This window comes from Equus przewalskii, chromosome X (genome assembly GCF_037783145.1).
Source record: "Equus przewalskii isolate Varuska chromosome X, EquPr2, whole genome shotgun sequence".
Classification (NCBI taxonomy): domain Eukaryota; kingdom Metazoa; phylum Chordata; class Mammalia; order Perissodactyla; family Equidae; genus Equus; species Equus przewalskii.
Window position 1 is genome coordinate 39,153,086 of NC_091863.1, and position 253,399 is coordinate 39,406,484.

General features: G+C 41.5%; 5 protein-coding genes across 12 annotated transcripts; 2 read left to right on the top strand and 3 right to left on the bottom strand.

The window, feature by feature from the left end:
• Positions 1 to 3,548: 3,548 nt before the first annotated feature.
• Positions 3,549 to 11,832, bottom strand: CFP (complement factor properdin). The gene is made up of 9 exons (XM_070606511.1): positions 9,104 to 11,832; positions 8,867 to 9,017; positions 7,272 to 7,447; positions 6,635 to 6,805; positions 6,307 to 6,498; positions 5,942 to 6,115; positions 5,501 to 5,692; positions 5,225 to 5,336; positions 3,549 to 3,781 (listed from the first exon to the last, which is right to left on the bottom strand). The coding sequence occupies exons 1-9, from the start codon at positions 9,174 to 9,176 to the stop codon at positions 3,625 to 3,627; spliced, it is 1,398 nt and encodes a 465-aa protein (XP_070462612.1). The 5' UTR covers positions 9,177 to 11,832; the 3' UTR covers positions 3,549 to 3,624.
• Positions 11,833 to 13,813: 1,981 nt separating this feature from the next.
• Positions 13,814 to 27,794, bottom strand: ELK1 (ETS transcription factor ELK1). 4 transcript variants are annotated; one of them, XM_070606514.1, is made up of 8 exons: positions 27,458 to 27,742; positions 26,990 to 27,079; positions 23,725 to 23,851; positions 19,997 to 20,269; positions 17,248 to 17,688; positions 16,116 to 16,562; positions 15,307 to 15,408; positions 13,814 to 15,221 (listed from the first exon to the last, which is right to left on the bottom strand). In XM_070606514.1, exons 4-8 carry the CDS (start codon positions 20,204 to 20,206, stop codon positions 15,123 to 15,125), a joined length of 1,299 nt encoding a protein of 432 aa, XP_070462615.1. In that variant the 5' UTR covers positions 20,207 to 20,269; positions 23,725 to 23,851; positions 26,990 to 27,079; positions 27,458 to 27,742; the 3' UTR covers positions 13,814 to 15,122. The 4 variants fall into 4 exon arrangements, with proteins under 4 accessions (XP_070462615.1, XP_070462617.1, XP_070462616.1 ...); XM_070606516.1 differs by lacking the exon at positions 23,725 to 23,851 and having other exon boundaries at positions 27,458 to 27,776; XM_070606515.1 differs by lacking the exon at positions 26,990 to 27,079 and having other exon boundaries at positions 27,458 to 27,752.
• Positions 27,795 to 28,807: 1,013 nt separating this feature from the next.
• On the bottom strand, positions 28,808 to 146,489 carry UXT (ubiquitously expressed prefoldin like chaperone). Of its 4 annotated transcripts, none has more exons than XM_070606531.1 (10): positions 146,284 to 146,482; positions 128,577 to 128,782; positions 35,850 to 36,020; positions 34,071 to 34,488; positions 33,787 to 33,893; positions 32,732 to 32,813; positions 32,524 to 32,591; positions 32,143 to 32,250; positions 29,120 to 29,183; positions 28,808 to 28,906 (listed from the first exon to the last, which is right to left on the bottom strand). In XM_070606531.1, the coding sequence occupies exons 5-10, from the start codon at positions 33,882 to 33,884 to the stop codon at positions 28,853 to 28,855; spliced, it is 474 nt and encodes a 157-aa protein (XP_070462632.1). In that variant the 5' UTR covers positions 33,885 to 33,893; positions 34,071 to 34,488; positions 35,850 to 36,020; positions 128,577 to 128,782; positions 146,284 to 146,482; the 3' UTR covers positions 28,808 to 28,852. The 4 variants fall into 4 exon arrangements, with proteins under 4 accessions (XP_070462632.1, XP_070462631.1, XP_070462629.1 ...); XM_070606530.1 differs by having other exon boundaries at positions 128,572 to 128,782; XM_070606528.1 differs by lacking the exon at positions 35,850 to 36,020 and having other exon boundaries at positions 128,572 to 128,782; positions 146,284 to 146,489.
• On the top strand, positions 78,220 to 85,376 carry LOC103541900 (CXXC-type zinc finger protein 1-like). Its single transcript, XM_070606518.1, has 10 exons — positions 78,220 to 78,289; positions 78,481 to 78,502; positions 80,158 to 80,265; positions 80,401 to 80,564; positions 80,929 to 81,136; positions 81,239 to 81,349; positions 81,672 to 81,721; positions 81,930 to 82,026; positions 82,989 to 83,141; positions 83,217 to 85,376. Exons 3-10 carry the CDS (start codon positions 80,164 to 80,166, stop codon positions 83,361 to 83,363), a joined length of 1,032 nt encoding a protein of 343 aa, XP_070462619.1. The 5' UTR covers positions 78,220 to 78,289; positions 78,481 to 78,502; positions 80,158 to 80,163; the 3' UTR covers positions 83,364 to 85,376.
• A 67-nt stretch (positions 146,490 to 146,556) lies between the features above and the next one.
• Positions 146,557 to 214,356, top strand: ZNF81 (zinc finger protein 81). 2 transcript variants are annotated; one of them, XM_070606459.1, is made up of 5 exons: positions 146,557 to 146,686; positions 152,080 to 152,322; positions 195,113 to 195,239; positions 201,981 to 202,076; positions 211,481 to 214,356. In XM_070606459.1, exons 2-5 carry the CDS (start codon positions 152,251 to 152,253, stop codon positions 213,187 to 213,189), a joined length of 2,004 nt encoding a protein of 667 aa, XP_070462560.1. In that variant the 5' UTR covers positions 146,557 to 146,686; positions 152,080 to 152,250; the 3' UTR covers positions 213,190 to 214,356. The 2 variants fall into 2 exon arrangements, with proteins under 2 accessions (XP_070462560.1, XP_070462559.1); XM_070606458.1 differs by lacking the exon at positions 146,557 to 146,686 and adding an exon at positions 151,180 to 151,356.
• The last annotated feature ends 39,043 nt before the right edge of the window (positions 214,357 to 253,399 follow it).

Below are 253,399 nucleotides of genomic sequence, written 5' to 3' on the forward strand. Positions count from 1 at the left end.
AGGGAAACTCACATGAGCATGCACACCCAGACAAAACACATAACCACGGGCAATCATGGACAAACCTAAATCTGCCACATAGACACATTTCCTGGAGCTCTAGCCCTAATGTGTGTGCATCTCTCCCAGTCTCACACACACACACACACACACACACACACACACACACACACACACACACTGTCTATATGCTCCCATCCTTTTGCCCTGGACACAGCCCCAAATCACGATAACCAGCTGGTATCATCAGTGCCCATGGCTATCTCCCCCCGCAGTAGAGAACTTTCCACAGATGGAGGCAGACCCATCCTAGGGTATGCACACAGTAGGTGCCAAATAATGTTTGCCATATGAAAGCAAATGGCCTTTATAGTCTGGGCAGAGGTGAGCTATGAAAGCCATCCTGTCAGCTCCTATCCTGACTACAATGAAAACACAAATCTACTTAAAAATAACCATTTGTTGACTGCTTGTACCCAATGCTCAACTAGGCTGTTTACATGTGTTGTCTCATCCAAACCTCACAACAATACTGCAGGGGGGGAGGATATCATTTCCAATTTATAGATGAAGGAATCCAAGAACTCCAATTCATTCCCAAAAGGTCATGTTCACTTTGTGATCCATACTTTTTTTCTTTTAAGAGTGCATCAGAGATACCAGTGTGGCTGGAACAAAGTAAGTGAGGGGGATTGTGGCAGGAGAAGGGGTCGGAGAGGTTAGCCGGGATCAGATTGAGCAGGGCCTTGCAGGCCACAGGGAGAGATGATGGTGGGCCAAGCGAGGTGGAAGCAGATATGGTAAGAAGTAGGCAGATTTAGAGTCTCTTCTGTCTGCAGGATTTTCAGATGAATTATCCACTTATTCATTCGTTCATTCTTCATTCATTAAATCATTGGCCTGTTTAAACAAGGTATTAATGGCATGGGGTCTGGAGTCAGAGTGCCTGGGTTCAAACTGGGCCTCCACCATACCTTTGGGAAAGTGACTTAACTCCTCTGAGACTTGGTTTCCCCATCTGTAAAAATGACCACCTGACCCACCTCAAATTGAGGGGAGACAACCTCTATATCTTTGCGTGTGCTGTGACTTCTGCCAGGAATGTCCTTTCCCTCTCTCTCTTAAGGATCATCTTTGGCCGAGGTCTCCAGGAAATCCCCTCCCCCAGGACTCAGATTCCATCACCTCTTCCCCTAGGCTCCCACAGTCCCCAAGTCAGATACTTCCAAATCACCCTCTACTCCCTCCTCCATCCCAGCCAGCTTCAGTCCCACCTCCAGGCCTTTGTTTTGGCCATTCCTTCCGCCTCTCTCCTGGACGCCCTCTCTGGCATTCCATATCAGATCACTCCCCAGATGGGGAACTCCCCATGAATCGGGTATTTTTCAACATTTCAAAGTATATGCTCCCCAGTTTTTTGCTCAGTAACTGAAGCAAACAAGCTGTGCTGGACCATGGTGCCCCCTCTGGGGGACAGGAGTAGCTGCAGGGCTACAGACTTTCCTGGCTCCTAGTCAGGCTCCTCAGGAATCTGTCTCCAGACTGCCTATTCGCACGGGCCCCATTCCCAGGTTCCTAGTACTCATGGCCCCCAAAATCATTCCCTTTCTCCAGGTGGCTTAATTTCCAGAAATGAATTGTTTGTAGATTATTTAGCAGAAGAAGGAAGATTCCCCCCAGTAGCATCTCAACTCCCTGAGGCAGAGGTAAGGTTCCTCTGCACTGGCTCCATCTTCTCCAGCAGGAATGAGCACACAGAAGGGGCTTCAAGAAAGATTTTTTTGATGTGCATTGGTGAGCAATGATGCCAAAATACACACCCCACATACGTTCGTAATCAGTATCATACTCATTTTTATAACTCACACACATACATATCATGCCACCTTAATGCGCATGCACGCACACATGGTTGTAACTTCACACGCACTCCACATACACTCAGTACGTCCTGAATTCTTGCACAGACCCATAGGTCTGCATATCACACGTATACAAAGATATGTGCCTCCTAATGCACGCGTACTAGCAAACTTCCACTTTCCTGTAAACACATACCTCTCTAGTGCTCTGTAGTAGCAAACAGAACCCCTCGCTTTGGCTCATTCCTCCCAAGATGACCAAATATTCGTCGACTTCGTCTTCACCTCAACCCATCAACTAACTCATTTTACACAAGGGGAAATGGACCCACAGAAGTAAGCACCCTGACTCCAGGTGTCACAAATCTCCCATCACAACCTTCCCACACAGAGGTGCCCCTCCACTCACATCCCAGAGTCCTAAACTCTGCTCTTGACATGGTGCCTCAGGAAGGTGTAGCCCACTACCTTTCTGCGCCTCTGCTTCCTCCTTGGTACAGTGAGGAGAACACTGACCCTCATAGGTCCGTTGTGAATTAAATGAATTCATGCTATGGAAAGTCTTAAAACACTACCAGGCACCCAGCAAGTACTCTCTAAATATTAGATATTACCATAATTATGATGATTTTTGTGATTTGTCTCATCACAAGGGACCCAGCATTCAGCAAATGCTAATTAGTGCTTAATGAATGAGCAAACGCTAAGAGCGTTAGTATCTGGGTTTGTTCCCTCCACTGTGGAGACACGGACCGCTGACCCCTCTTCTTCCCTATCTCGCAAGATGTCCAGCGCTATTATTAGCATACAATAGGCGTTGATGACTGTTGAATAAATGTTCAAACTAAAGGATCACTTATTCTGAGCCCTCTTCTTCTCTATCTCGCACGATGTCCAGCGCTATTGTTAGTATACAGTAGGCGTTGATAACTGTTGAATAAATGTTTAAACTAAAGGATCACTTATTCTAAGCCTGTACCCTCTCAGATGTCCTCTCCTCCTACCAGCCTTCCTCCACCCCAGATGCCCAGACTTCGCTCTAGTATACAGTAGACGCTAATAAGTGTTGAATGAATGAACAAATACTAAAGGAATCTGTGTCTGGGTTTGTCTGGGGGCTCCTCCTGGCGAATGCTAACTCTAGCTTCTCTTTGCCTCCGCCCCGGCTCAGAGCACCTCGCAGGCACTTCCTCTGTCCGCCCCCCGCCTCGCAGAGCTATTTGTCGCCGCTAATTGCGGCGTTGGAGCTGGGCTGTTGGGAGTGGGTGGGTGCAGGTGTTCGCGCGGTGGGGCCCCAACCCCAGCCACCCCCCTGCCCCGGTTCAATGCCGACTGACGTGGAAGCCGCCAGCCCAGAGGCTCGGGCGGGTGGGAAACTGGCGAACTTCAGGAGGTGGGGAGACGGGCAACAAGCGCGCCAGCCAATCAGAAAGTGCCTGCCGGAGTGAGTGGCCAATCAGGAAACCCGTAACGCGGAGCTCTGCAGAGGGACGTGCTGGGCGCCCAGGGCACTGCGGGGGTGGGTAGCAGACACAGACGAAGGCGCTAGGGCAGTGGCGAAGGGACGGGTACTCGCCGTCACTCCTGTCAAACTGTGACCACAGTGGAAAATACTGTTTTCCGCAACAGGCCACCGCGACTTTGCCTGTTCTGTGCCCTTTGGCCTGGAAGATGCTAACGGCCCACTCCTGGGGAAGAGGCTGGTTTATTGAGGTCTGAGAAGTCAGGGAGTCAGAGTGGGAGAGAGAGGTGTTAGAGCTTCTCATTCCTCAGGGTCTTTGCAGGCAGGCACGTGTAGACATGGCCGTTTCTCTTCCACCACCACCTTCTGCCCCTGCAGCATCTCACACTGCGTCCACGGTTTCCCCCAGAAGGTGACGTTCTTCTCACCCTGCCCTTCGACCATGGTGACGGTGCGCCTGGGGCGTTAGGGAGGGAATGGAGGGGAGAAGCTCAGGGAAGGCAAGCATGCATTCAACAAACTCTTAATGAGTAGCTACTGTGTGCCTACACACAGTACCTTCCTATTTTTTAGCTGTGAGATATTGGGCAGTTTCTTTATCTTCCCTGTGCCTAAGTTTCCCTCATCTGATAAATGGGAGTAATAATAATACCCACCTCACTGGGCTGAGTGAAGATAAATGAGTTAATTCAGGTAAAGTGCTCAGAGTGGTGTCTGGTACATAGTAAGTGCTCAATAAATGTTGATAATTGTTACTTGTTGACATGAGCTACCTTCTCTTACCTCCAAAACCCTTTACATCTCTCCCCAGTGCCTTGCCTTGACATTCAAGTCCTTCTTGTTGGGCCCAAATTCCTGCCCCAAGCCAATCTCTAGCTCTCTCCTCCACTTTATCCAGACTTAGTCCCATGTCCAGAATGGTCTTTGCCTGGGTTATTTCTCCCATTAGGCAAGCCCTCTATTCACTCCCATCCCAATGTCAGTCAGTCCTTTTTCCACTTATTCTCTCACTCTGTCATGTCCTTCATGTCGACACTCAACATCACTAACTCATCTTCAGGACCTGCTCTAAACCTCACAGCTGGAGACCGCTTCCTGGATGGCAGGCCTTCCACAAGTTGGGAACAGCCCCTCAATCTAGTAGTTTGATGTATGTGGAAATAAGGGAGGGATGAGTAAGTGTTTTAACCATCTCCAACACCTGGGCCACTCTGGCCACTGGGAAACACTTTGGGTGGGGGGGTGGATCACCTCTGTCCAGGACTCGCTTCACACAGTCTTGACACCAGGAATGCCTTTCTCAACCCCTTCCTGCCAGGGGAGCCCCGATCAGCCTCCTGGACCTAGGTCGAGGTGGCAGTCCCTTTGGCACGCACTAGCCATTCCTCATATTGCCTTCTGTCAGGGCCCTGCTGACCTGCATCCCTTGGGGGACCCATGGGATCTGGGTTCTGTGTGTCTGCAACTATTGCCAAAAAGGCCTTAGAGTGCCTCGGGGCAGTGAGACATCGAGTCACCCATAGAGGCAGAGGCGACTGAAGGAATGACTAAGTGAATGGAGGCATAGTGACTGAGTGACTGAATGAGCACATCAAAGCATGGGTAACTGAGAGCAGAGCAAATGGACACATGAAGGACTGAGCGTATGGGAGAATGGCTGAGTGACTGAATGAGTGACTGAGGGGCACAGAGGCTACTAATTCTCCCTTCAGTATCTTCTTTCTCAGCGTCGTCTTTAGTTTCTCCCCTCTTCTTGCAGCTGGGAGATGGCACTCGGCAAGGCAGGCACCTTAGACCCAGTGGTGGAAGCCCGGGTTGGGGGGAGCCAACTCTCCCGCCCTGACTGCTGATGTATCTCTATCATGCCCCCCTCCCAGGTACGCTTGACCCCCTCACTCACGAGAACTTGGGGAGCGGGGCTGTGCAGAGGCGTTGGCGGGTGCGCATGGGGTTGGGTCCACACGGGGGCGTGCACAGCCCCCAGGTACTCCACTCCGACCATGAGCCTTTCCCTGCAATGAGGGGAGGGGGATCCCGAGTCAGAATGAGAATTCTCAGTGGGGTGGTGAGAGAGAGGCTGCAGGGACATGGGATCCATGCCAGAGAGTCAGAAACCCCCAGTCCCTGTGTGGGCTGCCCCACCCCCCCCAACAGTGCAGTCTGTGGGAGCACTCACATTGGCAGCGCTGGATGTTGTAGCAATGTCGGATATCCTGTTGTTCCCCGACACATCGCTGGCCGTCAAACTTGCGGCCCCTGCAGCTCCTCGAGCGTGTCTGCTGGCCTGGGATTTCCTCACAGCTGATAGATTTCATGTTCCGGCGGGCGCAGGTGCTCCACTCCCCCCAGGGACCCCACTCTCCGTTCACTGCAGAGATAGGGGCAGCAGAGGCTCGCACCAGAGAAGGAGCCAGCGAGGGGGTTCAGAGGAAGGATTGAGGGCTGGGGGAGGGAGTGGTGGTGATCAGATGTGGAAATGGGGGATCAGGGGGGCACCGAAGCATCAAGGCCAGGAATGGAGGAATTGGAGAAAGAAATAAGGCAGCAGCACCAGGGACAGGGCAGCAGAGGGGGGTGGGGGCTTAGGCATGGAAATGGTGCATCCTAGGGTGCTGACCAGGGCAGGGCACAGCCGACTTGCAGATGTGGTTCCGGGAGGCATCACCGGCACAGGAGGGGCCCCCGTGCTGGGGCACAGGGTGATCACATGTCCGTCGTTCCAGGGCCTGACCCAGGCCACAGGTCACAGAACAGGGGGCCACAGAGCTCCATGGCCCCCAGCCACCAGCCACTGTTTGGAGGGGACAGGAGTGAGAGGAAAGGCCACCCCAATCTCCCCCCTCAGTCCCTAGACCCTCGAGGCAGACTGCGCCCAAGTGAAGAGCCCCATGGTCACATGGTCTGAGATCTCTATCCCCTGAAGTGGCAGAGCATCTGTGCCTGAATCAAGAGCAGAGTGTCAGAGGCCTCCCCCCGGTGTACCTGGGCAGGGTGGCAGGCCGGTGCAGGCCCGTTGCTCATAGGCTGACCCTGGGCAAGGCTTCCCGGGAGGTTGCTTGGAGGGCTCAGGTGCAGAACATGTGCGGCTTCGTCTCTGCGTAGTTGCGCTGGCTCCACCGTGGCAGGAGCCCGAGCAGGAACCCCAGGGGCCCCAAGCAGCCCAGGCCCCATGTGCTGTGGTGGGATGGGCATGGGAGGATGCCAAGTGTGATCATGCATGCTGAAGCCCTCCCACCCTGGCAGTTCCCTGCTGTAACCCCCAGACCCACCCTGGGTGCCTGCATCAGTGCCTGTGGTGGCCCTCACTCACTGGGGCAGACTTGCTTAGTGTCACAGGCCTCTGACTCCTGTGCCTGTCCTGGGCAGTGGCCCCCACACTTGGGGGCAGGGCGATCACATGCTCGACGACGGGTCCGGGTCCCTTTGGAGCAGGTAACAGAGCAAGATGCCCAGGGCCCCCAGTCGGACCAGCCGCCCATCCCTGTGGAAGAGAAGAGAGGGGGACAGAATGGAGGTGGGGGGTCCTCGCTTCCTCATGTACCCCACATAAGCTAATCCTGTCTCCACATCCTCTGCCATACCTGGTCCACCATCATTGTTCATCTGGACTATTGCAGTAGCCTTCACACTAGTCTCTCTGCTTCAGCTCTCACCACAGACAGTCTGTCCTCCTCCCGACAGTGAGAGATAGGTCACAACCTGAGTCAGATCCCATTTCTCCTCTGCCCACAACCCACATCACTCAGAATGAAAGCTAACATCCTCACTGTGGCCCACAGGATCAGGCCCCCTCTGACCTCACCTCCCACCACTCTCCTCCAGCCACACCAGCCTCCTCCTTAGCGCCTCACAAAACATCAGGCACACTCCCACCCTCAGGGCCTCCGCCCCACTCATTCCCAGTGCTGGGTAAGGGCAGTGCTCGCCGCTTTGCTGATCCTCCTCACCAGGACAGCATGACCGTTCCTCACAGGCTTGCAGCTGCCACTCGAGGGTCCGAGGCTCCACCTTTTCAGAGCACTGCCCGCCCTGGCCTATGCAGCGCCGGTGCCGCAGCTGGGAGCCCTCAGTGCAGGTAACCGAGCAGGGGGCCCACGCCGACCACGGTGACCATCGTGGGAACCTGCAGAGAGGGAGCATGTGTCCCATCCTGGCACGAGCTGCCAAGCATGGTGTACGGCACTGCAGAGTGTGGGCAGGCACAGGCGTGAGTGTGGGATAAATGCATGTGGAATAGATTAATGAGAGTACCTACCTCTTAGGGATGTTGGGGGATTGAATGGGAAGAGGTAGGTACACAGTAAGTGCTTAATAAATATCATTTACCTTCATTATCAGGGATCTGGAGTTATCCTTTGAAGACCCCCAAGGACAGTGCCAAACATGCAGTAAGCAAATGTAAGGACTAGGGACTCAGAAACCCACCAGGCCACCATCATGCATGGTAGCAGGCAAACAGGAAGTGCTTAATAAATAGAAGCCATCATCCCAATGAGCTCAGAGACCCTGTCAGAAATATCCCAGATCTATTCCCAAGTTCCTACACAGCACAGTGCTAACTAGATGTGAACTGTTGACATGACCAGGGGCACAGAGCTGCCTTCACAAATCCCCGAGCTCCCCATCCCCATGGTGTATCTAGGATATACAGCAAGCAGTTACAAACGTCTGGGGGGGGGCGTGGGGCCAGCCCTGTGGCGTAGCAGTTAAGTTCATGCACTCCGTTTTGGCAGCCTGGAGTTTGCAGGTTTGGATCCTGGGTGCGGACATAGCACCACTGGTCAAGCCACGCTGTGGGGGTGTCCCACATACAAAATAGAGGAAGACTGGCACAGATGTTAGCTCAGCAACAATCTTTCTCAAGCAGAAAGAGGACGATTGGCAACAGGTGTTAGCTCAAGGCCAATCTTCCTCACACACACACACACAAAAATATGTCTGTCATACAGTAAGGGCTCAATACATGTAAGCTGGCATCATGATTAGGAGACTAGAGTTACCCTCAGAAATCCTCCAGCCACCCTTGACCTCTGCAATACATCTGATGTGCCGGAAGTCCTCAATGAATGTGAAGTGTCGTCATAATTAGGGATCTGGAGCTGCCCTCAGAATTCCCCAAGCTCTCCCACCCCCACAATGCATCTGTATATAGGAAGCACTTAATATGAGCTGTCATCACAATTAGGAGACTTGAGCTACCTTCAGAAATACCCGAGCTGCACTCCACCCACAATGCTTCTGGTATGCAGGAAGTGCTCAATAAGTGTAAACTATGGCCCTGGTTCTTAACCAGGGGTGATTTTGCCCCCAGGGGACATTCGGCAGGAAGAGTTGCTACTGGCATCTAGTGGCAGGTCAGGGATGCTACGAAACACCCTGCAACGCACAGGTCAGCCCCCCACAACAAAGAATGTTCTGGCCCCAGATGTCAATAAAGCTGAGGCTGAGAAACCCCGAGCTATGGTGACGAGCAGGGCCTTGGAAATCCCAGAGAAGGGAAGAGCCCAGTTGTGTCTCCCCGCAATCCCAGGCTCCCCCTGACCTGCATGCCTGGCAGAGCTTCTTGCCGGGCTCCTGGAAGGCGTAGGCAGGGTTGAGACAGCAGTCTTCCACACTGACACCTCCCCCCAGGAGGTCCTTGCACTTGCCCGTGGATTCCTCATACTGGGTGAAGCAGAGGACGGGGTCCGAGCCTGTACCAGAGCAGAGGGGCGGGCATGGTCAAGGGTGTGGTGGGCCCGGGAACCCCTGGGGGCCAGCTTGGCCCTCGCCCGCTCACCTGTGGCTGGCAGAGTGAGCAGTAGCAGCAGCAGAGGCGGCAGCAGCCGAGGGGCCTGTGCTGGGGCGGGCATGGTGAGCACTGCACCCCGTGGCTCCGCCAGGGAGGAGGCCTGGCTTTATGTGGGCTGACTGCTCCTGGAGTCAGCGGGAATGAGGAACCAGGGGCAGGAGGAACTGGGAGGGCGAAGGGCGGCACGGGGGAGGGGAGGGCACCGTGCAGGTCTCTTCAGCTCCAACCTCTCCCCTGTCACCTCTGCCTCTCAGCCTCCTCCTCTACTCTCCCCTTGCTATTTCCCGTCTCCCTCTTGGTCCTGTTTTGTTTGTCACTGTATCCCCAGCACCCCACGCCCTGCCCAGCAACCCTTTAGCACTCAAGCAACACTCCCTGGACATGACGAGATTCCCAGCTGTGTGACCTTGGGCAAGTCACTTGAACCTCTCTGAGCCTCGGTTTCCCGACCTCTAAAATGCATACTCTCTACCACAAAGACAGGGTCAACCTCACCGGGGTGCTGAACAAGGGTGAAATGAGTGTGGTGTGCTCACTGTGTCTCCTCATGGGGCGGAGCAGGCATCGAGGTAATTGCTTCATCTCCGTCCTGACTTAACCACTGCCTTGCCCTCCTCTTTCCTGAAAGTGAGGTTCCCTGTGGTCAGCATGGGGAAGGGAGGTCAGCACAAGGGAAGTGAGAAGGGGAAGTGACAAGAGTGTGGGGAGGATTCAGAAGGAGTGAGATGGGGGTATCCACTGTCCCAGGGGCCCAGCTGGGGACACTCAGGGCCTGGGGGGGTAGTGGTTGGGAGGGAACTGGCTTTGCTGTGTTCCATCAGAGTAACTTGGGTAGGTAACGCCTCCCTCCCTGAACTTACATCATAGGGTTTGTTGCAAAGATTGGGAGTAAAGATTTAAAAAAGTCCTTAGAGCAGTGCCTGGCATACAGTACGTGCTCTCTGCCTGTTAAATACATTTATTCAATGTTTACTGGGCACCTATTGGGTACCAGATGCTGTTCTCAGCATTGGACGGAGCAGAGAACAAGACAGCCCCAAATCCTGGCCCTCAAGGGGCTCGTGCCCTAAAAGGGGAGACAGACAATAAATGGCACCTCCTTCACAGAGGCCTTCCCCAGCTACCCTTTATGTATGGCACCGCTGTCACTCTCTAGCCCAGTGGCTCTCAAACCTTAGCGTGCATCAGCATCATTGGAAGCTTTCTTCAGTCACAGATTGCTGGGCTCCACGCCCGTTTCTGATTCTCTAAGTCTGGGGTTGGGCTCAAGAATGTGCATTTCTAACAGGCTCCCAGGTGACACTGATGCTGCTGGTCTGGGGACCACACTTTAAGAACCATCATTCTAGTCCCTGACCCCTCTTTTTCTTTGTAGGTCTCATGTAGAAAAACTATTCTATGCTCCTTATTTTTACTGTTAATAATTAATTCCTCTTCAGCTCATTTTCCAGGCAGGTAAAACTGAGCCCTGCAGACCTGCTCTTTTGTTTTAAATAAGCCCTAATGAGTGAAACTCTAGGGCCCACTTTAAAACCAGAAATCTTTTTAATGAAAAGGGGTCTAAGAAAGTGAGGAAGGCAGTGTCTCATTTCCTCTGCATTCACGGACGGAGAAATACCATTCTGCAAATTAAAACCAAATGAAATAGTTTGATTTGGTCAGGTGTTAGAACTTTCTCAAGAATATCGGTCTTGTTTTATGGGTGATAAGGCGTCGTGACCTTCGTATCCATTACAGATGTGCTCTGTTTCCTGATAATATAAGCCTGCCTGAGAGTGTGCTTTGAACAAAGGGGTCTTGTTAAGATTCCAAGACTTCAGACGTCGGTGCTGTGTTAGCCTGTGAAACTCCCTAGAAACCTGTAACTCCGGCTGGTTGCTTTATCTGATCACCTGTTGCCCCGGTAATAATGTCATAATCGGTATTTCCTTTGGCCCTCAACTGTATAACCACTCAGAGGATTCCTGTGGACGAGGATTGTCGGCGCTTTCATCTGCTCCCACGTTTGGGCACTAAAATGACTCTGCAGATTTCTTACTTAAACAAAGAGTGAGAGAGTCTTGTCTCATGTAATTACTGCACCGCCACCTGACGTGATGTGTTGGTTTCTTGTCGAACATCTTCGCTAAAATACCAGCTCTAGAGGGGCAGGGGTTTCTGTCTGGTTGGTTAACTGCTGTGTCTGCAGGGCTCAACAAACATCTGCCGAATGAATAAATAAATGAAGCAAACAAAACTTCAGAGATTCTGGGTAAGCGCTGAGAGGAACAGTCTGGGTTGGAGGTAAAACGTGGGCATCACCAGGGAATAAGGCGCATCTCATGTGGGGACCGGAGCGAAGTGCCTGAAGTGGGCCTGTGAGAAGAGGGAAGGGAAGCCCAGGCAAAGCCCCGGGGAACTCCAGCATTTCAAGTTTTGGAGAACTGGGAGAAGCACGCCCAGGGGACTGAGGAGGAAGGACCTGTGGAGGAAGGGAACAAACAGAAAGGGCTTTCCCCTAGGCCTGGCACGTTCCATTGTGGTCTCGCATAGTCTCACTCGGCCTCATTTTCTTTCACTTTTTAAAAAACAGTTAGACACATAGTTCTGGATTCCCAGCCTCAACTACAGTCTCTTACAAACAGGCTCATATACATACTCGATCACACAGCCTCTCATTCTCAGTCACTCACTCAGGGAATCATTGATTCCCAGTCTTACTATGGTCTCCTACCAATAGTTTCACACACACAATCACGTCTTATAGGCTGTCTCATCCGGCCGATATCACCATGATTTACTCTCACCGGTCAGTTTTTCACATGCATACAAATACAGTCACACCTTTTGGTAAGATGTTTCAACCACTCACACAGGCCATCATTTTGTCACATCCACAGTCACCGATTCATAACTAGTCTCTCATGAAGTTTCTTGTACACACACAAAATCACCATCTCTCATACCTCTTCACACTCAAGCCCCCATTTCACACACACAGTCCCTGATTATAGCTGTTTCACACGCATACACGATCACACAATACCTCATTGTCCTAGTCACCTAGTCTCACACTTCTCAAGCAGCTGCCAACATAGCCAGTCCTTGATTTACAGCTTTTTTTTTAAAAGATTGGCACCTAAGCTAACATCTGTTGCCAATTTTCTTTCTTTTTCTTCTCTCCACCCCCCCGCCCAGTACATAGTTATATATTTCTAGTTGTGGGTCCTTCTGGTTGTGCTATGTGGGACGCCGCCTCAACGTGGCCTGATGAGTGGTGCCATGTCGGTGCCCAGGATCTGACCCAGGGAAACCCTGGGCCGCTGAAGCAGAGCGCATGAACTTAACCACTCGACCACAGGGCCGGCCCCGATTTATAGCTTTAAGAAAGTCTCTTGCAAATAGTTTTACATATACCCACACAATCAGTTTTGCAGATACTGTCTCAGTCACCCATTCGGTGTCACAGTCACTTTTCTTCAGTCAGCTTCTGACATCTGTAGCCACAAATTCACAATCACTACTACGCTCTCATTAAGTCTCACACACACAGTCTCTCTGGACCTATCTCAGTCGTCCACATCGTCATCTTCTTCATGCAGTCAGCTTATCACGTACACTCGAACACAATTACAGCCTCGCCTGGTTCTGCCACACCCCAATCACATGGTCTCTCAGCGTCTCATTTTCTGTTTTTCACAAACGTGTAGTCTCCAATTTACAGTCTCTTATGAAGTGTTTCACAGGCCTACACACTCAAACTCTGCTCAGTCGTCAATTTTCCCTCACACAGCTCTGATGCTGTTATTGCTACTTATCGTCTCTTGCTCACAAAAAGTTATGTGGTCTCTCGCACCCTCTCACTCAGCCTCCCCATCATTTTCTCTCACTTTCACAGTCCCTGAACCTGTGGGCTAGACTGGAGTAGTTACTGTAAATCAATTTGCCACTAGTCTCTGGGACACACACGATTACAGCCTCTCATGCTCTCCCAGTCATAGCTGTTTTGTTCTCAGCTTCTCGGTCTTTGCTAGTCTCACATGAACAGTTTTCATATACACAATCCCGCATTCTCCTACCTTGTGTCTCAGGCACCCATTTTCTCTCAATCAACTTCTCACACATTCGCCCCATTACTTTAGTTGATAGAACAGCCAAGCATGAGCAGATTCGAATACAATCCATCTCCCAAACACTGAGTCCCGTGCTTCCAGACAGCGAAGTTTTTCACTGCCACACAGTCCCTGACAATATCTACTGCACTTTCATGCCCATACAGGCCCACACACATTGTTTTGGTCACTCAGTCTGTCAAACAGTGACAGATGTGCGGTCCCCAATGCCTTCTCATAAACATTATTTCACACACATCACCAGTTTCTTGTACACTGCCTTAATCATTCATTCAGTCTGACAGTGATTTTCTGACACACAGCCACAACTTCTCACGTAGACACAATGTCAAGTTAGTGGCCACAACTTCCACTCTCTCACACACAGTTCCACACATATACACGTGTGATCACAGCTTTCCACAGTTTCTCTCTTTCTCACACACTTGGTTACCAGTCTACAGTCTCTACTACTGTTTCTGCCACACGCCATCATGCTCTTTCACAATCAACCTCACACCTTCACCGCCTTTCACACAAAGACACGCCTGTCACACTCAGTTAGTCCCAACAGCTTCAGGGAAAAAAATGCTAGCAGCCTCCAGCATCACCTTTAAAAATATATATTTACAGGAACGATTCCCCATTCTCTGGGACTCTTAGAAAAAAAGATCCATTTTTGGGGAAGTAAAACAAACAGTGGAGACAGGTGTAGCACCGTCCCCTAAATCGCCAACCCCTAGGTCCCCAGGCCTGGGCTGGACCAGTGCTGACAGGATCAGTGAGCCCAGGAGTCCTTTGAACCCACCCTCTCCAGTCTGGAATTCAGATAGGTCAGGCTTTATGTCCCCCATTCCTCCCTCCCAACTCCAGGGACACTTAAAGGGCCCTTTGTACCCGCCCGCAGGAAATTGGGGGGCTGGGAGGGAGGGAGCTGAAAATACACGTTTGGTATCAAAAATAAACACTTGGGGGCGGCAGGAAGATTCCCCCCAAAATCCCTTCCTTCCCACCCACCCCATCTCAGATATAGGAAGAGATGCCCCCCTCTCCCCTAGTGAAAAGCCCTGTTTAAAAATAGATTATACTATCAAAATGGCACGGGGTGGGGGACAGGAAGACCTGGAGTACTGGCTGGAGGGGCCCCCCAGACGGGGACCACTCCCCAAAAAAACCCTCCATTGGGAGGTAACACGCAGGACCCCAGGAATTTGGCAGACACAGGCATGGCTTCTCAGGGGGAGAAGAACAAAGGAGCATTCCTCCCTGGCCAAAAAGGTGGTTGAAGAAGGACAAGCTGTCTGAGAGAAAGGCTGGGGAGGTGGAAATTCTTATTCCAAGGGCATGAGTCTTCCTTGGCCAAGACCTCCAAACCGTTAAACGGTATAAGTTCTTCCTGGACCCCTGGGTACGGCCAGGAATAATAAACTACAATGAGCCAGCTCTTCCACCCACATCCCAAAATGGAGACAGGGCTCCTTCAGCTCCCTGAGGGTAGGCTGAGAAATAAATAAAGAAAGGTCCTTCTCAAGCCAGACCCCGACTGTCTCATCTTGGGGAAAAAATGTGGAGATGGGGGAGATGTCCTCACCACCTCCCCAAAAAGGGTTGGGCCAGGCTCCTCCCAGTGGCCTTCAAAAAATAAATAAATAAACCGTCCCCACCACTGCAGTAGGAGACGTGTAAGGGCGGCCACTGGGGGACTGACCAAGAAGAGAGAAGTTGTATGTTTTCTGTGGAAGGGATATTAGTAAATCTTTCTTTCTAAGAATCCCCACCCCACCACGACTGGAGCACGAGTCTGTCACGTGAACTATGTTTCTCCTTGAGATGGCTGGCTGGAGAGAAGTTCAGGGTATGGATGGAGTGACCCCAGAAGAGGGGGGTGGTGGTGGTGGTGGTGGTGGTGGTGGTAGTCATGGCTTCTGGGGCCCTGGGGAGAGCACCACGGGGGTTGAAAGGCCATCCACGCTGATGGAAGGGATGTGCACCTGGGCGCTGCCACTGGAAGGAAACTGGGGACAGAATAGTGACAGGTCAAGGATGGAGGCCATGCCAAGGTCTCTCACCCTCTCCGAGATGGGCAGGAAAAGATAATACCTGGAAGGAGAGCTTGGCCGGGCTCCGGGGTGCAATGGGACTCAGGGTGCTCCAGAAGTGAATGCTGGGGGGCAGCGAACTGGGCGTCAGCAGCACCGGGGTCTGTGGAGAACGGGAGGGCGGAGCTCAGATGAGCAGAGGGCAGGTGTGGGAAAAGAGAAGGAACTCGCTTCCAGCCCCAGCAGATTTCCCACGCAGACTGCCGATGTCACTCCCCCAAAGTGCACAGGCCCAGATCATAACGCCAAGGCCGTGCCTGTGACAGCTCTCCAACTTTACACAGACAACCCCGCCCAACTCCTGAGAGCCCACCTCCCAGCCTCATTGGGCAAGACAACCTACAAGACCCCATCCACATGCCGCTTTCAAACCTCACAAGTCACCATCCCAACAGCTCAGCGTCAACCTCCAACTCTTACTGTCCCACGTGTATACCTCACAGGAAACCCGCTAGGCAAACCACAGCCCAAAAAGCCCCGCTCAAGTTCCTCAAGCCCCGTCCCAACCCAGAAACAGTTCTCACAGAAAGCCTCTCGGCGCCTCAGTCCCCGCCCACAAAACTCCTCAGACCCGCCCTCCCTCCGGGCAGCCGATCCCTCGGCACTGGAGACTGCTCTAGCCTTCTTTAACCAAGCCCCGCCCCTCCAAGCCAGGGACGCAGCGCAGCCAATCCCAACCGGTGGCCCCGCCCTCCAGGGACTCAGCGATAACCACATTGGCCCTCGCAGTCAGCCTAAGTCCTCGCTCACCCGCCCCGCGCCAATCCCATTGGCCCCGGTGGCCAGCCCCGCCCCTCCACAGGCACTCACCAATGTGTGCGTAGGTAGCAGGGACGGCGTCAGCGCGGGCCCTGGCGCCTGCAGACCTGAGCCGGTTCCCGATCCTGGAGTCCGTTCGGGGCCCGGCCCACCCAGCAGGCTCGGGCTGAGTGGAAGCTCAAGGTCCCGGGGCTTCCGGCCCTTCTGAGGCTGGGTGATCTCCGTGCCGGAAGCTGTGGAAGCCGCGAGGCCGACCACCGGGGCGGCAGTCTCCATAACGACCGCGGGCAGCCGGGCCGGCACACCCTCCGTGGGAGGGACTTCCGGCCCGGCCTTAGCGGCTTCTGGCACAAACCCCACCCCCCCACTGACCGCGGCTTCCAACTCTTCTTTGGGCCCATCCACTTTCACTTCTGGGGGGAGTGGCCGGCCCAACCCGGGCTCCACATTCAGCTCTTCTGGTTTGGGGTTCGGGGCCTCAGGCGGGGTCAAGATGACCTGGGAGAAGAGCGGGCGCAGAGAGGGCGCTTAAGGATTGCAGGGGTAGCGAAGCCATTGATTTCCCTTGGAAAGAGGGACTTTGTAGTGGGGGCATGGCTGCACAGCGGGGCAGGACCTCCAACAGAACGTGGGACACTGCCAAGGAAGTGGGGCTTCTTCTGGGGCAGGTGGTCCTATCTGCGGGAACGGGACCTGGGTGAGACACCTGATGGGGGCAGGACTCCAGGGCATACCAGACCCATTCATCAAAGCAGTAGTTCTCAAAAATTTGCTTTATAGACCAGCAGTACGGGCCTCATCTGGAAACTAGTTTAAAATGCAAATTCTTGGGCCCAGGCCCGCATAATCAGAAACTCGGGGAGTGGGCCCCACAATCTGTGGGTTAAAAAGCCCCATCAGGTGATTCTGATGAGCGTTAAAGTGAGAATGTGTGCATTAACCACATAGGGTCAGAACACCTACTACACGTTGGGTGTATTACTAATTGTAGCGCCCTTAATCTCCTTCTTCCTTTTCAGTACTTGCATGGCTCTCTTCCCCTTCCCTTTCTCCAAGGGGACTTATGCGGCCCTCCTTCCACCATATCTCCTTTAACAGGACGTTTACATCCCTTCTACCAGCTCCCCTCCTCCTTTGGGAACTGTACATCCCTCTGATGGAATTGCCGTATTCTAGTCCTTACCTGCAGAGGCAGGCCAGCCTCCTCAGCCTCCAGGCAGGCCTCCAAGGGGCTTGGACTGGTGCTCCTGCTCCCTGCAGGGGGCACTGCTGCCCCTGCAGGGGCAGTGTTGGGAAGCACTGAGGCAGGCCGAGGATGAGGGGGTGGCTGTGGCTGCAGGGACTGGATGGTGAAGGTGGAATAGAGGCCTGAGCGCATGTACTCGTTCCGGCTGCTGCGTGCCAAGCCACCTGGGCCTGCCATTCCAGCACCCTTGGGTGTGCCTGGTTTCCCGGTAGTGTCCCCTGGGATGGCATGTATAGCAGCGGGGGCCACATTTGCCACAGTGGAGGTGATAGACACCTCAGGCTGGGGCGGGCAGTCCTCAGTGGAGCACCCCGCGACCTCGGGGTAAGACACGAACTTGTAGACAAACTTCTGGCCGCTCACTTTGCGGATGATGTTCTGGGAAGGGAGGAGACAGGATAGAGGGCCTTAGGAGAAAGGGCCAGGGTGGAGGGGGGGATATGGATGGGGGTGGTGGTGAAGGGGTGTGTCTTCTAGTGTCTTTCTTCCCTTGGGCCCCTCTCCTGTCTTTTTACATATACACCATCCAGCCTCCAGGGCTGCCTCCCTGTATGTTTCCCCTCCCAGTCCATTTCACATCTCATCCACCACTTTCTCAATCTGGAGCCTCCTCTCTTTTTCTCCAGTGTTACCTCTCTTTCTTCCTCATCCCGATTCCTTTCTCTGTATTCCCCGGTCTCTTGCCCTGCTCTATTCTCCCGTCTACAATTCTTCCTTTAGTCTACTGCCCTTCTCCCCTTTCTCTGGCTCCCCTCCCTGTCTCCTTCCCATCCATCCCCCTCCAAGTCTCCCTCTGTCACTCTTCATCCACATCTGTCCCATTCTCCCACCCCCACTGGCTCCTCTCCACGGTGGGGCCCACCTACGGGAGTGGGTGCAGGAGCAGGTTTTCCTCCTGCTCCAGGAACCAGTGGGCTAAGAGGGTCTGTGGGTCTTGGGGGTGGATGCTAGGACACAGTTTTGGAGTCTAGATAATGCAATAAGATAGGAAAATGAAGTAATTGATATAAATGTTGGAAGAGATTAAATTAATGTAGAAGAATGTGGTGTATTATTAATATAGAGGACTACTTAAAGCCACTGACAAAGATGTGTAACAGGGCAAGGTTACTAGGGATGTCGGGGTGAGGAGCCTCATTAGTAATACTGTATGGAAGCTTAAGCTAAGGCAATGAGAAAACGAAGTAACCGAGAGCAAGCAGACAAGAACATGAAAATACTGGTGTCGGTGCCGGGGGAGTCTCAAGGCTGGTTTGGGTGGGTCACAGAGCATGTTTGGGGTTTTTCATGATAGGTCTGGAAGGTCTCAGGGATGTTCTGGTGGTTCAGAGCACAGAGTGAGGCAGCCTCACTATTAATATTGTTTTGGAGGTTTGAGCTAAAGAAATAAAATATGAAAATGGAATAAATGCTATAAATGATGAAGGGTGTACAGCCTTACTAGGTCCAGGGCTGTTCTGGGGGACAAGAGGTATCTGGGGGGCACTAGGGCACCCTGGGGACATCCTAATGCTGGTCAGATATGTCACAAGGTAGGTCTGTGTTTCTCAGAAAAGGAATGAAAAGGGATATTCATTAATAGTGTTTTGGAAGTTTCAGGTAAAGAAATAAGAAAATAAAATAGTTGGTATAAATATTGAGGGGGAGGGGAAGTCCAGTGCTGCTCTGGGGAGTCTGAGAGGATGAGATCAGGAAGATTGGAAATTTCAGCTTTAGGAATAAGAGGATTAAATCAAATACTTGATATAAATATTGGGGTAGACCAGTGTTGCTCTGGGAACCCAAGAGGATGGGGTATGCAGCTGGCACTATACATGTTGCTTTGGAGGTCTTAGCTAAAGGACTAAGAGAAGAAAAGAAGTGATAAAAATGTTGAGGGTCTCAGAGGATGAGGTAAGGAAAGGTTAGTACAATATTGCCATGGAAGTTTTGCTTCTAGGAATAAGAATATTCTGGAATAAGAGCAGATTATGAAATAACTGGGGGAGCCCAGGACTGGTCCAGGGGTTCCTGAGGACAGAATGAGGAAGAGTCATTATTAATAGTGTTTTCAAAAGCTTGGCTGTAGGAATAAGGCAAGAAAATGAAATGTTGTGCAGGGTCTGGCAGGACAGTATGACTCTGGGGATCTCAGAGAGTGGGGTGAGTAGGGGTCAGTATTAATATTACTATGAAGGTTTTAGGCAAAGCAGTATGACAAGAAAATAAAGTAACTGAGATAAATGTTTGGGGAGCCCAACATTAGTCTGAGAGAACTAGAGGATGGGATAAGAAATCGCAAATTTTGGGGGGCCAGCCCAGTGGCGTAGTGGTTAAGTTCATGCGCTCTGCTTCAGTGGCCTGGGGCTCACAGGTTCAGATTCCAGGTGCAGATCTACGCACTGCTCACGGTACGTATGGCTCATTTCATGACATGCATGGCTCATCAAGCCACGCTGTGGTGGCATCCCACGTACAAAAGAGAGGAAGACTGGCAGAGATGTTACCTCAGCGACAGTCTTCCTCAAGCAAAAAGAGGAAGATGGGCAACAGATGTTAGCTCAGGGCCAATCATCCTTCCCCCCCCAACAAAAAAGGGTAAATTTTAATATTGTTTTCAAAGTTATAGCTATCGTAATTAAGACAAGAAAATGAAATAACTGATATAAATGTTTTGTGTTCCCAGCCCTGGTCTCAGCTCCCTTACCTTGTCATAGTAGTACCGCAAGGCCCGGCTGAGCTTGTCATAGTTCATGTTGGTCTTGTTCTTGCGCAGCCCCCACAGCCGGGCCACCTCCTCGGCATCCACCAGCTTGAACTCACCACCATCCCGTGAGGTCCAGGAGATAATGTGGCCATTGCCTTGCTCTCTCAGCAGCTGCAGCAGAAACTGCCACAGCGTCACAGAGGGGTCCATCGCTGGGGAAGCACTCACGCCATCCCAGGGTTACCTGGAGGCAGACGGCTCAGAGCCAAGAGGCTGTGGACACAGGACGGGGCAGAGGTCAGCATTCATTTCTTGCCATCTTGCTTCCACCCCTGTCCCAAACCCCACCGTGATTCCCTAAACATCCTCGGACTAAAGTCTAAGCTCCTCAGCCCAGTTTTGGATGACTGCTATCATGAGATTAGACTTTTGGGGATGTTAGGATAGTGTGAACGTATGTTGCATGTGGGACAAATGTGAATCTTTGGGGGCCAGAAGGCAGACTGCGGTAGACAGAGTAACATCCCCTCCCCCAGATGTCTACATCGCAATCTCTGGAACCTGTGAGTATATTATGTTACATGGCAAAAGGAACTTTGCAGATGAATTTAAGGTTGTGGACCTTAAGACAGGGAGATTATTTTGGACTGTCCTGGTGAGCTCAATCTAATCACATGAACTCTTAATAAAAGCAGAGAACTGTTTCTACAATAAAGAAAAAGGTGCAGTTTCTGTTCAGATTTCCAAATAAGCAAATAAAAAATAATTCAATTCCATCAAAAACCAAAAAAAGAAAGAGGCAGAAAGGTAGCTCAGAGAGGTGCGATGACGGAAGATGAAGGAGAGATTCAAAGCATGAGAGGACTCGACCTGCCGCGAGTGGCTTTGAAGACGGAAGAAGGGGTCTCCGAGCCCAGGAATGTGGTGGCCTCTGAAAGCTGGAAATGGCCCTCAGTGGACAGCCAGTAAGGAAACAGGGACCTCAACCCTATAACCTCAAGGAACTGACTTCTGCCAACAACCAGAATGAGCAGGAAATGGATCCTCCCCGGAGCCTCCAGAAAGGAATGCAGCCCTGCCGACAGCTGGATTTTATCCTGGGGAGACCTGTGCTGGACTTCTGACCCACGGGACTGTAAGATATTCAGTTGTGTTGTTTTAAGCAGCTATGGTTGCAATAATTTGCTACAGCAGGGATAGAGAACTAGTATAATGCCCCTCACCTGAACGTTTTCACTTGCCTTTTCTACCACATCAAACATCAAATTTTCCAGGAGGTTCCTTCCGCCAGCCCCTCGCAAAGGGTGTTCACTCCACATGGGGCTCCCTTCCTCTGCCTAGAAGTCTTCCCCCGGGTCAAGTCGCAGCCCCAGGGGCCTTGCCTTTACAAAGCCTTCCTGCAACTGAATGCCTGCTCTTACGTCACTCGGCCCGCACTCCTCGGACTTGTTAATGTCCCTGTATGTTCTCCCTCTTGAGAACAGCAATAACTAGCATTGACTGGGTGCTCAATACATGCCAGGCATTGTTCTGTTCAGAGAGGCAATGTGGCCTCCTGGACAGTCGCCCGGGCTCCCGAGCCACACTGCCAGGGTTGGAATCCTGGTTCTGCTACTTATTAGCGGTGTGCCCCTGGGCATATTCTTTAACCTCTTTATGCCTCAATTTTCCAAGCTGTCAACCAGAGATAATAACATACTCATCTGTAAAACAGAGATAATAATAACAATACCAAGTTCATAGGGTTATTGTACAGATTAAATATAATGTGTCTAGGGTATGAATAAGCTCTTAATATTAGTTTCTAATTTGTTCATAATTCCTTATCTGCTATCCCAAAATCCCAAAAGATCTAAAAACAGAAAGCTTCTTTGTAACTCTTTTGGCAGCAAAACCTGATTCGAAATGAAACAAGGCCCTTTCTGGTCTTTACTGATCCTCACTGGGTGTGACTGTTGAGACATTTCCCCACAGAAATCTAAACGGGGCCGATTATGGAGCCCACTAAGGAGGTTATGTAACATCCTGTATGTGCTCCTTGTTACCCTGCTAAAATCTGAAAAATCTGAAATTCTGAACCACATCTGATCCCAAGGGTTTTGGATAACGGCAAGTAGACCTGTCCTGCTGTTTTTATAGGTATTAACTCATTTATCCCTCATCACAACTCTGGGAAGTAGGTACTCTTATTATCACTAATTTATAGAGGAAATGTCTAAATGACGTCTACAGGCCATACAGCACTAAGTGGCAGAGCCAGGATTTGGACCCAGGCAGTCAGGTTCCGGTTGTCTGAGCTTTTAAACCGTTAGGCTCAACTGGCCCCCACACCGACTGCTCCCTCAGCATGTCCCACAGAGAACAGGACCTTCCCTGGGCCCCCGTGACTGCTCTCTTCGCTGAGAGTGAACTGGAAATAAACACGAGCTTTCTACTCCCTAAGGAATGAGCTTTCCTCAATCGACTGTTCACTGGCTGGGACTGTTGGGTTAAGAATAAGGTCTTCCCAAGCAGGAGGTTTCAGAGAACCTCCCTCTATTATTTATAGCTTGATTCTTTAAGCTGTAATGACATATCCAGTATGATCCTCTTATGTCTGAGCTGTTTCAAAGTTCATTCAGCAGACACACTTTTACGCAATTATAGAAGCCACAGGGCCATGAAGTGACCAGATGAGAGTCCTGTTATCGGAGACCTCACTAAGTTTATTTCGAAGGCCTGCTTGTTTCAGAGGCACCAAGAGTTCAGTGTGACTCCTGGTGGTGAAGACAGGCAATTTCACCACTTCCTCTTCCAGCAGCAACAGAACCGATCAGTTAAGGTGAAATCCAACGGCTTGCTTCGAGCCCACAGGGCTTCACATTTTGTGTATTATCACATTGCCTACTTGGCCCCTAAATAAGAGTTCCAGGAATTTGCCTTACCCAGATGTGCTCTTTTCCCTTCATCTCACTCATTTAGCAAGCATTTATTGAGTACCTACTGTGAGCCAGGCGTTCGGGATACAGCAGCGAACCAAACAGACAAAGATCTCTGCTCTGGTGCAATTCACATTTTAGAGGGGAAGACAGATAAGAAACAAGATGAACAAGTAAAGAGTATGTTGGATAGTGATGAGAGCTACAGAAAAAAATGAAGGAGGGAAGGAGGTGTTATTTCTGAAAGGGTGGTCAGGGGAGGGTAGTCACCAGGGAGGTGACATTTGAGCAAGGACCTAAACGTGGTAAAGGAGTCAGGTTTGCGACGACCTGGGGAGCAGCGAGCCAGGCCAAGGAAAAGGCCTGGGTGAAAGGCCCTGAGGCTGCAGCGCGCTAGGCAGGTCAGAGGACAGGAAAGAAGTCGGGCATGGCTGGCGGCAGGGGAGTGAGGGCAAAGCAGCAGGAGATAACAGAGGGGCGACAGGGGCCAGGCTGGGTGAGGCTTTTTCGGGACCTGTAAGGACTTCAGTTGACTCTGAGAGAGATAGGAGCCATGAGAGGGCCGTGCATAGAGGGGTGACAGGCCGTGACTGGATTCTAACAGGATCCCTCTGGCTGTGTGAGAACTGGGTGTAGGGGCTGAAGAGGCCACTGCAATAGTCTAAGGGAGGGTGGTGCGGCAGCAGAAGAACTGGTGAGAAGCGGCTGGCTTCTGGATAAAATCTTAAGACACAGCGAACAGACTCCCTGACAGACAGGATGGGGGTGAGAGAGGCGTGGTGGGTGACTCTAGGTCTGCGGCCTGCTCACCTGGTGGGATGGAGCCGGGATGGACTGCAGTGGGAGCACTGTGCGAGGGCAGGTTTTCGAGGGGAGAGCAGGAGGTCAGTTTTGGAGATGGTCAGTCTCAGAGGCCTGTTAGACACCTGTGTGTAGGCTATTAACAATAACAGTAACTTAAAAAATAGGAACCAGGCACACAGCTCTTACCGTGTGCTGTACACCATTTTAATCATTTAATCCTCGAACCAGCACTACGGGGTGGGTATTAGTATTACCCTTCTATTTCCCAGATGAGGAAATGGAGGTGCAGAGAAGTTAAGTAACTTGCCCCAAGGTTACACAGCTGAAAGGTGGCGGAGCCAGGGTTCAAACCCGGGCAGCTTGGCTCCAGGTAGCGATCCTAGCCACCTTCTACCCCCAGCTCTCTATGAAGAGAAACAGAGGCTAAGAGCCTAGAGTGGCAAGGATGCTGTTTTATGCAGGGTGAGCAGGGAGGGCTTCCCTGATGAAGTGACATTTGAGCAGAGACCTGAAGGAGAGGAGGCAGCAAGCTACGCTGACATCTGTGGGAAGGGTGCTTCAGGCAGAGGGAACAGCATGTACAAAGGCTCTGCGGTGGGCATGAACTTGGCATGCTACACCATGGGCACCCTGAGTGCATCCGGTTCCCGTCTAGAGGATGTGTACGTGCTGTTCTCCCTGCCAGCAGCGCTCTTGCCCGTTCCCACATGCGATGACTTCTCTCATGGAGTCCTCACGTTCCACTGTCTCCCAGGCAGAGCGGATTCTTCCTCTGTGTGATCCGCTGCAGCGAATAACCTGTCTGCCCCTGCAAATCTCTTCTCTCTGCGTCTTCAGCCTCATACTCCTCTGCCCTGTTCTAGCTGTGTGACTTGAGCAAGTTACTCAATCTCTCTGGGTCTGTTTCTGTAGCTGTAAAATGGGGATATTTCACTCTCAAAGTAAAATAGCCTCAAAATCCACCTACTCTCAAAGGCTTCTGTGAGGATTAAATGTCAATATATGTAAAGAATTAGAAAAGTACCTCCGGCACATGGGAGACACTCAACAAATGTTAGCTATTAGCTAGTGTGTCATCCTTCTCCCTTCCCAAACCCCTCCCCGTGACCTCATGTATCACCATGGTCTACACCATCTGGCTCCCATTACCTCTCTGACCTTGCCTCCTAGCCCTCCCGCCACTCTGCTCCAGCCACACTGCCTCCTTCATGTTCCCTGAACACGCCAGGCACAATCCCATCTCAGGGCCTTTGCATGGGCTGTGCCTTCTGCCTGGTACACTCCTCCCCTGGACATATGGCTCCCTCCCTGACCTCCTTCAGGCCTTAATTCAAGAGTCACCTTCCAAGTGAGGCCTGCTCTGAGCGTAAGATTTCAACCACTCCCATACTCTATTCCTACCTCCCAGACTTCATTTTTCCTCCTTAGCACCTGTTTAACACACCATCTAATTTTACTTATGTGTTTTATTTATACAGTCCGTCTCCCCCGCTTTTAGCAAATGTCTGTTCGGCAAGGGCAGGAATTTCTGTGTTGTCCCCTCCCATGTTCCCAGCACCTAGAAGAACGCCTGGTATTCAGTAGGCGCTCAGTAAGCTGGTTGAATGAACGGTCCCAACGAGCCTCTTCACTCACTCTCGTATGCCCCCTTCATCTCCATCTGCCCCCCAACCCTGATTTGTCTGAAATTATATTTTTTCCCATTCATCCGTGCAAAAAATTCTTATTGAGCACGTACTACACACTAAGTATAATTTCAGGCGCCGGAGGCACAGCAGTGAAGAGGCAGACAAAATTGTAAGCTCCTATGGGCCTCCCACTCTAATGGGGAGAGATGAGAAACCGGTGAACCCCACAGTGTGTCCGACTGTGAGAAAGCGCAAAGGGACAAACCAAGCAGAGAAGGGACAGGCTGACATTTGAACAGAGCCCTGAAAGGAACCATGCAGAGCTCGGGGGTAGTGTTCCAGGCAGAAAAAACAGCCTGTGAAGGCCCTGAGGCTGGACGGCGCCCGGGGTGTTCGAGGATGAGTGAAGAGGTCAGTGTGGCCAGAACAGAGCTGGGGAGGAGGTGGAGCAGGGGAGGCCAGGGAGGGTAGCTGACTTCTTATTAACTCCCGGGTATTCTTTATTCACACTGGAGGGGCTTCTGGTTCTGATTCCCTCATTTTACAAATGAGGAAAGAGGCGCAGAGAGAAAGCAGTGACCTCACTAAGGTCACATAGCTGCTGGGATGGGAGGTGGATGGGTGCTGAGACAAGGTGTGGAATGGAGACAGCTCTGCAGGCAGAGGGAACAGCAAAAACAAAACTTGGACATGGGAACTAATTTGGTTTTTAAGGAGAGGGGCCTCACGTGGGATGGGATGAGGTGAGAGAGGAGAGCCCCCCAAATTATCCTGTGTTCTGAGGGGCAAGCTAGCTAGCCTGGTACTTACTGGGTCCCCTTAGAGTAAGGCTTTCAACTTCCCTATGCCGAAGTTTCCTCAGTACATATCTCATCGGGTTGTGGTGAGGATTAAATGGGCTCATTAACATAAAGCACTTTGCCTGGTACACAGTAGGTGCTCAATAAATGTTAGCTTCTATTGGCATTGTCACTAATCTATTTATTGTAGCAAGGCACAATGTCTCAGCTGTTAACAGTGCATATGAGGAGGTGCGTTCTAGAGTAAAAAAGACCTGGGTTCAACAAGAATACAGGCTGATCCACTATTAAGAAGGAGGAAGAGGGGCAGGGAAGGCCACAGACTGATCTGCCACAGGGAAAGGCGATGGAAAATCAAAGCACACAGGCTGACCCTTCTGGAGAAGGGATTACAAAGCACTGGACTCATGGGAGGGTACCTGGGGAGGTGGGAATGCAAGCACACGGGCAGCAGGAAGGCCAATGAGCAGATCCACTGCAAAGCAAGGTGGGGGTGTAAAGGCTTATCTTCTGTACTGGCAGCAAGGGGAGCAGAGAAGAACGTTAACTCCTGCACAATAGTGGAGGAGGAGAAAAGCCATCACACGGACTGATTAAAAGGAGATCGGGCCAAGGCCAAGGACTGGGCTACTGAAAATGAGGGGATAAAAAGCACTAAAGTGACCCATTATCAACAGGAAGGGAAGAGCCCAAGGACTGAAGTGACAGTGTGCAAAAATGGGAGGATAGGGCTTGACCATGCAGACTGATTTGCTGTAAAATGGGGGTGTGTGTGATAAAGCCATGGACTGATACACTGGAGAACTGGAGGAGACAGGAATACAAATTCACACATTAACTCACTGTTAAAGAGGGGTGGGGGGTCCAACGCCACGGACTGCTCCACTACAAGAAACAGGAGGTGTGGAACAAACAAGGCCACAGACCGGGCCCCTGAAAGTTGAGGATAGGAGAAATACAAACACTCAGACGCACCTACTGTCAAGGAGTTAGACAAGGCCAGAGACGGGTCCCCTATAAGTGGGGGTGGGGGCAAGACCATGGACGAGTCCACTGTAACGTGGGGTGGGGAGAAATATAAGCACACAGACCGATCCATTATACAACAGGAAGGGGGGTTAGACCACGGTCAGATCAACTACAAGGGGCGAAGGGAGGGGACAATACCACAGGCAGGTCCACCAGCCGCGGTGGCGGCGGTGGGAAGTCGAACACCGCAGGCCACGGGCCAAGCCACATCCCTCGCGCGGGGGCGGGAAGGATACGTGGGGTCACGGACCGGGCCCTCTACCCTCCAGGCCCCGGGCTCACCTGTGCGTAGCGCAGCGGCGATGTTGGCAGCTCCGGGGGGCGGGGGCTCCATGCGCGGCCCCACCGCCCCCCAGGCCCGGGCTCCGAGGCGGCGGCGGCGGTGGCGGTGGCGGTGGTGGCAGCGGCGGCGGCGACGGCGGCAGCACCTAGAAGCCGCCCCTGCGTTTCCCCACCACTCACGTGGGCCCCTGGAGGAGGAGCCTAGCGATCCGCCACTCGACGATTGGCCAAAGTGCCATGGATCGCCCGCGCGGCTTCTAGGGTTGGGGAGGCGGGCCCTGCCCCACAGAGCTATGCCGTGATTGGCCCAAGGGGAACTGATGGAACGCAGACGGCTGTCTGGGTTCCAAGGGGGTGTGCTCGGCCCGGCCGGTGCTCCGCGCTGATTGGCTCAAGGAAGACTGATAGACAATAGGCAATTGACTCGGTTCAGGGGCGCCTGCTTCGCACTGATTGGCCTATATGGGATAGATGGAAGACAGCCAGCCTCCGAGGGTAGGGGTGGGTGGCCGTGCTTTCTGCTGATTGGCGGATGAGGGACTCCTAGACAGCTGCCAAAACACCAACGGGGCGGTGCTGCCCTCCACGCTGCTCAGCGGAAGCTGGACTTGTATAGAAGTAGGTGTAGCAGCCCACAGGGAGGGGGTCGGGCCAGGGCTCTTCGTAGGCGGGCAGGGTAACTCTATAGTGATTGGCTAGAAAAGACCAATTTAGAACGGAGCAGAGGTAGGAGGGCAGGGCAGCTGCCAGACACGAGAAGTAGCGTTGAGGGCGGAAACTAAATGCCTACGAGGAGGGCAGGGTCGAGCTGCAGCCAGTTATAAAGGGGTGGAACTTGGCTCTGCATTGATTGGCGGAAGCTGGACTCGACCTAGAAAAGGGGCCGGACCAGGGAGGGTGGGATCCGGCTCTGCGGCCATTGGTGGAAGCTGGAAGTATTTAGAAGTCGAGAGGGCCATGGGTGTAATTTAAGAATGTAAGGTACCTGAGGAACGATTGGGGTGTGGGACAGGGGTAAACCTTAGGGCCAGGAGTGGAAGGCTGATTGCCTTGGGAACAAACGTACACCCTGAATCGGCCCATTCTCTATGGTAATTCAGAGTGGTGTCCAGCAGAAGAAATAGAAGGGTCAGGTGGAGGCCCAGGTTGCCAAGGCAACAGAAGAGAGGACAGAGCAGAAAGTCAGGTGTCAAGTGCTGCCAGGCAACAGGCTGGAGGTGGGACTTCAGGGGCGCTTGAAATGTTCCACACGGAGGCTGGATCTCTGAGCCTCCGAGTAACTTTGTGCTTTAGAAACAGGATACCTTAGCAAACAGCAGGGGTTAAGGGGGAAAAGAAGGGCCATGTGACTCAAAGGCATTCAGGCTTTTTAATGTCAGGGGAAGGGGGAAGAAGTCAATGGTGAGGCTTCTCGGGGAAATTCTGCAGGCCTTGTAGTTCTCTAAGCCCCTGAAAAAGAGGAGAGAATAGATGGAACAGAGACTGCGTCCAGGCCCCACCCCAGGCTTGCTCTGACCTCCCCTCCCTCAGGGCCAGCCTGGCTCCAGCTGGGTTCCAGTTTAAAGGGAAAGATGGTCATCCCCATCCCTGGCTCCCACCCTTCCTCAAGTCACCACTTTAAACATTTGGAGACAGAGTCTGGGAGTGGTGAGCTGCTCTCACCTCTAGCAACATGTGGATATGGGCCTTGATATTCATGGAGTCCTTGGTGAGGCTGTTGCTGAGCCTGGAGAAAAGAAACAAGAAAGCGCGGAGTGGGCTGCACTTATGATCATGAGGGTGATGCTCCCTCAGCACTTCAAGAACTGCCTACGCCCTGGGTCACTTCCACAGGGCAGGCGGTAGGACATCCTCCTGCCTGACCCGCTCCTGTGCAGAGACGCCTGGCCGCCACCTGGACTGCACTGATTCAAAGACATTTCTGGAATCCCTACTCTATGCCAGGCAGTTTTAGGTGATGGGGAGAGAGCAGCAAACACAAATCTTGGCTTCATGGAGCTCCAATTATTGTTAAGAGGGACAAGAGATGGAGCAAAATATAGAGTATGTCAGATGGTTATAAGTACAATGAAGAACTTAAATGATGAGAGAGGATAAGGAGTACAAGAGTCGGGGCTGCCATTCTAATTAGTGATCAGGGATGGCTTCACTGAGAAGTGTTTGAGCGAAGACAAAATGAAGAAGCAAACCATGTGGCTCCATGGAGGATGAGGGTGCCAGACACAGGGCAGCAGCAAAGGTGCCGAGGTAGGAGTTGGCAATCTGGGAAACAAACCTGGCATGTTTGAGGCATAGCAAAGAGGCCAGTGTGGCTGGAGAATCAAAACACTGCATGGCACACAGTAGGCACCCAATGTATGTTGAATGAATAAGTGAATGACTACTCCACTGAAAGGAACCTGAAGTCCTGAAAAGGTGGTTGAGTCTATGTTTAAGGACAGGAAATTAACGCAGCATGGTGTTGTTGCCAGAGAGCAAGAATGCTTTCAAGAATATCTGAGATAGCGCCCCAAGAACAGAGGAATGATCTCGATCAGCTTCTAAGGGACAATTTGAAATCAAAGAGAACAAAATTAGTTAATGGTGCAAGCTTAGTCTATGAAAGGCAATGAGTTCAACACTTAAAAAAAGGAGAAAAATAGAAAGTTCACCAAATGCTAGTTGTAACACAAAAGGGATATGTTTAATTTATTGCTACTGATTTAATATGTAAGGCAGTGTTAGTAGTCAGAGTTATTCTGTTTTGTCTATAATTACATATCTGTTTATGGGGGTGGATGTGTACTCCTTTCTGTGTAATCAGGAAAGAATATACACAGAGACCTGATCCTCCCATTCTCCATACAAATATACTAAGAACAGGAAGGACTGACAGATTGTTTGGTTATAAAGTAATCTGAAACAAAGTTAGTTCAAAGTGTGTCCCAAGACACCGAGTATTTTAAAGAGGAGAGTGAGCTACACAGACTCAAATCCTCATTTCCTAGAAAGATTAAGTTTCCAGGGAGTCCTACTAATTATAATAAAGTAATAAGAGATTCAATCACATTTCTCATCACACTAACAGACCAGGTCAATATATTAAAAAGACTAGACAAGGGGGCAGGCACTGACAACTTAAATACCTCATTTTGGGGAAAGTCATCAAGTCTCAAAAAATTAAAATCTATCTGAGAGGCTCAGGAATCCTGTGACACAACAAGGAAAGCTTTGTTATAATAAACGGACTTGGTGTAAATGACCACCAGTTTATTTGGCCCCTCGACCAAACGGTTCACCAACTGGTCTGCTCACTAAGGCTTAGAAATCTCAGCAGGTCTGGGGCTCTTTTGGGTCTCCTAACACTGAAACTCTGGAAAGGTTAGAAAAGAAAAGAATTACTGAAACCCTAAGGGAGGCAACTCTGGAAGAAACGAATGTAGGAAGAAAGATAAATATAATCCAGGAGGAATTTTAGATCAGTGGTATTCACACTTGGAGATGTTAATTGAGGTGTATTGCAGTGTCCCCTCTGTCACTCCAGCTGAGCCACACGCGCCTCTCCTGGCAGTTCCTCTAACACGACAGACACACTGGTCCTCTTGCCAGGAATGCTCTTCCCCAGGCGGCCCCATGGCTTGTTCACTCAACCAAGTGACTCAAGTGTCATTTCCTCTAGGAGGCCTTCCCTAGCTACATTTCAAACCTCTCATCCACACTCCCAATTCCCCTTCCCTGCACAAAACCTTGAACTCAACTGGAGCCCATCCTTTCCCCCCACACACCTCCCCATCACCACCGACAGAGATCTGCTTCAATCTGTTCCAGCATACCTTTTCACATTCATTCAACAAACATGGAGTGCCCCCTATATGCTCTGCACTATTCTAGTCACTTCGGGTATAGACAAAATATCTCCCTCTGTAAAGCTTATATCCTAATGGGAGGAGGCAATGCACATTAGAAAGAAGTAAATTACACAGTAAACATTAGGAGCTCATGAATGCCAGGGAAAAAAAGAAAAAGTGGAACAAGGGAGGGGATCAGGAGTGCCAGGGGGTTGTAATTTGAAAGTTAGGTTACAGAAGGCCTCCTTGAGGAAGTGACATTTAAGCAAGACTTCAAGTGAGTGAGGAGAAAGGAAGCCACGCAGGCACCAGGGGAGCGCGCTGCAGGCAGAACAGCCAGTGTGACCGCCCTGAGGTGGGATCACTCTGGGAGTGTTGAAAGCAGCTGGCGAAGGTCAGTGTGGGGAGGGCACAGTGCAGGAGCGAAGGAGTGGGAAGCTTAGCAGGAGGTGAAGTCAGACGTAGCTTGTTTTATTATTACTGATTTAAAGGGTGAGAGCTCCCGGAGCTGGTCAAAGCTGTGCGTGTGTCTAACAGTCTAGTCCTCCGATAATGGAAGCCTTCAAAGGAGCCCTTCTGTCTCTTCACTGCTGCCTCCCTGCCGCCCAGCACAGAGCCTGGCATACAGCAGATGCCCAATAAATGTTGGCGTGAATGACCCATACAAAGACCATTTATTGAGTGCTCATGATGTGCTGTACCTGGGGCTGAGCCTTGCACCCCCGCTTTCCTCAGCCCTAGGCCTGAGGAGGCGGGGAGGTGGGTCCCTAAGTACCGTCCCAGGCAGCCATGGGGAGGGGGAGAAGGGTGTTGTGAATGCTGGAGTTTCTAGACACTATCCTCATGGAATAGACTTACTCTGTGAGAAGATTGCTCTTACGGTCGATGAACCTGAGAGCTTCTGCCAGTGTCAACTCCAGGAAAAAACCATAGCCGAGGGCCACGTAGATCCGTGAAGTGTCTGGGCTGAGGAAACAGCGGTTAGAGGACGTGCGGGCAGTCCTTATCACTGTTTAGCAAACCACACAGTTCCTCTGAGAGCCGTTTCTACTCCCCTCCCCCCACCTTCCCCAAACGGCAGCCCAGGGAGGGCAGGGACTTGGTCCTGTTGTATTCACTGTCACAGCTCCAGCACTGGGCACAGTGTCTGGTGCATAGCAAATACTCAAAACACATTTGCTGAGGGCAGGAAGGGGGAAGCCGAACCCTGTGGGCTCAGAGGGATGGGGAGACACTCACACCACTGTGTCGACGAAGAAGTTACAGCCCAAGTCCACCTGCATGTATAACTCTGAGTGCTTAGCTTCCTGTGGGGCCAGGAAAAAGAGGGAGGGCTCAGTGGTCAACTTTTGGGTCAGGCAACAGGTTTTGGTCTGGGGTATCTCCCCCTGACACCCCTTCTTTGTCCCCCACGCCCCACAATGGTACCTAACTCTGGTGTCTTTACCTGGAGTCGCTCAATGACGTTTCTCAGTTGAAGGTATTTGGCCAGCTGCTCATATACCTTGTCACGATGCTCCAGCACTTTTCTGATGGGACAAGAGTAAAACAGTGACCAATAGGAAGCCCTGTCCCTCTCGGAATACCTCATATCATGATCCTCTGAGACCCTCATGTCACCATGCCCCGAAGAGGCGTTTTAGTGCAGAAGTTAAGATTCGGACTCTGGGTCAGCCTGCTGAGGTCTGAATCCAGGCTCTCCTTTTTACTAGCTGTGTGACTTTGGCAAGTAAGTAACCTCTCTGGGACTCAATTTCCCCATCTGTAAAATAGGGATGACAAGTATTACCTCATCGAGTCATTAGGAGGATTAAAGAGTATTTACTATAAAGCACTTAGGATAGTCCCTGCCAAACAGTAAGTTCTATATATGTGTTAGCTGTTATTTATTAGTAGTATTATTACACTCTACTCCCAAAGCCTCCCTCCAATCAGAATGTCTTATTCTCACCCTAGAAAAACCCTCCATCCCTTTTAGGATGCTCATAATCCTAATTCTTAATACTCTACTTCCTGCTCAGATTAATAATGATAGAGATAACAATTGTGCACACTCTGAGCCTCTAGTATCCATATGAAACCCTTCACAAGGACTGAACACATTAAAAACTGAAAACTACTGCATGAGGAAGGTTCCATCAACTTTCCCATTTCACAGATGAGGAAAACTGAGGCTCAGAAAGGCGAGGCGAGGGTCAACGTGTTCACACGAATGGCGAAATCGCCAAGCCAGGATTCGAACCTGAGAACTCTGGATTCGGAAAAGTAGCTCTTAACCACTAAGTGGCATCAGAGGCCCCGCATGCGCAGACACACCTTCCTCGAAGCCCGCCACATCCCAGCCAAGTCGCACCCCGGATGTCGCCCCTCCTTCCCCTCGACAGGCGTGCTGGGCCGGGCTCCGAACACCTCGCCCACCAATCAGAAAGCTAGGCCCTGAGGCCGAGTGCCCCGCCCACCACGTGCAACGTTCCAAAGCCCCGCCCCCGCGCTGTCACTCACCGTAGGTCCCGTTGCAGCACGTCACAGATGAAGGCCTCATAGCGCAGCACTTTCTCCCCCGTGGCCTCCACCGCCCGCCGTTTAGGGGGCGTCGCCATGATGGGCTCCTGAGGGATGGGGAGAGGGAACACCACGTTGACCACTCAGTTTGGCCTCAAGTGCATTACATCTGCACCCTCCCAGCGTTGGGACTGGGCTCGTCCGGCTCATGCTGGGGGTTCCGCCTTCGGCCCCTCCCAACTCTGGGCTCCCGCCACCCAGGGACACCCAAACACGGCCGTTACCTTAGAGCCGCCGGCAATAAGAACGGTTGGTAGGAACCGCGGCTTCCGGGTGGCGCGGGGGAATGACGTACGACGAGGGCGCTGGCCAACCAAATAGCCAGGTGTGGCGGGGCCGTCCCGAGCGGAGGCGAGCAGGGCGGGGCTCTCCGGAGCCCGCGGAGATTCCGGAAGCCCGCGAGCGTGGGCACGGGGCCGCGCCGAGCCTGTGCGGGCCTGTGTGCCGCTGCGGCTGCTGCGCGGGTGGGGCGCCCAGGTGGAGGTGGCACAGAGCAAAGCGTTTAGTAGTGTTTGAAAGTCAGAGCTTCGGAAGCAGATGGGCAGGAATTGGTTACGGTTCTGGTCTGTCAGAAGGGGAGTGCCTCCCTGGGATCGAGCGCCCTGGATTTGATTTTTCACGCGGGAGGTTTGAGTTTGACTCCTGTTAATGGGAATGAATGAGCATTAAAAAAATTTTAAACGGAGACAAATTTTCTAAGATTCGTCTTTGATGACTCCAGCTCTGTAGCCCTTGCTTCATAGCTAGAGTTCCAGCAGAGATTGATAATACACTGTCTAATCACCTCATTTTATAGGGGTGTCAAATGGAGGGTCGCTGAAGTCCGCTGCCCAGGATTGGCTGTCTTGTAGTTAGAAATAGTTCCTATGTTTTTATTTAAATGTGTGGGCTCTTTATTAATTTATTTTCATGCTCTCAAGTTACTGAGTGAATTTATTTCCCATGTTAGGTTTTAAAATAATAGCGTCTAACCCAGCAAGTCCAAGCCTGAGCCTGAAAGGAGAACCCAGATGCCAGATCCCCCAAAATGTGTGTAAAAGCAAGTTTTTAAAAAAATGCTTAAAACCTAAGCAAGTCAAACCTTTCTTTGCCCTTAGAACAGGAGATTATACAGAGGGCAAATAAGCACACAAAAATTTGTTCAACATCGTTAGCCACTGGGGAAATGCAAACTAAGACCACAACAAGATATCACTCCATACCTATTAGAATAGCTAAAATAGAAAAGAGTGACAACACCAAATGCTAGTGAGGATGAGGCGATATTGGAGCTCTCATACCCTGCTGATGGGAATGTAAAATGGTACAGCCACTCTAGGAAACAGTGTGGCAGTTTCTTAAAGAAATGAAACATCCACTACCATGCAACCCAACAATTGCACTCCTGGATATTTATCCTAGCGACATGAAAACTTAAGTCCACACAACAACCTGTACACAATTGTTCATAGCAGCCTTATTTGTAATAGTCAATAGGTGACTGGTTAAACACGTGATACAGCCACACCATGGGATACTACTCAGCACTAAAAGGAAGGGACTAGCGATACCTGCAATAGCAGGGAGGGATCTCCAGGGCGTTATCCTGAATGAGAAAAAGGTGCATCTCAAAAGCTCACATACTGTATAATTCCATTTATAAGACATTCTCTGAATGACACAATTATACAAGTGGAAAACAGATTCGTGGTTGCCAGGAGTTAGGGATAATGGGGAGAAGGGTGGGTTTGACTATAAAAGGGTAGCATGGGGCAGATCATTACAGTGAGAGAATTTTTCTCTATCCTGATTGTGGTAGAGGTCACTGAATCTGCTTATGAACTGATATAGTTTTTCCTCGTGGACAATACAAATCACATAACTGACCCCATTTTCCTTTTTTCTATAACTGTAGGAAGGTCAGAGACAAATTCACAGCTAAGCACAGAAGTGAATTTCATGCCTACATCCCAATTTTCCCTGATGTTAATCTTCTACTTGCTTTATATTTTCTGTGATCCTACCTTTATTTTTCAATTTTATGGGATGTTTTGCCATCAGGTTCCAAATATCCAGGGGGAAATAGAGTAGGCAGTGAATGAACAAATAAGCCATAACTCGTCTGGGCCTCAGTCATTTCTTGCTCTTCTGGGTAAAGGCAAGACAGAGATGTCTCAGTCAGAGCTAGGGGAGACCTGTGGGGAGGAGGTTGGATGGGAGAGAAGGAAAATACAAATGTTCTTTTAAGGGGATCTTTTGCAGAGCAATGGTTTTAATTTTGAAGTCCGATTTATTGGTGTTTCACTTTTTTGGATCATGCTTTTGGTGCCACGTCTTCACAAGCCCTAGCTCCCAAAGATTTTCTCCTGTGTTTTATTCTGAAAGTTTTGTGGGTTTATGTTTTACATTTAAATTTATGATGTTTTTAAAAACAGCTTTATTGAGATCTAATTCGCATACCATAAAATTCACAATTTGAAGTGTACAATTCAATGGTGTTTAGTATATTCACAGAGGCGTGCAAACATCAACTCAATCTGATTTTAGAACATCTTCATCACCTCAAATTGAACTCTTGTGCCGACTCCTCAGTCCACTCCAGCCCTAAGAAACCACAGATTTATTTTCTGTCTCTATAGATATGTGTATTCTGGACATTTCATATAAACGGTATAATACAATATGTGGTCTTTTGGTCTGGCTTCTTTCACTTAGCATAATGTTTTCAAGGCATTTTCATCCATGTTGCAACATTTATCAGTACTTTATTCCTTTTCATGACTGAATAATATTCCACTGTATGTATATACCACATTTTGCTTATCCATTTTGCCAGTAGAGTGACATGTAAAGTCCTTACCTCCCTTTAAGTTCCTTGACTCTCTCCCTTTTATACTATTAAATATTTCCTCTACATACATTGAAACCACATCAGCAATATTATGATTTTTGCTTCATTCATCAAACACAATTTAGAAAACTCAAGAGGAGGTGTAAAATCTATATTATTTACCCCCCTTTTTTTTTCACTCCTTCAGGTGTTCTGTCTTCTTTTCTGATGTTCCTTTGTGCTGTTAGTTGGGAGAAAGAAGATATATCTTGTATTAGTTAATAAATTACCACAAACTTAATGGCTTAAAACAGCAGAAATTTATTTTCTTACAGTTCTTGAGGCCAGAAGTCCAAAATCAAGCTGGCAGCAGGGCTGGTTCTTTCTGGAGACTCTGAAGGAGACTCTGTTTTCTGCCTCTCTCCGAGCTTCTGGTGACCGTTGGCAATCCTTGGCGTTCCTTGGCTTGTAGGCACGCCACTCCACTCTCTGCCTCAGACTTCACATGGCATTCTCCCCGTGTCTCTGTATGTCTTCTCCTTTTCTATCTCTTTAAGTATACCCGTCATTGGATTTAGGACCCACTCTAACCCAGGATTATCTCATCTTGAGATCCTTACCTTAATTACATCTTCAAAGACCCTTTTTCCAAATAACGTCACATTCTGATGTTCCAGGTGGACATATATTTTAGGGGCCACTATTCAACCCACTGCACTGATATAATATTGGTATGTAAAACTCTGTTGACCTAAATTTGAGTCAGAAGTATCAATATAACTCATGATGTATTTTATGATTAAAAGTTACTTATTTCCTAGCTCTGCCCACTGAAAAGACTTAGAAGCAATGGTCAATGCAGTGGCAATGAGCATTCCTAGTGTCTGCATCGGAGTCCATACCGTTGCCCACTAAAAGCAGACAGGGCCCCTTTGCAAAATGACTGGTTTCAGGACTAGAGGGAAGTGTGTAAAATGATATTGGAACATCTCGTCATTTCAGCTAGCAAGGAAGCTTTCAAAGGCTGCTATATTCACGTCAAGTGAACTCAGAAACCAATAGAAGAAGTTTCCAATGATGAAAGATGGGACAGTTTGAGCATCAGTAGGGACAACTGCAGTGGATTGAAGCACATTCGCTATGTTCAAATCCAAGAGTTCATATCAATATGAAACAACTCATCGGTCATATGTGGAGGTGCTAGCAAAGCACGTCGTTAATTGGAAATATGTTTACATAAAAGAAAAGAATCAAACATTTATCCTGCATTTCATAAGAATGACCTTTGCAGGGCTGGCCCTGTGGCTGAGTGGTTAAGTTCTTGAGCTGCGCTTTGGTGGCCCAGGGTTTTGATGGTTCGGATCCTGGGCTCGAACCTAGGACGGCTCATCAGGCCACACTGAGGCAGCATCCCACATAACATAACTAGAAGGACCTACAACTAGAATATACAACTATGTACTGGCGGGCTTTGGGGAGAAGGAGAAAAAAAAAGAGTGACCTTTGACTTAAGATAAGCAAATAGTTGATGAGAGAAAGTTTTTCTTTATAAAAATGCTATTCTAATAAATGGAGTGATAGAAATAGAGTATCATTATTTTGCAAAACTTTTTGAGTTAGTGTAACTAGTGCGACCACCAAATTACTGCTAAAATCACACAAAAAAGGGCAGACAATCTGACATCCCAATCTGATGGAAGCACATTGGTTACAGCAGCTATGAAGTATTTTTGAAAAAAAATTGCATCAGAATCTTATCAATAGATGTAACCACCAATTTACCAGAAAATATAGGGAACAGAGGAACATGTAAAATAATGCCAAGGGGTGAATTTGGAACTTCATTCCAAATACATTCATTTGGAACTTTTTCAAGACTCTCTCTTTTCATCAACACGTACATGCAAGGAGTGATTAAAAAAAGGTGGATGAGGAGCACGTAGATTGAGAAATTTAAGAAATGTATCAACCAATTATAATGTGTGAGCCTTACTTGCATCCTGATTCAAACGAACAATTGATTCAAAAAGGTATGAGACAATTGCGGAAAGGTGAACCCCGGATACTTGCTGATAGTCTGGAATTGTAACATTTTTAGGTGTGCTAATGATGTTACAGAAATTATTTTCAAAGGCATTCTTATTTGGGGGAATAACATTGAAAATACTCAAGAAGAAATGATAAGATGTCTTGGATTTGCTTCAAAATAATTCAGGGGAAAGAAGATGGGGATATAGAAGAAGTTTCAGAGGCTGGCCCCGTGGCTGAGTGGTTAAGTTCATATGCTCCACTTCGCTGGCCTGGGTTTTGCTGTTTCGGATCCTGGGCATGGACCTACACACCGTTCATCAGGCCATGCTGTGGTGGCATCCCACATAGAAGAACTAGAACAACTTAAAAGAAAAAAGACTTAGAAAGACTTAAAAGAGAGAGAGAAAAAAAAGAGGAAGAATTGGCAACAGATGTTAGCTCAGGGCCAATCTTCCTCACCAAAAAAAAGCATACCTTTTAAAACAAAAAAGAAGTTTTACACCTTGTATTTGGCAGTTATGTCTCAAGTCATAACAGTCCCTTTCTTTTTTAAATGAAATTGATTTGGTGGAGAATTCTGGTCGTTTTGCCTTGTAGAATGTTCCACAATCCGGATTCAGTGATTTTGAAAAATCATGATGTCTTTTAATTTCTTTTTCCATTCTTGGTATTTCTTGTAAACATGAGTTAGATCCAGATGCTGGATTACATTTAGGTTCAATTTTTGCTTTGTTCGTGCTTCATCGGGGGTGCTGTGTGCTTCCTATTGCCTTGTATTCCTGTTGATAGACATCATGTCTGTCATCCTGCCTTTAGTGACGTTAAAGGTGGTATCAACTGGGTTTTGAATTACTGCGTAATTGTTTACAATATTCTGTAAGTCTTTTAAAGTAACTATTGTCTTTGTAGTTATTTCTCCCTTTTCATTCTGTTTTCAGGGTGCTGTTTCTCTCCTTTTTTCTTAATTAGTTTTGCTGCATGTTTACCCTACTAAGTATTTCAAAGAATTAGAATGAGCACTTTTTTCTTTAAAATATTTTAATTATGGGTATTTTCAAACATACATTAAAGTGGAGAAAATATTATAATGACTCCACCTTGTACTTACTACTCAGCTTCAACAAGTATCAACCTTTTGCCAGTCTTTGAACGGAGGTTGTTTTTTTTTTAAACTTTTAATTCAGAATAATTTTAGGTTTACAGAAAAGTTCCAAAGATAGTATGAAGAGTTTCTGTATACCCCTTGCCCAATTTTCCCCATTATTAAGATCTTAGAGTTCCATGGTATATTTGTCAAAAATGAAGAAACCAACAGTGATACATTGCTATTAATGAAAACTCCAAACTTCATTTGGATTTCACCAGTTTTTTCCATTAGTCTTTTTTCTGTTTTAGAATCCAATCCGGGTACCATATTACATTTAGTTGTCATGTCTCCCCAATCTCCTCTGGTCTGTGACAGTTTCTCACCCCCTCCTTGTTTTTCATGATCTTGACAGTCTTGAGGAGTATTGGCCAGGTATCCTGTGGAATGTCCCCCAATCTGGATTTGTCTGACGTTTTTCTCTTGATTAGACTGAAGTATGGGTATAGGTGGGAAGATGACAGTAGAGGGTGTTTTTTGCATGAGACTCTTTAGACACTTGTTGTCCTGCCTCTCTCCATCTTGGGAGGCGACCCAAGTTCTGCCCTCTGCAGATAGAGAGGGCCAAGAACTATTTGACTCCAGACCCTCCTGCTGAGGGTAAGTTGAAGTAAACCAACGTCAGAAATCTCTCCTGAGATTCTGCAAAACCATGACATTCTAGTCCTTTCTAATGCTTTGGGGTTCAATAATAATTTTTGAGCAAGCCAGGTCTCAATTTATAGTGCTCTGTGAAATGGTTATTTATCTTTCTGCTCAGAAAGATGATTATTTACTTATCTTTTCTGGCTCAGAATCAATCCTGCCAGAATCAGTCTTGCTCTCAGTATGAACACTCTTGAATGTGTGCATGTCTTTGGCGCCTCATCTCCCTCAGCCTGCTTTGTTTTTCCAAAAGAACTTAACACCACCCGATGTAGAATTTATTATTAAATTTCTGCCTTCCCATCACAATCCCTGACTTCAAAGCATACTACAAAGCTACAGTAATCAAAACAGCATGGTACTGGTACAAAAGCAGATGCACAGATCAATGGAACAGAATTGAAAGCCCAGAAATAAAACCACCCATCTATGGACAGCTAATCTTCGACAAGGGAGCTGAGGGCCTACAGTGGAGAAAAGAAAGTCTCTTCAACAAATGGTGCTGGGAAAACTGGACAGCCACATGTAAAAGATTGAAAATTGACCATTCTTTTTCACCATTCACAAAAATAAACTCAAAATGGATCAAAGACCTAAAGATTAGGCCTGAAACAATAAGTCTTCTAGAAGAGAATATAGGCAGTACGCTCTTTGACATCAGTTTCAAAAGAATCTTTTCAGACACCATAACTCCTCAGAGTTATGGGAAACAATAGAAAGAATAAACAAATGGGACTTCATCAGACTAAAGAGCTTCTTCAAGGCAAGAGAAAACAGGATTGAAACAAAAAAACAACCCACTAATTGGGAAAAAATATTTACAAGTTATTTATCCAACAAAGGGTTAATCTCCATAATATATAAAGAACTCACACAGCTCAACAACAAAAAATCAAACAACCCGACCAAAAAATGGGCAGGGGACATGAACAGACATTTCTCCAAAGAAGATATAAGGATGGCCAATAGACACATGAAAAGATGCTCATCATCACTAATCATCAGGGAAATGCAAATCAAAACTACACTAAGATATCACCTTACCCCAGTTAGAATGGCAAAAAAAATCCAAAACCAAAAGTGACAAATGTTGGAGAGGTTGTGGAGAAAAAGGAACCCTCATACACTGTTGGTGGGGATGCAAACTGGTGCAGCCACTATGGAAAACAGTATGGGGATTTCTCAAAAACTTAAAAATAGAAATACCTTATGACCCAGCCATCCCACTACTGGGTATCTATCCTAAGAACCTGAAATCAGCAATTCCAAAAGTCCCATGCACCCCTATGTTCATTGCAGCATAATTTACAACAGCCAAGAAGTGGAACCAACCTAAGTGTCCAGCAACTGACGATTGGATAAAGAAGATATGGTATATATACACAATGGAGTACTACTCGGCCATAAAAAAGGATAAAATCATCCCATTCACAACAACATGGATGGATCTTGAGGGTATGATGTTAAGTGAAATAAGGCAGATAGAGAAAGATGAACTCTGTATGACTCCACTCATAGGTGGAAGTTAACATTTAGACAAAGAGAACTGATCGGTGGTTCCCAGGGGAAACGGGGGGGGGTGGGGGGAGGGCACAAAGGGTGAAGTGGTGTACCTACAACATGACTAACAATAATGTACAACTGAAATTTCACAAGGTTGTAAACTATCATAATCTTAATAAAAAGAAAAAGAAAACTTCTGCCTTCCACCAGTGGAATGTAAGTTCTCCGTGTGTGCTGTGGTTTGTGATTGTTCACTGCTGAATCCTCAGTGCCTTTGTGTAGCAAGTTCTGAATAAATAGCTGAATGGATTTAACAACGAGCGAGCCAGAGGTGAGGGCCTGAATGCAGGCACAGGGGCCTGCAACACAGGTGTTTTGCCAGCAGGAGGAGCTCCAAGATATCTGAATGGAATGGAACCTTTCATTTGCTAGTGCTTTATGGTGCCCCGCAGAGTTCTAGCCTAGCGCTTCTCCAATTTAACCACGCGCCGGAAACCCCTGAGGATCTTATTTGGGACAATGCTCATTTTTATTCAGGAGGTCTGGGTTGGAGCTCAAGATTCTTCATTTCTAACACGTTCCCAGGTCATGTTGCTGGTCCACACATCACAGATGAATTCGCAAGATTGTATGGCCATCTCCTAGGTATGTTAAGGAATAACAACATCCCCAATAATTCCAAAGCTTGAAGTTTCTTTCTATAGAAATGTAGTGGTTAGGAGAGTTTAGGATTTGGAGACAGACAGACTTACACTCAAATCCTGACTCAGCCACTTTCCCACCGGGCATGTCAATAACCCTGTCTGTCTTAGGCTGATAATCATCTCTGTGCCTAAGTTTCCTCAGCTATTAAATGGGAGGAATGATATGTACTTAGTGGAGGTATTATAAGAGTTAAATGGGCAAATGCAGGTAAAGTTCTCAGGACAATCTTCAGCACATAGTGGGTCCTCAGTATATGGCACTTAAAAAATTAATATGAATATAGTAGAGCACTTTACATTTTAAAAGGCTTTCCCATATGTAGACTGGTCTCCTGCCATGAGATAGCTAATGATTGAGGTTGCATTGCTGTTGATTGATGGTTGGTGATGGAACAGGACTCCAGATTCCACTGGTTCAATGGGGAATGGGGTTGACCTGGCCAGCTATATTCTGAAGCTGGAACTATTAGTCTCTTCCTCATGGGCAGCAAGGCCCAGAGTCCTCTTTTCTGACGCTGAGCGAGACACAACTATCCTGAATTCTTATGACAGCAGTGTGTGAATGTGTAGGGAAAGAGGAGGAGCTCAAAATTAGTGTATGTGGCAGCATCTGGGCTTGTGACTGTGAAATGTGGGAAGCCTGGATTCTCTTGGCTCCACTGTTTCAGGAGCCTGCCTGTCTCCTGAAAGAGACACAGGGGAGGAAATAACAGCTCTGGGTTGATGACAAATTTGTCACAAGTGTGTAGGAATTTGATCCTTCTCCAACAGGTAGACATCAGGTAGACATTTCTCTTTTGCCCGGCTAGGAGTTTCCTAAAACAGACTATAGAAATTGCTCATCATGTTTTGTCAGGTCTCTGGGCTGTCTGTGGGTAGGGAGGGACTACACAGAAACACTCTCATTCAGCTCCACACCCAGGCTGACTGCCCTCCCCTGGGCATCAGATTCTGCTGAGTGCTGTGGGTGGACACGATAGAAGGAGATAAAAATATCTTTGTCTCAAGAAATCCATGTTCTTACTGGGAAAATAATTTTTTCAGTCATTTAGTGTTTTGCTCATGCCTACGTCGAGGACTGTGCTCAATATTTGAGAAAGAGGAATAAGTCTGGAAGAACTCAGAGTCCAGTATTGGGAATATAAGCTAAGGCATATGTTAGAAGTGTGGTTAGAGTTATGAGACTGGATATGGTAGGTTGCCTTGGGAATGAGTGTGGACACTGAGCCTTAGGGTAGAAGACCCATCTAAATATCTTCTGAATCGGATCTCCATACCACGGGGCTATCACCTCACTCATCCTCCTGTGAACATTACAGGAGAGGATATCTCAGTGAGACAGAACCTTTGTGATTTTGCTGGAATCAGCAGCGTTCAGGTATGTGGTTGTGGACTTCCCCCAGAGAGGAGTGGGATCTACTGGACCTCACTCAGGGGGCCCCCCTACAGAAAGGTGACGTTGAAGAACTACAACAGTCTGGTGACAGTATGCACAAATGGCATCATTCCTTCACTTAGTCGTTTATGGGGCAAGTATTTCTTAAGCACCTATGGTATTCCAGGATCTGGGCTGGGGACTGGGACAACACCAATACGTGAGATAGAAATGGTCCTTGCCATCAGGGGACTTGTTGTCTAATGACTTCCCTGTGAGAATGAAGACCTCTCCTTTTCACTGATTTTTCGTTTCCTCCGTGGTTAAAAGGCTTAGGGTTCCTTACACGTGTATCTAAGCTTGGGCATGTGTTTCGGATTTCAGAGATTCTCAATGTAATGGGAGTGCAGAATGGGTATTTGAGTTTGGGATCCCTTTGAAAGACCTACTGGACTGATGAGAACTTTGGTATGCTCATTTGCCGTTCTTACAGTCATACTTGTCTGTCTTCAGAACCCCTGAGGGTGAAAATGTTGGCAGCTGTTTCCTCTGCACTTCATGTACTCTTCCCCAAGAGCAGGACATCAACCATGCAAACCAGGCCTAATCTCAGAGAAAGATCTGTTTATCTTCTTTAAATTTAACATTTTTGTATGGGCTCTTAATTTCTCCCCACCGGGGATTTTTGATGATGACTTCTTTTTGTCAACATCAATCTCAATTGTCATAGAATCATTGTTAGTATGTTGCCTAAAATGTCTAAACCTTATCCCTATAATTACCAATATGCCCATACAGCCAAGGTTCTCAAAGTCTGTCTTTGCTCATGACTGCATTCTTTTCCAATTTATGGTCTGTGTTTTGTGGGAAAGCCTTTGGTGATTCCTTTCCCTTAGGAAGCGTGCGAGAACTCATGCTGGAGGGGAACTGTGGATGCTTTCCCTTACTGTGTACAAGGGTAATTAAAATGGGAGTGAGACCTATAAATGTTATGAATATATAATTGCCTTTGTCAGTGTCTCATCTTCACAATGGACCACTAGGTCATTAATTTTTGTCCTTTTGCAATGTAAACATTTAAGACTATAAATGTCCCTTTTAAATAACTCTTTAGCTATATCACACAAGGCTTACTATGTAGCATATGCATTAGGATTTTATTCTAAATATTGTCAAATTTCCATAATGACGATTTAAGTGATCCATGGGTTATTTAGGAGTATTTTATGTAATTTTCAATATATGGATATTTCAATTACATTTTTGTTTTATAATATCAAATTGTGTAACAAAGAACTTTTGTCCTCATTAAATTAATTCTTTGATATTTGTTGGGACTTGTTTTCTGCCCTAGTATAGTACATACTTCTAGCTACTTATTTATTATCCATTCTCCCCTTCTGTGCTTAGAAAATCCTGATTTTCCTCAGCTTAGTAATGTGCACTGTTAAATATAAACTATCTCCCAGGCATTTCTTTGCAGCATAAGACCCATAGTCCTGGTCAACGGGACTTAAATCATTGGGTGGTGCTTCAGAGAAACTCCTGAAAAGGGAAGTGTATCATCAGGCTTATTCTCTTCACATTTTTCTCTTTACCCTTTCCCATTCTTCCCATCAGGAGAGTGAGCACGATGCCTAGGGTTGGAGGAGCCATCATATAGCCACAAGGATTATTGTAGTCTGCTTGGGTGTTATTACAAACTACCATAAACTGGGTGGCTTATAAACAACAGAAACTTCTTTCTCACAGTCCTGGAGGCTGGAAGTCTGAGATCAGGGTGCCAGCATAGTTGAGTTCCGGTGAGAGTCCTCTTCTGGGTTGCAGATTGTCAACTTCTTGTTGTATCCCCATATGGCTGAGAGCAGAGCAGAGGAAGCAAGCTCTCTTGTGATTCTTATAAGGGCACTAATTCCATTCATGAGCGCTCCACCCTGATGACCTCATCTAATCCTAATTACCTCCTAAAGGCCCCACCCCCCCAAAACCATCACATTGGATGGTAGAGTTTCAACATATGAATCCTAGGAGGACACAAACATTCAGTCCATAACAAGGATGAAAACCACAGGCTAAGGATGGTGTTACAAAAAGACAACATTGTGGCTCCACGATGCCAGCTTTGAGTGGCTGCATCAACCCAAGACTGCTTATTTCTGGACTTCTGGTGACATGATAAAAGTAAACTTACTTTTGGTTTAAGTCACAATTTTGTGTGTGGGATGGTTTCTATTACAGCTGAATGAAACCCCTGAGTAGGTTTTTTTAAAAAAATAAATTATCCATGTGTGGTTGAAAAAAATGTATATGCTATAATTGTTAGTACAAATTTTCATATATATGTCTATTAGATTGTGCTTGTTAAATGTGTTTTCAAGTCCAATATGTACTATTGAATTTTATTTTTATTTCAACCTGTTGAAATCTTCTCTTAAGGTTATGCATTGTTAAATTCTCCCTATAATCTTGACATATTTTTCTTTATTTTTTGAGGCAATGTTACTAAGTACAAAAACATTTAGACATTTTATTCCTTTCTGGTAAATCGTTCCTTTTACTCTTATGTAGCAATCATTTTTTTGCACTAACAATGAGTTTTCATTCATTTGTAATAACAAAGCACTTGCCAGGCACTGTTCCAAGGGCTTTCCATATATTATTTCATTGAATCCTCTCAAAAACCCTGTGGAGGAAGTATTGTTACCCCCATTTTACAGATGAGGAAAATGAGGCAGAGAAACTTTAAGGAACTGGACTGAGGCCATTCTGATAAGTGGTAGAGCCCAGATTTGGGCTGGATTTCTAGCCCCATAGTCCATACTCTTAACCAACATGCTATTTGTTGAACAATCCTGTTGTGCCAGGCCCTAAGCAATGGGTCTACAGTAGTGAATCAAACAAAGTCTTACCCTCATGGCACTTAATTCTAGTGGCAGGGATGAGGTGGGGGTGGGAGAAGATTGATGATAAACTAATAAGTGCAATGAAATGGCATGCAGAGAAAAGAGAGAGAGAGAGAGAGAGAGTGAGTGTGGAGGTTGAGGTTTCTATTCTGTAGAGGATGGGCAAGGAAAACCTCCCAGTCAAGGAATATTTGAAAAGAGACCTAAGTGAATTGAGAGAGCAAAGTTCCTGAAGCTGAGTGTGGGGCGTTCCAGCAACTGCAAGGAGACCAGTGAGCCTGCAGTCGAGCAAATAAAGGCCAGAATGGAAGATGGTGCAATCAGAGATGTAGCAGGTCCTGATCACATAGGCCTTATCTCATTGCAAGGACTTTGCCTTTTATTCTCAACGAGGTGAGGATCCATTAGAGGATTCTGAGCAGAGATATCAATGACATCACTTATGTTTTTAAAGGACCATTGTGGCTATCATATTTAGAATTGACTGTAGAGGGGTGAGGGCAGAAGCAGGAAGACCGGTTAGGAGGGCGCTACGAAATAGAAGTGAGAAATAATGGTGGTTTGGACCAGGGTGGCAGCACGGAGCGGGCAATGAGTCATTCGATTCTGGATATATTTTCAAAATAGAACTGACATTATTTTCTGATGGGTTGGATATGGGCATGTGAGAGGAAAAAAGAAATCAAGAATGACACAAAAGAGGGGGGCAAGCATTTCTGACATGAGCAAATCAGAATATCCGAGTTTCCAGCTCCTTAGGGGGAAAGGCTGTGGGAACAGCAGGCTTGGGTGGTGGTGGTGGGGAGAAAGGGGTTAGATCGTTGACCTGTCAAGTTAGATATGCTTATATGGCATCTAAGTGGAGAATGTCTGTGTGCAGTTTTCTATGAGTCCGAAGGTAGAGGAAAAGCTGCAGATATTAATTTGAGGGACTTGGGTTTATAGATGGTACTTAAAGCCGTGAGACTAGATGCTATCACCTAACGAGTGAGTGTAGACGGGAAAGAGAAGAGCCTGGGGCACTCCAACTTCTCCAGGTTGGGGAGATGAGGAGCAACCAGCAAAGGAGATTAAGAGAGTGGACCATGAGGTAAGAGAAAAAAGAAAATCGCATCTAGGAAGGCAAGTGCTTAGTGTGTTTCAAGAAGAGAGGGATCAAGTTTATCAGATGCTGACAGGTCATGTAAGATGAGGAATTTCCTGTAAGTGTAACATCATTGGTGACTTTGTCAAAAGTTGATTCAGTGGTGATAGGGGCAAAATCTTGCTTGGAGTGGGTTACAGAGAAAGTGGAAGGATAAGAATTGGAGACAATGAGGATAAACAGCATTTCTTTTTGCCCTTAAAGTCTACTTTGTCTAATATCAATATAAGCATAAAAGGTTTTTTTGGTTATTATTTATTTTGTATAAATAAATTTATTTGGTATCTTTTTTCCATTCTTTTTCATTGTGGTAAAATATGGACAACATAAAATTTACCATTTTAACCATCTTTCCCTTTTCCATGCTCTTACTTTCAATCTTTCTGGGAACTTAGTTTTTGTTGTGTCTTTTGTAAACAGGCGAAAAGTCATGATAGGATTTAAAATTTTCTACTCCCTTGTACTATCTTGATATAGGTAAAAATATTCATAAACATTTATGTGGTTTTGGATGCTTGAAAGCGCAAATAGCCTTTACAAGAATAGATATAAGTGATATCTTCAGAGCAGGGAAAACGGATTGAGAGAAAATTAAGAACAAAAAACTTTGGTATAAAAAAAGGCTATAAAGAAAAGGAAGAAAACAGAAACAGATAAATAAAAATAGGACAAATAGAAAGCACACAATATGATGGTAGAAAGAAATCCAAATATGTTAATAATCACAATAAGTGTAACAGACTAAACTCACCAGCGAAAAGATAGATATTGTCATTGGGATAAAAATCTGTTTATAGGACACATCTAAAACATAAGGAGAGAAGGTTGAAAGTCAAAGAATGGTGTAGTTATATTAATAGCAGACAATACGGACTTTAAGGCCAAAAATACTAAAAGAAAATAACTGCACGATGAAAAAAAAGTTTAACTCCCTAAGAAGTTTTGATTCTAAACTTAAATGCACTTAATATATAATGGCCTCAAAACATACAAGACAAAAGTTGATAGTACTAGGAAAAAAAGAGAGAGATCTACTGTCACAGCACACGTTACCCCTCGCGACTCTCACTCGTACTTGCTAGGATGTCCAGGGACGACTCAGATTGGATGTCTCTGGTGAGCACCTTCAGCTGTCACTCCAGCACTTACAGATATTTGGCTCTCCCACAGAATTTATATGAATTCAGGCATGTTAACCTAAACTCGCTAAGCTATAGTTTTCTTATCAATAAAAATCTCTATCCTTTGGGAATATAGTGGGGAATAAGTTACATAAATAAACAAATAAATTAGTGCATGTGTTGGAAGGTTTTTGTCTGCCCATCATTTCCCTAGCTGGTTCTGCCTGGATGAAATGCCAAAGTTCAGGGTGACCTCTCTTCCAAAGTCCCCATCTAGGTGCTCAACTGGTCATTCTCTTCCTATGGGGGGATTTATGGGTGTCCTCGGCCATGGAAGTTTTCACAAGATGTGCAACAGGGATGACATATGTATCATAGCAGAATGTAGACACTATGCTCACTTGTAGCCAGTTACGTAGGCCGAGGTGCTCCAAGTGTCTTCTCTCCTCTTCAATGCCACTGCCACAAGCTATGCCCCATAAGCCCTGAGAAAGACTGGACATGATCATGCCGTGATTGGGACCTGGGGTACTTATGCCTATGTCCTCGGCCCTTTTGCTATTTCCTGACGTTTTCTGTTCTCATCAGCTGAACAAGAAGCTGAGCCTAAGATCTCTCCCTGCCCAACCCATCCATAATGGATCACAGAAAAGCCTTGCTTTGTGGGGTACGGAAATCCCTTCACTTTGGCCGGCTTGTTCTGGAATGCCCCCACTCTCGGGCTTTAGTGCCATAAAAATGTGCTTTCGTGAAGTTGGTGAAGAAAAGAAAAACTCTGCTAAACCTTGTTTATTTTCTTTTCTTTTTTTTGTTGTTTTGCTAGCTCCCCTGTGTTAGCCACGAGGACCGTGGCCAGCTTCACAACCACTCTCCTTGCCAAGTTGCACTTGTCTTTCTCTTTCAGTGACTTCGGGCTTCCTATTTTTCCTCCTTGACCACCTATAATACAAGAAAGAAGTTGAGGATGCAGTTATAATGTGTCTGGTAAATCTTAGAATTCATTCATACTAGGGAAAAACAGGGAACAGTCCAAATATCCATCAACTCATGAATAGGTAAACTAATTGTGATATGTCCATACAATGGAATGTTACATAGCAACAAAAAGAAACAAAGTACTCCCTGATACAATGCGGATAAATTTCAAAAGTGTGATGCTGAGTCAAAGAAGCCAGACACAAAAGACTCCATACTGTATGACTCCATATATATGGACTCCATGTGTCTCTATGACTCCATATGCGTGACTCTGTACTACTGTATGATTACCCAAAACTCTAGAAAAGGCAAATCTAGTCAACGGTGAGAGAGAGAAGGTCAGTGGTTACCTCAGGTGGAGGAGGGGTGTAGCCGGAAGTGTCACGAGAGAGACTTCCGGGGGATATTCTATATCCTGATTCAAGTGAGTTGTCAAAACTCATCAAACTGCACACTTACTGTTTGAGCACGTTATACACTTTACTTGTATATTACCCCTCAATAAAAGAAAAGTTTTTAAAAAACTGATGAAACTTAGACATAGGATTTACCTCAGAATACTACCAGCCACACCTCTTCAAAGAAGCACAAGTCTGTTTTTCCCAAGCTTGTTGACGCTTTCACAGATTCTTTCTGCTTTTCTAACTTTCACACCCACGGGGATCTTCCCCTGTGGTTCTCTCCCTGCCTGAAGTCTCACCTGAGGGCCTTGGGGACAGAGTGACAGCTGCCTGAGTAGAGACGATGGATCAGTTTTGTCTGATGCTTTCTCCCTGCCACTACAACAATTCCTGGATCAGAGTTAGTGCCATAAAAATGTGCTGAATGAATGAAGTTAGAAAGTCCCCCGCAGTTACCAGGAGGCCATTTCATCTCATGAACTCTTTAAGATGCATGGTTCCCCATAGCTTACTTGGTTTGTGTGCAAGAAAAATCCTTCTTGCTCAGGGAGGCGGTGGCCAGGCGGGAGGGGGGGGGGGAGGGGGCGGGGCGGGGCGCTGCAATAGGGTGGAGCAGTGGGAGCTGTTTCTCAGTCTCCTCCCATGATTTCCATCTCCATCAGGCTCCCAGTGGATCTTTCCTAAGAGTCTGCATCCGGTGGATCTTACCAAGACGTTCATACAAGTAACTATCTTGCTGGAACAAACTGATCCGAAATGCACATTCCCACAGTATTTCTGATTCTTTTCTTAATTGGGGTATTATTTACATGCAATAAAGTGTTCCCATCTTAGGTATGCAGTGTATTGAGTTTTCACAAATATATAGACTCATGTACTTCCACCCCAACCAAGATATTTCTATCACTCCAGAAAGTTCCATCATGGTCTCCTCCCAATCATTCCTCGCCACCCAGTGGTAACCATTATTCTGACTTCTATCACTATGGATTAGCCTTGCTTGTTCTAGAACTTCATTTAAATGGAATCATACATATGTACTCTTTTCCCTTCTGGCTTATATCACTCAGAATATTGCTTTTGAGATTCCTCCATGCTGTTGCATGTATCAGTTTTTTGTTCCTTTTTATTGCTGAATAGTGTTTCATTGAATGAATGTACCACAGGTTGTTTATCCAGGCACCTGTTGTTGGATGGTTTGGGGCTATTATGAACAAAGTTGCTATGAACATGTCATGAAGGACACTGGGTTGGTTTCTGGAATGGTAGCCATAACATCCTTCAGGAATGGTCAGTGTTTGGCCTCTCCATAAGTCGGTTTTAGAAATTACACACATCACTGATTGGCAGTCTGGACAGATCGATGAGTGGAAACCTGCTGGGAGTGTGTGTGGCACGGGTGTGCCTGTGTTGGGCATTGTTCGAGGTTCCCATGGAAGGCAGCTAAGGGCCCTCTCTGGGACGTAGTAATTGGCCATCACTGTGGATTAATGATATGAGGAGCTTGGGCCATGGTAGTGATTGGGGGACTTTGAAGTGTCCTCTGGCAGTCCTTGTGGTCCAGTGGCTCCTGCTGACCAGTGAAAGACTGGCAGCCAGAGGAATCAGGTGTATGGTCCCAGAGATTTGGGACCTGAGGTGACCATACATCAACAGTCTTGAGTAGGTCAGTCACTGGGGGACCTGCTGCACACCTGGCTTCCAGCGTCCAAGTCGGGTGTAGGGAGGGTGAGTCTGAGTTTTCATCTCTGTCAGAAGAGGAAGGGTTATGTAGGTTACCCTGGATGTGCACTGAAATATGCAAAAGCTCAGTTAATGTGCACGAGATGGGTCACCCCTCAGCCTGAGCATTCTGAAGACAATGGAAAATAGAAACATAGTTTATTGGGAGCTGACCCTGTATGGGGTTCAGTATTGCAGAGTGGCTGAGTGTGGGCACTTTGACTGGTTAAAACGTTTCCCTGTCCTGCTACTTGCTAGCAGTGTGCCCTTGGGGGAAATGACTTAGCATTGCTGCCCTTCAGCTGTTTCTGTCAAGTGATCCTAACGATAATCATTGTCATCTAGCTCACTGAATACCTCATTAAGTAAGGTACTTGGCATCAGTCACCAGGGCCTCAGGGCAGGGCAAGTGGTCACAGAAGTGACAGATTCCAGACTCACTGCCCCTGAGACAGATCCTCCTCCTGCTGAGTGAGCACCACGTGGCTGATGTCCCACAGCCAGAGCCCTGTGTGTTTCAGTGGAAAATGTGATGTGGCTGATGGAGGAAAGGTGGGATGGGAGGGTCAGCCCCACAGCTTAGGGAAGGGGGAGGCAGCTCCCTGCAGGGTGTCTGTGGGAGAGGTCCATGTCGGCGCTGCCACCAGCCATAGCTGGGGAGATGCTGCCTCCTGATTCCCAGCTTTACTCTCTGATGGTTCTCTGCAGATGCTCGGCTGATCCCCACCAGAGCCTCCTTTCGCCCTGACACAATACTGTTAAATAAACAATAGACCTAATTCAAATTTCACCAATTTTTCCACTAATATTCTTTTTCGTTTCAGGATCTCCTCCAATCTTTTAACAGTTCCTCTGTCTTTTCTTGTTTTTCATGATCTTTGACACTTTGAAAGAATACAGTTCAGGTATTTTGTAGAATGTCTCTCAATTTAGTTTGTCTGATGTTTTCTCATGATTAGATGGAGGTTGTGCATTTTAGCAAGAATACCACAGATGTGTCTTCTCAGCGCACCTTATTAGGGGTACGTGATCTTGATTTTAACCTTGATCATTTAGTTAAGGTAGTGTTTGCTGGTTTCTCCCTTGGGAATTCTTCTCAATGAAAGAGCTGTCCTTTCCCTCTCATTTATTTATTTATTCATTTTTTTATTTACATCAGTATGACTCATGGATATTTATTTTATTCTATGGGTTATCCTCCAATGCTATCATTAATTACTGTGCTGCTCACCTTGTTCCAGCTGTGGCCATTGGGAGTGCCTTCAGGTTGGCTCCTGCGTCCTTTTTTTATTGTTTAAGCAAACTTTTGATCTAGAATAGCTTTAGATTTAGAGAAAAATTTCACAGATAGTGTAGAGAGTTCCTATATACCCCTCACCGAGTTTCTCCCATTGTTAACATCCTACATTGCTATGGTATGTTTGTCTCAACTAAGGAACCAACATTGGTACGTTACTATACTACACACTTTATTGGAACTTCACTAGTTTTAAACTAACATCCTTTTTCTGTTCCAGGATCCCATCCAGGATGCCACATTACAGTTCGTCATCATGTCTCTTCGGCCTCTTCTAGACTGTTAACAGTTTCTCAAACTTTTCTAGTTTGTGATGACCTTGACGGTTTTGAGGAGTACTGCTCAGGTGACTGATAGAACATCCTTCAGTTGGTTTTATCTGACATTTTTCTCATTATTGGACTAGGGTTTGGGTTTGGGGAAGATTACCACAGATGCGAAGTGCCATTCTCATCACTTCATATCAGGGGTACATGCTATCAACAGGACTTATCACCAATAATGTTCACCTTGATCACTTGGCAGGTGTTTGCCAGATTTCTTCACTGTAAGGTTACTTCCCCTCCTTTCCAAACTCGACTCTTGGGAAGCAAGTCACTAAGCACACAGCTGCCCCCACCCCCCAGAAGTAGGGGGAGGGTGTTCACCACCACTTCCTAGAAGGCTAGAAGGGGAGGTATCTACACAAATTATTTGGAATTCTCCAAATTATTTGTTTCATCTCTCCCATTTATTAATTTATTCAATCATGTGTATGGACTTATGGATACTTATTTTATTCTATGGGTTATAATCCAACACTGTCATTATTTATTTTGTTGCTCAGATTTCCAGCTTTGGCCAGTAGGAGGTCCTCCAGGTCAGCTCCTGTATCTTTTTTGACATGCCCTGTTCTTTTTTGATCACGTTCTTACTTTTTGACATCACAAGATGTTTCAGGCTCATCTTGTAGTTTCCCTGCTCCAGCTCTGGACTCAACCACTTCAAGAAGCCCTGATTTTTTCTATTGGAGAACGGTATTGAGAAACCAAGATCTGAGCACTAAGTGTGCTCATTGACTAGTCAAAATATTGTTTTCCAATATTACCTAATGTATTCTTAGAGTCCAATCAGGAGACAGAAAACACACAGTAGTTTGAAGAGAAAATGTTTAATATAAGTAATGATTAACTATAACAGGGGACTGGAGTAATGGGAGATTGGTTAGTAAGGTGTAAAGAGAACTCCAAAGAATAGAGGAATAGCAGATATCGGGAGTAGGCGTTAGGCCCAGTGCTGAGATAAAGCCTCTGAGAAAGAGGCTCTCTCCACCTCCTTCTTAGAACCGGATCTCATTGGAAAGGGCATGGCCCTGACCCTTTGGATGGCGGAGAAGTTTGCTGAGCTGCTGTATTGTCAGGCCTTGATAGAAATCTGCTCTTTGGGATACAGAGGGAAGCTGTCCACGGGTAGGAGTCACACTTTGGAACTCAGAGCAAAGCCACCCAAGGGATGCTAGAGGAAGCTGTTCATGGGATGTGCCATGTGATGCTAGTTGCTGGGCGCTGCTGGCCACCTAGGACTGTGCTGCAGAAGCCACGGGTGCTGCAGGAGCTTGGTGAGAAGAGCACACCAGAACCAGGAAAAGAAACCTCTTCCTCCTCCAGTGTCTTTCTAGTGCCCTCTACTGATAATTGGAACACTTAGGCTAATTCTTTTCTTTCCCATCCTCTTCAGTGTCGTTATGCTATTCATTTTTAATACAGGTAGGTTCATTTGTTAAGTTTGTATGCCGTTTACAGTTCCCTCCACATTGTAGTTAATTTTAAGTTTTAATTTTTTTCGAGTATATGAAACAGTATGTTTCCACAAGTCAAAGCTACACAAAAAAGGACATTCAGAAAAGTGTCCCTTACCTCCTTATTCCTACTATCCTGTCCCTTTTCCACCAATACCCATACCTATAAGGTAAGTAAGCTCTTTAGTTTCTAGTTTATCTTCTTGTATTTCTTTTGTATAAATGAGCAAGTACATGTATGTCTTCTTATATACCCTTCTTTCTATGAAAGGTAGCATACTCTAGACACTCTTTAGAGCTTTGCTTTTTTCACTTAACAGTATGTCCCGGAAATCACTCTATATCCATTCATAATCTTCTTTTTTTGTTTTTTGGTGAGGACGATTGGCCCTGAGCTAACATCTGTTGCCAATCTTCCTCTTTTTGCTTGAGGAAGATTGTTGCTGAGCTAGTGACAATCTTCCTCTATTTTGTATGTGGGACGCCTCCACAGCATGGCTTGATGAGAGGTGTGTAGATCCGTGCCAGGGATCTGAACCTGTGAACCCCAGGCTGCCAAAGCAGAGTGTGTGAACTTAACCACTATGCCACCAGGCTGGCCTCCATAATCTTCCTTTTGTTGGAGATCTTCAGGGTAGAACTCTAGATGTGGGATTTCTGATTCAAGAGATAAGAGCAAATGTAGTTTTGTTAGGTATTACCCAATTCCCTGCCAGAAGGGTTGAACCAGTTTGCATTCCCACCAGAAATATACAAGAGTGCTTGTTTCCCCACAGCCTCCTACCAACATAATCTATTGTCATGCTTTTAATTTTTACCAATCTGATAGATGAGAGATGGCATCCCAGTGTTATTTTAATGTGCTTCTCTCTAATTATAAGTGAGTTTGAACTTTAAAAAAATATGTTTGGTGACTGTCTTATATCATTTTTTGTAAGTTGTCTGTTCATGTCTTCTCATTTTTCTATGAGGTTTTTAGGCCCTTGTCTCAATTTTTGAGAGTTCTTTATATCAGAGGTCTGCAAACGAGGGCCCATAGGCTAAAGCTGGCACCACCAGTTTTTATAAATAAAGTTTTATTGGAACACAGCCACACTCATTTGTTTACATATTGTCTATGCTGCTTTCACACTACAACTGCAAAGTTGATTGGCTGTGACAGAGACCATCAAAGCCAGAAATATTTACTACTGGGCTCTTTACAGAAAAGGCTTGTTGGCCTCTGCTTTATATTTTAGAGATTATCCCTTGTATGTGATATATGTTGCAAATATTTTCTCCCGGTTTGTCATTTGTCTTTTGACTTTGTTTATAGTGAATTTTCCCATGCACATTAAAATTTTTTAATGTAGTCAAATATATCAATCTTTTCTCTTGTTGTCTCTGGATTTCGAGTCATAGTTAGAAACTCTTTCCCATGATAACTTGAAACTCACGATTTCTTCTAGTAATTGTACTTTTTTTACATTTAGGTCCTTAATCTATTTGGAGTTTATTCTCATATGGCATCAGATGTAGATCTAATTTTATCTTTTCCTAATGGCCACCCAGTTTTCCCAAAACCATTTATTAAAAAAAAGACTGTCTCTACCTCAGTGTTTTAAGATACCACTTTTATCACACACTAAATTTCCATATGCATTTGGATCTAGGCATTCCATTCTATTCTAATATTCTATTTTAGGACATTCTAGTCTATTCCACTGGTGTGTTTGCTGATTAATGCAGCAGTACCACACTGTTTTCATTATAGAGGCTTTACAGTATGTTTTCATGTTCAGTAGTGCTAGTCCCCCTTACTGTTTTAATTTTCCAGTGTTTTCCTAGTTATCATTTCATGTTTATTTTTCCATATGAACTTTAGTATCATTATCTAATCCCATAAAATAGCTTGTTGGTAATTTTATTGAGGTTGCATTAAATTTATAAATTAACTCAGGGAAAACTGACATTTTTATAAATTTGAGTCATCCTATCCAAGAAGAGGTGGTGTCTTTCCACGTGTTCAAGTCTACTTTTGTCTTTTTCAGGTGTGTTTTAAAATTCTCTTTGTATAAGTTTTGCATATAACTTATAAATTTTATTCCTAAGTATTTAGTCTTCATTGTTGCTATTGTAAATAGAGTCTTCCCTACCATTATGTATTCTAATTTGTTATTGTTTGTATATATAAAGATTGTTGTTTTATGTGTGTTAATTCTATATCCTGCCACTTTACTGAAATATTTTGCCATTTAAGTTAGTTTTTCTCGTTATCTGGAGTTTTCTGGGTATACCATCACATCAGCTGCAAATAGAGACAGTTTTACTTCTTCTTTACCCATTCTAATGCCTCTAATTGATTTCACTTACCTGATTACATTAGCTAATACCTCTAGTACAATTATGAATAGTAGTAGAGATAGTGGGCATTCTTGCCTTGTTCCTTGTCTTTTTTTTTTTTTTGAGGAAGGTTAGCCCTGAGCTAACTGCTGCCAATCCTCCTCTTTTTGCTGAGGAAGACTGACCCTGAGCTAACATCTGTGCCCACCTTCCTCTGCTTTACATGTGGGACAACTACCTCAGCATGGCTTGCCAAGCCGTGCCATGTCTGCAACTAGGATCCGAACCGGTGAACCCCAGGCTACCGAGAAGTGGAACGTGTGCACTTAACCGCTGCGCCACATGGCCGGCTCACCTTGTTCCTTGTCTTAATGGAAATGCCTGCAGTATTTCTCCATTACATAAGATATTAGCTTTAGCATTAAGCTATATATATTTTATCATGTTTAGAAAGTGTCCCCCTTTCCTATTTTCTTTATTATGAATGAGTGTTGGATTTTTTCAATGGCCTTTTCAGGATCTGTGGAGATTATAAAATGATATATATTTTGGGGCAGGCCCTATGGCCGAGTGGTTGGGGTTTTACGCTATGCTTTGGCGTCCCAGGGTTCGCTGGTTTGGATCCTGGATGTGGACCCACACACTGCTCATCAAGCCATGCTGTGGCAGCATCCCACATAGAAGGACAAGAATGACTTACAACTAGGATATACAACTATGTACTGGGGCTTTGGGGAGAAAAAAAAAAGAGGAAGATTGACAACAGATGTTAGCTCAGGGCCAATCTTCCTCACCAAAAAGCATAGAAAAAACAAAAACAAAAACAAAAAATGCACCTCCTTCTCTTAAAAATGATATATATTTTTAGATCTATTAATATGGTGTATGGTATTAATGAATTTCTTGATTTTGAACCAACCTTGCACTCCTGGAATAAATCCCAGTTTATTCTTCAGGAACTCTGATAATATGGATAGCATTCCCTCTTTGCCTGCTTTCAATTTCAGCTACTTTCTCTAAGACCATGTTTACTTTTTTATGATATCTTCATTCTCTTTGTTGTTTCCCTGCCTTTTTCAATGCTCCTTATTAAATTTTCATTTGTGTCTCTTCTCTGTTGGACAGCTTCCTATTTATTGTTCATTTCTGGGATAATTTTGTCTTTTTTCTTCCATTTCTTTACTGAGTTCAACCAACTCTCTTTACATTTCACCCTATTTTTTTGGTCCATTCTTATTTTTTACTTGGAATTTCTGATTCAAGGTTTTTTTTTTTTTTTATCCTCAAGTGCTCATTTGAGTATATTTCATTCTGTTTGAAGTGTTGATTTAGATTTTCTTTTGCTTCATCATTGTTATTCAGGAGGAATTTTCCTTAGTTGTTATGTGTGAAATTTCATTTCCTAATTTTCTGCAATAGCTCTTTATGGACTTGATTTTCTTCTTGCTCATTTTTCTGGCATTGGGTATTTTACAAAAGGCCTAGCTTAATGGTATGAAAAAATAGGTATGAAGAGCAATTTGAGACAATTGCAAAATTGGATTGTGGAATATGGATTAAGTAAATGATGTCATATCAATGTTAAATTTCCTGATATTAATAATTTTACTGTGTTTATCCTAAAAGAATATTATTGTTGTTAGGAGATACACACTCAAATATTTATGGATAAAGGGGCACAATATCTTCAACTTACTCTCAAATGATTTAGAAAAAAATTATATATGTAAGCAAATGGGGAAAAATATAAACTATTGATGAACCTGGGTAAAGGATATATTGTAGTCTTGTATGCTATTCTTGTTACTTTTCTGTAAACTTGAAATTAATGCAGAAATTACATCTCTCTAGAGGTGTGATGCAGTTGGAATTTAAGTTTCAGGGCAATGGACTGTCCAGTGCTCCATGAAGTACATATAAATGTTGTATTGACACATACAGGGAAAAGGTATGGGGAAAGAGGGCATATACTTAATATTGTATTTGGTAATAAATTTAGTTTTAAAGGCAATTTTCTGAGTAACTTGTGGCATGCAAACTTACACACACAGTTAATTTTATGGGCTAATGACTCAATTTCTACATTCATGTGTTGCTTATTGAATCTGAGACTGGAGACTTACAGATAAGCTTTCTAATCCACACGTGTAATTTTTGCATAGAACACTTTTTTCTTATTTAAACAATTATTCTAAAAGGATTTTAGGGGATGGTCTGGTGGTGCAGTGGTTAAGTGTGCACGCTCTGCTTTGGTGGCCCAGGGTTCACCGGTTTGGATCCTGGGTGTGGACAAGGGACCGCTTGGCAAGCTATGCTGTGGTAGGCGTCCCACATATAAAGTGGAGGAAGATGGGCATGGATGTTAGCTCAGGGGCGGTCTTCTTCAGCAAAAAGAGGAGGATTGGCAGCAGATGTTAGCTCAGGGCTAATCTTCCTCAAAAAAAAAAAAAGGATTTTAAAAATGAGAAAATGTCTCATATTTTTATATATATCTATCTAACATTTCCATTTAACATTTTCCTTCTGTCTTCTGATTTCCCTTAATATTTTTTGCAATGCTGGCCATTTTAATTTATGACAGATTTTTGTGAGATATAGAGTTCTAGGTTGAATCTTATTTTCTTTCAATACTTTAAAGATGTCACTCCATTGTCCTCTGGCTTGCATTATTTCTCACAAGTAGCCTGTTGTTTTTCTTATCTATGTTTCTCTGTTGATAATGTGTCATTTTGCTTTAGCTTCTTTAAAGATTTCCCATTTTATCACTTGTTTCCACAATTTAATTATGATGTGCTTTGGTGTGCTGTCCCTTATGGGGCCTATCATCGCCATGGAGTTAATATACGTCTACCTCTATATCTTTTTAAAGGTATAATTGGCATGCAATAAGCTTCACATATTTAAAGTGTACATTTTATAGCTTTTGTCATATGTATACACCTGTGGAACCATGATAACAATAAAGATAAGAACATATCCATCACCCCCCAAAGTTTCCTCATACTCCTTTGTAATCTCCTCTATCTCCCCTGCCTCATATCCAGGCAACCACTGATTTACTTTCTGTCCTATGCATTAGTTTGCATTTTCTGGAAATGTTTATAAATGGAATCACACAGTATGTAGTCTTTTGGGTCTGACTTCTTCACTTAGCATAATTATTTTAAGGTTCATCAATCTTGTTGTATACATCAATAATCCATTCCTTTTTATTTCTGAGTAGTATTTGATTGTGTGGATATACTACAACTTGTTTACCTGTTCACCTGTTGATGGGCGTATGGACTGTTTGCAGTTTTTGGCTATTCCAAATAAGGCTTCTATGGACATTTTTGTACACTCCTTTGTGTGGATATATATTCCTTTCCTCCTGAGTAAGTACCTAGAAGTAGAATGGCTAGAAGATGTGGTAGGTATATGATAAATGTTTTAAGAAATTGCCAAACTATTTTCCAAAGTGGTTGTACCATTTTACATTCCCATTAGCAGTTTGGGAGAGTTCTGGCTCCTCTGCATCCTTGCCAACACTTTATGGTTGGCCCTTTTAATTATAGCCATTTGAATAGGCGTGTAGTGTTATTTCATTGTGGTTTTAATTTGCATTTCTCTAATGACTACTGATGCTGAACATCTTTTCATCTGCTTATTTGCCATCTGTATATTTTCTTTGGTGAAATGTGTGTTCAAACATTTCCCCCACATTTTAAATTGCCCTCACTTCCTATGAATTGCTGCTTCTATTCCCAACTTATATCACCATACATAGGTGTCATGCCTCTTAATCTAGCCATCTTATTCCCTCTACCAGAGGAAGCAGAAGATCATGATAACAACTATAACCAAAGAACTTTCCATGCTTCACTCTGGTCTCCTTGAAACTACTCTACAAGACCCAGACTTAAAATTCTTTGTAGATGAGTCATACCCAGGACTGAACAAGAATATTTTCAAGTTGAGTATGCTGTCACTACCTCCTAAGATCTTATCAAATCCAATCCCCTTCCTGAAGTCAAGTTGACAAAACTAATCAAACTTATAGGCATGACTCAAGCCTGGCAGCTAGCAAGGGGTTAAAGAGTTAACATATACACAGACTGAAGATATGGCTTTGGTGTGGTTCATGATTTCCCCGTTGTATGGAAACAACAGGATTTCCTAACTGCTGTTGGTACTCTCATTAAGCAGTGAGCAAATCTGAGCTTTACTAGGTGTCTTGCTTCTCCCCATGGAATTCATCTCACCCAAACAGAGTAATTTCAGCAAATTAAAGATCTGGCTGCTCCATGTCTCTTCTATGAAACCTTGCACAAACTGAGGTCACAAGCATCAGATGCTGAAGATATTGGGAGAAAGTTGGATGTGCTCTCCACTCAGATGTGTTATGGAGACTCCTAGACAGTTGCTTGATTTCTCCAGACCTCTGAAATGGAATTTCGTGAAAAAATTTTCACGCTGTGACTCATCACAGCAAAGAAAACTTAAAGTTATTTTGAGATAACACTCGTGGGGAAATTTTAATCAGGTAGTAGAGGAGGTCTCCAGTGAACGTTCCACCTGCTAGACTCACAGCCCTGGAAAAACTACATAGATGAGACATGGCCAGGAACTACAGTCTCAGGGACCCTTTGAACATTTACAAATGGACTTTCTATAACATCGCAGGGATTTGAATATATATGCATTGCTTTCTGCCTTTTCTTTGGATGGTCAAAAGCTTCCCCTTGTGGAAAAGCAGTGGCTCTTATTGTGGCTAAAAACAGTAGATTTTACCTTTCCTACTTGGGAATTCCCTACTTACTTCTCTGCTGATGGCGGCACTCAATTTACTGGGACTATAATTAAGGAACTTTGTGAAGTGTTGCCTGTCAGCCAAAAATTACACTGTCCTTACCTTCCTCAATCCTCAGAAAAAATAGAACTAGGTATTTTAAAATTAAAACTTACTAAACTCTCTGAAGACTTACCTTGGCCTAAGGTTCTTCAATTGGCCCTAATGGCCATCTGGTTCTCCCCTCTGGCAAACATAGATTGCCAAGTAATGAAGTTGTTACAGCCAGGACAATGAAATTAGATATTACACCTCTTATGTTACATTCCACTTAGTTGCAAGCAGATGGGGCTCGATACTGTAAAGGACTGATGGAATATACTTAGACTCATCACCAACAGGTTCAAAGGAATCACCTTCCATGCCTCTGCATGACTTACAACTGGGAGACTTAGTCTACTGGAAGAGACACCAATGAAAAACCACCCCGGAGTCCCACTGGAAGGGCCTTTACCAAGTCTTCCTTGCCACAGCCAAGTTGCAAGGAATGCACCATTGGGTCTTTGTCTCTTACCCAAAGAGACATTAACCTCTGACTGATTGAACTTCTACTTTAACCAGAAACTGAGAGTTTCTTGAAACTCTTTTGAAGTAGATGATGGCATGAAGGAGACAGCTATCCTGAGAACATTGGAACAAGCAGATGACTTTGAACAGTGCACAGCTTCTGCCCAAGATGATGGTACAAGACCTTTGTTTAATCTTCCTTATCTAATTTTTCTTCTTAGCCTTGTTTTTTTCATTCTTTATCTTCTAGTTTCTGAATGTGTGCGTCTCTGTAGAATTACCTCCAAGTGCCGAGCAAAGCAAATGCCTTCTATCCTCACTCTGCTCTTTATATTCGCTCTTCCTATTCTTCCCTGTCTGCCACCTTTCTCCCCTCCCCTTTCCTCCATACCCAAAGTCCTTGGAATTTTTTTCTGTTTAGACTTCTGATTATGAAGCTAATATAACCTATGATTGTTGCTTTTGCTTACTTATTCCTGTCAGTTCCATTGCCCCTTTACAAATAAATACCCATTTCCTACCCTGAGAGAAATCTCTCCACCATTACTGCTGGCTTTTGGGGCATGGTCCCACTAAAACTGGGTCTCTGACAAATCTCTAAAGCTAAAAAACTCTACTCTGAAGAGGTGGAATTTGTTTTTCTTGAAAGATTGAAGGAGGTGGATATCATTGGTCCAGCCTCAACATCAGCTTAACCAGGTAAGCTATAATGATAAAAGTGTCAGTGTTGTTCCCTCTTGGAGAGCCACCAAGTGAGTATATTTTGTTTTGGGGTCCAATGATTATTGATTTTTGCCAGCTATTTGGACAGTCATGCCACTTTGCCCATCTCTTTCCCCTTTCTGACTATACAATTGGACTGGGTTTGAACAATTTATCACCTTTTTAGATCAGGAGTTAAATCCTAGTTACCAAACCAGAAGAGCAATCCATGGTTGAGGGTGAGCACCACCCCCCTCTGCAAAATGTCCATTCTTAGCAGATGATGAAAAAGGACTGTGTGAAGAAGCTGAAAGACTTGGAATCAAGCTAAATGTAATCTCCACTGCCAGAGAAGGGTTTTATGCTGCCATCCTCCCTCGGGGAAGCAGTCCTGCTGGACTATTGAAGTTCTGTACAATGCTTGAGTTTTCCATGCTTTCATTTGTGAGGTCACCCAAGCCACCAGTGATGTCCTAAAAATATTGACACATTCACTCAAGAAATGTAGGAACTCCAGAAGGCTGGTGTTCATCATTGACTGGCATTAGACATCATCCTGGCATCTAGGGAGTCATATGTGCAGTTATTGGTGATGATTGACATAAGTAGATTCCCTGATGTCTTTTTGGTGAATCAACACATCTATGAAGCCAACCAAAACATTTATTGACTAAGAAACATAGTTTTGACTTCTGGGACCTATGAGTTGTCATTAGGTGGCTGGGGATGGAACATTTTTTCCTGGGTATTCTAAGCAAGGATACCATCCTGAAGATATATTTTTTTCCCAAAGGACAAGGAGCTGTTTCTTTTTCTCCTGATAGAGGTATCCCTAATCAAATGAATTCTGTCATGTCTAATTAAGACCAGCAGTACTGTCCTGTCCAAACAGATGATGCTAGCTATGATTAAGGAACAAAATACCAAAGAACCAACTGCCCCTCCGACTCACTATGGGGGCCTTCTTAAATTGATTCTTGAGCCTTATTCATCTCTATACTTTTCAGACTTTGTACCTTATTCAGACTCTGTACAAGTCTCCCAGTAGACTTAGCCATTGAAGAAAGGAGTTCATCTAGGCCAAGAGGAAAGGCTCTAAAAGAATTAAAACAGATTCAAGGTTTTCTTGTTTCAATCTCTGTATCCTATCCCTTTTTTTCTTCTCCCTCCCACTTTTTGCAATATCCTCCTTTCTGAGCCTTGAAAAATCTTAAGGATTACAAAAACACCTCTCAAAGAACTGTTGTAAGAGCTTCAGGCATGAATCATACCAATCATACTGAGCAAAGGGCATGAGAAACTGGAACAGTCTCTCAACAGTTCCAACCACAAGTTTTCAGCAGTTCCAGATAAGGAAAATTGCAACCTGGGACATACCCCTCTTCTTGCCCTATATAAACTAATCCTACTTTGGCTTGGGGAATTTATTGTTCTTAAGTTTCTAACTGATGCACATCAGTTGAGTAAAATCTTTAAACACTATTTGAGTCACATTTTTTTTCTCTTGACAGGGTCATTCTGTAATAAAGGGATCAATTCATCAAAAGGACATAACAATCCAGGATGTTTAGGAACCTAATAACAGAGCTTCAAAATATGTCAAGAAAAACCTGATAGAACTTCAAACAGAAATAGATAAATCCACAATACAGTCTTATATTTCCATACCCCTCTCCCAATAATCATTAGGAGAAGTAGACAGAAGATAAGTAAGGATATAGGAGACTTGGATAACACTATCAACCAACTTGCCCCCATTGACATTTATAGAACATGCCAACCATCAGCAGAATACACTTCCTTTACAAGAGCACCCCTAACCCACTTACCAAGATAGACTATAAATCCTCAAATGTTTTGAAACTAAATTACATACTTCTAAATAATCGATAGAGTAAGGAAGAAATAAAAATTGGAACTACAGGGTATTTTGACCTAAATGAAAATGAAAGCACAACATATCAAAAATATTGGGATGCAGTTAAAGAAGTGCTTAGAGGTAAATTTATAGCACCAAACACTCATATTAGGAAATAAGGGGGCCGGCCCTGTGGCCAAGTGGTTAAGTTCACACGTTCTGCTTTGGTGGCCCAGGGTTTTGCTGGTTTGGATCCTGAGCGTGGACATGGCACCACTCATTAGGCTGTGTTGAGGTGGCATCCCACATGGCACCACTAGAGGCAGTCAGAACTAGAATATACAACTATGTACTGGGGGTCTTTGGGGAGAAGAAGAAGAAGAAAAAAAAGAAGAAAAAAATATTGGCAACAGATGTTAACGCAGGTGCCAATCTTAAAAAAAAAAGAAGAAAATAAGAAAGCTCTTAAAGCAGTGGATTTCAGCTTCCTTTTTTAGAAACTAAAGCCATAAGAGCAAATTAAAACTAAGGTAATCAGAGGAAAGAGATTAATAAAGATCAGAGCAAAAATAAGTGAAATAGAAACCAGAAAACCAATAGAGAAAATAAATGAAACCAGAAGCTGGTTCTTTGAGAAGATCAATAAAACTGTAAAACCTCCAGCCAGATTGACCAGGGAAAAAAGAGAGAAGACACTAGTCACTAATGTTAAGAATAACAGAGGTGAAATCACCGCAGATCCTAAAGATATTAAAAAGGATAAAAGGGAGTGATATAAGCAAAGATGGAGGAGCAAAGACTTCTGAAAGTTTGCCCCTCAATAAAAGCATGAAAAAACTGGCAAATATTGTCAAAATAAAATTTTTCACCACTCTGGAAATTAACCAAAGGTTTACAGCAACCCAAAAAGCATGTAGTCAAGAAAATCTGCCAAATCTCAGTAAGAACAGTTAGCTCTCTGGCATTTTAACTTACTCTACTGCCACCCCCTACTCCCCAGTTCAGTGGCAGACTTGAAAAGGCCACATTCCTGGTACTGGAAGGGGCAGAACAGAATTACAGCTCTTACAAAGAGTTGCTATGAACATAAGAGTACAAGCATCTCTTTGAGACCCTGCTTTCAATTCTTTTGAGTATATACCCAGAAGTGGAATAGCTGGATCATATGGTAATTCCATTTTTAATTTTTTGAGAAACTGCTGTATTGTTTTCCATAGCAGCTATACAGTTTACATTCTTACTAACAGTGCACAGGAGTTCCAATTATTCCACATCTTTGCTAACGTTAGTTATTTTCTTTCTTTTGATAGTAGCCATCCTAATGGGTATGAGGTGGTATCACATTGTAGGTTTCATTTGGATTTCTTTAATGATTAGTGATGTTGGGCATCTTTGCATGTGCTTATTGACCATTTGTATATCTTCTCTGGAGAAATATCTATTCAAGCTCTTTTCCATTTTTGAATTGGTTGTTTCAAATTGTTGTTGAGTTTTAGGAATTCTCTATATATTCTGGATGTTAATCCCTTATCAGATGTATGATCTGCAAATATTTTCTCTCATTCTGTGGGTTGCCTTTTTTACCCTGTTGATAGTGTCTTTTTAAAAAAAATTCTTTCTTTTTTTCTTCTTGCCTTCCTGCCTTCCTTCCTTTCTTTTTTGGTGAGGAAGATTGACCCTGAGCTAACATCTGTTGCTAATCTTCCTCTTTTTTCTTGAGGAAGGTTGTCCCTGAGCTGGCATCCATGCCAATCTTCCTCTATTTTGTATGTGGGACACCACCACAGCATGGCTTGATGAGCGGTGTGTAGGTCTGCACTCGGGATGCAAACCTGTGAACCTTAGGCCACCAAAGTGGAGCACGTGAACTTAACCACTATACCACCAAGCCAGCTCCTTGATAGTGTCTTTTGATGCACAAAACATTAAAATTTTCATGCAGTTCAATTTGTCAATTTTTTCTGTTGTTGCCTGTACTTTTGGTGTCATATCCAAAAAATCATTGCCAAATCCAATGTTGTGAAGATTTTGCCCTATGTTTTCTTCTAAGAGTTTTAGATCTTATATTTATGTCATGGATCTATTTTGAGTTAATTTTTGTATATGGTGTTAGGTAAGGATCCAACTTCATTCTTTTGCATGTGGATATCCAGTATTCCCAGCACCATTTGTTGAAAAGACTGTCTTTACCCCATTGAATGGTCTTGACAGCCTTCTCAAAAATCATTTGACCATGTACATGAGAGTTTATTTCTGGACTATCTATTCTAGTCCATTGGTGTATATGTTTGTCTTTATGCCAGTAGCACACTGTTTTGATTACTATAGTTTTGGAGTAAGTTTTGAAATCAGGAAGTGTGAATCCTTCAGTCTTCTTCTTTTTCAAGATTGCTTTGGCTTTTCAAGGTCCCTTCAGATTCCATATTACTTTTAGGATGAGTTCTTTTTATTTCTGCAAAAAGCATTATTGGGAGTTTAATAGGGATTGCATTATACCTAGATCACTTTTTATTTATTTTGTGTTGTTCATATCCTTTTTTTCCTTAGTTATCTTCTATCTGATTGTTCTACACATTATTGAAAGTGGGGTATTGAAGTCTGCAACTATTGTTGTAGAACTAGCCTTTTCTCCTTCAAATTCTGTCAATTTTTGTTTCATATATTTTGATGATCTGTTATTAGGTGTTTAAATGTTTATAATTGTTACGTATTCTTGCTGTATTGAACCTTTTATTAATATATAATGTTCTTCTTTATCTCCTGTTAACTTTTTAAAATTTAAAGTCTATTTTGTCTGATATTAGCATAGCCACCCCTGCTTTCTTCTGGTTACTATTTCATGGAATGTCCTTTTACGTCCTTTCACCCTCAGCTTATTAGTGTTTTTGGATCTAAAATGAGTCTTTGTAAACAGCATATAGTTGGGTCATGGTTTTTTTTTTTTTTTAATCCATTCTGCCAATCTCTGTCTTTTGATTGGAGAATTTAATCCATTTACATTAAAATTGTTGCTGATGAGGAGGGACTTCTGCCATTTTGCTATTTGTTTTTTATGTGTTTTATAGCTTTTTAGCCCTCATTTCCTGAATTACTGTTCTCTTTTCTGTTTAGTTGTTTTTTTGTAGTGAAACTTTTAAATTCCTTTCTCATTTCCTTTTGTGTATATTCTATAACTATTTTCCTTGTGACTACTATGGGGGTTTCATTTAGCATCTGAAAGTTATAATGCTCTAATTTGAATTCATACCAGCTTAATTTCAATAATATACAGAGACTTCTCCTTTAACAGCTCCATCCACAACTCTTTCACTTGTTGATGTCACAAAATTACATTTTTATGCATTGTGTGTTCAAAAACTTAAGCTAATAATTTTTTAAAATGCATTAGTTAAATTATGTAGAAAACAAAATGTGGAGTTACATACAAAAGTTACAATAATACTAGCTTCTAGATTAGTAATTGTATTTCTAACATATTAGTCTCTTAAATCATGTAGAAAACATAAAGCATTGTTACACACCATTGTTACAATAATAATAGTGTTTATAATTGCTCATGTATTTACCTTTACTGAGATCTTTATTTCTTCATACGGCTTTGAGTTACTGTCTATTGTTCTTTCATTTCAACATGCAAGACTCCCTTTAACATTTCTCACAGGAAAGGACTAGTGGTAATGAACTCTGTCAGGTTTTGTTTATCTGGGATTGTCTTAATTTCTCCCTCATTTGAAGGACAATTTTTCTGGGTATAGACTTCTTTGTTGACAGTTTTTTTTTTCTTTTAGTTTTGACTATATCATCCTAATGCCCTCTGGCCTCCAGAGTTTCTGATGAGAAGTATGCTAATGATCTTATTGAGGATCCCTTGTATGTGATGAATCACTTCTCTCTTGCTGCCTTCAAAATTCCTTGTCTTTGTCTTTTGATGGTTTGTTTATAATGTGTCTTGGTGTAGATGTCTTTGATTAAATTCTACTTAGAGTTTGTTGAGCTTCTTGGATGTTTATATTCATATATTTCATCAAATTTAGGAAGTTTTTGGACATTGTTTCCTTAAATATCCTCTCTGCCCCTTCTCTCTTCTTCAGAGTTCCAAAATAGTTACACCAGACAGATTCTGCCAGTACAATTGTTGTATAGGTGGGAGACAGACTTCAGGTGCTTCCTACTCCTTCACCTTTTCAGAATCCTCCTCTAGTCAACTGATTTTTGAATAAAGGGCAAAGTAATTTCAATGGAGAGGAGATTATCTTTTCAATAAATGATTCTGGAGCAATTCAATATCCATATTTTTAAAAACTCCAAAAAACACAAAAAACTAGATGAACCTCAGCCTACACCTCACATTTATACAAAAATTAATTCAAATAGATCATAGACCTATAGGTAAAATATAAAATTGTAAAACTTATAAAGAAATAATAGTTGAGAACTTCCCAAACCTGGGGAAAGAACTGGATATGCAAGTACACAAAGCTAATAGAACTGTTAATTACATCAATGCAAAAAGACCTTCTCTGAGACATATAATATTAAAACTATCAAAAGTCAATGAAAGAAAAAATATTAATGGCAACAAGAGAGAAGACAATAACCTACAAAGGAACCCCCATCAGGCTTTCAGTGGAATTCTCAGCAGAAACTCTAAAGGCTAAGAGAGAGTGGAGTGATATATTCAAAATACTGAAAGACAAAAACTATCAGCCAAGAATACTCTATCCAGCAAAATTAGCCTTCAGTTATGAAGGAGAAATAAAAGCTTTTCTAGACAAACAAAAGCTGAGGGAGTTCATTGCCACTAGACTTGCATTATAAAAAATGTTGAAGGGAGCCCTCCTGCCTGAAACAAAAAGACAAAGGTTTAAAAAGATTTGAGCAAGGAGATAAATAGATAGAGAAAATCAGAAAATTGCAGCTCTGTATCAGAATAGGGTAGTAAACACTTGATTATAACATAAAAGATAAAGGGAAAGAAAGCATCAAAAATAACTATAAACACTTTGATTTGGTCACAAACTCACAACACAAAAAAGAATAATTTGTGACAACAAAAACATAGAAGGAGAAGAAAAAAGGGATGGAACCTGCATAGGCTAATGGAGATATGAGGCTATCAGAAAAAAGACTATCTCATCTATAAGGTCTTTTATACAAACCTCACGGTAACCACAAAACAAAAAATCAGAGCAGAGTCATAAATCATAAATAAAGAAAAAACTGAGAAAACCATCACAGAAAACCACCAAACTGAAATGGCAAACAGAAATACAAGGAAAAAGAGGACAAAAGGGGAGCTGGCCCCCTGGATGAGTGGTTAAGTTCATGTGCTCTGCTTTGGTGGCCCAGGGTTTTGCTGGTTAGGATCCTGGGTGCAGACATGGAACCACTCATCAGACCGTGCTGAGGCAGCATCCCACATGCCACAACTCGAAGGAACTACAACTAGAATATACAACTATGTACTGGGGGGCTTTGGGGAGAAGAAGAAGGAGAACAAAAAGAAATACAGGGAAAAAGGAACAATGGAAATATAGAAGAACCAGAAAACAAAAGACAAAATGGCAGTATTAAGTTCTCATATAACAATAATCACTCTAAATGTAAATGGATTGAATTCACCAATCAAAAGACACAGAGTGGGGGCTGGCCCCATGGCCGAGTGCTTAAGTTCACGTGCTCCGCTGCAGGTGGCCCAGTGTTTCATCAGTTCAAATCCTGGGCGCAGACATGGCACTGCTCATCAAGCCACGCTGAGGCGGTGTCCCACATGCCACAACTAGAAGGACCCACAACTAAGAATATACAACTATGTACTGGGGGGCTTTGGGGAGAAAAAGGAAAAAAATAAAATCTTAAAAAGAAAAAAAAGACACAGAGTGGCTGGATGGATTAAAAAAGAAGGTCCAACAATATGCTACCTCTAAGAAACCCATCTCAGCTCTAAAGACAAACATAGGTTCAGAGTGAAGGGGTGGAAGATGGTACTCCAAGGAAATGGCAAGCAAAAGAAAGTGGGTGTAGCCACACTTATATCAGGCAAAGCAGAGTTCAAGATAAAATGATAACAGGAGACAAAGATGGGCATTACATAATGATAAAAGGGACATTCCACCAAGAAGGCATAAAACTTATTAATATATATGCACCTAACACAGGAGCACCAAAGCATATAAAGCAACTATTAACAGACCTAAAGAGAGAAATTGACAGCAACACAATAATAATAGGGGACTTCAACACCTGACTTACATCAATGGATAGATCATCCAGACAGAAAGTCAACAAAGAAACAGCGGCCTTAAATGAAACACTAGACCAGATTAATAGAAATATATAGAACATTAGCAATACAGGCCTAACTCAAGAAGCAAGAAAAATATCAAATAAACAAACTTACATTATACCTAAAAGAACTAGAAAAAGAAGAATAAAGTCAGTAAAAGGAAGGAAATGATAAAAATAAGAGCAGAAATAAACAAAATAGAGACTAAAAAAAAAAAGCAATAGAAAGGATCAGTGAAACAGAGCTGGATCTCTGAGAAGATAAACAAAATTGAGGGGCCAGCCCTGTGTGTGGCCGAGTGGTTAAGTTCGCACTCTCCACTTCAGGTGGCCCAGTGTTTCATCGATTTGAATCCTGTGCGCGGACATGGCACCACTCGTCGAGTCACGCTGAGGTGGTGTCCCACATGACACAACTAGAAGGACCCACAACTAAGAATATACAACTATGTACCAAGGGGCTTTAGGGGGAAAAAGGAAAAAAAATAAAATCTTAAAAAAAACAAAATTGACAAACCCTTAGCCAGACTCACTAAGAGAAAAAGAGAGAAGACTCAAATAAATAAAATCAGAAATGAAAAAGGAGAAATTACAACAGGCATGACAGAAATACAAAGGATTATAAAAGAATACTATGAAAAGCTATACGCCAACAAACTGGATAACCTAGACAAACAGGATAAATTCTTTGAATCATACAACTTCCCAAAACTGGATCAAGAAGACATAGAGAATATGAACAGACCAATCACAAACAAAGAGATTGAAATAGTAATAAAAAATCTCCCAAGAAACAAAAGTCAAGGACCAGATGGCTTCTCTGGAGAATTCTACCAAAAATTCAAAGAAGATTTAATTCCTATCCTTCTCAAATTATTCCAAAAAATTGAAGAGGACAGGATGCTTCCTAACTCATTTTACAGGGCCAACATTACCCTGATACCAAAACCAGAGAAGGACAACACAAAAAAAGGAAAATTATAGGCCAATATTGCTGATGAACATAGATGCAAAAATCCTCAACAAAATGTTAGCAAATCAAATACAACAATACAGTAAAAGATAATAGACCATGATCAAGTGGGATTTATTCCAGGGAGGCAAGGATGGTTCAACATCCACAGATCAATCAATGAGATACACCACATTAACAAAATGAAGAATAAAAATCATATGATCATCACAACAGATGCAAAGGAGGCATTTGACAAGATCCAACATCCATTTTTGATAAAAACTCTCAACAAAATGTGTACAGAAGGAAAGTACCTCAACATAATAAAGGTCATATATGACAAACCCACAGCCATCATCATACTTAATGGTGAAAAACTGAAAGCCATTCCTCTGAGAACAGGAACAAGACAAGAATGCCCACTCTCATCACTCTTATTTAACATGGTATTGGAAGTTTTAGCCAGAGGAATTAGGCAAGAAAAAGAAATAAAAGGTATCCACATAGGCAATGAAGAAGTGAAACTCTTGCTCCTTGCAGACGACATGATTTTATCTATAGAAAATCCCAAAGAATCCATTGGAAAACTATTAGAAATAATCAACAAATAAAGTTGCAGGGTACAAAATCAACAACAAAAATCAGTTGCATTTCTATACATTAATAACAAACTAGCAGAAAGAAAAGTCAAGAATACAATCCCATTTACAGTCACAACAAAAAGAATACAATAACTAGGAATAAATTTAACCAAGGAGGTGAAAGACCTATACATTGAACACTAGAAGACATTACTGAAAGAAATCGAAGACATAAAGAAATGGAAAGATATTCCATGCACATGTATTGGAAGAATAAACATAGTTAAAATGTCCGTATTACCTAAAGCAATCTACAGATTCAACGCAATCCCAATAACATTCTTCATGAAAATAAAACAAAGAATCCTAAAATGGAACAAAAGACCCTGAATAGCCAAACAATCCTGATAAAAAAAAAAGAACAAAGTTGGGAGTATCACACTCCCTAGATTCAAATTATACTACAAAGCTATAGCAGTTAAAACAGCATGGTACTGGCAGAAGAACAGACACATAGATCAATGGAACAGAATTGAGAGCCCAGAAATAAAACCACACATCTATGGATAGCTAATCTTTGACAAAGGAGCCAAGAACATACAACAGAGAAAGGAAAATGCCCTCGATAAATGGTGTTGGGAAAACTGAAAAGCCACAAGCAAAAGAATGAAATTAGACCACTACCTTACAGCACACACAAAAATTAACTCAAAATGGATTAAAGACTTGAATGTAAGACCTGAAACCTTAAACCTCTAGAACAAGATACAGGCAACATACTCTTTGAGATTGGTCTTAGCAGTATCTTTTCGGATACCATGTCTACTGGGGCAAGGGAAACAAAAGAAAAAAATAAACAGATGGGACTACATCAGACTAAAAAGCTTCTGCACAACAAAGGAAACCATCAGCAAAATGAAAAGACAACCCACCAACTGGGAGAACTATTTGCAAATCATATATCCAACAAGGGGTTAATCTCCAAAATATATAAAGAACTCATACAACCCAACAGCAAAAAAATGAACAACCTGATCCAAAAATGGGCTGAGGATATGAACAGACATTTTTCCAAAGAAGATATACAGGTGGCCAACAGGCACATAAAAAGATGTTCAACATCACTAATTATTAGGGAAATGCAAATCAAAACTGCAATGAGATATCACCTCACACCTGTCAGAATGGCTATTACTGAAAAGACAAAAAATAACAAGTGTTGGAGAGGATGTGCAGAAAAGGGAAACTTCATACACTGCTGGTGGGAATGCAAACTGGTACAGCCGCTATGGAAAACAGTATGGAGATTCCTCAAAAAATTAAAAATAGAAATACCATATGACCCAGCTATCCCGCTACTGGATATTTATCCAAAGAACATGAAATCAACAATACAAAGAGATTTATTCACCCCTATGTTCATTGCAGCGTTATTCACAACAGCCAAGACATGGAAGCAACCCAAGTGCTCATCAATGGAAGAATGGATAAGGAAGATGTGGTATATATATACAATGGTACGCTACTCAGCCATAAAAAAAGACAAAATCATGCCATTTGTGACAACATGGATGGACCTTAAGGGTATTATGCTAAGCCAAATAAGTCAGACAGAGAAAGACAAATACCATATGATTTCACTTATATGTGGAAGATAAACAAACAGATAAGGAGAACAGATTAGTGGTTACCAGAGGAAAAGGGGGTGGGGGGAGAGCGATGGGATAAAGGGGCACACATGTATGGTGATGGATAAAAGCTAGACTATGGGTGGTGAACATGATGCAGTCTGTACAGAAACTGAAATATAATAATGTACACCTGAGATTTACACAATGTCATAAGCCAATATGACCTCAATAAAGTTAAAAAAAGTTGAATTAAAGGTGCTTGACATATTAAAAAAAAACTTCTGGAAGAAAATACAGGAGAAAATCTTCGTGACCTTGGGCCAGGCAGAGAGTTTTAGATATGACACTCAAAGCGTGATCCACAACAGAAAATATTGATATTTTGGATGTCATAAAAACCAAAATTATAAATACAGAAACAGTCTGCAGAGAAAAGTTAAATTTTAGAGTGTCCGTTCCAGGGCTTGTTCATGTTCTTGCTCCATCCCATCTGAATGGCCAATCTAGTGTTTGTCTCTAAGGATATGCTCTTTCTTTCACAAAGTACGTAGTATCTAGTGTATCTGGGAAGTCAGAAGAGACCAAAGCAGTAAGTCAAGAATCACCAGCAACTGTTGTAGGAGCACTGGGCTGGGACTCAGGGCATTCACACTCCAGCTTTGCCTTAACCATCTGGTAGAGGAGAGAAACCTGCAATCCACACAGTGACACAAAGCAGAATGACAGAAGTGCTGTGGGAAAACTGAAGAAGCAGGACCAGGGGTTTGGGGAATGCTTCCCAGTTGGGTGGGCATCTGAGCTTAGCCTTGAAAGACAAGCAGAATGTTGACAGGCGAAAACAGACAAACATGAAACAGATGTGAGAGGTACAGGCAACACTTCCCCATCCTCCATAATTCCAAAATTAAAGTAAAAGGAACACCACTCACTATTATAACTATGCCCACAAGTACATTCAGAAGAGAAGCAGGTCACTCAGTTGGAAAGGAAGTGATTCCCAGATGGTGATGCCAAAGCTGAGTCTTGAAGGGTGAGCAGGAATTAGCAAAAGAGAAGAACAGGCCTGAGCAAGGGCCCAGAATGTGGAAGCCTATGCTGGATCGACAAGAGAGTGAATATCCCCGAGTCTTTGACACCTGGAGGGCATGGGAAGAGGACTTGTCTGTCATAGGAAAGGGGGCCCTGTCATAGAGAAATTTGGAGGACATGCCATACAATGGGAGAACTGATTCTGAACACAGGGAAGATTCCCAAGGAGGATGGTGACATATTGTTTCAACTGTGGTCCTGTGGGAAGAGAACCCTGGAGGCAAGATGGATTGGCCGGTCACATCTCAGACGCAGGAGTTCGTTATGATATAAAACATGGGAAATCTGAAATAGGGCTGTGGAATTGGGAACGAGAGAAAACAGCAGTAAAGAGACATGAGGCATTGGAGAAGTAGGTCTGAAGTCAGAGGTGAAGAAGAGCAAAAAGCTGTCCAAGACTCATTTGAGTGGGCCACAGTAATGAAAATAATTCAAAGCCAGGTTAAAACATTAGCTTGGACACAAGTAGTGCTTATAAACTTTCATGGCCATTGAAAGGTAATACTTTCTTTAGAGTTCACAGACTGCTTGAGTTCAGCTTGAATTTCTTACCTCCTGCCCCAATCCCTAAACTGGGTTTGAGGTAAGCTGTGAAGATACAGCTGGGGACACTGTCATTAGATGCCACACTTGAATCAGGGAAAATAGTTTCTTAACAGACATATCTCAACATTTTTTGAACTTTGCTTTTCTTGTCAATGATTAGTTAAAGGTAACTGTAGTGTAAATTACAGAATATATTCCCTTTTATCTTCAAGGAATAATATTGAGCCAGATAGATTACAGTAACTGGCCGTTTTGCAACAGTACCAGAGGGATAGGGTCTGTGATGCATTCCTTTGGTCGCCAATGGCTAGTGGACATCCCTGTGTGCCGGGCAGTAAACTGGGCACTGGGCAACCAGCAGTGACCAAGGCCAACATTGTCCCTGCCCTCATTTCTAGTGAGGAAGACAGACACAAAACAGTTATGAGAGGTTCAGGAAATGCCTCCATTTCCTTCTTAATTTCAAGATTAAAATAAAAGGAACATGCTTTCTATTATAGTTATGTCCATAAGTTCACACAGAAGAGGCTGGTCATCCAGATGGAAAGGAAGCAGAGAGAGCTTCCAAGACCGTGATGCCAAGGCTGGGTCTTGAAGAGTTTGTGGGAATTAAAAGGGCAGTGTGGTTGTAGTCTTTCACAATGAGAATATTTTTTTTTCTATTTTACCTTTTGTTCTAATATACTTTATTTTACACCATTTAATTGTGTATAAGATTGGAATTTTTTACATATTCATGGTGAATTAAATCATTATGAAATGACCCTTTCGAGCCCAATAGATACTTTTTGTCTTAGTCTTTTTAGTCTGATATTAATATACCTGACCTTGCTGTATTTTGATTAGCATGTGCCTGGCAAATTTTCTTCCATCCTTTTATTTCTAACAGTTCTGTATACTTATGATTTGCTAGGTTTGGCATAAACAGCATATGGCTGTATTTGTAAATTTTCATCCAAAATGACAATCATTGACTTTAACTGGAGAGTTTACTCCATTAACCATTTTTTATTACTGATTATGTAATAAAATATGAACTTAAGATATGAATTTATTCCTACTTTCTCACGTTTTACTTTGTTTTTCCTGCCCTTTCTAGAAATCTTTTTCTACTTTCTTGACTTTTAAAAATTGATTTATGTGTTTTTGTTTGTTTTTCTCATTGCCCACTTCATGATTAAAATAATAGCAGATAGTAAAATAGCAATAATATGAAATTACTCAAAATAATTGGAAATGATGGGGGATCAATTTTCTTGCCATATACAATAATGCAGTGATCAATCACTCCAATATAGGAAACAGTGAGATGCAGGTGTCAGAAGAGACAAGCGTAACCACGCAGGACTGTGGCGGCGGTCCACAGACGGCGCACGTAGTGTAGCCACATGGTTTCTCGGTAACTACTCTCTTTGAACTTTAGGCGGTACAGCCACTCCACAGGGGTCGTGAGCAAGCGCAAACCTTGCACAGTCAAGAAGGGGCAGGGCTAGAGTTGATCCCAGAGCCGGAAGTACCTCTAGCCACCTTCTCGCTGCGCCCGCTCACGAAGCTTCCCGCGGTTTGGCGCCAACTGGGCGCTGAGGTAGTTTTCAAGGACTTTGACGAGGGCCTGTGGTTTTGTGATTGGAGGGGTGGATGTGGGGTCAGTGAAAGGGATTTGGGGGTTGATCATAGGGGCCCTTGGAGTCAGGATAGGGACTCGTCCTAAATTGAGTTGAATGCTCGGATCAGTAATTTCCGTCTTTCTTCTTTTCTAATATTCTCATCTTAAAGTTCCATCTAAGACCATAGTTGGGTATGTATTGTTTTCATTTCTCCTAAGTTCTAAGTATTTTCTAATTTTGGTTATTTTTATTTTTACCAAGAGTTATTTAGAAGTGCCTTTTCAATTTTCAAAAGTTAAGCCTTTTATTAATTTCTAATGCAACTTATCTGTGCCCTGTGTGATGCTTATTAATTTGAATGTGTTTAGACTTCCTTTAATGCTAAGTCTAAGATCAGTTAGTAATATTGCCTCTCTAGCTTAAAAATAGTATGAGTTCTCTAATTGATAATTGTCTTATTCAAAACATGTATATTCTTTCTCTGTGTGTGCTTGCTCTTTTAATCACTGAGTAGTGATTTGTTTGCATGTTTGTGCATTTATACGCACACGAACGTTTTTAAAAATTTGTATATTTATATATTTTACTTGGTGTTACTGGGAACAGGTAGAAGTACTTTTCAGAATAAAGATTGACAGATGATTCTAGGTGAGTGAGGGCAGACAGGGCACAGCTTGGCATGTGCAAGTGGGGAGGGGGACAGGGCTTGGCATGGCTCAGCATGTGGGAGGTAAGACAGACCCTGGTATATGCAGGAAGAGGAGAGGGGCATATGAGGCTGAGAGAATCTGGGAAGGGGGCGGAGCATGGCATGTGGCGGGGCTGGGTGTGCCCTGGTACAGTGTATGGGGCCCACAGGGCAAGGAGCTTAAGGCGAGATAGAGTGTGTTCAAGAGAGCAGGGTCGGGTGCTGGGCCTGGAGAGATTATGTGGACTGGGCAGCGCATGAAGGTGAGAAGAGCATGTGGAGGGGCCAAACTATGAGTCTTTGGGTGGGCTGGGCAAAGGTGGCTTCTGTGGGTCCGTGGTGCAGGGCAAGCAGAGTAGCAGGTCCTGGAGGGTAGGGCAGGGCAGGCTGAGTGGAGCAAGTGTAAGGGGGTGGAGTCTAGCTTTTCTGGGCGGATAGGCAGGGCCTTATGCATTCAGGTGGGCAAGGTGGGGCCAGATGGACCTGTCAGGTATGTCTGGATAAGGTGGGCAAGTCATTCCCAGGCAGGCAGGATACCTAGTGTATCCAAGCAGGTGTGGTGGGCCCCAGCCGCGTTGGCCAGAGGCTGAGGCCAGGAGTGTTGGGGCAGGGTGAGCCTGTCCCCATCCACTTAGTGCTGACCCAGAGCCCTCCTCCCACCAGCACAGGAACCCTACTTGTAATCTCTGGTCTCTGGTGAGTCCAGGACACAGGGTGGATGAGGGAGTGGAGCGGAGCGGAGCTGGTGCGAGCTCAGCTCTTGCCTGTAATACCCTTGGAGACTTTGCCGTGGTCCCACTGGGTACTGCCCACTCAACCAGAGCTGCCTCAACTGCAGAAGTCCAGGGCTGTCCCATAAATACCGGATGGTGGCGATGCCATTGGCAGTAAAGGAGGCACCTGAGACAACAGCCACAATCCAGCTGTTGTCCGAAGAGGACCTGCCTCAGGACTGAAACCTATACTAGGACTTTTGTGTAGGGGACTTTTGGCAATCCAAGCCTGATGAGTGTATGACAGGGCCCCTGGGTAAAAGGATGGTGACAGTGAAGGCAGACAGTGAAGGGTGAGCAACGGGGGAGAGAGGAGGCGGGGAGTGTCCAAAGACCATTTAAGAAACAACTTGGAGACACCTGTCAGCATTTTCCTGGCTTACAGCCCTGGATGAGTAACACTGAGGAGCTCCCTTTCCTGGATCCTGCACTGCAGAAGCAGGCAGTGAAAGTGAAGAAAATGGAGAATTTGAAGAAAAAAGTGGAGTGGAAGGTGACGGAAATGGTGGAATGGGGGGGCGGGGCATGGAGGCAGAGATCAGGGGCAGCATGCAGGGCAAGGGGTCCAGGGTTAGGGGGCTGACATTGACCCACCCCTACCCCTGCCCTGCCCACGCTTCTCCCACAGAAGGAGAAGAAGCAGAAGCTCATGGACAAGAGGAAACACCCAGAGCAGACAGATGCCAAGGACCCAGGCTTGCTGCGGCAGTGCCTGGGACCTGGCTGTGTGCATCCCACCCGACCAGGCTCCAAGTACTGCTCCGATGACTGTGGCATGAAGCTGGCAGCTGAGTGAGTGCACCTGGAGGTTAAGCAACAGGGAATAAAGTAGGGCATGATCTATGCCATCTGTAAGTCCATCCATCCCCTCTACCCATATATCCTCCCACCATTCATCCACCTACCCACCCATTCATCCACTCTTACAGCCACCCACCCATTGAACTACCCATCCACCAACTCACTCATCCATCCTTACAGTCATTTGCCCACCCAGCCCATCCACCCATCTATCCACCATTCAATCACTCATTCACCAACATTCACTCATTTACCATTCATTATTCTGTATATTCACCATTCGGTCACTCATCCATTTCTTCTTCCTTTGACATCTCCACCAACGCATTCCATTTCTTGCTGCCTGCCCTTCCAGCCGCATCTATAATATCCTGCCCCAACGCATCCAGCAGTGGCAGAAGAGCCCCTGCATTGCTGATGAGCATGGCAAGAAAATGCTTGAGCTCATCCACCGTGAGCAGCAGAACGCCTACATCCGACTGAAGGATGCAGAGAGCCATTTCCATGAACTTGAGGCCATCATTCTGCGTGGCAAGCAGCAGGCTGTGTGCAAGGATGGGGAGGTGATCAGGAATGGGTGGGGTGGAGCAGAGAGGTACCTGGTATCTTGCCCTACCCGTCCCCACTCTGCACTGCTTCACTGGCTCTTCCACTATCCTGTGCAGAGCAACGAAGATGAGAGGAACAGCATAAACCTGCAGATCTTCTGTGTCTCCTGCGGGCAACCCATCAGTAGGCATATTGCCCTGCGCCACATGGAGCGCTGCTTTGCCAAGGTTGGGGAATTGGCTGGGGGCAGATGGGGCAAGGGTGTTTTTGGCTGGGTGGGGTCCATGGGGACGGGGGAAGGTTTGGTGCCAGGATGTTTGTTGTAGAAGGGAATACAACACACACACATGGCTCCACCCATTTGTGCTTTTCTTCCATTCCCAGTATGAGGGCCAAAGTTGGGGCATCAGCCAGTGGTGATGGGGGACGTTGGCTGGGCAGACAGGAGCATAGAGTTTACAGGGGACAAATATGTTGTTTGGGGCTTTGTCATGGGAGGGCATGTGGTGTACATCCACGGTTCCTCCCATTTGTACTCTTTCTTTCCAGTATGAGTGCAAATCGTCCTTCGGGTCCTTTTACCCCACTTGCATTGAGGGGTGAGTGTGGGTGCTAGTCAGGGTCAAAGGCATGATGTGAGCAGGGTCAGGAGCATGGTGGGCAAGATCGTGGCAGGATGTGGGTGGGCTCATAGGCAAAGGTGGGCAGGTTAGGGGGGTTGGGGGATTGGGGACAAAGTTTGAACAGGGTTACGGGTGGGACCTCCCTCCTCTTGACCCTTAGAACTTCACTTTCGACTTCATCCAGGGCCACAAGGCTCTTCTGTGATGTTTATGACCCACAGAGTAAGAGGTACTGTAAGCGACTCCAGGTGCTGTGCCCTGAGCACTCGAGGGACCCTAAGGTGAGACTCTTCCTTCCCTACTTCATCACCCTCCATTCCTCCCCTCCTCCCTGCCTGACTACCCTATTTTTCTCTTCCTCTCTGCTTGATTGCCTCCTATTTCCTCCTTCCTTCTGCCTGACTGCCTTCATATGTCCTCACCAACCCCTGTATGTCTCCTCCTCCCTTCCTGTCCGCCCCCATTCCCTACTCCTCACTGCCTGATCAACCTCTATTCTTACTTTTCTCTCTGTCTGACTGCTATTTATTCATATCCACCTTGCCTGACCCCCTCCACCCACATTTCACTCTCCCACTCTGCCTGACCACCCTCCGTTGCTCTGCTCCTCATTGCATAACCATTCCCCATTCTTCTCTTCTCCTTGCTTGACCATCCTTCATTCCTGTCTCACCTCCTTCCTTACCGCTTCACATTCCTCCCCTCCCTGCATGGCCACCCTCAATTCCTCTCTCCCTCAATTTCTGACTTCCCTCCATTCTTATTTGCCCTGCCTCACTGCCTCCAATCATCTTCTCCCTGCCTATCATCTCCTAAATCTTTCCTTCCTCCCTGTTTAACCAGCCCTCACTTCTCCCACCCTCCCTGCCTCATTCCTCGCCTCCTCCATGCCTTACTAACCCTATTCATCTACTTCTCCCTGCCAGACTTCCTCTCCATCCTTCCTCTCCTTCCTGTTTGATCTTTTTCTTTTATTCTGTCTTTCCTGCTCGATCACCTCCATTCCTTCATCCCTGCTTGGTTAACTTAACCCCTCCATCCTCCGTGTTTGGTCATCTCCCTTTTGCCCCCTCTTCCCTATGTAATCACTGAATTTCTCTCTTCCTCCCTGCCAGGTCGCTCCCCATTCTTCTCCTTCCTGCACGACTGCACTCCATTCTCCTATTCCTCTCATTATGGCTGCCTTATCACCCTCCATTGCTACCCTCCTCCGTACCTTATCGTTCTTCATTCTTCCCCACAGGTACCAGATGATGAGGTGTGTGGTTGCCCACTAGTGCACAATGTCTTTGAGCTCACTGGCAATTTCTGTGCCCTCCCCAAAATCCTGTGCAACCGCCACTACTGCTGGGAGAAGCTGAGGCGTGCTGAGGTGGACCTAGAGCGCATTCGTGCGGTAGGCTACAATGCTGGGTGGGGCTGAGGGCAGGATAGGATCCTAGAATCCCCCTCTCATGCTCACCTCCCACAGTTGCACAAGCTGGAAGAGCTGGAAGAGCAGGAGAACAAGGTGCGCACGGCTATGACAAATCGGGCAGGGCTGCTGGCCTTGATGCTTCATCAGACAATACAGCATGACCCGCTGACTTCTGACCTGCGCTCCAGAGTAGACAGCTGAGCCCTGCTCAACTGAGGTCCTGTACCCAACACCCTGTGCAAGGGAGACACTCCATGAATTCCTCACACACCTGTTCCTCTAACCACTTCTTTCTCAGGGCATCTCAGAGTTTCTTTGTGCTTCTCTGTTCACCATTTGGTCTCCTGTCTCTGTCTAGTACTCCTTGGGAGGGAGGTCCTCAAAATTCCCCTCTGTTCCTGTCCATTCCTCCATCCCTCTGTCTCCTTCTTCCCTGAACCTAGGCGGGGCCAGGGGATCTGCCCTTCCCTCATCTCACGCTGTCCAGAGTTTTGTTAATAAACTTAGGAAGAACAAGAGCTTTTAATATCCCCTCATGTCCCCTAAACCTGTCTCTCTGGCCACAACCCAATTCCAAACCTCCGATGGTGGTGAGTGACAGTGCAACTGTACTTAGGAGGGGGTTGCAGTGCATATGCAGAGATGGTTGTGAAGTGATCCCCACTCAGTGCTTGGTGGATCTTCTTCTGTTAGGGGAGATGTGACCTTACAAAGGGGGAGCCAATGACCCTTGTTCCCTGCAGTCCTCCATCTCAGGCCATCAGGTATGTAGTTGGCACCTGATTGGTGCATAGCCAATTCAGCAACTTTTGTGTAATTGTTAGTATTCCCCAGGCCAGAGATGTTGGAAAAATGTTGAGGTGGGGGACAGGTGAGTGTGGAATAGTCCTCCCTGATGAATCCACTTTGGGACACTGAGGAAAATTCAAGGGGCCATGGCAATCATGCCCCTGCCCCCCCATCTTGTTTCACTCCTCACCATCCCACGAGGTCCCAGCCCTTTCTGTCAGCCTTGGCCCCTGCCAGTCCAGTCCTGGTCTGTCCGTCTCCCCACAGCCCTGCCCATCACGCTCTGTCCTTCTTCCCCTACTGTCTTGCTCTGGGTCTGCCTTTTCCAGCCTGCCCTGTCCATTGAGTCCTCATCCAGTCATGCCCATGTCATGCCTATAGGGTTGCCAGAAGAGCACTGGGGTCTTGGCCACGTCTGCCTTTGCCTGTCCCAGCCAGGCCTCCTGTGAAGGTGTGTCTGGTAACGCTGCCTGTGGGTACTGGTATGTCTCAAATGATAAACTACTTTTCTTATTTTTCCTATACTCAATCATCCATTACTGGATTTTTTCATAGTTGCTTTTTTTCTCAGGGACTCATATATTTCACCTAAAATGTTACCTAAATGTTTACATATGTTGCTCTAGACTTACACCTCATATTCCACTATAACTAGTTTATATTACTACCTATCTGGTGCGAGATCTCCTTTTTTATTACTAATGTTGTATTTTTTTTTCTTTTCAATTTGATCAAATTTGCCAGGGGCTAATCCATATAATTGTTTGAAAGGATTAGCGTTTGTTTTATTTATACTCCCTAAGATTATATTTATTTTATTTATTTAAGCTTTCATTTTCATTAATTGCCATTTCTTGATTTTTTTATTTGTTTCATTTTCATGTGTTTGCTTAATTTTGTTGTTCTTTTTCTAATCTCTTGAATCAAATGCTTAACTTGATTATTTTTGGTTTTCCAGTCTTTTTTTTGTAGTAAAGGATTTGAGGCTGTACAGTTTCCTCTGAATGCAGCTGTATCTTAGAAACTCCGATATGAACTGTGCAACTTCAGAATTAATTTCTCACTTTGATCCTAACTATTGAGGAAAGTTTCTTAGTTTCTAACTGGCTAAAGTAGTTTGGCTGATTTTCTTTCTTTCTTTTTTGTCATTATGGATTTACTAGGATCAAAGAATGTAGCTGTTGAATATGAACTTGTAAAAATTACTCAAGATTTTCTTTGTGGCCCAGATTCTCAGCTGAATTTTGTAAAACTTTCATGGATATAAGAAAAGAAACTATATTCTCTGTTAGGTACAGATTACTCGTTAGGACTTTTCAATCTAGTTTGATGATTAAGATTTCTTCACTCCAATTTTTTGTCTTTTTGTCTACTTCAGCTGTTATATTATCAAAAGATAGAATAAATGTTATATTTTTAAAGAAATTTCTCCTTGTAGTCCTGTGTTTTTTTGGAGGGAGGGGAATCCTAAAGTGTGTATCTTAGACCATTTTGCACAATGCTATTATGTATTTTCCTTGTTTTGTCTTTGAGTGCTTTTTTTTTTTCCTGAGGAAGATTTGCCCTAAACTAACATGAGTGCTAATCTTCCTCTCTTTTGTATGTGGGTCACTGCCACAATGTGGCTGCTGACAAGTGGTGTAGGTCTGTGCCCGGGAACCAGGCCCGGGCCATGGAAGCAGAGTGTACTGAACTTAACCACTAGGCCATGGGACTGGCCCCTGTCTTTGAGTGCTTTTGACCTTGAATTTCCTTTGATGACTACATCACCACTACCACTTTTCTTTTGCTGCCACTAACCTGCTGTATCTTTGCCTAAACCTTTATTTTGCATTTTTCTCTTTGTTGACGAATACTTCTTGTAGGGCCAACCTGGTGGCGCAGCGGTTAAGTGCGCACATTCCACTTTGGCAGCCTGAGGTTCACTGGTTCGGATCCTGGGTGCGGACATGGCACCGCTTGGCACGCCATGCTGTGGCCCGTGTTCCACATATAAAGTAGAGGGAGATGGGCACAGATGTTAGCTCAGGGCCAGTCTTCCTCAGCAAAAAGAGGAGGATTGGCAGCTGTTAGCTCAGGGCTAATCTTCCTCAAAAAGAAAAAAAGAATACTTCTTGTAACTGTGTATATTTTTTGCCCTAATCCCATATTCATGTCTTGATATTCAGTCCATTTAAATTTGTGTAGTTATGATAATCTTATCTTTTTGTGTTATATTATGCTTACTATTGGTTTTACTATTTCCTAAATACAAATTTATCCTTTTCTCCTTCCTAATAGCTCAATGAAGTTTCTGTTCATTTCTCTCCTTCCCTCTTACCTTGTTAGTTTGGAAATTTTATTTTTACTAATTGTCCAATTATATACACTTTGATTTCTAACAGGCATGATTTAACTTATTTTTTCTCTATTATTTGATCAGAATATAATTAGACCTTTCTTTGTAGAGAAAAATTCTCTATCCTCCATATTTGCTTCAGCAAGATGAACAGTATTATTTCTGTATTTTCTAGAAAAATTTAAACTGCTTATTCGAAGAATATATTTTCTTACATTAAGTCAATTCTGCTTCAAGAAAACTTACTTAACATTTTTATTCAAAATCCCCAGTTACTTTATCATAATTTAACTATAGCTGTATGAATGTGTCCCCAAACGTGTGTATTATACAACAGTCGTTGCTAACCGTTGTTTTGCTCTCTTATTCTGAGATCTATCTTCTGATTTAGTATTCATTTATTTAGAATACTTCCTTTAGTGTTTTCCTCAAACACAGTAAATTGATGGACTACTTTTCAAATGTTTTATGTCTCAAACTATCATTCTTTTGCCCTGACTGAGGAATGGTAATTTGGGAAGGGATATAGGATCTCCGCATTGGAGTCCTTATTTCTCCATGATCTATGGGAAGTAGCTTCTAAGATGGCCCCCAATTATCCCTGCCTCCTGGCATTCATGGCTTTGTGTAATCCCCTCCATTTGAGTAGCTTGCTTCTAACAGATAGCATACCTTAACATTGAGGAGATACCATCTTGTGATTAGATTACAAGGGATGGTGGCTTCTGTCTTGCCAACAGGCTCTGTCCCTTGTTGGCTTTAGTGAAGCATCTTGCCATGATGGGCAGGCCTGTGTAGCAGAGAACTGAGGGTGGCCTCCAACTCTCAGTTAGTAGGAAATTGAGACTCTTAGTCCAACAGCCCAAATGAACTGAATCCTACAAACAACCATATAAATGAGCTTGGAAGAAGATCCTTCCTCAATTGAGCCTTCAGCTGAGGCCCCAAGCCTGGCTGACACCTTGATTGCAGCCTCATGAGAGACCCTGAAATAGAGTACCAAGCTGAGCTGTGCTCAGATTCCTGACCCACATAAACTATGAGATAATAAATGTGTGTTGCTTTAGGCCCCTAAGTTTGTGGGGATGTGGAGCCAGGCAATTGGGGCCTGCAGGGTCAGTGATTTTGTGAGGGACACTGGGTTGGTTTCTGGAATGGTAGCCATAACATCCTTCAGGAATGGTCAGTGTTTGCCCTCTCTATAAATCAGTTTTAGAAATTATGTGCATCGCTGATTGGCAGTCTGGACAGATCGATGATTGGAAACCTGCTGGGAGTGTGGCACCAGTGTGCCTGTGTTGGGCATTGTTCGAGGTTCCCATGGAAGGCAGCTAAGGGCCCTTGCTGGGATGTAGTAATTGGCCATCACTGCGGATTAATGATATGAGGAGCCTGAGCCATGTCAGTGATTGGGGGACTTTGAAGTGTCCTCTGGCAGTCTTTGTGGTCCAGTGGCTCCTGCTGACCAGTGAATCACTGGAAGCCAGAGGAATCAGGTGCATTGTCCAAGAAATTTGGGACCTGAGGTGACCATAGATCAACAGTCTTGAGTAGGTCAGTCACTGGGGGACCTGCTGCACACCTGGCTTCCAGCGTCCAAAAAGGGGGTGCGGAGGGTGAGTTTGAGTTTTCATCTCTGTCACAAAAGACGGGGCTATGTACGTTGCCCTGGATGTGCACTGAAACATACAAAAGCTCAGTTTATGCACACAAGATGTTACCCCTCAGCCTGAACATTTTGAAGACAATGGAAAATAGAAATATTATTTATTGGAAGCCGACCCTGTATGGAGGTCAGTATTGCAGAATGGCTGAGTGTGGGCACTTTATGATCAACTGACTGGCTTAAATATCTCCCTGTCCTGCTACTTGCTAGCAGTGTGCCCTTGGGGGAAATGACTTAACATTGCTGCCCTTCAGCTGTTTCTGTCAAGTGATCCTAACGATAACCATTGTCATGTAGCTGGCAGGGTTGCAGTGAAAATTAAATGAGGTACTTGGTATCGGTCACCAGGGCCTCAGGGCAGGGCAGATGGGTCACAGAAGAGACAGATCACCATCCTCCTGCTGAGTGAGCACCACGTGGCTGGTGTCCCACATCCGGAGCCCTGTGTGTTTCAGTGGAAAATGTGATGCGGCTGATGGAGGAAAGGTGGGATGGGAGGGTCAGCCCCACACCTGGGGGAGGGGAATGCAGCTCCCTGCAGGGTGTTTGTGGGTGCAGTTGAGGTGGGAGCGGCCACCGGCCCTAACCAGAGAGATGCTGCCCACTGACTCCCAGCACAGACCCTGCACTCTCCATTGGCTCTTTGCAGACGCTCAGCCAATCCTCAGCAGACCTCCTTTCCCCTGCTCTCTGGGGTTCGCTGACTCCTCCTCTGTCTTGGTCTAGGGCAGAAGAATCCTTTTCTCTGGAACTGAGAGGATGGCAGGGTAGTAGAGTGACCACAGTCTCTAGGGCCCTTCTAATTCTTCCTCCTCCTTTCGAAGATGAATAAAATGGCCTGAGAAGGGACAAGACTTGCCCCGCCACCCAGATCGTGAGTGACAGCAGTGGAGTGGAACCAGGTCTTCTGAGTGTGTCCCCCACCCTCACCACACTACAGCCAAGACCAAGTTTCCCACTGAAAATTCCCCTCGAGATTCTGTAAACAGAGGAAGACGATGAGAGAGCCAGACCCTGCCCGACAGCTCCCTGTGGATGCTGTCACCTCTGGCGACAGGCTGATTGTCACAAGGACTCAGGGTCATGTGGTCAGTAGGACAGTACACATTCTAAAACTCCAATATTTTGGTTTTGTTTATTATAAAAATAATTATATTCATAGCAGAAAGTTATATACCATAAATAAGTAGAAAGAAAAAAGTTAAAATGACCTCTAACTCTATCATCTCCTAAATATAAATTCTATTAATGTTTTGATTTATTTGCTTCTAGATATTTTTTTTGGGTATGTGCCTCGGTGTTTATGTGCAGGGGTGTTTAGTATATTCACTCATCCACATTTAGCTTAAATGAAAACTAGAATCATGTTTTTTGGTTACCTTCTCTTTTTGCTTTGTATTTTAACTTAAATATTTTTCCACATCAGCAGATATTTTTGTATGCAACTTTAACAGCTGCAGAACATCGAGTCATTGAATGTATCATAATTTATATAACCGATATACTGTTAGTAAACATTTATGAAGGATGGTTTTGGTTTTGATTGTTACTAACACCACTGTAGTAAAATTCCTGGATTTAAATCTTCACATGATTATTTTGTAGAAATCGAAATCTTGGGTCAGGGTGCAAGAACAGATATTAAATGGTAAATGACTTAGGAGGGGACAGTTGTACACTTGGTCCCAGTGAGAAACCTGCCCTTTCCAAGCATCACACGATTATATCAGTCACAGATACACAGGGTGTGGTCACAGAAACGTGGTGTTTCCTGGGCCTACCAGAGGGTGTGGCCTCTTGTCCAGCTCAAGTGTGGGGGTTTCCAGGCTGGTGAATGTGAGCTCTGCAGTGCCCCTGTGCATCCTCCTCTCTGCAACTTTAACTTCACAGACTCATGCCCCTTCCCAAGAAAAGCAGGAAATAACCAAGTTTTTCATGAGTTATCATCGATTTATGTACAGTCATGCATAGCTTAACGACAGAGGCATGTTCTGAGAAATGAGCTGTTAGGCAATTGTGTCGTTGTGAGAACATCATAGAATGTACTTACACAAGCCTGGATGGTGTAGCCTACTACACACCTAGGCTATATGGTATTAATGTTATGGGACCATCATTGTCTACGCAGTCCATTGTTGACCCAAACATCATTATACGGGGCATGACTGTAGTTGTTTGTTGCACCCATTACTGTCCAGGGTTTTTAGGGAGCATTTAAGAGTCTCTGTAGTAAAATGTCCATGTATGGCTCTATAAAAATTAGGTCGGGGAAGATACAGACAGAATGGAGAACATCAGCACCAGAATCTATTTGGGCTGTAGGCATTTGTGCTGTATGGTTTTGCAGAGTAATTAAAATTAAGCTGCAAGTTTGTCTCTGATCTTCCTACCAGGCACAGCTGGAAAGGAAATGCAGTCATTTGTGGGATTTACTTTGTCCAAGGGAGAAAATAGGGCAGTCCTTCCAGGGTAAACATTTTCTGATAATTGAATTTCAAAAACAAATTTGACGTCATTATGGATTATAGGTGAGGTGACCTATATCATCCAAATCAAGACACTTTAGAAAGTGAAAGGGGTATCATTTATAATTATTCCAGAACAACAAGTATAATCTGATCAGGGGGTCAGCCTAATGATAAAGACAGAATGTTGTCAATGGTAACCTTGTCATAAGTGCACAATAGGGTCTGCCACAGCCGTCTTCTAGGGCAATGGTTCTCCCGGTGTGTTCTCTGGACCACCAGCAACAGCATTTGACAGATTGGTAGAAATGCAAATTCTTGGGTGCTACTCCAGACCTGCTGAATATCTAACTTTGGATGTGGGGTTCAGAAATCTGTGTGTTGACAAGCCCTGTAGGTGATTCTGATACACACTCGAGTTTGAGACGCACTGATTCAGAACTGTCTTCAAAAGAAGCCAAGGGCATAGGGTCAAAGCAGAACTCAGTGGACAGGATTCTTCTTGTGCACACCTCACTGATGATCTTGTTTCAAACCATTTACATTCCTATTTTCCTCAGAGCCTTTGAACACTGCTTGGGCCTTAGGTAGGTCAAGGTAAAAGAATATACTTATATTCAAGTGCTACCTTGTACATCTTAAACGTATACAATTTTTAATTTGTCAATTATACCTCAGTAAAGCTGGAAAAAAATTTAAAAAAGCATATTTGGTCATAGAATATGTCATTTTCAGCGTAGACTTAAAACTGTGCAATGACCCTGTTCATGGTCAGTGCTTCTCTTTATGTTGTTAAAACCTAATCTCTATTTTAAATATGACATCCTGAGATATAAATACAATTGCAATACGGAATATAATCCTTTCAAGGTACAAAAACCAGTTCATATTTCTTCCCCACATATATAATCCCTTAGTGGTAATCCATTAGTTCAAATAAAACATCAATACTTTTTCCATGATGGAGTCCAGCATTTGCTCTCAGATTTTTTACTCATTTTGCTTCCCTGAATGTCACAGAGACCCTTCTTCTTCTACATAGAGGTATTTGACATCAGATCTTTTGTTTAACTTCCACACCTTTGCACTTTGCAGCATATGTCTTATCTTCTTATTTAAGCTTCTCCAACACTGGCAGGTAAACTTACTCTCCCATGGAGAATTTACCTTTCCTACCTACTTGTATTTGTTTTGCAGGTCTGAGGGTTGCTAGAAGACCAGGGGTGTGTATAATATATTTCTCTCTTCCCAGTTCTCTGCATAACATCTGGTACTCAACTGCCCAGGAAAGGTGTTTCCTGCAGTTCTCATATTAGCTGGGAGATTTAAGAGGGCTTAGTTTAGTCCTCACCTTTTAGTAAAGAATAACTCTTACTTCACGAACACAGTGAACTGCAAAAATTTCAATTATGTTTTTCTCCTACAAAAGTTATGTAACGTCAATGAAAATAATCCATAACCAATCTATAAATGAAAATTTGAGTGAGTTTATTCTGAGCAAAAATGTGAGGACCATAGCCCGGGGCTTTCCTTCCCAAAGGAAGGAAGGGCACCAAAGAAGTGGTGTGTACAGAGTGGTTATATAGCCTCAAAGAGGATGTTTCACATATGATTGAAATGTCCCTTTTACAATAGTCATGAGACTGCTGTGTCGGCACAGTGATTGACAGACACAGCAGGTAGTTGGTCTGCTGTCTCAGTGGACACAGCAGGTAGCAGGTCTGCTGTCTTGGTGGACACAGCAGGGTGGCAGGTCTGTTGTCTCAAGCTGGATGGTCACAGGTGAGCACAGCAATCAGTTCCTAGCCTAAGGAAAGATGCTTATCCTTAAGGAAATGCCAATGTGGGGGAGGGGAAGTTGCACCTTTATCTTAAGGGCATTTGCCCTTGCCATAAGAAATGTTTAAAGTGGATATACAATGCATGCTCAATGGCCATGTCAGGCCCTTTTGAAAAAACAAAGTCAGGCCAAATTAGGTTTACACCAAATGGCTTCCTCATATACTCCAATACATCCTATTACTTGCCATTTCTATTTGTCAGTAACATTAGGTATTTAGTAGGCATACTATGTTATATACCATGATGAAAACTCACTAAAAGCAAATTATTAACTAGGAGATATGGACTATTCTGGGCCAGGACAGGAAAAGTACAAAATGAACCTGAACATTTTGTTGTGGCAGAAAGTCAGGATGTGCTCAAGGAATCATGGGGACATGTCAAAAGGACATAAGATTCCAGCTGGAAGTGACTCCCACTGGCCAAATCTGAGAATATTTTTAAATTTCAAGATAAATATAGTAATAGATTATAAACTAATTATGAGTCCATTTATAATTAAATAAATGAAAAATAAAGAAATTGGGGAGAAGGGGAACTTCTTTATAGTAGAATGTCAGCTAATAAATACAAAAGAAATGATGGAGTTAGAAAATCATCATTTATGGTAAACTAGCTAAACTAGTGGGTGGGAGTTAGATAAGAAATAGAGTATTTACATAAACTCAAAGTATTTTCCCATAAATTACTTATTAATTATAAAGGGGAAATAGTGATTTACAGTGGAGGAAACTGTTAGACACCATGTTAACTGAGTGATTAAAGCTAATCTTGCTATCTTGGGACAAAGAGACATATCCAAATTAAGGGATATTCTACCAAGTAACTGGTCTGTACTCTTAAAAAATTTCAGATCAATAAAAAAAGAAAGTCTGAAGAACTGTTCCAGATTAAAGGAGACTGAAGAGATGTGATAAGTAAATGCAATGCAATGCATGATACTGGATTGGATCCTGGACTGGGAGAAAATATGGCTATAAAAGATAATTTTGCACAATTTACAAAATTTGTATATGGTCTGTGAATTAGATAATAGTATTCAATCAATGTTCAATTTCCTAATTTTGATAATTGTACTGTGGTTACCTAAGAGAAAGTTTAGAAAAAATTTAACTCCCTAATCTTTACCCAGCAAGCCATGGTCTAGTGGTTAAGATTCAGGGCTCTCACTACAAGGGCCTGGGTTCATTTCCCGGTCAGGGAACCACACCACCTGTCAGTTGGTTGTGATACTGTGGTGGCTGTGTGTTGCTGTGATGCTGAAAGCTGTGCCACTGGTATTTCAAATACCAGCAGGGTCACCCATGGTGGACAGTGGAGCTTCCAGACTCAGACAGACGAGGAAGAAGGACCTGGCCACCCACTTCCGAAAAACTGGCCATGAAAACCCTTTGGATAGTAGTGGAGCATTGTCTGATACAGCACTGAAAGATGGGAGGATGGCATACAAAAAGACCAGGCAGGGTCTGTACACAGGGTCACTAGGAGTTGGAATCAACTCAACAGCCCACCCAATAACAAAAGCTTTCCCCAGATTCTCCAATTGTTTATATTTTGCTCCATTCACATCACCAGTCTATTTCTGTCTTTCTCTGTGTGTGTATATGTAGACATGTGTGTATGTATTTAGGTATGTATGTATATAGGGAGTTTCTTATATTATTCTTGCTACTCTCCTGTAAGTTTGAAATGATCTCAAAGTACAAAGTTAATAAAAAAGGATATCTTTGAGACAAACAGGGAAACATGAAACACTAACTGGCATTAAGTAATATTAAGGAATTACTGTTAATATTTAGGTATAATAATGGTATTATGATTAAAACAAGCACTCTTTTAGAAACATTTACTGAACTATTTACAGATGAAATGACAACATGCTTGGGATTTGCTTCAAAACAATCAGGGTGGGTGTTTATAGATGAATATTGGCTATAGGTTGGAAATTGTTGAAGGTGGGTGATGAGCATTTGGGTGTACGTTAGGCTATTCTACCTAGTTTTGTGTATATTTGAATATATCTATAACAAAAGGAAAAATATCAACTTCCTATCTATTCAGGAGTGGCACCTTTCTTATATCCCTTGATTTATTCCAAAGCCTCACACCCATTTCTCATACTCTCCCCTTCCCACAGTACTCATGCTCCTGTGTAATCGCCTCCCCTTGAAAGTGGTTGGAACCAATCACTAGCTTCTAATCAACAGAATATGGCAAAGGTGATGGGATGCCACTCCTTTGATTATATCACGTGGTCTCAATGGCCAGATCTCACTGTCGTGATTAGGTTAGTTATGTAAGACTGTCTTGTAGACTAGAGGGAGAGATCCTCCTTGAGGCTTGATAAAGTAAGCAGCCATGGTGAGGAAGTCCACTTGGCAAGGAACTGTGAATAGTCTTTAGGAACTGCAGGCAGACCCCAGGAGCTGAGGATGGCCTCTAGCTGACAGCCAGTAAGAAACTGGGCCCTCAGTCATAGAGCTACAAGGATATGAATTCTGGCAACAGCCCAAATGAGCTTGGAAGTGAATTCTTTCCCAGTCAAGCCTTGGGATGAGAACACAGCCTAGCTGGCACCTTGATTGCAGTCTTATGAGACTAAGCAGAGGACTCAATTAAGCTGTGCCTAGACTTTTGACCCCTGGCCAACGTGAGACAATGCGTGTTGTTTTAAGTTGCTAAGCTTGTGGTAATTTGGTATGCTACAGTAGAAAACTAATACAGATTATGGTATCTGGAGTCTGTACTGCTGTAACAAACACCTAAAAACGTGGGATTGTCTGTGCAACCAGGTGGTAGGAAAAGGCTGAAAGAATTTTGAGGAGCATGATAGAAAAAATCTAAATCACCTTGAACAGACTGTAAGTAGAAATCTGGACTTCAAGGACATTGCCAGTGCGGACTTAGAAGGAAGTCAGGGACATGTTATTGGAAACTGGAGGAAAGGGGACACGTTATGAAATGACAGAAAGCTTAGCAAAATTGTCTCCTGTAATTAGGTTGAAAGCAGAACTTGTAATGATGAACTGGGATATATAACTAAGGACACTGCCAATGAAAATGTATAAAGTGCTGCTTGGTTTCTTCTTGTTGCTTACAGTAAAATGTGGGAAGAGAGGTAAATTGAGGGAACAACTGTTAAACAAAGAGGAACTAGGACTTGATGGTTTTCAAAAATCTCAGCCTCTTGGACATCAATGCCTCGTCCACAGTGAGGACAAAGCTTCATTTCCCTCATGACTGACCCAAGGATGCACCACTGTGGCTCCAGGACAACTTGGGGCTGCATCAATAGTGAGTGAAAAGCTTCCTGTTCATGGCCCTGATTGCTGAGGAGGGAGCTGTGCCACAGCTTCTACCAGACTTTTTGTCCTGATGTTTCAAGGATGTGGCTATGGCCTTGGCCCAGGAAGAGTGGACCCTGCTGGACACATCCCAGAGAAAGCTGAGCAGAGATGTGATGCTGTAGAACATGTCACCTGCTCTCCGTGGGAAGTCCAATGTTCTTTAGATTTGGAGGAACTCACCACGAAGGAGTTGTCTGCCGTGTCTAGGATGTGAAGCTCGAGGAACTACTGCCAAGGAAGTACTTCTGGCTTCAACGATCCTCAGATGGAAGTCGAGATGGGTGAACACAGCCTGGCAGCTCAGGAGGCCCAAGTGGAGAGGAGGAAACACTGCTGCTTTAAGGCCCAGGCACACTTCTGGGGAAGAGACCATCAGGACTTGACTCTTGGCCTCCTGGCAGGTTTGGAAAAGATTCTTGTGATGTGATTCTTGACCTCTTCTAAAGACTCAAGCATTTTAAACATCACCATCACCTATTGTTTTGAGCATTTGGATCTCTGTTCCTTCAGTTCTCAAACCAGGGAAGTTAATTCCTTCATCAGCATCAGTTGGTCCTCTTCAACTTTCTCTAAGTGTCTGTAAGTCTGGGTATATGTAAAGCCTCTTCCTCTAGCCTGGCATTCTCTAAAGATATCTCAATCCCTGCATACTCCTTTTTTAGCACCACTAAACTTGTCAATGAGTTGGAATTTTTCCTCAATCTGTGCAGCCAGTGTTTCTGCGAGCTTCTCATGTCTTACATAAAGTTGACTTCTAACAGATTAAAGAACTTGGAATATAATTGAGACCTACCAATAAGCCAATGACAGGTGGACACACTACTGTCTCCCACTGAAGGCTATGGAAAGTGAGTCATGGACTCAGGCTATTAGGCAGCGGCTCCACCACCACTTCCCCCAGCTTCCCAAGGATCAGCCCACAGCCAACCTCTGCAGAGGATGGCAGCTCCTCCATGGCACCGATCCACCACAAGGCTCTACCCAGCAACTGTGAATCTAGCAGCCATAACAAAATCTGGGGAACACCCCAACATCCAGCCTGGAACCCAACCAGCAGCTGGAAGCTTAGATTGGTCAGTCTAGACTGATCTGTGATGAGAGGTGATTTGTAAATAAAATGTGCTTCCTTCAATTACTGTCTAATGATCATTCTTCTTTCCCTCTTATTTTTTCATCAATATAAAATTAAAACATAGTGAAATGTGCCAATCTTAAGTGTGTGACTTGCAAATTGTTAAAACTTTATATCCCCCTACAGTACCCAACAAACCTATCAATACATGGATTATGTTTGTTAACACAGAATACAACCCCCTGTAACTTTTCAATCAATACCCAACCGCCCTCTGTATTTACATCCTCTGTTTTGATTTCTATTCACATGCATCACTTTTGCAGATTCTTGAAACTTATAAAAATGAAATAAATCACAGTGTACGCTTTGATGCCTGCCTTTTTTGCTCAAAATAATGTTTTTGAGATCCATCCGTGTTTTTATGTGGATAAGCACTTCACTTGTTTTCATGGCTGTGTAATTTGACCTTGTATGAATATATCACAAAATATTTACCCATTCTCTTATTGATAGACATTCAGGTTGCTTCAAGTGTAGGGCATTATGAATAAAGATATTATGAATATTCATGCACAGGTCCTTTTTATAAATATGTGACTTTATGTCACCTGGGTGAATACCTGGGAGTAGAAATGCTGGGTAGGTAGATGTTAAATCCTTTTCTTAAAATTTTAAACAGCTTTATCGAGGTATAGTTTACATGTCACAAATTCACCCATTTAAATATACAACTTACTGACTTTTTTGGTAAATGTACAGAGTTGTGCAACCATCACAATCCAATTTAAGAACAATTTCATCCCTCTAAAAAGATCCCTCAAACTTTAGTCTATTGTCTGCATTTGACACAGTCGGTCTATCTCTCCTTGAAATGCTTCCATTACTTAGCTTCCAGTTGAATACATTCTAATGTTTGCTTTGTTTTGTTTTTCTTTCTGACCTCACTGGCCTTTCTTTCTCTGTCTCCATTGCTGGTTGCCATTTTTCTCCCAAACCTCTCAGCATTAGTTTTGACCAAGGATGTAGTTCTTGGACCACTTTTCTTCCTCAGCAACTCATCCCCTTGCTGACTTCATCCAGCCTCTTGGCTTTGTACTGTCATGACTTTCTACATTTATTTATCCTTTTCAAACCCTTCCATACAGTCCAGATTTATACCCACACAGCCACCTCCACAACCTCTCCACGTGGACATCTAATGTGCCAAAACCAAATGAGACATCCCCCCTCAAACCTACTCTCCCTCAGTCTCCCATTTTCCATGACAGCAACTCCATCCAGAAAGGTGTTCAGGCCCCAGCTTTTTGGTCTTTCTGGACTTCTCCCCTTCTCCCTGCCTGATCTCCACCTCATCAGCAAAGCCTCTATCCCTAGCTTCAGAGTATGTCCACATCTGACCACTACTTTGCCTCCCCTATTCTACCTGGTCAGAGCCACCATCACCTCTTGAGAGGATGACTTTGGCTGCTTCTTACCATGGTCCTTCTCCTGCCTTTGCCCCTGCAATCTGTTCTCCACCCAGCACCAGAGGATTCAGTCAGGTCACTCAATCCCTCAATAGCTTTCCACTCATCAGAGTACAAGCCACAACGCACACATCATCCATGAGTCCTACATGATCTGACCCCTGATTACCTCTCTGGTCTAACTCCACAGCTGGGCCCTTGCTCATTCCACTTCGGCCTCACAGGCCTCCTTGCTGCTCCTCCAGAGCACTAAGATGCTCCTGGCCCAAGGCTTGGCATTTGCTCTTTCCTTTGCCTTGAATCCCTGCCCCGATACCCACATGGTGGTCTCCCTTCTTCCCTTCCACTCTCTGCTCAAAGTCTCCTTGTCGACAAGGTCTTCCCAGATCCCTTGTAGTGATCATCCAGTAGGAACAGAGATGACTACCCCCACACACATCACCACCCCCTACCACCTTCCTGCCTCATTTCTCTTTATAGTCCTCATTATCTTTTGACATGTGAAGTACTGTTCTTGTTTATGTATTTCTCTCTCTTTCCTCACTAGGTTGTAAGATTCATGAGGGCAGGATTCTTTTTTTCCATTTCGTCACTGCTTTGTCTCCAATACCCACTACAAAGCAGACACAACACAATTTATTCATTTTGAAAGAATGAATTACACAAGAGCAAACAATGTATTATATTTTATTTTTTATTTAATAAATCTGTGACCTGCTCCAAATCTGCATATGGATGCACGTCACCATTTTTTCAGCCACTCCTTAGTCTTCTGACGTAAAATTAATTTCCTTGAAGATCTCCCTGGGAAACATCTATAAACTTAGCAAGTTTAAGCAGTGAAAAATTGAGGAAAAGCTAAAAATAAAATCAGTAATGAAATACACCTACCAGCCATGCAACCTCACCTTGTGGCCACCTGTGGTAGGTAGCTCATTCTTCCCCTTCTGTGTCTCCTGTCTGAGTGTGAGGAATGTTGTATGTATGTACACGTGACCCACATGGGAAGTCATAGCTCTGGAACGCTTGTCAGTACCTGCTTCTGCTCCCTCCAGGTCTGGCCTCATGCAGAACTTACACTCAGGTTCAGTCCTTGGGAATTTTCTGAGAGTGTCTGTTTTCCCCTGGCACAGAGCTGGAGGATTAAAGTCACATGGGTCATCCTCATGCATAAGGCACAGGCTGGGGATTGGAGTTCTCACAAGGACACTTTACTGTACCCACAAGACTCAGACTATGAAAGGAGGACCACAGAGATCAAGCCAGCCCTGTTAGAGGCTCTTAATTAATACTGGCCCTGATATCGGTTCCCCTACATTAAACCCAACGCCTATGGGGTTAAAACCCAAAGCACTCATCCCCTTTCCCTGCTTCTTTAGTTACACTCATATGTAAATATATTACTTTAACCTTTGACTCCCTGAGCTTTACAACCAAATGGAAGTTAAAAATTGTTAAAGCCCAGGCGGCCTCACGCTGGGCTTAAACTAAAGTTTTGGCTAATCACGGGTCCTTGAAGTTTATTACAGGGACACTGATGTCCAGAGAATATCAAGAAGCTGAAGCTTCTCAGGCCCCAACTCCTCAGCTTCTTGGTGCCAGAATCCACGATCCACCATGGAGACGGACAACTAAAGACATTAACTTGAAGATTCCCTTATCTCACCATCCTCCTCCCTACAAGCAGCCTCACAAAGCCAAATGCAGGCTGGTGGGAAAAAGCTGACCAGCAAGGTCACAGGCTCCCCCTTCCTACAAGCAGTAAACCTTTAAAACCCCTACCCGCTTCTTAATGGGGAGCCAGCAGTTCCTAAGGCACTAGCCAGCTGAGAGCCCCCTTTACCTTGTAGAGAAAATAAAAGCTGATTTTCTTTTTCACCCAAAACTCTGTTCTCATTATTTGGATTGGCACCAAGTTCAAAGACTGAACTCTCAGTAACAGCTCCTCATTCTGTGGAGCCCTACAGATCTTAGTTCTGGTATTTGGAGCAGGACCCAAGGCTCTCTTCTCACAGGTCTGTTCTCTTTCCCTTGAATTGGCTTTTCTCTCCCAGTTATGCATTTGGACAGAGGCTGTGGATACCTCTCATTAGTGTTGGTTTTTCTTCATCACATCATGAAGAGGGAGCCCAGCCAAGGCTTTCTTCTCCCTTTGCTGTGGGTAGCCCAAGGCAAAACCCAGGACATTGCAAAACATGAATTTGTATTAATCACCCTCCAGTGTGTATCCTGTTGGAAGACCAGCCAGAGATTCTCAGATCTACGTTCACCATAGGAGGACTCCTGGAAGCTGATTCTTCTATGTCCTGTGGCCAGGCCTGAGAGCTCTCAGAAGGGAACAGCTGGATGATTACCCCCAGGGCCACTGCCCCAGATGGCAAAGATTTTTCCAAATATACTTGGGAGAATGGAGGCCACTGAAAGCCCCTCAAATATAAGGTGGTGGCAGTGTAGTGTGTGAAAAATAAATATACAGATTTTAATTTTAATATTGAGTGCAAAAAGAATAGAGAATCACTGAATCAAAGCATTAGAAGAGTAGTCTACCCAGTCATTTCAAACAATGCCAGGAAGAGCCCTCATGGGGACATCAAGGGAAGCAACAGGAGTTGAGGAGAGGAGGTTATTGTTATATTTTTATAGCCCACAAAGCCCTCCATGTACTGAGGGATGGAAGGATCAAGAGTGCTGTGAACACCCAGGTGCCTGAATCTGGGTGTAACCTCCTGACCAGAGTTCTCAGTCCTGAGGAGATAGCTTGATGCAGAGCAGAGCCTTATCACATGTTGTTGAACATTTAAATACTGTGCTATTGAATGTGCTTTAAAATAATTCTCAACTTTCCCATATATGAATAATCTGCACTTGAAATTAAAAACACATTATATACATTAGCACCAAAAAACCGAAATACTTAGGTACAAATCTAAGAAAATACGTACAAGGTAAGTTTGGTGAATAAGACACTGTTGGTTTTTACACTATGTGTACAAATGTTTGTAGAACCAATGGCCAATTGTCTTGTTTGCACACATATTATGCAAAAAAAAAAATGTGACTCAAAGTCTGATTCCACAAATCAAACCAGAGAATATACTTAAGGGAAGAGGGCAAGAATGCCAATCAATAAGGTTCACGGAAATGTTGAATGCACGATTTGGTAACAAGTGATAATCAATGAGACAATCAGCTTCAATAGAATTTGTACTTGCTGAAAGGATGGAAAAAGATATTCCATGCAAATGGCAAAGAAAAGAAAGTGGGGGTAGCAATACTTATATCAGACAAAATAGACTTTAAATCAAAAACTGTAATAAGAGACAAAGACGGGCACTACATAATGATAAAGGGAACAATCCAACAAGAAAATATAACACTTGTAAATATCTATGCACCCAACATAGGAGCACCTAAATATATAAAGCAATTATTAACAGACATAAGAGGAGAAATAGACAGTAACACAATAATAGTAGGGGACTTTAACACTCCATTTACACCAATGGATAGATCATCCAAACAGAAGATCAATAAGGAAACACTCGCCTTAAAGGACACATTAGACCAGATAGACTTAGTAGATATATACAGAACATTCCATCCAAAACCCACAGAATACACATTCTTTTCAAATGCCCATGGAACATTCTCCAGGATTGATCACATATTAGGCCACAAAACAAATCTCAACAAATTTAAGAAGATTGAAATAACACCATGCATCTTTTCTGACCACAAAGGTATGAAACTGGAAATCAACTACAAAAAGAGAACCAGAAAAGCCACAAAAGTGTGGAGATTGAACAAAATGCTACTGAACAATGATTGGGTCAATGAAGCAATCAAAGAAGAAATAAAAAAATTCCTGGAGACAAATGAAAATGAAAACACGACATGCCAAAATCTGTGGGTTACAGCAAAAGCAGTTCTACGAGGGAAGTTTATAGCAATTCAGGCCTACCTCAACAAAGAAGAAAAATCCCAAATAGACAATCTAAAAGCACATCTAAAGGTACTGGAAAAAGAACAACAAACAAAGCCCAAAATCAGCAGAAGGAAGAAAATAATAAAAATCAGAGCAGAAATAAGCGAAATAGAGACTAAAAAAACGATAGAAAAAATTAATGAAACCAAGAGCTGGTTCTTCGAAAAGATAAACAAAATTGATAAACCCTTAGCTAGACTCACCAAGAAAAAAAGAGAGAAGGCTCAAATAAATAAAATCAGAAACGAAAGAGGAGAGATTACAACGGACACCTCAGAAATACAAAAGATAATAAGAGAATACTATGAAAAGCTATACGCCAACAAATTGGATAATCTAGAAGAAATGGATAAATTCTTAGAAACATACAACCTTCCAAAACTGGACCAAGAAGATGTAGAAAATTTGAATAGACCGATCACCAGTAAGGAGATTGAAACAGCAATTAAAAACCTCCCAAAACATAAAAGTCCAGGACCAGATGGCTTCCCTGGTGAATTCTACCACACATTCAAAGAAGACTTAATACCTATGCTTCTCAAACTCTTCCAAAAAATTGAAGAGAAGGGGAGGCTTCCTAACTCCTTCTACGAAGCAAACATTATCCTGATACCAAAACCAGACAAGGACAACACAAAAAAAGAAAATTACAGGCCAATATCACTGACGAACATCAATGCAAAAATCCTCAACAAAATACTAGCAAATCGAATACAACAATACATTAAAAAGATCATACATCATGATCAAGTGGGTTTCATTCCAGGGATGCAGGGATGGTTTAACACCTGCAAATCTATCAACGTGATACACCGAATTAACAAAATGAAGAATAAAAATCACATGATCATCTCAATAGATGCAGAGAAAGCATTTGACAAGATACAGCATCCAGTTATGATAAAAATTCTAAATAAAATGGGTATAGAAGGAAAATACCTCAACATAATAAAGGCCATATATGACAAACCCACAGCAAATATCATTCTCAATGGAGAAAAACTGAAAGCTATCCCTCTAATAACAGGAACCAGACAAGGATGCCCACTGTCACCACTCTTATTTAACATAGTATTGGAAGTCCTAGCCAGAGCAATCAGGCAAGAAAAAGAAATAAAAGGGATCCACATTGGAAAAGAAGAAGTGAAACTGTCACTCTTTGCAGATGACATGATTTTATATCTAGAAAACCCTAAAGAGTCTACTAAAAAACTTTTAGAAATAATAAAGGAATATAGTCAAGTTGCGGGATATGAAATCAATGTACAAAAATCCGTTGCATTTCTATACACTAACAATGAAGTAGCAGAAAGAGAAATTAAGAATACAATCCCATTTACAATTGCAACAAAAAGAATAAAATACCTAGAAATAAACTTAACGAAAGAGGTGAAAGATCTGTACACCAAAAACTATAAAACATTGTTGAAAGAAATCGAAGAAGACACAAAGAAATGGAAAGATATTCCGTGCTCTTGGATTGGACGAATTAACATTATTAAAATGTCCATACTTCCTAAAGCAATCTATAGATTCAACGCAATCCCTATCAAAGTTCCAACAACATTTTTTACAGAAATAGAACAAAGAATCCTAAAATTTATATGGAACAACAAAAGACCCCGAATAGCCAAAGGATTCCTGAGAAAACAGAACAAAGCTGGAGGGATCACACTCCCCGATTTCAAATTATACTACAAAGCCATAGTAACCAAAACAGCATGGTGCTGGCACAAAAACAGACACACAGATCAATGGAACAAAATTGAGAGCCCAGAAGTAAACCCACACGTTTATGGACAGCTAATATTCGACAAGGGAGCCAAGAGGATACGATGGAGAAAGGAGAGTCTCTTCAATAAATGGTGTTGGGAAAACTGGACAGCCACATGCAAAAGAATGAAAGTAGACCATTCCCTTACACCATGCACAAAAATCAACTCAAAATGGATTAAAGACTTGAATGTAAGACCCGAAACCACGAGACTTCTAGAAGAAAACATAGGCAGTACGCTCTATGACATTGGTCGGAGCAGCATATTTTCAAGTCCCATGTCTGACCGGGCAAGGGAAACAAAAGAAAAAATGAACAAATGGGACTACATCAAACTAAAAAGTTTCTGCACAGCAAAGGAAACCATCAACAAAATGAAAAGACAACCTAACAGTTGGGAGGAGATATTTGCAAACCACATATCAGATAAGGGGTTAATATCCAAAATATACAAAGAACTCATACAGCTCAAAAACAAAAAAACAACAATCCAATTAGAAAATGGGCAAAAGATCTGAACAGAGATTTCTCCAAAGAAGAAATACAGATGGCCAACAGGCATATGAAAAGACGCTCAACATCATTAGCTATCAGGGAACTGCAAATCAAAACTACAATGAGGTATCACCTCACTCCGGTCAGAATGGCTATAATTAACAAGACAGGAAACAACAAATGTTGGAGAGGGTGTGGAGAGAAGGGAACCCTTGTTCACTGCTGATGGCAGTGCAAACTGGAGCAGCAACTATGGAAAGCAGTTTGGAGTATCCTCAGAAAATTAAGGATAGATCTACCATATGATCCAGCTATTCCACTGCTGGGTATTTATCCAAAGAACTTGAAAACACAAAGGTACAAAGACACTTGCACCCCTATGTTCACTGCGGCATTATACACCATAGCCAACACTTGGAAGCAACCTAGGTGTCCATCAAGGGACGAATGGATAAAGAAGATGTGGTATTCATACACAATGGACTACTACTCAGCCATAAGAAATGACGAAATCTGGCCATTTGTGACAACATGGATGGACCTTGAGGGTATTATGCTGAGTGAAATAAGTCAGAGGGAGAAAGTCAAATACCATATGATCTCACTCATAAGTAGAAGATAAAAACGACAAAAAAAAAAACCACATAGCATTGGAGATTGGACTGGTGGTTACCATTGGGGAAGGGGGAAGGGGGGAGGGCAAAAGGGGTGATTAGGGTCACATGTGAGGGGATGCACTATAATTAGCGTTCGGGTGGTGAACATGATGTAATGTATCCAGAATTTGAAATATGATGTACATCCGAAAAAAAATAAAAATTAAAAAAAAAAGAATTTGTACTTGCATATATGCATGCAGTAAGAGTTATTGCTGAACAACTGAAGTATGTTTGCATTTACTTTGACAAAACCGGGAAACATTATGTTGAATAAAAATGGGCCATTTTTAAGCCAGACAGAGAAAGACAAATACCACATGATTTCATATGTAGAAGATAAGAAATACATGGATAAAGAGACTAGATTAGTGGTTACCAGAGGGGAAGGGAGTTGGGGGTTGGGCAAAAGGGATAAAGGGGCACATATGTACGGTGATAGATAAAAATTAGACTACTGGGAACGAGCACGATCAAGTCTATTCAGAAACTGATAAAGAATAATGTACACCCGAAATTACACAACCATTATAAACCATTAAGATCTCAATAGAATTACTTGGAAAAAAATGGGCCATTCTTCCTTTAATAATACATCACTGTTGATTATTTAGTCAATTTCTATATTTTATGCAGCTCTAATCCTAATTACAAAGGCTTGGGTCAGTCAGAAAATAACATTGAATGAAACTGAAAATTGTAGGACAAAAATAATGTGCTATTATTTAAGTATTGAAATATGTATGTATGTGACAAAAATGAGAGAAAAGTTTGATAAATAAATCCTTAATTTGTGAGTAAATTTTCCTTTGAAAAAGTCACTTAATATTGCTATTGTAATTTAAAACAAAATTAAAATCTAATCTAATCTTAAAAGAGGAAAAAAATTCTCAGCGCCTCTAGATGGCAACAGACACCAAAATTAAGAGAGTCAGTGCCAAAGAAACCTGTTCGATAGAAAAGGCTGAGGATGTGACTGAAAGAATTTTTGCTCAAACTTTAGAAAGATCAAAGGTCAGAATGTTTAGTCACATAAAGGGCCCTTTCAAGAGATTTAGAGTATGTCTCACAGATCCTCTCACCCAAACCAGAGAGCCTCTTGGAAGCTTCTTAGCGCTCTCAGCAGGAGGCCCAGATAGAGAAGATATTATTTTGACAGGATCGGTGGTTCCTTTTTTCTAATGGAGTGACCCCTGTAAAATCCTCAGAAGATCCACATAGTTTCTGAAAAATTTATTTTAACAGAAACAGTGTCAGCTCAGGCTAAAAGGGACAGAGACAGTATAAAAGGCAAAGAGACTGTTGGATCTGAAATAGCCTACTGGTAGGAAGCAGTCTGATAAAACTACTTGTCTGCAAACACATGAAAAAGGAAGGATTACTCAAGAGGGATCCAAGAACCCAGAGGGCAGACCGAGTGCCAAGGAGGATTATTTCCAAGCCTTGATACCTAATGAAGAGACAACCAATGTTTTCCCAACTGGATTTCAGAACTGTTATGGACCAGTGAGTACTTAATAACTTTCATTTTTCTCCTTTTTGAATTGGAATGTCTATAGCTGTTATCCTATGCTTGTCCAACCGTTGTGTGATCAGTTTTAGGGGAAGATAATCTGTCTGCTCAGTTTTCACAGGTCCACAGAGAGAGAGAGGAATTGTGCTCCAGAAGCTGTACCTAAAGAGATTATACCCAGGAGCCTCGTCTGCACCTGGATCTAATTCAGATGGTAAGATTTTGGACTTTGAGCTGATACTGTAATGGGATGAGACTTTTGGGACCTTGCAAAGGGGTGAATGTATTTTGCATGTGAGAGGGATGTGAAGCATTGGGAGCCAGAGGGCAGACTATGGTGGACACACGCTAAGGTGATCCATAGGGAGTCACACACCCTTGTATAATTTCCTCTCCTTGAGTGCAGGTAGAACATGTGACTTGCTTCTAACCAATAGAATATGGCAAATGCGATGGGATGTCACTCCCTTGACTAGGTTACATTACTTGCAAAGGTGATGGGATGTCACTCTCATGATTTTGTTACATTCTGTAAGACTCCACTTTAGCAGACTGGCACAAGAGATCCTTAACGAGGTAAGTATCCCTATTGAGGGAGCCCACGTGGCAAGGAACTGCAGCAGCCTCTAGCTGACAACCAGTAAGAAGCCAGGGCTCTCAGTCACACAACAGCAAGAAAACAAACTCTGCCAACAATCTGAATAGTCTTGGAAGTGGATTCTTCTCCAGTGAAGCTTCCAAATGAAAAGGTAGCCTGAAAATGTAGCCTTGAGTGCAGCTTTGTGAGACCTTGAACAGAGGACCCAGTTAAGCCATGCCTGGACTCTTGAAATATGGAAATTGTGTGGTAATAAATGTGTGTTGTCTTAAGTTGTTAAATCTGTGGTAACTTGTTATGCAGCAACAGAAAACTGGCAGGGTAACTCACACTCTATTTCATTGCTTCACATTTTCCTCAGTGTCTACCATTTATGAAGTTCCATTCTGTATCTGAGCTTCTGATCATTTTGTGCACTGCCTATCTAGATAATATGTGTATTTTCCTTTTTAGTTCAATTGCTTCTGTTCCAAGAAATGGTCCTTAACTATGCCAGCATATACTGCTCTTTCACTTTTCTGATTCCCCAGTCCACACAAATTCTGCAAACTACAGGGTTTTAAGCCATATGATATCTGACACTTTTGCTCCTCTTTTATTTTAAGTAAATCCTCGGTAATAAGGGACTCTATTTTATTCTTCATTATTCTAATGTTAAGCATTTAGATACCATGTAGAATACTGAAGGTATTAAATTTATGGAGGTAATCAGACGAGAATATTTTGGCTTTTTTTTAAAGGATTTAAAAAAATGTATGGTAAGAGAAATTCAAAGGAACATAGATTGTAACTGGAAAGGGAGGACAACGGCTTTAAAATTAAAATCATCAGACTTTGTACAATAATCTTTTTGATATAATGGAAAGCTACTAAAAATTGTTTAAAAACAATTGGCAGAGTGTATCTGCTTTTGGAGTTCAAAGGGGATATGTCTCTCTGGAGATGTGGTGAGACTGGGAGTTAACTATCAGAGCAACGGAAACTTAATTGATCCTTGAGCCCATATAAATTTTGTGTTGATGGAAATGAGCATAAAAATCAAGCTTCCTGAAGGAGGAGAACATAAATCTAAGATTGGAATTGCAAATAAACTGGATTTTTAAAGGCAATTTTGTGGGTAACTTGTGGAATGCAAGCCCACTTACACACTTATTTTGAAGACCGATGACTCTTAACCTCTTCATTTATGTATATTTTACTGAATCTATAGGACAAGGGGCTTATAGATGGAATTTCAACCCAGGAGTGAAAGTTTTGCATTGAACATTTGTGATAATAATCTCAATGATATCAGGTACAACACAAGGTTTCATATACTAAATGAAATAGAATGTAGAAAAAAATACCAAATCCATTTTAAGAATCCAGTGCTTAGGGTCTCCAGAATAATTGAAAGTCACACATGTAGAAGCAAAAATACAACATAAAAGTGAAAGAAGAGAGAGATTTTTAGACAGGACAAGAATCTGGAACATGGTATATCAGACTGACCAAAAAGAGAAAATAAACTGAATTTAATTAGATAATGCTTAATATCTAAAACTCAAGGTAGCACACGAAAATGGCATAATTTACTCTTTCTATAAATATTTTGTGAGAACTTACTGTCTCATGCATTATCAGAACATTATTTTTTCCCATTCTGGGCACGGATGATGTATTACTTGTGGAAATTCTAAGCTGCTGTACCAAAGAGACCCAAAGATAAATAGCTTAAATAATGTAGGATTGTGTTGCCATTTTATGGAAGTCTTTTAAAAAATAGGCTTCTAATGTTCCTTCATGGACCCAGATTTCTGCCAACACATTGGCCCTCCATTCTTTTTTCCCTTTATGGCATGTTATTATTGAGGTATACATCACATAACATAAAATTCACCATTTTAAAGTGTATAATTCACTATGTTGTGCAACCATTACCACTAATTCCAGGACATTTCCATCATCTCAAAAAGAAACCCCAAACTTATTAGAAGTTTGTCTCAATTTTGCCCTCCCTTCATCCCTTGGCAACCACTAATCTGTTTTCTGTCTCTGCAGATTTGCGTATCCTGGGCATTTCATATAAACAGAATCTTACAAAATGAGGCCTTTTGTGTCTGGCTTCTTTCATTTAGCATAACGTTTTCAAGGTTCATCTATGTTGTAGCATGTAACATTACTTCATTTGTTTTTGTGTGAACTTAACTGCTGCACCACCAGGCTGGCCCCTGCTATGAACATTTTTGTATAAGTTTTTGTTTGAACATCTGTTTTCAATTCTCTTGGGTATAAACCTAGGCATGGGATTGCTGGCTCACATCACAATTCTATGTTTAACGTTTTAAGGAACTGCCAAAGTGTTTTCCATAGCATCTATACCATTTTACATTCTCACCAGCAATATATGAGATTTCTATTTTCTCCAAATGCTCACCAATGTTTGTTACTGCCCCTTTTCTTTTTATTATAGCCACCTTAGTGAGTGTGAAATAGTATCTCACTGTGATTTTGATTTGCATTTTCCTAAAGACTAATGATATCGAGCACCTTTTCATATGTTTATTGGCTATTTGTACATCTTCTTTGGAGAAATGTTTATTCATATCCTTTGTCCATTTTTAAATTGAGTTGTTTGTGCTTTTATTATTGAATTGTAAGAGTTCTTTATATATTCTGGATACTACGACCTTATCAGATATGTGAATTGCAAATGTTTTCTCCCATTTTATGGGTTGTCTTTTCACTTTCTTGATAGTGTTCTTTGATGCACAAATGTTTTTAATCTTGATGAAGTCCAACGTACCTAATTTCTCTTTGCTTGTACTTTTGGTGTCATATCTAAGAAACCATTGTTTAATTCAAGATCACATGGATTTTCACCTGTTTCCTTCTAAGAGTTTTATAGTTTTAGCCCTTACACTTAGGTCTTTGATCTGTTTTGAGTTAATTTTTGTATATGATGTGAGGAAGGGGTGCAAATTCATGCTTTTGCACATGAATATCCAGTTATCTCAGCACCATTTGATGAAAAGACTATTCTTTCCCCATTCATGGTCTTGGCACCCTTGTTGAAAATCGATTGTCCATAGATGTATGGGTTTATTTCTGGGCTTTCAATTCTATTCTTATGCTCTCTATGTCTAATCTTATGCCAGTATCACACTTTCTTGGTTACTATAGCTTTGTAGTAAGTTTTGAAATTGGGAAATGTGAGTCCTCCAACTTTGTTCTTCTTCCAAAACCTTAAAAAAGATTTTGGTTATTCTGTGTCCCCTGCAAATCTGTACAAATTCAGTTACAGTTTGCCCATTTCTAAAAAAACAGAGAGGTTGGAATTTTATAGCTATTGTATTGAATCTATAGATTAATTTGGGGTGTATTACCATCTTAATATTAAGGCTTCCAATCTATGAACATGGATATCTTTCCATTTATTTAGATGTTAATTTCTTTCAACAATGTTTTGTAGTTTTCAGAGTATACCTTTTGCACTTCTTTTATTATTTTCCTGAGTTTTTTATTTTGTTGATGCTATTGTAAATGGAATTGTTTTGTTAATTTCATTTTTGGATTATTCATTGCAACTGTATAGAAATACAATTGATTTTTCCATATTGATCTTGTATCCTGCAAACTTGCTGAACTTATTTGTTCTAATAGTTTTTTAGTGGATTACTTACGACATTTTATATACAAGATTTTGTCATCTCTTGAGAGATAATTTTATTCTTCCTTTTTAATCTAAATGCCTTTTATTCCTTTCTCTTGACTAACTGCCCTAGCTAGAACCTCTAGTATAATGTTGAATAGAAGTGTTGAGAACAGACATCTTTAGCTTGTTCCTAATCTTAGGGTGAAAGCATTCAGTCTTTTATCATTACATATGATGTTAGCTGTGGGTTTTCATAGAGACTCTTTATCAGTTGAGAAACTTCTATTCCTAGTTCATGGGTGCTTTTATCATGAAAGGGTGTTGGATTTTATCAAATGTTTTTTTCTGCATCTATTGAAATGATTGTGTTTTTATTTTTCTTTATTCTATTAATATGGCATGTTACATTGATTGAATTTTGTATGTTGAACCAACCTTGCATTCCTGTGATAAATACAGAGCTCTAGAGACCAAAGACACCTTCCTCCTCCTCCAGAAAGCCTGTCCAGAAAAGGGTCCTGCCCTTGCCACCTGCCCCCTCTGGGATAGGTTCAAAGTTCCGCTCTGTGAGGCAGGAGGTGCCTTTGCTCTCTCTATGGAATGGACACTCTCCCAAGATAATGGTCCCCACAGTGAAGGGACAAGTGGGCACAGCCATGTCCCTTGCCCTACAGCACTGTGTACGGAAACCAAAAGCATAAAGTACCCAGCTAACTCCATGTTGAAATGTTGGGTGACAGTGCTAGTTAACATATGTAAAACCAAGAGCACCAAATAGGATGAGACTGGGGCCTAGATATAAAATAGAATTTGCCTTCAGAGGTCTTGAATTGCTTTCCAAATAGAATTATCATGATGGTTTAGTGCAGACACTGAGGTTATCATGATGGTTTAGTGCTGATGCTGAGGAGGATGGGGCGGTTTGCAGGGTGAGTGATGGGGGTCTGTGGGGCTAGTGATGGATGCTCTATGGGATAAGTGATGAAGTGTCAGTGGGGTAAGCAATTGAAGGTCTCTGGGGTGACTAGTGGGACTCTGGGGTTTGAGTGATTTGGATCTACAGGATGAACGATGGGGTCTGTGGAGTGTACGTTAGGGGTATGTGGGGTGAGTAATGGGTGTTCTGTGAGATGAGTGAAGGGGGGATCTGTGGGGTGAATGATGCGGCATGTGAAGTGTGCAATGGGGTCCATGGCGTGAGCAATGGCAGTCTATGTGGTGAATGAAATTAGCTGAGTGTATTAATGAAGCTCTATGGTGTCACTAATGGGAGTCTGTAGGGTGAGTCACAGGGGGTCTGTTGTGTCAGTGATGAGGTTGTGTGGGGTAGTGATTGAGGATCTATGGGATCTTGAGTAGGGTGTCTGTGGAGTCAGTGAATGGGTCTTTTCTCTAACGAAATTTGGATGACTAGCTCATTAATATGCAGTCATTCTTCTAATATAAACATTAAGGTCATAAATTTCTACCTAAGACATACAGGGTTTGGTATGCAGTATTTTTACTATTATTAAATTCTAAACTTTTTCTGATTTTAAATATTTTTTATTTGACTCATGAATTATTTATAAGTGCATTTTCAATTTCCCAAGAAAGTTTATCCTTTTGATATTGGTTTCTATCCCAATTTCTGAGTAAGAAGAAAATATGGTCAGTATGAAACTCAGTCCTTGAAATGTGTGGAGACTTGCTTTATGGCCTAGATCATTGTTTTCATAAATGTTCCTTCAACACGTGTATCAATTCATACTGCCACCGACAATGCATATAAGAGTTCATTTCCCTACATCCTCTCCAGCACTGGATATTATTACTCATTTTATATTATTATGAGGACTGGAAATCTGTGTGAAATAGGAAATTTGTGCCTATTAGTGGTTTTTCTGGATTACTGGCTATTTATATATCTTCTTTTGTGAGTTTTCTTATCCCTTGTACGTTTTTATTCTGGGTGATTTTTAAAAAACATACAGATTAATTGAAGTTCTTTTTACATTAGAGATTTTAACCCTCCATCTCATAGTGTCATTTTTTCATATTTATCTTCATTCTTTGAATTTTTAACAATATCTTTTACACGTATTTGGAAATAAGTTTCATCTGGTTAGAAATATCTGTCTTTTGCTTTACTGCTTGTGGGTTTCCTTTCCCATAATAAGATGTCACCACCCCATCCCAAGGTTACAAGCGATGTATTCCTAAAACACATTTCACTTGCTTTATTTGCATTTAAATGTTCAATTCTGCTGGAATTTATACTTGGGTATGGTGTGAGGTGGGAATGTAGCTTTGCTTTGCTCCAGGCAAATAGCCACTTGTTTAATGAACTGCCTTGTACTCACTAAATTGAATTCTGTTTTTGACATATATATTCCTCCATATAGGTCAATTTCTGGAAGCATTCTTGTGTTTTACTGACCTATTTATTTCTGATTTGATTACTTGGCTTTATAGCAAAGTTTTAAATCTGATAATACAAATAGTCCCAGTGATCCTTTGCATGATTTTCTTTTGTATTTTTATATATTTATGCTTCTAGCTGAACCTTAAAATACTTTATCAAGTTGGAGAATATTGAAAATCTGATTAAAATTGTATTAATTTGATGTATTTAATATTGGAAGATTGGTATTTTATTATCCACATATCCAAAAATGTGATCTTTATTTCTGTTTGTCTAGGTTTTGCACTACATCCTATAATGGTAATTTTTAGTTTCATTTTAATAGGCCAGCACTTTCCTTTTTCAGGAGATTCTTAGGTATTTTTATATTTTTTAAGAATTAATGTCAATGTTATTTTCCCCATTTCACTTGCTTACTGCTAGTATAGAGAGAAGCTAATTTTGTAATTTTATCCTGTATCCCACCAATTTAACACATATTCCTGTTCAGGTTAGCTTGTCAAACAGTGATATAATATGCAAATAAAGATGGCTTTTTTCTCACTATTTAATCAGTTTCATCTTTTCATTTCTACTGTAGTAGTGAAAGCTGTCAAAACAACGGTGATTAATAGTGATTATGGTGCCTATCTTGTTGGTTTCTTCAATGGAAATGTCTTCAGTATTTTTCAATTCAATGTTATTTTTCCTGAGGACTTTTAGTAAGTGATCTCTGCTGTATTTAAGCAATTTCTTATTATTCCTGATTTATTTTGAATTTTTATTGAGAATGACTGCTGATTTGGGTCCAATGCCTATTTTATATCTACTTATATAATTATGCGGTCCCTTAGGGACCATGTGTACTTGCTGTATACTTACAGTAGTAGAGCCCTTTCTCCCGGGGACCAACCTCCTCTTCAATCAATGAGTTCTGGGCCTGAAAACTGGCCTCCGTTGCTTCACAGCCCTATCATCCTCAACACAGTCAGTGAACAAAATTCTGTAACAGATTTTCCTGTTGTCAGCTCTGGCCTACAAAGGAGAGATACCACTGAACTTAGTGATGCTGGTGTTCCTCTCACCTACAAATTCTGGGTTTTTTTTTTTTTTTGAGGAAGATTAACCCCGAGCTAACATCCACCACCAATCCTCCTCTTTTTTCTGAGGAATATTGGCCCTGAGCTAACATCTGTGCCCCTCTTCCTCTATTTTATATGTGGGATGCCTGCCACAGCATGGCTTGATAAGCAGTGCTAGGTCCGCACCTGGCATCTGAACCTGCAAACCCCGGGCTGCCAAAGTGGAGGGCACGAACTTAGCCACTCTGCCACTGGGCCGGCCCCACACCTACAGATTCTTAATGGCCTCTGTAAATAAATAGCATATCCTCCAGGACTTCCCATGGTCATACGTTCATAACTGTTGATAACTGTTGTACATGGGTGATAGATACAAAGGGGCTCAATATACTATTTTCACATTTCTGAATAGCTTGAATATTATGCAGTACACATGAACAAGTTCTGTAATGTCAAAAATTAAAATACAACTTTTAAGAAAAAGGGAAGAAATGGCCACAGGAACAAAAAGTTGGACTGAAAATGATATCTACGACTAATGCCCATTATAATTTTGATCTATCTGTGGTTCAAGCAGTGTCAAAAAGTTGACCAAGAAAAATTATTATGGAGGATTACTGAAGTACCTTCAGCCCATTCAGCGATACAAATAATTTACCCTTTTCTCTTTGTATGCAATCAGACCATCAGGTGTGCCCTTAGACACAGTTTTGGCTGCATTTGCTGAGATCTGCTTTGACCCTAGGCCTTTGGCTTCCTCTGAAGAATGCTCTAGAACAGAGGTAGACAGCTACACTAATTTGTTTACATATAGCAGCAGCTCTCATGCTACAAAAGCAGAGTTGAGCAGTTAGTTGTAACAGAGACTGTATGACCCACAAAGCCTAAAATATTTACGATCTGGCCCTACTGCCAAGTCCTGCTTTCAAAGACAGCTAAAGCAAGCACAGTACTACATGCAAGATGGGGTTGCTGTAAGTGACATTGTTTCTCTATTATTAGGCTGACTATATGTTTAAGTTTATACTAGCTGTCACAGCACAATTATGAACAAAGCCCCTAGCTATCAATTTATGTGAAGCTCTATCAAAAATCTTGTGAAAACCCCATACCAGGAAGTCTCTACCACAGGGGAATTGTCACACTGTTCTTGTGGACAATTTAATCATGTAAGGGCTTGTATTTCTTTCATTTTATATCTGCCACAAAGACCATAAATTTGTAGCTTAATTTTAATAGCCATGTTACTAAAATTCATTCAGCATTGCATGAATATCTATAGTCTAATTATGCTTGGTTGTTGACTTTGTCCATTTTTTCTATATCTTCCCTGATCCTAACTTTATAGATTCATATGTGTTCATTTTACTATACTGATTATTATATACCTCCTAAATCCAATGGTAAATGGAAGCAGCAACTAAACAAAGAAAGAAACAAATGACAATTCACCAGAGACTGAGTCTTTTTTGGTTCTTCTAGGGAAATAGAAGAGGTCTGTAAAGTCAGAGTTGGGGAGGTGAGGGGTTACAGGTAAGAGGGTACCTTGCAGAGTCTGGAATCAGCAGGGAGCTGCCTCCCCCTCCCCCAGATGTGGGGCTGACCCTCCCATCCCACCTTTCCTCCATCAGCCGCATCACATTTTCCACTGAAACACACAGGGCTCTGGATGTGGGACATCAGCCACATGGTGCTCACTCAGCAGGAGGAGGATTTGTCTCAGGGGCAGCCTGTCTGGAATATGTTGCTCCCTGTGACCCACCTGCCCTGCCCTGAGGCCTTGGTGACAGGTCTGGGCCATCTCCTCACTGAGTGAGCTCCTGCCCCTAGAGACCTCTCCCTTCTCACCTTACACAAGCTGCCATGTTTCTCTGCAGCCAGGGCTGAGGACCACTGGGGAGAGCTCCGGTTAGCTGGCATGTTCCCACTGGGCCTCAGCCCTCCAGCTCTCTTGTTGACAACTCTGCTTTTCCCAGAAGCTTGAAGCCAGGCGAGCACCTGTGGACGCAGCCAGAGCTGCTGGGGCCAGAAGGAAGATCCCGCAGCCTTCACTATGGGGTCTGGCCCAGGGACTAGGCAGAGGCACCAAGAAACCCTGCAAAGACAGTGTCCACATGGTCAGTCACTCCACATTCACTTCACGAACATTTCCTGGGAGCACCAAGGGCTGGCTCTCTGTGCTGGATACTACAGAAGAGAAAAGTTCAGAAAAAAACTAACTCTAGTTAATAGTCATGGTGGAATACAGGAAAGATGATAAAAATTTGGACTAAAATTAGTGAAAGTTTGAATCCCAGCTCTCTCATATTTTAGCTGGAAGAATATGAAATTACTTTTAGATACAGATTCCAAAACAAGGATGAATATGCCTATCTTAAGGAGTGATGAAAAGTACATGAGACGATACTTATAAAGGTAAGCATTGAATAAATATTAGCAATTACCGTTTTCAAAGGCACATATCAGGCATCTCATTTAATTTTCACAACTCTGACAATCAGTTGTTACTAATATTATTCTACCAATCTTATAGATGAGAAATAGAGGCCTAGAGATTTTTAGCTCATGTACACTAAGGTCACAAAGCTAGCAAGTAGAAATACATGATTCAACCCACATCTATTGGTTCCCAAATTCACACTCTCAGCCACTATGTAATATTGCATCAAGTGCCCAATCTCTGACCTACTCTAGCTTATTGATAATTGGTCACTACAGGCCCCAGATCCCTAAGACCACATCACTATCACCTCTGGCTGATAGCAGAAGCCTCCAACGACTGACTGAACCACATCAAATGCAGGGTGCTACTGAAAAACTAACCAAACATGGACATGGCACAGGCTCCTAACATTAATTCAAAGAGATTGCAAATTACTTCTCTGAGAAGGTAATTAGTCTGGCTTTCAAAGCTCCCTCAAATAATCCTCAACACAGGATCCCAATAACACACCAGCAGGAATCCAATCATTGATCTGTCCAGACAGCCAATCACTGATCCTTACAGTATCTAAAACTGACCAAAGGAGAGGCCAGACACTCATATTCCAGGCCCCAATTAACCGACTTCACACGGCCACAATTCCTGATACCCATAGGGCCCCAAATCATTGATTTTCAAAATATGACCCCCAAAAGTCTCCAGTCACCAAAACTCCAAGGCTCTCAGTCACTCACTGACCACATAAGCCCTTCAATCATTATCTTGCAGAGGCCGTAATCACTGACTCTCACAATCTTCTAATCACTTTCCCAAAATATGCCCAAGTATTATTCTCTAAGGGCTCCCTCAAATGCACATTCACTGCCAACAAATTAGCAACTCTAGCAGGACTTCCCATCACTGATACATTAGGCCTGAAATCAGTGGTTCCTAACTCTGCCCGCACATCAGAATCAAGGTGGGATGTTCTAAAAATGCATACTCCAGGTTCTGCTCCTGAGCAAGTGTAACTGAATACCTGTGGGCCCAGGCACTAGCATTTGTGCAAACTCCACATGAGATTCTGATGCACTGTGAGGAGTGAGAACCATAGTCTTAAATCACTAATCCTCCCCCACACATGTCCCGCCAGCATCAGATTTCTCACTTACAACAATGGAAGCAAAAGTCATTTAATATCTATGGACCATGGAGAGAAAAGGAATAAGGAGACTTTATCCCTCCCAAAGATATCATTTCTCAGTCACAGCCAAAGAAGGACAGTTTTAGACTTGAAATAATTTGAAGAGTGTTCCATCAATTTACTATATTTGAGGAAAACATTCAAGGAAGTATTCTAAATAAAGGAAAACTGAATCAGAAGTGAGATCTCAAAATAAAGGAGCAAAATAATGGATAAACACACACACACACAAATTCACTTGACATTATGAGATCTTCGAAACAACAGGATGCATATGTATGTGAGTGTGTGTATAATCGTAACAGAAGAAGAAAATGTGACTGGAATTTGAAACAAAAAATGCTAAGTATCTTTAGATAGATACCTAAAGAAAATATGAATGGCTTGTGATAAAAATTTTAAATTATCTTTGAAAAGTCCAGAAGTACAAGTGTTCATCTTGCTGAATAAAATCAGGAGGAGAGGGCATGTCTCTATAGGTATAATTTTATTTTAGTCAACTAACAGAAAAAATATTGACTTACCTATGCTTGATAGAAATGGGAAAATATACCCTTGAAGATTCTATAAAAGTTAAAATTCCCTGACTTAAAAGGTGAGTGAGTCGAGGAGAGGGATGAATGATCATCCCTACATTAAGTCATCAAAAGGAAGAACAGGAAAAAGAAAGCCAAAATTAATATAAATAGTAAACATAAAATAAGAAACAAGGCATGAAATTTGTATTATGTACTATGGCTATACATAATTGAATTGGCTGATTCATTTTGTCAAAAGAGAGAGAGAGATAGGATTGGAATAAAAAAGCAAGCACAATGAGACATACCTATAAGAAGCATAACTAAAACATAGTGACAAATTGCAAAATAAAGCGTTGGGCAAAGATATACCAAGTAAAGTCCACAAAAAGGAAAGCTGGTTTGGAGATATAATTATCAAAGGAATTTCAAGGTCAAAAGCATCCCAATCAGCATAAATGGGTTATATATAAAGGCAGAGCTAGTGGATTAAGGAACTTAGGAAAAGTGAACTTAGGAACCCTGATTCAAAAAATTAAACCCAACCACAAATAGCTCAAAACGATCTTGAAAAAGAAGTACGAAGTTGGAGGTCTCATACTTACTGATTTCAAAACTTATTACAAAGCTACAGTAACCAAAACAGTGTGGTACTGGCATAAAGAGAGGCATATAGACAAATGGAATAGAATAGAGAGTCCAGAAAGAAACCCTCTCATATATGGTCAAATGATTTTTGACAAGGGTGCCCAAAACATTCAATGGGGAAAGAGTCTTTTCAATAAATGGTGCTGGGAAACTGGACATCCACGTGCAAAAGGATTACCTTACACCATATGCAGAAATCAGCTCAAAACAGATCAAAGACCTTCATGTAAGACCTAAAACTATTAGAAGAAAACATAGGGAAAAGCCTTCATGACATTAGATTTTTTTGAAGTGCAAGTCTCCACAGGTTTCAAGGAATGTTCATGACACAATTCACATTATCTGACCACTGAGAAATTAGGTTAGAAATCAGTAACAGAAGGGTTAACTGTTTATTGCAAATAGAAATGCTCTTCAAAATGATACATGTGAAAAGAAAAAATAACCAAAAATGAAAAAAACTTGGAAATGAACAATAATGATAATAGGATACAACAAATCTTGCGGGTCTTAGATGAAATGTATGGCCTTAATGCTTACACTGGAAAAAGAGAGGCTAATTAGCTGGGCATCCGATATAAAAGATCCTATGACTGAATCCACAGAAGTCTCATCACCCACTCAGATCCCCCTCATCACTCGGCCCATAGCACACGGGTCACCAACCCCCTCAGGCATAAACCCGTAAGCCCCTGAAAACCTCTCGCCTTTCGAGTTCCGACCTCTAACACCTCGGCCTCTGCGGCGGGCGGGGAGGGATTCTGATGCACATGCTCAAAAACACCTGGACAGTAGAGGACTGGACTCTGATTATCGAATAAGTTCTCTGTCTCTCCCATGGCCCTGGAGTGGATAGTTGTTTGTTGAGTGAGCAAATAAAAGAAAAAATTGAATCTGTGGAAGCTTACTAGCACACATACATGTCTAAAAATGCTTCTGGCATTATCGTTAATTTTGTTGAATGTGATGATGGCACTGTGGTCATGTTAAAAAAAGAAAAAGGAGAAGGAGGAGGAGGAGACAAAGAAGAAGAAAAGAAAAGAAAAGCAGCCTAATATATAAGTTAGAGATTTACACTGAAGTATATGGGTGAAATGATATGAAGTCTAGCATTGGCTTTAAAATACTCAACCAAGCGGGGATATGAGTGAGAGGTGGAGGAGTGATGAAAGGAGAAAGAAAGAATGTTGATAATTGTTGAGGCTGAGTGATGAGTGCATGGGGATTTGGCATGCTATTTGCTCTACTTTAGTATATGTGCAAATAGTTCATCGTGAAAAGCTTTTTTTAAAATGAAGAAATGGATGGAAAGATTCACAAGTAACAATATTAATATTAGACAAAATAGATTTCAAAGTGAAGAATTTTAAGAGAGAGCGCTTTCTTTTTTTTATTTTATTGAGGTCATAATAGCGTATAACATTGTGAAATTTCAGGTGTACACTATTATTAGTCAGTCACCATATATATGTGCCCCTTTACCCCTTGTGCCCACCCCCCAATGCCCTTCCCTTCTGGTAACCACTAATTTGTTCTCTTTGTTCATGTTTTTGTTTATCTTCCACATATGAGTGAAAGCATGTGGTGTTTGTTTTTCTCTTTCTGGCATTTTCACTTAGCATAATACCCTCAAGGTCTGTCCATGTTGTTGCAAATGGGACAATTTTGTCTTTTTTATGGCTGAGTAGTATTCCGTTGTATATATATACACCACCTCTTCTTTGTCCAAGCATCAGTTGATGGGCACTTGGGTTGCTTCCATATCTTGGCTATGGTGAATAATGCTGCAGTGAACATAGGGGTGAATAAGTCTCTTTGAACTGTTGATTTCAAGTTCTTTGGATAAATACCCAGTAGTGGGATAGCTGGGTTGTATGGTAGTTCTGTTTTTAGTTTTTTGAGAAATAAATCTCCATACTGTTTTCCATAGTGGCTACACCAGTTTGCATCCCCACCTACAGTGTATGAGGGTTCCCTTTTCTCCACATCCTCTCCAACGTTTGTTATTTTTTGTCTTGGTGATTATAGCCACTCTAACAGGTGTAAGGTGATATCTCATGTAGTTTTGATTTGCATTTCCCTAATCATTAGTGAAGTTGAACATCTTTTCATGTGCGTATTGGCCATCTGTATATCTTCAGTGGAAAAATGTCTGTTCATATCCTCTGCCCATTTTTTTATTGGGTTGTTTGTTTTTGTTGTTGTTGAGTTGTGTGAGTTCTTTATATTTTTGGAGATTTACCTCTTGTCAGATATATGATTTGCAAATATTTTCTACCAGTTGGTGGGTTGTCTGTTCATTTTGTTCCTGGTTTCCTCTGCCTTGCAGAAGCGCTTTAGTTTGATTAAGTTCCACTTGTTTATTTTTTCTTTTGTTTCCCTTGCCTGAGTAGATATGGTATTCGAAAAGATCCTTCTAAGACTGATGTCAAAGAGTGTACTGCCTATATTTTCTTCTAGGAGTTTTATGGTTTCATGTCTTACCTTCAAGTCTTTAATCCATTTTGAGTTAATTTTTGTGTATGGCGAAATATAATGGTCTACCTTCATTTTTTTTGCATGTGGCTGTCCAGTTTTCCCAACAACATTTATTGAAGAGAGTTTCCTTTCTCCATTGTATGTTCTTAGCTCCTTTGTTGAAGATTAGCTGTCCATAGATGTGTGGTTTTATTTCTTGGCTTTCAATTCTGTTCCATTGATCTCTGAGTCTATTTTTGTACCAGTGCCATGCTGTTTTTATTACTATAGCTTTGGAGTATATATATATATATATATATATTTTTTTTTTTCTTTTAAATGGTGTAATTTTTTTTTAAAGATTTTATTTTTCCGTTTTTTTTCCTCCCCAAAGCCCCTGGTACATAGTTGTGTATTTTCAGTTGTGGGTCCTTCCAGTTGTGGCATGTGGGATGCCGCCTCAGCATGGCCTGTTGAGTGGTGCCATGTCCCTGCCCAGGATCTGAACCGGTGAAACCCTGGGCCACCGAAGCGGAACGTGTGAACTTAACCACTTGGTGACGGGGCCGGCCCCTGTAGTATATTTTTTGAAGTCAGGGATTGTGATACCTCCAGCTTTGTTCTTTTTTCTCAGGATTGCTTTAGCTATTCGGGGTCTTTTGTTGCACCATATGAATTTTAGGATTCTTTGTTCTATTTCCGTGAAGAATGTCACTGGGATTCTGATTGAGATTGCATTGAATCTGTAGATTGCTTTAGGTAGCATGGACATTTTAACTATGTTTATTCTTCCAATCCATGTGCATGGAATAGCTTTCCATTTCTTTATGTCATCTTCAATTTCTTTCAATAATGTCTTATAGTTTTCATTGTATAGGTCTTTCACCTCCTTGGTTAAATTTATTCCTATATATTGTATTCTTTTTGTTGCAATTGTAAATGGGATTGTATTCTTGAGTTCTCTTTCTGTTAGTTCATTATTAGAGTATAGAAATGCAACTGATTTTTGTAAGTTGACTTTGTACCCTGCAACTTTGCTGAAGTTGTTGATTACTTCTAATAGTTTTCCAATGGATTCTTTAGGGTTTTCTATATATAAAATTATGTCGTCTGCAAACAGTGAGAGTTTCACTTCCTCCTTGGCAATTTTGATACCTTTTATTTCTTTTTTTTGCCTAATTGCTATGGCCAAAACCTTCACTACTATGTTGAATAAGAGTGGTGAGAGTGGGCACCCTTGTCTTGTTCCTGTTCTCAGAGGGACGGCTTTTAGTTTTTCCCTGTTGATTATGATGATGGCTGTGGGTTTGTCATATATGGCCTTTATTATGTTGAGGTACTTTCCTTCTATACCCATTTTATTGAGAGATTTTATCATAAATGGATGCTGGATCCTGTCAAGTGCTTTCTTTGCGTTTATTGAGATGATCATGTGGTTTTCATTCTTCGTGTAGTTAACGTGGTGTATCACATTGATTGATTTTCAGATGTTGAACCATCCCTGCATCACTGGTATAAATCCTACTTGATCATGGTCTATGATCCTTTTAATGTATTGCTGTATTCAGTTTGCCAATACTTTGTTGAGGATTTTTGCCTCTATGTTCATCAGCAACATTAGCCTGTAATTTTCCTCCTTTGTATTGCCCTTGTCTAGCTTTGGGATCAGGGTGATGTTGGCCTCACAGAATGGGTTAGGAAGTGTTCTGTCATCTTCAATTTTTTGGAATAGTTTGAGAAGGATAGGTACTAAATCTTTTTTGAATGTTTACTAGAATTCTCCTGAGAAGCCATCTGATCCTGAACTTTTATTTTTTGGGAGGTTTTTGATTACTATTTCAATCTCTTTACTTGTGATTGGTCTATTCAGATTCTCTATTTCTTCTTGATTCAGTTTTAGGAGGTTGTGTGAGTCTAAGAATTTATCCATTTCTTCTAGATTGTCCAATTTGTTGGCTTATAGTTTTCATAGTATTCTCTTATAATCCTTTGTATCTCTGTGGTATCCACTGTAATTTCTCCTCTTTCATTTCTAATTTCATTTATTTGACTCTTCTCTCCTTTTGCTTAGTGAGTCTCACTAAGGGTTTTTCAATTTTATCTTCTCAAAGAACCTGCTCTTAGTTTCACTGATCCTTTCTACCGTTTTTTTTTTTCATTTTCTATTTCATCAATTTCTGTTCTAATTTTTAGTATTTCCCTCCTTCTGCTCACTTTGGGCTTTGTTTGTTCTTCTTTTTCCAGTTCTGTTAGGTGTAGTTTAAGATTACTTATTTGAGATTTTTCTTGTTTGTTAAGGTGGGCCTGTATTGCTATAAGTTTCCCTGTTAGGACCAGTTTTGCTGCATCCCATGTGAGTTGGTATGGTGTATTTCCATTTTCATTTGTCTCCAGATATTTTTTGATTTCTTCTTTAATTTCTTCATTGATCCATTAGTTGTTCAGTAGCAGGCTGTTTAGTCTCTGCATATTTCTCACTTTCCCAGCTTTTTTCTTGTGGTTGACTTCTAGTTTTATAGCGTTATGGTTGGAAAAGACGCTCTATATGATTTCAGTCTTCTCAAATTTATTGAGGCTTGCCTATTTCCCCACATATAGTCTATCTTTGAGAATGTTCCATGTGCACTTGAGAAGAATGTGTATTCTGCTGATTTTGGATGGAGTGCTCTCTATATAACTATTAAGTCCATCTGGTCTAGTTTTTCATTTAATTCCACTATTTTCTTGTTGACTTTCTGTCTGAGTGATCTATCCATTTTGTAAATGGGGTGTTGAGGTCCCCTACTATTATTGTGTTGCTATTAATTTCTCCTTTTAGTTCTTTTAATAGTTGCTTTACGTAGTTTGGTGCTCCTGTGTTAGGTGCATATATAAGTGTTATGTCCTCTTGGTGGAGTGTCCCTTTTATTATTATATACTGCCCCTCTTTGTCTCTCACTGCCTTTTTTTATCTTGAAGTCTACTTTGTCTGATATAAGTATGGCAACACCTGCCTTCTTTTGTTTGCCATTAGCTTGGAGTATCATCTTCCATTCCTTCACTCTGAGCCTATATTTGTCTTTAAAGCTGAGATGTGTTTCCTGGAGGCAGCATATTATGGGGTTTTGCTTTTTAATCCACCTAGCCACTCTGTATCTTTTGATTAGAGAATTCAATCCATTTACGTTTAAGAGTGATTATTTATAAATAAGGGCTTAATATTACCATTTTATAACTTGTTTTCTGGTTGTTCTGTACTTCCCTTGTTTCTTGTCTCGTATATTTCTGACTGCCAGTTCAGTTTGGTGTTTATGATGGTTTTCTCAGTTTTCTCTTTATTTATCATTTGTGTCTCTGTTCTGATTTTTTGTTTAGTGGTTACTGTGAGGTTTGTATACAAGATCTCATAGATGAGATAGTCCATTTTCTGATAGCCTCTTATTTCCTTAGTCTGAGTAGGTTCCATCCCTTTCCTCTTCCCTGTCTAAGTTATTGTTGTCACAACTAATTCTGTTTTGTGTTGCAAGTTTGTGATTAAAATGAAGTGATTGTAGTTATTTTTGATGCTTTCCTTTCCTTTATCTTTAATGTTATAATTAAGTGTTCTGTTAGGGAGCTGCAATTTTCTGATCTTGTCTATTTATCTCCCTGCTGAAGGTTTTGTAAACCCTTTCTTTTTTCTTTTCAGGTATGAGGGCCTTCTTGATCATTTCTTGTGTGTGTGTGTGGGGGGGGGGGGTCTTGTGGCAATGAACTCTCTCAGCTTTTGTTTATCTGGGAAAGTTTATTTCTCATTGTATCTGAAGGATATATTCACTGGATAGAGTATTATTGGCTGAAAGTTTTTATCTTTCAGAATTCTGAATATATCATTCTACTCTCTCCTAGCCTGTAAGGTTTCTGCTGGGAAATCCACTGAAAGCCTGATAGAGGCTCCTTTCTAGGTTATTTTCTTCTGCCTTGCTGCCCTTATTATTTTTTCTTTGTCATTGACTTTTGCCAGTTTTACTAATATATGCCTTGGAGAAGGTCTTTTTACACTGATGTAATTAGGAATTCTATTTTCTTCGTTTAAATTCAATTCCAGCTCCTTCCACATTTTTGGCACATTCTCAGCTATTATATTTTTGAACACATTCTCTGTTCCTTCCTCCCCCTCTTCTCCATCTTGAATACCTATAATCCTTATGTTCAATTTCCTAATTGAGTCAGATATTTCTCAGAGAATTTCTTCATTTCTTTTTAGTCTTAGCTCTCTCTCCTTCTCCACCTGAAGCATGGCTAAATTTCTGTCCTCTATATTACTGATTCTGTCCTCCATAATATCAGCTCTATTTTTAAGGACTCCAGATTTTCCTTTATCTCACTCATTGTGTTTTTCATCTCCAACATTTCTGATTTTTTTTTTATAGTTTCAATCTTTTTTATAGAGAATTCCCTCTGTTCATTAGTTTTCTTCCTGAGATCACTAAACTGTCTTCCTGAGTTTTTTCGGTAACTCGTTGAGTTTCTTCATGATAGCTATTTTGAATTCTTTGTCATTTAGATTGTAAATTTCTGTGACTTCAGGATTGATTGGGTACTTGTCATTTTCCTTCTGGTCTGGAGTGTTAATATATTTCTTCATGCTATATTATGGGGTGGATTTTTGCTGTTGCATAGTGGTAGAATCTGGTCACAGATTCCACCTGCCACGACTGCAGGGGCATGAGCTGTGTCTTCTGAGCCCTCTGTGATGCCTGGCAGATGTTCCTGTCCATTGGAAGCTCTGCCAATGGGGCCCACCTGCATTTTCCCACTAACTGCTGCTGCTTTATACATGCATGGGTGGATGCTCTGGCAGGGATCCCCTGTTCTGGCCGACCAACCAAGCTGGTATGCCAGGCAGGACGGGGGGTTGGGCACTTTCTTTTGCATGTGCAATCCCAAGTGCCCCTACTCTGCACTTACTGTCTCTTGACTTGGCCTGCTCAGCTTGGTGTGGGCACCCCTGCGATTGCTTAGCAGCCTCAGTGTGGAGCATTCCTATGGGCTGGGAGGCAACTCAAAGAGTGCAAGCTTTCCCACGGAGGGCTGCCTTTACAAAAGGGAAACCTTCTCTCAGTGTCATGTGCTGTCAGTGAGGTCCTGCACCCTAAATCACTGCCGATCAGGGCAGGAGAGGAGACCTCCTTATCTCCTTCCATTGCCTCCTTGGGGGGTCCAGCACTCCCACCTTCAGACGCATGTCTGTGTGGATCTCTCAGACGTTTGTTGTGTTGTGTGAATGTCCTCTGCTGGTTTATGAATATCCTTTTTGTTGTATCTTAGTGGGGAGAGACTAAGAGAAGAGCTCACTCTGCCATGATGTTGACATCATTCACCAAATAGATTTCTTAATTTAAAAGCATGCAGTCACCAAGAAGATGCATCAGTCATGAGCATTTATGTATGTGTTGTGTGTATGCTTTTGAAATATATAAAACAAAAAAATTGATACAACAGGAAAATTTTTGCAAATATTCAATTACAGTGGAAGAATAACATATTTCACAGAAATGGACAGATCAAGTAGATGAAATGGAAAGGTACAAAGGTTGCAATAATACAATTAGCAAACTTAATATTTTATATATCTACTTTCAATCTTTATTCTGTACTCAACAGAGAATGTACATGTTTTACACATAAAATGTAACATTCTGAGAAATTCTTGCACTAGGTCACAAAGGAAATAATAAATCTTTCAAAGTGATATCACACAGGCCATATTCGCAAACCACAATGCAATAAAAATGGAGATAAAAACAAAGAGACAACAAAAACTTCAAATGCCTGGATAGTAAAAGCACTCACATATAATTAATATTGGGGTTAAGGAGGAAATTAAAATGGATTATCAACTACTTAGAACTATGAGAGCATGAGAGCACTACACATAACACCTATGCGATGGGAAAAGTGATATACTTAAGATGATTTATATCATAAAATGAATTTATTACTAAACAAGAAAGACTGAAGCCAATTATTTAATATTTTAGTACAGTCTGTAGGAAAGGAAAACAAAATATCCACAAAGGAAGTAAGTAAAAGTTAAAACAGAAATTCACAAAGTAATTAGCAAATTATTAGTGGTTAGGGAAATGCACATTGAGACCACAATGAGATATCATCTTACACCCTTTGGTTTGGCAAAAATAAAGCAGTTGGGCAAGCCTAAATGTTGGCGAAAGTGTGGCTTTATAAGATCTCTTATACACTGTTGGTGGGAGTGTAAATTAGTGAAACCATTTTGAAAAACAGTTTGGCATTCCCTTCTACAATTGGACATTTCCATCCCTCACCACACAGTGAGTCCACTCCTAGGATTATCCCCAAGAGACCCTCTTGCCCACGTGCCCCAGAAAAGATGTAAAAGGACATTCATGAAAGCCTGTTCACAACACAAAGCCCAGAAACAAATCAGATGCTCACCAAAGGCATTAAAATGAAGAAACAACATTGATACCCAACAATATGAGGAATGTTATGTGAAAAAATATAAATCGCAAACAATTATATATAGTATGATACATTCATTCTAACATTTTATTATAACATTTCCAGACATAAAGAAAAGTTGAAAGAATTTTAAAGTGAGCATGCACAAAAAACACACTTTATTATATTTGTTTTATCTCATATCTATCCATTTATGCATCCTTTTCTCCACTCATCAAGTCATTTTCTTTTTTTGATGCATTTCAATATATGTTACAGTCATCAGCACACATGACCCCTAAAAACTTCAACATGCATATCATAAACTAGAGTTCAGTATTTGTTTACATTTGTAAAGAAAAATTTACATACAGGAAAATGCACCATTTGATGAGTTTTGAAAAGTGCATACAGACTTCCAGTTTCAGCTCTGACATATTAAGAGCTTAGAAGTTGTCACTGTCATCCTTACAACAAGAAAGAAGCTGAACAAACTAAAAATCAATGACTTCTCATAGACTCTACAGAGAATTGAGATTATAGGGCAAACTGTCACCCCCAAATCTGGAGAGACAAGCAAATACAGAGAATCACAGCCAAGATCAGCTTACCTTACCTGGAGCAGAAGCCATTGGAGTCATAAGGTCGTAGGACATTCACTGGTAATTTTGACAAATTGCTGGAGGCTGAGTATGGATTAGCTTGAGAGGAAGAAACTTCTGGGGGTCCAGTCTTGGGAAGGCTTCACATTTTCATGGATTTTGCTTACAGGAACCAAATCAGGTTCTCAAGGTGAAGATCTAAGAAAAGTCCCCTCAGGTTCTGGGAAAGAGGAGGATTAAAGTTACCATTTTGAAATACACCCAGAGCTTTCTCCATAAAAAAGGACTATTCTCCAAGGGACATAACTGTTCTAGAGACTTGTCTATGTTGGGGAAGGGCAATCAGTCAACTCTAGCCCCCTCTAACCTTCCTGTGTAATCTAAAGAGAGGTCAAAATGGCTAAGAAAGACTTCTGAAGGTCACATTCCAGGGGCTCAGCCTCACTAAAAGAATAAGATTTAATTATGTGATTACAGAACATTCCCTCCCCTTCACTCCTTACCACCACATCAATAAGTCTTCAGTAAAACTACAGTGGATTAAAACTGAAAGAGCTACAAGACATAGACTCTACATAATGAAGGAGTTCTTAGGGAAACCCAAAGACACCACTTTTTTTTTTTATTGAGTTATTGATAGGTTACAATCTTGTGAAATTTCAATTGTACATTAATGTTTGTCAGTCATGTTGTAGGTGCACCACTTCACCCTTTGTGCCCACCCCCCACCCCACCTTTCCCCTGGTAGCCACTAAACTGTTCTTGGTCCATAGTTTTAAATTCCTCATATGAGTGGAGTCATACACAGATTATCTTTCTCTCACTGGCTTATTTCACTTAACATAATTCTCTCAAGGTCCATCCATGTTATTGCAAATGGAATGATTTTGTTCTGTTTTGCAGCTGAGTAGTATTCCATTGTATATATGTACCACATCTTCTTTATCCATTCGTCTGTTGATGGGCACTTAGGTTGCTTCCACGTCTTGGCTATTGTAAACAGTGCTGCAATAAACATTGGGGTGCACAGGACTTTTGGGATTGCTGACTTCAGGCTCTTTGGATAAATACCCAGTAGTGGGATGGCTGGATCGTATGGTAGTTCTATTTTTAGTTTTTTGAGCAATCTCCATACTGTTTTCCATAGTGGCTGCACCAGTTTGCATTCCCACCAGCAGTGTATGAGGGCTCCTTTTTCTCCGCAACCTCTCCAACATTTGTTACTATTAGTTTTAGATATTTTTGTCATTCTAACGGGTGTAAGGTGATATCTTAGTGTAGTTTTGATTTGCATTTCCCTGATGATCAGCGATGATGAGCATCTTTTCATGTGCCTATTGGCCATCAGTATATCTTCTTTGGAGAAATGTCTGTTCGTGTCTCCAGCCCATTTTTTGATTGGGTTGTTTGATGTTTTGTGGTTGAGTTGTGAGAGTTCTTTATATATTAAGGATATTAAGCCTTTGTCAGATATATGACTTGCAAATATTTTTTCCCAGTTAGTGGGTTGTTTTTTTGTTTCAATCCTGTTTTCATTTGCCTTGGAGAAGCTCTTTAATCTGATGAAGTCCCATTTGTTTATTCTTTCTATTGTTTCCCTTCTCTGAGAAGGCATGGTGTCCGAAAAGATCCTTTTAATACTGATGTCAAAGAGTGTACTGCCTACGTTTTCTTCCAGAAGCCTTATGGTTTCAGGTCTCACCTTTAGGTCTTTAATCCATTTTGAGTTTATTTTGGTGAATGGTGAAAAAGAATGGTCAATTTTCATTCTTTTACATGTGGCTTTCCAGTTTTCCCAGCACCATTTGTTGAAAAGACTTTCTTTTCTCCATTGTATGCCCTCAGCTCCTTTGTCAAAGATAAGCTGTCCATAGATGTGTGGTTTTATTTCTGGGCTTTCAATTTTGTTCCATTGATCTGTGCACCTGTTTTTGTACCAGTACCATGCTGTTTTGATTACTGTAGCTTTGTAGTATGTTTTGAAGTCAGGGATTGTGATGCCTCCCATTTTGTTCTTTTTTCTCAGGATTGCCTTAGCAATTCGGGGTCTTTTGTTGCCCCATATGAATTTTAGGATTCTTTGTTCTAATTCTGTAAAGAATGTCATTGGGATTCTGATTGGGATGGCGTTGAATTTGTAGATTGCTTTAGGTAGAATAGACATTTTAACTATGTTTATTCTTCCAATCCATGTACATGGAATGTCTTTCCATCTCCTTATGTCGTCATCCAATTCTCTCAGAAAGGCCTTGTAATTTTCATTATATAAGTCCTTCACTTCCTTAGTTAAATTTACCCCAAGGTATTTTATTCTTTTTGTTGCAATTGTGAATGGTATTGTATTCTTGAGTTCTTTTTCTGTTGGTTCATTACTGGAGTATAGAAATGCTACTGATTTATGCAAATTGATTTTATACCCTGCAACGTTGCTGTAGTTGTTGATTACTTCTAAGAGTTTTCCAATGGATTCTTTGGGGTTTTCTATATATAAGATCATGTCGTCTGCAAACAGCGAGAGTTTCACTTCTTCCTTCCCTATTTGGATTCTTTTTATTCCTTTTTCTTGCCTGATTGCTCTGGCCAGGACCTCCAGTACTATGTTAAATAAGAGTGGTGATAGAGGGCATCCTTGTCTTGTTCCTGTTTTCAGGGGGATGGGGTTCAGTTTTTGCCCATTGAGTATGATGTTGGCTATGGGTTTGCCGTATATGACCTTTATTATGTTGAGGTAGTTTCCTTCTATGCCCATTTTGTTCAGAGTTTTTATCATAAATGGCTGTTGGATCTTGTCAAATGCCTTCTCTGCATCTATTGAGATGATCATGTGGTTTTTATTCCTCAGTTTGTTGATGTGGTGTATCACGTTGATTGATTTGCGGATGTTGAACCATCCCTGTGTCCCTGGTATGAATCCCACCTGATCCTGATGTATGATTCTTTTGATGAATTGCTGAATTCTGGTTGCCAAAATTTTGTTTAGAATTTTTGCATCTATGTTCATCAGTGATATTGGCCTGTAGTTCTCTTTTTTCGTGGTGTCCTTGTCAGGTTTTGGTATCAGCATGATGTTGGCCTCATAGAATGTGTTAGGAAGTGTTCATCTTCCCTAATTTTTTGGAATAGCTTGAAAAGGATAGGTATTAAATCCTCTCTGAAAGTTTGGTAGAATTCCCCAGGAAAGCCATCTGGTCCTGGGGTTTTATTCTTTGGGCTGCTTTTGATTGCTGTTTCAATCTCTCTCCTTGTGATGGGTCTGTTCAAATTGTCTGCCTCTTCTTGAGTGAGCTTTGGGAGATTGTAGGAGTCCAGGAATTTATCCATTTCCTCTAGGTTATCCATTCTGTTGGCATATAGTTTTTTGTAGTATTCTCTTATAATCTGTTGTATTTCTGCAGAGTCTGTTGTTATTTCTCCTTGCTCATTTCTGACTTTGTTTATTTGAGCTTTCTCCCTTTTTTTCTTTGTAAGTCTGGCTGGTGGTTTGTCAATTTTATTTATCTTCTCAAAAAACCAGCTCTTTGTCTCATTGATCCTTTCTACTGCCTTTTTCGTTTCAATAGTATTTATTTCTGCTCTGATTTTTATTATTTCTCTCCTTCTGCTGACTTTGGGCTTCATTTGTTCTTTTTTCTCTAGTTCAGTTAGGTGTGCTTTAAGGTTGCTTATTTGGGATTTTTCTTGTTTGTTAAGATGTGCCTGTATTGCGATGAATTTTCCTCTTAATACAGCTTTTGCTGTATCCCATATGAGTTGGTATGGCATGCTATCATTTTCATTTGTTTCCAGGTATTTTTTTATTTCTTCTTTAATTTCTTCAATGGTCCATTGCTTGTTCAGTAGTGTGTTGTTTAGTCTCCACATCTTTGTGCCTTTCTCAGCTTTTTTCTTGTAATTAATTTCTAGCCTTATAGCACTATGATCTGAGAAGATGCTTGTTATTATTTCAATTTTTTTAAATTTGTAGAGGCTTGCCTTGTTTCCCAACATATGGTCTATCCTAGAGAATGTTCCATGTGCACTTGAGAAGAATGTGTATTCAGCTCCTTCAGGGTGGAGTGATCTATATATGTCTATTAAGTCCAATTGTTTTAGTTTTTCATTCAGCTCCACTATTTCCTTGTTGATTTTCTGTCTGGATGATCTGTCCATTGATGTGAGTGGGGTGTTGAGGTCCCCTACTATTATTGTGTTGTTTTTAACATCTTCCTTCAGGTCTGTTAATAGTTGCTTTATGAATCTTGGTGCTCCTGTGTTGGGTGCATAGATATTTATAAGCGTTATTTCTTCTTGATGAAGTGTCCCTTTGATCATTATATATTGTCCCTCTGTGTCTCTCTTTACCTGTCTTATTTTGAAATCCACTTGGTCTGATATGAGAATTGCAACACCTGCCTTTTTTTCCTTGCTATTTGCTTGAAGTATTGCCCTCCACCCCTTCACCCTGAGTCTGTGTTTGTCCTTGGGGCTGAAGTGTGTTTCCTGGAGGCAACAAATTGTTGGATCTTGTTCTTTAATCCATTTTGCCACTCTGTGTCTTTTAATTGGAGAGTTCAATCCGTTCACATTGAGAGTGATTATTGATGCATGTGGACTTAATGCTGTCAATCTGTCGCTCATTATCTTGTTTTCCTGTGTTTCTTTTCCTGTGTGCTTTAGACTACCCATTTAATACTGCAATTTCTTATGCTGGGTTTCTTAGATTTTTCCTTATCTATGATTTGTGACTCTGTTCTGTACTTTATTTTAGTGTCTACCTTGAAGTTTGTATTTAGAATCTCGTGTATAATATAGTCTATTCTCTGGTGGTCTCTTACTTACTCAACCAATACTGATTTAGACCCTTTGCTCTTCCCCTCCTAAATAATTATTTTCATTTTTTATTCCAACTCGTCTTATTAATTTGTAGTTAGAGTGCTAAGATCGCCCTTGTTTTGGTAGTTTCCTTATTTTTACCCTAATGCTATAGTTGAATATTTGCTATCCAGTTCTGGTTCTATCCATCGGTCTCCCTAGTCTGTGGCTTGTGTCCCCTTTCTCCCTTTTTTCTTTTTTCAAGTATGAGAGCCTTCTTGAGGATTTCTTGTAATGGAGGGCTTTTAGTTACAAATTTCCTTAACTTTTGTTTGTCTGGAAAAGATTTAATTTCTCCCTCATATCTGAAGGAAATTCTTGCTGGATAGAGTATTCTTGGCTGAAGGTTTTTATCCTTTAAAGCTTTGAATATATCACTCCATTCTCTCCTAGCTTGTAGGGTTTCTGTAGAGAAATCCACTGACAGTCTGATAGGGGCTCCTTTATAGGTTATTCTCTTTTTTTTTTCTTACTTCCCTGAGTATTCTTTCCTTATCATTCCTATTTGCCAACTTTACTATTATGTGCCGTGCGGTGGGTCTTTTTACATTGACAAATCTAGGAGATCTAAAACCCTCCTCTACACACATTTCTCCATTGATCCCTAGATTTGGGAAATTCTCTTCAATAATTTCATTAAGCACACTTTCTGCTCCATTTTCCTTTTCCATATTCTCAGGAATTCCTATGATGCTTATGTTCTTACTCCTCATTGAATCCATTATCTCTTGGAGATTTTCCTCATTTTTTTTTAATTCTTAGTTCTCTTTCTTCCTCTGTCTGGCGCCATTCAGCCTGTCTGTCCTCGATTATGCTGATTTGCTCCTCTAGGTTGTCTACACGGGCATTCAGGGAATCCGTATTCTGTTTTATCTGGTCCATTGTGTTTTTCATCTCTAGTAATTCTGTTTGATTCTTCTTTATGATTTCAATCTCTTTTGTGAAGTAACTCCAGAACTCGGCTTGTTTCTCTATCTTTCTCTCTACCTCATTGAGTTTTTTGATTATAGCTGCTCTGAATTCATTGTCACTTAGTTTACCTAATTCCAAGTCCTCAGGACTTAATTCTGTGTTTTTATTGTTTTCCTTCTGGTCCGGGGCTTTTATAAATTGCTGGATGGTAGAGGAGCGGTTTTTTCTCATGGTGGTAGAATTCAGTTGCAGTTATAGCCTGTCACCACTAGATGGGGGTCGAGAGCGGCGTGTTAGCTCTCCACCTTCGGGGCAAGATGGCTGCGCCCACTGGCTTTGTTGGGGGGAGGGGCTGTTACTCACATGCGCCGGTCTGTGTTCAGATCAGTTCTGTTCTCTGGTCTCCCAAGGCCCTTGATTTATAGGGTCCCCACGGACGGAAGCTTTCCCCCATCAGCGGGTCTCCACTGAATCAGCGGCAGGAGTCCTGGATGATCCCCCGGTCACGCGGCCCCTGCCCCGCTCCTTCCCGACCCGCGCCGCAGCGATCGCAGACTCTAGGGGAGGGAGCGATGTTCTCTCCTACCGTTCCAGTGCCTCCAAAGGGGTAAAGCTAGGTTTATGATCTCCGCCTTCTTGGTATTGTAGGTCTCTAACGAGCTGGCATTAAGTTTATTCTCTGAAATTCAGTTCTTCCAATCTTTTGTTGTATTTTGGAGAGGAGAGAATCCCGGGTCAGCTCACCCCGCCATTTTGCTCCGCCCCTCTCCTCTCCAAAGACACCACTTTTTTTCTTCTTAGGAAGAAAAATAAACAGGAACACTAGAGGAATCTCAAGCCTCTGGCAGCCACAGCCACAGCAAACATTAAACACAGCCTAGCTCCTAGTCAGATTAACATAAAACCTGACATTAAAGGCCTATATACCTCAGATACCCAAAACATCATGTCCAGCTTTGGACAAAACAATTATAAAAGCATGCTAAAAGGCAAGAAAAACAGTCTGAAGAAACAAAGCAAGCATCAGAACCAGATTCAGAGGACACAGATTTTTAAATTATGATATAGTGAATTCAAAAAACTATGTTAAGTTCAAATAAATATGTCAAGGATTCTAATGGAAAATATAGACAACATGCAAGAGCAGATGAGTAATGTAAGAAGAGAAATGGAAACTCTAAGGAAGAATTGAAAGGAAATGCTAGAAATAAAAAACACTGTAACAGAAATGAAGACTGCCTTTCATGGGTTCAGAAGTAGACTGAACACAGCAGAGGAAAGAATCAGTGAGCTGAAAGATAATATCAATAGAAACTTCCCAGACTGAAATGCAAAGAGAAAAAAAATGAAAGAAAGAAAAAACAAAGCAGAATATCCCAGAACTGTGAGACAATTACAAATGGTGTGGCATATGCACAATTTGAAAATCAGGATAAAAAAGAGATAAAGGAGCAGAAGAAATATCTGAAGAAGTAATGACAAAGAATTATACAAGATTCATGGCAGGCACCAAATCACAGATCCAGCAAGCTCAGAGAACATCAAGCAGGATAAGTATCAAAACAATCTACACCTAAGCATATGATATTCAAACTGTAGAAACTCAATGGCAAAAAAGAAAATTATGAAAGAATCCAGAGGGGGAAAAAACCACCTTATCTATAAAGGAACAAGGATAAGAATTACATTGGACTTTTCATTGGAAACCATGCAAGCAATAAGCAGAATGAAATGTTTAAAATGTTGAAAGAAAAACCCCAACAATCTAGAATTCTATAGCCAGTGAAATTAGCCTTCAAAAGTGAAGGAGAAATAAAGACTTTTTCAGACAAACACACACTGAGGGAATTCATTGCCAGTAGATCTACCTTGCAAGAAATGTTAAAAGAAGTTCTTCAGAGAGAAGGAAAATAATACAGGTCAGAAACTCAGATCTACATAAAGAAAGGAAGAGTGTTGGAGAAGGAACAAATGAAGTTGAAAGGGATTGGAGGATGCCAACCCAAAATATACCAGTTTGGCATAAGGATTGTTTTGAGTTGAAGGCAATTAGCTCTCTGCCTTTCCCCTTCCTATCTAAAAGCAGGGCATAAATTTCGCTTTTGTAAAGAAAATTTCCATTTGTAAAGGTGCCCTCCTCTCCTGTACCAGAAAAAGGAAAAAGACTCCAGAGACAACTCTTACATCACCTGAGATGACTTGCATCTGCATAACAAACTTTACTAAACAACCTTTATTTACCATACATTTTCCTAATCACCTTTCCACAACTTACCCTACCCCCAAGCCCAAACTTCCTTTTTCTTTGTCTAGTTTCTTCTCCACACTCTGTTACCCTTTTTAAAAATGGAACATAAGCCCCCGGATCTAATTGCCTCTTTGGGGTCTTCACTTCTTTCCTATGAAGGTCTCCATATGCATATGTAATAAACTGTTTGTCCTGTTAATCTGTTTTTTGACAGTTTAATTTGCAGGATCCCAGACATTGAACTTAAGAGAGTAGAGGAAAAGGGGGTTTTTTGTCCCCTACAAAGTTAAATTTTTTATTTTTCTTGTTCTTAATCAATGTAATAGACATCTATTTATTCAAAGTAATAATGATTGCAATGTATTACATGATTATAGTCTATAAATAAGTGAAATAAATGACAGCAACATTATAAGAGAGCAGAGGGAAGAATTGGGAATACTTAGCTATAAAGCACCTGTACTACCTGTGAAGCAGTATAGTTAGTTGAAAGTGGCCTTAGATTAATTGTAAATATATATTGCAAACTCTAGGGAAATCAGTAAAAAAATTTAAAAAGAAGTATAATTGATATGCTAAGAAAGGAGAAAAAAATGGCATAACAAAAAATGATCAATTAATCCCACAGCAGGCAGAAAAGAGGGGAAGATTAAAAAAAGGAAAAACAACAAGTGCAACGAATAGAAAACAGGTAAAAGTATGGTAGATATTAATCTATATCAATAATCACTTTGTTGTGTGAATGATCTAAATACGCCAATTAAAACACAGGGACCTTCAGAGTGGATAAAAAAACAAGACCTAATTATATGTTGTCTACAAGATACCCATTTTAATATATAACATAGATAGTTAAAAGTAAAGGGATGGAGAAAGATATACCATGCTAATACTAATGAAAAGAAAGCTGGAGTAGCTATATTAATTTCAGACAAAGCAAACTTCAAGACAAGGACATTTATTGGGGATAAAGAGGGACATTACATAAGGATAAAGGGGTCAATTATCCAAGAAGACCTAACAATCAATGTGTATGTACCTAACAACAGAGCATTAGAATATATAAGGAAAAAATGGATAGACTGCAAGGAGAAATAGACAAATCTACTACTATAGATGGAGACTTCAACCCTCCTCTTTCAGTAACTGATAGACCCAACAGGCAGAAAATCAATGAGGATTTGGTTGAACTGAACAGAACTATCAATCAACTGGATCTAATTGACATTTATAGAATACTTCATCCAACAACAGCAGAATGCACATTCTTTTCAAGCTCACATGGAACAATCACCATGATAGACCACTTTCTGGGCCACAAACACACTTTAACAGATTTAAAAGAATAGAAATCATACAAGTATCTTCTTCGACCACAATGGAATAAAACCATAAATCACTAATAGAAAGACAGCTAAAAAAATCCCAAAATATTTAGAGATTCAACAACACAATTCTAAATAAAATGTGGATCAAAGAAGTCTCAAGAGAAATGAAAAAATATTTGAAGTAAATAAAAATACAACTTACCAAAATGTGTGGGATACAGGGAAAGCAACACTTAAAAGGAAATTTATAACCTTGATGCATATATTGGAAAAGATGAAAGACTAGAATGAATAATATAAGCTTCCTCCTTAGGAAATAAAGACATACAAATGGCCATTAAGCACATGAAAAGATTCATTAGACAGCAGGAAAATGCTAATTAGTACCACAAGGAGATATTACTTCACATCCATTAGAATGGCTCACGTTAAAAAGACTAGTTTTACCAGGTGTGGCCAAGGATGTGGAACAACTGGAACTATCATATATTGCTGGTGGGAATGTGAAATTGTAAAAGCATGTTGGAAAACAGCTTGGCAGTTTCCTAAACATGTAAACATACAGCTACTGTATGACCCAGCCACTTCACTCTTAAGTATTTACCCAAGAGATATAAAAGTTTATGTCCACACATAGACTTGTACACAAATGTTTCTAAAAGCTTTATTTGTAATAGCCCAAACCTGGGAAGAACTCAGAGGTCCATTAACAGTTGAATGGATAGACGGGTTGTGGTAGTACTTGCAACTGGGGAAAGCAATACCATGCAGCAATAAAAAGTAATTGATACACACAACAACATGAATGATTTCAAAATAATTAAGCTGGGTGAAAGTCAGATACGAAAGAGAAAATACTGTATGATTCTATTTCTATAATATCCTAGAAAAGGCACATGAAACTATAGTGACAGAAAAAATATCAGTGGATACTTGAAGGTGAGGATGGAGGGAGCAATAGCTTCCAAATAGGCATGAAGAAACTCTGGGGGGGCAGTGATAGAAATATTTGTTATCTTGATTGTGGTGATGTTTACACGGGTGTATATTGATCTGTCAAGTTTTGAATAAAAATGAAAATTTTAGAGCATTCTAATTTAGGAACATCAAAGAAAAAAAATCCTACATAAAATATCAGCAAATAGAACTCAACAGTACATTAAAAGAATAATACATCATAAGCAAGTAGGGCTATAGTAGGATTACAAGGGAAATTCAAAAATTTTTGAAGTATATTAATTGAACTAAACATGGAAAAAATCACTGAGAGAAAAACTGATACATATGATTTTAAACATATGAAAAAATGCTCAATCACCTTCATACTAAGAGAAATGAAAATTAAAACTACACTTGGGATACCATTTCTCACCTATCAGATTGGCAAAGATCTAGAAGTTTAACAACTGCCTCTGTTGATGAAGTTGTGGGAAAACTGACACTCTCATTCACTGTTAGGGCTAGTTAAAGTGAAACAATCCTATGGAGGTGAATATGGAAATATTTACCAAATTAAAAATGCATTTAGTTATGACTCAGCAACCGCATTTCTGGGACTCTATTCTAAGAATACATCTACACTTGTTGTATTACAAGGTGGCTCATTGTGGCATTGTTTGAAATAGAAAAATATAGGAAAAAATCCAAGTGTTCATCAGTAGAGTTCAAAGAAATCAATGAAATAAAGTCATCAGCTTGATTCCAATCAGCAGACTCAAGAAGCATCAAGATGTAACATTAGAAGTAAGAAAAAACATGGTTTCAGAGCCAGGACAAAGAAAGATCTGGGGACCAGAATATCTGACAAGTTGCAATTGGGGAAGGAAACCGGAATCCATGAGTACAGATTGTGTCCAGGAGTTCTAGTAGAATGTGATGGTAGTACTTACTATTCATTAATTGCACTGATATTTCTTACGCACTAATTGTATGTTATGTAATGTACGTACTGGCAATCAGAAAAGCAGTAAACCTGATGCTGGCACATGAATATCAAGTCTCAACAAACAAACAAACAAACATGCAAGGGGAGGAAAAACTCTTTACGGAAGAATGTCAGCTAATAAATATAGAAAGATGATAGAATTAGAAAATCACCATTTTGCAATCCCAAGTTAATCACTGTTCTAGGCAAAGATCATCAATCGATGCTAAAATCATTTTGTCAATGCTTACTGAGGGTTATGGGCTGAATTGTGTTCCCCCAAAATTCATATGTTGAAGCCCTAACCCCCCAATATCTCAGAGTGTGTGACATATTTGGAGATATGGCCTTTAAAGAGGTAATTAAGTTAAAATGAGGCTGTTAGGGTGGGCCCTGATCCAATCTGACTGACATCATGATAAGAAGGGGAGATTAGGACATACAGAGAGACACCAGACGTGCACAGAGGAGCAACTATGTGAAAAGGCAGCAAGAGGGTGGTCATCTGCAAGCCAAGGAGAGAGGCCTCAGGAGAAACCAACCCTGCCAATACCTTGATCTTGGACTTCCAGCCTCCAGAAGTGGGAAAATAAGCTTCTGTTGTTTAAGCTGCCCAGTTTATGGTACATTGTTACGGCAGCCCTAGCAAACTAATACACTGGGGAAAAGATTATTCACAGGGTCCCTAAAGAATGACCCCACAGATAAGTAATTAAACACAAAAGGAAAAAGATTTCTTTACAATGAGGAAATTAAACTTAGCATTACCAAATATAGGCTGCTTCGAGACACGACTCACTGAGAGGGACACATCATCCATGTAGATTTCTTTCTCAAGATCTCTGACCTGAATCTATTCATGAGGAAGCAATCAGAAATGCAGAACTATCTACAACACAACTGGCACAGGCTCTTCAAACATATCAAGGTCATGACATACAAAATAGGCTGGGAAATACTCTTAAAGGCTGAAGAGAGATTAGAGACAGAAGAGGCATGACAACCAAATGTAATGCATGAACTCTGTTTGGATTTGGAATTTAAAAAAAAGTTGTAAATAAATTTGGGGATAATTAGAAAAATTTGAATCTGAAAAAATCTGAATTTGGACTGCATAATGTTATTGTATTATTGGTAAATTTCATAGGTGTGATGAGATTTTTTTGGAGGGGGGGAGCTGATGGAACTGATCTGTATCCTGACGGTGGTGGTGGTTACACAAATCTATAGATGTATTCAAATTAATAGAACTGTACACCAAAAAGTTAATTTTACTTACGATGATTTTTAAATAAAATTTAAAATCATAACTTGGATTTCTTAGATGTGAGAATGGGTTTGTGGCTATGCAAAATCAGTTCTTGTTCTTAGCAGTGTGGAAATATACAAAGATGACCCAAATGGGAACAAAGGCTAGTTATTCAGAGCTTTCTATAGCAAGGGAGTCAGCCCCCATCACTTGTTGTTAGCAGGGACTCAAAGGCAGCCAGGGAATTCTGGGAAAGCTTCATAGTGATAAAAGGGAAAGCTTCAGGAGTGCTCTGATTGGAGGCTGTTAGCCTGGGGAAGCTGGAGGCAGGTTAACTAGAAGCAGGGCACCCTATGTGATTGGTTTAGGGAGCGGATCTGGCTTTCCCTGGTTGGACCTAAGTGGGAAGTGGAGAGTGGGGGCAAAAAAGGAGGGGGCTGGTGGTCACTGACCAAGTCCTGACCATCTACACCAATTGCTGCAGAGGTAGTGGTTTGGCTTCCCGGGCTTGTTGCTGCAGAGGTTGTAGGTCAGAGTTCTATTGTAATATATACAGTCTGGCCATTGTCCATTTGTATATTCAGTCCCTCAGGGCTAGTGGTTAAGTTCAGCACCGTCTGCTTCAGTGGCCCGGGTTCAGTTCCCAGGTGCAAACCTATATCACTCCTCAGCGGCCATGCTGTGGCAGTGACCCACATACAAAAGAGAGGAAGACTGACACAGATGTTAGCTTAGGGCGAATCTTCCCCAAGCAAAAAGAGGAAGATTGGCAACAGATGTTAGCTCAGGGTGAATCTTCCTCAGCAAAAAAAAAAAAAAAAAAAAACAGAAAAGAAAAAGAAAAAAAGAAGTCCCTCAGGAGATACACACTGAGTATTTAGCTTTGAAGGAGCATAATGTCTGCAGCTTAGTGTAAAAAGGTATTATAAAACAAACATGCTAGAGTCCTCAGTTTCCCCATTGCTTCTACTGTTGTCCCTTTCTTTTTTTGCTATCTACCTCTCCCCCTCCCACATGAAATCTGATTAGCAGATAAGCCACAAGGCATACAAAAATAATTCTTGGAAAATAGTGTTCTGATGGTATGGGGCTCTGATCGAGTGAGGGGCACAAAAACAGGAACGACTCCCCAACTGTGAGCTTCTCTTAAAGTAAAACACTGTCCCCTAAGCCCAAATTGCAAGGACACATACTCAACCTTCCTCTATAAAAACCCTAATCCTGCTCTAATCGGGGAGTTACCTGATGCACATTGGCTGAATAAAGCCTTTAACCTCTATCTCAGTCACTTAAATCATTTTCTTAGGACATTATTTTTAAATGATGGGGCCTGTAAGTATGGATGTATGTATAAAAAGAGAGAAAGCAAACGTTGCAAAAGTTAACAGTTGTTATATCTAGGTGGAGGGTATTTGGATGTTCATAGTACAATTCTTTCAACTTTTGTGTAGGGTGAAAAATTTCTATTAAAAAGCTGGGTGTAAAATAAATAAGCTATCATTGCCTGCTATCTAGGGACATATGCAAATGGTTGTGGCTGTCGGTCCGGAGGTCCCTGCTCAGCCATTGAACCTGACACTCTTATGAGGTTTTCTTGACCTCTGTCAGTGGAAGACAGACAATATCTTACAATATTGTAAAATATTTTTCACCTACTAAAGGAAGGTATGCAAGACAAGACTGATCAGAAGACTGTGGAGATTACTCCTTGCATCTACTGGAGGACAAAGAGGTGCTCATCATTATGTCCTTAGCTGCAGATATGAAAATACTCTGACCTTGCATCCTTCCTCATTTTCTGCTGGATGCCCACATAAATGTGAAGATTTGACACTGGCCTGCTCCAGGATGCAGGACAGTCAGTGGTAGAGTTTAACAGGACATGCTGATCTTCCTATTTCAAGTGGCAGTCCCCCGTATTTCCAACTCACCTCACCCAGCCCCATCCATTTCCCTTTAGCAGTTACCGCCTTTTAACACTGTTTATTGCCTCCCTCTCCCACGAGGATGTCAGGTCCGCGAAGCTAGGGATTTGGCCACTGTTTTGCCTCACCACTGACTGGTGATCAATAAACATTTGATGAATGAACAAATTGAGTCTTCTGCACTCACAAGTTCTCTCTTTAGTATTTCCTGTACTACTCATACCAAATCAATTTTATAATTAGTTGAGTCATCCAGAGATGGCTGCAGAGTCTTTTGGAGGGAATAATTAATCTTTTAAGAAAATGAATCCCATGTATGTGCTTTGCCGCTCTCTACATGCGTGGTAAAGGTACCAAAAATAAAGCAGTTGATTACTCCACATATGCAAGAGGCAGAAATCACTGCAGTATCAGCACAAACGAGTAAAGAAGCAAACAGTCAATGAATAAGATCATTTCTGATACAAAGAAAGGCTTTGAAGAAAACTAAAGCATGGTGAGGAGCTGGAGACTGGTGGGGCAGGTCAGGGAAGAAAGACATCTGAAGAAAAGACATTTGAGCAGATACATGAGTGGCATGATGGACTGAGCCATGGAGCCAGAGCATCTTTGCCAGGGACCACAGTAAGTGTCAAGGCCGTGGAGCTCCTGCCTCCCTGCCTATCCTACCAGTGGGTGGTATCTCTGGGCTGGGGCCAAAGATTTTCTTGCTCCATTCAAGGAAGGGACAGCACTTTTCTCCATGTAGACTTTCTCTTTTTACCTTTAGATATTCGTCTAACAGTTTAATTTTCCCAATTTATTTAAATATTTAGTTAGTTTTAATCATACAATTAGCACTCAATGCACTTACCACCCAAAAGAAAAGGTATGGCCTTGTCAATAACTTCCATCTATCCATGTGGCCCCCCAATTCATTGCCCTGAGGTGAACATCACCCTGAATCCCAAGTTCATCAGTTTTTTATTTCCTTTTGATGCAATTTTATCACAACTACACAAAATCCTAAATAGTTCATGTTCTATATATCAGTAGCTTTTAATTTTATAAAAGTGTGTTATGCTGTATATAACCTTTTGGGAATTGCAGGTTTTTTCCCCTTAATATTCATCCACATGGTTGGATATTGTTCTAGTTCATTCATTTTGACTCCTGTTGATGAGCATCCATTTTCGCATCCAGGTTTTGCTGTTGTGAACAGGATGCCATGCATAGCCTAGGTTTCCTGTGCAAGTGTTCCTCTTGGATATATTTCTAAGAGTAGACTGGCTGGATTGTGAGGTATGTAAATATTCACTGTAGGAGGGAATGCCAACTGTTTTCTAAAGTGGTTACACTGATTTATATTCCTTCAACAGGGCAAAAAGATCCTATGGGTGCACATCCTCCCCAACACTTAGTATTGTCAGACTTACATTTTGCAAATTGAATGGGTGTAAGATATCATCTCATCATGTCTTATTTGCATTTCCCTGATCACTAATGACTTCAAACATCTCTTCACACATTTATTGGCTCTTTCCTTCTTCTCTGAAATGGTCTAACAGATAGACCTATTTTTTTTAACACAACTGTAGTACTATTATGACACCCAGCAACATTAACAATGATTCCTGGCACTCAATTACAAGTGTATGCGTGCCAAATGTGCTTCCACTAATTATGTTTCTTCTTTCATTTATTCCTGCAACAAACATCCAGACCAGGGCAATGAGGGCAGAGAGAGAATCTGGACCAGGAGAGTCCAACCCTCTAAGAAACTAAAAATTACCTCAGACTATAAAAATCTGTCCTGCCATTCATCAGGCTGGGAGAACAGACACAGATAAAGTCAGATGTAAAATTAACAAGAAACATTATTTCTCCCTAGGACGTGCTGCAGCTATGATGCCATAAAGAATTCCCACTTTGAGTGACTACTGCCTTCTTAGGCACTGAGACACTTTGTTCTTTACAATCATAGACTATCAGAAACTGCTGTTTGAAATGACACCAGTATGAATGAAATATCCCACTCTTGCTGGAGATTCTAAATCACATAGACACAAAGAAGCAGGCAAGATTTCCAACCCCGGTGCAGAGACAAAGGGTATCTAGACATAACATTCTACATCTATCTTAACTTTACTCTTTCCAAGGAAACAGGACTCTGGGTTCACTTTACAGTCCGCATACAGCCCTGCTTTGCTTTGAGCCTACCAAAACATAGCTTCATTTACATTTCATCTGAACTTCACCATCCCTCAGGATCCTATACCTCTATCTTTTCCTTTGTTTAGTGAGCCGTCCCATGGTTCCTCTGGTGTGTGGTCTCCCTCATTGATTGATGGATCTGTCAGACTACAAATTAGTCCCAGATGGTCTTAGGCTGATTGGAGTAGGATGCCCTTACATTCTAGATTGTCAAACTAAGGCCCAGAGGGGATGTGACTGGACTGAGAGCATCCAGCAAGTCCACATCTGAGCCTGTGCCAGCTCCCCTCAAAATGCCTTCCTCACCTGCGGCTTCAGAAAGGCCTTCAGCGGGCCCAGGGCCTTCTAGCTCTGTCACGGGGTTCCCTGGGGGAGGAGATATTTGAACTTGGTTTTGAAGGATAAGAGGGCATTCTCAGGTGAAGGGCAGCACGACTTCTGCCCCTTCTGCCCCATGACCTTTCTCTCAGAAGGGCAGGAACATCTCCAGAACGTCCATATTGGAGGTGAGAAGGAGCAGCAAAGCTTCTGAAGGGCAGAATCAGTCTTGTCTTAAAGCTACATTTGCAAAGTAAGGGCCCTATCATCACGTAGATTTTATTTTATGAGGAAATAAAAATAATAAAGTTCCCTAAAGATGTTTTTACAGGCATATTGCATTAGATTAAGGAAAAATAAAAAAATTATTATTGGTACATACTTTTATCTTAGCTGGGGTAGCTGGAGGGGGAGATAATGCGGATTATGGGAGCATTCAAACCCCACAGCCAATCCCCACAAGCACAGCAGAGGGGAATCTAACACTGGCTTCTCCCCCAGCGCTACAGCCCAGGAGGGCTTGCAGCTCCCTGATTTCTTCCCCTCCTTCCCCCCTGGTATGTTCCAGGAGAAGCCTGTAACCAGTCTGACTTCTCCCCGCTTCTCATCCTGTGGTATGTGCCAGGAGATAACAGCCACTGGCACCTCTGCGTCTTTCCAGAGGCCTCTCAGCTTCTCCGAACGTTACACAGATCCATAGGGTACAGATCTAAAGACCCCTCCTCCAGGGAGCCTGCCTAGAGAAACGTCCCCACCACCCCTGCTCTTCCCACCTGTGAGACAGCTCCACCGCTCCGCTCTGCGAGTGTAGAGGTTTCCTCATTCTCGGTACGGAACGAACACTCCTCCAACATGGCGCACCCCGTGGGGAAGCGCGACCTGGGCGCGGCCATGTTCCCCGCCTGACAACAATGCCCAGGCGCACAGAGCGTCCCAAAGCACCGCCTCCGTCACAGCGCCATGTCGACTCTTGGCCGACAGCGGCTTCGAAAGTGGTTTTGCCCATGCGCAGAACCACGCCCCCTTCGTGCGACGCCCCAAACCCCGAGAAGGGGCGGTGCTAGGGGTGGTGACCGGAAGCCGCTGCGGTTCTCAGCCGCGGGTTAAGAGTTGCTGTCGGGAGGTTGTCGCTGCTGTGTGCTGGAGGGCTGCGGAGGTGATGGGCGGCCCGGGAGGGTGAGTGCTCGGGGAGTGTGTGTGGTCAGGATGGAATAGCTTGTTTGGCTGTAGGTAGTTGGATGATTCGTTCATTATTTTGCAGGTTTTCCTCCTGTCAACGTTAAGGTCTTAAAGTTCGCTCTAAGACCCACAGGGTTTGGTGCGTTATGTTCTAAGTGTTTTCTAAGAGTTGATAATTTTTCTTTTGCCCACGAGTTATTTGGAAGTGCGTTTTCAGTTTCCAAAAGTTTATCTTTTTAGTGGATTTCTAACCTTAGTTTTCTGTGGTCAGAAAAATGTCTACGCGAAATTCTTCTTTGAAATATGAGGAGACTCATGGCCTAGTGTATGGTGGTTTTTTTATAGATGTTCCATATATAACTTGAAAATAATATTTGAGTGTTTAGTTGTCAGTTTTGTCGTACAAAATTTGTACTCTTTTTTGTCTGCTGCTTCTACTACTGAGAGAGGAGGGAAAAATTCTCCACTGTGATGGTGATTTGTCCTTTCTGCTGTGCGTGATCCATTTTGAGTTAAGTTTTGTGTAAAGTGTGAGACTTAAATTGAGGTTCATTTATTTGAATGTTCAGTTCAAGCACCATTTGTTAAAAAGGTTGTCTTTCCTCCATTGACTTATTTTGCACCTTTGGGAAAAATAAATTGGTGATACTTGTGTGTGACTATTTCTAGGTTCTCTGTTCTGTTTCGTTGATCTGTCTATTTTTATCATGAATGGGTGTTGAATTTTGTCAACACTATATGAATTTATATGATCTTGTGATTTTTCTTTTTTAGCCTGTTAATATGGGAGAATACACTGATTGATTTTTTAATATTGAACCAGCCTTACATTCCTGGAATAAACCTCACTTGGTAGTGGTGTATAATTCTTTTTTATATATTGCAGCAATTCATTAGCAATTACTTCTTTTTTTTGAGGATTTTTGCATCTAAGTTCATGAGAAAGATTGGTCTGTAGCATTCTTTTTTTGTGCTGTCTTTGTCTGGTTTTAGTATTAGGGTAATACTAACCTCATAGAACGAATTGGAAAGTGTTCTCTTCTATTTTCTGGAAGAGATTGTGTAGAATTATGCTAATTTTTCTTTAAATGTTTGGTAGAATTCTCCAGGGAAACCATGTGGGCCTGGAAATTTCCTTTTGGAAATGTTTTGATTATGGCTTCAATTTCTGTAGTAGTTATGTAACTATTCAGATTGTCTATTTCCTATTTTTTCAGAGTATCTATGTAATAGTGGGTGAGTTGTTTGAGTTTGTGTTTTGTGAGGAATTGGACTATTTTATCCAAGTTATTGAATTTATGTCCTTAAAATTGTTTGTGGTATTCCCTTCCTTTCCATTTCATGAATGCAGGATTCATAGTTATAGCTCCTGTTTCATTTCTGATATTGATAATTTGTACCTTCTCTCTTTATCTTTGTCAGTCTTGCTGGAGGATTACCAATTTTATAGATCTTTTCAAAGAACCAGGTGTTTGGTTTCATTGATTTTCTCTATTCTTTTTCTGTTTACAATTTCATTGATTTCTACTCTTATGTTTATTACTTCCTTCTGCCACTTTGCTCTTCTTTTTCTGGGTTCTTGAGGTGGGAGCTAAGATTATTGATTTAAGACCACCTTAATTCTTTTCAAATATAAGCATTTGGTACTATAAATTTCCCTCTCAACACTGCTTTATCTGCATCCCACAAATTTTGATATGTTATGTTTTCATTCATTACTTTTTAATTTCCCTTGAGACTTCCTCTTTGATCCATGGATTATATAGAAATGTATTATTTAATTTCCAAGTGTTTGGAGACTTTTCTGTTATTGATTTCTGGTTCGATGCTGTTATAATCAGTGAACATGCTCTGTATGATTTCAATTTGTTGAGGTTTGTCTTATGACCCTTGGTATGGTATATCTTGGAGAATGTTCCATGGGTACTTGTAGAGACTATGTATTCTATTAAGTTTGGCTGTGGCAGTGCTGGTATGTTCAGTTAGGCTATCCTTTTCTTGGTCCTTTGACTAAGGGGAGTAGGCTTTTCCTAGAGCTTTTTCATCTGTGCCTGTTGACAATTCTGAGTAATAAGCTTCTCCAGTGCCCTGTTGGTGATATATGGGAAGGAAAGTGAAACCCAGGGAACTCACCACTGTGTTATTCCTCAGGCCCTGAGGTCTGTGGGCTGTCCACCTTTCCTTTTTCCTTTCAGAGTCTTCCAATTTGTATTTGTTGTGTTACATCAATTTTTTTCTAGTCTCTTCTATACTTATTGTTCTCTTCTGTGTTTTTTCCCCAGTATTAACTTTGTTAATTTATATTTTGCTAGGGAAGCACTTGTTTCACATCATTATTAAAATATTTTGCTATACAGTTATGCATAATATCCTGCAATAACTGCTTTAAAACACTGCCCTATTTCAGAAAGATTTTTCCTCTCTCATTTCATATGTGTGTATTATATATATATAATGTATGTGTGTATTATATATATAATTTACATATAATGTATAATATATGTATATTATATAATGTATGTGTGTGTATGTGTGTGTATATATATATATATATATAGACTCTTCTCCTTTATGTGATTTGCAAGGGGATTATCTATGGCATTGGTTGTTTCAAAGAACCAGCTCTTTGTTTTCTTTAAATGCCCTATTGTTATATTTATTTGACTTATTTAAGATTTTATTATTAATTATTACTTTCTGAGTTGGGTTTTTTGTGGGTTTTTTTGCTTAATTTTCTTTTTTCTGCTTCTAGTGTTTTAGGTTGAATTCATAGCTCTTTTCTGTTATATTTATTTTTAATTAAAAATACAGCCATTTAAAGCTGTAAATTTCACTCTGTATAACTTTAGTGTGTTCTATGACTTCTGGTAAAAATACAGAAGCTATATTGATTTCCCACTTTGATCCTGGATTATTTAAGAAAGTGGTTTTTTTTCTTTTAAAACAGATTTGTTTAGATATACAAAACAGATTTATTTAGATATATTCCAATACCATAATTTTTTTAAGAAACAGATTTATTTAGATATATTTCAATACCATAAAATTCACCTATTTAAAGTATACAATTTAGTGGTTTTTAGTACATTCACAGAGTTGTGCAACCATGGCCACAATCTAATTTTAAAACATTTTCAATACCCCAGAAAGAAACCTTGTATATGTTAGCAGACATTCACCATTCCTGCCACACTACACTCCCAGCTCTAGGCAACTACTAATCTATTTTCTCCCTGTGCATTTGCCTATTTTGGACATTTCACATGAATGGAGTCTTAAAATATGTGGTCTTTTGTGACTGGCTTCTTTCATGTCAGATAATAATTTCAGGGTTCATCCATGTTGTAGTATCAGTACTTCTTATTTTCGTTGCCAAATAATATTCCATTGTATGGATATACCAAATTTTGTTTATCCATTCATCAGTTGATGGCCATTTAGGTGGTTTCCACTCTTTGGCTACTATGAATAATACTGCTGTGAATATTTGTGTGCAAGTTTTGGAGCGGACATGTGTTTTCATTTCTCTTGGGTAGATACCTGGGAGTGGAATTGCTGGATCATATGGTGAATCTATGGGTAACATTGTGAAGAACTTCTAAACTGTTTTTCAGAGTGGCTGCGCCATTTTTACCTCTCTAACAGCAATGTATGAGAGCTCCAATTTATTCACATCTTGTCAGCGCTTATTTCTTTTTTTTCTTATTGTAGCCATCCTAATGGATGTGAAGTGGTCTCCTAATGATTGGAAAATTTTGGGTTTTTTTTTTTAAACATTTTAGGCTTTGTAGGCTGTATGGTTTTTATTTTTAAAGATTGGCACCTGAGCTAACAACTGTTGCCTATCTTTTTTTCCCCATTCTTCTTCTCCCCAAAGCCCACCAGTACATAGTTGTATATTCTAGTTGTGAATGCCTCTAGCTATGTGGGACACCACCTCAGCATGGTTTGATGAGTGGTGCCATGTCCCAGCCCAGGATCTGAACCGGCGAAACCCTGGGCCGCCGAAGCAGAGCGTGGGAACTTAACCACTCGGCCACGGGGTCGGCCCCTGGAAAATTTTGGTTTTTATTTGAATTTCCCTAATGACTAATGATGTTAAATATTTTATACTAGATCAGAGAATGTAGCTTGTCAATTCCCAACATTAAAACATCTGTCGGGTTTTTATTAATGGATACGTGCATGTGTATGTGTGTTCACACACTTGTATGCTTACATATATATATGGATATACATAAATGTCCAATGTGTTTTATTTTTTTAAATTTATTTTTGAAAATTCAAGTTATTTAAACTAACCTGTGGGCAAGTTATTTAATGGAATTTTGTAAAAGTTCCATAGGCATAAGGAAAGAAAGCATATTCTGTCTTTCTTTGGTACGGCATCTTTATGTGTTTAAAATTTAACTTATTCACGCCTTTTATTTTACTCCTTATTTATTTTACTTTCTTGTTTCCTCTTCATGACGTTTCTCACTTCTGTCTTGTGAAGTTCCTCTTCATTTTACGTGAATATTTTCCCTTTCTCAACTAGAATGACTAAATCTGTAGTGCCTCTGTTAGTTGATCACAATAAAATTGTACCTCACCTTGGATGCAGAGACGCTCTTTCCTCCCTAGTTGCCTCAACAGGAGAAACAGTTTTACTTCTGGATATTTTTGAGGTAATTTAAAACTTTTATCCCAGGCTATTAGTATTTTCCTTATGGCAGTCTCTTCTGTTTCAAGAAACTTTACTTAAATTTTTTATTTGAAATCACAGTCATGTTTTCAACATTTATTAAACAGAACCACGTTTATTTTGAGCCTACCATGTAAAAGGTACCATGTGGTGTAGTGTTGAGAATGTGAACTTTGAATCCAGGTAGACCGAGTTTCACTTAAAGTCACTAAACCTCTGTTCTGTATGCATAAAATGAAATAATAATAATTATAGCAACACATAGATGACAGGATTGTTGTGCAAATTAAATGAGGTACCTGCTTCTGTACATTAGATGATTCTTTATAATAATAGTGTTTGCTAATATGAATTAATTGTTTACCTGGGCCAATCTGGTGCTAAGTGCCTTACAAACATCATCTCATTTAATTTTCACAACCACTTGAGATAAATAATTTTGATGCCTTTTGAAAAACAAAACTGAAGAAACGTTTTCATATTCTCATAGCTAAAATTTGGCAGAGCTAGAATTTAAAGCTTTATTAATTTTAGTCCAAGTCTCATGGTCTTGCTCATATTCCATTTTGATGAGTAACTAGAATAGGTATGGACTGGATTTTGTCTACCCCGCAGTATCCAGTACTGTGAACTGTACTTTGGTGCCACCAGGGAATGTTTGTGGGGTGAATGTGAGTGACTGACCATGTGGACACTATCTTTCCAGGTTTCTTGGTGTCTCTGTGGAGTCCCTGGGCCAGACCCCATAGCGAAGGCTGCAGGATCTTCTCCGGCCCCAGCAGCTCTGGTTGAGTCCACAGACCCTGCCTGGCCTCAGGCTCCTGGGAAGAGCAGAGTTGTCAGCAAGAGAGCCCGAGGGCTGAGGCCCAGCCGGAACATGCCAGCTAACCAGAATTCTCCCGGGCCATCCCTGGCCCTGACTGCAGGGGGACGTGACAACTCCTGTGAGGTGAGGAGGAGGAAGAGGCGCCCCGGGGCAGGAATTCATTCAGAAGAAAAGATAGTATCTCTTTATTTTAATTTGTATGACTTTTTTACCAGGCAGGATAATCCACCCCCCCATTTTTATTGGTCATTCATTTCCCTTGTGTGAAGTTCCTTCTTCTGCCCATTGCTGATTTATTTAGCTTAGCTTATGGATTTTTAAAGAGTTATTTAAATGTGATAACCCTTTATCATTTTATATGTTTTGTGAATATTTTTTGCCACTTTGTAATTTGCAATTAATTTTTAGTTTTGTTTACAAGTGGTAAAAGGTGTCTAATAGTTCTCTAAGTCTTAAGGCTCTTCCCTGCTGTGTTTCTCCCAGATTCCAGCTTCCTAGAGGCAAGTGCTCTTAATCTTTTTAACAGATTCTGTTTGCTTTAGTGTGGGGCATTTTCTATTGACTTTCCACTACAGAAAGTAGAGATTTGGTTTTTACATACACCCCCACTCGCATACACATTTGCCTATAAATATCGTTGTTTTGATGAGATCAACCGTCAGTTTACTACTGTGAGTGTTTATAGTTGACTCATGTAGTATCCATGCTGTGATGACTATTAGTGTACAACTTTTTCTTTTGCCTGGAATTAACAGTTTTCTGATTTAGACATTTGTTTGCTTTACTACATACATATCTGTAATTTAACTCCAAATTCTTCCCAGGTGTTTAAATCTCCTCTCTGTGTATTCAGACATATTAGGCAATAATAATAGTGACAATAATTACAAACACTCATGTAATGTTTACTGTGTGCCCAGCACTATTATACGCACTCTACGTAACCTAACTCATCTTCACTGCAGCCTGGAGAAGTAAGCCTGGAGAAGTAGGTGCCATTGTCGTCCCCACTTTATAGATGGGGAAACTGGGGCATAGAGAAAAACTATCTGGCTAGTCATAGGTGGGGCGGGTCTTAACTCTGGGCCTCAGTGTCTTCTCTTTGAAGAAATCTCTCCTAGAGCTTGTTGACTTGCTGAAAGCTGGTCTGGTGGCTCCCTCAGCTTCACGCACAGCTATTACTATGGTGTCTTCCCTTTGCCATCCCCCAGGAAATCCTTTTCACCTCTGTCTTATGTCAGATCCCCTTTCCCGGGGATACTATGTCTTTCTTCCTGTTTTCTGGATCCTGTGTCTTCCTCTTTCTTGGTTTACACCCTCATTTTGTGGGAGCACATCCTCCATTATATCCTTGAGAATGGATGCATGTCAGATGGATTTTATGAAGCTTTGCATATCTGAAAATGTCATGCAAAAATATACTTATTTAATATATGTAACTGTATAAATATATTTATAGAAATGTACAAGTTAGTAAATGCCATGGAATGTATTTTCTTTGACCCTGACACTAAATTTGTCTTTTTGGCTAGGTATAGAATTCTAGGTTTGAAATCATTTTTGTGCAGAGTTTAAAAAGCCTGTTTTCAAGCTCGTCCTTTTCTACTCACACACATATTTTCTCTACTTTTCAAAAAACTCTTCTTATTCAGTTGTTGATCTTCCATTTTTTAAAATTCTTTGTTCTATTGATTTCCATTTCTTTCTGTTTTGCTCTCCTTTCTGGTTGTTTTTTTAAAATTTTATCTTCCAAATCTTCTTTTGTGTCTCTCATTAATACTGTTATAACTTATTTTAAATAGCTTTTTTGTTTTCAGAATATTCCCTTCTAATAGCATGCTATTTTTGTTTTATGGATGCCACATCTTATCACTCTAAGGATATTAGTAATAGTTTTTTAATTTGCTTTTTTGAATAATAATATAGATACATGGTTCAAAAATATATACAATTTAAAAATATAAAAAGCTGTACAGTCTGAATTCTCTTACTCATCTTTCTCCTATCTGCTCGCTTCTCTCTAATACATATAACCAGGTTAGTTAGTTTTCTCTGCAAGATTAGGGTTTCTTTATACAAATAAAAGCAGCCGAGAACACATTCTTACTTTCTCCTGTTTATTTCACAAAATGTGGCCTACTAAACAAAAAAGAGATTCTCAGATTAGATGGAAAAAGAAGGATAGAAAATGATAGACTTGGCAAACAAGAACCAATAGAAACCTGGGGCTGTGTTTTTAACATCAGACCAGAGAGAATGGAAGGTGAAAACACAAGGGGTGAAGGTAGATGATTCAAACTGTTAAATACTAATAATTATAAAAAATATCGACACATTTATAGCTAATAATATATCCTTAAACTATGTAAAATAAAAACCAGCAGAAATAGTTAGTTCTGCCATTAGCCATTTTAACCCACCCTTGATCAAGCAAAGAAAAATAAGCTTTGCTGTAACATGAATTCTAAATTCTACAATCACAGAGAATTACATTAAAAATAAAAACTAAAAAGCTAGCAAAGATCATATTTAAAAACATTAAAGTATTTTAAATATGTTTTTAAGAGAAAATATAAATAATCTTAAAAAATATATAGAGATCGTCTTAGTCAGCTCAAGCTGCCATAACAAGATACCTTAGACTGGGTGGCTTAAGCAACAGAAATTTCTCTCTCACGGTTCTGGAGGCTGGAAGTCTGAGATCAGGGTGCCAGCATGGTCGGATCCTGGTGAGGACCCTTTTCCTGGCTTACAGACGGCTGCCATGTCGCTGTGTCTTCACGTGGTCTCTTCTTTGTGCATGCACAGAAGGGGATTGCAGAGAGAGAGCAAGCTCTCTGGTGTTTCTTCTTCTAAGGGCACTTATGTGCAGGCCCCGTCCTCACAACCTCATCTAACCCTAGTTACCTCGCAAAGGCCCCATCTCCGCATACCATCTCACTGGGGCTTAGGGCTTCAGCGTGGGAATTTTAGGGGGACACAAACATTCAGTCCCGAACAGAGGTGAACTTCAAGCGAAACATTTTAAAGTTGATGCGGTAAAGCCAAACTCGCAGGTAGAGGGAAAATGATAGATTTGAATGCCTTTATTCATTCCTTTCCTATACCCGTGAACTTTCTTTCCTGTTAGAAGGAAATGAACTCTCCGCTGAATCCCTTCCCCTCTCCTGTAGGTATCTCTTCTCTCTCTTTTATCATCACCTTGCCCCTTCTGTGCTGGTACCTTCTCAAAGCAGATAACATGCAGTAATATCTTCCATTTCAAAAAATCCTCCCTTGGGGCCAGCCTGGTGACACAGCTTAAGTTCACACGTTCTGCTTCTCAGCGGCCCGGGGTTCATCAGTTCGGATGCTGGGTGTGGACATGGCACCGCTTGGCAAACGCCATGCTGTGGTAGGTGTCCCACGTGTAAAGTAGAGGAAGATGGGCATGGATGTTAGCTCAGGGCCAGTTTTCCTCAGCAAAAAGAGGACGATTGGCAGTAGTTAGCTCAGGGCTAATCTTCCTTCAAAAAAAATATCCTCCCTTGACCTCCAGTCCACTTTCAACCAAGATGTTTCACCAGATAAGTAATTCCTGTAAGCTCACGGACAAAACCTGCTGCTCTGTATGTGTTTAATGTCTTCTCCTGTTGGTTGGGTTTTGAGCCAGGGACTTGTTTTCTTGAGCCGGGATGGGGGAGGGGTCATTCCTCCTATAACCCTCCCCTGTGGTACAGATCTTCTCTGCAGGTCCTAGGAGTTTTAGTTAAGCCAACCCCACAGCCTTCAACTCTTCCTTTTTTATGCTCTAAGCTTCCATTCCCGCAACAGACTCTACATCCTTGCCAGAATCCTGCCTTCCCAAGGGTCTCTTAACTTTTTGTTTAGTGTTTTGATACAAAAACCTGACAAAGAAAACATCAATGACAGATCATTCTCACTTGTGAATACTGATGGAGCAATTATAAATGAAATGTTATCAAACAGAATCCAATCGTTCCTTAAAAGATCATTCATTCTGAGCACATGGTTCAACATTACAAAATCTATATATAATTCACCATAGTAACATATCATCAGAGAAAAGTGATTTTAAAAAGTATCAACATCCATTCTTGATTTTAAAAAGTATCAAAGTTGAGGGGCCGGCCTGTTGGCATAGTGGTTAAGTTCATGTGCTCCGCTTCCACGGCCTGGGGTTCGCACGTTTGGATCCCAGGTGTGGACCTACACAGTGCTTGTCAAGCCATGCTGTAGCGGCATCCCGCATATAAAATAGAGGAAGACTGGCACTGATGTTAGCTCAGGGACAATCTTCCTCACACTCATACCAATAAGTATCAAAGTTGAGCATTCCATGCTTCTAGTTCCTTCCCAAAACTTACCCTAGGGATTGTCACCAAAGCAATGGGGCTGGATTAATGATATCCAGAATTCTTCATCTTGGGTTGAGTCCTTTATCTTTATAAATTGTCTTCCTTCATCTTGTTTAATACTTTTGTCCCAGAATTCTACTCTGATTAAGATGGAGATCTTGCTTCTTTTCTTTTGGCACTTCCTCATACATTGATGATGTCCAGAATCCTTTATTTTGGATCGAGTCTTTCATCTTTGAGAAGTATCTTCCTTTGTCTTGTTTAATTCTTTTATCCCAGAATTCTACTCTGATTGATATTAAGATGAAGGCCTTGCTTCCTTTCTGCTGACGTTCTTTGATACAGCTTTGCTCATCCTTTTTACCATTATCATTCTGAATCTTTGTGCATTTCTTTCTATGCGATATATGAAAGATATGTTTTATACTGTGCCTTCTGGTTTAATGCTTCTTTTTTATGTCTTTCACTACAAGCTCTATTTTGCTTTGTTTTGTGTTCCTTCTGTAATTTGGAACGGTTAAAGTCTTTTTTGGTCCTTCAAGTGGTTACCTTTATAACATTATAAAATATAATTAATATTCTATTTATTAAAACAGTATCTATTAACTGTTGACTATGAGTAATGACAAGATTTGTAGACTCCTATTTCAAGAGTCCTTTTATTTGTTGTAAGTTTTCCTTGAACCCTGTATTTGAGAGTTTGTTCAATTGGGTCAGTTCTTTACGGATGCAAATCCTATGTATATTTAATTTTCTCTCTTGCATATTTCTGTCATTTTTTCTCTGTTGTATTTTATGTCTTTATTTATTTCCACTTCATTTTGTTTACTGGTCATGATCCTCTTTGTCCCCTGCTATTTTGGCAGGAAATGTTAAAGACCTTTATTTCTGTATTGTTTTTTCACTTTTTTATTGAGATCTGCCAACACATAAAAAATTTTTTTAAGAGAGCTCAAGCAAGTGTCTTTTCAAAGTTGGTTACTTCAAATCAGAATCCAAACAAGGTCCACACGTTGCATTTTGTTCTTATGTCTCTGTCGAGAACTGGAAAGAGTCTGAGATTTTATCCTACTTCCAAGCTAACAAGAGAGCCTGCCAGTGTCCTGGATGCTGGCAGAAGACGACGTGGCCTCCTGAGTGAGAGACAAAGGACTGGAGTACTCATGGCAACAGTAGCCAGAGTCTTAGCGTTTGCGCCAGTCCCCTGAGTCCCAGTTCCTACAGGGTGATGTGAAGGGGGCCAGGTGATGCCTGCACACCCAGTGGGTTGCTTAGATTACCTGAATCTTTTATAATGAGCAGTAAGCAAACTTTTTCTTTGCTCTGGAAGGAGGCACAGTATGTTCCAAGGCTGTTTGCTATGTAAACATCCTTGAAAAGATAGTCTGGAACAAAAGGAAGTAGTGCCTGTGCTTGCAAGACATGTGGAAACATGAGAGACCCATGGAGAATTGTCTCCCAACCACATCCACCCCTTGTTTCTACACTGTCTTGCCTGCTGCAGATTTTCCCATGAGTATGCTACTTTGTCAGCCACTCTGATTAGTGTGACAGAGGCCAGGGCCAAATCTGTTCAGTTTGTCTCATGCAGCACTTAATTAAGGTTATTATCAACAGAACTCCAAGTGGCAGAATGAGGCTAGTTGCAGTATTTTGTTCAACCATGACCTCCAGGGTTCTGGACTCAGTCAGCTGAGCAAAACCCATAAGCCGTCAAGGTCTACCTTACAAAGCCAGATGCTGTTCTCCTGAAGTTGCTATATTGACCTTTCCACTTGGCCTAAGACACTAACCCAGGTAGCGCAGGATGTGTTAGCAATTGCACAGATTCTGCCTTGGCCCAATAGGCAATTCCATCACCTGTAACAACCCTGAACAGTAAGCTGAGGCTGAACAGAATGTCTTCCAGGGTCAAAGGTAGTGTGGTTGATCACCTCAGCTAAAATCAGGGGCGAATTTCCTACCACCTTTCCTAATTGGATGATTCCTATCGTAGGAATAACTACCCTCAGGCTGCATGTAAATAGCAAGCCATTTATTCCTCTAGGAAGCCCCTCCTAGCAACCAAGAGTAGCTTTCTTTTCGAGAGATCTTCAGTATCATTTAAGAGCTACCTGAGCCACTGGTCCCCACCTTAAACACTTGCAGGCCACTTAAGACGACCCCGAGGGTGCAAATCACCATGTTTTTTGGGGGGAGGGGAGGCAAGTTCATGCCTGGCTTCCACACAAGGCATACAATCCCAGAGTGCCCCCCAGGAGAAAATGTTTACAAATGGGGGGGCCTCCTAAGTAGGACCCACAGCAGTCAGAGGACACAGTTGAAAGTGCCTCCCGTGTGGCCTCTCAGCCAGCTGATAGTCTTCAGCTGTTAAAGACAAAAGTGAACAAGAAAGGAAATTGATTTTGTTCATGCTCTTGCAGGCGGGAGCGACCCCAGATCTGAAGATCGGAGTGTCTCAGCGGGGTGGTTTGCCTTTTACTTTCACACGGAGGAGTAGACAAGTTAGAGTAGGGCGATTTATAGGTGGGATTGTTTCTGCATTTAGAGGAAGTGTCAGCCAGCTGAGAGAAAATGTTTATCTCTGTGTCTGGCTAGTTTAAGGGACACAAACTTCTAATTTCAGTTCATCATTCATGAGAAAAAGAATGGGGAGTTGGAGGGTCTGTGTCTGGCCTTTCAGCAGGTTCAACAAAAGGAGAAAGATCTGTGTTTGGCCTTGTCACAGGTAAACTCAGGAGTCTTATAGGGGTCATGAGAAAGAGTGGACAGCAAGTCTTATCTAAGTCATATGGGGAAAGGCGTTCTTTGCGCTAAGTCATTTCCAAGAACACAAAAGAGTGGGGGGATTTCTTAACTGTCGCTGTTTTTAGGGCTCAGGTGGAATGCAACTTTGTCAGGCCCCATGTCGTTCAAGACAACCATAACGTTTTCCCTGAGCAACCACGTCTGGAAACAAGGTGATGGGAGAGGCCCAGGTCTATACCATTGTCAGTTCAAGTTTGATCTCCAAGTGTAAAGCTGTCAGCTCAGATTTGTCCTCTGTGCGTAGAGTCGGTTGGAGATGTAGTTGTTCTCAGGTCTGCTGGATTATGATATATTGTTGAATCCTTTGTCAAGACTGGCTGTATGATAGCATTTAAGACTCTGGGCAGGATGCATCCCCAAATGCAAGACAGAAGATTATAAACAGGAGAAGGATTAACAATCCTTGCAATATACGTCAAAGCCAGGATCCTATATTCTGGCCCAGAGAACATGTTCCATGGGCCATTAATAGCAACCTTAGAAAGCCCAGTAGCCTTCTCCTTGAGTTTAGTGACTGACTGTTCTACTTGGCCTGTGGTGTGCCTCCAAGCGCAGCAAGATGTGTTGTGGGCTGTGGCACAGCCACCTCCCTGACTAGGTAGGAGGAAGTTGAGAGCTGCACGCTTGTCCAGGATAACTTGGGCCAGTGAGTTTAAATTTATTTGCTTCTAAGGTAGAAGTGGTATAATTTATTACTTCTGTAAGGGTTAAGGAGAGATTTGGAACCACTTTTTCTAATTGTATAATTCCCTTAGTGAGTAAACTAGCCCTCATAAAGAGAGAATTGCTGATACCCCTGGGAAGTTCCAGAATACCCTGTAGTTGCCTCCTTTTGGAGTGATTGTCTAAGTCTCCAGAGGGACAGGTGGTCGACAGGTGGGGTAGTGGTTTTCAGTATTTGCAAGTCTCAGACAAGGATTCCGAAGACACAGGAAAGATTGGTGTGAGGAAGGCAGGTATGAGCTGGCAGCCACACAAAAGGTAGTATCCTAGGGGTCACGGTGTTTGTGACGTAGGAATTAGTAGTAATGCTTGTGGTTAACCATAGTGTGGCCCCTCGGGAGAAGAGTCTTTGGGTAGAACTGAACGGTCTGTGAGGCTGGTTGAAAAGTCGTGGAGGAGAAAATGGTGATTATCTGGGATCAAAGTGCCCTTATGTTTTTTCCTACACCTGACCCTGAGGAAGTGGTGTTACGCAGTGTGGAGATTGCAAGAGAAGCATAATTATGTTGGGGGATAAAGGCCAGTTGCATATGCCGAGACATGGGAATTGATGGTGTGGGGTGGTTTAAATACAAGGAAATTTCGTTCCCCTTTGTTCCGTCCAGTGGACGCATTAAGGAGAGAGAGGACCGTTGCAAGGGGCAAAGTCATCCTGCAGTGTTGGATCACAAGGAGATGGTTGGGTGAGAGATCAATAGAAAAGAAGGAGAAATACAACGAAGAGTAGACAAAAAAGCATGATATCAGGGGTTAAGTAGTTTTAACAGAGAGAAAATCAAACTCTAGTTTTGCATTAGTATAATCTTTGATACTAAATTTCTTCTTGAAAATCTTATAAATAAACTTATTAAACTACAGCCAACTTTGAGCACAAGAAATAAAATTCCCTTTCTGTGAACTTTCTACAACTTTCTGTATCCATTCAGCTTTTATCATATGTTTTCCCCTCTCTCATTCTGGACCAACCAGTCGTTTTACTTTAGGACAAAAGTACTCACATTTTCCTTAACAAAAACAAACCATGCATACCTTGCATCCAAAGTTATCCTTCTCTGCCACTATTGCTCCTAGTAGAGTCTCATTCACATATATTGGTTACAATTTTTAACCACAATAACTTCTGTTTCACAGAGAAAGCTAAGCTAGGAAGTGGGAATAGTTGTGAATTGTCTGTCCCATACCAGCATTTTGTAGCGGACCAGCAGAGCTGATGAATGTACATCCCACAGCCTTTTATAGCCATACACATCCTTTGTAGTACAGCTGCCCACAGTGGCAAAACTGAACATGTTCATTAACAGAATCAGTATATGTAGTCTCTCTGTACCATATAAAAACAAGATGAAAAAGGTATATGAACTTAAAGTTATGCTTAATATTTCAATTTTCTGTCTTACTTAGAAATGATCTATATAGCTAATGAGTATCCATTAACTTAATGTAAGTCCAAGGTTTTAGATTACCCAAAGATACTGGAAACCTTCTTCAAGCTAACATACTACAAAATACAGTTACTGTTGATATAAAGTTTGTAGAATGATGATTTAATTTGGTTAAATACAGATTTACATTTTTCATAACCTTAAACATCTAGTAAATGTAACGCTAGCTTGTGCAATCAGTCAACCTGTGTCAACTGAGGAAACATATACCCAGGCAGAGTAAAAATGACTGTTTCTGTTTCTGTTCAGTCTCAGTTTTTGATGTAGAAAATTACCTGAAAGGAAGTTCTAAGGTCACTCATGGATCTCAGTGTTTTATACTAGAGCCATGTCCACTCTTACCAGGCGTAATCAAGACTCAGCTGGCCTCCGGGAGCCTGCAGTGAAGCCAGCGAGCTGGTGGTTGATGGTAATTTGGAATGAAAGCAAGGTGGCAGTTGTCCGTGAAGCACTGATGTGCTGAGAAGCTTCTCACTCTGCTGCCTGATGGACAGAGAAAGATGCTGACTGTGTAGGCTTCAGTCAGACATTCTAGATTCTTCAGGCAAATCTCTTATCTAATAGAAAATGATATTGCAGCCTGTTGCTTTGCTTGCCCTTTAAGGGAAGCTATCAAATAGAGCAGAGGCTTTCAAACGTTTTTTAAAAAGGTTTATTGAGTTTTTTCCCCAAACATTTTTGACTGATGCAGTCAAAATTTTACGCAGTGACACATCCTGACTGTGTATCCACACACATGCACACACTACACACACACACACACACACACACACACACACACACACACACAAATGTTTTAAAAGCGATACCCTTTAGAAATAATGTGCTCGGATATTTTTTCTTCTCTTCTACTCTATTTCATTAAAAATGAAAGCTAGTTGCAATTAAAAAAATGTATGCTTGTATTATACTTGATGCTGATGACATAGAAAACATGGCCCTTTTTATTAACTAATAAGATTAAACTAGTCTCATTTACCAAAGATTGACCTAAATTATGTGAACTTGAATTCTTGAAATATTTGAGTTAGTTTCTATAAGAATACTTTTTTTTTAGTACTTTGAAAGTATTAGAAGTTCAAAGTTATTTAATTTGGGGGAAATTTTAAGAATATTCATTTTTCCTCCTGGAGATGGAAAAATATTACTTCCTGACAGACACATAAACAAATACACAGACACAAATAGAGAGCGTATAGCTCATTGGTTCATGTAAAAGAGCTGTTTTCTTCCCAGTGGGCTAACTGGGGTAGTGGAGCTAAGTAGAAACTATGCTGGGTACTGAGAGGTCTAGTGAGACAGGAAGAGGTTTAGATGAGGGTAAATCTTGTGGTAGATTATCCAGTTCCACCACAGGTATGGTTTGTATATTCTGAGGAAGGGTGGTGGAAAAATCAGACATGTTAACAGTGGACTGTGTTGCCCTTGTGTCCACTGGGAAAGTGGTGGGATGTCCATGGCTCGGCGTATTATCTCTCCTTGCACATTAAGTAGGTTGTGGATATAAGCCAGAGGGTCCCTCCGAGGAAGGTCCCTGGGGAGGTGGATTTTTGGACTCTCTTTCCCTTTTGTGTTTTGAGGCCTGGGAATCCCAAGTCCAACGCTCCCCCCCCCCCCGCCTTTTTGTAATGATATCTGCAAGTGTCCCTGTCTATGGAGGTTTTCGGGGGAGCAGATTGCCCTGACCCGTTTCCTTCTAGTTATTTAAGTTATAAAGTCATGGGTTTGCGTTGTATTGATTTGTGGAGTTCTTATGGTGTGGAGCTAGTGTATATATTTAGGAGAGAGGAGTAGTTTGCCAGTTCTCATTATGTTTTTGGATAATGGCCCTGATTTCTGGTTGTAAGCCGTTAACACAGTTAGTGCCCAAGGCAGCTGTAGTTTGATTGTCAACAGCGAGAGCAGGACAGTCCTTTCTAACATTTTCTAATCTCTGTCTGTAGTTAGAGATCAGTTCATTTCTTTGTTGTCTGCAATCTTGTATCTTTGCCTAATAAATTTTTGAGGGGGAAGACAGTGGAATGTATTCTAACAGTTTCTCTTCTATGGTTTTAACTTGCGTGTAAGCCTCATGGGTGTTCTGATTTCTTTGAAGGTCCATCTCTGGGGCCCACAAGCAGTTGCACAAGTTGATATAAATCAGGGTGTCCAAGAGAATATGCTCCAAGGACCAGTCTGAATTGATTACTAAATTCTTCTCTGTTCTTACAGGAGTCTGGAAAGTCTTTAACAAATAGCAGGTAAATCTGAACAAGACCAAGGCCGAAAGAATACTTGCTCAGGTGGGCGCTCAGGTGGTTGATTTTCTATCACGGTTGGAGAAGGGCAATAATTCAAGTTAGGATGGGGGTTTGGGAGCAGGAGAGTTTAGTGGAGCCACAGAGGGTAGAAGAGGATTAGGGGCTGAAGGGGGGGAAAAGGGGAATCCACAGAATAAGGAAGAATGGTGAGTAGGAAAAAGGGCTGGGGTGGCAAGCATGGAGAGTTCTGGATGAGGAAAGGGTTGCGAGGTTTAGTTGGGGCTGAAGGAGGAGCAGGAGGGGTGGACTGGTGGTGAGAGAGACAGTCCTTGAGGGACTACACAGTTTGAGATAGATTGCAGACATGTTCTGATTTTTCACCCTCCTTGAACCAAGCAAAATAAGCTGACTGTTGGGTCCTAGAACCCCAAGAGTTTAGGGCGCTTCATAACTGAACAAGTTTAGGGAGATCCCATATGTCCCAAAGGGGACATTGGAGTTCTAAGTTGTCATTAGTAATAAAATTATGCCATTTGTGGAGGTAATGAATTGCATTGTCGCCATAGTGGTAAAGCATATAATCGGCAGGGATTTTTAAAAGAGATTGAGAATTGGATTGAGAGTGTCCAGTGAGTACCAAGGTTAAACAAAATCCAGCAACAAGACAAAACCAAAAAAGCACTCAAAGAATGAAAATCGCATCCTTACTGTACGCCCATGGACAGTATCCAGAGCACAGGAGCTGAACTCACCCTGGGATCCCCAGATCACCAGTCAGGGATGGAACACAATGGGCTAGACAGGCCTCAGTACCTGGGTGGAGAAGATGAGGGTCCGGAGGTGGGCTTCCAGTCCTGTTCAGGTCACGGCACCAAACTGTCCAAGACAAAAACCAAATAAGAAAATTGCTTTTATTCAGGCTCTTGCAGTCGGAGTGTCTCAGCAGGGTGGTTTGCCTTTTACCTTCACATTCACAGGGAGGGATAGACAAGTTATCGTGGGGAGATGGACACTTGGGATTGTTGTTGCCATCAGGGGAAGTCTCACATCAGCTGAAAGGGAAATGTTTATCTCTGTGTCTAGCTAGTTTCAGGAGGACAAATTTCTAACCTCAGTTAATCATTCATGAGGCCAAGAATGGGGAGTTGGAGGGTCTGTGTCTGGCCTTGTCCGCAGGTTCAGGCAAAAGGAGAAAGGTCCGTGTTTGGCCTTGTCACAGGTAAACCAGGGGGGTTGTCAGTGAGTCTTGTAGGCGTCATGAGAAAGAGTGGACAGACAGCCTTATCTGAGTCTTATGGGAAGAATGGTTCTTGGTGGTAAGTCATTTTTCGAGAAGGAACACAAACAGGCGAAGGAATCTCTTAACTGTCACTGTTTTCAGGGCTCAGGTGAAGTTCACCATTGTCAAGAGTTCTCAGTTCTGTTTGAAAACTTGAGTCCAGTTCTTGTTATCGGAGAGACTGCCTGAGAGCATTCATTCCAACCTGTCCTGTATGTCCGTGCCACCAGCCACATGGCATTCTTCTGCCCCACAGAATGACTAGTCACAGCTGGGGGAAGTGGTTCGAAGAGACGTTTAGAGGTGTTGACAGGTGTTTCGCATGTGAGATGCAGGAGCTGGCGCCCTCTCCTCTATTTCTCATAGACTTCTCAGCAAGGCAAAGGGGGCTGGTGATAATGTCATGGTTGCAGGGATTGGCAGACCAGACAGTCGGTTAAATGTAAGGCCCTTTCAGCAGTTTGAGGGAGATGTACCAGGGTATTTTCTTTTGCGAGGAAGGCTGCAGGGGTGGTTCTGAAAGCCAAAAATCGTGAATGCCTCTCCCTTCCCTGGACCACCTGGTGCCTAAGGTACTATATTGTTGTGCACCCTCTACTGACACAAAGTCATTGTGGCCCATTCTAGTAGCTATAAATTCACCCGTTTCCCCAATCGTCTCCCACTGGTTCCCAGACCTTTCATCTGAGTGGGTCAGGTGCAAGAGGGACAAGGGCATTTTTATAAATTATAGAGATTGTTATGTTCTGCACTGTGGCCCATGTGGGTCACTGTAGGGGGACACAGTAAGCAATGTACTGAACCAAGTGGCAGTTATCCTTATGATCTAGGACAGTGTCTGTCCAACCAGAGAATCCAGGTGGCTGAACCATAATTAACTTGAAATCCCTTAGGCTCTTTCCTTCTGGCTGGGCTGCCACCCAGAGGGTTAGCAACCAGGCTAGTCTGGGGTTGCTGTTAGGGAGAAGAAAGAAGATTATACCCAGGAATGTTCAAGACAGGATACCAAATTGTGAAAATATGTCCATATAACTCTCAACACCTTTTGTTCTGGTTATCACCCAGGGAGCGGCTGAAAGGAGATGATCTTTCTGGGCACAGCCGTATTCCTTGACTAAACTGCCTTACTAAGATGTGTGGATCAGGAGGACGTGAGCGAGGTGGAGTCTGAAATCCTTTTGAGTCCATTTTTGAGGAGGCTGTTCCAGTGCTCGCAGGACCAAATGCCTGTGGATGGTAGTGAGTGTGGAAGTCCATTGACCTCCTTGACTATCAACCCATTATTACATGGCTTTTGCAATAAAAGGTGTACCATTTTCAGGCTGCAGATAGTCCAGAAAGCTGAAAACCTGACACATGTTAATTCTAAGAGCCACAGTTGTGTGGCTGGAGCTGGCTGAGCAGACTGAGACAGCAGCATTTTAACCTGAAGAAATGTCAACAGTGCTGCAACATCAGTGAAACTCGGAGAGGGAGCTTGAGGTGTGATGCGGTCAGTTGGCCAGGAGCAGGTGGGGTCACACTTGGTAAAGTGTGCCTTTCCTCCTCACAACGGGTCATCTTTTGGAAGGAGTCACAAGTTTGGCATGCAACTTGGTAGCTTCTGCATCAGAAATGTAGAGACTTGTACTTTGTGCCCATTCTGTGATGATGGATGCTTTGCGGTGTCTGATGTGATGATGGATCCAGGCAGCGATGGTAGTAATCTGGGCAGGGAAGCCTTAGTCAGCAGCTTGATTTCAGTCAGGGTCATCAGAGAATGGACCCTTAGCACGAGCATCTACGTGGGTGACCCAGACTGGTCAATTAGTAGCTGTGATTTGTTTCCACAGAGGGCTGTCTCATTTCTCAGTCTGTAGTCTTCCAAGTGGGAGACTGAACAGCTAGGACATTGGCAAGAGCTCAAGAGTCAATAAATATCAAAGGGAATATTGGCCAGAGTTATGAGAATGGCCTTGAGCTCTGCCTGCTGAGTGGAACGCCCACATTCATTCTCAGTTCTGACAGCCTGTGGAAAACATCAGATTCCAGCATAGCCAAACCATTAGTGGATCAGGTCCAGGCATTTGGAGGAACTTCTGTGAATCGAGGGCCCCATTAAGCTCAGCAGCCTTGCTCCAACTGGCAGAGCAGAAAATAAATTTTCCCCCAGAGGGATAACTGTCCCATTTTCATGTAAAGCCAAGATGCTGCTGGGGCCAGACCAGCTCTACTCTTGAATATACTTTACCTTTTGACGAGTGAGGCTTGTTGGGCCCTTCCCATCTTGTTAGTCATCGGCTGTGAATTGGCCTTCCCCAAAATGGGACTATCAGGCTAGAGAGTCACTGGGCCTCCATTGATCAGTTGTTCAGTTTCATCAAGGATCCAGTAGCAAGCTAATAGCTGCTTTTCATAAGGGGTGTAGCTGGTAGCTCTGTAAGGAAGATGACAAGGCTAAAACCCCAGGGTTTTTCCCAGTGGAGGCTGCCTCCCTTTGCTAGTGACATCAATAAGCAAAATCAGTCACACAGACTAGTGACTCAGCAGGGTCATTTAGGCTTTGGGGACCCTGAAGGTAGAGAGCAGAGAGTGTGCCACAGCTTGCTGGACAGCATCCTACACTGCCTGTGGGTTTAGGCTCCACTCAAAGGACATTGGTTTGCAGTGTAGCCAATCTAAAGGATCAAGTAGAGAGTCCAGGTGAGGCACATACTGTTTCGCTTACCCAGAGAGTCCAGTATGGTTCTGGGCTTCGTTTTGGGTGTGGGGTTCAAAGAGATGGAAGTTTTTCCTTGACTGCAAGGATAGAGTGTTCTGAGTCCACTCAGAGGTCTCGGATGCTTTACTTGGTGAGCAGGCCCCTGAATTTTGTCAGGGTTTACCAGCCACCTCTGATGGCAAAGGCGTGATCATACTGCAGGGAAGACCATTGAGACTGAGGCTTCTGACTTGCCAACCAAGAGGACTTCATCTGTATAGTGAAGAGTTTGGACATCAGAAGGTAGAGGCAGTCACGCTAAAGCCTGACCCACTCGCTGGTGTGAAACAAGGTACTCTCATTACCCCTGGGAGAGCCCTGCAAACGTGTGTCGAAGGCCTTGCCACGTGAGTGCAAATTGGTCTTGGTCCTTGGTGCCAAGAACTGTGAAGAGATTTTACCCTACTCGTAGGCTAACGAGTGGGCTTGCCACAGTTTCAAGTGTGTTGACAGAAGTCATGAGATCCTGAGTCAGTGATGAAAGACTTTTATTACACATAGAAAAAGCAGTAGCCAGAGTTAGCTTGGTTGCATGTTGGGGAAAAAAATAAAAATAAAATCTCCTGGCAACCCAGGAAATCCTCTCCATAAATGTAGAATAGAAAGAAAACAGTTTTCTTATTTAATAAGTTTAAACCAGACTGCAATGCACATCACAAGCAATCTACTAAAGAGATTGCAGAGACAGAAAGAAATCTCACCCTTTTATGGAGCTGAGCAGACACAGTCCATTACATGCGTGGTCTCAAGATAAACGGTAACTTGTCCTCACGCAAGAGGACTTGACTGTGCTGTTCGATCTACATTCTTTCAGTTCATTCCTCCTTAGTTCAGGTGGTAATTCGAGTGGCCATCTGTGCTAGTTAATTGCCTTTATCCAGAGGCAAAATCAAACTTCTCCTGTCTGTATGGCAACCAGGTAGTTCCAGCTTAGAGCAGGTGCCTGGACTAAGCTCCCAGGGTGACGGGGAGATGGGGGCTCTATCTTCCTTGATGTTTGTATTTCAAAGAGATGGCTCCCAAGCCCTAAGAAAAACATTCCTGGGTTGTAATGCTGACAAAAGCTTTACTTAGCTTTTAAAGAGATTTACATACATATTAAAGGGACAGAGGAAGGATTTACAAATACTAGTAAGAAAAGGGAATGGGGAACAGGTCTCTTTCCCTTTTGGCAACAGGGAAAATTCCATTTTTATTCATCCTTACAATTTCCCCCTCCTTTATAATCACACTAGAGTTTTCTAATTATCTCCTTTGTAGTTTCTGCCTTTCTCTGGGCAGTTTGCAGCTGCCTAAGGATCCAGCAAATCTGTAGTAAAATACAAAGCAAAGCGATTGTGAAAATTACCACAGGGTGAATTTGAAAAGTCAAGACAAGATTTGCCTTCGGGGAAAACCTGTAAATATGTCTTATCAGTGGTTCAAGCACATTCTTGACTAGCAATGTGCAAAAATTTCCCGTTTCTCATACATTACTTTTACAAACTGTTATGTTGTCTTTATTGCTTGCTCTTTCAAATGATTGTTTAAGTATTATTTTCTAGTTCCTTATAAAGTCTTACCCAATAAAAGCCTAAGGAGTAGCTCTCCGGAGGCCTGATAATCTAATTTTTAGTTAAGAGTTTTTTCTTATAAGGTCCAATGAATTTCTTGTGAGTTCCAGTCATTCGATAAGGAACATCACTTTTATATAACTTAGCCATACAGTAGCTGTTCCATCTCCCCAAATAATATTTCCCAGATGCAAAGGACAAAGACATCCATGGCCATTATCTAGTGTATTATTATGAGGCACTCTTTGAAGGGTACAGATTGAACTTCCAGTGTTTAATGTATTTGACTTTAATTGTTTTAAATCTTGAGGAAAAACCCAACCGATGGGCCATTGTTTGCATTAGTTCAAACCAATAGTTATATTATTATAACAGGCGTACAAGTCTCCATGAATAACAGGCATCCACTTTTGTTTATCCATCCTGGGACTGGAGAGAACTTGTATCCTAAAATTAATCCAGGGGGCGAGCCCTGTGGCCGAGTGGTTAAGTTCGCGCGTTCCCCTTCGGCGGCCCAGGGTTTCACCAGTTCGGATCCCGGGCGCGGACATGGCACTGCTCGTCAGGCCATGTTGAGGTGGGGTCCCACATAGCACAACCAGAGGCACTCACAACTAGACTATACAACCATGTACTGGGGGGCTTTGGAGAGAAGAAGGGGGGAAAAAAAAGATTGGCAACAGTTGTTAGCTCAGGTGCCAATCTTTAAAAAAAGAAAAAACAACCCAGTGACATTAGATCTATCTTCTGCATTCTCTATCTATAAATGCCAGATTAAATGCTTTCTTACAACATTCTTCTATCTCTTCTCGTATAGTTGTAGTCCAATACCTGTTTGTTCCCTTAAACATCAACAGTGCTGTAACTCTGAACTAGTGCTGCTCTCTTGGAGCTCTCTGATAGCTAATTGCTCCTGGACTGTACAAATGAATGGCTCTGAGACCTTTGTGGTCATCTTTTGTTCCATCATTAAATTATTCCAAGCAGTCCAATTCCAGAATTTTCTCCATTTCCATTCTATTTGAATTCCCGTGGCTTTGAAACATCTTGCGTGATGCACTTCCATCCAGTTTGCAGTTGTATTATGTGTTTTTGTAATTACCCCAAAGCACTAAAGTTTATTATTCGAAGTCTCAATATCAAGAGTTAGCTGTGCCTGTGCCTGTGCCTGTTCCTCCCAGGATTGTATTCTAATACGTCTCCTGTTGCCCTTGTATGGCCCCAAATAGGCCCCTTAAACAGATTCCATAATGGGAGGGCTCAAGGGATATATGTCTGCTTATGAAGACTGATATTAGCCTCAGATATCTTAAGAGAAACCATCCACCTCACCTGTAATCCTGGGGGCTATTAAAATAGGCTGAGGGCATTGCCATGTTCTAAATGGAGTAGGCAGATCTCTTTTATATGTATCTTGAGGGATCCGTTGAAAGGATTCCCGCCAGTTTGGTTGTAATGTACCATCACTATCTTTACAGCTATCAGTAGTTTTGTTTAACCAAACCCCTGCCATAGTAAAGGTGAGAAAACAATTCACTAGTGGGGTTACTCCTACAGTTCCCTTGATTGTAGTGTAGCTTAGGATTTCTTTTTTCTATAAGGATCCTTCCAGTCAAACCTGTTAACAAAACATTTTTGTGTCAGATTTAGGGCTTGAGTATCTTGATGCATGTTATTTACTTTACTTTGGTATTATCAAAAATTACTAATGAAGATGGTTTCACCTTTACTCTGCTGATAATTGGGTTGTTGGACTTAAAGTCCAGATGATGTCTGTTCTGGGAATAAATATCGAGCTGATCAGAAATATGTAATTGTGGAGACCAGTACTGGGAGTACAGAAAAAAAGCAGTGTAACAAATAACATGTTTATTTTCTAGTAAAATGTTATTCTTAAGTAATTGAAATAAGCCTACTGTGACTAGGACAGCAAGGCAGTCTATGAGGATAGTAGTAAGTTCACTAGAGTACCTTGGAGGGGAGGAAAATAATTCTCCTTCTACCCTTCTGAGTTCTTGGCTGAGACCCCTTTAATAAAAGATTAACAAGGGAAAACAAACAAGTTTATTAACTTGTATAACTCATGTATACATGGGAGATACCCAGAGAAAAATGGGTAACTCAAATCGGTGGCGTAGAACTTCGGCTTATATAGCATCTTCAACAAAGAACGATAAATTTGTGAAGAAATGATAGGACAAAGGGAAGCAGTTTTAGGCTTCCAAGGGTGGCAAACTTTGAGAGGGTAACTATAAGGGAGGAAACTAATGGTAGATAAATGCCAGTTAGTAAAGCTTGTTAGATAGATTCCTCTGGTGTCATCTCCAGGCTGATAGGATCTAAAGTTGTCTCCAGTGGCTAACTTTTGTCCTTCCTGGTAGAGAGGGGAGAAGGGACATCTTTAAAAATTTATGTCCTGCTTTTAGGCGAATGGGAGGGCGGGGAGCTTTTCTTGTATCTGCTTCTTCTCAGTTGCCTTCAGCTCAAAATAATGCTTATGCTCAAGTGACATATTTTGGGGTGGTAGTATTACAGGTGAATTTCCTTTTTAAAATTATCCCTGGTTCTTCTATTATTTTTAAAAAAAATTTTTATTGAGGTGAGTTTGGTTTGTAACATTATATAAATTTCGAGTGTGCATCATTATATTTCGAATTCTGTATAGAGTGTATCATGTTTACCACCAAAAGTCTAGTTTCCATCCGTCGCCATGCAAAGGTGCCCTTTTACGTCTTTTGCCCTCTTCTCTCGCCGCTTCCCCTCTGGTAACCACCAATCTATTCTCTGTGTCTATGTGTTTGTTTGTTGTTGTTGTTTTTTTATCTTCCATATATGAGTGAAATCATACGGTATTTGGCTTTCTCCGTCTGACTTATTTCACTTAACATAATACCTTCACGGTCCATGCATGTCGTCACAAATGGCAAGATTTCCTCTTTATGGCTCAGTAGTATTCCATTGTGTATATATATATATATATATATATAACCACATCTTCTTTATCTTTAATCTGTTAATGGGCATTTAGGTTGTTTCCAAGTCTTGGCTATTGTGAATAATGCTGCAGTGAACATAGGGGTGCGTATATATTTTTGAATTAGTGTTTTTATGTTCTTTGGATTAATACCCAGAAGCGGAATTGCTGGATCATATGGTAGTTCTATTTTTAATTTTTTGAAGAATCTCCATACTGTTTTCCACAGTGGCTGCACCAGTTTACGATCTCACCAGCAGTGTATTGGGGTTCCCTTTTCTCCACATCCTCTCCAACACTTGTTATTTCTTGTCTTTTTAATAATAGCCATTCTGACTGGCATCATTGTAGTTTCTTGTTTGTTTTTCTTTTCAAAGATTGGCACCTGAGCTAACATCTGTTGCCAATCTTTTTTTAATTTTCTTTCTTCTTCTTCTCCCCAAAGCCCCCCAGTACATAGTTGTATATTCTAGTGGTAGGTCTCTCTGGTTGTGTTATATGGGATGCTGCCTCTGCATGGCCTGATGAGTGATGCCATGTCTGTGCTCAGGATCCAAACCAGTGAAACCCTGGGCCGCCGAAGGAGAGCATGTGAACTTAACCACTCAGCCGTGGGGCCGGCCCCGCATCATTGTGGTTTTGATTTGCATTTCCCTAATAATTAGTGATGTTGAACATCTTTTCATGTGCCTATTGGCCATCTGTATATCTTCTTTGGAGAAATGTCTGTTCAGATCTTTCACCCATTTTTTAATTGGGTTGTTTGTTTTTTTTGTTGTTGTTGAGTTGTATGAGTTCTTTATGCATTTTTTATATTAACCCCTTATTAGATATATGATTTACAAATATCTTCTCCCAATTGTTAGTTGTTTTTTCATTTTGGTGATAGTTTCCTTTGCTGTGCAGAAGCTTTTCAGTTTGATGTAGTCCCATTTGTTTATTTTTTTATTTTGTTTGCCTTGCCTGAAGACACATGTTATTCAAAAAGATACTGCTAAGACTGATGTCAAAGAGTGTACTGCCTATGCATAAAACTTCTTCCAAGAGTTTTATGGTTTCAGGTCTTACATTCAAGTCTTTAATCCATTTTGAGTTAATTTTTGTGTATGGCATAAGATAATGGTCTGCTTTCATTTTTTTGCATGTGGCTGTCCAGTTTTCCCAACACCATTTACTGAAGACACTTTCTCCATTGTACGTTCTTGGCTCCTTTGTCGAAAATTAGCTCTCCGTAGATGTGTGGGTGTATTTCTGGGCTTTCAGTTCTGTTCCATTGATCTGTGTGTCTGTTTTTCTGTTAGCACGATCCTGTTCTGATATTTTTTTTTTTGTTTTTTTAAAGATTTTATTTTTTTTCTTTTTCTCCCCAAAGCCCCCGGTACGTAGTTGTATATTCTTCGTTGTGGGTCCTTCTAGTTGTGGCATGTGGGACGCTGCTTCAGCGTGGTTTGATGAGCAGTGCCATGTCCGCACCCAGGATTCGAACCAACGAAACACTGGGCCGCCTGCAGCAGAGCGCGCGAACTTAACCACTCAGCCACGGGGCCAGCCCCCCTGTTCTGATATTTTTATAAGGGATTTTATTCCCTCTAATTGAGCTCTCAACAGAGGATATTGTTTTATATATGGCCATAGCTTATCCTTTTGGTAAGCTGTTTTTATCAAGTCTGTATTTTGAATTAAACCACTGTCATTATTCTCTAAGGCCCAAAGTGATACATTGCTTTCTTTCAGTTTGGGGTACTTTTTCAGCACAGTGTGAGACTGACACTCTCTCCTGTACTCCTTTTCTTTCTGAAGGCACACAGTAACCAAATCAGGTGCCTTTTCTCTAGGGAGCACCACAGGCACTCCATCTGGAGTACAGAATATGGAAGCCTTTATTTTGCACAGCAAATTTGCAAGCAGGTCTCTTGCTAATAGGTTTACAGGAGAAAGTAAGAAAGCATGTTCTTCGGGGCTGGCCCTGTGGCCGAGTGGTTAAGTTTGCGCGCTCCGCTGCAGGCGGCCCAGTGTTTCGTTGGTTCGAATCCTGGGCGCGGACATGGCACTGCTCATCAAACCACGCTGAGGCAGCGTCCCACATACCACAACTAGAAGAACCCACAACGAAGAATATACAACTATGTACCGGGGGGCTTTGGGGAGAAAAAGGAAATAATAAAATCTTTAAAAAAAAAAAGAAAGCATGTTCTTTATCAGAGGACCTTTCTTTATGGGAACTGTGGAAGAAAAGAAACTAGTAGAAGGCTGACCTAAAATGTCAACAGCCTGTATTGACCTATCACCAGATGGAAAGTGACAAATTTCTGAGGAAATTACAGAATAAGTAGCAGCAGTATGTACCAGAGAAGGTAAGCGAAGATTAGCCTGAGGGACAGTTATTGAAACTTGTAGTTCACTGTTCCCACCTCCAAGATTCCCTCAATCTGTTGGTTTTGAGCCATTTACCGATTGTTCTCTAGCTGAGGGTTTTGTCCCGGGCCGTGCCGTTTCCCATGGTCCTGCAATGTCTGTATCCTTTGGAGTCTCCTTCTACAATCCCTCTTCCAATGTCTTGGCTTCTTGCAGTAGTGACATACAGTTTTCCCGTCTACCTTGGCTCCCTTCGTATGTTGTCCAGAGTAGGGGTTGTTCTCTTTGAAAGTAGTTGTAACTGAGCAGCTAACACAGTGATTTTTAATTGCTTTTCCTCTCCGTCTTTCTCTAGATGGCCCCTAAACTGAGCAGCTGCTGCTAAGATTTGAGTAATAGTCTGTCCTAGGCTGAGACAAAGGTGGATAGGACCAGAGGGTGATTGTGATCTGTCTCTGGATCCATGTTGGTAAATTTTGAGAAAGCCCTGACAAACTGCTGATGGAAATGAACAGGGACCTCTCTCATCTTCTAGGTATACTGCTCTGATTTCTCCCAGCTCACTTTTGGCAGAAAGTCTTCAAGTAGGGCCATTTGTAGCCCCTCTCAATGGGTTCCTAAAGCCCTTATTTCTCCCATGGTTGTAGGGGGTGGCAGATAGTTGGAGTCTTTTGGCCATGATGACCCCTGATGCAGTGGGTCATCTTCCGGTCCTGACATGCTTGCTCCATCAAACAAGCAAAGCTGCTGGTTGCAGAATTCCATGCAGCAACCATGCACATCCCCATGTGTGGGGCTATAAAATGAAAACACGCTGCCAAGTACATGTGCAAACTTCTGTGGGTCTTCCCTGGACACAGGAAAAGAAGTGCTCAATGAATAATATTGGTTGAGTTAAAGGGCATGTAGATTCTTATTGTTTCAAGTCCCCTCCGGGGGCCTGGGTAGCTTTTTAATGGCATCAGCTTAATTGGCAATGTGGTTAGGGAGGGCTGGCTGTCTTCTCATTGAGTCAGGAAGAATGTAGAATTAGATGGCACTTTGGTTTCCTTTCCCAGGTTGGTATTTTTCAGCCTACCACCATTTTTGCTTGTCTTTTCCAAGTGACTGCCGCCACTACTCTCCATCCCGCTGCCTTCATATGGGGACAGTCTTTTATCCAAGTTCCCAGTTATTCCTTGATGGTGTTGCTTTATCATCTCTGCTTTCCTGGCTGCGTGATATGTGGATTAGAAGGGACTCTTGGAGGTGGAATCTAGGCTGAGCATGAAATGGAATCCGAGTGAGGGCATGAGGCACACAAACCTCTCACAGGGCAGATAATTCCTGACAGGCCATAAACAAACGAAGTTGTGCCCTTTCCCTCTTTTCAGGGAAATCTACTAATTAACAGAACTGCCCATCTCAAAAATCATAGCTTTCTCTCTTACCAGGAGTCGGTTTGAGGCAGAAAGGGATAAAGAGGTCCAATGGAAGGGCAGCAAAGGGAGTGGGGACAGCAGAGAAAGGAGGAGGAGGGTTTGGTGAAAGAGAAAGTGACTTTAATTTTCCCCTTTCCTCTTCCATTTTCCTCACTCCTTCCAAATAATTAGTAACTGTCTTCCTAGAATGATATTCATCCCACGAACACAAGTAATTCATTTACTGAGGATGAAGTCCTTCTAAAAACCACTAGAGGGGCTGGCCCCGTGGCTGAGTGGTTAAGTTCAGGCGCTCTGCTTCGGCAGCCCAGGGTTTCACCAGTTCGGATCCTGGGCGTGGACATGGCACCACTCATCAAGCCGTGCTGAAGTGGTATCCCACATGCGACAAGGAGAAGGACCCACAACTAAAATATGCAACTATGTACTGGGGGAGATTTGGGGAGAAAAAGAAAAAAAAAGATTGGCAACAGTTGTTAGCTCAGATGCCAATGTTTAAAAAAAAAAAACCACTACAGATAAGTTAATTCATTCAAATCAAAGGAATCATCCTCAGGCCACTGTGAGACTGGATTCTCATTCCAAATGGATTCCATTCCAAATGTTATGTGGAGATATATTAGCCTTTTAAGAGACAGACCTTCAGGCAACATTCTTGGCTTCTCATATTTTTCCACCATCAAAGCTAAAGGTGATCCTGGTGGATTTTAGGTCCACATGTTTACTCAAGAATAAAATCTGGAATTTGGAGAGCATGATTCATCCAGCTAGTATTTGAAATAAGCACAGAGCTAGATGGGAGACATTGTATAATTCACCTTCAGGTGGTCTGCTCAGTTCAGGAACTTTCAGGCCACCCCATCCTCAGCAGATTGTTGGGGGAAATTAAAAATAAAATCACCTGGCAACCCAGAAGTCCTCTCTCCAAATGTAAAAAAGGCTGAAACAATTTTATTTCTAAGTAGTAAACCAGACTGGGATTTGTGTCATGGGCAATCTGCTAAAGAGATTGCAAAGATAGAAGGAAATCTCGCCCTTTTATGAAGCTGAGCAGACACGGTCCATTACATGCGTGGTCTCAAGATAAACGGTAACTTGTCCTCACGCAAGAGGACTTGACTGTGCTGTTCCATCTGCATTCTTTCATAGTTCATCCTCACTTCAGCTGGTAATTGGAGTGGCCATCTGTGCTAGTTAATTGCCTTTATCCAGAGGCAAAATCAAACTTCTCCTGTCTCTGTGGCAACCAGGTAGTTCCAGCTTAGAGCCAGGTGCGTGGGCTAAGCTCCCAGGGTGACGGGGAGATAGGGGCTCTATCGTCCTTGATGTTTGTATTTCAAAGAGATGGCTCCCAGGCCCTAAGAAAAACATTCCTGGGTTGTAATGCTGACAAAAGCTTTACTTAGCTTTTAAAAAGATTTACATACATATCAAAGGGACAGAGGAAGGACTTACAAATACTAGTAAGAAAAGAGAATGGGGAACAGGTCTTTTTCCCCTTGGGCACCGGGGAAAATTCCATTTTTTAAAAACTTTATAGGCTGTGCGTTCCCTAAGCCCCAGTTCCCACAGGAGCGACTTAGATTGTCCTGCACAGATGCCTGCACGTGCATTACAGGAAATGAACGCTGAGCCCTGGGAAACTGCTGCTTAGGAGCAGCCTGGAAGCTAGCCTCAAAGTTGCTTGCTGCAACACAATCCTGGGAAATGCTCAGGGAATGAGCAGTCAGGGCCTTGCTTGCTTAGTACACCTAGCAAAATGTGTAGGAGCAGAAGAGACCCATGGAAGAGTGTCTTCCAACTCCACTGGGACAGAAAAGACCTAGGCAGTGTGCAACCCAGCATCCCAAGTGTCATGAATCTGTGCAGTGTATTCAATTACAGTCACACTGTCTGGAACAGCCAGGGCAGCAGGAGTGACAGCTGAATTCCGTTGGCAGTAATCTATAGGGAGCCTGCAGCCGTTGGTGATGTTGTGGGGACACGTTAACATATCTTACTATACCTGTTGCATAGTAGTCTTAATCAAGGCTGCGACCTCCCTTTGTCCTCCAGAGATTATCTGTTGTTTCTGTTGTGCCACCGGGGAGAGGATAGGAAGATGAGCTGGGGAGTGATTTGCACAGCCCGCTACCGTGTCTCTACATATGGCAGTCCCTGAACAGGAGAGCCCCCTTTGGACTGGATGAGCATTCACAGAACAAGCATGTAAAACACTATCCCAGTGACACACTCAGCCGTGGAAGCCACAATGACAGTACATTGAATTGGCCCAAAGGGCCCCCCGCCCACAAGGTCACTTGAGCTTCCTTTCCTCGCTAATCCCTGCCTACGCCCCATCAGTTGAGTTTGGGTGCTCCCTCACCCCCTCGAGATCAGATATCCAACAGAGCCTTAGGAATCTGAGTCTCTCCCTTCCCTAAGTCTCCAGCATACTCAGAGGGGTGTGTGTGGCCTTTGGTCCCTCTGTCCAACGCCTAATGATTTCTTCAAAGCAGCTGATTTCAGGGTAGAAGGGGAGGGAGGGATGAGGTGTGGAGCGAGAGGGTGGCTCCATGACAGCAAGCAAGTCTTATGTTTACCATTCGTTTTGAAAATGTGGCAGCTGCTCAAGGCTGAACCAAACAAACATCTCCTGTTTTCAGTATGCCCAGAGCTCTGTATCAGGCAGCAAAGTCATCTTGACTGACGCCATAGAATCGTATTATCATAGAAATATGAGAGGTCAGAGAGTATGGGGTAAGTGTAGTAAACCAGGGGAAACTTAGCAAGGCTTGTTTGTTAGGATTTTTCTTGGTGTCTCCTTGTCTTCGGAGATAAAGATGTTCCTTTCCTCCGGGTCTAGGGAGGGCACCTCTCACATGAGAATTTTATGACCTGTTTCAAGGGATAAGGGTGAGGGGAAAGGTCAAAGTGCCTTCCTGCTTCTGCTGTTTTCTCAAACTCCTTTAGCTTAAAATATTCAATATGCCAAGGTGCCATATTTTGGGGTAGCTTGTCCTGCACCCCATCAATAACATATCTGAAGTTTTTGCTTAGTTTTAAGCTAAAGGCTGAGGAACTTTTTTTTTAGGTAATTCTTTTCTTATTGAGTTCATAATAGTTTACATCGATGTGAGATTTCAGTTGTACATTATTTCTTGTCTGTCACCACATAAGTGCTCCCTTTCACCCCCTGTGCCCACTCCCCACCCCGCTTCCCCTGCTAACCACTGAACTGTTTTCTTTGTCCGTGTATTTGTTTATATTCCACATATGAGTGAAATCATCTGGTGTTTGTCTTTCTCAGTCTGGCTTATTTTGCTTAGCATAATTCCCTCCAGGTCCTTCCATGTTACTGCAAATGGAATGAATTTGTCTTTTTTTCTGGCTGAGTAGTATTCCATTATATGTATATATATATATATATATATATATATATATATATATATATATATATATACACACACACATACACACACACACACCACATCTTCTTTATCCAATCATCAGTCGATGGGCACTTGGATTGTTTCCACATCTTGGCTATTGTGAATAGTGCTGCAATGAACATAGGGATGCATATGTTACTTTGGATTGAGGAACTTTTTCAAGGCAGTAGGGCTGACCTCAAAAATTTATCTAGAATTCTTTGGGTCAGTTTCTCATTTCCCAGTGGGTCATCTTCATCAGCATTATAGATCCAATATGGGGCAATAAGAACCCAGGTGCTAGTCAATGTGTCGTCTGTGGTTTCCCTCAGGAGTTTGTCTCAGGGAAATCTCACTGAAAAGTCTAAATTATAGCAGGCAAGATCTACTGCAAAATGCCAATGAGACCTTTTACTGTTGTTTCTGAATAAATCTAAGGTTGGCATGATAGACTGTAGGAGGGGCTGAGCCGTAAGACATTCCAGCTATTGCCATTCTTCTGTAATAGGCTGTACATGCCCTCCTGCTCCTCTCAGCCAACCAGCCAAAGTTCTAGCCATTTGCCTGGTTTCTGTCAATACCAGTCATGAGTTCCCTCCTTTTGCCATGAGTGTAGATGCTCATCTCAGTAACTATTGTCTGAAAAGTGTCAGGAATTGCCCCCACCTCCTGCTGAATCTTAGTACTAGTTGTTGCAATGGGGTGGACCTGAGACTGACCACCAAATTGGTGAGGAAGTCTGCCACCTGTATGAGAATTAGGACCAACAAGGACACTGTTTAGGCAACTGTCCTTAAACCTACTTCTTGGTTCTTGGTGTGCAATAACTTCTCCAACTTCTACTCATTGACAGGCAGTAATGTGAAGGACCATCTATTGCACAGTTGACCATACAATTTGGTCAACATACTCACTACTGATTCCCATGGACCTCCCTCAGATGCCCTCAATTGGCCCATGTATTGGTTTTCTATCACTGCTGTAACAAATCGACACAAACTTAGTGGCTTAAAACAACACAAATTTATTATCTTATAGTTCTGTAGTTCACAAGTCTGAATAGCGCTCACTGGGCTAAAACCAAGATGCCGGTAGGGCTGTGTTTCTTTTTGATGGCTCTAGGGAGGAATCCATTTCTTTGCCCTTTCCAGCTTCTGGAGGCTGCCCGTATTCTTTGGCTCATGGCCCTCTTCTTCCATCTTTAAAGCCAGCAACAGTGGATTGTTTCTTCTTACATTGCATCCCTCTGACCTTCTCTTCTGCCTCACTCTTATACTTTTAAGGACTCTTGTGATTACATTGGCCCCACCCCAATAATCCAAAATAATCTCCCTATTTTAGGGTCAGCTGATTAGCAACCTTAATTCCATCTGCAACCTTAGTTCCCCTTTGCAATGTAATGTAACATATTCAAAGCTTCCATGGATTAGGATGTGGACATCTTTGGTGGGGGGAGGCATTGTTCTGCCTACTAGAGGTCCACAAGGCCCTCATTCTTCCTTTTCCAGAAAGCCACATCTCTGTGCACAGCCCATCCCAATCACCAAAACTTCCAAGAACTGGGAAGGGTCTGAGATTTTACCGTACTTGCAAGCTGACTGGTTAGCCTGCCACAGTTTCATGGATGCTGACAGAGGACTTTAATACTCGTGGCAATAGTGGTAGCCGGAGTGTGAACGTTTGCACGACTTCCCTGAGCTTCATTTCCTAAGGGTGCTACAAAGAGGGCTAGATGATACCTGCACTTGCAGTGGGTTCCTTATAGGGAGGAAACCCCAAGCTCATGGACCCAGAGGGAGAAATTATCTTGAATACAATATCTAGTATAACATACTTTTTGCTCTGGAGGAGGACTCTGTCTTCTAAGGCTGTTTGCTATATAAACATCCTTGAAAAGATAGTTTGGAAAAAAGACAGTCAATGAGTCTCCTTACAAGATGTGCAGAAATGTGAGAGACCCATGGAGAATTGTCTCCTCATAGTCTCTCAAGTCCCTTTTGTTTTTTATTTTTTTGCTAGGAAAGATTCACCCTGAGCTAACATCTGTTGCCAATCTTCCTCTCTCTCTCTTTTTTTCCCCTCAAGCCCCAATACATATATATATATATATACATATTCTAGTTGTAAGTCCTTCTAGTTCTTCTGCATGAGCTGCCACCGCAGCATGGCAATGGACAGATGAGTGATGTGGTTCTGCACCCAGGAGCCAAACTCGGGCCACTGAAGCAGAGTGTGCTGAACTTTGACCACTAGGCCATCAGGGCTGGCTCGAAGTCCCTTTTAATTTATAACAGATCCCTGCCTCTTGTTTTTCCTCTTGCTATTTATTTGTTGAAGAAACTGAGCCATTTGTCTTGAACTATGTCCCCACATTTTGCAATTTGCTAATTATAGTCTTGTATTGGTGTTTAGCAGTTCCTGTATCTTCATTTTAATGTGAACTGATGATCTAGAGGCTTGGTCATTTTGGATTCATTTTTCTTTTGGCGAGAATAGTACTTCATAGGTGGTGGTGAATGCTTGCTGACTCGTGCCTCCAGGAGGCACATAATGCCTGGTTCTCTCACTCGGTGTGTTCAGGGCTTGTCAACCTGATCCACAGATTATAAAATCCCTTCAGTCTTTCACCTCATGGTTTGGGCAGCCATTGGTAATCTTGGCTTTTATTAGCATTTATTAGCTGGAATACTTCTGTAAAGAATGAATTTTCATAATCAACTATTTGTTTATCCTGAAATGCAATACTTAGAGGGAGGATAATCATTTTAATATAAAACTCAAGTGATATCTCTTTCCTTATGTATAAAACACTTCAATCGTGATCTTTTATGAAAAGAATTCTTGCTATTTCCATGATCAGACTCCAGCATACTTAGGATTTTTTCTCATAATCACCTCCTATAACATAGTTTTCTCCTTTTTACTGAGATATTTACTCTTTCCATAATTACCATGTATTTTTCTATTTCTACACCATTCTCTTTGTCTTTTCTAGAAAATATTTTCCCCCACTCATCTCCATTACACTTACTTTTTTCCAAGATTCAATTTAAACTGTTCCAACTCTAAGGAACCTAAACCTACACCCCCAGTCAAATTGGCTCTTTTCTCTTTGGGGCCCACAGTGTACCCTAGTATGTTTCCAACATGCACTTTTGTTTTTTGAACCTGAGTTATATTTGAAAGACATTGAATTGTCCAGATCTTAAATGTATAGTTTGATGAGTTTTGGCAAGTATATATATATAACCATCACTCAAATTAAAATATGGAATGAACATGTCCATCACTCTTGAAAATTTCCTCTTGACCAGTCAATATCCTCCCCCCAGGCAACCACTTTTAAGATTTTTAATCCCTACGGATTAGCCCTGCCTGTCCTTGATTGTCATATAAATAGAATCATACGGTCTGTGTTTGGCTTCTAAATGTAAAATAACAGAATATTTTTGAGAATCATCCAGGTTGTAGCATCTGTTAGTAGCTCTTCCCTTTTCATTGCTTCCTATTTCATTGTATGAATACGCCCCAGTTGCTTTACGCATGCACCTGCTGATGAATATTTGGAATGCTGCTAGTTTTTGGTTATCATGAACAAAGCCTGTTCTTGTAGAATTTTTCTGAGGATATATGTTTTCCTTTTTCTTTAGTAACTACCAAGGAATGGAATTGCTAGATAGTAGGGTAGGTTTATGTTTAACTTTATTAGAAACTGCCAAACAAGTTTCCAAAATGCTGGGTCAGTTTTACATTCTTACCAGCAATTTTCGAGTTTCTTTTTAATTTTAGCTTTTCTAGTATGTAGTACTATCTCAGTATAGTTTAAATTGCGTCTCCCTTATAACTAATGATGTTGAAAATCTTTTCATGTCCTCATTTTTTGGCCATTTGTATGTCTTTTTTTTGTGTCTATTCGAGTATTTTGTCCGTTTTTAAAAATTGGGATACCTGTCTTTTTCTTATTACTTTGTAAGAGTTTTTTCTACATTTTTAATATGCATGTTTTGTATATGTATGGATTGCATATGTTTTCTCCCAGTCTGTGGCTTGACTTTTCATTTTCTTAATGGCATCTTTGGATGAGCAGAAGTTTTAATTTTCATAAGGTCCCATTTATCAAAATTGTCTTTTATGGTTGGTGCTTTTTATACTATGTCAAGAAATCCGTGCTTACCCAAGGTTGCAGCGATATTCTCTTAGGTTTTCTTCTGAGGCACTTTTAGTTTTAGTTTTTATGTTTAGGTCTATAATCCAGCTTGAATTAGTTTTTTGTTGACTTTTTCTATCGTTTATTTTCTATTTCATTAATTTTTGGTCTTTGCTAGTTCTTTTCTTTTACTTTCTTTGGGTTTACGTGGTCTTTTATTTTCTAGCTCCTTGAGGTTAAATTTTAGGTCATTGATTTTAGACTCTTTTCTAATATAAGCATTTAAAGCTATAAATTTCCTTCTAAATTTGTCTTTATCCATTTCACATATATTTTGATATGTTGCTGTAATAAGCAGCCTTCTAAGATGATCCCCACTTCTTGATATTCATACCCTTGTGTAAGCCACTCTGCTTTGTGTGTGAGCTGGGCCTAGTGACTTGCTTCTAATAAATACAGTATGGCGAAAGTGTTGGGATGTCACTTATGAGATTAGGTTATAAAAAACTGTGACTTCATCTTGCTGGCACTCTCTGGCTCCAGCATTGCTTTCATGGAGCCAGCTGCCATGTTGTGAACTCCCTTATGTAGAGATCTACACGGCAAGGAACTGAAGGCAGCCTCTGGCCAACAGCCAGTGAGGAACTGAGTCACTCAATGCAACAGCCTGCAAGAAACTGAATCTTGTCAACAATCACTTGGGTGAGCTTAGAGATGGGTCTTTCCCCAGTCTGTCTTCAAGATGAATGTAGCCCCAGCCAACACCTTGATTGCAGCCTTGTGAGAGACCCTGAGTGAGAGGACTCAGCTAAGCCACACCTGGACTCCTAACCCACGGAAACTGTGAGATAATAGATATTGTTATAACTTACTAAGTTTTAGGGTAGTTTGCTATGCATCAAATAGAAAATGAATCCAGATTTTGGTACTGGGAGTAGAGTGTTGCCAGATAAAATGCCTAAAAATATGGGAATATCCTTCAAACTAGCATGTGGGTGGAAGCTGGAAGGATTTTAAGGAGCATGTTAGAGAAATCCTAAATTGCTTGAACAGAATTAGTAGAAATTTGGACTTTAAGGACGCTGTTTCTGAGGGCTCAAAAGGAATGAAGAAGATGTTTTGAAAACTGGAGGATCCTATGTGATAGAAACTTAGCAGCACTCATCTGCAGTTGTGTGGAAAGTAGAGCATGTGCTTAATGAAATTGGTGCTTGTTGGTTCATAACCTCGTGAGTTCCCCAGGTGAAATTCAAACCTGGCCCCTGTACATGGAGGGCAAAGAGAGACTGAAGAAGGAGGCAGACCACTCCAGATTATTGGTAGCTGGCAGTTTTAATAAGCAAAGGAACTTACATACAAGGCTTAGCTTGGGTGGCCATAAGATGGGTAGATCTCCACACCCACCTGCCAGAATCTTAAAAGTTTATGTAGAGCCCTTAACTGAGTTTAGTCACATATACAGTCCAGTTGGTCTCAACAACACATTCCTCTTTCAAGGCACATCCTTGAAAACGGCTCCTATCATGGGAATAGTGGGCAGAATGTAGATTCTAAGGACAGGGGAGGGAGTAAGGATCCTCCAGTTGCCCAGGTCCAGTTCACGAGTCAACCAGTGGTCACATCCTCTCCACGCTCCTCCAACACTCCACGCCTCTTTCACAATGTGCCCTGAGTGGTCAGCAAGGAGTTTCATTAGCATAGAGGGTGGAGGTGGCTCATTTGGTGGCTGTATGGCTGTGCTGGAGGCAGATACCACAGCAACAGTATAGGCACACGCAAGAGAAAACACAGATTAAGATAATAATCCCCAAAATAAGTTATAATTTTTGTTCCACCAAGAGCCCCATGATCTGAACCACTGATTTAATAAGTCCCCTAGGCTGGGGGTTGGATCCCCCAGGGCATTCACTTGTGGCCTCATGTGATTTAGTAAAGATGATATGTTAGCAGACTCATCAGGTGTGAACACACAACATTCTGTTTTGATAATGGCCCAAGTGCCTCCTTGTGGGGCAGTAATAATGTCCAAGGCCATCCGATTTTGGAGGACAGCTTTTCTCGTTAGAGACATTTCAGTGTTCAGTAAGGACAGAGTTTGCTGGCTATCATTTAAGGCTTATTGGATGAATTTAATTAGGGCTTCTATGTGTGCTGTGGCATCCTCCAGGCCAATGGAGGGGACAACGATGACAGCCAAATGATTGTTTTAGTGGAAAACAGAACGTGCCCATATGGCCTCGAGGAGAGGGAGGTTGGCAGCTTTCATCACTGTGAGGCAGATTATCCCCTGTGCCCAGGAAAACCCAAGGCACACAACTGGAAGCCACATCCAAAGATTTGTGCCACCCAACCATTGAGTCATTCGGGGCTACCCAGTAAGTACCTGGGTGGTGCAACTAATCAGTGCCAAACCAGTCACTATTCTTGAATGTGACAGAATGACTACTTAGTTCTGGTGATATCCATCCCATATCCCTGGTACAATTGGGTTGATTCTTTTTGGAGTGATTTTCTGTTCCCAAAATAGGGGTGTGTGAGTGCTCAAATGTCCATAACCCGGGGTAAGCCACATGAACCTATCCCAAATCTGAGTGTAGCCACCTGTGGCTCTGATGGTGGTATTTTTAGGACCCTTCCAGTCTGCGGTTTGATGGGCTGCCTGTGTAGTTTGATTGACAGAAAAAGAATACCCATGCTCAGCGTTATTGATAGCGTGTGCTCCAGGCCAGGTTTGTGGATCAGTTTTGATGATATCAGATGAATTAAGAGTACTAGTCCTAGCTTGTTCTTCCTTAATGCACTGCTTTAGCGCCTTCTAATCCCCTCTCTGTAGTGGTGATACCCATGATGGCAATCCTCACAAGCTAGAAAGGGGCAGCTTCCCACATACCCAACAGTAGGATTGATTCCTTTGCCAGGCATACAAGTGAGCCCACTGTAGAAAGATCTTTCCATCGGGGCCATTCTGTGACTAGACACCACAGGAGCAACAGAAGTCTAAGGTTGAAAAGACAGATATTTAGTAGGATCTTATATGGGAAGGTCTTTCCCTTCTATAAGAATTACACTTGTGGCCTGATCCCTAGATGTTAATGTGGCTGCAGCATTAGGAATTTGACCTGGTTGTGCATACCATACATGTTGGCGAGGGGAGGCAGCAATGTCAGGTGCGAGGAGATGGACTGGGGGTGGGAGATGACAGACTAGGACTCCCGTCTTCTCCCCTCTTTCTATGGTGCATGTTCCATTCCAGGTATAGTGCATTTTAACAGGTCCAGCTTGCAGCAGGACGGTGGGATCCCAGTGGAGATTTAGTATCCCTCACCCAGGGGTGCAAAGTAACTCACCCATCCCAGTGGGATGTCCTATTGCAAATTCTAGTAGTTAGTGTGTTTCCCAGGTGTGATGGGGCTTGGTGTTCTCAGCAGCATAGCACAATGATCCACAGTGAGGGTCTGGGCAGTGGCTATGTCATGGGACTTCCATACCTTTGCAGTGTTGAGTGTCTCAGCAAGGGTCCTCAGTCTGGCATATGGGACAATAGACCCTACTGGTTGATCATTCAAGTGTATTAAAGCCTGGGACAGTACTTTAGTCCACCTGGCCAAGGTGGTTTTACCTGTTAGTACTTTAATCTGCTGGTTTAATGTTCCGATCTTCCTTTTTCCCAGCCCTGCTGCTTGCGGGTTATAGGGGAGATGGAACCTCCATTCAGTGGTGTGTTCTTTTGCCCAGTCTTGCACATCATGACCTTTGAAATGTGACCCCTGATCACTGTCTGTTCAACAAGGGTATTCGTCCATAGTACTCAGCTTCTCACATCCCCTAGTGGTGGTAGTCTGGTTTGTACAGTGACAGGGGAAAGCTTGGGTTAGGCCAGACACAGTGTCCACACAAACCAAGGCATATTTAAAACTCTCCCTTGGAGGGAGGGGGCTAATATAATCAATTTGCCAATCCTTCACTGGTTGGGAACTCTGGTAGATGGCCCCAGAGTTTGGCAGCTGCCTTGGGCATTATTTAGGACGTTCTGTTACTGCATTAACCAAGTCACTGTATTTCAAGGACAATCCGGCATCCTTGGCAATATGCCATCCTACCCAGGCGTTACAGTGGCCGTTCTTTCTTATGCACCAAATCTGCTGTATTCACTGAAGGGTTAGTTGCTAAGGCTCATACCTGGGCTAAGGCATCAGCTTCGTGATTGCCAGGGAGTGTCAGCTCCTTATAAGCTGGGATGTGGAAGGCAGTGAGGATTGCCTCAGGCTCTTGTAGGTGAACCCAAAGGTCTTTCCACATATCTTGACCCCACAAGGTCTTTTTCATGGTCATCCATCCACACCTTAGCTTCTCTTTTTCCAAGCCAAAGGGTTAATCCCTTTAGAAAAGCCCAACTGTCAGTGCAAAGGGATGATGGCCAGGGCTCATGAGTGATCACCAGCCAAACTGGTCTGAGTTCAGCCCACTGGCTTCTTGCTTCCATCCAGATGGTGTCAGTGTTGGGCAGAATAGCAGCTGCAGTTCATGCGGGTGGGTTGCCCTGACTAGACCCATCTGTGTACCAGGCATCAGTGGGAATTTCCCCCATTTGCACTCTATAGGGTGCAGGGGCTGCCACAGGAATAGGGGTGGGGGCATTTGGAGGATCTCATACTCCACAGGGCCTAGTAGTGCCTGCATTTCTAGAGACAGTAGCCTGGCAGACAGGGTGCTCCTTTGCTGCAAATGGGCATGCCACTTAGTCAAAGTGGGAGTCTGAGCCATGGCAGAGGTGGGTCGATGGAACCTATTCTCAACCCACCCCTTGACAGGAAGGAAAGTTTTTACCATGATATGCTGTTCTTTAAAGCTGTCTGGTCATATCTGATTCTCTGCACATTCTCAATTATGACATTCCAGTCAAAGCCTTGGTAATAATAACCAGTGTTTTCAATTGTGTCCTGTTACAAGGAGAACAGATTCTTATTGAACTTAAGTAACTATATTGCCATGAAAATAAGAATACTCAGTAAGAGTTTCTGAATTCTGGAGGGATCAGGTAGGGAGAAAATGATAGATGTTTCATCTTTGTTCACAAAGGTATATGTTAGCAAGTTGCTGATAGCTCAAGAGAAAAGAGAAAAAGGTTTTCTTAAATCTGGAAAAAATATATAAAAGAACCAACAGTATTTCATCTACAAGTCATAAAAATTATAATCATCTTCATCAGTTCACTTAGTCCCATGTAATTAAGCCTTGTCAATCTTGATTTTTTTTGTTAGGAGTTTTATGAATTCATCAGTTTTTCCATTGGAGTTTGTAATTCTTACTCAGTTCAGTGGTATGATCTTAATTGTCAGAAGCCTGTACTTGTCAGAATCTTTTCCATGAATCTCCTTGAAGATGAAGCACTTTTTCAGGAATACTTTTGCAAAAGCATCAGAGTAAAACAACAACTGTCTGTAAATGACAAAAGACTTAAAAATGGCCATGGTTATGGGGCCGGCCCTGTGGCCTAGTAGTTAGGTTTGGTGTGCTCTACTTCAGCAGCCCTGGTTTGGTTCCCAGGCACAGACCTACACCACTCATCAGCAGCCATGCTGCGGTGGCAACCTACATGAAAAATGGGGGAAGATTGGCATGGATGTTAGCTCAGGGTGAATCTTCCTCATAAAAAAAAAAACCCCAAAAAAACAAAACAAAAAAACTACCTGAAGAGCCTGTGAGACAAGGTGGGAAGGAGACTTTTCAGTATTTACTCATTGCATCTTTTGAATTTAGTATCATATGAATGTATTCCTTATTCAGTAAATAAATAGAAGTATAAAAGTACATTAAAAAATGGCCATGGTTAAAGATCTGATGAGAGTTCATTATAATGCCGTTGAAAAGGAAATTTGTTTATTTCTGTGACATACATCTTAAGATGATAACTAGAATTGTGACTGATAACATTATACTAGGACATAAGAGATTTTTAGGAATTTCATGCAATTTCTGGAACACTTATATTAATAACATATATTTATACAAATATAACCTAAAGAAGATTTAGAATCACTTCTTATTTGACAGTGCTCCCCATGTGATTTAACATATCAAATAAATCTAATTAGTTTAATATCTCTCCCTTATAAGGAGAGAACAAATCTTTTGAGATGTTCCAGGGGCCCTTTGGAAAATCCCAAAGTTAGTTGAGGTCAGAAAGACTTCATTTAAAATTTGATTTTTGGGAAGTTTGTCAAAAATGTCAAAAGGTTTTAAAACACTTGATTAGGGGCTGGCCCCATGGCATGGCCTAATGGTTAAGTTTGGTGTGCTCTGCTTTGGTGGCCCAGGTTCAGTTCCTGGGCACAGACCTACACCACTCAATGGCAGCCATGTTGTGGCAGTGACCCACATACAAAATAGAGAAAAATTGGCACAGATATTAGCTCAGGGCAAATCTTCCTCAGCAAAAAACCCCCACAAAAACCAAAAACACCTGATCAAACAGGATCATAGATCACTGTGAAACAGTACTTAGTAATCTATTTCACTGAAGTGACAAAGACTTCAAAGGCAAATACAGAAAATTACATAGTTGTAAAAAAAAAACAGCTCTTTTAATAGAGAGGACTCAGTTTTCTTAAGTAATCAAAGACCTGATAAAGATGACATAAAGCACAGGAAGTTATTTTTATAAAACACAGAATCTTTGTTGTCTAGGCTGGTGACTTACAAGGTAAAGAAAAACCTTTCACAGTTTTGTCAACAACAGACTAATAGTCCAAGAAAATTTTGTCTTTTTGTCAGATGAAAGAAAATTGTTAGTTTTACATAAGTATACTATTGATATTAAAATTTATTTTTCTTTAAGCTCATTAAATAGAGCTCTTTCACAAATTAATTTGAGCAGTACTATCCAGAGGTAGAAAAATATCACATATACATAACACACATCCATAGACACACATAAACCTACAGACAGACACAGGGACTCTATAGGTGTCATTCCAGAATTTAACCATGAATCAGGTACAACAATATAAAGCTCACTAGTTTATAAATAACAGTTGAATCCAAACTGTGTCTCTGGCAGACAGAACAAGTTAAGGTTACCCACTCACATGGCTAAACTTTTTACTAATATTTGTAGAGAAGACTTTTAAGATTTGTATTTGCCCTTTATGAATAATCTTATGGAGGCTGTGGACTAGATTTTGGGCAAGGGAGCTTCTATAGCAGTCTGTATTTTAAAAAAACCTCTTTTCCCCTTTTTTCCCCACTCAGTCTCAGGTGATTGTGGGCAGTGTTTTAGTTATCTCCTTGGGTGCTTACATTTCAAAGATTTACATCTTCACAGGTCAGGAAAAGAATGCAAGTTTTTCACCTCAGAATTTGGGATACATTTCTCTATTATCAGAAATCTAGGGTAGTTATTATTTAAAAGTTTTCTTTGTATTAGTGGTTGTATGGCATGGGGTGCTTTATCCACTTTATTATCAATCACTATGATATCCTCCTATTCATTCCCCTCACTTTCCTAGGGATTCCACCTCTTAGCGCCTCAATCAGGCTTTGTCACTAGTGCTCAGACCTTAATCTATGGCAGCTTGTGCCCTCCTAGCTTTGTAAAACATTACACTAAGGTCTCCAACTTATTATCTTGCTCTCCCATCTTGTCTGCTAGCCCTGAAGCTAGCAGAAAGGTGGACAACCACACGTTCATTCTTCAGCTCTTCTTCCAACTTTCTACCTTGAGATTCAGTTGGGAATTGGTGGTTAGTCCAACTGCCCACAGTAGAGGCTAGCCCACTGGGGCAGCCATCCATTTCTCTGCTTTGCTGCAATTAACAAATGCATTAAACCAACCAGCATTTTCAGGATATCCCCATACTCATGCAGCAGTCCACAAGCATCTAACATATGGGCTACTCTTCCCCACATAGCAGCTGATGGTCAACCCGGGATTTCCCCACAGATGCCTCTTTCTCAAGACACATTTCTTTGGTCTCCTGGCTGCCTCTCCAATTGTTGGTACACAACCTTGGGAGTTCCCCAGGTGAAATTCAAAGTTGGCCCCCATACACAGAGGGCAAGGAGAGACTGAAGAAAGAGGCAGGCCACTCCAGATTGGTTGGTGGCAGTTGTAATAAGCAAAGGAATTTACATATGAAGTTTGTCTTGGGTGGTCACAAGATGAGTAGATCTCTACACTCACCCACCAGAATCTTAAAAGTTTATATAGAGGCCATAATGAGGTTCAGTCACAGATATAGTCCAGATGGTCTCAGTAATACATTACTTTCTCAAGGCTGCATCCTTGAAAATGGCACCTACTGCAGGATCAATGGGTGGAACATACATTCCGAGGACAGGGGAAGGAGTAAGGAGCCTCCAATTTCCTGGGTCCAGCTAATGGGTCAACTAGTGGTCACGTCCTCTCAATGACCTCCTTCAACAGTGATCTATGTAATATTTCCAAGTAAAGTGTTGAAGGCACCTAGTTCCTTCTTGCTGCTTATAGCAAAATGTGAAAGGAGATAAATTAATTGAGGGAAAGACTGTTAAACACAAAGGAACCAGGACTTGATGGTTTTGAACACTGTTAGCTTCAGCAGATAGCACAAGATGCTAAAACTAAGAAATGGCTTTGAAGCACTATCAAGAAAATGTGGTCTAGAAATAAAGGAAAAAATGTGACTGTACCATCTTTGTTAAGATCTGAGAAAAATCAGAGAATCAGAGCATTCAGCCACACAAAACTCCCTTTGAAGAGATTAAGGATACCTCATAGATCTTTTCAATCAGACAAGAAGGCCTCTAGAAAGCTTAAGAGTGTTGGCCCTCAGCCCTCTCAGGAGTCCAAGGTAGAGAAGGCTTATCTCAAAGAGATCTATGAGTGCAGCTTTTGTCTAACACAGACAACCCATAAAATTTTAGAGCAAACTGTATCAGCAGAAACACTACCACCTTAGACTGAAAGAGATAGAGACTATACAAAATGGAAAGAAGAGGTCGGATCCCCAAAATTCTACTGGCAGGAAGCAGGCTGAGAAAACTCTTCTGCTGCTTTTTATGAAAAAGTAAGGATGACTCAGAGGGTGGGACCAAGAACCCAGAGGGTGGAACCAAAAGCCATGAAGAATTGTTCCTAGGGCTTGAGACCTCATCAAGGAACTCCTAACTTTGCCCAGCTACATAACACTTACTTTCTTCAGTGTTTTAAAAGTACCATTCAACAGTATTTTGACCTCTCTTTTTTCTCTTGAGCAGTAAGTGGTCATTTGAATCACTGTCTCCCTGTATGTAATATGTTAGGGATTTTTTTTCTGGATGCTTTCAAAATCTTTTCTTCTTCGATTTTCAATAGTCTGACTATGGTGTGCCTACATATGGTTTTCTGTGGATTTATTCTGCTTGGGGTTTGCCAAGTATCTTGAATGTGTAAATTTATGTCTTTCTCTAAATTTGGAAAGTTTTCACCCATTATTTTAAAAAATACCTTCTCTGCCCCTTTCCCCTCTCCTTCTGAGCCTCAAATTATGTGTATGTTAGATCTTCTGATTTTGTCTTATACATCTCTGAGACTCTGTTGTTTGTTTGTTTCAAAAATTTTCTTTCTGCTTTTCAAATTGGATAATTTCTGTTGGTTTGTCTTTATGTTCATTAACTTTCTTCTGTTATCTCCATTCTGCTAAGCCCATCCAGTGAATTTTTTAGTTTCAGATTGAATTTTTCAGTTCTAGACTTTTCAGTGGGTTATTTTTTGTAGTTTCTATTTCTCAGTTGAGTTATCGTGTTATTCATTGTTAACATGCATACTTGTAAATAACTGATTTGAAATCCTTTTTTGCTACAATCAGAGTCAGTCTCTGCATTTTCTCTTGTACATCTTCTCTTTCTCTTGACACCTTTCTCTGTTTCTATGTTGAGTTACTTTGGATTGAATCTTGGTTGTTGTGAATTATATATTTTAGAGATTTTGGAGTCTGTTTAGTTCCCCTGAAGACTGCTAAATTTTTGTTTTATTTAGCAAGCACTTAACTTGGCTGGACTCAGACTGGAAACTATCTCCCCTGTGGCATGTAGTAGCTCAAATTTCAGTCCATTTAAGTAGTCAGTCAGATTGGGCAGAGTTCATAGCCAGAATTTAGACACCTCTCTCTGTCAGGATTCCTCTTTGACATTCCTATAAGTTGTGATGACTGTGAAACTCTCCTTTGATTCTTCAAGTCAGTAAGACTAAAGGTTTTCTGTCAGAAGTTTAGTTACCTGCAAAGCACTGACTGGACCTATTCACAAGCTAAAAGCTGTAAATATGATAAACACATCCAGTGCCATCCCTTGTTCTAAGTGTCGGCTCTCCTCCAGTAGCTGTGTGATTTTGGTTGTTCCTCAGTATCTTCAGATAGTTGTATTTTATATTTTGTTCAGAGTTTATAGTTATTATCTATATGAGGGTTGGTCTGATAAAACAATTCAGTCATATTGGAACTTAGTTTTTGGAGTTAGTTTTGTATATGATGTGAGGTATGGATCAAGGTTTGTTTTTTCCTCTAATACTGACGTCCATTTGTTCTAGCACAATTTTTTGAAAGGATTTTCCTTTCTCCCATTGAATCACATTGGCACCTTTGTCAAAAAATAGTTGTCCATATGTGTGTAGATCTGTTTCTGGCCTGTTTATTCTGTTCCATTGATATATCTGTCTGTACTTACATCAATACCACACTGTCTGAATTATTGTATCTTTATAGTAAGTCTTAATATTACACAGTATAAATCCTCCACACTGTTCCTTGCTTTGGCTAATCTAGGTCCTTTGCAAAGCCATGTAAACTTTAACATCTCCTTGTCAGTCTCCAGAAAGTTGACAAATAATTGGTTAAACAAGTAGAAGACAAATGAGTATAGTGATAGGAAATTTCAACAACACTCAACCAACTTGATTTATATATTGTAGAACACTACACCCATCAACAGCTGAATATATGCTCTTTTTCAGGGACACTTGAAACATTCCCCTAGATAGACCATATGTCTAGACCATATGAAATCATATGCAGTATATTTTCTGATCACTATGGAATTAAATTAGAAGTGAGAAATAAAAAGTCAACAGAGACAGTAGCCATATTTTTGAAGAGTTAATGAAAGCAACAGTAGAGGGAGCTATGTGAAGTTTAAAAAAGTATACGTTTCCTTCTAAAAGTTACAGAACACAAATTTCCCCTTAAAATGAGCAACAAAATAGGCCCAAGGTCAAATCCTGTAAAAAATTCTTGCTTTTAAAAATGAAAGACTGGCTAAATGATGTATACAATGAATAGCAAAAATTTATGATTAGATATTTGTATTCTATGCAACATATAAGTAGGTATTTTAGTAAGTATACCGTATGATATATTATGGTGAAAATCATTAAAAACAATTTCCTATCTATCTTCTCCCCATCCCCCAGTGCTGACCATCACCCTGAACAGAATTGTATTGTTACAGGTATCAGTGTCATTCGAGGATGTGACTGTGGACTTCAGCAGGGAGGAGTGGCAGCAACTGGACTCCACTCAGAGGCGCCTCTACCAGGATGTAATGCTAGAGAACTACAGCCACCTGCTCTCAGTGGGTAAGCACAGCCATCCTATGAATCTGCGAGGAGCTTGTTCTGGGTAAAATTGTGTCCCCAGATAAAATATGTTGAAGTCCTAACTCTTGGTACCTCAGAATGTGACCTTATTTGGAAATAGAGTCTTTATAGAAGTAATCAAGCTAAAATGAGGTTGTTAGGGTGGGCCCTAATCCAGCATGACTGATGTCCTTATAGAAAAGGGTAATCTGGACACAGAGACAGACACATACAGAGGGAAGACAATGTGAAGACACACAAGGGGAAAATGGCCATGTGACTGGAGTGATGCATCTATTAGCCAAGAAAGGCCTGAGGCTACCAGAAACTAGGAGAGAGGCATGGAACAGTTCATTCCCTAGCACCTTCAAAAAGAGCATGGCCCTGTTGATACCCTGATTGTGGACTTCTGGCCTCCAGAACTGTGACACAGTAAATTTCTGTTGTTTTGAGCCCCCCCGGTTTGTGGTACTTTGTTACAGTGGCCCTATGACACTAGCACAGATTTCTGTACTGGGAAGTGGGGTGCTGCTGTAACAAATACCTAAAAAAATCGTGAAAGTGGCTTTGGAATTGGGTAATGGGTAGAGGCTGGAAAGGTTTTGAAATGCTTGATAGCAAAAGCCGAGATTGCATTGAAGAGACTGTTGGTAGAAATATGAATGTTAAAGGTGCTTTTAGTGAAGTCTCAAATGGAAGTGAGGAACATGTTAGTGGAAACTGGAGGAAAGGCAGTTCCTGTTATAAAGTGGCAGAGAATTTGGCTGAATTGTGTTCTGTTGGGTGGAAAGTAGAACTTGTAAGCAATGAACTTGTTTAGCTGAGGCGATGTCTAAGCAAAGCATTAAGGGCATAGCCTCATTTCTTCTTGCTGCTTACAGTAAAATGCTAGAGGAAAGAGAGAAACTGAAGAAGGAATTGTTAGTAAAAAGAAACCAGAACATGAAGATTTGGATAATTCTTAGCCTATCCATATTGCGAAAAATGAGAAAGTGTACTCTGGAAAGAACACTAAGGTTTGACTGGACAACCAACTGCTGAAGAGATTAGGTGTATGAATTATGGATCCATCCAAACATCTCAGTAGAAGTGCTGCCAGTTTGGGCTGAAGAGGACAGAGAAGAAAAAATGAAGGAAGGCTGCTGGACGTTTGGGATTTTATAGACGGAAAACAGGCTGGTAAAGCTTTTTGGCTGTGAACATGAGTTATCCTTCAAGAAAAGGGATGAGTGACCCCAAGGATGGTTCAGAGGTCAGCAGGGCTGCTGCTGCCACCACAGGCCCACAGGGCACAGGCCAGGAAGATGAGGGGAGTGGTAGTGACAGGCTGTTACCTCCTTGGTTCCAGAGGGCGAGCCATCTTCTTGCTTCCAGGGCTGAGGGAGCAGGGCCGCCACCCAGGGCCAAGGGCATAGGGTTGCCGCAACTGATCTGTGGTCACACCTCTTAACAGTTTCATGTTCTTTTGAACTCTGTCTTCAAAGTTCTTTTCAACTTTCCCTTCCAGTGACTATCTACTTCCTGCCATATTTAGCCTTAGATGGACTTTATTACCCACTTTGGGCTGTATTCTCAAGCAGCATGACTCTGGGAAGACCCAGGCTCAGTGCTCTAGGGGTTGTTACTAGCCTCACACCATCCACAAGCTGGGCCTCGATCAGAAGGACTTGAGCCCCCTACAAGTGGCACCAGGGAGCGAGTCTACCATATGCCACATTTCCTGTGTCCCACTGTGGGGTGAGGATTCAGCACTGGGCTCTTCTGTGTTTATTCACCATTACTGAAGGAATCCTTGTTAAGTTTCTTTTCCTCTACTGACTAATATGCTTAAATTCAGTGAGGGAGTAAATTGAGACCCAGTTGCAAGCCATAAGTTGTTTCTCAAAAGGAAAGAAGTTATCCACAGAGGATGGCAAGGCTTTACTCCAGAATCCTAGGATCTGCACTGTGATTTGTCTGTAGGGGACTCCCAAAGGCTCCATGCCTGTCTGCCACTGCCACTTCGAGCAACACTGGATCTGCTGGATGATATGGCCCAAGTGGCAGAGCAGACGGTACGGCACCCTGGCCCTGTTGCAGAGCCTTCTCTTCTTCTGGACTCTACTCAAAACTAGCAGCTTTCCAGGTCACTCAGTAAATAGGCCAGAGGAGCACACCCAAAAGAGGAGTATGTTGCCTCTGGAATCCAAAGAGGCCCAGTAGGCATTGTGCCTCTTTTTGCTGGTAGGAAGAGCCAGATGCAGAAACTTATCCTTCACCTTAAGAAGGGATAGCTCAACGTGCCCCACACCACTGGACCCTTAGAAATTTCACCGAGGTAGAAGGCCCCTAAATTTTTGTCAGATTTATTTCTTATCTTCTGACATATAAATATCTTACCCATGATTCTACCAAGACTAGTTGGTACTTCTTGTTCACTAGGTCCAGTCAGCATAATATCATCGATGTAATGGACCAATGTGATGTCTTGGAAGGGAAAGTTGATCAAGATCCTTGCAGACTCAATTATGACATAGGACTGGAGAGTTGATCTACCTATGAGGTAGGACAGTAAAGGTATATAGCTGGCCTTGCCAACTGAAAGCAAACTGCCTCTGCTGGTGTTTGCTAACAGGTATTGTAAAAAAGGCATTTGCTGGATCAAGAGCTGCGTACTGCGTACCAAGGGATGTGTTAATTTACTCAAGCAGTGAAACCACATCTGGTATAGCAGCTGCTATTGGAGTCACCACCTGGTTGAGTTTATGATAATTGACTGTCATTCTCCGAGACCCATCTGTCTTCTGCACAGGCCAAATAGGCAAGTTGAATGGGGACGTAGTGGGAATAACCACCCCTGCGTCCTTCAAGTCCTTGATGGTGCCACTAACCTCTGCAATCCCTCCAGGAATGTAGTGTTACTTTTGGTTTACTGTTTTCCTAGATAGAGGCAGTTCTGGTGGCTTCCACTTGGCATAATAGCCCTCACTCCACAGGTCAGAGAACCAATATGGGGATTCTGCCAGTTGCTGAGTATGTCTATTCCAATCATGCATTCCTCAGCCAGGGAAGTAACCACAGGTTGGGTTCAGAGACACATTGGGCCCACTGTGAGATGGGCCTGAGCTAAAACTCCATTGATCACCTGATCTCCATAAGCTCCTACTCTGGTGGACCACAGTGATGTTTTGGGTCTCCTGGAGTTAGTGTCAGTTCAGAGCTAGTGTCCAGTAATCTCTGAAAAGCCTCATTATTTCTCTTTCTCATGCACAGTCACCCTGGTAAAGGGCTGTAGGTCCCTTTAGGGAAGGCGGGAAGAAAGATTAGTAGTATGAATTTCTGGCAGTGTAGTGGGGTCCTTTCTCAAGGGACCCAGCCTCCCCTTCACTCAAAGGGTTCTGGGTCTGTAAACTGGCTCAAGGCTGGGAATTGATTGAGGAGCCAGGACTCTCTGTTTTTATGTTTCAAGTTAGACTTCTGTTCACTTGACCTAGAACTCTTCTGCTTATATAGACCAAGTAAGAATTTAATAGATTACCCTTCTATTTCTTTTCTAGGGACATCATGATCAACTAGCCAATGCCATAGGTCTCTGCGAGTCAGACTATTCTGATTACTGTTTTGACCCTGCTGTCCGTTACAGTAACTGTGTCCACCTTGCATTTAGCAATTAAATGCCTCCATTTGGTCCCTGCCATCCCAGAGTCCAATTACTGCCATTACATTTAGGTTTCCCAATTCAGATGCAGCAGTTCCCACTGTAATTTCTGACCTACAGAGAAGAGCAATCACAGAGCTCTTCAAGGATACTGGGGCCCCGTCACAAATTTGTTTGTCACAGTCATGGTGACAGGTGTGTCCTCTGGACCCTCCAGTGTGGGTGAGCATGTGTTACGTGATAAATTCACTCTAACATTCCAAACTCTCTGAGCCTTTGGGTGCCTTTCTCTATAGGATACCAGAGTAGTTCTGGTATTTCAAGTGCATTTAGTATAGGCCACATTTTGGTCCACGTTTCAGCCAGCCAAACAAACGAAGTGTTCAGGCCCTTTTTAACCCCTCAAGTGGCAACAGTAAATTCAGAATCTACTTAGTGTGCACATATCAATAAATTCTGCCTGATCCATCTTTATGTTTTTTCTGTTATCTCACACTTTTAATATCCATTTCCGCCTATGGTTCCCAGATTTCTGTCTATAATATAAGTTGGCTAAATCATGCAGTTCTTTTGGTACGTAGTGCACCTCCTCATTGGTCACACTCTGTACCTCACCCTTTGGGCCCTGATGAGAGTTGGGTCTAGTTATAGGTCTGGAGGCAAAGGAGGGTGGTGGAGGTAGTCCTGAGGGGAATCTGCAGGGCCTTCCAAGGCAGGTACCTCGGGGGCGGCCACTGTAGGCTCCTCAGGCAAAGTAGGGTTCATCTTCTCAGACAGGGGTGGAAGGGCTGCTTCTACTGGCAAAGAAAACTCCTCAGAATTTAGAGGTTCAGTGTCCTCACATGTCCCCATTCCAGTTTCAGGATCCTGTTCCTTCCCAGTCAGTGCCCTCACTTTAACAGCAGTCAGCCTGTGAGATTGGGAATTCCGTGTGTGTTGTAATTTAACCCTCACAGGACGAGACTCTGGGTTTGGTTTTCAGCAATCTCAGCTCTGCAGCTGCAAGAGTTGAGGGTTTCTTTCAGGACGGACATAGAAGATTTTAGGTCATTTTTATGGTACTTGAGCTGAGCAATTAAATCCCTGAGCTCATCCTTTTCTTTTCCCACTTTGTCCAGTGCTATTAGGAGCAACCAGGCAATCTTATTAAACTTGTAAGTTTGACAAAAATTTCTCAGATATCAAAGACATGGTCACCTAGAACCTTGCCTCTTACAGACATTTGATCAGGAGTACCCAGCGGTGATAGCTTGCGTGTCTCTATTGCCACATCACATCATGGACTCTCAGTGCCCTCTTTACTACTAAAAATAGGGTCATTAATGCCTTTAAATCTAATCAGAACAGGGAACAAATTCCAGAAACACCATAACCAATTCAGAAAACTCATCCTTAAGATTCTGTGCCTCTGGAGCCACTCTCACTACCAAAATCTGTATTACGGTTCTCCAGAGAAATGGAACCAATAAGATATGGGTATATACATATATTGGGGGGGATTTATTTTAAGGATTGGCTCACCTTCGTTCCTGAAGGGTCTGGGCCATTAGTAGTCCTGCCTGAATTGGATTGTTGTCGTTTTCCATCGACTTTAATCACAGGGCATGGTAGTATGCCTTAACAGATCTCCTGTATCCTAGACATACTCTTCCTTACCTCCATTGTGGAGTAGCAGTCCAATTTCCCCTTGGTAATCAGGATCAGTCATCCCAGCCAGCACAGTAACTCCCTTCTTCGCCTGTTGATTCAGAGGCATAAGAAACCCGAAATGTCTAGGTGACAGACTTAACTTCTAGTTCAGCAGGATCGCTATGTTTCCCAGAAGAAGAAGCAATCCTTCCTTTAGAACTAAGACCTCTAGAACAGCAGAGTATAAGGTCTCAGGAACAGGAAGCAAAAATTTTGCTAGTGGACCACTAGGGGTAATAGTGAGTGGTGCCACTCCTGGCCCAGGGCTGAGGGGGTGGGGCCACCACCCTGGTGGGCTTGGAGGACAGAGCATTGAGCCAATGAGAATTATTCTCAAGCCTGAAAATCTAATGGGATTTGCCCTGCTGGGTTTTGGACTTCCTTGGGACCTGCACTCACTTTTTCATTCCGATTTCTCGCTTGTAGAATGGGAATATCTGTCCTATGCCTGTCCCATCGTTGTATTCTGGAAGCAGATAACTTGTCTGCTTTCACAGTTTTGCATGGAGAGAAATTTTGTCCCAGGATGATTCTCACTCAAGTTTCACCCATAAGTGATTTGGGTGATTTAGATGATGAGATTTGAGACTTTGAGTTGATGTTTAGATGAGATTTTAGACTTAAGAGTTGATAGTGGAATGATTAAGACTTTCAGGGATGTTGGGATGGGGCTAGTGTCTTTTGCACATGGGAAGGACATGAATTTTAGGGAGTCAGAGGGCAGACTCTTATGGGTTGAATTGTGTCCCCTCCAAAGAAGATATATGGGAAGTCTTAACTCCCAGCACCTCAGATGTGACCTTATTTGGAAATAACGTCTTTACAGAGGGAATCAAGTTCAAATGAGGTCATTAGAGTGGGGCCTAATTAATATGACTGGTGTCCTTATAAAAAAGGGAAATTTGGGCACAGAAATAGACACACATAGAGGGAGGATGATGATAAGACACACAGGGAGAAGATGGCCATGTGACTGGCGTAATGTATTTACAAGCCAAGGAATGCCAGAGACTAACAGCAAACACCAGAAGCTAGAAGGTGCGAGGAAGGATTTACTCCTGTATCTGCCAGAGAGACCATGACTCTGCTAACACCTTGATTTCAGACTTCTAGCCTCCAGAACTGTGAGACAATAAACTTCTGTTGTTTCAAGCCACTCAGTTTTTGGTACTTCGTTCCAGCAGCCCTAGGACACTAACACAGAGCTGGAGTGAGATATTTCCGTCCTCAGCTGCTGAGTGCTCTGGCGCGTCTTGGAGTGTGCGATGGTGTCCTCCTTGCTTGGTCTGGGATTCTTCAGGCCCTTTTCACCTCTGTGATTATTACTCTCTTCCCAATGAAATGTGATTACTTTTCCAAATCAAAAATGGAAAGCAATTAGCTGGACTCAATTCTCTATCATGTCCTGTTAACAGGATATGAAGTTCCCAAACCAGAGGTCATCTTCAAGTTGGAGCAAGGAGAGGAGCCATGGATTTTGGAGGGAGAAACCCCACATCAGAGCTGTTCAGGTGAGTAAGTGTGATCCAGGCAGAAGGGACGCATGGAAATACATTTTTTTTTCCTAAGAGATTGTTGCCTTTAAAGTGCTATTATTTCTACCTTTCTTAAAGCCTATACTCTGGATCATATGCCAGGCTTCCTCATTATGGATCTGGCTTTCTTGGAGATTCTCTCCTTCCATCACGTTTTTATGCTTCATTACTGAAACCCCACCCCCAGGGTCTTAGATTCTTATCGTATACATTCAGGTTTTAATGGATTTGCCTTCTCTGAAAATCAGTTGGTTGCCTCACTCCTGTTCTTCTTAGTGTCTTTCACTTGCTTCTTCCTCTCGTTTTCATCTTCTCACTCTAAGATGCCAATAAACTGTCATCTACAACCAGCCTCACTCCCTCTTCTCTTTGTATCACTTCAGATTCCTCATTCCTCTCCACCGCCCCTATCTCTATGCCGCTCTCCCATCTTCTGACTTTATGATCACTGTCACTTAGCATTTTCCTATTAAAATCAGCCTTATTAAGGTATAATTTACATATAATAAGATGTCTCCATTTTAAGTGCACAGTTTTATGGGTTTTGATAAAGGTACACACTGGTATAACCACCACTCCAATCATGATATATAACATTCCATTACATAAAAATGTGCCTTCATGCCCCTTGTAGTCAATACCCACCACCACTTTGGCCCCAGGCAACCATTGACATCCTTTTTGTCACTGTAGATTAGATTTATCTTTATTAGGGTTTCATATAAATGGAATCATACTGTATGTACGCTTTTGGATCTGACTTCATTTGTTCAGCATAGTGATTTTGTGATTCATCCATGTTACTGCATATATCACTAGTTTGTTCCTTGTAAATGCTAAATACTATTCCATGGTGTGAATATATTGTAGTTTGTCTATATACCTGTTGATGACAGGTGGTTATTATTTGGTTATTATGAATAAAACTGCAGTGAACATTCTGGTATCTTTGTGTGAACATATGTTTACATTTCTCTTGGGTAAATACCTAGGAGTGGAGTTGCTGGGTCGTACAATAAGTGTATCCTTATCTTTATAAGAAGTTGCCAAACTGTCTTACAAAGTGGCTGTGTCATTTTACATTGCCAACAGCAATACATGAGATTTCTGTGCTCCGCATTCTCACCAACACTTGCTATCATCAGTCTCTTTAATTTTTCCTATCACAGTGGATGTGTAATGGTATCTCATTATGACTTTAAGTTGTAGTCCTCTGAGGAGTAATGACATTAAGTATCTTTTCATGTGAATATTGACCATTTGTACATTTTTTGTGAAGTATCTATTCAAATATCTTTCCTGTTTTTTTACTGGATTGTCTTATTATTGAGTTTTAAGAGTTGTTTATATTTGCTGGCTGCAACTCCTATGCCAGATAGATGTATTGCCAATGTTTTGTTCCAATCTGTGGCTTGCAGTTTTATTTTCTTACTTGTGCCTATCGAAGGGCAAACATTTTAATTTTGATGGAGTTTAATTTATCATCTTTTTGAAATGTTTAGTACTCTTTGTGTTCTCTTTAAGAAATGTTTACCTACTACACAGTCACAAAGACTTTCTTACGTGTTCTTCTATAAGTTTTATCACTCGAGCTTTTTCTGTGTAGGTCTATGATCCATGTTGTGTATTTGATGTAAGGATTGATTTTCTTTTTTTTTTAAAGATTGGCACCTGGGCTAACAACTGTTGCCAATCTTCATTTTTTTTTTCTTCTTCTCCCCAAAGCCCCCCAGTACATAGTTGTGTATTTTAGTTGTGAGTGTCTCTGGCTGTGCTCTGTGGGATGCTGCCTCAGCATGGCCTGATGAGTGGTGCCGTGTCCGCGCCTGGGATCTGAACCGGCAAAACCCTGGGCCACCGAAGTGGAGAGCACGAACTTAACCACTCGGCCATGGGGCCAATCCCTGATTTTCATTTTTTTCAATATGACAAACAGTTGTTCCAGAACCATTTGTTGAAGAGACTCTCTTTTTTCCATTGAATTTCCTAGGCACATTTATCAAAATCAATTGAATTTATGTATGTGAACCTATTTCTGGACACTATTCTGTTCTATTGATCTATATGTATTTCCGTTTTAAAATGTGGGTTTTATTATTATTCAGGTATGGTGAGGCCAACAGATCTGGAGATGACTGCCATTGAAAAGATGGTTTGTAACTCACATTTCCCAGGAGGAGGGGGCGTGCCACACCACACAAGGCCACACTGGGAAGCACCAGGGTCAGTCAGGAGGCAGAAGTTGTGAGAGGAAAGCGTGGGCAAGAGCTTTTATTGTGATTTTCCTGAGAAAGAATGGGTGAGGCAGGTTAAGCAGGCTGGGGAGGTTTAAGCTTGGCTAGTTTGAGTAATTCCAGCAGGTTCCAGGGTGTAAGGACTGTACCTAGTTTACCTAGTTGCCTGATACCTGGCCCTGAGCTGATCTGGGCAGGGGGATAGTAGCTCACCCTGTGAGTTTGTTAAAGGAGATAATTGGTGGCTATGGTCTCTGGATTGGTTGGTTTGCACATGAAGGCCTGCTTGTAGGGAAGTCACTTGCTATCTCTAGGAATTAACTAGCCCTGGGAGGAGCAGTCCCTCTAGGATCAGCTAGGCACCGGATGCATCAAGAATACAGAAAATGAGAAAATATAGTTGATACACTGTCCTTTTGGCAAACCCATACTTTCTTTATTACTGTAGCTTTTAAATGAGTCTTCAAATCAGGTAGGAGAAGTTCTCCAACTTTGCTTTTTTTTTTTTAATTACTTTGGCTCTTCTAGGTCATTTGCATTTCCTTATAAATTTTATAATCAGTTTGTACTTTTTTTGAAAAAGCCTGCTGGGATTTTGTTTGGAGTTGAGTTGCCTCTGTAGATCAACTTTAGGAGAATTGACATCTTAACAATGTTGAGCCTTCTGATCCATGAACATGGCAAATTTCTTCATTTATTTAAATCTTGGATTTCTTTCAACAATGTTTTATAGTTTTCAGTGTAGAAGTTTTATGCATCCTTCATTAAATTTATCCCTAAGTATTTGATGTTTTTTGATACTATTGTAAATACATTGTTTTTTAAATTTTATTTTCGGATTGTTCACTGCTAGTATAAATTGCTATTGATTGATTTTGTACGTTGGCTTTGTATCCTGAGGCATCCCTAAATCCGCCTGTTAGTTTTCTTGTAGGTTCCTTAGGGTTTTTCCTGTAATTAATCATTATCACTTTAGGGACACTTGTATTTCTTCCTTTCCAATCTCATATTTTTAATTTCTTTTCCTTTCCTTATTTCACTAAGACCTTCAGTTCAGTGTTGAACAGAAGTGGTGAGCATGGACATGCTTGCCTTGCTCCCAATATTAGGGACAAAGAATTCATACCATTAAGTATGATGTTAGCTCTAGGTTTTTTGAAGCTGCCCTTTATCAGGTTATGTAAGTTCCTTTCTAATCCTAGCTTGTTGAAGAGGTTTTTTTTTTTTTGTCATAGTTACATGTTGAATTTTGTCAAATGAATTTTCTTCATCTTATTAGAGTGATCATAGAGTTATTGCTTTTGTTTTATTAATATGTGAATTTATTTATTGATTTTCAAATGTTAAATTAACCTTGCACTTCTGAGAAATAATACTAGTTGATTATGATATATTGCCCTTATTATATATTGTTGGATTCTATTTACTGATATTTTGTTTTAAAAATTTGCATTTTTCATGAGTGATATTGGTTTTTAGTTTTCTTTTTTTGCGATATCTTTGTCAAGTTTTGTTATTAGGGCTATGCTGGCTGCATAAAATGAGTTGTGAAGTGTTCCCTTTTCTGTTTTCTGAAATAATTTGTGTAAGATTGTTATTTCTTCCTTTACTGTTTCGTGGAATTCATCAGTGAAACCATCTGGACCTGGCATTTTCTTGATGGGAAAATTTTAATAACAAATTCAATTTCTTTAATAGACATAGGACTATTCAGATTTTCTGTTTCATCTTTTGTCAGACATAGTAAGTTGTATTTTTCAAGGAATTTGTCTATTTCCTTTGTTGTCTAATTTAAGTCTGTTGTGGTCTGAGAATGCACTCTGTATGATTTCAGCATATGGTCTATCTAGGGGAATGTTCCATGTGTCTCTGAGAAGAATGTATATTCAACTGTTGATGAGTGTTGTTTCAATGATATATAAATCAAGTTGATTGTGTTGTTGAAATCTATTGCTTTACTGGATTGTACTCTACTTTTTCAATCAGTTTGTAATTTTAGAGGGTAAAAACTGACAAGGAGATTTTAAAGTTTATATGGATATGCGAAGGACCTGGAATAGCCAACACAGTCTTGAGAAAGAAGAAAAATGTTGAGACTTACTATAAAGTTACAATAATCCAGACGGTGTGGTATTGATGTAAGGACCAACAGATATCTAAATGGAACAAAAGAGAGAATCTGAAAATAGACCCACACATATATGGACAACTGAGTTTTGACAAAGGTGCAAATACAATTCAGTGGGGGAAAGGAGAGTCTTATGAACAAATGAATATCGGTATTGAAGGAAAAAAACCTTGACCCATACCTCACACCTTATACAAAAATTAACTTGAGTTCTAGTCTGAATGCATTGTTTCTATTGGAGTAGCCCATCTAATAGAAACTGTTAATTCTGGAAAGTATACTTTAAAAACTACTGAAGACACGAGAATGACAAAAAGAACATTTTTTTTCTGGGAAATCATATATTGAACAATTTTGGATTGTATCCTGAACATTATGAGTGTCACAGTAACACTGTTTTTTTTTTTATAATGTTCTGTGTTTTTGTCAGAGTAGGCAATTAACTATGTTAGACTCAAACTGGAGATGCTGTCTCACCTAAGGTGGATAGCAACTCAGATCTCTGTTCAGACTTTCTCTAACTCCTGACTCCTCTGCGAAATCTGCCTGTTTTTATTCACTCTGTCGGTATATGTTTTGTTTTATTTTGTTTTCCTAGGAATTATAGTTACTGTTTGTGGAAGGATTTTTTTAGGAGCTTACTTCTCCATACTAGAAGTTGAACGCTTACAATTAATTCCTGTACGTTGACCCTGTGTTCTGAGACCTCACTAAATTCACTTATTAATTCTAGCGAGTCTTTTTATAAATTCCTTAAAATTTTCTGCATCCCTTATTGTGTCTTTTTATAATTTCCTTTTTTGTCTGTGTGCCCTTTATTTTTATTTTATCTGTTTTTATTTTATCTTGTTTCCAGTCTTTGCTCATTTTCCTTTCCGTAGAGGCTTTTCCCCCATTGAGATGCCCTGGGCTATGGGTCTTGTTTACTGTCATCTGAATATTTGTTCCTATAGTAATTAAAAGAGTCTTCCATTCTGAAAACTTAAGCTTTGTATTTGTATTCCAATGACTTCCATATTGACACCACTGGTTGCTATATTATTACTAGACCCTAGTACCACATTTGTCTGCATATTAGACAGTTCCCGTAGAATATTCTGCTTTACTCGTCTTCATTTAGTATGTGAGGAATTGGCACCATCATTGCCCAAATCAGGAATTCTCACATTCCAAATTTTGTCAGATTCTGCTGTGTTTTTTGTTTCTTCCCTCTTAGTTATCTTCTCTTACTAATTACTCTGCAATTCCTGTTTTTTCTTTTTTAATGAATACTATTTAGATATCTTTTTATCTTAATTCTTAGTAGCATCACCCAAAAGCAAGTCTATATTTTCTTATGCTTGGATTATTCTGTTCCTAATGGGATTTGCAGATTTCGTTTCTTGTTTCTAGTTCATCTTATATGCTACTGATAGATGTCACCTGAGACGACGCCACATTTATCTTTGTCATTAACTTCGTGAAGTAAACTTACAATTATTTCATATTATATAACACATGACCAGTAGCTCTTCTCTCAGTGCCATCTACAATGTGGCCATGTATTTATTGCCAGTTAAAGTTGTATCTGTATAATTTCCTTAATTCATGCTTTCCTCAAATTTTCACCTTATCTTTAATGCCTACCAAATATGAAGTTCATCTCTGCATCTGGGCTCTTTATTATTTTGTGCTCGGCCTATCCAGGTAATAGACACTTTCATTTTGTTTCATTTCAGGTTTTCTATTCCATGAAATGACCCTTTACCTACTCCAAGTTTATTGTTCTTCTCCATTTCTATTGCCTCAGATGCTTCTGCCTCTAGTAATTTTGAAAGTCCCTGAAAATAAGAGCCTGTATCTTATTTTCATTATTTGAACACTAAGCATGAAGAAAATACTTACCAATATTAACTAATTGAATTTGTGGGGGATAAGAATATGAGAGTATTTTGCCCTATTTCAGAAGGATTTTAAAAAATTCTACTGATAGGAATTCAATGGAACATAGATTGTAATTGGAAAGTAAAGACAATGGCATCAAATATTAAAAAGTTTATTGTCTGTGTATTGTGTTTCTATTCTAATAGAAGTCTGTTGAAATGATTAGCAAAAGGAATAGCACGGAGGGTGTCTGCTTTTGAAGTTAAAAAAAAGTGTCACTAGCATATGATCAGATTAATTTTCAAAATAAAAAACTCTTAAACTGCTTCATGAAGTACATATGTGTTTTTAAACAGCACAAAAGAAAATGCTAACAAGCAGGCTAAATGGAGGAAGAGAACATGAACATATCCTTCGATCTGAGAATAAACTGGACTGTTTTTGAGACATTTTTGTGAGTGGCAAATAGAATGCAAGCTTGCACGCACAGCTCTTTTCTAGACTGATGACTCTTCATTTGTGTACTTTTCGTTGAATCTGTGGGCTCAGGAAAGGTACAGAGAAGTTTTTATTGCAGGAGCAGATTTTTTACAATGAATATTGGTACCGGTGACCTAAATATTGTCCAATACAGCAGGGGTTTAGAAGTTAAGTTTTACTTACAGGTTATACATTTTATATATATTTATAAGTTAAATAAAATGAAAAGGAGAACCACTTCTAAAACCATGCCTGGGAATCTAGTGCTTAATATCTCCAGAATAAATTAAAGCTCACTGTGTGAGAATGAAAATGCAACTTAAGAATAAGAGGGTGAGATTTTGGATGGGACGTGTGTTTTGAGTGCATTATCAAACTGATTAACAGGGAGAAACTGGAGTTGATGACTCAGCATTCTCAGTATCTAAAATCTCTTGCTGATGAGATAATGTATAATTTTTCCATTTAAAATTATGATTGAGAATCTGATATGTCCTATGTATTGGTAATGGAAACATTTGTGATGCCCATTCTGGGCAAGACAAGTATGTTAATTATGTTAAAGCTAATTTGCAATAATAAAGAGATTATAAGATACAGTGGGTTAAATACTAAAGAATTTTATTTCTCTCTTATATAAAGTTTCTCATATCACAGGCCGTTGTAAAACCTTGTTGCTCATGTTTATTCAGGAATCCAAGTTCCCTCCATTATAGAACTCCCTATCTCTTGGGGTTTTTGTGAAATCTGCATGTTTGAGTCTGCGTTGCTGCCAAGTCAAGGTTTTAGTAAGCAAGAAGGTAGAAGAGGGCATAGAGAAAAATGCCTACTGTCTCAATGTGCTGCTTTGAAAGTGGCACCCATCAATTTTTCTCACATCCTATTGATGAGAACATGGCCACATGGCAACACCAGTTTTCAAAGGAGGCTGAGCAATGTTATATGACTGGGCAGCCATCTGCCTGGCTACTACTCTATTAATGCAAAAGAAAGGTAAAACAAATTCTGGTGGACAGCTTTTGATGCCAGCCCTGATATCAGTTCCTCTACATTAAACCCAGCATATATGGGGTTAAAACCAAAGCACTCTCCCTGCTTGCTCCCTGGCTCCAGAATCCACTGTCTGCCATGGAGACAGACAGCCAAGGTTGCCCACCTGCAAATTCCGTTATCATCCTGCTCCCTGTAAGCAGCCTCCCAAGGCTGAACCCAGGCTGGTGGGAAAGCGCCCAAGGCCACAGGTTCCTCCCCCCCCACAAACAGAAACATTCCTTGCAACCTTTGAAACCTCTCGCCTCCCATCTTCTGGGGAGATGAGACAAAACGAGACAAATTTGAGGGCTTGCTCTTGTCTCCCGGCTGATATCACCTGAAATAAAAACCCTTTCCTTGCCATAAGCCTGGCATTCCAGTTTTTATTTGGCCCCTCTTGTGTGGCGGGTAAAGAACCTATGTTTGTAGGCACTAACACCTTCTAGTCTACCACAGATGGCTTGTCCTCTCTGATTTTATACTTCTTGTTAGATATATATAATTTTAGGTCCAAGAAAACAATTATACCTGGATGGAGTGTCGGAGTATAGACATCCATTTATTTATTGTTTGTATAGGTTAAGATGGCCCTGACTACAATATTTTTCCTATGGGTATGAATAAATTGTGGGGTTTTTTTCAGCTTTATTGAGATATAATCGACATACAGTACTGTATAAGTTAAGGTATACTGCATCATAACTTGACTTACATATATTGTGAAATGATTACCACAGTAAGTTTAGTTAACATCCATCTCATAGATATAAAAAAGAAAAGGAAAAAATGTTTTTTTCGTTGTGACAAGAACTTTTAGGATCTACTCTTTTAGCAGATTAAATTGGTTTTTTGATCACATTAAATTGGTATTGTTGCTAACAAGCAAGAAGCAACAAGATTAGTGAGGATTTAGAATGGAAAGCTAATGAAGACTTAGACTCTGAGTCACACCCTCCAAGCCTAGGCTCTCCACGGATATTTCCACTTAAAACCCTTGTCTTTTTTTTTTTAACCCCCCGGTACATAGTTGTATATTCTTCGTTGTGGGTCCTTCTAGTTGTGGCATGTGGGACGCTGCCTCAGCGTGGTTTGATGAGCAGTGCCATGTCCGCGCCCAGGATTCAAACCAACGAAACACTGGGCCACCTGCAACGGAGCGCGCGAACTTAACCACTCGGCCACGGGGCCAGCCCCAAAACCCTTGTCTTTTTAATCTTCATTTTACTCTACTTGATATCCAAGAGTCCTCAAAAGAGAGCTAGGTAGCTTATGTTGAACTCCAATCTCCAAAACGTAATAACCATATTTTAGGGCAAATTATATATATAATCATTCTGAGCTTCACTTTCCTTATCTACAATAGGTGAATAATAATAGAAAATACCACATAAGGCTTTGAAAGGATTAAATTTCTTTTAATCCTTTCTTAGAACAATTTCTTAGAACAATGGTTGGAATGTCATAAGTATCATGCAAGAACTTGGCACATAATAAGTGCTATACATTTATTTCCTGTCATTGTCATCATCATCATCATCAGATTTACTGGTTCCCCTGTATTTAGTTTGGATTAGCTCTTGTGTACCTTTTAATCTTCTGTTGTCTATTCTTTGTGTCAATTTTACTTTTCTTTCTCTTTTTAGATGGGAAATTTGGGATTAAGACCTCCCAAAAAAGAATTTCTGGAAAAGCTTCATTTCATAGTGAAATGGAGGATGAAGATACAAGAGATGATTCATTGTATTCCATTTTAGAAGAACTGTGGCAAGATGCCGAACCAATAAAAAGATATAGGGAAAAACAGAACAAACCACTGAGTCATGCGGCTTTCATCAATAAGAAAATATTGAATACAGAGTGGGATTATGAATGTAAAGACAGTGAAAAATTTGTTCATCCAAGCCCAAATCATGTTTCTTCACAGAAACAACCCCATAAATATGACTCATTTGGAAAGAATTTTAAGCATAATTTAGATTTACATTTTCATAGTAAAAACAATGCAGCAAAGAACTTTGATAAAATTATTGGACGTGGTCAAGTTTTCACCCAGAGCTGCTCTTATACTAACCATGAAAACACGCATGCAGGAGTGAAATTCTGTGAAAGTAATCAGTGTGGAAAAGTCCTCAGCCTGAAACAAGGACTCAGTCACAATCCAAAATTTCCTGTTGGGGAGAAAGCAAATATGTGTGCTGAATTTGGGAAGATCTTCACCCAGAAGTCACACCTCTTTGCAACTCAGAGAATTCATACTGTAGAAAAACCTCATGAACTTAGCAAATGTGTAAATGTTTTTACACAGAAGCCACTACTCAGTATATATCTGAGAGTTCATAGAGATGAAAAACTATATATATGTACTGAATGTGGGAAGGCATTCATTCAGAATTCAGAATTAATTTTGCATGAGAAAACTCATACTAGAGAAAAACCCTATAAATGCAATGAATGTGGAAAATCATTTTTCCAAGTGTCATCTCTACTTAGGCATCAGACAACTCATACTGGAGAAAAACTCTATGAATGCAGCGAATGTGGGAAAGGCTTCTCCCTGAACTCAGCCCTCAATGTACATCAGAAAATTCACACTGGAGAGAGACACCACAAATGCAGTGAGTGTGGGAAAGCCTTTACCCAAAAATCAACACTCAGGATGCATCAGAGAATTCATACAGGAGAGCGATCCTATATATGTACTGAATGTGGGCAGGCCTTCATCCAAAAGGCACACTTAATTGCACATCAAAGAATTCATACTGGAGAGAAGCCTTTTGAATGCAGTGACTGTGGGAAATCCTTTCCTTCTAAGTCACAACTCCAGATGCATAAGCGAATTCACACAGGAGAGAAACCCTATGTATGCACCGAATGTGGGAAGGCCTTCACCAACAGGTCAAATCTCAATACTCACCAGAAATCTCATACTGGAGAAAAGTCTTATATATGTGCTGAATGTGGAAAGGCCTTCACTGACAGGTCAAATTTCAATAAACACCAGACAATTCATACTGGAGAGAAACCCTACGTTTGTGCTGATTGCGGGAGGGCCTTCATCCAGAAGTCAGAGTTAATTACACATCAGAGAATTCATACTACAGAGAAGCCTTATAAATGTCCTGATTGTGAGAAATCCTTCTCAAAGAAACCACATCTCAAAGTACATCAGCGAATTCACACAGGAGAGAAACCATATATATGTGCAGAATGTGGGAAAGCCTTCACTGACAGGTCAAATTTCAATAAACACCAGACAATTCATACTGGAGATAAACCGTATAAATGTAGTGATTGTGGAAAGGGCTTCACTCAGAAATCAGTTCTGAGTATGCATCGCAATATTCATACGTGAAAGTAACCCTGTTGCTTGAAAATGAGACAGCCTTATCACAGAAGTCAGGTCTAAGTGTATATTATAAAATTCACCCAAGACAGATCTTATGTGACATTGCATAATAAAAAGCATTCATCAGGCTCTCTCACCTCAGATGAGCAAAATTTTTCAGAATAGACCCTCTAAGAATGCATTGAATGAAGGGGAATTTCTATATTTGCACGGCCTCACAATATATAATAGAATTCAAACTGGGAAAAATGCTGTCTGTTTGATGCATTAGGAAAAACCTTCCTTTAGAAAGCAAACTGTTACTAAATTCTTTATAGATGAAGTGTGCAAAATTATGTAAATGACAGTCATGTTTACTGTGTTATGTTAAGTAATTTAAAGTGGCAACTAAATGAAAGGTAGGACAACAAAATAATATATTTGATGTGTAAACCTACTCTCAGTTCTGTAGGGTGTTTGTGGCAGAACACATTGTGCAACAGGAGGAATAATTGAATTGAAATTCTCTTTTTGAATTTAATACACTTGTGTCTATCAAGTTTGTTTCCAATTGAATATTTCTCTCCCGTGAATCCACAATTTCAAAGTCATTATGGTTTTGTATATACATACATCTGCAGATATAATTTTACATGAACACATGAATACAGTCCTATCATTCATACTGGTTTTCATGACATCATATTTTTATCTTCTTTCATTGTGGTACATTGGAAAATGGCCGCAAATTCCTCCCATCCTTTTATCCACATCCCTTTGCAATGTTACTCCTGTTTTTCTTGTTAAGAGGTAGAGTCTCTCTCTTTCTACTCCTTGACTCTGAGCTTGGCCATGTGACTTGCTTTGTCCAATGTACATTAGCAAAGAGATTCAAGAAGAGGCTGGAGAAGTGTGGAAGCCTGCCTTGAGGCTTACCCTCTCTCGCTGCTTTTTGGAATTCTGAGACCTTTGTGTAAAGAAGCTCAGATTCCTCTACAGGGGGATGAGAAACCACAGGGAGCAGAGATGACCCAGCCCAGCTGGAGCCTCTTAGACCAACTGCCAGACATGGGAGTGAGGCCTTCCTCAACCTCCATCCCCGGTCAAGCCGGCCCACACCAGAAGAGCTATACCAGTTATCCCAGCCAACCTGGAGAATTGTGAGATAAATAAAATGATTATTGTTTTAAGATACTAAGTTTTGGGGTAGTTTGTTGCGCAGCCAATGCTAAGTAATGTCTGAAAGTGTATGCATGTGAGGGGTATTGTACCAAAACTAAGACTTGTGGCATTAGCTTTGGGCCTGAGTGGCAGGTGGAAACTGGAAAAACAATGAGAAAAACTGTTAAGAAAGGCTGAAAAAGACAGCAGCCCATGTTACTTAGTAAGGAAAAAAATAGCAAAACAGTCAGCAAGCTCTGTGGGAAGATAGAGAATGTACCAAATGAACTTGTGGGTCTGGTTAAAGAGATTTCCAACAGAATCTTGGAAGTATCAGTTTGCTTCTTTGAGCTGCATACGATAAGGTACAGAAAGAGATGAACCAAGAAAAAAACTGTTCCATTTGCAAGCAGCATTCAGAAGAAATACAAAGAAGCCAGGACTTGCTGGGTTAGAAAATAACTGTTTCACATCTCTGGTCTCTCCAGCCATCAAAATATTCTCAAGGTGAAAACAGGCCTCAGGGTGAGATCAAATCATGGGTATGGTGGGAAGACCTTTTGTTAAAATGTGCAAAATATTTAAGTTGGTGTTTGGGAGACCCTCTCAGCTAAGCTAAACAGCTTCCAAAAACTTCACGACATTGTCCCCAGTAACCTGACACACTGCTCAAAGTAGAGAGGAGCCTGTCTTAAAAAGAATTGTTGATGTGGCATTTGGAGCATGGAGTACATACAAACCAGACTCATGGAAAACCTATAAAATTTTTAATAGAGTTTTACTAGCAAAACTACCTCCAGGTTGGACTTAAAGGGACTGAAACAGTCCAAAATGAAAAGTGGCCTCTGGACTCCCCTCCCTAACTTCTGTGAACAGGAAGCAAGCTAAGAAAGTTACTCAGCTGTAAGCATGGGCCATTTCTTATGGGAATATAAGGATGTCTCAGAGAGAAGACCCAAGAATAATATATTAAAATAGACTGGGAAGCCATTCCCAGGTACACGTATGACCTTATCAGGAAACATTATCTGCCCCTGGAGCAGGGGGACCTGACAACATTTTCTCTGTGGGACGTCTCAGTTGTTATGGGACAGTGGCTGATAATGTGCTTCTTGTTCCTCCCTCTTTTGAATGAGAGTTTCTATTGTAGTATCCATCCCTGTGTCACCATTGTGTATGTGGGGTGTGTGTGTGTGTGTGTGTTGGGTCAGGGTGAGGAGGTGGTCATATAACTTGTCATTTAGCTCACAGGTCTCTGGATCAAGAAACAGAAATGGCACCCAAGGAGCCTCAGCCACATCTGAACCTGATACAGAAGACTTGAGGTCCTGGATTTGAGCCTGATGCCATAATTTGGGCTGAGACATTTGGAGGTCTTGGAATGGGGGTGAACGTATTTTGCATGGTGTGGTAATGAAAATGATTTATGACCAGAAGATAGACTGTGTTAGATTTAAAAATGCTACAAATTTCTCCCATCCCTATATATGCCCCCTTTCAATCTTTATTTCTCTTTGTGTTTCAGTTGGGGTAATTTCTATTGACATATATTCAAGTTCACTGATTTAACCCCTACCCTGGCTCTGTCAGGTCTACTGATGAACCCATAGAAGGCATTCTTCATCTCAGTTATGTTTTCTTTTTTACTTCTAGTATTTACATTCGACTTCTATAGTTTTCAGCTTTCTGCTGAAATTCCTTATCTGTTCATACCTGTTGTTCACATTTTCCACTGTCCTCTTTAACATGTTAATCATTGTTTTTGTTTTTTTTTTTAAAGATTGGCACCTGAGCTAACAACTGTTGCCAATCTTCTTTTTTTTCCTGCTTTTTCTCCCCAAATCCCCCAAGTACATAGTTGTATATTTTAGTTGTGGGTCCTTCTAGTTGTGGTATGTGGGACGCCGCCTCAACGTGGCCTAATGAGCAGTGCCATGTCCGCGCCCAGGATCTGAACCGGTGAAACCCTGGGCTGCAGAAGTGGAGCACACGAACTTAACCACTCGGCCACGGGGCCGGCCCCTGTTCACTGTTATTTTAAATTGCCTGTTTGATAGTTCCAACAACTGGGTCAGCTGAGTCTGGATCTCTTGATTGCTTTGTCTCCTGGTGGATTGTTTTCTCTTGCTGTTTTGCATCTAATAATGTTTGGCTCAGTGTCAAATAGGAGAGTGGAAACTGGATATAGGAGATATATATCCTGAGGTAAATAATATTCACTCCTGGAAATAGACCTGACTGCTCTTCTTATAGGTTATTAGTTTGAGGGGATTGAGTCCAGTTAGTCAGGATTTGGGCTGGGTTTGGGTGGTGTTGCTCTGGTTACCTTCAATGTACCATAGTCTTCAAATTTCTCTAGTGTTAAGTTGTGTTTAGGGGAGGCACTGGTTTTCCAGAGAATTTTTCTCAGTGTTCCTGGACCACCCTCACCTTTATGCTTTCCTGTGTGTCTGCATGTCAGGGAAGACCTCTCTCCATGCTCTTGCCTCTCCTTTAGTAGTAGACTACTATTATTACTTGGGTCTTGGTGACCTGATGAGTTTTAGGCAGGCCCTGTATCCCTAGGTCCTGAGGGTGGGGTTTTTTCAGCAGTCCTGCCCCTCCGCATTGGTAGAAGGCCTTTAATGGTCTGGGCCCAGGATGGTTTCCTGCTCTTCCCCAACAAGTGGAAGATGTTTTTCCTTTTCCCTTCCTCTAGTCACAGTGGATCTTCACCTGTGTCCTGGAGGCAACAGAGTTTGCTGCACTTCCCCCAATGGCTTAAGGCGTTTGTTCTGTAAGGGAATAGGGTCCCACTGGGGCTTTGTGCCATTTGTGTATCAGAAGCTGCCCCCTTGCAGGCCCATCCCACTGAGAGAGGCTTTCTCCAGTCTCCTGCCCTACTCTCAGTGTTTCTTGTGAGCACCCAGTGGAGGTCTGTGGAGAAGAGCCTGCAAGAGGGGGCCACCTACCCTTAGGTCTCCAGCTCTCAGCAGTCTATCCTCATACTATCCCATACTCAGCCTTTAGAAATTGATTAAAAATTCTTGCTACTGGTATGGGGCACCTATCTTCCTGCTCTGCCACAGGTGACCCAGTAATAACTTCCTTACTCCTTTGAAGCACTTGTCTTATATATCAAGCTAATTGATTGCTCTGTGATTTTAGCTCTCTGATGAGTTCAAAACAAGTTATGATTTTGTAGATTACCCAGATATTTTACTTTTTATAAGAATGGGAGCTATGCTCTTGCAAGATGTCTACATCCTAGGCAGAAACCAGAAGTCTGAACGGTCTCCCTTGGCCACTACTGCAGAATATATGCCCCCTTTCAATGTGACTTTGCCACTTCACCCATCAAGAGGTAGAGATCATTTCTTCAATCTGTGAAACTAGGCTTAGCCATTTCTTTGGTCAATCGGTCATTAGCAAATATGACATAAGCAAAGGCTTGAAAAGTGCTTGCACCTTGAGGTTTACCCACTCTTGCTGCTCTTAGGAATCTGGAGCCCATGTATGAAAAAGCCTGGGTTGTGCTATTAGATGATGAGAGTCCTCGTGGAGCAGAGATGAGCCACCCCAATTGAGGCGCCCTAAACCAATCAGATTTTCATCTGCTAGACATGTAAATGAAGCCATCCTACCCATCCAACCCTGGTCAAGCCCACTGTGGTCAGCAGCCTCTGAGATGACCCTCCATGGTTCCCACCTTCTGGTATCCACACCCTTGTGTAATCCCCTCGCCTTGAGTTTGGATTGGATTTAGTGACTTAGTTCTAGTGGATAGAATGAGGCAGAGGTAATGGGATGTCACTTCCAAGATTAGGTTACAGGAAGACTATGGCCTCCATTTTGGGTGCTCTTTCACTCTCTCAGATTGCTCACCCTAGGGGGAAGCCAGCTGATATCTCATGAGGCAGCCCTGGAGAGGCCTACATAACTGAGTTTGCGAGCATATCCTCCCCAGTCTAGCCTTCAGATGAGACCATAGCCCAAATTGATAGCTTGTCTGCAACCTCATGAGAGACCTTCCGTGAGAGGCACCCCTCTGAGCCTCACCTGAATTCCTGACACACCGAAACTGTGAGATAATAAATATTTGTTGTTTTAAACTGCTAAATTTTAGGTTAATTTGTTACATAGTAATAGGTTAGTAATACACTGGCCCAAACTAGAAAAGCTCGGCCATCCATCCCACCCATCCCAGATAACCCATGGAATTATAGATTAAAATGTTTATTGTTTTAAGCCACTAAATTTTGGGTGACTTGTTCCACAGAAAAAGCTAACTAGTACATTTATTATTTACTGAATCTCCTCCTCCACTGTTCATCACCAGCAGATAACCAATACTAATCAACTACTATGTACACTTTCATGTTTTAATCTGTGCTCATAATTATATATAATCATACATTATGTCACATGCTTGTAATCAGATAGAAGCTATATTAGAACTATTTTCTTCCTTGATTTTCAAATATGGGATCATGTCATACAACCATCTCTGCATCTTGCTTTATTGCTCAACAATGACTCTTTTGAATGGTTGCATGATAATTCATGGAGTGGATGTGCAATAATTTATTGATACTCCTCCCTTTCAAATTTTTTTGTCACTAGGAGAAATGCTGTTAAAAATATTAAGAGGCAGTTTGCTTAGTGGTTAGGTAGATAGGCTCAAGAACCAGTCTGCTAGGGTTTCAATCCTGGCTCTACCAGTTACTAGCTACGTGACCTTGGGCAGGTTAGTTAACTTCTCTGTCCTGATTTCTTCAGCTGTAAAGGATGTTCACAGTAGTACCTAGCTCATAGATTTGACATGAGAAGTGTATTAGCTTCCTAGGGCTGCTATAACAAAGTGCCACAAACTGGGTGGCTTAAAACAACAGAAATTGATTGTCTCACAGTTCTGGAGGCCAGAAATCTGACATCAAGGTGTCAGCAGGGCCACGCTCCCTGTGAAGGTGCTAGGGAAGGAACTGTTCCATGCCTCTCTCCTAGTTTCTGGTAGCCTCGGGCATTTTTTTGGCTTGTAGATGCGTTACTCCAGTCACATGGCCATTTTCTCCCTGTGTGTCTTCACTTCGTGTTCCCTCTGCGTATCTGTCTTTGTGTCCAATTTCCCCCTTTTTATAAGGACACCAGACATATTGGATTAGGCCCACCCTAATGGCCTCATTTTAACTTGATTACTTCTATAAAGATTCTATTTCCAAATAATTCACATTCTGAGGTACTAGGGGTTAGGACTTCAACATATCCTTTTGGAGGGACACAGTTACCCATAACAAGAAGTTAATGCACTTATCTGTGTAAAGCACTTAGAACTGTGCATGGAGAGAAGTTCTTGATGAATTTTAGATGTATCCCACTTCCTGAGCCTGCGCAGGTGCCCCTACAATTCTCTGTACTTAAGCAGGATTTGAGAGTTGTCTGTGGTATTGGTCTCATCCAACTACCTAAAGAAAATGTATGGAGTAAACAGGAAAAGCAAGCCTAGGACCAAGGCTTATGCTGCCAACATTTGAGGACTGGACCAAGGATGAGTCATCTGTAGAAGATAATGGGAAGGAGCAGCCAGAGAGGTAAAAACATACCAGGTGAGCAAGAGGCTCACAGAAGATAGTGTGTTTCCAAGGAGTGTTTCAGTGAAGGAATTATCTAGACTGGAGGCCAGTTCACATGAGGATGGAAAACTGGTTTTTGGATTTTGTGACAAGGAGGTCATTGTTGACTTTGGTGAGTGTTATTTTAGAAGTAAATTTAACTAAAGAGAACAACAAACCTGAAGGAATTTCTGAACTCATGCAATGTTAGTCACCATAAGACTTTTCCAATAGAAAAAATATTAGGTCATTGGGCTATATTGCTCTATTGTTGTCTGAGTTGTATCGAGAAATGTGTTTTCAAGAATCCCGTTTGACTCCAGGTTAGAGTTAGCCAGAAGTAGAAATTGCATGAAATTTGGGATGTCAAAGTGAAGGAGCAACCATTACTCTGGAAGTTTGAGAATCGATACAGTGAAGGACAGACACAGAGGTACTCCGAAGGTTCTAATTTTTCCTCACTCTCTTCCACTCTATTCAGCCCTTCTTTGTATCTCCCAGCCCTGCTGACCAACAGTGGCCCCAGGCCTACCACCAGATGCTTGGCTGCAGGCCCCAAAGGCAACAGCTTTTCACAGGCTTCTCCATCAGCACCCACTTCACAGTTGCACTTCAGCAGTGCCTGGCTTCTCAGATTTTCCCGTACGCTCTGACTTAGCCACCCATGCCAATGTTTCAAAAGGGCTGGTTTAGTGACTTCTCTAATCTTCCACCCCCACCCCTTTTATACCTTTACTTCCCCAGCTACTCCCACAATTGTGCATGGTTTAATTCATATAAAAAATTCTTTGTTCCACAATACTCACAGTGAATCCGCTGCCTTGATTGAACCCTGATTGTTAAAGTTACACTTTCTTTTCCTGAGAGTTTGGTAAACATTGCTCTTCTAAGCTTGAGTGGTGCCATTGAGAAGTCTTAGACCAGCCTGCTCTTTTTTTCTCTTGTAACTTTTTACCACATCATTCTTTTTTTCTGCTTGAAGTTAAAGATCTTTAGAAGCATATGCCTTGGTCTTGATTTTTGTGAATTAATTTTACCTGGGTTATAGTGAGCTGTTCTAATCATGATTCAAGATTTTTATTTCAGAGAAGTTTTATTTTGCTTAACTGTTTTTCTGATCCATTTCCTCTCTTCTTCAGAGACATCAGTTATGCATATAATTGTGTCTTTGTCATCCTCCCCATCTACTGTATACCACTCTACATTCATTTCAGATCATTATTCTTTTTGGTTGTGTGTGATTGGCTCTGGCCTCCTGTTCAGAGATAATTCTCCATGAATTTCTCCTGTTTCTTAATGTCTAGACTTTAACAGCCAATGTGCTCAGATTTCTTTATATTCCAGGACAATAAAGATAATATCTCTCTCTCCAGAGGCACATGGGCAATACAACAATATAACAGTATTGTGTTTTCCCTACATTTTAATTATGTAAATCCTTAATCATGTAGAAATATTGAAAGAAGAGTACAATGAACACATATAACTTTCATCTAGATTCAACAATGTATATGTAAATTTTTCCTGAAAATTGATGGTTAAGTTATAGGCATTATAACATTACACTCGTAAATACTTGAACATCCATCTCCTAAAAATAAGGACATTCTCCCATGTAACTGGATTATCATTATCAATCAAATTCTATGATATATCATATCCAGTCCATTTTCAAATTTCTCCCATTGTCCCCAAAATATATTTTACATCTTTATTGAGATGTAGTTAGCATACAGTAAATGGAACTTGTTTAAAGTGTATAATTTGATGAGTTTTGACATATGTATGCACCTTAAAAACCATCACTACAATAAAGATAATGAACAGATCCATCACCCCGAAAACTTCCCTTATGCCCATTTGTCATCCAACCCTCCTTCCCCACACCCTTCCTCAATCCACAGGCAACCACTGATCTGTTTTCTGTCATTATAAATTAGTTTACATTTTCTACAATTTTATATAAATGGAATCATACCATAGGCACTCTTGTTTGGCTTTTTTTCACTCAGCATAATTATATTGTGACTCATTTGTATTGTTACATGTATCTATGTTCATTCCTTTTTTATTGCTAAGTGGTATTTCATTGTATAGATACACCACATTTGTTTATCCATTTGTGTGTGGATAGAAATCTGTGTTGTTTCTGGTTTTTGGCTATTACAAATAAAACTGATATAAACATTTGTATATGAGTCTTCGTGTGGACATAACTTTCATTTTTCTTGTGTAAATACCTAGGAATGAATGGTTTGGACATATGGTGAGTGTATATTTAACTATTTAAGAAATGGCCAAACTTTTGCAAAGTGGTGTGCCATTTTACCTTCCCACTAACAGTATGTAAGTGTTCCATTTGCTTCATATCTTTGCTCTCACTGGGTATGATTATTCCTTTTAATTTTAGCCATTTTAGTGAGAGTAAACTGGCATCTCACTGTGGTTTTAATTTACACTTTCCTAATAACTAATGCTGTTGAGCATCTTGTGCTTATTTGTCATTTGTATATCATCTTGGTTGATGTATCTCTTAAAATATTTGCCCATTTTTAAACTGGGTTGTTTGTCTTATTATTGAGTTGTGAGAGTTCTTTATATATCTTAGATATAAATCCTTCATTGAATATGTTTTTTACAAACATTTCCTCCCAGGTTTGCCTTTTCATTTGAATAACAGAAGAGCAAAAGTTTTTAATTTTAATAAGTTCAATTCATTTATACTTTTATAGTTCATGCTTTTTGAGTCATAGTTAAGAAATTTTTGCAAAACTCAAGGTCACTGAGATTTTATTCTATGCTTTCTTCTAGACATTTTATAATATTGGCTCTTTCATTTAGTTCTGTGATCCATTTTGATTTAATTTGGTATATGGTCTGAGGAAAGGATTTCGGTTCATTTTGTTTTGCATATGGCTGTCCAGTTGTTCCAGGACCATTTATTGAAAAAGATTATCTTTTCTTCATTGAATTGTCTTGTCATCTCGGTGAAAAATCAGTTGGTTGACTGTATTTCTGGAAGTACTTCAGTTCTGTTTCTCTGTTTCTCTGTCTTAATGCCAGTACCACTACTGGCATTGCTGTAGCTTCTGTATTACTGTAGCATTACTGACTACTGTAGCTTTATAATAAGTCTTGAAGTCAGATAGTGTAAGTTCTTCAACTTTTCTTTTCCACAGTTGTTTTGGCTATTCTAGGTATTTTGAATTTCCATGTGAATTTTAGAATCAGCTTGTTGGTTACTGTAAAAAGCCTGCTTGGGTTTTGATGGGATTGAATTGAATCTATAGATCTATCTGGAAAGAATTGGCATTTTTAACAATACTGAGTTTTCAGATCCATGAACAGGGTATATCTTTCCATTTCTTTATATCTTCTTTAATTTCTCTCAGAAGTGTTTTGTAGTTTTCTAGTGTATAAATTTTATACATATTTTGTCAGATTTATCCCTGAATATTTCATATGTATATATTATTTTAAATGGTGTTATTTTTAAATTTCAATTTCCAGTAGTTATTTGCTAGTATATAGAAATACAATTGACTTTTGTGTATTAATCTTATATCCCATAACCTTGCTAAGCTCACTTATAAAAGTTATAGTAACTTTTATACAGATCCTGTAAGCTTTTCTACATAGACAATCATGTCATCTGTGAAAAATGATAGTTTCGCTTCTTCATTTCCACTGTAGGTGCCTTTTCTTTATTTTGTCTTATTGCACTGACTAGAACCTATAGTACAATGTTGAAGAGAAGTGATAAGAGTGGATGTCTTTGCCTTTTTCTTGATCTTAGGAGGAAAACATTGTCTTTCACTATTGAGTATGGTGTTAGCTGTATGTTTTTCATATATGCTCTTTATCAGGTTGAGGAAGTTACCTCTATTCCTAATTTGTTGACAGATTTTTTTTATCAGGAATAGATGTTGGATTTTGTCAAGTATTTTTTCTCCAGCTATTGAGATGGTCATATGGTTTTTCTTTTTTAATTTATCTGTTGAACTACATTGATTATATTGATTTTTAATAGTTAAATCTAGCATTCCTGGAATTAAACCCCACCTAGTCATGATGTGTTATCGTTTTTTTATGTATCACTGGACTCAATTTGCTAAAAGTTTTAATTTTTGCATATATGCTTATGTGGAATATTGGTTTTTAGTTTTCTTATATTTTGTCTGCCTTTAGTATCAGGGTAATTCTGGGCTCATAGAATGAGTTGGGAAGTGGTCCCTCCTCTGGAAGAGTTGGTGCAGAAATGGTATTATGTCTTCCTTTAGTGTTTGGTAGGAATTGCCAATGAAGCCATCTGGTACTGAAATTCTTTTGTGAAAGAGGATGTGGTATATATATATATATACATACATATACAATGACATATTATTCATGAGAAAGAAGGAAATCCTGCCACTTGCAACAACACAGATGGAACTTGAGGGCATTGTGCTAAGTGAGATAAGTCAAACAGAGAAAGAAATACTGTATGATATCACTTATATGTGGAATCTAAAAAAGCCAAAATTGTAGAAACAGAGAGTAGAATGGTGGTTACCAGGGACAGGGGGCTAAGGAGATGGGGAGGTGTCAGTCAAAGGGTGCAAACTTGCAGTTAGAAGATGAATAAGTTCTGGTGATCTAATGCACAGCATGGTGATTATAGTTAACAATACTGTATCATATGCTTGAAAGTTTCTAAGAGACTATACACTAAATGTTCTCACCACAAAAAAGAAATGATAGTTATGTGACATCATGGAGGTGTTAGCTAACGCTATGGTGGTAATCATATTACAATACATAAGTGTATCGTCAACACATTGTACATCTTAAACTTACACAATGGTTTATGTCAATTATATGTCAATTTAAAAATAAGGTTTTTAACTACAAAGTCAATTTCTTTAATAGTTATAAGGCTATCTGGGTTATCTTTTTCTTCATTGAGCTTTGGTAGTATCTTTCAAAGAAGTCTGTTTCACGTAAGTTGTCTAATTTAGGAGCAAAAGGTTGTTCATCATATTCCTTTTTTTATCCTTCTTTTATCTGTAGGAGCTGAAGTATTGTTCCCTTCTCTCATTCTTGATATTGGTAATTTGTGTCTTCCATCTCTTTCTCCTGGTCAGTTTGGCTGGAAATGTATCAATTTTATTGAATTCTCTCAAACATCCAGCTTTTGGTGTCATTGATTTTTCTCTATTGTTTTTTTGTCTTCAGTTTTATTGATTTATGCTCTTCTCTTTATTAGTTCCTTTCTCTGCTTACTTTGGGTTAAATTTACTCTTTAGTTTCTTATGGTTGAAGCTGAGGTCATTGATTAAAGACTTTTCTTCTTTTGTAGTGTAGAGCTTTAGTGATATAAATTATCCTCTAAGCACTCATTTTGTAGCACCTCATATATTTTGATATGTTGTTTTTACATATTCATTCAGTTCAAAATACTTCCTAACTTACCTTGGGATTTCTTCTTTGTCCCATGGGTTATTTAGATGTGTATTATTCAGCATCCAAATATTTGAGAATTTTCCGCATATCTTTCTGTTATGATTTATTATTTGATTCCATTGTGGTCAGAGAAACATACTTTGTATAATACTTATAAATTAATTGAGACTTCCTTTATGGTCCAGAATATGGTCTATCTTGGTAAAAGTCCCATGCACACTTGTAAAGAATGTATTCTTCTGTTGTTATGTGACATGATCTGTAAATGTGAATTAAGTCAAGATTTTTGATAGCGTGGTTCAAGTCTTCTACAGCCCTACTGATTTTATGTCTATTTATTCTATCAGTTATTGAGGGAAAGGTATTAAAATCTCCAACTAAGATTGTGCTTTTTTCTATTTCTCTTTTCAGTTACACCAGTTTATGCTTTGTCTGCTTTGAAACTCTGTTAATAGGTACACAGTGTTTAGGATTTCTATGTCCTCTTGTTGTGTAGACCCTTTTTTCATTATGAAATGACTCTGTCCTGGTAAAATTCTTTTTTTTTTTTTTTTTTGAGGAAGATTAGCCCTGAGCTAACATCCGCTGCCAATCCTCCTCTTTTTGCTGAGGAAGCCTGGCGCTAACATCTGTGCCCATCTTACTCTACTTTATATGTGGGATGCCTGCCACAGCATGGCGTGCCAAGTGGTGCCACGTCTGCACCCGGGATCCGAACTGGCGAACCCCGGACCGCCAAAGTGCAGCATGCAAACTTAACCGCTGCACCACTGGGCTGGCTGGCCCCTATTCTGGTAAAATTCTTATCATAGCTGCTCCATTTTTTCTTTTGATCAGTTTTGGCAAGTGTATAATTTCTCATCACGCACCACCAGAGGCTGAGCTGATACTGCATGGCTCAAAGCCCCTATCATAAATCATATTGTTAGTATAGACTGTCCAGCATGGCTCCAGGCCCCCAGGTAAAAAGACACTGTTATTGGGCAGGACACTCCAAGGGCTTAGAGTTACCTCCTAAGAGCCAGGGCAAAGGGCCAAACTTTTCTTTGGGCAAAGTTAATCCTTTACTGCAAGCTGACCTTTTTCTGCTCCAGGATCCAATCCAGGATATCACATTACTTTTAGTTATCATGTTTCCTTAGTCTCCAATCTGTGACAGTTTTTTTGGTCTTTCTTTGTCTTTCATGACCTTGATACTTTTGAAGAGTAGGCATGTATCTTGTAGAATATCCCTCAATTTGTGTCTGATGTTTTATCATGAACAGATTGAGGTTATGGATTTTGGGGATGGATATCACAAAGATTATGTGCTCTTCTCATCACATTATTTCAGGGGACTAATGATATCAACATGACTTATTTTTAGTGGTATTAACCTTGGTCACTTTGTTGTGATGGTGTCTCCCGAGTTTCTCTGTTTTAAAGTTACTATTTTCCCTCTTTCCATACTCTTCATTAGAAATGAGTCAAAGTCCTCACACTAAAGGAGGGGGGGCTTAATCTTCACTTTGTGGATGGAGGGGTATCAAAGAGTTTGTGGTCATATGTTAAAACTACCACAAGGTAATTACTTTGAGGTTATGCAAATATCCTCTTTCTCCTGAAAGTTTCACCCAGTAATTTTAGCATTCATCAATACATCTTGCCTTCAGCAACTACTGCTGTTTTTTTCTAATAGTGATTTTCTATTTTCCTCATTGCTTCTACATTTATTAATTGGGATTCTTCTGTAAGGAAGACTTGTCCTCCCCCACTCCTTTATTTATTTATTCAATCATTTGTTTATATCAATATGGATGAATGGACATTTTATTCTTTGTGTTACAATCCAGTACTATATTATTTATTATGTGGCGCAAATTGTTACAAGTTTAGCCATTGTTGTGTCTTTCAGGTTGGCTCATGAGTCCCTTTGACATGCCCCCATCCTTTTATTGTGGAGGAGGGCACTTCCTTACTTACTGAACTATAAGATGGTCCAGGCTCATCCTGTATTTTTCTTGCTAGAAAATTCTAGACCTAGAATCAGCTGTTAATTTCTCCAAGGAAACCTGGTTCCTTTTTCTGGAAAGTGGCATTTAGAAACCAAGCTCTTGGAATTAAGTGTATTCATTGCTACTGGTGTGTCACTGCTAGCAGTCTCAAAGAACTAGGAAATACATGTATCTATTATAACCCATATAGTCACACATTTTTGTTTTTGTTTCTTTAGCCATCTATCTGTATATATTTTAAAATAAACACGAGTTCATACTGATATTTCTGACTTGAACCAAGTACCACAGGGTTCCATTAGCCTTCTCTCTGCCCTTGCTTATTTGTATTTCTTTCTCTGACAGGAAAGAAAAACAATTGGCTCCATTCATGTGGGCCAATTTTGGGTTCTCCGTTCTCTAGTCTTTTTCCTTGGTCTGTGTTTCTGGCATTTTGTCAATACCACACTGCCTTGATGACTATAGCTCTACAGTGAGTCTTGAAATTGGGTAGCACAAGTCCTCCCACTTGTTTTCTTTTTCAGAATTGTTTTGGATATTCTTGCTCCTTTATTTTACCATGTTAATTTTAGAATTAACTTATCAGTAGCTAAAAAAGTCTTGTTGAGAATTTGATTGGAATTACAGTGTATCTATAGATCAAACTGGGGAGAATTGTCATCTTAACTATATTGAGTCTTAGAATCCATGAGCATGGCCTGTCTTTCCATTTATTTAGATGATGTTTGATTTCTTTCAGTGATGTCTTTTACTTTCAGTATACAGATCCTGTACATATTTTGTTATATACCTAAGTAATTCATTTTTGTGGTGATACTATGTTATATTTTTAAATTTCAAATTCAAATTGTTCATAGGTGGCATATAGTATATAATTGACTTTTGTATGTTGACACTGTTTCCTGAAACCTTGCTAAACTCACTAATTCTACGAGCTTTTTTATAGATTTAAAAAATTTTTTTACATAGAGAATAATGTTGTCTGGAAATAGAGTTTTATTTCTTCATTTCCAGTCTGAATGCCTTTTACTTCTTTTTCTTATCTGACAGCACTATTTAGGACTTCCAGCAGAATTTTGAATAAAGTGGTCCAAGAGGAAATGCTTGCCTTGTTTCTGATCTTAGGAAGAAAGCATGCAATTTCTCACTATTCAGTATGATGTATCTTACAGGTTTTTTGTAGATGCCATTCATTAGGTTAAGGAATTTCCATTCTATTCCTAGTTTGCTTTGAGTTTTTATCATAAATGGATATTTAATTTCATCAAATGCTTTCTCTGCATCTGCTGAGATGATTACCTGGCTTGTCTTATTTAGTCTGTTAATGTGGTCAGTTAAAATGATTGGTTTTCAAGTGTTGAAACAGCCTTGCACTCCTGGCATGAACCCCTCATTGTTGTGATGTGTGAGATACATACATATGTGTGTTCATGTGTGATATCTTTTATAAATCTCTTGTATATTTTCTATATCTTTTTATAAATATAAATATATTTACATATTTATATATAACTAATATTTTAATGAAGATTTCTCTGTCACGTTCATGAGGACATTGGTCTTCAGTTTTCTTTTTCTGTCATGTCTTTTTCTGGTTTTAGTATTTGGGTAATACTGGCCTAATAAAATGTTGGGAAATATTCTCTCCCCTTTTTTCTGAAAGAAGTCATGTATTCTGAAATGTTGGCGAGGATATGGAGAAATTGGAACTTTCATACATTGCTTATGGGGATGTAAAAAGTACTGTCTCTGTGGAAAATAGTTTGGCATTTCCTCAATAAGTTAAACATAGTATGATCCATCAATTCTACTTCTAGGTATATACCCCAAATACAGTCATGTGCTGCATAATGACATTTCAGTCAATGATGGACCATAAATACAACAGTGGTCCCATAAGATTAGTACCATATAGCCTAGGTGTGTAGCAGGTTATACCATCTAGGTTTTTATAAGTACACTCTATGTTCACACAATGACATAATCACCTAACGACACATTTCTCAGAAAGTATCCCCATCGTTGAGTGACATGACGGTAGTTGAATACAGGTATTCAAACAAAAGCTTGTATACACAGAACGTTTGTACACAAATGTTCATAGAAGCACTAGTCACAACAGCCAAAAAATGGAAACAACCCGTGTCCATAAGCTGATGAATGGATAAACAAAACATGGTATATCCATACAATGGAATATTTTTCAGTCATAAAAAGGAATAAAACATGGATGCATGCCACAACATGGATAAATTTGAAAATATTCTAAGTGAAAGAAGCCAGACACAAAAGGCCACATATGGTATGATTCCATTTAAAGGAAATATCCAGAACAAGCAAATCTGTAGAGACAGAAAGCAGTAGTGGTTGCCAGGTGCTGGTGGGAAAGTGAGATGAGGGGTGACTGGTTAATGGGTAGGAAGTTTCCTTTTGGGGTGATTAAGATATTCCAGAAGTAGACAGTGGTGATGGTTGCTGAACATTGTGAATATACTAAATGTCACCAAACTGTACACTTTAAAATGATTAATTTTATGTTATGTATATTTTATCACAAAAAAGTGGGTCATAGATCTAAATGTAAAACAAAAATATGAAACTTCTAGAAAAAAGCATGGAAGCAGAGCTTGTGATCTTGGGTTAGCAAAGATTTCTTAGATATGGCATGAAAAAGAACAATGCATTAAAAATATTGATAAATTAGTCTTCATCAACAAAATCTGTGCTCTTTGAAAGGAAAACAAGCCAAAGACTAGGAGAAAATAATTTCAAAACACATATCTGACTTGTATCGAGAAACAACTCTCAAAACTCTATAATAAGAAAACAACCCATCAAAATGGGCAGAAGACTTGAGCAGACACTTCACCAAAAAAAGGCAAATAAGTACATGAAAATACACTCAACATTATCTGTCATTAGGGAAATGCAAACTAAAACCACAATGAAATACCCCTACATATCTATTAAAATGGTTAAAATAAAAAAAGGCTGACAGCAAGTGCTTCAAAGGATGTGGACCAACTGGAACTCTCATACATTACACAGTTTCATATAAAATTAAACATACAACCCAGCAATCTCACTCTTAGGTATTCACCTGGGATAAATAAAAACTTATGTTTACACTAAAACCTATACATGAGTGTTTAAGCAGCTTTATTCATAATTACCAAAAACTGCAAACAACTCATATGTCCTTCAACTGGTATATCATGGCTGTGGGGGTGGATACATGACTCTGCATTTGTCAAAACTCATAGAAATGTACACCACAAGAAGTGAATTTTACTATATGTAAATTTTTTAAAACGGATGTGGGAGGGAGCCCAAAATGGAATACGAACTTTTAGAAATGAACATAACTATCTTACAAATTGATAACACTACACTGAAGGGGGTGGGGAAGAAAAGACATAACCTAGATAACTTGAAAAACAGTATTTTTCTAAGGATATAGATGAAAAGAACTGAACATAAATACTATAGTTAGTAAATTTGTTTCTCCCTGGGGTTTTGGTTAGCAATTCTGAAACTTCCTTATGTGAATACTATAGTTGAACAAATTAGTAAATATATTTCAGTTAATGAGAGCCAGATTTCTCACTGCCTGTGAAAGAAGTTATCATTAAGGAAGAGAGGAAGGCTAGAATGAACCCTGTGGAGTTGGGTTGGAATTAGAGGCTTTTAGTTAGTTAGTTATTTAGTTTAGTTAGCTAGTTGGATGGAAGGAAGGAAGAGAGAGGGAGAAAGAGAAAGAAAAAAAGAAAGGAAAGAAAGAAAGAAAATGTGTGTAGCATGGATTAATATACATTCATATGTTTCCAAGCCTCTAAGTTAGCTGAGGGCCTTGAAGTAATAATAACCCAATGAGTACCAGTGAGCATACATGGTAACAAGATCTAGGTTTCTAAATATTATTTTCTAGTAAAAGGAAGCAGAGTTCCTTGAAGAAGTAGTTGAACTGGGGTAGAGAAAATACAAGATGAGCTGGAGCATCCTGTAGTCCCAGAAAGTAAGGAAGTGCTCAAAGAAAAGATGTGGGCATATCAAAAGGGCACCACAGAGCTTGTAATGGCAAAAGGTGGACTAATTTGAGACAGAAAATAAATAATGATACTATTAGATTATAACCCATAGAATAGAATACGTGTGAGTCCAAATTGATATAAATAAATAATTGAATAAATAAGTAAATGAGAGAAAAGGACAACTCTTACTTACAGAACAATTCTGAGTAGAAAAACACTATTAGAACACCACACATAGTTGCAGACAAGATCCAGCCATAGGTGCTAAAATAAGTGGTGAAAATTTGATGATAAACAATGTGCTTGCATAGTCTCAATGTATCTTCCCCAAGATATTTGTTAATTACAAAGGGAAAATAGTAAATTTATGGTGGAGAAACCTGGAAGACACCACTGCGTTAACTAAATGATCAAGGTGAACATCACCAGTAAAATGACATGGATGTTTTGTGTCCCCTGATGTGCAGCACTAAGAAGGGCACATCACTTCTGTAGTATTTGTGTCAAAAATGTGTAGCCTCAATCTAATAATAAGAAAACATAAAACAAACTCAAATTGAGGAACATTCTGCAAAATAACTGACCAGTACTCTTTAATGGTGTCAAGGTCATGAAAGACAAGGAAAGACTAAAGGACCCCTCCAGATTGGAGGAGATGAAAAAGACGAAAACTAAATACCATGTGATATTTTGGATTGGATCCTGGAACTGAAAAAGGACATTAGTGGAAGGACTAGTGAGATATGAATAAAGTCTGTAGGTCGGTTAATGGTATTAATTTCTAGTTTTGGTAATTATATCACAGTTATGCAACATGCTAACATGAGAAGAAACTGGGCAAAGGGAATATAAGAACTCTTTGTACTATTTTTTCAACTTTTATGTATCTAAAAGTATTTCAAAATAAATGGTTAAGTAAAAGTTTATGAATGATCATGATCAAAAATGTCTAGATGTGGAATTCTTGGTCACATGGTAAGTATATACTTTATAAGAAACTGTTGAACCGTTTTCCAAGGTGGTTACTCCATTTCACACTCCCATCAGTAACTTATGGAAGTTCCAGTTGCTCCACATCTTCACCAACACTAGGTAGATCAATGTGTATTGTGGTAGTCAGCTTCTAAGATGGCCCCAATGGTACCCACATTCTGATATTCACTCCCCTGTGTAATCCTCTCCCCCTAAGTGAGGCTAGACTTATTGATTCACTTCTAATGAAGAGAATACAGCAAAAGTGATGGGATGTCACTTTTGAGATTAAGTTATAAAAAGACTGTGGTGGACATCAGCAACATGGTGGAGTGAGCTGTACCCTTTGTCTCTCCCCCATCTAACTGCAACTAAATGGACATTCATTGATCAGTGGAGGGTACCCACACAGCACATCAGGATGCTTGAGAGACCCATGCAGCTATAAATCTGAAGGTGGATGGACTACCCCCGGGGAGGTGGTGGAGATAGGTGAGCACTCTCCAGCCCCTAGGCAGCCCAGTACATGTGTGCAACTGCTCTCCTGGCTGGAGCACTCATAGCACTGCCGTGGCCCTGAGGGTCAGAGTGCATCTCAGAGTGATTGCAGAAACAGGTGACGGCAGCCATGAGACCCTGCATGATCACTTCCCCATCAGGCGGGAGAGTCCACAGGGCCACGTGGTCCACAGGGAGCAGCTCAGGCTCGGATCCAGTGGGGAGGCCCTGCCCACCAAGCACAAAGGCTGGTGTGACCTAGGAGCAGACCTAGGAGCAGACAGCAGCATATCTGGGGTCCCAGCAAACGGGCTCCCACCTGTTGCAAATGCCCAAAGTACTGCTGTAGCCCCAAACATGGGAATGTGATTCAGCAGGACTGTGGGAGCAGACAGCAGCAGCCCTGAGTCCCCTTGTGATCACTCTCTTGTCCGGTGGTAGAGTCCACAGTCCCACCACGGTCCCAGGGAGTGTCTCTGGCTCAGACGCAGTGGGGAGGCCCTGCCCACCAAGCACAACAGCTGGTGCCACCTATGAGGAGATGGCAGCAGAGCTGTGAGTCCAGGTGAACAAGCTCCTGGCTGCCATGAACACCCATAGTACTGCTGCAGCCCTGAAGAGGGGAGCGCATCTCAGGATGTCTGTGGGAGCAGGTGGCAGCAGCCATGAGACCCTGCATGATTTCTTTCCCATTCAGTGGGAGACCCCACAGGGCCACTGAAATCCCAGGCTTGGACAGGAACAGCTGACAGGAATTGTAGTGGGCTCAGTTTACACAGCTCCTGCCCCCGACCCAGTGGCAGCAGGTGGAACCTGCGACCAGATATTATCACTATGCGATGGCACAAATCCACTCCATCAAATTGTATGAAGAAATATATTAATACTCCAGACCAGAAGGAAAAGGACAAACACCCAGAAATGAATCCTGAAGGCACAGAAATCTAAATGACAGAGAAATCAAAACAGCCATCATAAAAAATTCAACAAGTTACAAGAGAATTCAGACAGACAGTTCAATGATATCGGGAACAAAATTAATGAACAGAGGGAATTCTTCACAAAAGAGATTGAAACTTTAAAGAAAACCCAATCAGAATTTTTGGAGATAAAAAACACAATGGATCGATAAAGAAAAATCTGGAGTACCTAAATAACAGAGCTGATATTATGGAGGATAGAATTAGCAACCTACAGGATAGGAACACAGAAATGCTTCAGATGGAGGAGGAGAGAGAACTAAGTCTAAAAAGAAACAAAGAAATTCTCTGAGAAATATCTGACTCAATTAGGAAATGCAAGATAAAGATTATAGGTATTCCAGAGGGAGAAGAGAGGAAGAAAGGAGCAGAGAGCTTGTTCAAAGAGATAATAGCTAAGAATTTCCCAAACCTGGAGAAGGAGCTGGAATTACATGTAAATGAAGCTAATAGAACTCCTAATTACATCAATGTAAAAAGACCTTCTCCAAGGCATATGTTAGTAAAGTCAGCAAAAGTCAATGACAAAGAAAAATTATTAAGGGCATCAAGGCAGAAGAAAATAACCTACAAAGGAACTCCTATCAGGCTTTCAGCAGATTTCTCAGCAGAAACCTTAGGAGAGAGTGGAATGATATATTCAAAATTCTGAAAGACAAAAACTTTCAGCCAAGAATAGTCTATCTAGCAGAAATATCCTTCAGATATGGCAGAGAAATAAAAGCTTTCCCAGATAAACAAGAGCTGAGGGAGTCCATTGCCACAAGACACCCCCACACATACAATTTGATCAAGAAGGCCCTCATACCTGGAAAAAAAAAAAGAACAAAAGGTTTACAAAATCTTGAGCAAGGAGATAAATAGGCAGACAAAATCAGAAAATTGCAACTGTCTATCCACAGATTAGCAAACAATTATAACTCTAAAGATAAAGGGAAGGAAAACATCAAAAATAAATATAATCGCATTTTAACCACAAATTCACAACACATAATGGAATAAGTTGTGACAACAACTTAGAAGGGGAAGAGGAAAGGGATGGAACCTGCTTATACTAAGGAAATAAGAGACTATCAGAGAATGGACTATCTCATCCATGAGATCTTTTATACAAACCGTACAGTAACCACTAAACAAAAAATCAGAACAGAGATGTAAATGGTAAATAAAGAGAAAACTGAGAAAACCATCATAGAGAGCCACCAAACTGAATTGGCAGCCCAAAATACACAGGATGAGAAACAAGGGAAATGTGAAACAACTGGAAAACAAGCAATAAAATGGCAGCATTAAGCCCTCATATATCATTAATCACTCTAAATGTAAATGGATTGAATTCCTCAATAAAAAGAAACAGAGGGGGCCAGCCTGGTGGTGCAGCAATTAAATTCACATGTTCCGCTTCTCAGTGGCCCAGGGTTCGCTGGTTTGGATCCCAGGTGCGGACATGGCACCGCTTGGCAAAAGCCATGCTGTGGTAGGTGGCCCACGTATAAGGTAGAGGAAGATGAGCATGGATGTTAGCTCAGAGCCGGTCTTCCTCAGCAAAAACAGGAGGATTGGCAGTAGTTAGCTCAGTGCTAATCTTCCGGGGAAAAAAAATTAAACTTAAAAGAAACAGAGTGGCTAGATGGATTAAAAAACAAGATCCAAGGGCTGGCCCAGTGGCATAGTGGTTGGATTCGTGTGCTCTACTTTGGCTGCCAGAGGTTCACAGGTTCAGATCCTGGGGGCAGACCTACGCATTGCTTATCAAGCCATGCTGTGGCAGGTGTCTCACATATAAAATAGAGGAAGATGGGCACAGATGTTAGCACAGATGTGGCTCACAGATGTTAGAGCCAATCTTCTTCAGCAAAAATAGGAGGATTGGAGGCAGATAATAGCTCAAGGCTAACATTTCTCACCAAAAAAAAAGACCCAAGAAACCAAGACACAACAATTTGCTGCCTCTAGGAAACACTTCTCAGCTCTAAAGACAAATACAGGCTTGGAGTGAAGGCATGGAAGATGATACTCCAAGCTAAAGGCAAACAAAAGAAAGCAGGTGTTGCCATACTTACATCAGACAAAGTAGACTTCAAGATAAAAAAGGCAATGAGAGGGGCTGGCCCAGTGGCATAGTGCTTAAGTTCTCATACTCCAGGGGCCTGGGGTTCACAGGTTCAGATCCCAGGTGCGGACCTACACACTGTTCATCAAGCCCTGTTGTGGTGGCGTCCCACATACAAAATAGAGGAAGATTGGCACAGATGTTACCTCAGGGCCAATCTTCCTCAAGCAACAAGAGGAAGATTGGCAACAGACATTAGCTCAGGGCTAATCTTCTACACACAAAAAAAAAGGCAATGAGAGACAAAGAAGGGCAGTATATAATGATAAAAGGGACACTCCACCAAGAGGACATAACCCTTATATATACACCTAACACAGGAGCACCAATGTATATAAAGCAACTATTAATTGACCTAAAAGAAGATATTAACAGCAACACAATAATAGTAGAGGACCTTAACACCCCGCTATCATCAATGGATAGATCAACCAGGCAGAAAGTCAACAAGGAAATAGTTGAACTAAATGAAAAATTAGACCACATGAACTTAATAGATATATATAAAACACTCCATCCAAAATCAGCAGAATACACATTCTTCTCAAGTGCACATGGAACAGTCTCAAAAGTAGATCATATGTTGGGAAACAAGGCAAGCCTCAATAAATTTAAGAAGATTGAAATCATATCAAGCATCTTTCCTGACCATAATGCTATGAAACTAGAAATCAACTACAAGAAAAAATCTGAGAAAGTGACAAACGTGGAGACTAAACAACATGCTACTGAACAACCAATGGATCATTGAAGAAATTAAAGGAGAAATCAAACAATATCTGGAGACAAATGAAAATGAAAATACACCATACCAATTCATATGGGATGCAACAAAGTGGTTGTAAGAGGGAAATTCATAGCAATAGAGGCCCACCTTAACAAACAAGAAAAATCTCAAGCAATCTTAAACTACACCTAAAAGAACTAGAAAACGAAAAACAAACAAGGCCCAAAGTCAGCAGAAAGAGGGAAATAATAAAAATTAGAGCAGAAATAATTGAAATTGAAACCAAAAAACAGTAGAAAGGATCAATGAAATTAAGAGCTGTTTCTTTGAGAAGATAAACAAAATTGACAAACCCTTAGCCAGACTCACTAAGAAAAAAAGAGAGAAGGCTAAAATAAATAAAATTAGAAATGAAAGAGGAGAAATTACAACAGATACCACAGAAATACAAAAGATTATAAGAGAATACTATGAAAAACTATAGCCAATAAATTGGACAATCTAGAAGAAATGGATACATTCTTAGATTCATACAACCTCCCAAAACTGAACCAAGAAGAAATAGAGAATCTGAATAGATCAATCACAAGTAAAGAGATTGAAACAGTAATCAAAAACCTCCCCAAAAATAAACATCCAGGACCAGACGGCTTCTCTTGAGAATTCTACCAAACATTCAAAGAAGATTAAGCACCTATCCTCCTCAAACTACTCTAAAAAATTGAAGAAGATGGAACTCTTCCTAACACACTTTATGAGCCCAACATCACCCTGATCCCAAAGCCAGACAAGGACAACACAAAGAAGGAAAACTACAGGCCAATATTGCTGATGAACATAGATGCAAAAATCCTCAACAAAATATTGGCAAACCAAATACAGCAATACATCAAAAGGAGCATACACCATGATCAAGTGGGATTTATACCATGGACACAGGGATGGTTCAACATCTGCAAATCAATCAATGTGATACACCACATTAACTAAATGAGGAATAAAAACCACATGATCATCTCAATAGATGCTGAGAAAGCATTTGACAAGATCCAACATCCATTTATGATAAAAACTCTCAATAAAATAGGTATAGAAGGAAAGTACGTCAACATAATAAAGGCCATATATGACAAATCCACAGCCATCATCATACTCAACAGGAAAAAACTGAAAGCCATCCCTCTGAGAACAGGAACAAGACAAGGGTGCCCACTCTCACCACGCTTATTCAACATAGTACTGGATGTTTTGGCTAGAGGAATTAGGCAAGAAAAAGAAAAGGTATCCAAACTGGCAAGGAGGAAGTGAAACTCTTGCTGTTTGCAGACAATATGATTTTATATATAGAAAACCCTTAAGAATCCATCAGAAAACTATTAGAAGTAATCAACAACTACAGCAAAGTTGCAGGGTACAAAATCAGCTTACAAAAATCAGTTGCATTTCTATACACAAATAATGAACTAACAGAAAGAGAACTTATGAATACAGTCCCATTTACAAGTGCAACAAAAAGAAAAAAATATCTAGCAGTAAATTTAACCAGGGAGGTGAAAGACCTATACAATGAAAACTATAAGACATTATTGAAAGAAATTGAAGATGACATAAAGAAATGGAAAGCTATTCCATGCACATGGATTGGAAGAATAAACATAGTTAAAATGTCCATACTACCTAAAGCAATCTACAGATTTAATGCAATCCCAATCAGAATCCCAATGACATTCTTCACGTAAATACAATAAAGAATCCTAAAATTCGTATGGGGCAACAAAAGACCCCGAATAGCTAAAGCAATCCTGAGAAAAAGAACAAATCTGGAGGCATCACCATACCTGAATTCAAAATATGCTACAAAGCTATAATAATCAAAACAGCATGGCACTAGTACAAAAACAGACACACAGATCAATGGAACAGAATTGAAAGCCCAGAAATAAAACCACACATCTACAGACAGCTAATTTTTGACAAAGGAGCCAAGAACGTACAATGGAGAAAGGAAACTCTCTTCAATAAATGGTGCTGGGAAAACTGGACAGCCACATGCAAAAGAATGAAGGTAAAACATTATCTTTTGCCATACACAAAAATTAACTCAAAATGGATTAAAGACTTGAAGGTAAGACACGAAACCATAAAACTCCTAGAAGAAAATATAGGCATCACACTCTTTTGACACTGGTCTTAGAAGCATCTTTTCAAATACCATATCTACTCAGGCAAGGGAAACAAAAGAAAAAATAAACAAATGGGACTTAAACTATAGAGCTTCTGCAAAGCAAAGGAAACCAGGAACAAAACAAAAAGACAACCCTCCAAATGGGAGAAAATATTTGCAAATCATATATCTGACAAAGGGTTAATCTCCAAAATATATAAAGAACTCATACAACTCAACAACAAAAAACAACCCAATCAAAAAATGGGCTGAGGATCTGAACAGACATTTTTCCAAAGAAGATATACAGATGGCCAATAGGGACATGAAAAGATGTTCAACATCACTAATCATTAGGGAAATGCAAATCAAAACTACAGTGAGATATCACCTTATACCTGTTAGAATGGCTATCATTACCAAGACAAAAACAACAAATGTTGGAGAGGATGTGGAGAAAAGGGAACCCTCATACACTGCTGGTGGGAATGCAAACTGGTACAGCCACTATGGAAAACAGCATGGAGGTTCCTCAAAAAACTAAAAATTGAAATCCTATATGACCCAGCTATCCCACTACTGGGTATTTATCCAAAGAACTTGAAATCAACAATCTAAAGAGATTTATGCACCCCTATGTTCATTGCAGCGTTATTCACAATAGCCAAGATGTGGAAGCAACCCAAGTGCTCATTGACTGATGAATGAATAAAGAAGAAGTGGTATGTATATATATACAGTGGAATTCTACCTAGCCATAAAAAAGTTGTCCCATTTGCAACAACATGGATGGAACCTGACGGTATTGTGTTAAGTGAGATAAGCCAGACAGAAAAAGACAAACACCATATGATTTCACTCATATGTGAAAAATAAACTAATACACAGACAAAGAGAACAGTTTAGTGGTTACCCAAGGGGAAGGAGGTTGAGGGATGGACACAAGGGGTTAAAGGGCACTTTTATATGGTGACTGACAAATAATAATGTACAGCTGAAATTTCACAATCTTATAAACTACTATGACCTCAATAAAATAAAATAAAAAAGACTGTGGCTTCCGTGTTGGGCACTCTATCTTGGATCACTTACACTAGCAAAAGAACATGTTGACAACACCATGGGGATGTAATCAGCAAAAGCCAGACTATAGGAAACTGTGCAGGACAAATGGCCTGGGTTTCGTAACAACAACAAATAAAATGTAAGAAAAACCATTATAGAAAAGAATCTATAGATTAAATACACATAAAAAATTATCAGCCATTTACAATGTATACAATTTGTTGGATATAAACCCTATGGTGACCTCATGATTCCTGCCACTTTATATTCATACCCATTATAATTACCTCTCCTTGAGTATGGGCAGGACCTGTGACTTGCTTCCAGCCAATAGAATAAGGCAAAGGTGAAGGGATTTTGCACAAGTAGTTAAAGTCTCAGATCAAATGATTTTGAGTTAATCAAAAGGTATATTACCCTTGGTGTGCCTGCTTAATCAAGTTAGAAACTCTTAAAAGAGGGACTGGGTCCTCCCTGAGGTCAGAGACCCTTAACTGTTGCTGGCTTTGAAGAAATAAGCTGCCATAAAGTAAGTGACCATAATGGAGAAACCCCCATGGCAAAGAAATGTGGGCAGCCACTAGGAGCTGAGGTAAAGGGAGAAATACACAATTCAACAATAATAATTGGAGATTTCAATACCTCACTTTCAATAATGGACAGAACAACTAGGCAGAAGATCAACAAGGAAACAGAAGACATGAACAACACTAAAAACCAACTAGATCAAAAGATATCTATAAAGTACCCCACCCAATAGCAGCAGAATACATGTTATTCTCAAGAACACATGGAACATTCTCCAGGAGAGACCATATGCTAGGCTATAAAATATTATCAATGAAGTTAAAAGGATTAAAATCATACAAAGTATTTACTCCAACCACGATGGAATGAAGCTGAAAATCAATAACAGAAGGAACACTGGAAAATTCACAAATACGTGGAAATTATACAACACACTCTTAAACAACCAATGGGTCAAATAAAAAAATTACAAGTGAAATTAGAAAGTACTTTTGGGCAAATGAAAACAACAAGAAAATTTATGGGATGCAACTAAAGCAGCGCTTAGAAGGAAATGTACAAGCTGTAAATGCCTATAGTAAAAAAGAAGACCTCAAATCAATAAGCTAAGCTTCCATCCTAACAAACTAGAAAAAGAAGAGCAATTTAGATAAAATAGACTAATTCCTAGGAAGACACAAGCTACCAAAATTGGTTCAATAAGAAATAGATAATCTGGATCAACCTGTAACAAGCAAAATGATGGAATTAGCAATTTTAAAACTTCTAACAAAGAAAACCCCAGGCCCAGATGGCCTCACTGGTGAATTCTACCAAAGCTTTAAAGAAATATCACCAAACTTCATAAACTCATCCAAAAATAGAAGAGGAGGAACACTTCCCAACTCATTCTGTAAGACTAGCATTACCCTAATATCAAACTAGATAAAGATATCACAAGAAAACTAAATACCAATAACCCTTATAAATATGTGAAAAATCCTCAACACGAAACTAGCAAACCAAATCCAGAAACATACAAAAAGGATTATATACCATGACCAAGTGGGATTTATCCCAGAAATGCAAGGTTGGTTTAACATGGGAAAATCAATCAATGCAATAAATACACCAGATTAATAGAATAAAGGATAAAAACCACATGATCATCTCAATAGGCACAGAAAAATCACTTGACAAAATCCAACACCATTTCAGGCTAAAAATACTCAACAAACTAGGAATACAAGGGAACTTCCTCAGCCTGATAAAATTATCTACAAAAAACCCACAGTTAACATGACACTTAATGGTGAGAGACTGTTCTCTCCCTAAGATCAGGAACAAGACAAAGATGTCTGTTCTCATCACTTCTATTCAACATTATACTGGATGTTATCAGCCAGGGAACTTAGGCAAAAAAAAAAAAGAAAAAAGAAAGAAAGAAAGAAAGGCATTCAGATTGGAAAGGAATAAGTAAAACTCTCTTTACTTCCATATGACATGGTTTTGTATATAAAATCCTAAAGAACCCATCAAAAAAACCTATTAGAACTAATAAAGTTTTTTAGCAATGTGGCAGGATACAACCTTATCTTATTGTTGCTGGCACCCTGTAGTCTCCCTCTACTGCTTAAGTAAAAACAAAACTCTCTTGTATGCTTTTCCTTGACCATAGCTATTGCCCTACATTTAATCAATTGCTGGGTCATCTCCCACTCAACTCTATTGACAAAACTCAATAGCTGTTCTTTTGAAAACTTCAGAAGATCAAATTCCTCCTACAAATCTTTTCTGGTACTTAAAGTTCAATTATTAATCTCAGCCTTCAGCCTTCTAAGAATTGTACCCTAACCCCAAGTCTACAAAATGCTTCTGCTTAGGCCACTACAAACCTATAGGCAGATCCTTAGTTCACTCAGAGTGGGCCATGGCATTGGGATTAGGCCAGATATGATAGCCAAATTGTTCTTACCAAAGGTACTCTAGCCTGCTTTGCAGGAACTGTTTAATTTGACTGAGTTTGTCTACCATAAGGGACACAAAATTGATTTATTACTAATGTAATAAATTATTCCACTCCTGCTACAGTTTATGCCCCAATAGGGTATCACTTCTAACATGGACATCAGGCCTATCCTTGCCTGTAACACACAAACCAGTCTAAACTCTCTAGCTTGACTGGAGATGGACAATCCCATTGCCCTGGATTTCCTGCTGGCCACCAAGGCAGGGCGTGTGCAGTTGCCAACCTGGATTCATCACATATTTAGCTGGCTTGGCTCCAGACCAGGAGCCTGGCTGTGGTCTGTCCTCCAGGTGGGTCTGATCATTCTACTGGGAGTCATAGCCATGGTCATTCCCATCCAATGTCACCTAAGACAGAGAAAAGATTTCATCCAAGCGCCTATCAGTACAACTAATTGGGGCATCTGATGGGGTGGCTTGTGCTTCTAAAAAGAATTCTTAGCTGGGTACATGAAAGGTCGGGCCATGCCGTTGTCAGGAAACGGCTCTGCCATGGCACCGTGGTGTCTTTGCACATCTCCACATAGGCCACATAGGCGAAGGCTTGGTTGAAGTCTGACAAATGTCCTGAGATTTCTCCTGGGACATGGCAAGATAAGCAGGCTGTTAAGGATTCTGTGAGGCAGTTTCCCATCTGCCTCCCTACCTTGTGGGAGACTACCACAAGATCATTTCTCATCTCTCTCTCTAGTTTCAGTTGAGCGCAGGACTTTGCTGCAGGCTTCTGTGTAAGCCTATGAAACTGCTTGGCTGTAGTTCAGAGTTGAGACTTAAATGTAAGAGTGTTTTAAGTGTACCCAGGATTTGTTTTTAATCGGGTATGGTAAGACACACAGACATGGAGATGACTGTTATGAAGGAAAAAGCTTTTTATACTTACCCTAGAAACTAGAGGCAGGGAACACCACACAGGGCCACATGGAGAGACAGCAGGGTCGGTAAGAAGGCAGAGGTAGGGAGAAGAAAATGCGGGCAAGAGCCTTTTTTGTGGTTTTTGAGGGAAGAAATGGGCGATGCAGGGTAAACAGGCTTAATATTGGCTAGTTTGAATAATTTCAATGGGCCCTGGGGCATAAAGGCTGTCCCTAGTTGTCTGGTACCTGGCCCTGGAGAGATGAGGGCAGGTGGATAGTAGTCTAGAGTGCAAGAGCCCAATAAAAGAGGTGGTTGGAGGTGTAAGTTCTGGGTTGGTTGGTTTGCACATGAAAGGTGTACTTGCAGGTGAATTTTTTTCTATCCCTGGGAATTAGCTAACCCTGGGAAGGGCAGTCTCTCCAGGGTCAGCAAAGCATCAAATACAGAAACTAGAAAACATGGTTATTATACAGAGCAACCAATTCTGCCTATCATCTGGCTCCTACCATTTGGTGTCATTCTGTGGGACAAGGGATATGGAAAGCTGACACCAAGCTGATTTTGCTTTTGCTGTATCTTTATGTAATAAACTGTCTGAATGTATTTGGGCTCATTGTCTCCTTACTGGCTTAATATGGAACTGTGAGGAACCAACCTAACACGTTTAGTAGTGATCCTTGTGGTCCTGTTAGCTGCTGCACTGCTGTTAGGGGATTAACTACTTCACAGAAGATCCCCCAACAAATAAACCCACTCATCACCTGATGGTACTTACTGATTGACAAGCCTCATCCATGCCACAGAGTCTCCAATCAGCTTCATATTGCATCGATCTTAACATAAACAGACATGCAAAGACCGCCAGACATTTGAGAAAGACCTCCCATATGAATGAGGGAAGCAAAATGAACAGACATTTTAGAAAGGAACTCACAGGAAATAGAGATGATATAGGGAGCAGAAGGAAACATCAAGCCAACTATAATTTTTTATCATCAAAAAGACAAGGGAAGGTGTTGCTTTCATGAAACAAGAATGACACTATAAACAAAAAATAAAGAACAAAAAAGAATTTGGGGAATTAAATATATGCAAGAGCAAATATAAAATTATTCAATAGAATGATTGAAAAATCAAGGAACTCTCTGAGAACTCAGAGAAAAAATTCTAAGAAATATTCAATGAAAAACAAAAGAAAATTAGAGGACCTATCCATAAGTTCAATATCTGAAGTTCTAGCAAAAAGAAACAAAAAATGCATGGGGGGATCATAAAACAAAAACAGTTTTTAAAAAATTGCACACAAGTGAAGAAAAGCGTTTCCAGGCAATGCATGAAAAATAAGACCATATAGAGTGAAATTTCAGAATGAAGCCAAATCCCAAGCCCAGGCTGCTGCTTTGGCTGATACTTGAGGTCTTGAAAGTTATTTCCTAGGACTTATATTCTTTGATCTCTCTTGTAGACAGGTCTTCTCAATAGCAAGAGTCTAATGCCAGTCTTATGTGCAACATAATGGTTTGAAGAGTTATGAGATACCAGCTATGTACTGGCAGATACTTATAGGTACTAAAGATAGTTTAAAAGTCTGAGAACATGTTAAAATATAAAACATACTTAGTTCATGGGTCCCTTTGTCTGTTCATTGGTAGGGCCACCATGTACAGCTTTGCAGGTTGCATACTGTAGGGCTCCAGGGAGTGCCAATCACCTAGACTAGAATGTGAATGGTACACCTGGAATTGTACAATGAGGTGGCCCTTCTCACTGGAGTTGCACCCCTTGACCAACTCAAGTTCTTTTTTATCTACTCAGGCTTCAAGAGTTTCTTTATCTGCAAGAAGTAGGGGTTGGGCTAGATGATGTAACTGCCCTATTCTGGCTCTAGCCCTCATTATGTATAAACAGCTTTACTTTCTTTGCCAGGCAGAGGGAGCAAAGCAATGGCTAGTGCCTTAAGAATTGCTAGCTCCCCGTTAAAAAGCTGGTAGGGTTTTTTAAAGGTTGAGGAATTTGACTGCTTGTAGGGAGCGGGGGCCTGTGGCCTTGCTGGTCAGCACTTTCCCACTGGCCTGCATCTGGGGCTGCTTGCAGGGGAGGAGGAGAAAATAAGGGATTCCGCAGATGGGTGTCCTTGGCTGTCCATCTCCATGGTGGATGGTAGACTCTGGCACCAGGAAGCTGAGGAGTTGGGGCCTGGGAAGCTTTAGTTTCTTGATATTCTCTGGACATCAGTTTCCCTGTAATAAACTTCAAGGACCCACAATTAGCCAAAACTGTTGTGTGAGCATGAGGCCACTTGGGCTTTAACAATTTGTAACTTCTATTTGGTTGTAACCTCAGGGAGTCAAAGATTAAAGAAAGAGATATTTACATATGAGTGTAACTAAAGAAGCAGGGAATGGGGATGAGTGCTTTGGGTTTTAACCCCATATATGCTGGGTTCAATGTAGGGGAACCTATATCAGGACTGATATTAATTAAGAGCCTGTAACACTACTTGGGACCCATTACCTCCATCTCCTTTCCTATTTCTCCCTTTTGGGATGGGAATGTCTATCGTATTCTGGTACAACCATTGTATTTTGGAAGCACATAACTTGTTTGGTTTCACAGGTTCACGGCTAGAGAGGAATTTGCCTCAGGATAAATCATACTTTAAGTCTCACCCATATCTGATTTAGATGAGACTTTAGACTTTAGACTTTAAAGTTAGTGCTGGAATTAGTTAAGACTTTTGGGGTTGTTGAGATGGAGTGAATGTATTTTGCATGTGAGAAGGACATGAATTTTAGAGGAGCAGGGGCAGAATGCTATAGACTGAATATCTCTTTTCAAGATTCCTATGTTGAAACCTAATCCCCCATGTGATGGTATCTGGAGGTGGGGGATTTGGGAGGTGATTTGTTCATGAGGATGGAGCCCTCATGAATGGGATAAGTGCCCTCACAAAAGCGACCACAGAGAGCTTCCTGGCCCCTTCTGCCATGTGAGGACACAGCAAGAAGATGGCTGTCTGTTTATGAATGAGGAAGTGGGCTCTCACCTGACACAGAATCTGCCAGCACCTTGGTCTTAGACTTCCCAGCCTCCAGAATTGTGAGAAATATATTTCTGTTTATAAGCCACTCAGCCTATGGTATTCTGTTATAGCAGCCTAAACTGACTAAAACACCAATCAAGGACAAACTTGGAAGGAGTTCAGACCCTGCTAGAGAAAGTGTGTTTCTACCACTAGATTGCAGAGAAGTTTAATAGTTTAGCCAGACTAGAGCTGGTCTGAAGTTCCTGGACAAATAGGCAACCCTCTGGAGTATAGGTGGGGGAACAAGTGATCAGCAACTTGTGGTGTGGGCATGCAGTGGTAGTCTGAGTACTAGCAGGGGCAGGTCGTCTTCAGAGCACATGGGCTGTGTGGGGAGACGGAACTTGCATAGGTATGGGCTACTCTTTGTGGACCCTTGCAGCACAGCCCATAGCCCATACCTATGCATAGGTGAGCTGTGCAGGGCCAAGAGGCGGGGTTTGCAAAGGAGTAACAGATCTGTGTCGAGAGGGCTATGGACAGGTTTTTGCCAGGCTGAGGCTGCAAGGTCACAGAGAGATGGTGTTATGGGCCTATGCCTCAGGCAAGCTCCACTGGATGTCCTCAATACCCACAGGGAAGAATCCTTCCTTCCCCTATGCCAGAAATTACAGGAAGCATCTTCCTCCTGTCATGTCCCTCCAGTGAGTGCCCTCTACTGAGAAATCTTAACATTATGTTCACTTTAAAGGAGAAATTCTTGGAGGAATTCTGTTGTTTATCATAAAGCATATACTGAAGAGCACATTCAGAGCTGAGACAATAAATTGATAACTGATGCATAGATGTAAACATATAGCAACAGTAATATTAAGGAGAAAGTTTTCTGCCTTCCATGTGAAGTGTTTTTTTTTGTTTTTTTTTTTTTTGAGGAAGATCAGCCCTGAGCTAACTACCGCCAATCCTCCTCTTTTTGCTGAGGAAAACCAGCCCTGAGCTAACATCCGTGCCCATCTTCCTCTACTTTATATGTGGGACGCCTACCACAGCATGGCATGCCAAGTGGTGCCATGTCCACACCCAGGATCTGAACTGGTGAGCCCCAGGCCACCAAGAAGCAGAACATGTGAACTTAACTGCTGCGCCAATGGGCCAGCCCCCCATGTGAAGTTTTAAAATATGAATTCTATGTAGTCTGTGAAAAGTTAAGAAATATATATTTTAATCCAAACAGCAACAACCAAAAAATACCTATTAAAAGAGATATGGTAAAAAATCCAATAGATAAATTAAATCAGAATACTGAAAATACTAAAACAATTGAAAAGAAGGCAGGAAAAAGGAAAGAGAGAAACAGAAATACAGAGGAAACAATCAGAAAAGTATTAATAAAATGGAAGACATAAATCCAAACATATTAATAATTACATTAAATGTAAATGGTCTAAACACACTAATTAAAGGACAAAAGTTATCAGAATAGAATGAACAAAGAAATTTAACCCAACTATATGCTGTCCACAAAAACTCACTTCAAATATGATACACATATGTTGAATATAAAAGGATGGAAAAAATCTACCATACAAACACTAATAAAAAGAAAGTTGGAATGACTATTTTAATATCAGACAAAGTAGACTTCAGAGAAAAGAAAATTGCCAGGGAGAAATTGAGGCATTACTTAAAGATAAAGAGATCAATTCACCAAAAAGACATAACAATCCTAAAAGTGTATGCACCTAACAACAGAGCTTCAAAGTACATGAAGCAAAAGTTGATAGAACTGAAAAGAGAAATAGACAAGTCCATAACTATAATTATAGTTGGAGACTTCGATACCCCTCTCTCAGTAATGGATAGAACTATTAGATAGAAAATCAGCAAGGATATAAAATAGCTGAACAGCACCATTAACAAACTTGATCTAAGTGACATTTATAGAACACTCTACCCAACAACAGCAGAAGACACATTTTTTTTTCATGTGCACATGAAACATTCACAAAGACAGACCATATCTTGGGGCATAAGACAAGCCTTAAAAAATTGGGAAGAATTGAAATAACACAAACTATGTTTTTAGACTAAAGTAGAAATCAACAAAATAATAATAAAAAATCTTCACCTGGCCAACTCCTACTCACCCTTCATTCTCAGTCTAAACCAACTCTACTCAGGGAGGTCTTTCCTGACCCCTCTTAACGTATAACCTCTTGTTATATGTTCTCACCATATCCTACAATTCCCATGTCCTAATAGTTATCATACTTAAAATTAATTGTTAATGCTGTCTTATCTGAAAGACAATGAAATCCAAGAGGACAGGTACCTAGTACTGAGTCAAGGAAAACTAGACACTCAATGCATTGTTGTTTATTGAGTTGAGCCATCTGGTCTACCTCCTTCATTTTACAGAGGAAACTGAGGCAAGTCTAAAGAAGTGAAGTAATTCACCCAAGGCCACCAAAAACTGTTGCTTGCAAACAAGAATTAGAGTCCAGTTCTTCAACCTCCAGTCCAAGGTCCTTTCCACATCATTGTCTTCTTCCTAACACTGCTGCTGCTCCCATTTCCTATACAAGAGGCACTTACCCAAGATTACTTCTTGAGAAGGAGCATAATTTGGTTTAGACTGTAAGGTAATCCCCTGACTCATACCTTCCCCAACTTGCATGAAAATGAAGCAGGAATACTGCTTTCTCTCTTTCCCCTGTGGTCAAGCTGAGATTCCTATTTGGATCTCATGTAGCAAGCACATGGTTCAGATAAGAGTACAAATTATCCTCACGGCCTTGTCCAGTGCCTTGTCAAAGCAACGACCACATAACAACATCTATTTGGTGCACTTCTCCAATAGCCTCCTCCTCAGTGAGGAAACATCTCTCTGGGTGTGTCCTTGTCCATGAAGTGTGCCTATGTCCATGCACACAGTGGAAATCACTAGAGAAACTCAAAGCCACGAACTAGCCAAGAGTTGAATGCACTATATTAATTCTAATCTAATGATGGCAGGCAGCTGCTAAAAAAAAAAGAACGTCAGAGAGAATAAGACAGTGCCGATCTCATAACAACACACCCACGTATTAACTTGAATAACCGAAGTGCTGTGTATTTGCCATAGTTGTAGCAATAACTACCTCTTTCAGATGACTATAAACACCTTTGAAATCCTTCATAAAGTGAAAGAGTCTGAAAATAGCACTCAAGAACCCATATTCTTGCATTGTAAGTTGCACATAGTGAAACCCACCATTGCTTTTCTTTTATTTGGATGTGGGTACGGGGCTCATTATTCTCGGGATGACTTTCAAGATCATTTCTTAGTGGGGCAGATTTGTATATGAGGCACAGAGAATGAATATGGCTAGAGATTTATAAATTTTACTGATTTAGTCAAGGAACCAGCTTTTGGTTTCATTAATTTTTTTTTAAAGATTGGCACCTGAGCTAACATCTGTTGCCAATGTTCTTCTTTTTTTTTTTCTTCTTCTTCTCCCCAAAGCCCCCAGTACAGTTATATTCTAGTTGTGAGTGCCTCTGCTTGTGCCATTGATTTTTATTTTTTTGTCTATGTTATTGGTTTCTGCCCTGATCTGTATTATTTTCTTACTTCTACTTATTTTGGGTTAAATTTGTTCTTTTTCTAATTTCTTAAGGTGGAAGCTGAGGTAATTGATTTGAGACCTTTCTTCTTTTCTAACATGGGTGTTTAGTGCTGTGAATTTTCTTCTAAATAGTTCTTATAGCAGCACCTCACAAATTTTGATACATTGTTTTCATTTTTATTCTATTCAAAATGCCACCATAGGGATTTTTTTCCTCGTCCTCCACCCTCTCCCAAGCTCCTATTCTCAAACTCAGCTGGAGGCCCCCTTTGTGTGCCCAGACACACACCTAGGTACTCACTAGTACGCAAGGGCCTTTCCTGTATGGAAATACACCCTCCACAATAAGCAATGCTGAGTGTACATTGTGACCATTCCTCCTTCAGTGCACATACATGTGCTGTTAGCTCTAAGATATTTTTCCCCTATGATTTCTTTACAATTTGATATGTATGGATCTGTTGGCATCAAAGTGAATACTTCCACCCAAGACCAACAGACACATAGCTTCTGTCCAAGACTTATGAAGCAAGACACTTGGAGTCACATATTGTCACACTTCTGTCTACAGAACTTTGTTTCTTGTTTTTCTGGTTATTTTCTTTTCCTTTTGATGTTTTAAGCTTCTGGATTGTTAACAGACACTTTTTACCTCCTAACTATGGCATATATAAGGCTCCTATCCTTAATATTTCTCTTTACATCCTTAGCTACTCCTTGGTGTGACTCCAACACATAATTTTTTCATGATTTGACTACAGTATATATTCAAACTGTTGTGTTTTTCTCAACTTTCTTTTGGTGACACTCAACTTCTGTTTAAACCAATTCCTTGTAATAGATCAGTTGGGTTTCAGAGTAATTGGACTCAACTAAGGAGAGACTTTTTAGATGTCAAACACCACAATAGGCCAGACAAACAAAACTCAAAAACTCTTTATCCTACCAAAAAAGGAGTTCCTATCTCCACTGAAACAATACTTGGGAATATATCATAGACTCTAACTTTTGTAACTGAACTTTCACCAAAATAGAATTGGGAAAGAATTGAGGGAAAGATGGTGTATATTCAGAGACTGACCAAAAAGACATATTATATAGGCACAGCCCCAAGTTCTTTTGGTTTAGATCTACCTGATGGTCTCTTATTACTAAAATTGTCAATGTTTGGCATCAGAACACTCTTGCTAAATGATGCAAAACATTACAATACGATTTGACAACCCCATAGGAGTTATTTTGACCAAAGAAAGATCACCTGGTGGCCCCTGATGAATCTGTATTGCATTCATGACATAAACACCTATTGACTATTAACCACAAATTGCACAGGATCTGTTATCTTGGTAAACTAATCCCTGCCTTCAGAATAGTCCCTGATACCACCTAGGGTCTCATTAAGTTTCGTTTTAGAGAAAGAAGTCTTTAGATAATTTGACTCAAGGAGAGAAACTGGACCTTGACTTGAGCCAAAAACTTTTAACTACTCAAGAGGAATTTTGGACTGCCTTCTTCTGCCACCAAGACTCTTCATTCCACACTTTATAAGAGTGGGGGAAATCCCACATGCTGTTGTTCAGAGAATAGCAGAAGAACTAGACAATGTCACTAAGACCACAGAACTCCTTGCCCAAGAGGTTCATGAAATCAGGTAAGCAGTGGTTGAGCATACAGCTACTCTAGATATAATATTGGCCTTTCAGGTGGAAGAATATTGTACCTACTTTCCAGTAGACTCTCTGGAATCTTTAACATTATTAAAAATACCAAAGAAACAAGCAAGCAAATTAATATATTTGGTATTTTTCCCAGTCTCCCAATATCTGGTTCTACATGCTCTTCAGAATAGGAATGAGATTTGCTCTTTTTGCTTAAGTTGGGTAAACCTGGCTTTTCACTTAGAAGTGGACGTCACATTCTGATTATAATCACTCTCCTAATATTTATCTGTGTTACAGTGTTCCAATGTGGGACCTCCAGTGCCAGCCCTAATGGCCTAGTGGTTAAAGTTCTGTGCACTCTGCTTGGAGGAGCAGTTCAGTTCCTGGGTACAGAACCACACCACTGGTCTGTCAGTAGCCATGCTGTGGCAGTGGCTCACATAGAAGGACTTACAACCAGAATATACAACTTATACTGGGGCTTTGTGGAGAAAAAAAGAGAGGAAGATTGGCAACAGATGTTAGCTCAGAGCAAATCTTTCCCAGCAAAAATTAGTGGGACCTGCAGAGTCCTAAATGCTACTGTGCAGCCACTGTCCTGTCTGATGATCCAACACTAAGCTGCTATTGAAGGAATGTGAAGAATGGACATTTGTCCAACTACAGACTTGTCCTCCAAACCACCTTTAGATCAATGGAACTCTAACAATGGTGAAGATCTGAATTTCACAGAATAATGTTCTGTGGTTGACCTCTCCTGCCCTTGGCCAAAAGGGGGAGTGAAAGAGTAAAAACTTCTTTGGGATAGAAAGAGTGAAAATCAGCTCAGAGTGAGAAAGAAAAATGTAGCCCTGCTAATAATTGGGCTGGGATGACAGGCACAGATAAAGACAATTTCAAAGTTAACAGGAAATATTGTTTCTCCCAAAGTCATACAGCAGCTGTAAAATGCCATAAAGACACCCTCTTTCAGTAACTACTGCTTTCTTATCAATGATAACCCCAGACTCACTTTACTATTCCCATCTATTACTGGGAATTTCCAACTGCTGAGCTGCCCTCGCCATTACATTCATAGGGCTGTATCCACGTCCCCAACCTGCACACACTGTATGCTTCACTCCTGCCTTAGATTCCACCTGTGCGTCCTGCCTCTCCACTCTCATTCAGAATCCACTGAGCCCCGCCCCTCTTCAAGGCACGCTACCCATAGGCTCCACATAGTCCTCACAGTCCCCACTGGTCCATTTCTTTGCCTCCTGTTCCTACTCCCACGCTAATGTAAGGTCCTCCACAATCCCGTCTAACTGTGTAAAGCACGGCCCCTCCCACCTCTCCATCGGTCAGCCAGGTTCCACTCAGGTTCGCCCAGTCCCTGGAGGGGTGTAAGGGCGGTGCTCAGGGATACCGGGGCGGCGGGAGTTTCGGGCGCGAGGCGATTCTCAGGACTAGGAAGGCTAGACTTGGGCTCCCTGCTCAGGTTGGCCTTACTCGAAACACAGTATATTTGCCCACATCCAAGAGTGATTTACTTCCGAGCCTTCTACAGCGCGGGCGGGGCGTATGGGGCGCTCTGTGCAGTGGGTGGGGCAGTGGGGTGGTCTGCGTGATGGGCGGGGCGTGCGAGGCTCTCTACGTGGGGGGCGGGGCATGTGAGGCTGTCTACGTGGTGGGAGGGGCATTTGAGGAGTTCTACACAGTGGGCGGGGCGTGTGGGGCGGTCTGCATGGTGGGCAGAGTGTGAGAGGCCGTTTACGTGTTGGGAGGGGCGTTTGAGGAGTTCTACACAGAGAGCAGGGCGTGTGGGGTTGTCTACGT

Excerpts from the sequence above, each read along its gene's own strand:
- ZNF81 (XM_070606458.1), top strand. The coding sequence starts at position 151,228 with ATGACTAAATCTGTAGTGCCTCTGTTAGTTGATCACAATAAAATTGTA. Across the intron at positions 152,323-195,112 it reads GACGTGACAACTCCTGTGAG|GTATCAGTGTCATTCGAGGA; the intron begins GTGAGGAGGAGG and ends GTATTGTTACAG. Across the intron at positions 195,240-201,980 it reads CAGCCACCTGCTCTCAGTGG|GATATGAAGTTCCCAAACCA; the intron begins GTAAGCACAGCC and ends TCCTGTTAACAG.
- LOC103541900 (XM_070606518.1), top strand. The coding sequence starts at position 80,164 with ATGAGTAACACTGAGGAGCTCCCTTTCCTGGATCCTGCACTGCAGAAG. Across the intron at positions 81,137-81,238 it reads CTGTGTGCAAGGATGGGGAG|AGCAACGAAGATGAGAGGAA; the intron begins GTGATCAGGAAT and ends TATCCTGTGCAG. Across the intron at positions 81,722-81,929 it reads TACCCCACTTGCATTGAGGG|GGCCACAAGGCTCTTCTGTG; the intron begins GTGAGTGTGGGT and ends GACTTCATCCAG.
- UXT (XM_070606528.1), bottom strand. The coding sequence starts at position 33,884 with ATGGCGACGCCCCCTAAACGGCGGGCGGTGGAGGCCACGGGGGAGAAA. Across the intron at positions 32,251-32,523 it reads TTCTTCGTCGACACAGTGGT|CCCAGACACTTCACGGATCT; the intron begins GTGAGTGTCTCC and ends CTGTTTCCTCAG. Across the intron at positions 28,907-29,119 it reads ATATCCACATGTTGCTAGAG|GGGCTTAGAGAACTACAAGG; the intron begins GTGAGAGCAGCT and ends CCTCTTTTTCAG.
- ELK1 (XM_070606513.1), bottom strand. The coding sequence starts at position 20,206 with ATGGACCCCTCTGTGACGCTGTGGCAGTTTCTGCTGCAGCTGCTGAGA. Across the intron at positions 17,689-19,996 it reads TGCGGTACTACTATGACAAG|AACATCATCCGCAAAGTGAG; the intron begins GTAAGGGAGCTG and ends CTCCCTTCCCAG. Across the intron at positions 16,563-17,247 it reads AGGCTGGCCTGCCTCTGCAG|GTCATCTTGACCCCGCCTGA; the intron begins GTAAGGACTAGA and ends CTCTTCTCCCAG.
- CFP (XM_070606511.1), bottom strand. The coding sequence starts at position 9,176 with ATGCCCGCCCCAGCACAGGCCCCTCGGCTGCTGCCGCCTCTGCTGCTG. Across the intron at positions 6,806-7,271 it reads GGAACGGTCATGCTGTCCTG|GGATGGGCGGCTGGTCCGAC; the intron begins GTGAGGAGGATC and ends TCTCTTCCACAG. Across the intron at positions 6,499-6,634 it reads CACTAAGCAAGTCTGCCCCA|CACATGGGGCCTGGGCTGCT; the intron begins GTGAGTGAGGGC and ends ATCCCACCACAG.